General features: G+C 39.5%; 1 protein-coding gene and 1 long non-coding RNA gene across 22 annotated transcripts; both read right to left on the reverse strand.

Annotated features, from left to right (window-relative positions):
• Positions 1 to 31,819: 31,819 nt before the first annotated feature.
• NRIP1 (nuclear receptor interacting protein 1) lies at positions 31,820 to 158,794 on the reverse strand. Of its 21 annotated transcripts, none has more exons than XM_068910945.1 (5): positions 158,694 to 158,794; positions 136,269 to 136,396; positions 104,097 to 104,181; positions 55,516 to 55,564; positions 31,820 to 40,863 (listed from the first exon to the last, which is right to left on the reverse strand). In XM_068910945.1, the coding sequence occupies exon 5, from the start codon at positions 40,489 to 40,491 to the stop codon at positions 37,000 to 37,002; it is 3,492 nt and encodes a 1,163-aa protein (XP_068767046.1). In that variant the 5' UTR covers positions 40,492 to 40,863; positions 55,516 to 55,564; positions 104,097 to 104,181; positions 136,269 to 136,396; positions 158,694 to 158,794; the 3' UTR covers positions 31,820 to 36,999. The 21 variants fall into 21 exon arrangements, 20 of the variants coding, with proteins under 20 accessions (XP_068767046.1, XP_068767101.1, XP_068767065.1 ...); XM_068911000.1 differs by lacking the exons at positions 136,269 to 136,396; positions 158,694 to 158,794 and adding exons at positions 101,650 to 101,834; positions 111,455 to 111,649; XM_068910964.1 differs by lacking the exons at positions 136,269 to 136,396; positions 158,694 to 158,794 and adding exons at positions 105,374 to 105,473; positions 111,455 to 111,649.
• A 3,314-nt stretch (positions 158,795 to 162,108) lies between these two features.
• LOC138061377 (uncharacterized) lies at positions 162,109 to 183,055 on the reverse strand. Its single transcript, XR_011135078.1, has 3 exons — positions 182,867 to 183,055; positions 163,484 to 163,533; positions 162,109 to 163,334 (listed from the first exon to the last, which is right to left on the reverse strand). It is a non-coding gene; the product is annotated as an uncharacterized lncRNA (long non-coding RNA).
• Positions 183,056 to 288,358: the final 105,303 nt, after the last annotated feature.

Below are 288,358 nucleotides of genomic sequence, written 5' to 3' on the forward strand. Positions count from 1 at the left end.
GTCTTCAAAAGCAAGTACTAAAATAAAAAACTTGCAGAGAACTTGATTTAAATGAAAAATATTGAACCAATGCTTTGTCAAAGAATTCTGAACAATAAATGCATTAAAGGAGATTGCAGCCTCCACAGAGCTATTCCATGCACAGAGAATAGCTACATTCATCAAATAAAGTACTAATTGCACGCAAGTCATTCTCACCTCTTTGCATACTGGAGCAGGAAGTGTTTTTATTACACTTTCATTTTTCAATGGCATAAATAAAAATAAAAATGTTTAAAAATATATTCTGAAAATAAGACGATAATTGGATCGTGCTGTTTTATTGTGCTGTAACTTGGCTACTTGTCCCTTATGCTTTCCCAGCCTGGCAGCTGCCTGTGGGGTGAGGCTCAGCTCCCAGCACACGCTCACCATCATAGAGGTTGCTGTGTTGTGATTGGTGACAAGGGAAATGGGAAAATATTGTCAAGAATTCTGTAGTCCAAGAATGCTGGATGCCTTTGCCGAAGATATATATTATTAGATCAAGTTCAAATTTTCAGACACAGGGCAGAAAAAGTGACTGAAATTCTGTGACCTGTTCCATATATCTTAATCTGTAACAATCCCTTCAGTGTAACAGTTCACTCTCTCTTGTATCCTTGCACTTTGTTTCCTTCTGAACAACCTCCAAACACTGTCTTTCCTCTTATAGCACCATATAACGCTCAGGGAGTATGTCTGTTTTTCCTCCATCACCATGAACTGATCAATTAAATGCCACATCACCAAAATCTAGTGACATTTGTAAGTAATTTTGTAAGTAATTTGTAAGTAATATTTGAAACATAACTGAGGGTGAGCGCATTTTAAAAAGGTAGAGGGAACGGTTTGTGGGGAGATCAGATGCAAAGAAAGTAGTGGAAAAACTTTCTCCTGTACTACCCACACATTCATAATATGCACTGCTGTTGAATGAGGGGTTTTTTCCTGTTAGTTAAGTTTTAAGGAAACCATATTTGGCTGACTTTACAAATGCTTTCTTCCGCAGTTATAATGGTGCTGCAGGTGTTCCTTGGGTGGATCCAAATTTGGTCATACCAAATGTAGTATATAGTATATACATCTGTCAAACCAGGCAGAGTGCCCACAGAGCAACAGGAACACGTATGCTTGCCTTCCCAGAAAGGATCAGACTGCAGCACTTTTAAGAGCACAGTCTTGGGAGGGAGGGGGTTATGTTTCAGATAGATCCTTATCATTTTGCTAACATGAATTTCAGGTGGTAACATAGATTTTTTTCTGTATTTTTTGCATAATTTTTTTTTGCACTAAACTATCTTCTTTAGGTTGACACTGCCTAATAATTAGTCTAATCTTTATTAATACCTTTCGTGTTCGTCATGGTAACATTAATCATGAGAGCCTCATTTGGTATTAATCTAGATGTCATATATACTTTCATAGGAATTCCACTGTAATCTAACATTAATAAGTTTACTGTTTCTGCCAATGCTGATTGAAAAATTTAGGTGCTACAGCACAAAAATCATTCTGAGAATTGTTGAAGTCTTTTGTATACTCTACATACTTGGTAAGAAGTTGAATGAATATTGTTATTGCTTTCATTAAATAATTTGCTTAAAATATAACATTTCAGCTGCCTCATAAATCAACATAGTACAATAGTTGTCAATGATCTAATGTTAAACAGCTTTGAACAGCAGTTCAAACTAATCCAGCTAAGTTCACACTGAAGCAACTTAGGAGAGATCACACCTATGCTCTTCCGGTTCAGCTTAGGGGGGTGCATACACAGCTGTTTTTGCAGTGATTGGCCGATCATGGCCTTAGTCTCTTAAATACTCAATTTAATTTTAAACCTAAAACTTCTGGTAGCTTTCCAGACGTCTTTCAGCAAATTAGGACTTTAGGTACTGACTGGCTGAAAATGGTTTTATAGTTTCATACCTTTTCTTCAGTCAATAGCTTGGCCCTCCAAATTTTAAACCTGAATCACAATTAAAGCATGAGAATTATGCATCTATCTGTCTCTGACCTATGTCTTGCTGTCAGTTTCTCACTCCTTGCATCATGAGTTGTTCATTAGATGTTTCAAATCTACTAATAGCACTTCTCAGAAAATCTAGGGAAAATAACGCATTTTTAAAAACTTATGATACTGGTGTTATGCTATCCCTCACTTCCTTTCATACGGATTTCTAACAGGATCCTGGAAGTAGGAGTCAGGAAAAACAGATTCTCTGTTTCAGACTTCTTGTATATTAGGGAATTCAACTGTAAAGCCCTTTCCTGTGTCACAGATTTTGCCATCTAAGATGAAGAAGAAATTATGTTAAACTCAGGGAGTTTCCATACACCTGTCAGAGCAGATGATCAAGCTTCTGCACCTAAGACAGTCCGTAAAATTCAAGTGTAAGTTCATGTGGCACCTTGTGAGAAGTGTATCTCACTTATGCTTTCCTAATATTTCTAAGAGGTCACCCTAGTTTAAATAAAGCTAGGTGTTTAAATAAAGCATGGTGTTTCACATATAATCCCACTCAAGATAATAAAATTCAGCACTGCACAGAGACCATAGTCCAGCTTCCACCTCCTAACTTGCCAACTTAATGCTAGTGTCCTATATTGTGCCACATTCTGGTCTTCGGACACCAGCAAACAAAACAGACCTCCCTTATTGGCCTTCTGCTATTTGATGCCCTTAGAAATTACGCACCTAGCCCACTTTACTGACTCAAACTTCAGAGCAAAAGTTGGGCAAAAGCTTTACACCTTAGAAAACACATCTAAACCAAGCTCTGCCTCGTAATCTTTCCTGCTCTGTGAATAAATGCCACTAAATTTTCAGTTATTTATAGCCATGTAAAAGAGCAGGAAAAATTGTCTCTTGGCTAGACAGTTTCTTGGTAGCAACAAACTGAAATCATATGAAGAAAGAATTCTACACTCTTGACCTCTCCTACATTACCACTTACAATAAATTATTTCTACTACATCCAAATACACTTCTTACACTTTTTAAATAGAGAAACTGGTAAATCTAGGTTAAAAAAATACAACTCTGCAATAGAAAATACACTCATTCTCCTCATATATAAAAATGTACATTAAGTTGGATCAATAAAGGTATTCTACACCAGACTCAAAAAGAATAACCAGATTATGAGGTGGACTGATAGCTGACTCAGGTACTCACTGGGAATTATTATCAGCACAATTAGCCTAGACTAGATATCAAACTTCTAGATGGTGAAATATAAAGGAAATGTATTCTACCCTAAAACTACTCTACATAATTCCAGTTTGTATCGACTTCATGTGTCTGCCAAGAAAAAAGAGCACTGCAGGAGAAAGCTGTTCTCCCTCCATCAGTTCAGCATTGGTTGACAGACATGTATATCAGAAAAATCATGCTGTCTTGTAAAAAAAAAGAAAAATCATAGTTTTACAGGGAAAAGGCTAATGAAAGCTACAATGACACAGCAATAAGATTCTTTGAAAGTACTGCATGAAATCATACATTAAAAAGAACAGCATTATCATAGTAATAATGTACAATTATTCCTTCACACTTACCTCACCTCAAAATGGTTTACTAAAGAAGGTAAGAACTAATATCCTCATTTTACAGATGGAGTACCACAGAGCAAAATATCACTTTCAATCTCAAAGTCATGTAGTAGAGCACATAATGAGTGCAGGCAGCCTGTGCAATATTTGCTTCACCGCATCAGCTCTGTTTCAGTAAAAACGAAACATCAGAGGTTCTGTGCAGAAAAAAAATGTTATTTTATGGACCTCTGACTGTATGCTGCGTAGAGGAGCCTTACTGCAGAGCTCCGGAACCTGGCATACCTCTTTGCCACTCTTCAGAGTGCAGAGAAAAGAAACAGTTTAAAGAATGATAGAGAACTGTTCCATGCAAATTCTAAAGCTGTTGCAATACTAACAATTTTATACAACAGTACCTTATGTACCGCAGGTCCTGAACATGAACTTAGATTTTATGTCAGAGCTCCTCAGGTATCCCATTCTTAGTGTATATCGGGATATCAAGTTATATCAACCTGCCTGCTTTATTTCCAAAAATGTTGTGTTAAGGTTTACATTTACCACATTTAAATGAACACACATGTACACACATAGATACCTCCAACTATATAGAAGTAAATAAGAATGCTAAAAATCAGCTACATCCCTAGGGAGTAGGACTGCAAAACTCAACTTGTTTTGCAAAGGACTTTTCAACTCCAGGAGACTAAGTGCTGTGTGAAGGCGAGAGGTTATTGTTGTGACATCTCAGCAGAGGGACAGGGTAAAGTACTATCCCTGGGAGCTAAAGGCAAGTCAGATGGCATGTGTCTCACCAGCAACCTGGATGCTTATTAGAAGGCAAAATATGGACTGAAATCATGCTAGATAACTGCTCACAAGGTTATAGACCCGGGGTGGGATTTGGGAAACATCACAACCTGCAAAGAAAGGCTCAAATGATTTACAACCAGCAAGAAAACTCTAAGACTGAAATACATTTTAAGTATGTAATCTCCCATCATGTGGCATTATGCAGGAAGCTGCTTGAGCTTGGAGGTGACAGGGCTTATTCTCTTAGTCAGAGCTGGTGCGTTAGCAGGAGATTATTGCTATGCATGTAACAGAAAAGGAAAAGGATTGTGTGTGACGTAGGAGAGAAAGAAGGTTACGCAGCATGAACCAGAGAAGGGAAAAGATCTACATGCACACAACGGAAGGAGCATGTGACAGTCCTCGTGACTACTAATGAAAGGGCTGGCAACATCTGTGACAATAAAGATAATTTTTTAAAATTGAAATCACAGCAACTGAATCTCAGAGGAAACAATCACTGAACATTCATTGTGAGAGAAAAAAAAACTGTGTAATTTGTAACATATATTTTACATTACCTTTGAAGGGAGATAATAAACTAAGCATGCCTGTACAGTCAGTTTGCTGCACAGTAATGGTTCATTCAGATATGCAAAAATTCCTAAATTCACTTGATATATGGCTGACGTCCTCAAAAGCAAGCTAGATAAGCTGATTCCCTTGCTTTCATTAGAGCTCAATGTGTGCCATCGTTTGGCAGAATCAATACCTAGCAAAGTTTCCAGGGCATCAAAACAAAATTTGGTATTGTTACAAATGAGAAAGTGCTCTCTTTAGATCTGTATGTGTGCTGCACGTTAGAATGATCTGAGCTCCTAACCCTTCATCCCTTTTCCAGCAACAGGACAGAACCATGTTACCTACCATACATTTAAGGCAACTAATGGGGATAGGGAAGGTGTTTAGTAAGGTTTGCTGCAGTGCCACCACTCAATTTATACTTTTCCAAATGAGCTAAAAAGCAATAATGTTGCAGAAGCCTCTCATTAAGACTATCACCTTACTGTACGCATACTAGTACCTCTCTGAAATGCCTGTACACCAATGCGCGCAGCATGGGGAATAAGCAGAAAGAGTTAGATCTCTGTGTGGTCACAGGGCCATGATCTCACTGCAGTTACAGAGACATGGTGGGATAGCTGGAATGCTGTCATGGACGGCTATGTGCTCTTTAGCAAAGACAGGCCAGGAAGGCGAGGTGGTGGAGTTGCTCTTTATGTGAGGGAGTAGCTAGAATGTATGGAGCTCTACCTAGGGGTGGATGAAGAGCAAGTTGAGAGCTTATGGGTAAGGATTAAAGGGTGGGCTAATATGTGTGACATGGTGATGGGGGTTTACTGCAGCCTACCTGATCAGGAAGAAGTCATCGATGAGGCCTTCTACAGACAGCTGGAAGTAGCCTCACGATCACAGGCCCTAGTTCTCATGGGGGACTTCAACCACCCTGACATCTGCTGGGAAGAGAGCACAGCAAGGCACAAACAGTCCAGGAGGTTCCTGCAGAGCATTGATGATAACTTCTTGACCCAGGTGGTGGAGACACCAACAAGGAGAGATGTGCTGTTAGACTTTGTACTAACAAACAAAGAAGGTCTAGTTGGATAGGTGAAGGTTGGGGGCAGCCTTGGCTGCAGTGACCATGAGATGGTGGAGTTCAGGATCCTACGAGAAGGGAGCAGGGCAATGAGGAGGATTGCAACCCTGGACTTCAGGAGAGCTAACTTGGGCCTCTTCAGGGACCTACTTAGGGGAATCTCATGGGGTAGGGCCCTAGAAGGAAGAGGGGTCCAAGAAAGCTGGTTAATATTCAAGCATCACCTCCTCCAGGCTCAAGATAGGTGGTGCATCCCTCTGAGTAGGAAGTCCAGCAAAGTAGGCAGGAGACCTGCATGGATGAGCAAGGAACTCCTGGCAAAGCTCCAACAGAAGAAGGAAGTACACAGAATGTGGAAAAGGGGACAGGCCACTTGGGAGGAATACAGGGACGCTGTCACAGTGTGCAGGGAAGCGACGAGGAAGGCTAAGGCCCATTTGGAATTAAATCTGGCAAGGGATGTCAAGGACAACAAGAAGGGCTTCTTCAAATACATCATTAACAAAAGGAAGACTAGGGAAAATGTGGGCCCACTGCTGAATGGGGTGGGTGCCCTGCTGATGAAGGATACAGAGAAAGCAGAGTTGCTGAATGCTGCCTTTGCCTCCGTCTTTACTGCTAAGGCCAGTCCTCGGGAATTCCAGACCCTGGGGACAAGAGAGGAAGGCTGGAGAAAGGAAGACTCTCCCTTGGTTGAGGAGGATCAGGTTAGAGATCTTTTGTCCAAACGTGACATCCATAAATCCATGGGCCCCGACGGGATGCACCCACGAGTGCTGAGGGAGCTGGCGGATGTTATCGCTAGGCCACTCTCCATCATCTTGGAAAGGGCCTGGAGATCAGGAGAGGTGCCCGAGGACTGGAAGAAAGCCAGTGCCACCCCAGTCTTCACAAAGGGCAAGAAGGAGGAGCCAGGGAACTCCAGGCCTGTCAGCCTCCCCTCCATCCCTGGAAAGGTGATGGAACAGCTCCTCCTGGAGGTCCTCACTAAGCATGTGGAGGACAAGAAGGTGATCAGGAGCAGTCAGCATGGATTTGCCCAAGGGAAATCATGCTTGACCAAGCTGATTGCCTTCTCTGATGGGATGACTGGCTGGGTAGAGGAGGGGAGAGCAGTGGATGTTGTCTCCCTGGACTTGAGCAAGGCTTTGGACACTGTCTCCCTTCACATCCTCATAGGCACGCTCAGGAACCCATGCACCAGTACCGACTGGAGGTTAACGTGCTGGAAAGCAACTCTGTGGTGAAGGACCTGGGAGTCCTGGTGGACAAGAAGTTAAGCATGAGCCAGCAGTGTGCCCTTGTGGCCAACAAGGCCAAGGGTATCCTGGGGTGCATGAGGCAGAGTGTTGCCAGCAGGTCAAGGGGGGTGATCCTGCCCCTCTACTCAGCCCTGGTGAGGCCTCACCTGGAGTACTGTGTCCAGTTCTGGGCTCCCCAGGACAAGAGAGATATGGCACCACTGGAGAGAGTCCAGCGGAGGGCTACCAAGATGATGAGGGCACTGGAGCATCTCTCCTCTGAAGAAAGGCTGAGAGAGCTGGGCCTGTTCAGTCTGGAGAAGAGAAGACTGAGGGAGGATCTCATCAATGCGTACAAGTATCTGAAGGGAGGGTGTCGAGAGGATGAGGCCAGACTCTTCTCTGTGGTGCCCAGTGACAGGACAAGAGGCAACAGGCACAAACTGAAGCACAGGAAGTTCCGTCTGAACATGAAGAAAAACTTCTTTCCTGTGAGGGTGACAGAGCCCTGGAACAGGTTGCCCAGAGAGGTAGTGGAGTCTCCTTCTCTGGAGATCTTCAAAACCTGCCTGGACGCAATCAACTAACAACGGTTATGATTCTTTTTCACTGGAAATCTATCTTCTGTAAGGACGTGTAGTGGTTTTAATATGATAGGTGGGTTCCAAAACTTCATTATCAGTTCTTGGCTGTGCTATACTTAACAACCAAGACCATAAGTCATCATATCTAAATCTGCTACCAAAAACTATTTGACCTTTTGCCCTATATAGTTGCATGCTCTGCTACTTCACTGTTGCAGAGCAGAATTTTAGAGGTACAGCATGCATTAACTCCACTCTGCTCTTGAGATTGCTCTTGGTAGTCTCTCTGTATGTCTTAGCTTGTATTATTCTAGAGCTGAAATACTGTCCTAACACTATTTACTGCCTGACTGCTGGCCAGTTGGTTTTCTTGGATGCCATATCTAACCAGTCAACTTTGGTGTTATTTTGGAGTTTGTGAAGAACGGGGTACGGGACAGGGTAGCAGGGTATTTACACAGTTAAATAGGAGAAAGTGTGGAAAAGATGGAGAGAAAAGACAGAGAGAACTCCAGCTAGTGTAATTATCAGACTGTCAATTTAACTGGGCTACACTGATTTTTGCAAACTGAGCTTTTATCTATTAAAGATGAAGCTGATGAAGCTGAAAGGGCTTCAGCTTCTTGGCCCAGTTCCTTGCTAAGCCCATCTCCAGAGATGCAGCATTCCTAGTGACTGCAACAGCATTGTTCCATCAGGGTTTCTTTAAACCTTGGGTTTTTTACTTCATATTACCTCCATTATCAAGTTGCTTTGTTCAGCAGCTTCAAAATATTATATAAGTCCAATCTTTCTTGTGCCTTTTGAATACAAAATATTCTTATTAATCCTACTGCAACTGTGAATCTAGGTTATATCACTTCTGCAATAGACTTTTTCTAAAGATGATAGAAAATGCAGCAAAGGTCTTTTCTTCATTTAAATTTTAGAACTTGTTCCGAATATATAACTACTCTGTTGGCCTTTAGGCAGTACATCAACTCAGACAGACATATCTGAGCAAAATGTTGGATGCACTGAAACCAATAAGGTGCTGATACAGTCTTCTGTGCATTTCCGAGTTACAGGCTGAAATCATTATAGAATTTAGACATGCACCAAAAGTAAAAGGCTGAACATCTTTGTGATGAGAGGCTTGTGGTGCTTACGTTGTTGTATTTTACAGGTTCTAACTTCAGTGTTACTTCTCTTCCCACAGTTTGTTCAGAAGTTACTCACATAGGAAAAATATACATTCAGCCTAGTTGTCTCTAATGTATAAAGTACATACTGCCTAAATTTTTGTGAAGTATTGTGAAAAAGTTTGCAACTATGCTTGCTATATTCACATTAAAAGGTATCGTAATCTAACCAATTTAAATCAGTGATGATATAATAAATTCTGTTTTTATTAAGGCTATACATCTAAAAGCTGCTAAAGATAAAGTGAGTTCAACTGAGTGGGTAAAATGGCTAGAAGAATTTCAAGTTCTGTAGATCAAGAAATGAAATCTGATCTTTCTCTGGGAGTTGATTTTAATCCAGGTCCTAGTTCAATTCTGAAAATCAGTGGGCATTCTTCAACTAACTTCAGTGAGCTTTGGATCAAGCCCAGGAATCACGTTAGGGCCACAGCATCTGCTGATGTAACTGAGAGTCCTGCTGTTGAGTTCAGCTTCACTTTATGAAATTTCATAGGCTGAGAGGTCAGCTATACTACTTCTAATTTATTGAGAAAAATAAAAAGCAAAAGAGCCCATTCTAGAAATAGAAAACAAAATGCTACTTTAAGAGACCTTCCTAAAGTGTGAAAACAAACCCAAACATCTGACGTTTAACAATACAAGGGCTGTAAACATGAAGCAGAGTTTTAGTTTTGTTTCTGTAGTGGAGTTTAACCAATATTTTTATTGTTTGCCCAACACAACGGAGAATGACTGTTAATGAGCTATAGCTATTTTTACTTTCACCATCTGCATGTACAGCAATGTATGCAAATTGTATGCAAGACAAGCCAACCTGGGATGAACGAGTACAGGTTACAGGTCGAATACGCAAAATTTTAGATGACCAGAACATTATAATAGCTTCTCTTTGATTATCCTTTCCTCTCTTCTGGCCAACAGCATAGTTGGGTGCTTCATCTCCGAAACTGAGGCTCCATTCAAAAAACTTGACACATATACTTTAATCCAAAGCCCTTTCCTTACACTAATCTTACCAATTTGAAGAAGATTTTCAGGGTGTCCTTAAAAGATTCAAGTAGCATCCTCAAGGTTTTCCTTTGTGTATTAGCAAGCTGCTGAAAAAGATGAGTTTAGGGATCCCTGGAGGCCAAAAAGAGATCAAGCCATGGCAGTTTTGATACATGAAAGGTTGCTGCAAAATAGAAGCTTTGTGTTTGTCACAGGGTTATGCTAATGGATATCCAGCATTTGGCATTAGCAGTGTTGATAGAGTTGTCTGACTGCTGGATATGTTTACTGTACACCATCTCAGACCAGCATCTATGGAAGAGTGCAGAAAGTAACTTCAGCCTTGGCAGAGCATTGGATACTTCATTCCAAATATGATTTGCTGATAATCAAAACAAACTCTCTTCCCAAACGCAAAGAGATGTTTCATCCTCATTTACTGCTGACCTGGACAGAGAGCTACCGAAGTAAACATGTCAATCACTGTTTCTTCAACAGTGGTCGTGAAAGAGTTTGAATGGCTACTTTGGATCAACTGGTACAATGACTCCCATCTCCTGTATCCTAATAGGTGGACAAAAGTCTTTGGATGACTGCAAAGCAACTGAAGATAGCCTGGGGTCTTCCAGAGAATTGGTAAGCAATCATGCAATCATTAGTGAACAAAGACTCCTGTATGATTTCTCCAGTGACCCTGGCTCTTGGTCTGCTGAGATCAAACAGGTGACTTCAGTTCCCTAGGAAATGTGCTTTGCTATGCTCTGAGAATTATTAGCAAGGACAGAAAAATAAATAGGCTAGGTGCAAGTACAGAACTTTGTTTGACCAGACTGGGAACAAGAATCTACTCTAAAAGTGACAATTATGGGCTGATACAGTCTTCTGTGCATTTCCGATTGTATAGGCTCATGAAAAGAGCAGATGAGGTTACAGAATCCATCAAAACAGCCTGGCTTGCTGAGAACTTCCAGACTGCAGAGTACTTGAACAAGAAAACCAAAGAGTTTAGACTAATTAGTAGCAGTTAGAGTTTTAATTCTGATCCCAAGAAATACTATGATACTGATTGCCGGAAGCTGGAAGCTGGGAGGACATATGCTTTCTCTCTTCTTATATTGATCCTTAAATATCCACTAATAGTCACTCCAAGCCATAGCGCTGGACTAAGATGAACCTCTTATCTTATCTGGTACAGAATTCTTCCTAATCTCTATGCTTTTCCTAGGATTCTCTGTCCAAGAATACTAATCTCAATGGTACCACAGACAGTACAGAAACTGTCTGGTTACGAGGCACCACTATCACAAGGATGAGCTCATGTCAAGAACAACCTGAACTAATAATTTCCAGAGTATAAATTGGAGGAAGATGCAAGATAGCTCTCATATAATGGATAATCTCATTTTCCTCTTCTGTAGCTATGCAGTTAAGGCAGCCTTAAAGCCTCCCACTGCTTCTCCTTTTCCACATATCTGGGTGAAGAGTGAAAGCACAACAAACCATAGCCTTCCACTTCCACGCTTAAGTATGCTAGCAGCTATCCCACCATCTCTGGCTACATACCTTCTTGGAGCACTATTATACATATGATTTCTTCTTGATTACGTTGATCATTGCATCAAGGAGATGAGAGGTAGCTGACTGAAGGGAAAAGGTATTATTCAACTACCAAGATCAACTTCTCTTCTGTATGAAAAATGCAACCCCAAGATCTGTCAAAGGAGCTAGTAATTCTAGGATGCCATACACAGATCATTGCAGAAATATATTTGGTTTTGTGTGTGTCAGTAAAGGACTGTATCTTTTCAGCCTTGCCTTTCTACCATGCACCCTTCATTTCCCAAAGGTGTGTCTGCGTCATACTACACAAGGTTTTATAACGTTCCTGCTTCTTGAGTCCTGAAGGGTCATTGTGAAGTTTAACGTGTGAACTGTGCTAGAAAGAGAATCTTTTTGATCTCTTCATAATTTGAATGAGTCTGTCTTGATAACTGCTTTTAGTATAGCCAATTGCTGTTATGGATAATGCAAGCAAGATCTCTTTAAGATGTGCTGGCCGTTTTTCTGTGCTGCTGCCTTTGAAGCTGAGCTGCTTGAGATGGGATTGAAGCTGTGTTTTGTGTCAGAGAGAGGTGACATCGGGGTTGCCCTGAGTGGGACGAGGGCCATGTCCTCACCCTCCAGAACCTGAACATAGCAGGCAGAGAGCGGGGGCTGGCAACGGGGGTGTTCGACAGCCCTGGAGATGGTGAAGGCACGAACTGGGGCTGGGGCCCAGCCAGGGGGTCCTGCCAGGAGTGGCAGGAGACAGGGCCAGGGCTAGGGTCGGGTACAGGCTGCCAGGCCTGAGGTGAAACAGGGCTTCTGGAACCATGGGGAGAGGGTGTGGGTCCCAGGGGAGGATGCTCAGGACAATTAATGCCTATGAGTGGCATTAGGACCCTGACACTGGGAAATCAGCATCAGTGCTATCCCTGTCTGGGTTGCCATGACCTTGGTCCTGGTAGCATCTTTCAAATAGTGGCAGATCCTTTTTTTTTTGTCTGAAGATTTTTTAAAAATTTTTCATCCATAATGATATTGCTGGGGAGCAAATGGCAGGCAGCTAGAAGAAGAACAGAAAATGCCAACACTTGTGGAGATCTAGAAAAAGTGCATTTATGACTTATGAACCAGGACTTGCTATACCAGGAATGTGTGACTGGAAGTATCTAGGCCAAAGCAGACATTCCTCTCCTGAGAATTCAGTGTGAAACATATGGAAAGTAATATTCCAGGCTGCATTTTGAAACACCTATACTGAAGACATCTACAGAACAATGTAGGAATCAACCAGCAGCTGTTTAATTTACATCATGCAATGGATGATCAACATCACCTGCCTGTAACGGGAAATACACGTGAATAACACCAAGCAGAACAAAGTGTTACAAGAAGGAAAGTTTCATACACTCCTATATCAAAGCAAATCTCAGTTGTTTCAGCCCCTCTGCCTAACTGGAGATTTACTGGTTATATGAAAACACACAGATTTGAATCAGTTCTGGAAATCAAAGTCTAAAACAACATGAACTGAAATGAACAGCTACCTGACTGCAGTAGCAGTTACAGTAACTTGCCCACCATCATAATGAGTTTTAAGAGACTATATGAATACATAAAAATAACCTAATAAATAGCTCAATTACATAAATACTAACAATTTTGAGAGAGAGATGTGAACACATGCTAGAATTCCTCAATACTAGTGAAATCAGTGGTATGCAATTTAAAGCATGGACTGTGGAAAATATGTACAAAACATAGGTCAATATACTTTTACATCTATTTGTTGAAAAGTAATGTTTTAAGCAGCCCCATGGAAATTAATTTCCTGGCATCCAGATCCATCACACATCATTTCTCTTTGCTGATCAGGATATTTTCATACTAAGCTTTCACATTTGCTGTGGCTGATTGCATCCAATCCAGCAATTGCCACTGAGCCCTTCTAAAGGCTCTAGAGAAAGGCAGTGGTGATGTAATGCGTTCTTTCTCTTATATTCAACTGTGTCTTTGAAATTAGAAATAGATTTTCAGTGGAACACCTCTCCTCCTTATACTTTCATTATACTGAAAATAATAACAGCCACCACTGTTTTACATTGCAAACATACACAGCTCAGTGACACTTTGAGAAGCCGTGCTATGCTTTGAACATAAACCTTCACTTCCATTAAAGACTTCATTAAAACTTATGCTTATTTCTTAGTGCTGGATACTCAGCTGTGGTTACAAGGCAAAGTTTTCAGATTTATCTTATAAATTGTTATAAACAGTTCATTTTATAAACTGTTTTATGAACTTTATTTATAAACTTTATTTTATAAACTGTTTATAAACTGATCTGTTATTTTCAAGTGAGTGTGAAACTTAAAACAAATAGAGCACTACTAATTTTCTACAGAACTTCAAGAAAACTAAAACATAACAGAATACTTTTCTTCTCTACCACTAAGAAGCCTAAATTGTCAACAGCTGGATAAGTCCAGGGAAAAGATATGATGCTCTCCATTTGGATACCTACTGACTGACCGTCTTAACAAAAATTATGGTTTTACACTTATAATCAACTAATAACCTGAACTAAAGCAAAGTAGCATTAGATGGCATTTGACCAGTGAATTCAGATGACACATGCCACGATGCTCTCTATATAAACTGAAATGATATGCTCTGAGGATACAATTACTCTTATGATCCCAAAATATATAACCTTGGTGAGAGTTTCCTATGAAGGAAAGACACAAAAAGGAGTAATCAACAATTCCATTGGGACAATTAACTCATTCTCGTTTGCAGCCCCCACCAAATACTGCTACAATTAGCTTTAGCATGCTTTGGAGATTCATTTACGATTCTAAAAAAAATACTCTTTCTACAGATGACGTAAGTATATCTTACCAGTTAGTGACTATGATGGTTTGCAAAAGCAGAATATATTTATAAATTTGCAAAGTACAAATCTTTCATTTCGGTCCCAGGGTCTGGGGTTTGGATTTTTTTTTTTTAATTGCTTATGGTCAGTCTCACATTTGTATTCAGCCCTATGGACTCAGATAAAAGTCATTTGTTTGGTCTGTAGTGTTAAAAGGCATACTTTGAGCCAGCCACAGGAAAAGAGAACATGTTGGCACTAAAAGAGGTGGTATGGGGCTTGATTATTTTTAAAAATTTTTTTGCTGGAAATAGGGAAGAAGAAGAGATGGCACTGTTGCATCCCATTTGGTAGCGCCTGACAAGCAATTACTTAAAAGAGTTCAGGCAATAATTCACATCCTCTGTGGAAATCCCATGCATGTGGGTCTTTAGAAATAGATAAATGTCAGACAATTGTGGTACAGAGAACAGTTAATGGAAGATACCATTAAAAACACCCCGTTTATGCTGCAGTATGTTTCATAGTTTGGAAAGCTTCCATCTCGAATTTCCAGTAAATTTCTCTCTTACATTTATACTGAGATATTTTTTATAATCACGGACTGTCTCTCAGATTTTTTTCTGCTTGTTCACTCTTTCCTATTAAGAAGTATATTTAAGGTACTTAAACCAGTTTTGATCCTTGTCAAGTTTAAATCTTAGTTTCTGACAGGTGACAAATTTAAAAAGCTAATTTTTTTTTCTCAGAGTAAGGCCAAATATGCTGCTGCTTCAATGTGGCTCTTTAGATCCAAAGCGTTTTTCAAAAAAACTATGAGGCAATCTTTAGCAGGATTAAAAAACTGTAATAGGATAACTCCTCAGAAATCAATAAACAAACATCTAATAATGTAATGCACACCACTTAACTTTTCTATATCAGGTGAAACATTTCTCAGTAATTGAATTTACCTCAGCTCCTTTAGGAATGTTGATGGTCCACACAGCTGCCTGGAATTAAAAATTGGAATATGATTCTAAGTAATTTAATACACAATAGAAATTTATCATTGAAAGACTTGTGTCAAAGGTTCTTTAGCATCTTATCTAAAAGGATTGTAATGAATTTTCACTTGATTCAGCAGTTGTCTATGCTTTTATTACTAAAGCCTCCCAAATACCTGGTGAAAGCATCACTGACATGATGAAGTATCACACAGCGTAAGTGGTGCTGCATACTAAAGGAAATCAGGACTGGGATATCTCAGGCCAATTTTCTTCTCATGTACTCATGTTTTCACTGTATTATAACATGGGACTGAAAAGGAGGAACCAGCTCTTTAATTTCTGGCCTTGCAGCAGGAGTGAAGGTGAAAGTAAGTAAAGCACTGTATTTTGTACTGCGGTATTTCAAGGGATAGTAAATTTTTTCCTAAGGAGCAGCTACTTGGAGACAGGAAAACAAAGCAATGAACCTAGCAGTGGTTATACAATTAAGAGCTGTCCACTGAAATGAATCTGTGCTTTTGTTCCATAGGAAACACAATTTTATGAAGACTCTCCTTTCTCTCCACATAGTGTCAGTTTTGGGATAGCTGCTGTATACAATATATTTTCAGAAAACTGTGTTCCACCAAAAAGATGTATTATTGTAATTACACTGCTAACTGAGAAGAGAGGCACCAGAGCCATCAATCAGCTCATGTAAATCAGCATAGCTGCACCAAAGGAAAGAGTCATACCAGTCTATTAGCTAAGATTTTTATCCTAGTCTGACTACATATATACCTTTGGCATATCTCCATTTAAGAGAGCTGTTCTGTGAAATTTGAAATGATTTTTGCTGGAGGCAGGAGGGATAGTAAACAACCAGCCTTTCAGCAGCCACAAAATGACGAAGTAGGCACTGTACAGAGTATCAGCAAACCTGTGCGCTTGCTTTCTCCTGAAGATACATTCTCAGATTCAGCTACTTGTGTGAGATGGATGTGACTCCTGTATTTTAACATGGGAGTTGAACAGAACTAACACGGAACAAAACCGAGTCTGATGTTTTTAGAAATGAAGTCATGGCCTACTTTTACTTCCTGACCTCAGGCAAATGATTGACATTGGAGCAGACTGTGACCTGTTTAGACTGGTTTAGTGTGTCAACTGCCACCTGGTTTTATGTCACTGAACATGTAACGAGGCTCACTAAATAAGGCAGACCTAACCTAGAAAACTGCATCAGTCCTCACTTATATTTTTAGGTTGATTTCTTTTCAAATAAATTTAAATACCAACCTGAGTCATTCACTGTCAAAGTCCGTATAAGCTTTGCTGTGCTATCAAGAAAGAATAAAGATTCTAGCTGGCTGCATGGTGTGGCTTTATTTTGTTGGGTTTTTGTGTGTGTGTATTTTTTTTAAAGAACTCTCCTGTTTTGGGCTGAAAACTTGCAGTGAAACAGCATGCCAAAACCTGAAACTTCTGTCTTTTTAGGCAGAGAAAAAAACACCTAGCTTTTCTGAAAAGGAAAAAGGAGAAGTTACCAGTGCCAAGACCTGCAATCGGCCAACACTGCTGCTCTTCCCCAGTAACAAGTTAACGTTAACTTCATTTTTATTAACAGCACTGGACCGATATGAAGAAACAGCAACCCTGCTGCATACTTTTCTACTGGTTACCAGCACGGTTGTATCTGATTGCACTGTGCCAGCCTGCCACATTTCTGCGTGCCCTGCTAGAATTCTGTGGGGCCTTACCTACATGGTACTACCCGCATCTCCCCAGGGAAGCTGAATACTTACTACCTTTTCTTCTCCAAAGTCTTATCACTGAGCGTATCCACCTTGTCATATGCAGAAAGTCTGTAACAGCCTTTCGAAAGCCCTGGCTGTACACTCTGCCTTTGCACCAAGCAGCTGGTGGTGGGCAGGAGTGGGCCAGGAGGGAGCATTACGGCACCACACAAAACCCACAGAACATGGAGCGCAACGGTATGACTCAACGGCCAAAACCAAACTTCACGCTTGGCTTGCTCTCACAGAGACATAATCCTACACCACTATTCCTGGTGAGCTCATATTAGAACTAGGAAGTGTGTCAGCTGAAGATTAACTCTTTAAAAGATTTCCCCCAGCTCGTTAGAAAGAATGAAGATTTAGTCCCGTTTTCTATGTTACTGAAGCATCAGAAGGTCTTGGATCAGACTTTTAGATGTTTGCTCGACTTCTAGATCTGCTGCAAAGCAATGGCTCTAGGCAGTGACTATGTTTTAAAAAATTTGCAAATAGTTTCTGTGAGTTATTCAAACTGCAGTGCTGCGTCTGAACTCACTGACCTACTTTAACTTACCTTTGAGTGTCTAAGTTTCAGTCTTATCTTTGTTTTATCTGAATGTTAAACATTGCTTGTTTTTCAGAATTATCATGCATGGCTCCTTCTGTAGTCAATCTCTTCTCTAGGTAGGTGGTTTCCTGCCTTCAATTTCCAGTACTAATTGTAGTCATTCCTAATGCACATAAATAACACTGTCCCAGATTACTGTATCACCAATACATGCGCTCATCCTCAAGAGGCCTTCAGACATCTGGGGCATTGTGCAGTTAAGTACTTCCCCATCTGAACATATCAAAACAAGCACATGCAAAAATGAATAATTGCGAATAGTGTTTGTTCCCTTAAAATCCCAACAGTTAACAAGCCATCAGAGCACACAGTCAATGTGCAGCAATGGAAACCAAGTGTAGTGGGGAAAGATGAGCCACCAGGAGTATTACACATGATCAGGCTGTCATATCGCAGGAGAGAGATACGAATCCTTGAACGCTGCACATTCAAAGGCAGTTGCCCAAACTCTGTCAATTCATTTCAGTTGTTGGAAAATGTGGCCCCAGCACTTCACTCCTGGTGGACAGATGTTAATATTCTCATTCAGTGCTCCCATTCACTCCCTGAGAGCAGTCTGTCAGCATCTCTGGTCTGTGAAGCATGCCAACTGTTATCACAAGTTTCTCGTGCGAGGAATTTTCATGCTTCTTTGCAGACATAGTTGTGCAGCCCTGAGATTCACCAGTGTTAAAAAAGAACAGCAGTTTCAGACACAAAAGCACTCCCTTCATGGAGTACATGTCAGTCTCCATCACTCACTCGGTTTGTGAAGTTGCTGCGATCCCTCTCTAACTGGCAGAGTACTGGTAACATTAATGGTTGGCAGTATGTTCATTCCTCTATAGCTAGCACATTCCCCCTCCCTGCCCTTGAAAAAAACACACTGTGAGACCCATGCCCAGGAAGTGAGTATTGGCTTGTGCACTCGCTCCTGTATTTTGCAAGTGTCTTACTCCAAATGTCTCCATGGCAGCTCTAGCTGTTCCTTGGATTACCTTGACTCCGTTAAGTAGCTTATAGATCTGGGCATGGTAAAGACGTCATATTAGTTGCATTATTTGATTTTTACCTGGTAATACCTAAAAGACACAGTGCCAGCACTGATTCAGTTGTGAGATTTTTTTGTTGACTCATTTGTGCAGAACTGCTCCTCTGAAGAGCCATTCCCACCTTTCTGAGAAAGCCTGAAGTGCAGCTGTGAGCAGCTGCTGCCACCCCGGCAGCTCAGCTCCCTCCGGCAGAAGGGTACAGGCGGTGGGTCTCTCTTGCTCCCACATTGGGAGGACTCATGATGAAACGCTGACCGCGCCACACTCCCGCATTGGGCGCCCGGTTTTACAACTGCACCATGTCTGTCCGAGTCTGAGCAGCACAACGATCCAGCAGGAGCAGCACGTTAATACTTCTGGTGCCGGGATAAGAGGGTGCGGACTGGTTTTGACATAATCTGGACAAGCCTAAAATAATCTCGACATGCTCTTGGCAGAGTTGGCAATATCTGTGATCAAGAGACCTCGGTGAGGGAGTGTATTACTAGTCATAAAACACAACACATCTGCTACATTAAAAAAAAAAAAACATAAAAAAAGGGTCAAAAAGTTCCTGTTCCTCATCTTGCCTTTCTTTTTTCCCCTCCTCTCTTTAAGGATTTACAAAACGATTTCAGTGGATCGTGCACGTCTCCCAGATATATCCCATGTGTCTGCTGGAGCTTTCAGATACCACCATCAAGGGCCCTGTCTGGGCCTGGGCCTGGGCCTGCCCTCAGGTTGTGCAGAAGAAAAAGTAGCTCATCTGCAGGCTCAACTGCGGCTGTTTGATACCCGCAGTCGCGGCAGGGGCTGCCGGGGGCTCCCCGCGCCGGCAGGGAGGGCTTCACCGCCCCGTCCCTGTCCCACCGCCCTCTGCCAGGGAGCGGAGCAGGGCCGGGTCGGGGGCAGCCGTAGTCCCCAGCGCCAGCACTGCTATGGGGCCGGGCTGGGCGTGAGGGAGCCGGGGCAGCCTGGCGGCAGCAGTGGTGGTAGGGCCAACAGCCCGGGCGAGGCCCCAACGGTCGCTGGGGCAGGGCGACGCCTGCGCCGGGGCCCTAACGGTCGCCGGGACCTGCCCTGTCGGGGCCTGAGACGGGTTTGTGCGAGTGGTTTGTGTCTGTCCGTTGGGAAGCAAAATCATCCACGCTAGACCAAGCCTGGAGTGGTTTGTCACAAGGACCAACCTTTTGGTGCAACCTAAAGAAAGTGATTTAAGTGATTAGGCCTTAATTTATTTGCTTACTTATTTACTTTACTGATTGCATTAAGATTTTTTAATAACCTATTTCATAAAACAAAACAGTCAGCCGTGGCCCAACCGTGCGTGTCGTGTAACCTGATGGTCGAGAGAGATCCCATACAGCAACAGCACTGCTCCTGTGTTTCAGGCTACATACATGTGTTTATAGCGGCAGGAGTTAATAAGTTACCGCTATTAAAAATTCCCCTTCTGGTAAAATCGTTGCCAGCTCAGAAGTGTGTCAGCCATCAGAAGTTCTTTACAATATCGCTGCCATCGAACGCCAGATGCAAATTCTTTGTGCACAGCAGGCCCCATTTTTTAAAAACAGGAACATAAACAAAGACTTCTACAGCAAACCACAAGATTTAAAAAAAAAGCAAACAAACATATATTACAAATTTTTATCCACTGCTCCCTTATATGTTCATTTTCAGGAAGGGGGCTGGCAGCTCTGCGCTTTGCCCCTGCGCCCGAGGGAAGGGCACTGGCTGTAACTTTGCACCTCTCTAGGTCTTCCTGAGAAAGGAGGCACCACAGCAAATTTGCATCCCGCTCCGTAAGCAATGACTTGTCTACAAAAATAGATGGGAGTTTGATTAAAACACAGACGTTGCCCAACTTGGATGACAGACTGATGTATTTTCCATATGTGAGGGCGAGTAGGTTTAGTTGAGTACCTTGGGTGAGTTTCTCACACTTAACAGGAAAGTCCAGAGGACAGGAAAAAAACACTTGTGCTAATAGTAGTAGCATCTCTAAGTCACTGTGTCAAGTGATGTACAAATATAAAAGAAATATAACCCCCATCTCAGAAAGCTTACATGCTTTCTACATTCCACAATACAGAAGCTCTAAAAATCGCTTTAAAATCCTCTTTTCCCAAATGGTATATGATGTAGAAACATTAGAAATGTGCAGAATATAGATATGCAAATACAGAAGCCTACAATTTCTATTTTGCAGGGGACATTTGCGTCTCCCTGGAACAGCAGTGACCTCAGCAGGAGCTTGCATGTGGGCTCAGGCATCTGCCCCTACAAAGCTACACGCAGGGTCCAGGAGCTACTCAAAAACATGTCTGAGATCTACATTTCATAGACTTTATATTGGCAGCATGGTCTTATGCCTAACTGATTTTCTTTTAAGTCAATAAGAATCAGTCACAACAGAGTCTATAAAATCATTTCTTGTTTACAGAGCCATAATTTACATAAAGTAAAGCATAAAAATGTAAGACGCGAAAGTGTTTGCAAGCTTAACGCTAAGCATGCTTTCTCTGTTTAAGTTGAGGCAGTAGCACAACTGCGCGGAAAAAAATCTGTAGAAGCAATTCAGAGTGACACTGTACAATTAAAAAAAAATTTCTGGGAGTTATAAAAGGTAGGGCTGGCACTGAAGTTGAGATTGAAATTCACAAGCACGGCTGATTTTGGAGTTGTCATGGCACCAGGATTGCTATGTGTGAATCATAGTACCATCAGATCACACTCTGAAAAGCAGCAGGTTTGCCTGCATATGAAGCGAGCAAAACCTTGGAACAAACTGTTCTGTACCTTCAAAGAACTCAACATTCAATCTGATCTAGCAGTCTGGATTCAAAGTTTAAAAAGCGGTGAGATTTGGGATAAACTGTTAATCTTCTGCAAGCTAGGCTTGACTCCTCACCGCTGCGGTATTACAGAGCTGCAACACTTCAACCTGGAGCGTTAAGTCAGAAGCTCCAGAAAAGCCACTGCTCTTCTCTTAGCATTTTGGCCTCACACAATGTTAAAAAAATGTGGCTTTCTTGGGCAAATACACCTTGCCCATGGCAATAATAAAAATCAGCAGAATACCTATCTGTAAACAATGCTTTCATTACCATTAGATTTGAGTAGCAAGAACTGCGCTCCTGTGCTCCGTGCAGAACCATGCACGTTGTTGTTTGTGTAGCATGGATAATCCATCACTGTCTTGTTAAACTTATTTTGCAAAATTTTACTTGAATATGTAGGCTAAGGTTTGTTCCCTTTATTGCTATGCTCCTAATAATACTACGCAGTCAAGCGTAAAAGATCTTCTGTCTTCTCAATTAACAGACTATTAAGCTTTCCCCTAAGAGTAATAAACTCCTGTAATCTGGCAGGGGCAGCAGTCCACAGATGCATTTTTTTTTCCAAAGAGCAAGCTTGTGTTTCCAGATCTGCGCAGGCTGTTCTAAACGAGTTTTGCTGAGGAAACACACAGAGCATATATTTACCTCAAGTAACATGTCAATCCTTTACCACTGGACAGGTGGAAATTCATCTGGCATACAACTAAATCTAAATTGCTTCAAAGTGTTTCCTTTCATTTCGTCAGATATTCCTGCATCTTTTACTCAAGGTACAGGAATAATCTTTAGAGCTAGTCTCTTTACAGAAGACATTTTTCTACTAGTGCCATAGGGACTCTGAGCATCCCTGGAAAATGTCAAAGAAGCCTATGAAAGACAGCTGAACAAAAGCAAACTTTTTGTCGGGAGGCTTGAATTCACTGGCTTAGTGGCGCCTGCTGCAGTCCATAAATGCCAGAGTCCCTGCTCCAGTCAAGGAGTTGAGGAATACAGGAACTGAAGATAATAACAAATCCTCCAAAATGCATAGTCAGACCTCTGGGGAACAACACGCAATTTACTTAAATTTTTATCTACATGCATTGCTGTTTAGGTTGAGTCTGAATGTTCTCCATAAAAAGGTGAGCAAGGTCAGCTGACAGAGGTGAGGTGTTACCAACACTCATTAAGTTGTATCGAAGGAGAAAAAAAAATCCAAAAGAAGTAAATGTTTTCTTTTCACAGTGGAAAACAAAGGTGCTAGGGATCACAGCTTGACAGACCTAAGTCCAGAAGGTACTCTTAAGTCATTTACAGTCAGAACAAAGAACTCCTTCACGACATTCTTAGTCTGAAGGCTTGATTTGAAGAAAGAAAAATCATGTGCCCCTTTCGTCCATAGTTTGTTGTAATGAATAGCCAGGTGCATCTGCTAATTATAGCTGCTTGGCTCCCACTGTATGTGGGCACCCCAAAAAGCACACAATAATATTATGGAATAAGAAAGTATGTATCCTAGTTCTTCTACAATTTATGTAGTAGGTATAGTCATCTACTTCATCAAACTCTAGATAAAACCATGGTGAGTTTGAAATCCTCCCAATAGCTATAGCTGCCATAATTTGTCATTTTCTTGTCCCTTGCAACATAAAAGGCATTGCTAGAAAGTCCCATTACATTTTTTTTAAACTTGCAGCGATAAGATGGGATTGCTGGCTCTATCCTTTAACGAAGCAAAGACTAGCCTTGGGTCCCACACACACCAGGCTACCCTTCTGTGTTAGTTAAAAGCACCTGAGTATTAACAAAGGCAGCACCCAGGGACTCTGAGGCAGCTCTCTCCATAGAGCCATGCTCATTTTTATCTTACTACTGCTCATTTTTCAGATGCAGATGACACTTCACCTTCTGTGCTAAAATCTCAAGGCCAGTCGCATGCAAAGCCCAGTACCACTGCCTTTGTAGCTGTGTGAACACACCCCACTCGCTGCAATGAGTTGATACGAATACCAGATGCATTTCCAAGAACATCAGAGCTTTCAACCAAAGATTCACAAAGACCTCAGTGTATATTTTAGATTTCTTAATGTATTAAACTTACACTTTTTTTTTGCACCTTTTTCTCCCTGGGCAATTTAATTAAATATCTTCCTTTGCTCCCCACTTTTGATCTTCATTTTTTCCTTGTAAAACTCTTGTTTTACTTAACTTTTTTCAACACCATTTTCTAAATTTCATAAGACATTGAACGTCTGGTTTGACTCAACTCCTGAAAATCAAATCTGTACCATCTGTAAGCTGTTTCTTGACTAGCCCCACATCAAGCTCAGATGTGATTTTGTAGTTCCATGTATTCAGATTTTCCTTTCCCTTTCTCCTGCTCTCATCTTCCTATGTTAGCCTTCAAAAGTTGCACTTTCTCACCAGTTCAACCTATAATTTTACTTCCCTTTTTCCTCCTTTCCATGACAGCCTCTTCAAATGGGAAGTCATCTTTCCCCAGCATCAAGGATAAAATCTACCCCACGCAGAAGAACCAGTGCCAGGACCACAATTCTTGCAAAGAATTTCACCTCAAATGACTTTCCCCTCCTCCTTTTCCAGACTTACTCCTTTCACAATACTTTTCAACAATGACCTCAGCCAGATTCCTTCACTACTGCTAACTTGTACCAGCACTTAATGTACTTTATGTGCCTGCAGTGTTTTTTCTGAGTTTGTAATAGGCTGCAAATTCCTTGAAGCATGTCTCATTATATTTTTGTATAGCTCCAATCGCTCTGTCTGTACTTAATAAATAATGGCTACTCTACAAGAATGCTCGCTAGACACCCGTACTGTTTTAAATATCAGCCCTTGCGTTGTCAGCTCCCTTAATTTTTCTTTTGTCTGCGTGAGTCATTGTACCCATCTTGTGCATGCATTTGTGTACACATGCTCATTCACGTTTCTCTCCCCAATGAGAAATGCTGCAATAACTCTATGGACCAAAAATCCTTATTTTGCACATAAATCCAAACACTTTGGATTAGCTGGAGACATAGTCCGCCTTTAAAGATTTTCCACTTTTTTATTCTTTCTAGAAAAGTCCAGTGTCCCTCCCCAAAACATAAAAATAATCACAGAGTATAAAAGCACTGTTTGTGTTTGTGTTCAGCAAAAGCTATTTTAGACATGAGGCCCCATGTTTAACTTGCCCGGCTGTAGATGCAAGAAATACATGGCAGATGATAAACTAACAACCTGATAAAAATACACTGAAATCTTGAAAACTGGAACTAAGCCTAAGTGAAAGAGCTTAGAAAGAGCTGAGAAAAAACACTGTCGTCAGACTCCCACAAGCATAGTATCAATAAGGCACTTTCAGGGCTGCAAGGTCTTATTTACTTGTCCAAGCTTATTAGGGGTTAGACCTGCTATACAATTACAAGCCTGGGGTCAGCTTTCACAGGTTCCAGGTAAAAAAACATAGCCAGGGCATTGCTTCCACTTCAGTTACTCTCTGGCTTCAGAAACCTTTCTTCCATTTTCTTTATCCTCATTTAGGTTTAAACTAGCTCATTTAATGCACAGTAATTGAGTTATATTTCCAAAATACGTCTCTCGCTAGTACATTTTAACCTAGTTTTACTGAAAGGTCCTAGGTGAGATGACCAAAGCAGGAGCAGCATTACAGAGTGCAATTTAAATAATAGATGCAGAAACAGAAGGCAAAAGAGATCGAAGTTCTGGAGTTTACCTTAGGCTCTGTGATCCTTCCCTTGCAAGATGTTCGTGACAGACATTACCAGAGCATGGTAACACAATCATATCCAGGGTTTTTCCCAGCCCATGGGAATGTTCATATTTAGGTGTTCTAAATAGTAAGGGCAAATCACATGCTAGACATTTTAACACACCAAAATAGAAAACAAATACTACTCTCTTGCCTATCTTAGGTACATACGTAGCTGATATTCCTCTAGCATCAAAGTCTTCCCAAAACACAGAGAAGCACTATTTGGTCCATTGTACCTTTCCTAAAGGCTAATGAAAACCCACAACAGACCACAACGCAAACCTGCGTTTCCCACATCATAATTTGGTGATCACCCCTTGTCTCCTGGTTAGATTGGCAGTATGTAATACTGTCATGACAGGAACAGGTCCAGGATCAGCCCCATAGTAATGTGATCGCTGGTTGTGCAGTGTATTTTGAAGTACTGCAGCAAGAACAACCCTTGCTTATGGCAGGAAGACTGCAACAATGGCTGCTGAACTTGAGTAAAGAGTGGTGTAGCCACTGTAAACGTCTGCTATGGAAAAAGAAAACATAGTAAAGAGGGATTTCTGCTTTTACAAGAGCCCGATCATTTCAGTTCTGTAACTAGATCCTGCTTGCTCAGGGCCTACAGCAAGGCATCCTGTTACCACGTCGCTCTTCCCAAGGTCCTGTCCCACATCTCCCTCTTCCCCTGGATTCTTTCAGCAAGCCCAGCCCAATCCTCATTCCCTCCAGGCTCAGGATGCTACCATCTACCCAGCTGGACACTATGGACCTTCTCCTCAGCCAGCAGTAGCAGCTGTGACCAGCAGGGTTCAATTATATATGCCCCTCTTGGTACCTCTTTTAATCCCTTTCAGGTCCCAGATGAGACCTACCAGGATGGGAATTTGCACAGTAGGCAGCAAAGGCACAGAGCACCTTCTCAAGTGTTCCTTCTTGGACCAAGCTAGCACTATCACTGCCTTGGTATCTTTCTTAACAGAAAGATCTGTGCTCCCTCCACCACTTTCTGACCTGGTTCCTCAATCCAGGGACTGGATTTAGCCCCGTGAGTGCCATTCTCATTCATCTGTCGTCCCCTCCTTGTCCAGAAAATCGCATGTCAGTCAACACATCAAGTGGAGGAGGAGAATGAACTCCAAGAATCCAGTTTGGCTCCTCAGGAAAGGAGGTGTACCCTGCAGTGCAGATGCTGCTACAGTTGTCGAGAGTATGATACCATATGCTAAATCCTCTACTTTGCTGCAAAGGACAGGGAGCCGTGTCACAGGCAGCCATGTTCCACATCAACAATCTTTCTCCTGGGACAGCATGATCTTGGCTCTAATATGATCGTGTTTGCTTTGGGCGAACTGGGAAGGTGATCACAAGGTGACACTCTGCACAGCCTTGCCATTAACATAGGATAATGTGATTATAGGTGACGTTTGCAAACTAGCTATTTCTGCAGCCCATGCTAGATCCATTGCTGAAGATTTCAGTATCCCCTTGATCCCAAACGGGAGATTCAGAAACTGAAGCAGGCAGAAGTTTATGCAATGATCAGGATCCCATATCAGTACCGTTAATACTTAGCACTCCAAGCAGTCTAGGCACTGAGGAGCAATGGTTAGCCTTCATCAGAACAGGCTTCTATTCCAAGCAGGAGATTCCTGGTACTGTCTGGAGATGTTTTGCACATAGAACCGTGGTATATTAAAGACATATTTTGAAATCAAACAGGGATAGCAAGCCATATTTCTCTAGTGTAAGCTTAGTATAAATATGTATGGAAAAGGAGAGAGAAAGATGACAGGAAAACTGAAATAGTACCTTTCTTACTAAAGTGAACCAAGTTTCCAAGTGCTAAGCAGACGTGGGAGGATAATAACAAAAAAAACCTGTTGAAATCAGTCTTTTTTATGTAACTAGATTTATCCTTAGACTTCCTATGTAAACTTCAAAGAGTGGGATGTATTCAATACAATAGCTGCTGTCTGTTTCTAGACAGTTACTCCTTCCACTTCTAAATTAATAACTGCAAATCTCTGCAACACAAAAACAGAACGACTCTTTGGGCTGTTAACATTTGCAGTGGGGGATGTTCAGTGCCTCCTCTTCTTCTATCAGCAGCTGCCACTGTTTTGTTACCAGCGAAAGCAGCAGCCACCAACTCCTAGCTCTCTGTGTCCGATCTCATACAAACGGTAGCGCTTGGCTCCCCACAGCCTGCACTGCCATTCTGCGTTCCCACCGGGAAACAGGTGGTGGGCCAGAATGGGAGCAGGCAACAGGCTGCCAGCTGGACCACGCTGAGGACGCTTCCAAAGAAGTTACTCCCTCTCTTTTGTTTTCTTTATAGCCCTTTCCGTACTCTGTCCTTGGACTCGGCCTTTGTGTTTCGTGTCATTTTCCGAAATTCTTAAATAGTAGATTTTGGAAGAAAATGGCTCTGTAACATACACTTTGTTTCTTTCTGCCACAGCAGGCAGCATTCTAAAATAAAGGAAAGATATACTGCGGTAGACATAGTTAGAGGTCACCACCCCTCTTAGTGTGTCGGCATTATGTGATGCCTACTTAACAGTAGGAAAAAGCAAGATACAACATTCAATAGTCAATGCATAATGGAGTACCTTAGGCAAATGGTTACTTCAAAGCAGCTTTTTTGTCCAAAAATGTTATATTATGTTTTGCTCCCCTCCTCTGTCCTTTGCAGGTGATGACTGGGCTTCCACGTAGTTTAAAAATAAGACAAAGGACTCAAAGGAATCGGGAAGATGAGGGGGGAAAGAGAGTTAGTTACTAACATGAGAGAGAGATATTGCTACCTGCAAGGATTAGCTAAACTTCTAAATTTTCAAACATATTTACAAATCAAGCAGCCAGCTATCGCTGCTTCCACATAATTCAATAAAAGGCTTCTTTTGTTTTGTTTGGATTAGGAAGTTTATAAACTTGCATCTATACGCTTAGAGATTTAAGCATTGTTATTGAACTACAGATAACTAGTGCACCTTCTGTGACTTGAATAGAAGCATGAGATTTTGGTTTCCTAGGTCTGTCTAATTATTTCAGATACTAATGGAGACTTCCTCCCTGTGACCACACTGAATGGAGGAAAACGAGGTAGCATTAAAAATTAAAAGGCATGTGGGAACAATGTCTTTGTAGCTTGCTGTCCTAAGACTCTCCTCTTTTTCTTTCTTCTCCCCTTAAAATACTACAGACTCTCCCCTCTCCATACTGAAAATCTAGGCATGTCTTAGAAGCGAGCTGAAAGTAGCAGGAACTGGCTGCAGTGCTTTTGACAAGGAGTTGCTTCTCAGCAGTAGCTTTTTTTGGTCTCTGCTGAAACACTGCAAAGAGGCATTAGAGGAACTTCCTGTTCCATCTTTCACATGACCCTACGTAAAGTTTTTCCAACTCATGAAAATATTAGACACTGCTTGTATCAGGGCAACCAGCTCAAAACATGCTTAAAGCTTATAGTTTCTCTCTGTTTAAGTAGCAGCGATGAGATTTGGATGTGGGGTCTGTTCAGGCAGAACTCAGATAACAATGACATTTTGCTGCAGTTACAAAGGTGCAGACAGGCAAATATTAAAGACGACCCAGCAACAGATTGGATACCTCCATGTCCCAGTGGCTACCCATGACTTATTTGCAGAAGTCACCTTTGAGCTCTACAGTCAAATTTTCAAAAGAATGTTTCCTGAGTGCGCAAGGGTACAACTTCAAAGCCAACACCAGCTTGAGTAAAGGCTGGGGCCAGAGGGCTCCTACAGACTTGGAGAATAGCCTAGTTTGCCTCACGTTTAGCAGTGAAGTACCTCACCTCACCGAACTTGACTGAGCAAGGAGAATCAAGAATCATCTAACATCCTGAAGAGCGCCAGGAAATAATTTCTTCATCTCTCCCCAACACACTAACATGCACTGAAAGCACATGCTGAGCTCAATCGTGGAGGTAGGCTTCAAGCTTATCTAACTCGCACAGTCACAAGTCAATAATGATCATTTTGCATTCAGTTAAATTCTGAGTAGTTTAATCAGAAAAGTCATCTGGAGATAGTGACAAATCTCTTTATTCATTAAGAGCAAGCAGTCCTTAAAAAGCCAAATGGAAGTGGGCTGCTGTGAGCTCAGATCAGCATATGCTCCTTCATTGGTGGCTCTCAAGTTCATCAGCAGAGAGAATTTTGATGTCCTGAGTTCATCCTGCTCCGAGTCACTCTGACAATCAAAAGGAAATAAAAGTATTTCCATCAACTATTACCTTCATGTCTGAGCCATGTCAAGTCCCTACACACATTCCCATGGGTGCATTACACATCTCTAATGTGCTAAGCAGTTTCATATGAAAAGATGATGTTGTACTCTTCAGTTGCAAGATTACTTCTCCTTGAAAATGCTTAAAGCCAACCACAAATCTTTTTCTTTAAATTGTATTATTATATTAAGATGAGTGTTTTTATTATTACTGCAACAAATTGGCCACTGTGGTAAAGGTTTTGTCCAATACAGTGTCTTGCAAATGACTTACCATCACATCCCTCATCTGTCCTTGATGTCCACAGTGTTGGTTTCATTGAGGAGCTTAAGATTAGGCTGTAAAGTCTCACAAATGCAATTGAGATAATATGTGTGTGTGTGTGTGTGTGTGTGTGTGTGTGTGTGTGTGTGTGTGTAATACACACACACATATATGCTTACCACATTTTGAAATCTCTGAAGCAAAAACCTTCATTTCTTTATCCAGTGGCTGTTTTGGGATGTGTCATCTTCAGATGCATCTTTTTGTTTTGTGAGGAACAAACTAGAGATCAAGAGGATTCTGCATCACCACAGGTCCGTCTGCAGAGTTCACTGCCAGTTGGAGGCATTTTTGAGGGAATTTTGTCATGAATCACTAGGCAAACGTTGTTAGCATTTACTTGTTAATGTTTCTTATATCCATTCAACATTCCTGTCACTCCGAAGACTGTTTAACATACCATACGTTCACTCCACAAGCCTATTTGCTACTGGTAGACACAAAGCAAGTTTCACTTAGTGCTACAATGCATACTGACTAAACACACTAAAGCTACAAGAGCCTGAATTCCCTGAGTAACAAACGGAAAAGCTGGGTGATACTCAGGTGCCCCAGGGAAACTGCCGGAGGCATCATCACCCCAGAAATAAAGATACACTGCTGCTTTTGCTCAGTTGGTAGAATCAAAATTAAAGGAGTCGTTTCAGTGGGGAAGCATCTATTTCTGAAATGATTTTCAAGCTACATTGTCATTAGAAGTTCAGATTGGCTCTGTAAGCACACTGCATTTTTATAGGGCTGTACTTTGACTTAGCCATTCAAACCTCAAACCAGGTATAAGTCTACTTACAGAGAGAAGAGGCTGAGCAGAAGCAGGGTGCAAGGGCCTTTTCCCTCCAAAGAGTGGCTGAATATCAGTGGCAGCATTATGCACGCAAGTATTTTAAGACAAGATAGCCAAAGAGATCCTAAAGACCGTTGGTCTCCAGATCCTATTCAACTTTGGATACTAGTCAACTCAATTCAGCATATCAGTTACAATAACAGTCAAAATGCTCGGTTACATGTATTATGAAGATCTATCTGAAATCTATGGAGCTAGGATTATTGTTTTTAAATTAACTTTATGGAATACAATTTATACTTTCCAGAAGGCTTCCCGAGAATTCCATTAATACGTACTTATTGTTGTCTGAAGAGATCAGAGGGAAAACATGGGAGGACTCATGAAAATAGCTATACTGTTACCCAAGATAGACATGCTCCAGTTACTTGCGTGCAACTGTACAGCTCCAGACACACTGTGCCTACGCATCTGTGAAACACAAATTCTCTGGAAAAACACAAACTGCACTGATGTTGTAATCTAATTTAGGAGCAGCAAAATACGAGGCAAGTGTGCTGTTCAATCTTTGTCTAGTCTTCATGGGCAAATTATGCTCATTTTTCAACTGTTTGCATAAGAATTTCAGTAGAACGCAACAGAAAAGTCCTCCCTGTGACATGGGCCAAAGTATGTTTTCATGGGAAAACACGCCTTTTTTGCTCAAAGATAATCCTGCACAGAGGTCTTGAAAATGCTTCAATATTTTAAACAATTCTCACGGAAATATTCCCATGTAAAGACTTCCAGTTTATGACCTGTGATTTCAAGTAAATAAAGGCGGCTATCTGACTAATACATAATACAGTACTTTGTAAAGTAAAACTGCAAATCTGATTTAGCTTGTTTCATTTCCAGCTCCATGATTCTCATTTTTCAGTTAGTTTCCTTTGTTGAAATATATGTAGTGTCCCCAAAATCCCTTATTTTTGTTGTCATAAATTTGTATTAATAGCCATGTTACTTATAGCCTACTAACGCTCCAGTAATAGAAAATACACATGAAATAAAGCAGATTTAAAAACCATCAAGACAATGCATTTTTCTCATTTATTCAAATCTTCTGCAGGAAGTAAACACTGAAAGATTTAAAAAAACTTCACACTGCAGTATGTACAGTTTTGTGACATCACATGAGGAAATTAATTTCTAATAAAAAAAATGAAACCAGTTAGATTAATTACTGAAAACACATCACAATAAAATTGGTTGTGGTAAATCCCCAGATTCTTATGTATGGCAATGAAAATCAATATTCCTTTGTTTTACAATAATGGAATAGTCCTGGTACAATATTTCACTTAGGTAAAGTGGAGTCCTGAACTTATATGACTGATTATAGTTGTATGAATTCTTCATGTTTTAAAAGTAGTTTTGAGTTTTTTCCCAGACCCTTTTGATTTGAAGCACATTCTTTCACAAAGCTAAAATACCATAGCAGAAGTCATGTCCAGAAGTGGAATACTGTTGTGTCTTGAACTGACCTGACTTGTTAAGACATTTTTGCCAACGCACAGATGCACAGGGTCCCCCATGCACTTTTCATGCAGCAGGTAATCACAACTTTAAATAAAAGTATTTTCTATACATTCTTCCAGACTTGCAACTGTATACATACATGCAAAAGTTTTTAAACCTATGTGATCATATTTACACTTATACATGGAATATACATAACAAAAAAGATTAAAAGGTTTTTTTCCTTTGCATTAGAACAATACAAAATATGTATTTTTCATTAAGGAAACCACTATTTACATCACCTTTTAAAAACCAATTTCAACATATTATAGGTGTAACAAGTCAATATATTTACATTATATATAAATATATATAATATATACTTACCAGTTTACTCCTCTGTAAGATGTGGCAGAGAACAAACTGGTAATATCATATCACTGACGTCAATGAGAGCTGTAATACTTTCACCAACATTTAACAGGGAAAATTTAAACCATTCATTTCTTTCTTTTAAAAACACTTGTAAATTAAAAATTTAAAAACATTACTAAGAAGAAATGGCTAAAAAAAGTGAAAGTTATGGCTGAATTCCCTTTTGATCTTGTAATGTTTATGAACTTCTCAAACTGCGCTGATGGGATAGATGGCATCACTAGAGAAGCCTTCTGGCAAAACAGCTTTGATGCTGTGGTCATGTGTTACTTCCCTCTTATTTCCTCAAATTTTGGCAGAGGAGACACTAGAAATTGCCCTGGCTATCTCAGTCCCTCTGGAAACAAAAGGTATGTCTGTGTGGCAATTGCAAGTCAATTCTGAAATCTACCTGGCTTGGGTGCTACACCAACAGGGTAGTTGAAGCAGCGTAAGCATCCGCATAGATGCAAACTGGAGCACGGCATTGGGCACTTCACAACCACTGCTGCTGCAGCTATTCTGCTAGTGAGGTTAAAGCTAGCTCAGGGGTAAGTCCTAAAGGGCTGCAATTACATCTTTAACAGTGGTGTAAACACATCCCTAACTCGATTTTTCACTGTTCCCTGAGGAGGAGGCAGCTTTCCCCCAGCAGTCTCTCCCCAATACAACTGCAATGTGATCTCCTCCTCTCCCTCCCAACTCGCTCGATGGTGAGGTTGCACAACAGCCTCTGACAGTCCTGCACCTCTTGCCTACACAGCTATATTGCTGCCAAGTCAGATATCGCATCGTTTCTGTTTAAGTCTATAGCCTAACAGCCCAGCTGAAATGTCAATCTCCTGTTTGCAGACTGCATCTCTGAAGCCTCCACTCCCACAGTCTGAGGCAGCATACTGGGGACAGCTGAAATGCATTATCTCCTAGGAGTAAATGTCTACTGAACCAAGGAGATGGGAGTTGCTGAGGATGCAGAGCAGCACTCTGCACAAATGACCTTGGCTTGTCACTTATCCTACAGGGGCCGTGGGAATACAGGATCTTTGGGTTGCTTGGGACAATGCAGCCAGCACTACTAGTCCCTCTGCTGGTGCAGCAAATCCAGCTCCTGCACCCCCTTTTCCCATGGGACAACTGAGAAGGAAAACTCTCCAGGGAAAATGGGGGTGATACTTTCCTGCTCATCGAGGCTGCAAGATTAAAAAAAAAAAAAAAAAAAAAGAGAAAGAGACAGAGAGATATGAAAAAGCCTCAGGTTTAAAGGCTATAAATTGTGGACGGAGCAGATTTAGAAAGAATGCTCTTTCTGAGGGAGAAGAATTTAACACAGAAGAAAGCTGCCCCCCCCCCCCCCCAGTGGCTGACTGAAGAGCATCAGATTAGCACATCTACCTCTCAAGGGCCTTAATGTAGCATGTTACACACTATTTGAGATTGCCAGGTCTACAACAGGTAAGATTCTCCTATGAAGAGCATGTCCTGAAATTAAATTTTTGTGTAAATTTTTGTTATGCTTTACTGACATCTGTGAGAATTGTAATATCCCTTTTTTTAAATAATATAACCTACAAGGAAAGGCTAAACCATTAACTGATAAAACTGTGTGGCAATTAACATTTTAACTTAAATGTTTTATAAAGTTTTAAAAACTAAATGTTCAAAAGTATATATTATAACAATAGACTGCCTTGGAATAAATACATGGGTAAGCACACTCCTAGGACTCCAGTATTACTTTTTGTTAGGGTTAGATAGACAGTGTTCCCTACTTTTCAGCTGATTTTTTTTGTTTCCAACTGCATTATTTCACACCCATTCAAACTGCTTTTTCTGTGGAGCCCTTCAAGCAAATTGTAGCCCTGTATTTACTCTGGGGACCATCTATTATTCTATATTGTATATATTTCCTAACTATATACATGTTGTTTCAAGAAAAATAATCGATTAAGACTTTTTAAGAGACATTTAATGGATGGAACAAATACCATCTTTTTTAATATTTATGCTGGGTTGACTCATATAAAAAGAATTCATTGTCACTGTCAATCTAAAATATACTTTATCTCATTAATGATTATTCTACGACACAGTTGAATTGTCACCGGGCCACTTATAAATGCAAATATTAAAGACAAACAAAATTTTATTTTTATATTATACTTCCGACAATGACATTTAAAATGACATTAAATTTGTGTGAAGGTTTTAAAATATAAATCTTCTTTGTACAGCCCATTAATATATTACACTTCACCCAAATAACATAAAAATATACCTTTAAATTGCTCTGTTATTTCTCATATAAACCAGGGGGAATGTTCTATATTCGATACTGCCAAATATTTGTGTTCCCTAAAAGAAGGTATCCCCCGAGAGAATAAAATAGACTAGTGGTGCATTATTAGCCAGCTGGCAGACGAGAGAAGTCCCTTTCAGAGGGACTGCACTGGAAAGAAGGCAAACTGATCAAGACTGGGGGCAGGGGACGAGATGGGGGAAAAAAAGCTTGCTCTGTCTAGGCAAGGCAACAGTCTGGGGAAAGAATCTGTGAAACGAAACCAGAAAGGAAAAGAGCAAAACGCCCCATCACTCATTTCTCCTATGCAAACATGAGATGAACAGAAACAACAACGTTCTGTCACGTCATCAGCTCTCAGTGGTGAAAATGATCAAAATTTAAAAAAAAAAAAAAAAAAGAGAATGTCTCTGCGAAACCAAATCTGAACTGTTTTCTGATAACACTGGGAATTAGTGGTGAAGTCTAAAGCTACAGAGAACATCTTTTCAGGAGGGTAGATCAAAGTTCAGCAAAACTTATAGTTACTAATAATGCATGTAACTTAGAGGAACTGGATTTTGTTCTTCCCCTCCCTCACGAGAATTAAGGGCTCCACATGGAGTTAACACTGACTCCAGGGAAAGCAGTGCTGCCTGTCTCTCCCCGGTCAGCAATTCTTTTATGGTGCCTCAGTTTTGACTGCAACATTCAGTTACTTCCAGCGCAGGCTGATATTGCCAGATGTGACAAATCACAGCGCAGGTGGGGATCGAGGAAGAGGGCAGAAGGGCATTTCTGAGACATATCCCACTATCCATCACAGAACATGACAAAACTACAATTTTTATCTTCTGCATAACCTGAAAAAATGAGTCTAAAAGCAGGTTTTCTACAATGAAAGGGTAGTGCATTAAACCAGGTATCAGCTGTTTGGAGAGTAATAAATATTGGCAGAATATGGATTCTTTTCCCTAGTTGTAGGAAGAAGCCAACAAATTGTCAGTGAAATCCTATTCCATATTTGAGTGGAAGTCAGATGCGCCACTTTTACACTGTTGGTATTCTTCTGTAAAGGAAGCAAGATGGTGCAGAGCAAACTATTCTGGTTATCTGATTCACAAACTTTCCATCATTTTCCTCACTAAATAAATGTGACAGGCTTTTTTAGTCCCAGTACTCCAAGAGACATTTTGACTTTCCCCTTTTAAGCAGGGAAGGGACAGGAATAAGCCAAAAAGAGACTCATGCAGTACTTGCATGGTATATGAAAATCTACCTTTTATATAAAAAAAAACTAGGAAAAACTTTAATGATAGCTAAGAACTTATAACTACAGCTAAGGATTCTGAGGAAGGCGTTTCTCAAAAGCAGGGCAAGGGAAAAAAAGTAGATCTTACACCACTATTCTGTAAGGACCACAAACAAGATTTTAAAACAACAATAAAAAATTTGGAAGCACTAAAAATTACATTTCAGTGCATATCAATTATTAACACTGACATAGGTTTTCCAATATGATGAGCTAATACCTTGGACGGACTGCTCCAGTTCTTAAAAGTTATTCTTAAAATGTCACAAAACATATTAAACATTCAAAAAAAGTACACTGTCTCTATGCTTAGGCTTCCCAAAAAAAAAGGATTATTTTACAGGGGAGGGAGGAAACGCAGCATTACCACCACCTAGGCTGTACGCTTACACTTTATGTTATGCCAAAGACTCACAGATCCAGGTAAGACTTGGATCAAAGAGTACCCATAACTTAATTTGATGCATACAGAAATGTCTCATACAAATTACAACCTTTCTAGTTTCCTTGTGACAATCTATTATAAAGCAATTTTTATCTACATGTATTTTAAATAACATCACCAGAAAAATAAAAAGTTTATCAAATGAAAACGTTTCAATTAGACCATGCTTTTTTCAAATCATGCTCAATTTATACAGTATTCAAGTTTGTACTCTTTTTTTTTTTCCTTTTCTTTCTTTTTTCTTTTTTTTTTTTTAAACAAAGATTCAAAACCACTGATTGTAAACTCATTGGCAGGCTGTATTTTATTCTGGCTCTTTTTTGATTGTTAGCACTTTTTCCAAAAGTCCATGCACTTCTCCGTTCACACCATGCTGATGAGAGGTCTTACTCCCCATATGGCTGTTGTAAGGACTTCGTAAGTTATTAAAAGGATTTTTAAGCTCTGCATCAGATGTTAACTCCTCTTTGATTGTAACACGAGTTGAACTATCAGTAAATGAAGGTTCATTCCAAATGTCTTTGTCATGTGCTTCTTGGCTACTAACAGAGTTGCCGCCTTTCTGTAACATGTAATACAATATTGGATTGGTTTTGGTCAGTCTTGGAGATTCTTTTTCGTAATCATTCTTGTCCATACCTGTGATAACCCATCTGATGGGACCTTTTTCACTGGGCATGGGACACACACTAAACTGGTCAGATTCAGGTCTAGATACTGTACTCCCCAAATGTTCAGGGAAGGGGGAACTGGCGGGACTTTTTACTGCTACTGGATACTGAAATGTTCTATGGTCTACACAACTGTTCTGCTGCACAGGACTTCCCATCAATGCATTTACTGAAGAAATGCTGAATTCAGGTTTATTAATTGTTGCATTGTTTTTGTTTCCTTTTTTCTTGCCGTCAGTTGGTATGTTATTCCTATGTTGTGACAGATCTCTCTCACAGTTTTCTGACAGAAGCAGCTGTTTCAACACATTAAAGCCTTTACTATCTCTAGACCAACTCCTATTTTCACTTTCATTATTTGAACCATGACCTACAGCATATTTAAATTCAACATCGCTTCTGTTGAATTTCAGTTCTTGCTGGTTAAGCAAAGGCCCATAGAGTGCCTCTGTCGGAGAAGCGTGATTGTTTGCAGCATCAGACACATTACTTTTCATCTTTTTTAATGGACTTTCCGAAGGCTCAGCATGAAGTTTCCTCTTCTTCGGTAGTGTGCAAAGACTCTTTGATTCAAAATGTGTCAGCTCATGGTTTCGGTGACTTCTGTCCAGCTCATCTGCAGGGTAACTATCTTGATTCTGTCTCAACAATCTACTTAGCAGGCCGTTTTTGGAAAAAGAGAAATCTTGAGGTGAAAGAGGCTCAGATTTCAAGTCCTCAGATGCTGGAGAAGCAGCTGTGTTTCTCTGCAGTGAATGAACAAATCCTTGAAATTTGTTACCCTTGCACTCTCGTATTTGTTGTGCATTTGAATTGTAAGGAACATTTGATTCTTCAGAAGGTTCAGTTTTTATTTTCACTGTCAATATTTGCTCATTCAAAGCCTTATCTGTCTGTTCGTGAGAACTTTCATCTCTTAAAAGCACCTTCTCTTTCTTTTCACTTTTACCTTTATTCGGAGTGCCCAGAAGCAGCTGAAGGACAGTGCGCCTTTCAAGGAGATTTTCTATTTCTGAACCTGGAAGTCCTTGTTCCGTGGGTGTAGGCTGACAACTGAATATTTTGTTGTTTTCCTCATGTGTGCTCAATTTATTCGTAAGCAGAGGGCTGTTCAATCTATCAATTAAGCCTACAGGTTTCTCTGCATTCATGGCTAGTAGCTGTTTGCTGGTTCTTTGTTCGTCGCTTGCCATGGAAGTCTGCATACCGCACTGAGCAAGATTCTGCAACAGCTTGCTGGCACTGAAAGCCGAAGAGTTCTGTGGACTATCGTTTCTGGTCAGCTTAGCTCCTTGGATTTCTTTGCTTTTAGAAAGGTCTATCAAATGTTTAGATGCAGGATTCACCAGCCTGTCCGGCTGAATGCTACAGGCATATGGTGGTGAACTACGCTTCATGGCTAAAGACGACTGATGCGAGAGATTTATAGGAGAGTCTGCTTTTGTAGAAACAAGTAAAGGTGGAGTGCTTAATGGAGTCATTCGATTTGTACTGGGACTGTCTGCAACAGGAGTCCTTTTACCAGTTTGTACAGTGAATTTTGCCACATCAGCTGCACCGTGTGGTCCCTGAGAGTCATTACTTTTGTCTGCCTTTTCTTCGCTCTTATGCCCAAGTAACAACTGAAGTAGTGTTACTTTCTGATGGGGATTCAACTTAGAAGCCTTCGGAGTGTCTTTGTCTTCCTTGTTTTCTGGACAAGGAACTTTTGGATCCCAGTTATGAAGTAAGGACTGAGTCAGGTTATCCAGTGATGCAGGTGGACCTGCATCCAGTTTATCTGTCCTCTGTTTAAAGGATAAGTCTATAGGAAGACAGTTAGAATGGGAGCTTTCATCATCACTGCTGTCATCTTCTGTAAAACTAGGATTGTTGTCTGAATACTCATCAATAGTTGTTGGTGTGCTGCTGTCTTCAAAAATGCTGGCTCTCTCACTCTGTTCATGCCCTTTTGCTTGTTTGGTGGTATTCTGGCTTTTCAGGAGATGTAGGAGCAAACTGTTGCTGGGAGAAGTTTTCAAGTTACTCCTTTCCAAATTATTTTTGTATCCTACGTTCTTGGGAGGCGAATGCATGATTCCCGCTGAATTCTGAAATGGTGCCATATTGCTTTTGCTCGATACTGTTTTGGTTGATGGTCTGGTTTGACCATTGAGATGGCTTGTCATTCCTTTTGATAAACTGAACTGGCCAACGTCTTTCTGGGCACTTTCTTGTAATCTGGCCATAGCTGCAAGTCTCTCACTTGCTATTTGATTTGCATTTTGTGCTTTTAAAGCATGTTCCCTGGAGTACTGCTGCAAATGAGCTTCACTGGAAAGAAGTAAAGCTAGCTGGCTGCATGCTACACTGGGCTTAGGTGAAGCTGCAGGACTAGATCGTTTCTCTACCATGCTTGCAACAGCTTGTAATCTTGCAGCACATGACAGTGGCTCATTTATCACTTTAGGTCCGCTCTGTACTGCATGAGGAGATTCTATAAACCTCTCTTTGGGCAAGTTTTTTGTTATATCAGGCAGGCTGTTGTCTAGCTTCTGGTCTTTTGCTTTGCTCTTCTTCAGCAGAGTCTTCAGGTGACTAGATGCAACTCCATAGCACCTTAAATCTTTCTCCACTTGTAAAGAATCATGGCTAAGGGAATACCCTTGCTCCTTAAGGCTCTGCCTGATCTGTTGTGACAGAGCAACACTCTGCAGCCTAGAGCTGAATGACTGAAGCAAAGAGGCAAGTAAGGTGCTATCCTGTTTGCCTTTAGGCACATTTTCAACCATGCCAGCTAACAAAGCTTCCTTTTTCCCATTTAAATCCACAATGGAATCAGACAACCGCCTTCTCTTTGCTGCATTCCAGTCTTCAGAAGACTGCAACAGTCTTGCTTTTTTGAGATGCAGCATGCCAGATCCCTGATATGTATTTGGGTTAAGAACTTGACCATTACTTTGACAGCTGGGGAATATATTTCCAGAAATCTTAAAGTTTTGATCCTCTCCACTATGCCCAGTGGACTTTTTGTCAACGGCAGTACCTGAGCCTCCTGCTGCTTGATGCATTAGTAATCCCTCTAGGTAAGTTAGAACAACAGAATCCTGGTGCATCTCAGAGCCAAGCTCTTCTCCATGAGTCATGTTCAATAAAAGTATCCAAGAGGGCTCTGTTTCTGTTCACTTCAAAGACTAGATTGCTTTAGCTCAACTGAGATGCAGAGTTAATAAATAACACGTAGAAGTCTATAGCTTTTTCTCATAAACCAAAACAATGCAAAGTGTTATATTCAGAGCTGGCTTCTTCCAGCAAACATTGTCTGATGAAACAAATTTTCAGTCATATCGCTCTGCTGATATAGAGAATATTTAGGAAAGATGTCTAGGAGTACTCAAAACACGGTTCCAATGGTTCCAAAGTAATGAAGTTCCACTAAATATTTATCTTCTTCACCTTTCTTCAGGAAACCAGCTTGGTTTTCATCTTTTTCCATCTCCATCAAGCATACAAAATCCCTAAATAAAAAACAAACAAATAAACAAAACAAAAAAAAGAACAAAAAACAAGTGGTCAGGAAAGAAGATTTAGGATAAGTTCTACAGAAATTGCATACAATACTTTGAACACATTTTCTTAGAGATTCAGATTCAGGACATAGAACCAAAAATATTCCAGAACAAATTAAAAACAAAGTAATGCAAACAGCCTACACAAAATAATTTGAAGAATTTGATGAACATGATTGAAACACAGAAAATTTTATACAAAACTTAAGCCTAGGTAAACAAACCATCATAAGCGTAGGTACTATAAGTGTTTATTGGACTCTCTCTGCCCTACGGCTCAAAACAAGGAAGAGCAATCATGAAAGGAAAATTTCAAAGCACTTTAAATATGTTTAAAAAAAATTACATTGGATTTTACTTTGCAGTTGCATCGACCTTTCTACTTGTTATGTAAATACACAGGGCACGAAGACTGTCACTCTAAAAGAGAATTAATGGGGAAAGACAGGGCTAAAGTCCATGTTCAGCTTCATATTGAATCTGTTTCCAAGTACCAGAAGAGGTAGCTTCATTTATGAGTACGTTTTTGCTTGACAGGTAGATGATATTCCTAAAACTAGTAATGCAAAATCTAATATGTTGGCACAACAGGAAGGAGATCTGTTGTCCTTACAAATACCAGCTACTGCAGGCCATTTAGAAGGGATGAGTGACTGAAATGGAAACAAGGCTGCTTATAAGGGTATTCCTGGTAGATCTTTATTGGAGGGCTTTTACTTTTATATTTTTTTCCATGTATTAAATGTATAAAAGTGTAACAAAAACAGTTCTCAGCTATTTCCAAAATAGTTCTTGTAGAACACCTCTATTCAATACTTCCTTGAATGAGGTTGTAGGCTATAAAAAGCATTTTAAAAAAGCACAGCAATGGCACTTCCAATAGATGAATGTGAGATGCATCTCTTAGGTTTTAGTTGTGTTACACTTGTCAATGACGGCATGAACACAGTTCAGATAGTCACCACAGTTCAATACTGAGACCATTACACCACACATGCCTACTCCTTTTTTCATTCAATGCTAAAGTAGCATAATATTCAATAGGAGCAAAGCTAAATATCTTTCAACATATCTAGCTCTGCAATTCTCTTTCCGAGACTGCAAGCACATTGAAAACTTGTAAATACAAGAAAAAGAACATATGCAGGTGAAATACTTGCAACTTTAAAGTGAATGAATATTTATGATTGACTTCCCTAGGGCCAATTTTTAATTCAAAAGCTACAGGCACCTGAAAGAAAGACATCAGATCTAAAAAAGTAAAGAACTGGAAAAACAGCTTAATTTCCATAATGTTAATAACTCATATATGCCCCTCCACACAAATGCTCCTTTACTATGATATCGTAAGTCATATACAGAAACTCTAAACACTGAGCTACTTCAAAATAGAATTAAAACACCAGCAATGCATTGTAGTATAAAGTGTGTATGCCCATGTATCTAAGTATCAAACGGAAAGCTTCAAGTTAGTAACTAGAGTCTCAATCCTTCTCTCTCAGAGAAACAGGTGTACCTGAACCACAGCTTATGTAATTACCTGTAGAAGATGCAGTGTTTACCCAAAGACATGATTAGAACTTGAACTTGGAGTCATCCAATTAGAAATTATCTATCATACTACTGCTCCTTCAAAAACTCGTGTGCCTCTGAGTGGACTTTTGCAAAGTTTCGACCCCATGTGGGTTAAAATTAGAAATAACAAATCCTTGGAAAAACACCACCACCACCACAAGATTTCTAATGAATACATCAAGTATCCAACAAGTGCAACATTAACAGAGCTAGGCTTATTGCCTTGAATATTTGGGAATGCACTTTATTTTGGAAAAATATGTTTACCTACAGCCCCATTTTCACATTTCAAAGGGGAATTAAGCTCACAGCATGCTGTTCTTAAAAAGGAGCAAGTAGCACTGAATACCTTGTGTTTTAAGTTTAAGAGAATAAAATTGCAGATATTTCAAGATTTGTTTATTATCTGATAGAGAAAGCTTTGCAGGTCACCTTTAAGCTAAATCCCCGAGCAAATGCCCTGTGAGTTAAACCAGTATTTAGTAAGAAATTATTCTTTACAGCTCTGGGTAATTAAAAAGACAATGCATTTATGCAAATTCCTCAGGTACTCAGAAAGCCTGCCTCAGGAGATGATACCTGTAGACAGTTTAGTTTACACTCAGGAACTATTGTAAGAAGTGTTTTGCCACCTTCTCTTTTGGAATTACTTGGTGCTAGGGAAATTGATAATTTTACAAAAGTCAGACTGATCCAAGGGAACTTCATTAAAGAGAATTACATCTGAAAAGCACATAATGTATATGGAATACGGACATCACCAATCCTTTTAAAAATGCTGCTCTGGTCCAGTGCTGCATCAGTTATTACAGTGTTATGAAACCCTGCATGACCTAATGTACAATAGGAAAATGTGATGAAGTCATCTGTCAAGAACTGAAATTACACCTCAAAAAACATCTCCAAAACTACACCTTATTTGTGACAGGAAGTCAGGTGGCAAATTTCAGGGTTTGAAGGCAATCTCACAACTATGCTTTTCCAGTGAGTTTTGAACCCAATATACTCTTCTTTCACTCTCTGATCTAAAATGTGGTGAAATGGAAACAAACAGCTTTCAAAATTAGTGTTTAGCTGGCAATAGTCATTCAGTAACCTTTTTGAGATATACAGATTGCATCAGAGAATTTCCCAGGACCCATGAAAGTGTTCTTAATTTTTCTTGCTATTAGATAATATTCCAGAAATTACCAGAATTGAAGAAAGAGAAAAAGAAAGCAAAGAAATAAGGCAGAAAGAAGAGAATGGAGAAGCCCTTCAGTAATACAACTATATCTCAGAAAGGACTGAAGTAACCTTAGTGCAATGAACCTCTAATTATCAGTCTCTAACATTTGTGAATCCCTAGACCTAAAAATCATATTTAACTATTACGATAAAAGAAACTGTTAAATTACATGGCCAAGAAAGCACATCAAATTTAACTGCTGCATACACACTATTGTTTGCTGTTTCAATTCTTTTCTCCTACAGAGTTTTCTATCCTAACAAATAAATAAATGTTCACTTTGGAAAGGCTATTCTCAGTACCTGCATGAACACATGCAGATCACAGCTCATAAAATCAAGTTTACCTAGACAGAACTAAGAAAGAAGCATGACTGGTAACACAAGTGCTGTGACCTGGGGAGACACTCCAAGAGGGGAGTGTATCGTGGGAATGAGTCCTACATCCTTTTAAAAAGTGCCCAGGGAGAAACTGCGGGCAGAACAGGGAAGAGAATATTAGAATGTACCCTGAACTACAGAAACTGTGCATGTCCAGAATATTAATTCTACTTTTGCAGTTGCTGGAGTGTTTTGTTTGCAAACTACAGGTATCCTTGGCAGTCACAAAGATTGTAAGAGAATGACTGCAATAAACTTTAAGATCCTTCGGCTACCATAAAGTATTACTACTGATTATATACACACACACACACACACACACACAAAAGCAGACATATGTTTTCCATAGGCTTTATTCAAGACCTTACAGAAACTCTTCTGTAAACAATTAAGGCACACATTTTTTATATATTTAGCACCTGCTAAAATAGACGTTATCCAAACTACAGACATTGTTAGAATGATTAATATGCAGGTTAGATGTGTACATATACACATGCATAAAACATTTTTATTAATTGCATTCCAGCGTACTTTTATGATATGATTAAACACTCTCCTGTTTTACTTTGTTTTGCTTTATTTTTAAATAGAGATGAATCAAAACATGACTTTGTAGTGATAAAAAATCAAACCAGTGCACAAAAGTAAGTTCTTTAACTTTTTAATAAAATAAACTCTGTCTTAATAGTTAATAACTACTATAGGACTCAGAAAAGGTCTCTCACTAGCTCATTACCTTCCCACTCTTGTATTCCCAAAAGTAATGGCTAGAGCCTACCACACCAACCAATGGCTTAGTCAGTCATTTTAATTATTACAGATTTGAGGAATACAGTACAGTGATTACAGCATCAGCTTGGCATCCAGGGGTCCAATTACCTGCTGTGCGGCAGACAGGCTGTCTGACTTCTGTCTTTGCTTTTCTGTATACCCTATTTTCCCAGGTGAAGTAATAATAGATGCAAACTTCTGAGAGATAATTGAGGATAAATATATTAAAGGCTGTGAGTTGCCCAACAGCTCCAGTAATAGCACTGAGTAAATATCTAAAACAGAGATTTTTTTTTAAATGCTTCCCTGTCTTTATAGCTGTCTGCAGTGAAATACTGCAGAGCACATTGAAATTAAGCTCTACAAAAGAATTCCTAGATGCACTGGAAATTGCAGAGAATCTTTCAGTGAACCAAACATGAGTACAGAAAATGAGACTAGTTGTCCCAGAATGATTTATTTTGCTTTAAACTCAATTTGTACTACTATGATTTTGGTAGGCAGGCAGGACACATTCAGAACAGTGGGATAAGCACGTTAGTTGACTGTTTTAACCAAGGTTATAAGCGGTTGAATCAGGCCTGATTCAACAATCCACTAAAGCACATCCATGAAGCTGCAGAAATGTGCAGGTACTTCAACAGCACTTAAGCACGTGCTTTAAGACAATCAAGTATTGAAGTGCTTTGCTAAATTCCCGCTTTATGTCAGAAATCTATTGAGATGAATTGAGCAGCTGAGATATCTTCACAGTTTTGCTTCAGGCTGTCAAGACATTTTGAAGGTTCCCTTTGCAAATGAAATTGAAAAAAATAAAAAAGAGCAAAAGTGATCAGATTGTGGAGCAAAATTCAGCAATAAGTAGGTGAATTCTCCCACAGTTACATGTCTGAAGAACTTGGGAATCAATGGGCCTTGTTTACAATAAATTCATAAACGTCAAATTCCTTCTTTCCTACAATCATAGGATATCACTTTTAGAAAGCAAAACTAGGCTTCTTCCCAAGAGACCGACTTCTTATTCACTCCTTCATTAGGCCTAGTGACTGACTCTAAAGGACATTTCAAACATGGAAAGGATAGCCTGTTGCTTTTAAAAGGCTGTCAGGAGATGCTACCCTGGGAATCATGTTGCAGCAAAAGGAGTTCCTGCTGCTGCTGCCAGGATTTCTCACGGGGCTCCAGGGGCCCCAACACTGCAACCGAACCGAAGCAGGGGGGGGTTTCCCTCACACTGATGCGGTCCTGCTGGCTACTGCAGGACACAGGATCATTACTCACTCTCTAAAATATTCCCTCTGGGTAAGGGCAGGGTTAGCAACAGCAAAAACTTTATGGCTCTGGCTAATCCAGCACAGGTAAACAAAAAGGAAGGGCCTTTTCCCTATTGCTTTGTTAAGCTGTGCACTGCCAAATACAATCCTGACTGTACCTCTCTCTTGCTAAGAGAAATTTTAGCTAAAAGACAGATTTGCTCATTCAGTGTTTGGGGGCAAAAGGTGCAAGTGGAAAAGACTAAACCCAAACCAAACAAACCCGAAACTTCTGATGGTTTTAGCAGTTTAGATAGTAGGATTTTGAAAAACACTAGAGAAAACAAATTCTGTAATGGCTGACTTCATAGCTCAAGAAGAGATGTAAAATCTACCATTTTAAGGCACACAAACACTGAGCAGCAGAACACTCCTAATCACATAAAAGTGACGTGAATACAGAACCAACAGCACCGCAGATACAAGAAATGTTTTTTTTCCATTAAGATATGACAGACCATTGGACTGAACTGTTAGTGAACCAACAACCGAGGAAAGGTAAATAACTATTCAGATTTATGTAGGCCTTTGTTTTAAGGACTGTTGCATTAAATGTAAATGCTAAGTAATGCAGATGCTGATCATGACCCCAGAGTCACACAAGGAAGGGGAGGCTGTTCATGCATGCTCCCTCTCTGGTGTGAAAAGGGGGATTAGGACATCTAATCTCAGCACCTCTCTGCCCCTCACACTCACACAGGATTCTCCCCAGCCCTGGAATCCGTGACTCACCCAGACCATGCAATACCACCTCGTGGCAAGGAGCAGCTTTGGGATGATACGTCATGTATCAAGGGGGAATATAGTATTTCCACTGTCTGTTTAAATGAGGTGAGGAAATGTCAGAGTGATTTCTGTATTTAAGCAGATACCCTTTTAGGGAGGTGACAAAGCAGACTGTGCACATTGGTCCGCATATGAGAGAAGCAGAAATCAGAACTCAAACTCAGAGGCAGTTTGGAGATGAGTACTTTCACATGAAAGACCCAAGATCTACACGGTGTTGGCCTAAATCACAGGCTTTGACCGAACTTGAGGGAAGAGCTCTTTGACAAGGAAAGTCCATCTAATCCTGCTGCAGGCCTCTCCCAGGAGAGTGGACAGCTAAGACCATAAATGACAGCAATCAGGGAAAGGTGGTTCCTGGTGAAAAAGGTATGTCCATACTGCAGACTGCAGCATATGCAAGAGAGGCAGGACAGCTTAGGTGCCAGAGCAAGTCTAGCTGGACAGCAGGGAACCCCGTGGAGGTCCGCCTGCCCTGAGAAGCAGAGTGCATCCACACGGTGCTGCTCTGCCACGACTCGCCCGGTTCTGGCACCCAACCCATCTTGGCTGCAACAGAGCAGTGCACAGCATACACAGGGCCTGAGATAGAGACAGTTCGGCCTAAGTTACAGGTCACTGACGTTTCTGAAACTTCCTTCACAAGTAGCAGCTCAGATGATTTGCAAGTATGTCCTAACACCGTGCACAGCCTAATCGAAATCTGGCCTGCGCTTCAAAACCTCCTGCTAGGAAGTTCAATTTATTTCAGAGAAGAACAATGGATTTAGCCATTTTTCAGGCTTTTAGCACTCTCAAAACAATAGCCTACCTTAAACTAGTATTTCCTATTCTAACTAACTAAAGAATGAGCCTTGCAGAAATAATTGCTTCGATGTGGAAAAACCCACCTTGTGCATACTATGAAATACCTCTATAAATGAGCAGTTCACATACATTTCAGTCAATTCCTTTGCACAGACCCAGGCACATGTATTTGTTCTTACAAATACTCCTGGATGAACAGTTCTGTTTAGCACTATAACTGTACTGTAAGGGGCATCTTTTGAGTTTGTTCCTCGATCAGGTTCTGCTAACATGCACACACTAACTTAGAAATAAACTGATTTTCTTTGCCAACTCTTTACACAAAGAGTTCTAGCACAAAGTGGAACAAATGTTTGAACTACAAATGCCACCTGTGAAGGAATCGAGTATTGACATCTAAAACTGCCCCTACGAGTGACGGCTCAGTGATCTTTTGCTATGGAAAAGAAAAAGGGTGAAGGAGGGAGCTGGTAAGACAGAACAGCGCCCCCCAGTAAGGACAGGAATCCAGAAAGAGTGCATATTGCTAACTCCCCACTAACTTTGGTAGTGTGGTGACTGAAGCTTAGAAATACAGTGAGCATGAAGACTTTTGTTAATTGAGTCTTCTTATTCAAGGAGCCAAAACCAAATAGGCACAAAAATATATGCCAAGATCTGTTTTTCAGATTAGAGGAGTGGGAACCAAACAAATTACAATAAAATAATATACAAGTAGGTACAAGGGAGTGGAGAGTGGATGCATCTTTCTAATGTTTGTAAACTACTTATATTAAAATAAATACTCAAAATAAAAATTTAACAACCAGATTTCTATCCCTCCCTTCTCCAATGACAAAGCATTTACCTATATGCCAACTCCTCAAGAAGAGAAGCTGGTTTAAAATACAGTAAAGAAATCAATGTTCTCCTCAGGAAAGTCATGCTTCTGAGTTATGATCAATACGTGCAGATAATGCATTTCCACACAACTCTGACCCTCTACTTGTTGGACAGATCTAAAGATACGGCCAAATCTCCACAGCACTTCAATAAAATTGCATATTTCTCAGTAGCACCATTGGTGTTGCTGGAATAACTTTACAGGTTTGGTGACGTGTCATATGACAAGTCATTTTATGTTATTTTAACCAAGACTGCACAAAGGCAAAGCTACAGCACATTCACTAAAATAAATGCACAATTCTTATTGACTCTAGTTGTGTTCCACTTAGGACCAAATGTCTCATGATTAGTTTTAAATTGCAGTCACTTTCTAGTCTTCTTTCAATAGAACAGGTTTCAACTAACAGAAAGTAAAAGCAGAGTAATTCCATAGTAATGTAAAGTATAGGATTACATCGCAATAATATGCACAAAGATACGTGGGGAGGGGGGGGGGGAGGGAGGGGAGGGAGGGGAAGCTGTTTTAATGATCCAGGCAATTGATTTGTTTGTTTTTAGTGAGAAGGATAATATAGTCTCCATTTTAATGGGGGACATAAGCCTCTTGTAGATCCTGATTCAAAAGGCTAAGGACAGAAAAAAGCTCATATAGTTTCACTTAAGTGGGAAAGGAAAAATCTGCATTAGCAAGTCTCTACTAGCTCATTTACAATGACAAACTGATTTTTTTCCAAAGTAGCAGTTAAACCAAACGCCATTAAAGCTACAACATTACAATTAACTCTAGCAAAACCTGGGGAGAAAAGGCTAACAACATACTGTAAAGAAAGTTCCACAACTTACCACTGTGCCAGAATAAATCTAAAAGCATTCATAACATAAATCCCCAAGTAAAAAATTAAAAGTCGTTTAAGTCATATAGATGTACATAATAGAGATGATCAGTTAGTTAATAACATTTTCAAACACTAGAAATCAGGTTGCAGCTCAACTTGAGCCATTAGTCAAATCAGAATGACTACAGTATTGACTTAGCTAAAAACCAAAGGAAACTATTACTCTGTATTCACTGCCACAAAGTCATGATGGCAGGAATAGTGCATGGCTGGGAAGGGGGGGTGTTTAACTACCCTAAACGCTCAGGACAAGGACACACACTTGGAAGTAATTTCTCAAATTTTATGTTGATAAAGATGACAAGCAGTTTAAGCAGAAAGATGATATGCTGTCACAAAGTTGTGGAAAACAGCTCTTACTAATATGTTTTATATCTGTCTTTCATGAATGCTGCACAAAGAAAATAATTGCAAAATAGCAAGAAAAGGCTATTTATCATTACTGCTTGTTCCATTAGTGTCAAGCAGTTGAAACAGGTACTCATACCCATATAGAAACTATATAAAACAAAACAACACAGAAATGCTACTGATCTCTGAAGAAAGTATGTCATTTTCTACATATAAGAACATTACCCCAAATGTTAAGATCTATTAAAAATAACCTTATTATTCCATATTGGCATCACAGAAGTATTAACTCATTTGGGGCCATCTTCCACAGTGCCTGTCAAACCAACAACTTCACTTTATAAAGCCATTCGTCCAAAACATTAGTTATACAAAACATATGTAAAGCACGTGCTTAAATTCTATGCTAGCATACGTCCAAAATTCAGCCCATGCTCAAGAACCTGATGAGCAGGAGCGGTACCAGTCAATCAGTGGTACCATTGGGGCTTAAAGTGAACCCCATCTCTATCTGTAAACAATCTCAGTTGCAGATAAGAACTCTAATAATAAACAAAACCAGAAACTAGCTCAGAAGTCACACATATATATACACACACACATATATAAGAATGTGGTTCCACAGGAATTTTCGTATCATTTAAGTGTGAAGATGCTGCCAAGATATATAGCTTTGACTTCCTCGACCAAGCTTCAGCTGCTTACTCCTGACACCTCCCTTGAATTGACAATAGCATTCCTACAGAAAGATCCTAAGTGGCAAGTAGGACTAAGGACCTGATCATGGCAAAAAATAAAAAAATAAAAAAACCAAAATGCTGTTGACAGGCTAGACACCTAGACCAGAAACCAGTCCTCCATGCAGGAATGCATGACTCAAGTAGAGGGGAAGGACAGAGAGCAGGGCCTATTCCTTTCAGTACCAAGTTGCACTTATGTCAAATTAAAGTGGCATGAGCATTGCTACTTGTGAGATTCTCTCACTAAGAGGCAAAACGTCTATACTGAATTTAGGAGAGTTCACTGTAAGAGAAAGAAGATGCCTTTTCCAAAAAATGTCTTTTAAATAGAATTAAAAAAAAAAGTCTGCCACTGCGTTATTTCCAAGCCCTCTGAAATCTGAGAAAAAGACCAGAAACAGAGTAATTATTCAAATATTTTAACTTTTATATTATACTGAGGCTTCCTATGAAGCTGGAGTATAAATCCTATTAAACTGAACTTGGTTTGCCCATCCCTAAAATAGATTTGACATACAAACACAAACACAAGGTCAAGGTCACAGATCAGCAAGAAAGATTACAAAGAGGACTCATGTAAGAGCTAGCATTTGATCAGAGCTCCTGTTTTTTCAGTACACTTACCAGAAATACTTCTATATTTTCTTCACATTGGTATACTACATTTTTTAAGTATCCCCCACCTGTAAGAGTGACTGGCTTGTGCTTATTTATTCTAACAGAGATGTTAGGCAGAGCATCAAGTAAACTAGGGAAGAACTCTAATGTTAAATGAAAAAAAAAGTGGAAGAAACTGCTTTTTGCTGTTCCTTTCATTCTGTTCTGCTGTCTGTTGATACATATTAAATCACAAATCCGAAAGGAGAACCCACTGACAAATATAGGACATGACAGAGTAAGACCACTGCTAGAGAATCAGGACATTTGTTTATAATTTTATTCACTTTCAGTTATTTATCTTAATATAGCAATTGTATATCTGGATGTGCACATCCAAACACAACACCGATCTATCCTAATTATCTGTATGCACAGCATATATTTCTCAATTTAAAAAAAAAAAAAAGGAACTTAACACAAGGTCTGTGCAGAACACAATCAACCTAACCTCTTTTGTAATCATGACAACACTAACCTCCTAGAAAGCTTCTTTAATGTTGAATGCTGAGTAAGCGAGCAGATTAAACACAGTAGCAACAGTTGAAAGACTCATTAAAACTCAACTGCTGAAAATAGTTAGCAATGAAAGTCATTTACTGATCTATCCATCCATCCACTCACTGATACATTCTCAAAGCTTTAAACATACGCTGAAGAATATTTAGCTTACAGGTCACATTCACCAGATATACCTTCTGACACTTAAAAAGGAGAAAGAAAAGATGTCTTGGGCAACACAATGTCCTGTGACATTCACATATGCAACTCTGTCACAAAGTTTAGATGCTAATTATAATATGTAGCAACTTGAAAAATAGTATAGCTTATACTCTTATTTCTGAACCCCCACTTTCAACATTTGCACAGCTCTAATGTTGGTCTAGACATGACTGCGATGAGTTTATATTTAGATAGAGAGCTACCTCTATAAATAGGACTGTTCGTGTTGGTATAAAGTTTTCATTGGAACCCATCTGCGGTGACCTGTGTAACTCACTGGTATGTGGGCGTCTCGCACATTGTCAATAAAACCTTTATGTCATCACACACCTTTCTGCGGCTTGTTTCAGGTGCATTTCAGTATTTGTTTAGATTTTTTTCCTTTTAAATTTTGTATAGGTATTAGGCTTGCAGCACTCTTCCTGTTTGATTGGGTTGGCTCAGTTACTAATGAAGAGGCCTTAAAGGAACAAAAGGACAAAATTTAATACAGCTTTAGGAAAGCTAGCTCTTCTTTGAAAACATCCCTCAAATAAATTAGATTGTCACCCTTTTAAGCTATAGCATCACCTGAGCTACTAGTGCCAGATACAAATCACTCCTGAAGCCTGCGATGCGAGCTTCTCTGCGCAACAGTATAGGTGTTTCCAGCTGTGACAGTGATTCATGAGATCTTAAAACAGTCACTGGTTTAAGATCAAATTGAGTAACTTTTAAACCTCAGGGCAATACAATTCTGCACTTCTTTAGTGCCTCCTTTTCTAACCCCTTTAACCAAAATGGAAGAAAAGTAGAGATATTTGTGGTGGAATTTCTATCTTACCCGCTCTGTAAAAGGCTGAAAAAGTTTCTCACTTCTTTGAAAATGTTAGGAAAAAATTCAGGCAATGACTACAATTCAAGATACAAAAATACCAGAGGTTCGTTCAACATCTGCAAACAAATCAGCAGCTTACTCTGAGATGCTGAGAATCAAACATACATAAAGACATTTCACAGCCAAGAACACTCAAAGAAACATACTAGCTTCTAAGCAGTATAGTTACCCAACCCTTCAAACTCTAAATCAATTTTGAGTCTGATGGCTTATTTGACTGAATAATGCATGGAAATTCTTTTTTATTTTTAAACTGAGCTATATTGCAGTGAATAATTAACTGTTGTTTCAGCACATCAAGTCTTCTCTCGTGCTTACGCTGTAACAATTTTTTCTTTAATCATCATAAGCAACTTTTACTAAACCAGATTATCAGTAGTTGGGGTGTTTTATTTTGTTAAATACAAGTTCACACTCTTCACAACCCCTACAAAAGATCCTGCTAGTTCTGAACTGTGGATCAAATCCCGTGCTCTTCACATCACAACGATGTCCTAAGCTGCTATCAATGGGCAGTGGAGGTTTTAGTGTCTTTCTCACCACGACACCTTAAACAGAATGTCTTGAAACAGAATTCTATTTCAGCCTTATTTAGAGAACTCTAACAGGCAGTGTCAGAGCTTTCAGCAAAGAGAGCCTAAAAATGTAAATGTACACCATTTTGAGAGTGCTCTCTTCTAAAAGGGAGTAATGACAAATTGCAGGAAATGACAAGGCAACACAGCAGCAAAAATGAGTATGTCAGGGTAGCACAAAGAAGAGAGTACTTCTGATCAATTCAGTAGACAAGTAATCCACAACAATGGATTATCTGACGCACTGGTTGTTCACGCTTAATTCCATAAAGGTACTTTTTTTTTTTTTTTTAAACAAAATAGCCTGTGATTACATTTACACGTGTGAAATGTCAAATCAAGCAACTTTTAAAAATAATGCTGTTTTAAAAATATTGTTTAGATAACTACTTTAATAGTAACTCCTTTAGCTTTGCTTTTTTTTGTCTCATTTCTTACTAACATATGTAGATCTATGGATTCTAATAGGACATGGAAATAATGGCAAGATTATGCTCACGTAGAAACTGTTGCATGAGGGAGGCAGAAAACTTTACACAGCATGTATTAACATGGCAAAATGAGGCACATGATAAATGGGCATCTACCATACTGAAAAAGGGTAATAGAACACCAGTTCTAAGAGTCATGACTGGTAAAGCTGAAGCTCTAAAAATTAAAACAGATATGCCCACTTTCAAAATGTGAATGTTCTTCCTGTAGCATTAGACAATGCAAGATTTCCTTTTCCAAACAACATCTGCAAGATTGATCATTCCAGTTTGTCTGCTCCTCAAGTTGCTCAACACACACCAAACATGGCAGGTGATCTGGTTTTTCACATGCTGGAATTCTGATACTGATTCATCATCTAACAAAATCAGATAGCAGTAACAACAAAAGACAATCAGAGTTAGGTGGTGGTCTCTTTTTATAAATCTTATCACAGCTGCTTTGGAAAAAACAAAGCACAAATACTTCAAAAATGTAATCACAGTTATGGTCTGTTTATTTAATATCAACTGATAAAGTACAGAGAGAGGAAAGCTGTTATAAAATGGAAGAATTTTATCTCATGACTCTGCTAAAGAAACACAGGAGACTCCATCAAACTAGCCCGAACTATGTATAAAAACAATGTCTAATACTTGCTATAGCATAACTACAACTCTACCAACTCACCTAATCAGGCTAGACATTACTTCCAGTTTAATTTGCCATTGTAGAGATCTGAACACAGCTGACAAGTCACAACTCATGTCTTCAGTGTTACATAAAGCCACCTTCCCTTGATGTATTACAAAGAGGCAATTCCCAGCTCAAAAAATCATTGATCAAGTGAATCCAGTGTTTTCTGAATCAGTGCATGATGAATGCGTACCAGGCAATGGCAATGACCAGAAAATAAGTTTCATAGGCTGCAGAGTTTCTTGTTAAACTATTATTTTCTTGTTTCTTCTCTTTTTAGAGTCTTTGTAAGAATCCTGTCATGAAACTAAAAGAGGTTTCTGTCCAACCTCTGTTGCTAAATTTGGCCAGCAAGAACTCCACTGAAGATTACATTATTGTGATTTCTTTCACCAGCAGTTCAGGCTCGTACATACCTCTCTCAGAGCCGTAAGACGACTCACAACTACCAAATTAATGCAGAAATGAATCACACTGGATGGCAGACATACAAGACGAATAGGGCAACAAAGGAAGACCAGGGAAAAAAAACCCCACTCTTTCAAAGAACCTTTACCTGTAAAGGTATATAACTTTCCTCACATTTGTCAAGAAAAGGCCAAAAGTTCTGGCGGGCAGGTGATCTTATCTCTAGCTGCTCGGGATACTTCAGCAGATTGCTAACTTGATACTCCAGTTAACTATGTCAGGAGAAAGGAATCAAAGACTACATGGGCACATGAGATAAACCACCATCTGACTCAGAATTTTTAAAAGGGATAAGGACTAAAGCTAGTGTGAATTACATTAAGTTACCACTCAATGCCTGGGGTAAGAAAAGGACAGGGTGACAAACTGTTACGCAGGTTTGAGGGCAGAAATTCATACCTTGAAAGTGTCAGTGCTGGTACTTTATGGATCCACTTTTCACTCCACCCTGCCAAAAATAAATACGTTATAATCAGGATATAGAAACCAATGATGGCAAACTATTAATTCCACTGTGACAGGAAAGACATTCTGTTAAGTCAGTATTAGCTCATGAAAGGGAACCAGTCTTATTTCTTAATAAGGTGTCAACAGACTGGACTAAAATAGAATTTTTCCATATAGGTATACTTGAGGTCAGTTTGTGACAATATCAGAGCAGGACCACTCTGTACCAGAGCTGAGGAAGCTGATAACATCTTATGAAAGAGGGGATTGGTCTCCTTGGCTTGTTAATACTATCCAGTTTGCCACAAAAAACTTGTCATCAGGAGATTATTTTCGTTCTGACACTCCTGCTATCCACTTACCCACAGTGACTTCAAAAATAAACTTGACATAGCTTTCTGCTTTTCTAAAATCTTATTTGTCTTCTCACACTATTACACTAAACAGTTAAGTTACTCTCATTTAGATGTCTGTCAATCCCTTACTTCAACAATCCATGTTTCTACATCACCACCAATATCCAATGACACTATGAGGCTACACAAAACACAGCTGTCCCTGTAATCCTTCCCAAGATGCTCTGAGCAAATAATCCTTTACCTCAAGCTCTCAATTGTTTTTCTCTTGCTCCAGATGAAGTTTAAGTATCTCCAAGCTCTACAGACATATATAACTCTTTCCTTTCTATCCACACAGTCCAAATCAGTTGTTGTGTCCCTCTCCTTATTCCATCGTTTCCATGAACATGCATTTTTATAGTAACATTCAGACATCTCTCTCACAAGAAATTCCATTATGCTTCTGCAATGCTCCCTAGACCGAGATCATCTACACTCTTGATGCTATTTCATGTTCTCCTCAAACAGTAAATCATCACATCAAAATCTAATCCAAACCCAAAATCCACCTTCACAAACTACACGGTGAAACACAATCGCTGTTGCTTGCCTTTCCTCACAGACTCCCACCCTACTATTTGTCCCCTTTCCTCGTCATACTCTATATATTAGAATAAATACATCTGTACCTGCGAGATGACTACATACATAAGGCTCAACAACAGTTAAATGAAGCCCTAGAGCAACACCAGCCTCCACAATAAGTATGTTTCCCCCTCCTCTTAAAAAAAAAAAAGAAAAAAAAAAAAATTGCTTGTAGCAGTACAACACCACATGCTGCTAATTTGTAATACAGTTTTCACCTGATACTTTTATTACATAGGATTGGGGAGGAAGGGAAGAGTAATACACCATAAAAGATCAACATAACACACAGAATAATGATATGCAGAAAAGGGTACAGAAGGGCTAAAATACAGTAGAGGTGGTCTCCTCTTTTCTGGATCTGCTGCTACTAAAAGTTTAGTGAATGTTCTTCCCTCTCCCTGGCTGGTACAGTGAAGATACGCCTACCTTGTCCCAGTCTATTTTCACTTCAGAGAGCACAGATGGAGGAGAGACCAGAGGAGGAAAGGAAACACTTTCCTTAGGAAAACTTATTTTCAGAGTGACTTTTTAAAAGTATGTCTAGCATGACAACAAATGCTAGACATAGATGTCAATGATGACATGAATAAGGAAATTTTTGAGGAGGAACATGAAGGCAAAAAAGGTACTCATTCCAGAGACCTGGTTAAACATAAAGCCAGACTTTGTTCAACGAAGCAAAGGAAGCCTTCTATGACTCAGTCAACTGCCTTCCCGAAATAACCTTTTCAGCTCAAAACAAAAGGCTTAATCCTACAAGAGCCCCACTTTTTTGAACATACTTTCTCCTCCTCCTCAAACTAGAGAGGATGCTGTACTGGGTCCAACTCCGATTTCAGTTTTCTTGCAAATAAAACTTAACCTGATTTTCTTCCAAAGTCACGTTGGTATCTCTCATCTAAGTCACGTAATCCACAGCTTCAACCATGGCACTTCTGAAGGTGAATATTTTGGCTTACCAAGAATAACCTACTGGGACACAAATTCTACCTGCCTTCTTTATATTCTGCGAGGTTTACGAGAACAAGTCTGTCTGTACTTGACATTTGCTGGGAAACACTGCATGGCATAATTACTATTGTAAAACATTTTATATTCCCATAAATTCACAGAGTACAACCCCAAAGTGCTTACAAACTAAGAGAAGATATAGGGACAACTAAGCAGGAAAGGTGATTTGTAGGGAAAACGCAGATTTAATGTAAAAAGTTGCAACGGTGGGTGAAGACAGAGAGACTATTCAGTCTTAGGAAAATGTGTCACAAGCAAGTCCTGAATAATAAGAAAAAGAAGAACAGAAACACAATTCTGTAGAATGCAACATGCTGTAAAAGAATACAAACATGCCGATTCATTAAAACCTAAAGCCATTGGTGACATTCTAGGCAGCACAGTTCCTAAATACTTAGATATATTTCTTCATCATGGCAAAAAGCACTTGCACTGAACTGCAATAAACACCATGTTACTATGCATATGGCTGGGCAATCAAAATCTTCCGGTTTGTATTAGTAATATTCTGAACTTGGCCAATCGAATAAGGAGGACTGGATGATCTGGAACATCTTTGACTGTCATCTGCTGTTCAGAAAGCAGGAAAACATTCTGTAAGTCATTCCATATCCATCACCCTTGAGACCAAAAGCTCTAATCATATTTGGAAAAAAGATTCCAAAATGAAAATTTTAGGAGAAATGAAAAATGAAAATTTTAGGTTATTGTAATTCACCTCTATAGAACACACAAGCCATTAGAAGAGCACAGAATAACAACGGTCTCGCTAATATAGCTGAATGTAACACATTACTGTAAACACATCTCATCAATTTTTTCATCAATTATTTTATGCACCTTTAATTACCTTATTTTAAATCAAACAGATACTTTCCAAGAGGAGGCATGATCCACGTTCCTCACAGGTATCAATCAAGAGAAAAATAATAGTATTTATGACCCAATGCACATCCAAAAGACTAGATTAGTTGATGAGGATATGTCAGTAAATTCTTCACAACTCTGGGTATTGCCAGTAAAACATCTTTTTTAAACGTTTCTCTGTGGTTGACTGGCAGATTAGATCATCAGTTGAATTCTTACACAGTAAAGCTGATCCAGTCATTTTTAATTTCAAATTGCATTGTGCTCCTTCATGACTAGCTGAATGCTACAAAAATCTATGACATAGTGACCTCATAGATCTTGGAAAACAGAACAGAAGAAATGCTCTTGGAAGCACACAACTGTTGGTAAAAGATTTTTTTTCCTCCCTTGACTGTTCAGGGAGGTGTAACTATGTGCAAAAATCCACACTTGCAACTTCCGTAAAGACGTGCACTGAAACTACCCTTCCATGAAATGATTTTCTCCTTAAAAATTACAGTCACGGATTTAAAAAAAAAAAAAAAACATCAACTACAAAAAACTTAAAGGAAAACTCTGAAGTTGACCAAAGCAGGCTGCTTTTCTTCAATGCAATATACAACCACAATTGCCTCCCCGACTCATAAAGTGTGATGCCCTTTCCCGCCAAGCTGAAGACACTAGGAAACTTTTTTGACTGTAAAAAGGATTTTCATAACTACTTCATCCTCTATATAAATTTGTAAAAGGAAAAGAAAATCCCAAGCTATTTCAGACTTGAGTGAACTCCAGAATTCAGTTGTTTACTTTATTACTTATACACAGAGCGAGATCAGCTATAGAAAAAACAAAAATCCACTAATGACAAGTAACAGTCACTTCTACCAAGGACCTATTTTGATTTGACAACAACTAATATTTGATACTAGAGAGCTGCTGCTCATTACACACTGATCATAGTAATTTCACTCCAATCTTGTTCACCAGGACCTCTCATTACATGCGCTGTATAGGTCTAAACCATATTGGAGGCTACTCGGCACTATCAAAGCAGCACGAAAAAAAGTTGTATCTCTGAACAAAATGGAACACCAAACAAACATCAATGAAGTCACCAGCACAGTAGTCCTACGATGTATCTCCACTTTACAGAGGAGGAACAGAGAGCAGAAGATGACTAAGTGACTTGCTCATAGTCACATGAAGTCCATACTCATGGTAGAAATGGTACATACATTTTCTGATTCTCAGTTTGGCACTTTAGTAAGAAGATACTCTGCCTCTCCAGTAGGCGGTAAAACAAAACAACTGTTGATTACAGTAAACTAGGGGAAACAATAAGAATCACTAAAGAAGTAACCTGCACACCACAGTGAATGTCTTTACCTTCTAAAATAACAAAAATAACCAGCGCTGCCACCACCACATGGGGAGATCTGTATCAATCAAGAATACTCTATCAGTTTTTCCACTATACCTGCTGCACTGATCTTCTCGCCAAGAAAACAACCGTGTCAGTACTGAACTGGAAAGATGAATGATGGCACTAGGGTCAAAGACATCATTCCACCAACCTCTGCTATTTCTCAGAGATCTGCCATGCTGAAACAGCCCTAATGAGCTGGCCAAACCCCATTTAATTTATGGGAGCTGGAAGGACTACAGCACAGCGGCAGCAGAATTTTGCAGTAAAACATCGTTCCGCTCTCTGCGGAGCAGTCCTCCTCATCCACTGCCCACTTGCAGCCTCGCTCCTAACCAAGAGCAATAAAGCTCTTTTTACTCAGAAGCGAGGGCCTTTAATACTAAAGTATGTATGAACATGCATATACATATTTAAGCACTTCTATATCCCTACCGCAAAGATCCTTTTTTTTCCCCCCATACTTTAGAAAACTGTCATGACTTGCTCTTCAGCAGTTTAATTCAGCTACAACGTATTCAACACGAGATTGCGCGGATGGAGTAGAAGCAGGTTGCGCGCTCATTCATTTGCGTGCAAGCATATAAACAAGACTCCATTAGTCCATGGCAGAAGATGAACAATGAGGGAAACGAGGACTGGGGCCGTAGAGGCAAGTTAAACGTAAATGGGCCACTTTTTTGCGAGTGTGCCGAACTGAGTAGCTTTGCTGACCGGTGTCCAGGTTCTGGAACCCTGAATTATACCAAGCTTGACCAGGGATCCTGTGGAAGTTGCACCAGTAACTAGAACTGAGCTTTCAGATACGAGTTTGCTTCTAGGTAAAACAAAGGCAAAAGCATAGGAAAACTATTTTTTCCTTATTAATCAGCATTAACACTTTTCCTGATGAGTTCTTACAAGCTCTAATTCCACCTTCAGAGCTGGTAAGACTGGCTTCAAAAGACAAACATTCTCAACTGATCTTAAGACCTGTATTTACATTAGAAGCTTCCAATTTGACCAATCTCACTAAAAATCTTAGTTATAATACTTATTCAACAGTAGAACTTGCAGACACCTGCCACACTTTTATTCTTTGCTAGTGTGAGAAAAAATACACCAAGTGACTGGCATTGGCTTTACAAAACATGCAAGTTTAGGGGAAGTATCCTAATCCTTGTAATTGTTAATAGTCAGTGTTACCTATGGTTGACATTGTAGAAGATAAAGATTCAAAGAAAAAAAAATTTCTTTGGGATTTTTAACAAGCCCCAAGGTTTTCAGATGGCTTCAAGAGAACAGATTAAACAAAGAAAAATATTAATTGTCTTGCCTATTCTATATCATTTACCAACAGCTTTCCAGCAGTAGGACAATCATGCTATTACCATAAACAGGTCTCAGTTCTTTCTACATTTATACAATAAGAACACCTTAAAAACACACACAAAAAATGTGTCAGGGCAGCTTTCCACTTTCTTTTCTTACCACACTTGTCCCCTCAAGTTGGATTGTCATCAACTTTTATTAACAGTTTCATTTCAATCATTCAATCCAATTCTGACCGCCACAGATGCTTTGTCCAGTGCTCAGTAAAGAAAATAAGAGCTTTATTTTAGCAGGCCCTGTAAAAACCACCCCCACCACCCTAACAGAGCATCAGCAACATTTGTAATTTTCAGGGAAAGTTAACCAATGCAACAGACAAAATAATTTCCTCAAGAGGTTTAGCAGCTCTCTCTGTTCAGTATACAGGGCCCTTAATTACACAAATGCCGTTAGCATTAACAGAAATGTGGTAGCTGCAGCACCGGTTGAATTAACATAACACGGTCTTCAATGTCTGCACACAAAAACTGCTCAGAAAAAGTTATGCAACACCTCAACTTCCTCTTTTCCTTATTATGCTAAAGCATGGTAACAGAAGGAAAGGGGGTGGAGGTGCAGAACAGGCATTTCACAATCTGAAGAAGGGCAAAGCTACCTTTTAGAAAGCGCACAAACTCCTAAAATTTGCCTAGCTTGATGATACAACTCCAGTGTTAACTCTTACTTAACACTTGATTAAATATATCCAGAGAAAAGGCTGCATTACAGTCTATTAATGGTGGAATCAATAACATGTCTAAATTGTAAAGTAAGAACGTTTGAAAAATCTGATTAATTTTATTTGTTTTTTCAAAAATTACAGGAACAACACTTAACTGAGAAAAAGTCCACTCCAGGCCAAGCTGTGTTCCAAAATTCTCATCAAGATTTTAGTGTTTTCGGGCACGCTGACTCAATAAAGCTAACAGTGTAGGTTTAATCCTGCAAACATCATTCTACTTCACATAAAAAAAAAAAAAAAAACCACAGAAAAAATCACATGGCACCCAAGCTGATATATTCCATACCACTAGGAAAAGCGAGATATTGAGAGCAGACATTTATCTTATCTCTTATAACTTCATCTAAAGCAACTACATCATATAATGCATCTCTGTTATTATATTAATGATTGATAAAAAACAATACAACTCCTGGGACTAACTCAAAAATGGAATAAGAAAGAGGGAGTCTCAAAGCAGTCATGGCATGCCATCTTCACTGGTAAAATGTTTTCAAGGACTTGGATTTAATCACATGTCATTTTCTTTTCCTCTGATCATTTAAAGTCATAGGTTGAGTTATTTATGAATAAGAGTTAATTGCACTGAAATACAATATTACCCTGTATTTATCAAACACCTTCATCACAACTTAACAACCTTCCAGTACCTGGTTAACATCTACCAAAAGTCAATACCGAATTTAAGATAAGAATTAACCATTTCTGCAATACCATTGCAACTGACTTCCAAAACCTTGTTAAATATGGTCAGCTCCTTTTATCTTGTGATCTGTGAAAAATCTGTGCAACTCACTCTCTTCACTCTCTTTTGTTATCATTACAACATGTGTTTACACAGCTTTTCCAAAAAAATTCCAGAGGGAAGAAAGCTCACTCACAAAATATTTGCCTTGAATAAATAATTTTGACTAATTAGTTTTAATTAAATTTGTCATTATTGGAGTACAATCACATCAAAGTCCCAATATCTGAGCTTTTTACAAATTTTCTTAGTTGTCAAAGGATCTACATGATAAACAACCTACAAGCATAAGGCTGTATTCACACTCTTTGCAAGGTGTAAAATGTACTCAGCTCAAGGGTACGCTCATATAAGTATATTGCACATCTGTAAAGTGTTAATCTTAACTCTGCAAGGCCATATGACGGAAGTAACTATTATAGGGCATGGTCGCTCTTCAGCATAAAGCTTTTTCTAAGTCCCCAGTTTCCTTAAAGCAACTCATTTATTTGTCACCTGCCAGGACAATCCGTAGAGAGAGGATTTTGCAAATAGCCCTGTATCTTGTGCATAGTGATAACACACCAGAAAAGATGATTTTTTTTCATCAAGTTATGTGATTTTTCTCATCAAGTTATTAGGTTAAGTTTACATCCAGACTTAAACGGCCAGGACAAGTCTGCCACCTGTCCTAAACTTAATTAGTTGGGAATGTCTGCAGGACAAGAACAGATACTTTAGAGGTTTTGGAGTGGCCACAAGCAAACATCCAAATAAACACAAACACAACTTCAGTGATGCCAAGAATGAAGTACTAAGCACAGCTCTCTGTGAAACACCCTGAATCTTATTAATGGAGTGCTTTTACTTCCCAAACAACTGACATTAGCCAAGCATCTATACAACTAGAGAATCCACGGGGCTAAAGTCTGTAACTGACTTAAGAAAATGAAGAACATCAGCTTCCTCACTAAAAAAATGGAAGCATTTTTATGTGTTTAAGGGAAGAAAGAAAAAAAAAAAGATCAAGGCTCAAATACTGTAAGACTTTTCCTCAGCTTTGTTCTTCTTGTTTATTACAGCAGCACAACCTCCAAGATTTTCATATTGTTATACCTCCCCTCACCCCCCCCATGTAAGAACAGTGAAGCAGATGAAAAACTAGAAAAAACATTTTCATTTAAAGAGACAAACACATCAGTGTTCAAATACATTTTCCCATTTCAAAGCTAAACCAAAAAAGCCTTAAAATATTAACTAGAATTTTATCGGTATAGTTACATAGTAACCACTGACACAGATGCAAGTCATTGAATATTATAAAGAGAATTCTGTTATCAATCTGCTTACGTTGCCACTGGCATATACAACAAATTTGTCTCATTAGCAGGGGCTACTTAGTTCATTGTAGTAAACAAAGCTGCAGATACGACAGCCTCACATACTTTTCATTCATTCACATATTTTTTCGGTACTTAGACTTCTAGCATGCGCCACAGAAGAGCTGAATGTTAAGCATTCCTGGAGCGTCACAATATGTAATACAATAAAACAGATTACAACCATACCTTTCTTTCACAGCAGTGGTGCCAAGCACAGGTACACTGTAGCAATCAATTTGTTCTGCAGACAGTAAGGCTTTCCTAGAATACTAATGCAAAATCCCTTTTTCTTTCTCCTTTGACTTGACTCCCCAATGCCCGGGTCCCGACCAATGCAAGGAGGAGGGCGGAATTGTCTTCTGCTGAGATAACCACAACTACTAATCAAGTATACGTGTACAAGGGCACAGGATTAAGCCTCCACCAAGCTTGACTCGGGCACTGAGAGCAGCTAAACACATGCACAGCAAGGTCAGAATTAAACATACACACACACGCACGCGCATCTACTTGAGCGAACTAATTCATCACACTTTAGCATTGACGGCTTTTTACCTCAGGGGAGTAAAATTACATCCTGGTAAACTGACGAGATTTAGACACAACAGCATCCAACAGCAAATCTGATTTCACAGAAATGGGAACTGTGGTCTTAGGTGAACACTCCTCTCTATACTTAGCAGGCTGTTTCTGAGAAACTCTGTATGTGTGTGCGCGCCTATGTGGTTGTGCATGTGTATTTGGGTGTGCATGCATGCATGTGAGAGAGAGAGAGACTGAGACCTGTGCAGAGGCTAAAATGGAAAGACATCATTACAGTTCAAAAACAGGTATAACTTGATTCAGGAGAATTTTCTTTTTAACTGTATTCATCCTTACCTTTACACATTATCGATCTATCAAGTCTAATTACTCCAGAAGAAAGCATTTTACTATTGTCTGACATCGTAAATGCCAAACAAGCTGTTCGTTTACCTTGAAGTTTTTTAGCATAGAAATGCAACATGAAGATGCTCTCAAAATATTGCCACTTGTATTCACAACATATTTTCTAAAACCCACTTAACAAGTTTTTATTGGCTGGCATAGCTAGATACTGTATTAGTTCTTAAAACAGGTAAAGCTTTATCTTAACTATACCACCCTTGAGCTAGTACAAGAGCTTTCCTTTAACATTCAATTTATTTTAAACTTTTCTCTTTGGTTCTTTTTATTTAAATACTTTTCCCGCATCTTAGTCATACATATATATGTAGATACATGAGTTTCCACAAAGCTTCACACATGTGCCATTTAAGCAGGAATGAAAAGTAAAATAGTGAAATCTAAAAGCAGGGATTTTTTTCCTTTAGTTTTGCAGTTACATATCCTTCCTGCTATTTTGTTTACAGTACATGCAAATACATGTTTTACCAAATACTTCGAGATGAGCCCTATACATTATTATTGACAGGGTTTTAATAACACTGCTTTTGTATGTGATCTGTATTTAGAAGAAAACACTGCCAAAATATGCCTAAAAATAAGCCTGAAAATAGCATTTGGTACTTTACCACGAATAAATTAGCAAAATATTTTTGAAATATCAGTGGCTTCCCTGAGACACCATAAAAAAGCCGCATAATCAATACTGATGAGTTTGTCCTTGACATACTGACCGTGTCATCAGGCTACTGTCATGTGATATCATGTCATTTCCCCACCTGGCTCATGACCTTGTCCTTTAAATGACCCAGAGCTTCCCTCAAGTAGCAGGAGGCCCCTCCCCGCTGTCTCAGCAAGGTCGAATGGGTCAGCGTGTCCTCATCTATAATCCACCACCATTTGTCAGCAGGGAGGCTGGAGGAGGCAGGCTTGCTACAAGGGGAGAATGCCCAATTAGGCAGCTGTCACACAAAGCATAGGCTGCAAAATTATCCCCTGTCAAAAGAAAGAGCAGCTGCGGGTGCCAATTACAGCAACCTTTCAACCCTTTAGGTACTGGAAACTACACAGAAGTAAATGAAGTACAATTAGTGATAACAAATCGATGAATTAGGACAGTAAATTAGAAATTACTAGCAGGTGAGCTTAGGTCTCCCATAATATTAAGGGCACAGTACACCCCAGGCAAGGGCACGAATGTACAGATTTCACATAGCATAGCAGTGTCCTCCTATCCATTTTTCTTGTATGGACCCTGTTTTCCTCCATCGTTTTCTCCTTGCAAGCCTTGTACCAGACAGCTAGTGCAGGGAAAGGAAAAAAAAACAACCCAAAGAAGAAAGAAGTTGTACTGCCTGCTCTTCCCCCTTTATCCTGGCAAATGCAGTTTCCTCCCTTCTCACAAGGAGGGTCTAAGAGCCAGCACAATCTATCTGTAGAGAGGATACTTCATTTCAGCCTGACATTTGACATTCTCTGCTCACATTCTATCTGAAGAAGATTTACCCAGGAAAAAAAACCAAAAGCCAGACCAACTCAAACGATAAACTCTCAGTACATTTTATGTCATTTACCTTTGAAACACTTCACATTGAGCTTTAAGCGTGAGACTTCTGACTACAGAGGGAAGACACATTTCTCCATGTTCCATTTCCCTTTGATGAATCATGCAGTAACATTCTTTGAGCATGTATACAGTCATGTATTCCACATCCGCTAGCAAGCAACATTTCTCATATCCTCCTCATTTATTCATTCACCTTGGCAAAAAACTTCCAAATAATCTCCCCCCCCCCCCCTTTTTTTAATAGTCAACTCAAAAAGTTATGGTGTGGTAATATCAAAAGCGAGGCTCTACAGAATACAGTAAATTCAGCTTCTCCTCTTCAACGGCTGTCAATGAGACAGGTGTTGGAGTAACACCCTTCCAGCAGGTGGAGTCAAGTTACACACAGATCACCATCGGCCAGCACACTGACTCATCGGGCTTTGTGCTCACAAGACAACCACAAAAGTGTGGTCAGCTTGTTAGCGCAAGGAATTAAAAAAAAAACTCTAGAGAACAGAATAAGAAAAAATAGGGGAATAAGATTAAAAGGGTGGAAACCTTACACACCACTCCTCAAACCAAGGTTAAGATAGCTGAACCAATACTTCTGTATTTACTTGCTTTGAATCAAAGACACAAATCTCAGGAACAAAATTCAAATTCCAAGATGTTTTCTACAGCTAGTTTTTCCAGACAGCTCACAATAATTTAAAACTAACTGAAGGTGCCGTTGGTACTGTCATTTCTCTCCTCCTTTCAATCTCCATTCCTTTTTCTCAAATCCACCTTCTTTATATACATATTCCTCACAATCGTTTGGAGTAGTGAGGACAGTAACTCCAAGCTCCTTCTGGCAATGGTTCTGAACACAGTTATCTGTGTACTGACACTACGTCGTATGTGAATCACGCACAAGAGTATATTTACAATCATATAATCACCAAAATACAAAATATTGTAGAAATTAATTCATTGATCTCTAAGAAGCAATCTCCTATGGCTATTCTCTTGTTCTCAAGCCAAGCTGGAATATTTCACTGTAAAAGAAAATAAAGTTCTGGCTTTCTTAACTCAGGCAAGAGAGAGCATAATAAAGTCTTAACTACAAATACGTGTAAAAATGTTCATGTAATAGCAGTTGCAATATCGCTCATGAAGTTTGGCATTTCCTTTTGAGAAGCATATGCAAACTGTAGAACACTGAAAGAGTTAATGTGTTTAGAATTCAGTTTCCATCATACTTGGGTGACTATCTCTTTAAATAATTTAAATCCTCTCCATCAACTACAAAGCTGTTTTGAAGCCATTTAGCTTTGTTCTTTACATGTGTTCTAATTAAGAAATGACCTTGTCATCACACACACCAGAAATCCTGGATTATTTCCTGCAGCAAAAATCCACGAAGCCAAAAAAAAAAAAAAAAAAGAAAAAGAAAAAAAATACACACTTCTTCCTTTAGTGAGGAACTAAGGAAGTTGTTGGTTGGCTGAATGCTGAAGCAGTTTCACCGCATAATTTTTTTTTTGTTGTTGAATGTCACAGGGCGGGTTAGTGTGACCTTGAGCTGCATCAGCAGCACAGCAAGGGTCGAGATGCCTGCAGGCGCCCTTGTACTGGATTTGCAAGACAAAAACCTTCAAACTGGCTGAAGGACATCTTAAATCTCTTCAAAGGTTTTCCGAACTAATCTGGGCTGCTCTTAGCCGGATCTGTGCCAGTGTGAGAGGCAAAATTAAAAACAAGGTCTTTGACAGGATGTTGTCTCCTCTTAACCCTTCTCATGCAGAAGGCAGCATATCACAGGCCACTTTAATAAGCAAAAGGCATGTATACAGTTCAACCAGCAGCATTCTTTCATAACAAAATTATGTAAGCAGCCATTTACTAAGAATGGTACTGTTATTAATACTGAACATTCAGCAGGCTCTCTACACAGCAATCTCCAGCCCTCTCCTCCCCCCAACTTAAACTGTCATTTTCAGACTGGTTTTACATTTTGTAACAGAGCACTGCAGCAACACACTCAGGCTCTGCAGGCTCACTCCTAAGAATTCAGATGGCAGAGACTACTCTGCACCTCATAGTTTTAGGCCCTCAATAAACATACGAGGTGGAGATTTTTTTGTCCGAGTGGCCGTGGTAGCACCTACCACAGCATGTTTTGAGTTGACACACAGCAGGTTAGAGGAGAGGAAAGAACATATCTGATGCTTGCCAAAGCAATCCTTGTCATGCATTTCATATGAAGATAAGAAATTAAGAATTATCCACTCCTCACGTTAACCTGCTTATTTCCTTCTCAGTCACCCTGAGCTGAGAAGAAAGTAGAGGAGACGGTAATTACATGGAATGGGCCTACCAAGAGTTTGAGAGCATGAGTGCGTGTACTGGGAAAGCAAAAAAAAAAGAAAAAAGAAAAAAGAAAGAAAAAAAAAACCCAGCTAGCCTGTGTGCTGTTGACAAGTGACAAAGTGGCTTTCTAAACACTTGAGCAAATGGACAGAGATAACCACTAAGAAAGGCCCTGTGAACACATGGTCACTCTATGAAACCACAGACTTGTCCAATGGATTTGGCAGTGCCATTCAAAAGCAACTATCAACACATTTACAAAACTGATACCATTTCTTCAGAACCATGGTTGCATGCAGAACCTCCAATTCACTTTTGAATTTCAGTAAGAGAGAATTTCCCAATTAAGAGTAGCTTCCTGTACTCTTATTTAGCAAACAGCCTGGATTTCCGTTTCTGAAAGCGGAGAAAAAACATCACCACTTTATCCTCCTCTTTGAGCTGTTATTACTGACCAGGTTAAACTATCAAACTTCTGCAGGGGGAAAAAAAAAACAAATAAAAATGGGTTAAAATAGTTTCAGCTTAGTTAAGAGAAATCAGCATCATACTTCAGAATCATCTTTTATTATTTCTAGGATAGATACCAGACAGATCCTTGAGGAAGGAAAAGGAGCCATTCACACCAGCAGAGGGTGTTCTAATCCTTCTCTGGTTAGGCATTACGGGTTTAATTTAGTCTGCTTTCATACAGTGATTTTTAAAGTACTATATTCTATTAAGCAAGAACAAAACATATTTAAGTCTGCTGAAGAAAGATAGAGCTTTGGCAGTTATATCACTACTGTTAGAGCACCATCCTCCGTCTACCACTGAAATAGATTCACTTTGTCATTTGTGAGAACTGCAGCTCTTCTCACAAAATATCCTGCTGCTAAAAGACTTTAAGAATTTGAAGCGTTAGTTTTCAAGTAACATCAGCAATGGTTCCTTTATATCAGCAGAGAAGGAACTCATACAATACAAAGGCTTCTCCACAGATCTACCAAGGTTTCTAAGGCGCTTGTTATGCTTGGACGAAGGGCCACTGTGTTCCAGCAGTGCCTGGATGTCAGAGTAACCTCTGCGATTACTCAGAGCGCTTCAAGGCTTGCTTCACACTAAGGCGCTGGCCATAAGCATCTGCTTTGCAGTCACGTGTGAAGGGAAGGCTAAAGGTGACATAACTCGACGTATGTGTTCTCCTCCATTTTGGGGCCACCGGCAAACGGAGATCGATCGGATCCATGCGGTCCATTGATCCTCCTGCACAAACGTGCTCTTTTTGTGTCCTTTGAATAACAGGACACCATAGAGGCAATGAAATATGGTTAAAAAAAAAGTTGGGTCATTTAACGTACTACACAGTTTCTGCAGTACTGGGACCTACATTGTGTTTCCTAGAAATCTTTCTAGTTCAGCCCAGAGTTATCAGCAAGAGGGATGAGGTACCAATTTAAGCAGTCAGCATGCTACATATCAATCTAATAGAAGGTACTAAGAAGCATCTTCAGGGTATACACAGCTGAAAACTGCGATGTCAGTGGTTTCTTAAGCTTTTCCAATATGTAACAAAAGAGGAAAGTACAGTATGGGGTCTCCAAACATAAGTGTTGTGAAAACCCCCAAAACAAAAACAACTTGTGTTGCAATGTTCCAGCTGAACAGGGTAATTTAAAGATGCAACGAAAGCTTTCAAGTAGGCATCAGTTGCTGCCAAGTATGGGACACATTGTGCAGCCTTGCCAAAAGCAGAAGCCAAAACCCAAAAATACAAGTTAGCAGCTTTATTCCGGGGATGCAACAGACCAGTGACAACTCTTGAAATTACAGTCTTAAGAACTTCACACAAAAGGCAGCTGGTGTGACCACAACTAATCTACCCATACTTCAAAAGCTAGAGCAGCAATCTGTTGCCCAGTCACCTAGAATTCAGCCATCATGACATCACAAGATCTACGAGGTCAGACAGTCTATCTTTTCTAATCATCTGATAAAAATGGTCTTTGTGGCTACAATTTCTCATGGCTGGCCACTAAACAGAGGCACATTATTCTCAAAAGTACGGCTATCCACTTAGCTCCCTATGCAGGCATGCACGCACAAACGCACACAATCCCTGTATTGGATGAGACTAGCATTTTACAAGAGATCCAAGTTCAGGTTGTCCAGTCTTAATTCTGCCACTTTCTAACTGCTGATTCTGACCGTACAGTCTTAGCATTTTTTAAACATAAAGCACCTGTTTTGTACGCAGTGTACCTCCACGCAGCAGAAAAGGATAAAGATGGTGGAGCATATTATAGTATGTTCTCTTCCCAGCTGGACCCCATTATTAAGAAAAATTGTATCTGCTAAAGCAAAGATGCTATTGATAAAAGCATTCCCTTGGGAGCAAATGCAGATACTCTCCTTCGGCATTAGTATTAACAATGAACACCTGAAAAACTGTCCTATGACCATGTCACAATGTTGCTGACCTGTATTCCTAGCAGTATCAAAAGCAGCTCTTGGTCTAGCACCAAGCACAGGAGTTCCCTACAGAGACAAGAGTTGTAAATTATGGTTCTCAGTATTATATGTTGCTACACTGTGTAAGATCTAGCTACAGCCTAAAACAGTTTGAGAAATTTTTAAATGCAAATTGGGTAAAAAGGAGCTACTTAAAATAAGTAATCTAATTAGATAGAAAAGTTGATAAATTGGTCTTTATAGTGCTAGTACTATAAAGTAGTACTAATAGGTGTGCTTTCATGAAAATGGAAAGATCACCGAACATGAACTAATACTGAAATAACAGATAAAGCACTGGCACAGATAAATCTTAGAACTGAAAATAGGTACAAAGAAGCAAAGATGGATGAGCCTCATCATTAGCGTGAATATTAGTTTTAAGCGTATTTAATATTGCCGGCATTCTTATACTAGTATATGACTTACTAGCACAACTAGTACCTTAAGTTAATAATATAACCATTATTCAAGAGTTACAGATAAGGTCAAGAATTACTGAACAATGTAGATCAAGAGAATCAAATACAGTGATCCTTTCAAAGTCCAGAGAAAGAAAAGCATAAGAAGTTATCAGTGTTTATGCTTTAAGGAAGGCAACAACCTTATTCTGCAAAGACCTTGGTTAAGGTCTGGCAACTTCCCTTCCAAATCATTTTCCGTAACTTCTCCCTTTCATCTGCCCCTAGCTAGTAAAACCAGACATTTAATTTAGGTCTCCCAATAACTCTCAAATAGTTGCAGCAACGATCTTCGGCAGGTGTTTTGCCAAAAGCAGTAACTTACAGATCTGGGGATAGGTCTCCATAATACTTTTAGGCATAGATATCTCAAACACATGAGGCTGACTACTTGCACAGACAGTAACTACTCATTTGGCGGGTTTTGTTGTCTGCTTGAGGCATCTCAGATACCCATTTACGAATATCGTCATCACTTTACATTACATGCACTCATGAATGTGGTTTGTACTAGTATTTAACCTGTGTACTGATCAGAAAGCACATCAGAACTCACAGAGTAGTAAGTACTGTATCCGTGTCTAAAAGTATGTTTTGTTAAATCAGGGCCCTGAACCTTAATGCAAGTTTTCCCACGTTGCTGTGCCAGTTTATTTTATTCAGTACAAAACCACCAACAACCTTTGAGTTCTACTGCTCAAGGTCATTTTTAACATTCATAAGCACAGCTTTTTGGCTGTCTGCAGAGCAGAGATTTTTTTTTTTTTTAAGTGCATTTAAGAGTAAAGTGATGTCTGGAAGCATCTTTAAATGGTGAAAAACATCTTTTAAAATTGCCTTAATCAGTTGTCTCTTAATAATTCTACTTGGCTATCTTCATTAACTGCAGGTTCTAATTTAGCTCTCAGTCTTTGCAGCCACACATATCTAGAAGGTATAAAAATGATGTAAAATCAGTTTTATCTCCTGCAATCTCACAAATCTAAGTTACACCTCCCACCCTAGGTCTTTAAAGACATACAGTATAGAATCAGGTCCTTGAGTTCCTCTCCTTGTCCTGCCAAAAACAACTTTTTAAAAAATTTTCAGTTAAAAGTGGGACATGGGATAGCAGCTGCCTCCATCCAACAGCAATTTGCAATATAAATAATCCAAACATTTCTCTGTACTATGATTTTAGAAAGTTAAGAAAAATACCTGAGTAGTCTCTGATCCTTTTCCTTCACCACCCCAATGAACCTCCTTAGGCTTCTCTATCGCTTCTACCACTACTTTCTTCTTATAGTTAAGAATGTGAGATTGAGAAAAAGAAATATGCACTTAAACATTTGACTGGAATGTATTGCACATTTTTAATATTTTTCCAGTACCTGACTGCTAAATAAATATCATAAGCCTGGGGAAAAATTAGTGTTTTTTTTTAAACAGCATTCACAACCATGTTTTAGAAGGACAGACTAAAACACCTATGCTGAAGGAGCTTGACATGCTCCTATTATATGTATGTCCATAATGCAGAGACCCATCAGTCTCTCTATAATCACGGAAACATCAGATTGTCAATATTCACCTTCAAATATTTCTATTTAAATACTTTGCTATTGTCTTTGGAAATGTCAGACATCTTTCAAAATAAGCAGAAGCATAATGATTTCAGAAAAAAAAAGATAGTTATGGAAAATGGAAAAACTGGAAGCATCTGGCAGTCAATCATGTTTTATACATATATAATTTGTTTCCACGTGCATGTGTATCTATGTTACACATGCATACTTTTTACTGGTACTCCAGGTCATTGAAAAAAAAAAAGTAAGAAGCTGACAACCAGATAAGCCCAACAAAAGAATGAAATATATTTATACAGTTCCAGCAACACACACAGTACTACTGTTACCATGTATCCAACAGAACAGCTGAAGCCAACATTAGTCAGCAGGGACTTCTGGTTATCAAGTTTATTTGGGTACTCAGTTGCCAATCCCTTTTCCTTTTCCCAAACATGCTTCAGTTTATCTTCAATGATACCAATTCCCAGGTCATAAAGCAATTCAAACCTCTTCTGTTTTCCAGAGAACAGAATGCTAGAAATACAAGGGAACCGATGCATTCTCTTACTACACTATTATTATTTCACTTTACAAACTCTTAATTTAAGATTGCAGATTCTTTGCCTTACCCACACTCAATCAGGCATTCCCCATTTTACTGCATAGATCTCAACTTGCAACATGTTAGACCAACTTTTCCTCAGCCTTAAAAACTCCTATGTTTATAAATCTGTAATGTCTTAGTCAAATACAGACCTCCTGACTCCATTTCCTATGATATAACTCAGCAGTGGTATTCTTTCTCACATTAAGGTCAACAGAAACTTGAGCAGGAGCAGGTGAGATTTTTCCTGTTCTAGTCAAAGCTAGTACCATAAGCTCAGGTGTGGACCGAGTCATCAGAATCAATAATGTTTTTAAATAAAAATAAAATAAAAGGGAAGGGAGAAAAAAGTTCATAAGCAATTATCTTGAGCTATTCTCTCTTCCCTTCCTGAGAAACCCTAGATAGACCTCTTAAGAAACAAGACTCCTCAGTTCTCTTATAGCAAACATAATCCCAAGAAACTAACATAAAGCCTCAATAAAATGAATGCATAACAGTTCTTTAAAAAATTTTAACCTATAGCAGATTATGACAAACTACTGGCTTAAGAAAACACAGAGGATCCTAAACTTGTTCTTTTTCAGAAGACACACAAAGTGCGTACATAGTTGCATATCTCAAAACACAGCTCCAGCCTCTCAAAGTGTAAAACAATCAGTTCAAGTTTTGCTAATTCTTAGTATTTTGACAGCAATAAAGTCCTCTTCATGGCTGATTCATTTAAAGCATCGGAAACAGGAAGCTTTCACAAATTTTTTTAATGCACACAACGATTTCAAAATATTTACAAGAGCTTTGTCACTTTCCAATTACTTTCATTTATGGATGACTAACAACATTCAGTGCCAAACAAAGACATAAAATGTATTCTTCAAGAGGCATAAGGCTACATAAAAACACAGATTTGCTAAATGAAAATACTGCGAGGACAATTATTTTCTCAAACAAAAAAAGCAACTTAAGATTTTTCTGCTTTTTAATTTTGCATTAACAACCGCAAAATGGTTTGAGCTACTAGGTATATACACTGCCAAGTCCATAAAAATGGAAAAATTCTCTTCCACTATTTCATCTTCCCCACTGCACTACTGAGTTGCTATTGAGAAATCACAGATAAGCAGAAGTTACGATACTGGGAAAAAGCAAACTGAGTACTAATACTCAAAAAGATACAGGAGATGAAATGCATCAATTACTACTTGAAATGTAACCTATATTTTTTTAAAATAATTGTATAAATGAGTATCAAATATGATCCTACAGGTTGTTTGAGCTTTCAGGAGTTAATGAATCAGCCCTATTAAGGAAAGAAAAAAACAACATTGAACCATAAACCTTTCCTCACTGCAATTAAGCATTAGCCTTAAAAACAACAACCAAGCAAACCAAAAACCCTAATTTATTTGCTCACAAGAGCAAAATTAAGTATTATGATACGCCCTAAAAAGCCTGAAAGGACCAACAAATCTAACACCCACCCAAATATAACAGAATGCACCTATGCAGATGGCTCTACATTGCAGCTAAACTCTCTAGAATCCAGACACTACCCAAAGGAACTACGAGGCTCATGAAACAGCCTTGTCCTCTAAGCTCGCACGTTCACCATCTGAGCATGAAGAACTGGCAAGAAACATCCGTGAGAAGAACTTCATAGAAAATTTCCTTCCCTTAATCCTCATCCTTGGAGGTTTTCCACAGCAGGGGCAACTTGGCTCTGGAATATTCATGCTCACTACCACCTGACATCAAGGTTCATTTATCCGTATAAGTGTTTCCAAAGGATAATAAAGCAAAAGCCCTAAGACAGAGCACTTCAAAGCTAGACTAAAAAAAAAGAAGAAAACCAAAAAAACCCAAAAAAAAGTAATGCGGAAAAGCAGTAAGGATTACTCCTGCACTAAGCAAAGAGAGTAAACAGATAATCATGGAAAAGAAACTACCAAAATCTTCTAAAAAGTGTTTCCCACTTAAAAACAGAAAAAAATCCTGATCTCTAAACATGATAAATTTCAGCGCCCAAGGTAGCACCAACATTTCAGGGAAGCTGGGTCAGAAATTCATATAAAACCTCACATTGTATTTTGTAATCCAAACTGGAATGCCTAAACTGCAGCTTGCAGGCCAGATCCAATCCACCGTAACAATTCATCTGGCCTGCAGCCCGCTCCCTGCTGTCTTCTTCCCCAACAGCTAATTAGATACGGGAAGGGAGCAGGCGAGGGCTAGAGGAATTATTCTCACATCTTATTTCTCACTGTTGTCTTCCACAAGAGCCCTGCAGCCCCCTCTCTATCGAAAAATAGACATAAATTTCATGCCGTAGGAGTGGTGCTCACAGTGCTGCTACATGCGGCAAAGCTCACATACATCTAAAAGGCATGTATGTTAATGTGACCAGTCTTGTGTCAGGGTGACTCTATATTGCCCATACAGACAATATTTCTGCTCAATATATACGCAGTCCATCCTTATGCAGGTATCCATATGGCTATAGAGGTTTGTCATTTGGGGTCCAAATAAAGAAATTTTGCTCCCCAGACAGGTTGGGTTCTACTTCTCCAAATCAAGAGGTTTCATCTCAATCCAGGCAACAAAAGCCTTAAATTCAGGTTTGTTTTTTTTTTTAAAACTTTCAGAATAGGTACAGCTCATTGAGGAAGGCTCTCCAAGCTGACTAAATAACATTTAGCTGTAAGTTAAGAGTGACTGCTAGCTGCCATCACAGCTAGATCAGGGCATGCATATTAATGGTCTTGGACTGCTGCCAAATTATCCATATACATTTTTATTATAGCTATCTCCTAATGTGCAAGAAATTTATCTTTGATCCTTTCAAAATTAGGGGAAAAGGAGTTGATGCTGTAGAACTGGTTTTAGCATAGTTCAGATTATTTATACTGGGTCACTGTAAGCTCTTTTACTAGATTTTTCTCTTTGTCATCAGACACAAGTAACAGTAGTAAATTAATTTCCCTTAACAAACTCTCAACCAACTCTTCTGAAACATAAGGGCTAGAATTTCTTAATAGTAACAATCATGTAAGCTTCTAGTTATGGTTTTTCCATGTGTAGTCAGGAGGCTTCCGCATTAAAAATTCAGAAAAGAATTCCACCTATGGAACTACCCACTCTATTTTATCACATCTTACTACAAAACACGTTGATCAGTAAGTACAAGAAGTGGCAGAACCTGAGCAAAAGATATATATCCCCATGAACAAACGCACTAGTTTCAACAGAATATAAAAAGTGCAGAATTGAGCCCATAAATTCAAAAGCAAATTAGTGACAATTTAACAAGAAAAAATACCTAATATTTATCACAGGAAATATGGAGATCTCACTCTTTAGGTAGACAGGGAAATCAAGGAACGTAAGTAAGGAAGAGCTTTATTGCAAGGACAACGAAGGCTCTTTGATACGTACATTTAGAACGAAGCTATTGGATTGTTCTTGGTTATTTAAAAAAATAAAGTATAAACAATGCTGGCCCAGAATGTTTCTTTGAGGATGAGCTATCAGATCTCCTGCAAGGACATAATTAACTCCAAAAATTGGAATATTACAATAATGTGCAATAACTACAACCCAACCAATTATTCAAAAATTTACCAACCTACATGCAAACTGGATTTACTAGTCTTTCATAATGGTTTAGAATACACGGAAAATCCTTTAATCCACCCATCAAGAAAGCATCTTTGTTGTTGTTGTTGTTTGCTTTATTAGATTTATTTCCAGTTTTGCTTCAAATATAAGCAACTTTTAAAGTTATACTTTGTTACAATCACTTGCAGATGGCATACAGTATCATTCACCAACAGAGAAATACTAATTACGTGTTACAGGGATCATATGTGCCATCCTACCAACTGCCATAAGAAAAACTGCAAGAAAGGGCCAAAAATTCTGATTAGTGTTCTTTTGCCCTTCTATGGAACTCCTCCATCACAGAAGTTCAAGTTTCAATTTAAAGCAGTAGAGACTGCATAGGTTCATTAAAAGCACAGGACAATCCTGGACATTTAGCTGAAAACTGGTTTCTGGGTCTACTACTACATGGCAGCTGGATGCATTATATTATATATGTGGGGGGGTGTACATTTTTTATAATATATATATATAGCTGCGTATGCACTTTTTAAAATATATATATATATATATATGTTGTATGTATGTAACCCATGTTTCCTCATTTCAAAAGCAGCCTAAAGATCCACTTCTAATAGAGCATAATGAGACTACCCAGAAACGTAACAAACTGTATGTCCCCTACAGGTTTGGGTTTTGAAGTGTCATTACTGATTGTATGACACCACAAAGAAATCATGCCACTGCACAACACCGACTCCCTTATTTTACCCACAGAAGGGGGAGCTCTCTTCCTCTACCAGCTGTGCGTGGCCTTTACACTCCTGTATCTTGTCCTGTGTTCCTGTTCTACCTTCTTAATTTGCTGCAAAAAGCATAAAGAACAAAATATTTCCATGTTCTTTTTAAAATAAACTTTTAAAAGTTTTATTAAATCAAGCTTGCAACCTACTGAACTTGATAATGTCCCTTTAAATGACTTTTTTCCCTTTAATTAGATGTTAAGTACCAGAATTCTGTCCTACCTACATCACAGTAGCACACTATCCTCCTTATATTAGAAAAAAAGAAAAAAAAAACACAAAAAACACAGCAAGTCTAAGACTGTGCTGCTGTTGCAATTCACAAAAAAAAAAAAAGAAAGAAAGAAAAGGGATCAATTTACATGTTTAAATATCATCCCACACTGGTAATCACCCTTTCAAGTTTGTAGGATCATAGAATCATGCTCCAACATAAATACAACTACAATGTTTAGGTGCAGTAAATTAAAAAGTAAAGTTCCTCAGTATTTCATAAAGTTATACCCAAATAATTGAAACAAATGATGTTCAATACTTTGGTTGATGCAAACAAAACATTTCCCTTAGTGTGAACCTAAAGATGAACAGGCAGTCTTCTATCATAAACTTTCAAGAGATGGCTCATTTGGGTTTAAAAAAAAAAAAAAAACCACACACACACACAACCTTTTAAGTATGTCTTGAGATATGTAGGACAGGTCAACACAGAAGGAACACAGAAAAATATTAACTATTTCTAATAGGGATGTTGTTTGCCCAGAATGTTTTTACTCTTCCATGTGATGTCTGTGACAGGCTCAGAGAGCGTGACAAGCTGCACAGTGTTGTTGCCCTGAGAAGGGAAGGAGTTGTTCCCTGGAGAAGGAAGCAGCCCCTGGACAACCAAGCTGCCTGCCCTGGAGGCTGGCTGGAAGAGGAAAGACTTGGGTTGGGCCAGCCCCCCAGCCAGTGCAGCCGAGTACCTGGGTTGGCACAGCCACTCTCTTCTAGTCTAAAGGCCAAAGAAAAAAAAAGCAGAAGCCAAACTACAAAGTTGTTTTGCCACTGAGTTTTGTCTTGCAGTGAAAAAAAATCTTTGCAATGGGCACGTGTAGGTGCAAACCCTCCGCCAAAATTCAGATTTCTCCGAACTTGGTTTTTATTCACCTAATACTGTAGTGTTGTTTCTGGAAAAAATTTACTATGGGAGAGGATAAGAATATCTTTTAACTAATCCATACCGAAGTTTTAAAAAAAAACCGAAGAACAATACAACTGTGGAAGGGTAAACAAAAGAAAGATTCCTCTGAAGTTTCAAGATGTTTGTTGGTTCTTAGTTTTGAAGGATGAAGAAGGATATACATGTCAAGAAAAGACAGAAAAGAAGTTGATACATGATCTCAGAAATTTATAATGAAAAGCTTAAAGGATCCAGGTTTATTTCTTACAAGGAAAGAGGATATTCTGAGACAACTTAATAGAGGTTTTCAAAGTTACATAAAGCAACTGAGTGAAAACACAAGTAAATAGGTAAGTCAGAATTTTTTAAAGCTAAGGGTAGTAAGCTACAGAAGCTGACTCAAGCAGAGTTTAAATAAATTCTAGAAACACCTAAAGCAGTTTTAGTTGGCAATGTACTAGGAGCTTCCCTTCCCCCCCCCCCAAGTTAACAATAAACCAGCAGTTTGCCTTTTTTTTTTTTTTTTTTTTTTTTGGTACAAGCCAGGTCTTTAATATAACATGCCATCGTTTTAGCACATCTTGTAGGTGATCTTTGGTATTGTACAGCATGTGTCTTTATTTAAAAAGTAGGTTGTACATACATTTTACTGAAACATTACAAAGATCCATCTCAGAAACAGAAGGACAAAAAAGGACACCAAAATAACAAACAAACTAAACACAATTCTCACCCCCCCCCCCAATTGACATATGAAAAGAGGCCACACAATGATGCAGGAACCTCCATCTCATAAGAGGTTTTGACCTAAAAGCTAAAACAGCATCCTAAAAAGGACGCTTCCCTCCCAGCAACTGCAGCTGCCTTCGCACCCCAAATCGAGTCTGCTGGAATCACAGGACCTTAGAAACCTGTGTGCCTGGCTGGGTCTGCAGCTGACAAGCAGCTTTCCTTCCTCAGCTTCCTCCCGTCTACAGCGAGGATCAGCAGAGCAACCCAAGGCTGCGAGACTATTTTGGCTTTAATCTTTGCCTGTAAAAAGGCATGAATACAGACCTCAAGGCCTATGCTGAGCTTACACAGTCTCAAAAGTTTGTCTTACACTTGATGCTGCTCTTAATTTCAAGACTGAACTCAATGGAAGACCTGTCTCCGCAACAGGCCTTGAAAGAGATGCAGAAGATATACAGAAAATTAATCAGTGTTCAGCAATAGTGTTAAGCCAAATGGAGGCAAAAATATAAAAGAAAAGGCAAAGATTCTGAAAAAATAGACAAAATCATGAAGAAAGAATACTCTCCATTAAAAAAGAAAAAAGGAATAAATAGATGAAGAATAGGGAGAGAAGAAATAATAGTTATAAAAAACAGTAAAACAACTGAATACTTTTTTTTAAAGTCAGTCATGATGTAAAATAACACAACTGTTGCATCATTTCCTATACTTCCAACAACATACATACACACCCTGAAAAGTTTAATTTTAATCCACATCAGTTTGTTAGTTTGTTTTTGCTACTCAGCTCAAGATTACATCCCTGTTTCCCATTACTGAGATGCTTTATTAGAGGTATGTCAGACGGTACAGCTCTCCACCCTGAGCATTTTCTGAAGTAACATAGCTGCTTTCTCTTGAAGCTCTCCAACCTCCTCAGCAGCAGCATCTTCAAACACTTCCGAGTTATTGCCTAGGCCACTTACAGCTCCACTACAAGAGCAACTCTAGCATAAGCCTGCACTGCAATACTTTAAAGGCTGAAGGTCAGAACACATATGTGAGCATGGGCAAGAGATACATGGCTAGGGGAGATATGTCAGAGAGAGGGAAAAAACGGAGGGGAAGAGGAAAAGGGTAAAAAACAAAGTGGTGTTTCCAAATATGAGCACCAATTAGAAAGTGAGAATCACTGATTTTAAAATGTAAGTTTAGACTTTAAAAAAAAATATACTAGCTGAAGAAATCAGCCTCACCAGTCCATTAGCTAGCTGTACTGGCTACCAGTATGACTTGAGGAGCACTCCTCCTCCCATCCCATCACAGTTTCATTTGGAAAGAATTTAGGTATCTTCACTACTAGGTAAACACACATAAATTGAGCTTGTACAGAGTTAGCAGTTTGTAAGAAAATAGGGTTAATAATTAGAACGGTATGTTTATTTTTTGCAAAAAAAAAAATGAAGAGATTCCCCACTGCAAGGCCAACTTTTAAAAAAAATGGCTTTAATAAATATAATCCATAATAGGCATAAATGACTAAAATTGACATCCCTAGACCTTAAGGTTTGTTTGTTTGTTTTTGATGGATTGCTTCAATGCCTGGGATTTTAATAGAACTTGGATAAAAATCTGCTTTGAGTTAATTCCCTATCAAAATTCCCTTAAGAAATTTAACTTGAATGCATTTAACAAGAACACAATTATAGAAGAACTTTTTATTTAATTCTAGAGACATTCATTATACCATGTAGGCAGAGAATATTGCGTCAACCATACAATATGCTGGTATTCCAATTAAAATGAAGGAAAATTTGTAAGAAAAAAATTAAATTGTGTCTGCAAGTGAAAAAGACAAATATATTTATTTAGGAACTCACCAGCAAAACAAATAAACAAAAACCTCTAAGCCCTAAAGTTATAAAACTGGATTTGTATGGACACAATAATAACCTATTAAAAAAAAATTACCTCTGTATATTCCTTAGAGCCCGAATAAGATTCAAATTACAAATTTTTTTACAGATTTTTTTTTTTTTCTTAGAAGCTGCAAAATACCAGTTCTTGTGTTTTCTGTGGCTCTATTTAATGATGCACTGCAATACTCCTATTTTGTCCAGGAACCAGCTTAAATAAATCATTTACTTTTCATGGTCCACCAAACATGTGCTGGGTGATTTACAGGTAAATACTAAGCCTGTCACTAAAAGGTACACTCTACTCTCTAGTAATGGTGTCCCTGTGGAGCTCACAGTCTGACCACTTGTCACATCTGTGCACACTCACCTGTAAATCAATCACCACTATATGAGCACAATGCAACAGGCTACTGCTTCCAGCTCTTTGAAGGAGGTTCCTGCTCCCAGTGCAGAGATGGTGGAACCATTCGCGTGGTCGCTTCTTGCCAGTGATGCCACAGAACCCAACCTTGTAGCTCCAACCACCGCTGGTGTTCCCGTACACCAACAGAAGAGGAGTGAGTAGCGTGCACCCGTTCTTCTGCTGCCTCTGCTCTGCTTTCCTGGGGGCCCAAGGGGACAGCAGAGGGGTGATGCCCTGACCACACTTCAGTATGAATCATTAGCCCTACCCAGGCAGATCTCAGGAGGCCTTGGCATGCCAAATTCCATTTTGAAAAAGGTGTTGAGGCTTTATTCAGCTGCGACTGAGGGCATTTGACAGTTAACCACAAGCTGTAATAACAGAGCACCCTTGCATTTCCATTCTTAGATGTGGCTGCCAAGCCAGAATTCACCAGCCCAAATAAAGATGTTTACAATGCAGGTATCTGTATCTGAGCAGGTCATGTTAGTATCCTTTTACAGTCAGTGGAGAAAATCAGGCTCTTCTACGGGTGGAACTGATCTCATGCTATAGTACATGTCTAAAGGAGGTTAAATGAATCACATCCTAGAAATCCCTATTTGTCTCCACTGCCTGTCAGAGTCGCACAGGGCTCCTATTTCTCTTCACTGTGTATAAATAGGGCTCCCCGCTACCCCAACTCAGAGGTAGACTTTTACAGCATCATTAAGAAAAATTCTGCTCTGTATGTTCTAGCTCCAACATAACCTTCTCCATCATTCTGATCTATTCTGATCATTTCAGTATTCAGAGTTTTCCACTCCATACAACGAATGCCTGCTAGCAGGCACAAACACTAATCCTTCACCTAAACACACTAATTCATATCATGTAAATAAAAGTAGTTATTTCAGCATGCTTAGCAGCTTGCATTTATTCCTTCTGCATTTTTCTTCACATGTCAAAAATCTGCCTAACTCTGGATAGAAACTCTCTGCATTAGCATATAAAATTTCTCTCTTCATACTAGTCTTCAAAAAAGATTTACTAATAGATCTTTCCCTTTAGGTATGAGGTACGTATTTCTTCTTGTCCATTTCCTTTTCGTTTTCCATTTCTTAAGCCTTTTTCCTTTTTTCTATTTGTTTTTAAAGAAGTAGAATCCAAAATCTGAAATCAGTGAATTTTCAGTGACTTCGTATCAAGCCATCTGATGAATTTTACCTATATCACCTCATACTTCTCCCTTATGACAATTTCGGATAAATCGACAACAAAAATTTTGAATATTCTCTAATTCCACTTTTGTATTTCCTAACCTTTTCCAGTGGCAAGTAATTTATTTCCCCATTTCTAATTTCTTTCTTTCTTCCCTTTTCTTCTCCTAAACACTTTTTTCCAGAAATTCTCCAGAAACCAGACTGACTGAAAAGAGGATCAAAATGTTTTGAAAGAGGAAGGTGGTTAGACTCTCCTCTTTCTCTGCTGCCCAAAGCAGATGTGCAAGCTGCACTCTGTCAGCCTGCAGGACTGTGCAGTCTCCCTGAGAAAATGATGCACTAATGTAGCTGTGCTGTTAAAAATTCATGCCAACTCCCTGAACAGGGAGCTTCAGGGCTTTAGATCAATTTCATCTCCCCCTCCTCTCTCTATTCCTTTTATATCCATTGTCATTTTGGTTGGCTATTGGACATTTGCCAATAAGTGTTCAGATGTCTCAGGAGTTGCAGGAGAATTCAGTTTTTCCAGGCCAAAGTTATCAATGTATTTATATTCCAACAGTTCACTCCGATTTTGGCATTACAGTGGTTGTACAGCACTTGAAATAGGAGCTGTCCTTCTCAAAATTGCTTCTGCTCCTCAGTATTTTCTTTACTAAACTGACCAACTGCATCAGAAATGGCATGGCTAGGAAAAAGCATCAAACACCTTGGAGGGCAAAGTGGGCCCTATTACTTTACTTTCAGCAATGACTATCGGGGATACTTAAAGAACTTGGTGATGGTTTTAACAGTTTGACAAACCTCCTTTCCCAGCAGGAAGGGAGCTTTCCGTGACTGGCAATGAGCTGTAATGTTTTCCACAAAGCTGAAAGAAAACACTGTGTACCTAAATTTAACTTACTATACTTTCAAACTGGTCTCTAGGAGGAAATGTTCATGCACAGCACTCAATTCAACAAAGTTCAAAGAACAGCCCTTTTATGTACATACGCACATATGCTATTTTTCTTTAAAGTGTATTTCACATGTCTTCCCTCATGGTTCAAGTATAAAATCTGAATGTAATTATTATATACCCATACTAATCTTCCTTTCCTCAGAGGCAAAAGAGAACAGGAGAAGCACCAACAATTCCTCATCTCCATAGGCAAAGAAATAAGATAGGCCTGGCACTGAGCCCCTGCAGCAAGCTGACTCCATCAGACCAGGTTGGGGAGCGCATTCCAAAGTCAAAAGTCCTTCTCAAAGAACTTCCTGCCAATAGCTACTTGACATTAAAAGCTAGGATGATCTAGGTCAAGTATCCCAGTTGACATTAATTGCTATGTTGGATCAAAAAAGCAGGCAGCCTTCTCAGCCAGAGCTCAAGTCACGTTAGGCTTAAAAGTAATCAAGGCCAAAGCCTTGAATTGCACCCAGAAGCCAAAAGGAAGCCAGGGCAGCTGCTGAAGAACTGCCCAAGCGTGTTGCCACCCATGCCCTCCACGCAGACAGGCAGCTGCCTACTTCAAGGGCTGAAACTTCATAGCCGCGGTCAAGTTCAGCCTCAGGAACAGGCTATCCAGTAGTCTCACGTGGAAGTCAAAGTCAGAGATTATTATAGTGAAATCAAAACGTCAAAGACAGCCTTTTAGTACAGATGCATAAGACAGACTCCTGGCTCTAAATACTTAGGGAAACAAATAAATTAGAAAATCTTTGTATAAAAGGGTGGACGAAACACTCTACCGGCAGAAACTAATACCCACTACATTTAGTGCTTTACCTCTTGTTTCTTACTACTTTTATCTCAATTTTATCTACATACTGCAAAGGTAAAGTGTGTTTAACATCCAGTTGGAAAGGAAACAGGATCTGGAAATGCAAATCACCTCTATATTGACAGGAGTATGGGACAAACTGACTCTCAGTCATCCATAAGAGAAAACAAGTACTTCAGTACACCATGCACAGGTTAGTTGGAAACAGAAAAGTCACTCCCAAAGAACGAAAAGGATATTCCTGCTTAGGATCTTCTCAAAACCCTTTTTTTCGTTTTGTTTTCTGTTTTTTAAAAGCAAACACAATCCTGTCCAACTATCACATGAAATAAAAATGACTGCAGGCTGACTTTTTGAAGGCAAAGTAGATAACAGTTCTGAGAAGAAGCTGGTGAAAGAAAAGTAACAGCAAGATCGATCAGTACAGGGAGGAAAGTCAAAGAAATGTATGCAAGTCCTAGATGAAGGAAAAATAAAAAATAAAGTACTCAAGGCTATCACTGTTGATGAGGCAAAAATCCGAATAAAGGATAAAAATATTTATCTGATACCAGAGACTATTTAAATTTATTTTTAATTGAAGAAAATTAGAAATAATCATAATTTTGAGAATTACGAGTGCAAACACAAGAAAACAGAATTCACAGTTCTGCTCCCAGAGTTATTCTGATGGCTGATGCCAAGGGGGTCAGATTCTGGAACTACTCATTTTGAGGAGTACGCCCTTCTGCATATTGTTCCATTGGTTTTCAAAATATTAGCTACAGAACAAGGAGGAAACTTTAGGGTACATAGGAAGTTCATACAAAGAAGAGACAGAACTCCACGAGCCCCTTGCCATCAATATACTCTCCAAAGCTACTTCTTGAACAGAAAAGAACCAGGAGGCTCCCCGCCTTGAGCCTCCAGCTTGCACAACAAAGCCTTTTAAGCCACAGAGAGAAAAGGAACGGATTAATTTTTAAACAGTAAAAGATGAAAAATTATAACATTATTCCATAACTAATAGCACATTTCCAAATCATGATCAATATTTTCCTTTGCATTTAAGTATTGCTGAATCTTAATGCTTTTTACATGTCCAAGTACCAGAAAAATAAATGATTTCAATATTTAATAACTATATTAGAGTGTGACTGTAGTTTCTGAAGCTCCTTGCAAACCCAATATGGGCTAACTGTCCATTTGTACTGTTACAAAGAACTTCTTTAGAGTGCTGCAGTACAATAGCCTAAGCAAAGACCTGAGCTCATATTTAGCATACAGTCTGATAGCTACATGTCTGCAAGACACAGGCCAATTCATAGTGTAGACCCAAACACAGTTGGAAAAACAAAGTCCACAGTAAGTCTAACAATATTTGTACTATTTAATTCAGAAGATTTTAAGAATACAGGTATTTTTCAGAGTAGAAAGAATATTAAGAAGTAATTTAATTGGTCAAGACAGCTATTTGGCAATCACAGCACATGCAGTACTGTGGACCATTGGGTAGCTCAGCTTGTCAAGTCAAAGACAAGTCAAAAAGCCCGTTTTTCAAGTAAGAGTTACTTATCCAATACAGATATGTAACATATTGTAAATAATTCAATAACTGAATATGTATGCAATTCCAAATTTAGCCTAAAATTGTTTGGGTTAAGTACAGCTTTCCAAAACCCTAGCCAGAGCCATATACAATTCTCAAACATTATGCTTAACATAAAAAAAACTTTAATGTAACCTAATTTTTTTTTTTAATGTTCTATGATGTGCATACTGTTCCAGATACGGCAAAAAATGTTCAAACATGGCAACAGGTCAAAAGCAGCTCCAGAAGTATTTGTAACACACGTTTCTCGATGTAAATCAACAGGAATCGTTCTATGACAGGAAGTAAAAGCCTACTGAATCTCCCCAATGGTTACATTTTACAAACTAGAGTGGGTCTCATCCATGATATTTACAGTCAGCATAAAATGCTGCTAATCTATTCATATTTTAAGAGGTTTTTTTGAATTTGCAATACAGTCATTCCTTTTCTGTTTTTACATTCATATACTGAACAACATCAATACTTTATGAAAGGTCTCCTACAGTTTTCAGAGCTAAGCTCAGGAACATTGCATGTTGTATAGAACATGTATAAATTCTTAGTGCAAAAGGCTCTAGATAGCTGCATAAATTAAAGACGGATAACAGGAATGACGGACTGCTGCAGTACCAAAAGGTATCGTATACCAGCAAATCCAGCATCTGTGTCACCAAGGGCAAAATGCCTCCAGAACTGCAGATCTGGGTGCCCTTTGCCCAATCCTGTTGTGTGTGGCAGTTGGTTAAATCCTAGCAATTTATAGGGGGACAGGCCAAGGTTTCATTCTGCCTCTCCAAAGCCTGCAATTGCCTGGTCTCTCTGCCTCAAGCAGAGAAACCAAACACTAGGACTATCCAGGGCCTCTTAAGATGGCTACAAAGGAGAAAGCTAGAAAGATCTTCTTGATTTAAGTGCTAACATTGCATACGTACACAATATACACAACTCCACTTCTCCTTTTGGAATATACAGCTTTGCAATTGCCCATTTCAGCATGAAGGTTTATTAGCTGAACACAATCTAATTCCACAGCTCCTCCAACTCTCTTCCACTGCTGTCATTGATGTTCCCATATCACAAAAGTAATACAGGAGGAGAGTGTTCCTTGTCACAAAACAGCTGTAAAAAACAATGATATTTGTTTTATTTTGATTCAGGATAGTTTTGTAATGAGTTAAAAATAAAACATTCAGGGGCTAAAAAAAAGCTAGTATTTTCAGCAGCAACAGTGAAACTAAAGTGTTTCAAATAATTTGTCAACAAATGCGCTATCAGCACTTCTAAGCAGATTTAGCAACTAAGAATTAATTTCTGTACAAAGCATTTTGTCAAAGTAACTTTGACAAAAGCAAACAGTGTCTGTTTTTTAAACCCTACCCACTAAACAATACTATTTTGGCTAAAACACCCTATGTCTTATAAATAGAAAATAGACAGATGAGAGCCAGTAGTAATTTGTTTCTAATGTTAACATGTGTCAGTTTCACACAAGATCTGCAAAGTGGTAAACAGAAGAGCTTATTCCTATTTTGTCTACTTCATTTTTTTCAGTTTGGCTATTAGGTACAAAAGTTTTCATGTTCCTGAGTCAGGAAACAGTTTCATGAATCCTGGAACTTACGAAACCTGATCTGCTTCTCCCGATTTATACCTTCTTATCAAACATATACTAACATTTTCACATCCGTCTAGCATTTTTGCCTACAGAGTACTTTTGATGACACTTTTGAATGGCTTGTTGGTTGGAACAAAAATTCTGTAAACTAGCCTACAGGTTTAAAAAAAAAAAAACCCACCACAGTGCAACAAACTTGTAAGTAATTTAAAGCCTGTCCTCTTTACTTGTTATTACAGAACTCACATGAGATGAGTGGTCTTCATAAAATTCTTTTCTGTCAAAATTAGTTTAACCAATGAACCAATGCATTCAGAAGTTACTCTAACTGCACATGCCTTTTTATAGAAGATTGGGCTACAACAGTCACTTGTTAAGGATTTGCATTCTACATGGAAAGAGTGTAACAATTAAAGTGCCAGTCACTGCAGTTCACGTTTAGACATTTTTCTATATGAATAACATCAGAAATAAAATTTGTCATTCCACTTGTCTTCTGATTTAATTCAATTTCCTTTGGCAAATACAAGCTAGAACAGACTATCCCATCAGCCTGACTCAAAAACATCCTCTGCTTAAGCACCTGATTATACTTTTTTTGCTCTTCGCTTTGGAGAGGAAAAAAAAGGGTTGGGAAAGAAGGACAAAACAAGAAGCAGCTCACAACATTGATATAGCCTCTTGGAATTAGGCAATGCTCTTTTTGCTCAGGGAATCATCTAACATTTATAAGGTCTTGTGTTTTCTTTATCCGTCTCTTGCTACTGCTCTCAGTCATCTGACCCACAGGTTCAGGCCATGATGAGCACTACTGTATGGGGAAAGCAAAAGCAGTTGCAGTCCCTCATTTTCCTTTACTTGCATTTGTGTCCTTACACAAATCTTTGCCCAGACATCATTAACTGGATCAGTGAACTTGTGCCAGCACTCTTCAGGAGACACTCTAGTTGTGGCAACATATAACTAGGTAAGGAGGACAAGGGACTGTTATTTTCCAGCTGCAGTACAAGATAACAAAACACATCCAAATATAGCCCAGGCTGCTGTTAAATGTTACTTCTAAGCCAATGTAATGGCAAGCTGACAGCAAAACGGGAAATCCCACTGTTCCATATCCCTGCCACTTCCACCACTGGACACATTTTCCCCTGTCCCTTTCATCAATAAAAAGCACTTTCCTTTCTGAGCCCGTGATAAACCTGTTCAGGGTGCTCAATCAACATAAAAATATTTAGATTTTTAACAGGATAATTTATCTTCTTACACTGGCTCCCCACAGTATAATGACACTACTCATACCAGTGAGGAGGCAAGGTTACCAGGTCAGAGGTAGGACTGCCCTGGTCAGCGTAACCTAGCTGTAATGTCAATCTATGTCCTCAGTCTTTATCGGTGAGGATTTACTCTTATTTCTCTGTTCTATTTCCATATCTAACTAAGTGAATATGCCCAAGATTTCCTTCACATATGTAACGTCACCCTTTCCATGTAAGGAAAGTTTCACGTTATCTGTTGACACTGCCTTAAAGCGAAAATTGATTAGTAGAAGTTAGACGACCCCCACTGATGAGAGAGAAAGAAATAAGAAAGGAATGAATAAGGATATTTCTCCCAAACATATGGATGCTCCACTTGAATCTGATGTTCTCACACCCATTGTTGAGGCGAACAAGAGAAGCAGGAAGCAATGAAAGTGAACTGAGACAGGTTTCTCTCATAGAAGGAATAAATAACAGGGAATTTTAAAGTGTCAAGCATGTCCAGTTCTGCATGTTGGAAGAAATATATACAGCTATCCCTTTAAAAAGGCTCTTTTAGAACCATAATCTTTTCTTACGTTCTCTGTGTCTCAGGTACAAGTTTGTATGCTATAATTACTTTGAAGATGTCTTTCCTAGATTAGTTTTTAAACTCTGGGAACTCCCTATTCTCCTTCCTTCACGGAGCCTCTCTCAGCACAGATAACCTTGTTGAGCCTGCCTGTTCCACTAACTTCCATGTCCTTGCTGCTTTCAGTAGTGGAACAGAGGTCTGCATCCCAGCCTTTCACACTGAGAACAGAAAAACCCAAACGGAGGAAGAGTCAGCCTTGTACACAAAAGCAGGACACAGCATGTACAGGCCAAGGTTGATAACTTCCTACTGCAAGCATGTGGGCCGCTGTGTACCACCATAGATATGGACCATCCAATTGCTTGCTGCAAAGCCAACACATCCCTAAACAAAAACACCTTCCTCCCCCTGCCAAAAAAACCCATTGTAAAGACATATGTAAAGAAAAGAGAACACATAAGCATTCCTGCCTTCATTTATAAGCCAGTCCAGGTTTAGGCTCAACAATATCTTTGCAACAGAGTAAATCCACCACAGACTTTATCGTATAAATACGTACCTAAACCTTCTGGCAGTTTTCTCCTTACGCTGCTTAAGTCTGATACGGCTCATAAAAGTGACAATTTTAACCTTCAAAGTCTGTTTATATACATTTGTTTAAAAGGGTCTTGTACCTGAAAGTCTGTATAGAAAACATAAATATCTTTTGAAAAGATACAAGTACTTCATATATCCAGTGATGAGGGTACAAACTCTTCAGGGAAGAATTAAGCTGCTTTAGACTAAGCCAGCTCTTCCCATTTCACTGGTAAACAGCTGCAAGCAGCACTGCAGGGGTTGTTAAAAGCAGTGGTGGTGGAGGGGTTATTTTATATTAGGTCAAGCAATGAGCAATCAGTGCAGACCAAAAGTCAAGCAGCCGCCAATCCGAGTCAAAGCCCCTCCCCAGAACTGGGTAGCGCAACATGGAACTGTTCATTTACTTTGCTGCCTAGGATTACTGCATTTTTATTTTAAAATGATCCATCATGCTTTGCTATTTTTGCACCCCTCAGAGTACATGCCCTAGATTGGCTACCAGGCTCAGAGCAGTACCATCACATCATATATGCATAAAGTGTTTTATAAAAATCCCCTGTAAAGCTAATGCCTACAAAGAGATTCCTATCAAAGTACCAACAAAAGAACAGACTCTGCAAGATCTGTGTGAAGACAGTGGCACATATAACAAGCTAGAACATCCAATTTTTAACCCATTTTACAATACGCCCAAGTCAGATAACTTTCTCCACTGGCTCTCTACAAGTGCACAAAATAATATGTTGTTCCACTGGTCCCAAAATTTTGCCTCAAGACCACTAGCAGTCTCTAGTTCCACGGATCACAGCAGACCACATGTTCAGAAGGGCCTTCAACAGTGCTCCTACCAACCTCCCTTCTTCCACATAAGACAATCTCTGAGCATTAAACAAGCTTTGCACAAAGGTGAGCAACAGTTCAAGTATGGTTCCCAAAGAACCTTCCCTCTCCACACTACTGCTTTTTCTCTCCACACTATTTCTCTTTCCTCTATATTGTTAAATCAGTTGTAAAATTCAAGGATGCTGACACTGGCCTAAAGGAATTATTTAAAACTCCTGCCACCCATGCACGGATAACATTTTATGAAGACCTTCCTTCCCTCTCCTCTGTCCCCACAGATTACAAAGTTGCTTTGTCAAATTTTGGTGATCTCCTTAATTCCTCATCCAGTGTTAAATCTAGCAATATAAGTATCAAAGTCCTCAAGTTCCAAGAATTTAAAACTGTAAGACTTAACACCTCCATCAGATTCCTTTGGGTTTCCACTACAGGGCTTTCCCAGGAACTAAGGGTTTTTTTGTTGTTTTGTTTTGTTTTTTTTTTTTAAAAAAAGACTCTCTTAAAAAACATCCACTGCCAGACTCAATTCAGTTTTCCAATTTACCTGTCCACATCCAGCAGCTCTCACTTACGTTCAGAGAGCACAGAAAATAGTGTTGTGCCTTGGGACAGCTCAGGTATTTTCCCCTTCTCTAAATGCACTTAAGGCAGGCCCAACTTCTGTCCACATCTTTGCTTCCAACCAGTTTGCTACACTAGTACACCTGCACATTATCATTCCTTGCTCTCATGGAATATATTAAAATCTAATTTCAAACACATATGGGGACATGTAAGAAGGTATCTTATCACTTATGCAAGAAAGGACGTGTGTGATATTTTCTTTTTTAAACCACAACAGGTAGTAAAACATTTTCTACTACATTTAGAGCTGCCAAGACAAAAATATTTAAATAAAAGATGGCAAGCTTAAACTAAAGTCCTCCAGTAATTCCACGACAGTAGCTTAGTTCAGACTTATTACCTATGCCTGTATGACCAAGCAGTGGCAAACAGTACTCACGTAAACTGAGAGGAAGTGATGCTCACAAACCACACAAAGTATCAAAACATTCAGTGCTGGTCATATACAATGGAAGACGAACCTCCTGTTTGTTCCACGCTCACTGAACAACTGCACGTAAGACATTCACACTTTCGCTTTTCCAAAAGAAAATGTTTTATGCACATATTGCAGATGAGCAAACTACAAAGACTAAGTAGCACCTATAGGGTAACTAAAAAGAGCCAATAAAAGTATACAAAAGATATTGTATTTTTTCTTCTCTTCTGTAATCTTATTTTAGTAATTAACCGTTATTTCTACTCATCTTAAGCAGTTCACTTATAAATAAGAAATAAAAGAATGCAGTGCTGGAGCACACGATTAGTCTGGAGGGAGTGTCAGAATTCAGAAGAATTGGTTTATGAATTATGTTTATAGATACACATTTGTTTGCACAGTCTAGTGAATGAATAAAAAAGCGTGCATACCTACCTTTACGTTATTGAGTAAGGCTACTGTCTGGAAGGTACGCACATATTTTTTTTCCTCCAACTCACTTTCATTTATTGTTCCCGAGATGCATTACATTATTGGAGACACCTCGTGATTTGAAGAGCACAAAACTTCATTTTTGCAGAAATGGTTTTAGAAGTGACAAGCATTTCATGCTTGATCCATCCAGAATGTTGCAGAAATGGTTTTAGAAATGACAAGCATTTCATGCTTGAGCCATCCAGAATGAGCCCCATTTTACCCAGAAAAATGTAGGCTCTCACTCATCAGAAATGTAAAAAAAAGTATATGAAATGATCATATAATTACGGCTTATACTGCAGGACTTTATCATTTCATTTTTCCTAAGACTTTAGAAGTAAGCTTTGCCATCACTACAATTTCAAATATGTCACGAGGTGGCTGTCTGCCCTAATTCCTCCTAATGAGAATGTATGAGGTCATTTGATAAAGGTTTTAAATACAGAATCTAAATTAGGATTAAAAAAAGAAAAAAAAAGACTGCACGCTTCATCCCTGGGATAGTATGACAGGTGTTCAAGAACTGAAAGATGAACCCCATCCATTACTTCCCTCCCAGTCTTAGCGCATTTCAGTCTCAGCAGCTCTAATACACGTGTTGCCGAACACCCTTCCAATAGCCTCACTCCTATCTGTAATTTTGATACTGAAGCACAAGATCTATAAATTCAGTAATATTTCAATATTTTCCTTTACTTTTCTCAAATATCTAAGCGAGTACTACTGTTTCTGCAATTCAATATATTTTTTATTAGAGTTCCCCAATCCCACAGATTATCTCAGAACGACAAAGGTGAATTTAAGAGAAAAGTTTTCCACAGAAATCAGCTGCATGCTCCACACTGACTAATCTGCATTTTAAAGTGAACGTAAGGCTCTCTCTTTGTTCAGTGAGGAACGGCAGTGAGTGGGGAGACAACGCACCATGAATTCTGCCATCTCACTACAGGAGAGGGACCCTTTGGCAGAGGAATGGGAGAGGTAACTGGGGTCAGTAGCACCGCCACAGATAAATCTGACAAAGTCCATCTGCCAGAGCACCAAGCGATAAACTAACAAGAATTAGATCAGATAGCAGATCTACAAGCGTTTATAGCCCATGACTCAACTTTCCCTCCTGTACAATGACCTTTAAGGTGGACAGGAAAAGGAGACCAGCATGCTTATATGTTAAATTCACACAGTGCATTATCCAAAGAGTAACTGATATCTGAGGCTTTAAATCTACTTCAGAAGTAGAAGGGCAACGGCCTATGGAACCCCCAAAAGGCTGCAAGAGAGGAAATGCGATCACTTCTGCGCTCCTCTTATCTCATGGAGCATGCACAATCTTCCTCAAAAATTAATAACAAAAATAAAGATACAAGGTAACAGCCAAAAATAGTCTGATCATCAACACAAGGAGAACATTTTGAAAGCCAATTTAATGCTCAAGTCCAGCTCTGAAAAGACACGATACGGCTGATATTTGCATAGCTAAGGTTCTGAACACATTAGAACCATAGCATCATTATCCTTCAGTGTTGCAAGCCAAAACAGAGCCAAAAAACAAGTGTTCAAATATTGTTTATCCCCACCATTGCACATTATAGTACCTTGAAAACAAAGCCAGGGCAAGGTAATGTAAAAGCAAAATCGTTCACCGTTCGAAACCCTAAAGAGCATGCCATAATTGACTTTTTCTGCATTGATAGAATTCACAGTAGAAAATGATTGATGATAAAACTGAGGCCCAGGAGATGAAGTCTGCAAAAGTGATCATTTACCTATTTCAGATCAAAAACCAATTCACGATCATCCACTAGGGGCCCTGAGGTATTCTTGGACATATAAGAAACTAGCTATTATCAACTAAAAATCACAAAAGAATTCTGAAGAATGGATTAAGAAACCTCAATAAAATATTTTCATCAAACATACACTCAGTCAATGAAATACTCTTATTATATATCCACTCAGCAAAAGTCAAACTCACTATAGGTTTTTGGAAGGCTACCAAAGTTCCAGGAGTAAAACAGACAAGTGAGCCTGAGCTAAGCATAAGATAACATCTTGAGGGTCAGCCTATTTTATGCATACGTTGAATGGTCCAAGTTCACGTCCTAACCAGGTAATCTCTGCACTTTTTTAAAAAAAAGTCTGCAGTAATTCCAGTGTATTACTCAAAAACCCAGATAAATCTGAAAAATACAAAGTAGAGCACTGTGAAATTATTACTCTTCAACTCATTTGAAAGGATGAGACAGAGATGCAAGAACAAAACCTTCGCAGAGGCTACTTTCAGGAGACGAAGGAAGGAACATACGTGCGTGTGGGAGGAGGGGAAATGTACTCATATCCCTTCTCTTGCCATTGACCATTCCTACCAGCAAGCTTAAGGAAACAGAAGTAGGGCTCTCTGAAGTAAGTGTAACATCCTGTAAAATCATTTCACAGAAAGTTTGTGAGCAAGAACTTAAGATAGCTATGTTCAAGAGCTATACCCAAAAGACACCACCAAACTTTCATGTTTGATACTGCAATCCAGAGCTCAGTAAATGTGACTCTGCACGGCCCTATTATCTTTTCATCTCTACAGTAAAACCTATGTGGGGAAGCGCAAAGAGGTTACAATATGCTATCAGCGTAGTTCATTAGTGTTGCTTTTGCACATACTTTGCAGTAGAGTAGAGGTTAAGACAGCAGAGAAGTAAACTCCAGTGAGTTAAGAGGACCACTACTGATTGTGGAGAAATTACCTTATTCTCCAGCAACAAGGAGGAATTTTTCTCCTAGAAATGGTGCACTATTACGTGGCCACTTTTTTGAAGAGTTAGGAATAGACTTGCTCTTAGTAATGTTAGCTAAGCAAAAAGAATGGTAAAGCTGGAAGGAATCTTGCCATACGATTCCCCATAAATAGGACCTGAAGTAACAGATACAGAACATATTTCTGCTAGTTGCTTTCCTCCCCATAACCATACACCTTTTCACCATCATTCAGCAAGGTTTAGGACTTTAATACGGGATCTTGGAGTTAAGGTGAAATTCTGGCCTCTCTGAAATCAACTGCACAACTCCTCCTAACTTCAAAGGGTGAAAGATTTCATGCTTATTTGTTCCCCTCTCTGGTTTTAGATCATTATATTCTAGTTTTGAGCTCTAGTTCCTTATCCTTCTCCTGCTGTACACAAGAGAGATTTTGGTTTATCTGTCTTCAGAAAGCATGTTACAGTACTTGGAGTTAGGACTGTTATGTTCTAACAAAAACCCAACTATTGTTCTAGTTGCACATGTGGGAAGCAGGGACTAGAACTTGAAGCTCTCAGCACTTAATACATAATTATTTTTAAAAAGGTAGCTCTTGCACATGACATACAGGATATATCCAGAACCTAGGAACAGTTAGATCAGAATATTCATTGTGTAAATCAGTCTTTAAAGGATATTATTCTCACTGTTGCACAAACAATTTATCACGTAAATGTTCTAGTAAGCAGAAGAAAGCTACCTCTAGAGTGAAGAGCCTAGGTAATACTTTGTTGCATGAGAAAGAAATGATAAATATAAGTACTCTCCAAAATAAGGCTAACCTAATCAGTACTGCTTTTTGTCTGAACGACTCCAGAAAGAGAGCTGTGCAGAAAAAGGTGTTTTCAAGTAACTTAAGAGACGTTCCTTACGGAGCTCAGCTCAATAGAACTCTGGCAAAACACATGCACTTGGACACCACCCATCAGGGATGCCTGTTTTACCAGCTGGGAACTGCATTACTAGAAAAATGGCTGTGAGCAGGAGATGAAAAGAATTTGTTTTATTGTAAAAGGTTTGGAAAAAGTTTTCTAATAACACTTGCCACGTAGTACTTAGATAACTACAAAAACGTGGATGACTAAAAAAAAAAACGAACTTCAGGTACGTAATCTTTTCCATAAACAATACACAACACAACTGTATTCAAATGAAGTTGAAGAGTACAGTCAAAAAAAAGAAAAGTCTTAGGCCCTGTTATTTCTACTGCCTGAGAAATGGAAGGTAGACTGAAGGCAAAAACCAGTAACCTTTTCTGCCATTTTATACTTCTTTTCACCTTTTTTTTTTTTTTTGGCAACAGTAAGAATAAAGTTAAAAGAAGTTATCAAAGAACAAAGCATGAATCCCATGCTTACAAAAAAAAAGAGAGAGGGGCAAAGAAAAGGCATAAGAGGAAGTGGATGGACTATTTATACCAATTATTGTCAAATATTTGTGTAGTTTCTTCATTAACGTGTCCTATGTAAAGGCGTACAGCTAAGTTTTATAGAGGGTCCCTTTGTAGAATGGGGAGAAAGACAGGCTGCAACAATACTGTGCAATGAAGATAAGTTTTCCCAATACTGCAAGCTACAGCAAATGCATGGAGGTCAAATAAAACTATTATTTGCCTTTTCAAACATTACTTTCTTCGGCTGCTAAATAAAAACATTATGAAGCAATTTTACACACTAAAATTTAACCTTATATTAACCTTCCATAATAAGTAAACAAACCTTTCTAGCCAATAAGCATCTCTGTGAACTCTCCAAGATGATAAGCAATACCTTAATTACATTCATTTACATGACTTTGAAATTGTTCCAGACCAAAGTCAATGACTGCAAGGTCAAAGAGTACGGAAAGCTAAAATAAGGACAAATCTACAGTAAGCCAAATCACACAAGCAGGATGCAGCATCCCTTCTAACCAGGTTGTAAAGGCCAGGAAGACCAACCAAGCGCCCACCTTTAAATCAGTTACACGAAAGAAGCAAATCCCTCAAAACACCAGAGAGTTTGAGACCATCTTTTCTTCTTTTTTTGAATACAATTCCAGTTGGAAGCAATGGACAACTCAGAATTGCTTTTAATGCCTAATGACCAATCGAATAGCGTATTTTATGCAAATACTTTATAATATTCTGATTAAAAGGCACAATACAAAAAGAAGGGAAGTTCAAAAAAAGAGCAGATTACAGAATATTATATAATTATCAGCAATAGTGCCCTGTTATATTCAGTAAGGCAAAACTGAATGGTATTGCACAAACTTATCTAATGATGAAAATACTTCATCGCACTGTGCAAGCTCAGAGAGTAGCCCTGGCCCAGTGAAACCATTGTCAAACCTTCTACCATCATCAGACTGCATCCTTAGGATATGGGGGGGGGGGGGAACATCCTGTGTTGTAGTCACAAACACAATCTTTATCATGTTACCTAGAAACCTTTATTATTGAATCTGTGCTATATTTACAGCAGGAAATGCAAATTACACACCATCCGCAATTTTAAAGATGTTTAACAATGACCATTGCAAGAATCCTGATGAAGTATGTTCTACCCCGAAACAGCAGGAAAACAGACGCAACGTCCATCCTATTTCCAAGATGCTGGATAATGGCTCAGGTATGATCAATAGCAATTAAATTAGCTGAAATGTAATATACACAAAATATAATCCTGGAAGTGTCCATTAGTGCAGTGTGCATGTATTATAAACATGAAAATATTACAAGTATGAATATATAGAAATCATGTACTGCCTTTGGATTTAGGCAATCACATATCAATGCACTGCAGCTGACAACATTTTCTTAGTATTAGATGAGATAAATCTCTCCACACTCACTTTACTAGCCAAGCACTTTTTACACAACTCTCAAGCCAACAACCTTCTGCAATTTAAGTATGATTTAGTGCAAGAGAAGCAATGAGTATTATGAAATTTATGCTTGTTCACCTTCCCTCCCCACAGAGAAGGGCAAGATGCTTTTTCATGTAAATATGTATTAGATCCAAATCACTTAAACAGATATTATTCCATAGAGAACATGATGCTGCATATGCCCATTTCAGCACCATGTTACTAAATAAACTGCAAGATAATGATGTTGCCTTCTTCCTCCAAAAGGAGATGAAAATATTTCCAGGCTTTTCAAACATAAGGAACACACTTTCACAAGAACAAAAGATGACTTAAAGAGGTTCTTACAAAGCTAGGTAGGGTGAAGACGGCTTCTCCATAAATCACAAATTAGCAAGTCACCTCAGAAATCAGCCACAGCTGTTACAGTAGAAGTACAGATCAGGTGTGTGGAGTAGTCCTTAGCGTATGAATATCAAATCATTACCATCTTCAATTTATTTACTTTTAAGCTGAGAAAAGGTAAGAAAATCATGTTTGCTAAAAGAAAAACAAGAACTTTTAGGCAAGTCACTAATTTTAAAGTTAACGTAGGAAAGTCAAACGCAAAGTGCCAAACGCTATTTCATGCGGTTTGATTTCTCAGCTGCATTTAGCCACAAGTGTCACTGTTTGAACGGAGGGGAGGAAAGAACAGGGAAAGCTTAAACTGTCTTTTAAAAGTGAGAGCTTTAAAAGTATTAATTTTAAGTGAGTACATGAATATCACTAATTTTGTTTTTATTTTGTGGAAAAAGATCAGTGTCTGACCACAAAGTACACTCACAGTTAACAATTTAAATAACTATGTGATTTGAGTTAAAGCAAGAAAGATTGTCATTGATTGTGAAGCTACTGCATATTATTTGGGCCAAAGTCAGTATCTTACAACACAGTCTGACCTCTGCTTGATTTTAAAATAGGATAATCACCTTCAACTATGTATGAACCTTGAACATTATCAAAACCAGTTTTATTGCATCAATGATTTATTAATAGTCTTATATTAATAGTAATGTTACTTTGACTTACAAAGTCATAAAGATGGCAAGAAACACTGTCAAGACTTATTGTGCTACCTATTTTATTTTAGGCAACCTCATGATTCCGTAAGAAAAACTATCCAGAGAATAATAGCTACAATGGAAGAACATCAAAGAAATGCATGTATGCATCCTAGTTAAATAATGGAGTGGGAATAATACATACAATGTAACCAAGCCAAGTATAAATACTGAATCATTTTAAGTAGCGAGATTGTGTTCTATCCAACTGGGCTGGAACTGAAATCTATTACTACGGGGGCAGGTAGCTTCTAAGCAAATATATTTAAAAAAGTGATGCTTATAAAAAGAAGTTGTGAACCTTATGCAGAAACACATCAAGATAGCTTTATGATGCAAGGTATTTCCCTTCCAAGTAAAGTACTACAAAAGTGACCAAAACTTGCAGGCCAAAGTTCAAAACAAACCTGATGCGGAAACATTCCGCTCAGACTTTTCCAGCTCAAAACACTTGCTTCAGAAGTCCCTGCCACAATTTTCTTATTTTAAGGCCAATTTTACAGCAGTTATCCCCAGTCAAAATAGCTGACAGTTTAAACAAAGAATAACCAAGAAAGTACAATATTCTGTAACTGGCATTTACAGCGCTGGCCTTGGACTTCTAATCTTTACCAGACAGGCACACAAATCAATCTATCAGCTCATAAAGGTGTGCTTTTTTAACCTCCAAAACAGATGGGATTGGCCAGAAATGTCTGGCATGTCAAACTGCTAATCACGGTTGCCCTTTGCACAAAATAACCCACTTAAGTTGAGGCATGGTTGCACTGTAACAGACATTAGTCTGTGGGAAACCCATTTAACTGTCACATACTCCTGCCACTCCTGCTCTCCCTTAATTAAGCCTAATGCCTTATGCTTTGACCTTTTGTTCTAGCCTATTAACCCTATCTAGTACAAGTTCAAATATGTTAAACTAAAAAGTTTGCTGTAAAATATTAAATGCCAAGCTACAAAAAGAATGAGGGCCATTTTTCTTACCCCACAAGCTACCAACCCCTTTACCTCTAATTTACTAGACCAACAAAACGGAAGCGCTGCCTGTGTTAATTCCTGGAAGACAACCATAACCATACACTAATCCATTTCACAGAGGTGCAGTTTCTTTCGCTTCCATAGCATACCTTTTCCTCTGTAGAGAGGAAGAAAAAAAGTGAAATTTTTGTTTGCAACTTCATATTCTCAGGCTTTAGTTTTTTCCCCTTGAACAAGAAAAGAACATACTATGAGTCAAGATCACATTACACCCATTTGTTGTTCTCTGAAACCTATCATTAAAAGTAAAACATAGTTGTTTTACAATGTTAAATTCTACTTCAACTAGAGGCTGCCTCTGCCAGCCTTGCTCACACTGAGTCGTTGCCTTGTTCCTTCAACAGCTTCACTAGCATCAGCTGCACTACTTGCAGAACAGAACACAAACTTACCCTTCTCCTCCTTTCCGTTTTCCCTGCAGGTTCTGGTCCCAACTTTTCAGAGCTTCCAAGTAGGAACTATGATCTTTTGCCAGTTACACTTCCTATTTCCAAATTGGAAGCACACCAGTTTCCTTTCAATTTTCATGACAGCTCTTTCTCCCTCCACCTGTTACTCTAATACCAGAGGCAATGACCTGCAGTTTGAAAATTGCAATTTTAAAGAGGAATTTACGACCAGGTTCGCAAGGTAGAAACTCTTCCCATACATTATACTCAATCATTTTTTTTTTTATTTAGGGATTCAAAATATTTCATTATTCATTTTCAAAGGAAAACTCCATATAACTGACTGGGACTTCAGTGTACAAGAAGCATAGTTACAACCGCTATACTTCTCACCTGTATCTTTTCATGATTTTTCACGCAGAATTGTTAAACTTGGAACTCAAGGACATGATTTATATTTTCTACCTTAATGCTATAGACTTTTCTTGGACCTATGCTCAGTTTTAAACACCTTGACTACCTTCCTGTCTTGTAACTCTTATCCCTCAAAGGTTAAGGTCACATAGCATCAAAAAGAGCAACAATTACATCTGCAAAACAGTACTCTTCTGGACTACTAACCGGTCTAAAATTCTGATTTAAAACAAGAAATTAACTCCAGTGAGAAAAACAAATCTTTGTACTGCACTCTGCATTAAAACTATTTATAACAGTATGCAATTCAGATTTGTATACAGAGCCAGGTATTCTACAATTAATGCTCATAACCAATAATGCTTTCCTCTTTGCCTCCTCCCCCCCCCCCCCCAAAAGAAACTTAATACTTTTATTATGCTGGTTAAAAGTGGAAAAAGGAATGCAAACTGTCATAAGTTGCAGCCACGTATACAGTGATAAACACATATTCTCAAATCTTTAGCTTAATCACCTGATCAGCTGACATCCTTGGTGCAAGACTCTTATTTACAGCTCATATTTTTAGAGCCCAGGCTGCATAAAATACCTTTTAAATGCAAGAGAGAAAAATCTTGAAACAAAGCTTTCAATCACTTATAACTACTTTTGAAGATATGACATTTCAAAAAGCTTGTTTCCACAAAAGCCACTGTCTATTAAGTTCTATTATGGCTGTATAAGTGACCATCTGCTGCTGACCACAACAATTGCAAAGTTTGAAACGGCCAATTAATTAAGTGCGTATTTTGCTGATTCCAAGATCAGCAAGTAGTCATAAAATTAATTTTCCAGTAAATAAAATTGCCCAAATTACTAAGAGACACTGTAGCAAGGCTAGAGTTTTTTTGTTTTTGTTTCTGAGGAGTCAAATAAGCAGCAGTATGGAGAGAAGGGGAAAAAAAATACCTCATCTTCATTTCCCTTCGTTTCCAAAACACTCATTCTGGATGAATCCAAATCTTCCAAATTTTAAAATGCACATTTTCTAATGATTTCACTTTAGTACATGCTTTTGTGTCAGAGATGTTCAAGCTGCGGTACCTCTACCACTGCTTTATGGGAATGAAGTCAAGCATCACACAAATTTATTAGAGGAAAATATCCATTGTAACAACACGGATTGCAGATATGAGGATATATATTAGGAATTTTTCAGGCTGGGATTTGATATGAATTGTCTTCAGCGTTCTAGAGCTTCCCTACTAATGCTCGCAAAAGTTGCCACTGGAGGCAATGCAAATGAGTCCTAAGAGAGACCAGAAACAAAACAACAACTGCTTGTCAACCGTTACATGCCCAAATTGTATTCTTTATGCTCATCAGCATTCTCAAGTTCTTAGGCATGCGTGTAGGCCCACTGAGTACGGCGGGGCTACTCAAGTGAATAAAATTACTCACAAACCAAAGTGAGTACACATAAGCAATCACTGGACAACACTTGGGGAATTATTGCCTAGTATCAAAGAAAAATAGGATTTAGGAAATGGGAACCAAGGGAGCACATCCAAACAAATTGACAGTGATGCTAAATGTCTACAAGCTATTGTAATGTAATATCTAACAACAATTCTACTGTGACTGTCCCTTGCCACAGAAGCTTACGTTGGACTACTTTATTTAAAAAATAAAAAAAGCTGTAACATAGTAAATTCTATTTAATCTTCCCTTTCACCCTGAAATTATAGGTGAATCAGGTTCTTCTCTATTTAGTAACTGCTCCCCAAACAAGTAAATTAGATCCTCAGGACTTACCAGCCAATTCCATACAAAATTTCACACATTACAAAAATCCTTATTTCTGTTCAATCAGTACATATTAAAAAGAACTCTTACACTAGAAGAGAGAGAAATTAACCTGAAAATTTATCATTTTGAAACATACTGTAACTCTACAAGACATATATGGCAGAAAATTATATTATCGATTTGGTAAAGTAAAGAGAAGACTCCAAGCCAAAAAGACAAGGTAAATACAACACAAATAAATCACTTACCTTGAAAATGGTCCCATCAGGAAGGCTCTTCCTTCAGGAGTCCAAGGATGCATTAATTTTCTTCCTAAAGAGTTCCATGCTTGACCTGTAAGGAATAGCAAAAAATGACCCCATGAACATCCGCATACCAATTCATCCTATTCTGATTTTTTATATATATATGTATGTATATATGCACACACACATATATATGTACGTATTTATGTACACACACATACAGAGATCTACTTGCTTATCGTTAGTCTAACAGGAAGCGATGCTTCATTTTGTATGCTAAGATCTACAAATAAAGCTTTTCCTATTCCAAGAGAAAAATACATCTCTGAACTCCAGAAAGCAAAATCTTTCCAAACAGAACCATTAGCACAGCAAGTACAAGTAACTTGTGCTGTCTAGCTAGCTGGACGATATTTAAGAACAAAACTCTTATTCAACTTTGATTCTAAGACACAGCCCTGTTTTCTTTGATTTCATTTTAAAAAACAATTGTGATGTGAAAGCTCCCCTCCTATGTAGTGATTATCACTTAACACTTGAGGTTCATATCTATGAATATCTAAATCATGTTTTTAAGGAGCCCTCATTAATTTTAGTATACATACAAGGAAAACATGAGGCCAAAGCAGAACTGGTGAATGCAACGCCAGAAAGCCACAAAAATAATTAGTAAAAACCTAAAGCAATAGAAATGTAAATACTTGCTTTTGAGAAACTGAGGAATGAGGTAGTTTTGGAAACTACACTTACATCATGTTATCCATCACAAGCATTATCTTACAAATTTTTCTCAGCTCTTTTCTATTATTCCTAAATGAACTTTTGCTAAAAGATGGAAATTTACAGGTAGCCCAGATCAATTTTGTGATTTGTAAAATTTGAGCGTTGCTTGTGACAAGCGTCATTGTTACAGGTTAGGTTAAATCCTCTGTCACCAAGTTATCACCCTATGTCATATTAAAGCAGCACGTTTGTATACTTAAAATAGTCAAATTTAGGTACAATAAAAGCATAAACAAAACAAAAATAGACTCTCTCCCCCTCTCCCTTGCTTCACTGAACTCTCCCCTTCTCTTCCTTTGGCATACAGAGCTTCGCTCCTTTTTTTTTTTTAACTGACCTTCAACTTCTACCCTCACAGAAACTATAGACTGGAGTTTTTTAAACACAAAATTTATCCAGCATGGAAGAGGACTCCCCTGCCCTCAGGCAGTGGGGGAGGCAGGGGGGTAGAGAGGGAGGGGAAAGGGGTGAAGAGAGGTGAAGTGGGAAATATGTACATTGTGGGCAACTCATAGCGTTTCCTCCTGCTGCAAAACTGCTCGGGCTAAAGCCGGCTTAGAGAAAACATCGACTCCGACCCATGTAACGCAGCACTACCTAGGAAAAAGACACAGGTGTTGATACAAGGGTCAGCATCCAAAAAAGACCTATTCAAAGCTCTCAAGTCAGTTAGAGATAACAGAAGGTTGCTGGACTACTGCCAGCATGAGATGCATCAGAATCCAACAGTGGATCCATTAAGCTGAAAAATAAGTAAAAATTCTTAAATACTACATTCAGAGACTGTTTTAGATCCTTCCCTTTTATTGTTCACAAAATAAAACACCAGTTTGCACCACAGAACAGCAGCAAGCCTCAACATTTGGACTGAATTAAGGAAAAAAAAGAGAGATTAAGTTATCATTGCAGTCAAAATAAACAAAGAAATAGCAGGAGTATAGTCAGTAGTGACAATAAGTAGTAATAAATATACTTCAGAGGTCTTTCCAATTTTGTTTCAAAGAGTAAATAAGCATGATAGAATCTTCTGTGACTGAAGGAAAGAAGGGAAGGGAGATCCCTCAGAGCAGAAGGAAGCAGCACTTTTTAAAAGTATATTCATTTGTTCATATCATCTTAAACTGAGAAAAAAAACGTTCTCCTCATTATTTCTGTGCTGTATTACAGAGGCAGACAAATTTTTTCCCATCACCGATGCTTATTTTATTTGAATGCTACCACTTCCAAAAGAAGACGACTTTCTACCCAACTGAAAAAAACTCTATGTCCCTATCAAGGCTCAATATATACACAGGATTTCCTTTAGGTCAGCATTAAACAATCCCTTTGCATGGTTCCAAGCAACTACAAACAGTATATAAGACTGCAGGGGGAAAAAACAAAACAAAACAAAAAACAAGAGTCTTTTGTTATTTCTGGGGAAAAGTTAAATATAATGCCTTTAATGTTAAGAAAAAAAAAATGCAGAAATGCTGTTCAAGACTTATATTTTATTCCCAAAAACTTAACAGCTGGAGCACTTGCTGCATACATCTTACAGTTTGGGAGGGTTGGGGGTTGTTTTTTTGGGTTTTTTTTTGTGGTTCTGGGATTTTTTTGAACATTGACTTGTTTGCTATTATAGGTTGCTGAAAAACTGGAGTTTAAATATGACATGTGGTAACATTAACAATGGGAATAAGAATCTCCTGAGACAAGAATGAAAAATTATTTCTACCTTTGTAGAAAGCAGAGCTCGTTTTAACGGTAAAAAAAGTCTTTTTCAATTTCCTTTCCAATTCTATTTTCACAATGCAGGTGGGCAGTAGCAGTGAATCCTAAAGTTCACCATAAGAGAATTGGCATCACAGCAACAGCCTGATGTCAGGTAAAACAAAAAGACTGCAGGTTTTCTCTGCACAAGATATACTTCTTTCACATAGTTCAACATAAATTCACTGAGTGCTTTTTGAGGCCAATTAAATATTCCCATACTTGCTTTTAAATAATAAAGATGTTTTCAAATAATAGTAGTAGTCAAGGCTCATAAGCATTTTTTATATCTACTAACTGATCTCTTCTGACTGCACTATTTTCTTTCTCAAGATGAGAAAGAACAGGCCAGAATTCTTTGCCCAGAATAGCAGTTTTTCTACAGTACGCTCAACCTCTAAGACATTGGTGACTAACGGAACACATGCAATTTCTGCTTTTAATCTGATCTGGTCTATAGCCGAAATTTTGTTTTTCCCCCCCTCTGTTGAAGACTCAATAATATTTAGAAATAAAAAGTATAAAACAGAGAAAACAGAATTTCTCTCAAAACATGGCAATTAAACAGGAGAAAAGAGTTCCAGTGACAATTTAAGTAAGAGAAGACTATGTCAGGAGGGCCTGACCATAAATAACTAAGGTGGCTAACAACTGCTTCTTCCGCTTTCTGTGCTTGGAACGTTTACATGAGACTCAGTTCCTATTCTCCTTCTTTAACCATCAAGTTAAGTGACCTGCAACAGACAGCCAAATAAATTACCAAATTAATTCTTCTAAGTGCAATATAGTCTGTTCACACTTCAAAGTGAGTTTCAAATAAATAATCCAGAAACATTAAAATCCATACATCCACCTTTACCAAGAGACCTCCGTCGCCCAATTTTCTTGAGACATTTCTTCCCATCAGAGAATTCAAAGTTTTTAAATGCGATCACAAATGTCCACCTAAAATATTGGTTGCTAATCTCGGCGCATCATTTTCTAATTCAGTATTTTCAAATGCAACTATCAAAACCCCTAACATCATAATATCCGAAAGAAATATCTCATACCATTTAAAACTTTCCTCAGATTTTCTACAGGCAGACCAATACTGTTCAGTTAGTGTTACCATTTCGGCCTGGTCGCAGGAAGAGAGCGCAAGCTACAAATGCTGTTACCATTAAACAATTTATTTAGTTTAAGACTGTTTAGACAGCCTCTTTATACCTGTATCTTTTTGTACAACAGTGCAAATTCCTTTGTACATTTTCCTTCTGTTAGACTTCATTCTCTACCTATATCCATCTTTCCACTTGCCTGTCACCACATTCCTGCTGAGCAGTAATAATTTATATTTCAAAATTTGCACTAATTGTCCCAAAAGGATATTTATCCCTTTTATCCATAGGGCACTTACCCTATTTATCCCATCTACTGCTTGAAACCCAGCTGATTACTGCGCTGATGTTTCAGCCAGCGGTTAGAAAGTCTGCCCAGCTTCCAGGCTTGGCAGAGCCTCTCTGGCCTGCAGGCCCAGCACTGGCAGGGGTGGCCACCACCCTGCACACAGCCAAAAAAAACTCTTGCAGGGGTTTTCGCCTTCATGCCACTGCTCAACTGGGAACTCCATACTCTCCTCCTATTCTAGACTCCCCTCTGCTCCATGTATGTTCACATACAGGAAAAACACAAACCATTTGTTCAGGCGAGTTCTTAACAGCTATTCTAAAATTAACAAAATACTACAGTCTTCGTGGCTTCTCCGATAGCCCTGCAATGAGGTATCAAGCACAACGGTTGAGCAAGACAGCTGACTATGGGAAATGCAATTCCCTAACTTTGCCTTGGGCAAGTTTATACATGTGTTCCACACAATGCAAAATATAGTTTATCCTTTAATATAGTAACGTCCTGGACTGTCACTGGTAAAGTTAACAGTGCTCTCATTGCAAACAGTAATACAGTTGGTATTACAGGAACCTTTTGCCAGTGTTAAAAAAGAGGGGAAAAAGTTAGCTCTAAAAAGACAACAAAATAAGCTTTTAAGCCGTCAATCCTATGTCTGTTCTTTTAAGCCAATCCCATGCGAAGCAAAACCTACAGGCAAATATGATTGCCACTAAGTTAATCCCTGTTTGAGTTCCAAGATCTCTATTTAACCACTGTTCTGTTTTGTCTCATTGTCATCTTTTACGGAATAATGGATTAAACCTAAACATGGCTGACTATGAAACACCTCAGGTGATACAGTCAACATGTAAAGCAGCTATTTAAGTTTATGATGTAAAAATATTAGCTCACTTTAATTTTCATTACTGTAATAAATTTTACTTTTTCCTTAAGTTGTGATTAGTTCACTTTCAACTTTAGAAAAATAAACAAGTACAGGGAACAGAAGAGAAAAAGCACATTTCCATTTGATACTTTTTACCCCTAAGACTACTGGAAAAATCAGTCCAGTCTGGTTATGCTAAGCATTTGACAGTATCTTGCATTTTGTGTACATATGCTCTACAAAATCTTAAGAAAAAAAAAATTAGCAGATCTCACTTCCAATAGGTAACTCAGAATTGCAGGCCAGTCCAAGAGGAAGTCAGTTTTCACACCTGCCTAACACACACAATAACTAACTTTTTACCTCTCCTGTCCTGCTCAATAAAAACATACGCTTGTATATGTGCATTTGACTTATGAACAACTTGCTGTCTTGCTTAAGGGTCAATGTCAACCCTATCTCAGGCTGTACGAAGGAATGTTGATAAGTTAACAAGACAGACCTCCTCAAGCACAAGTTTGGAAACACAACTGCTCTGGATAGCGAAAGTCCCAAATCTACCTACATGTAGCTCTGAACAAGTACTTTCGTTCTCCAAGATGTCAACTCTTGTTGCCATTACATCAACAATTACTCAGATACTATTAAATCAGATTTTAACCACAAAACTTTCATCTCAGAAAAACTTTTCTTTGTTGGATGGCTTATTAACGTGTCACTTTCCAGCACTGAGCACAATAAACACTAATTTACATTTGAACAGGAAAGAAAAAGTCTCCCTACTCAGGGATGCACCACCTCCTTTCAGCAGTGACTGCACTTCCTCCTTACAGGTAGGCTAGATTCTCACTCTTTCTTCAATAAAGCTCTACACTATCTGGGCATTTATAGTGCAATGACTCAGTTAAATTGTAACCGGCCTGTGAGCTATCAAACACTGCAGCCAGGTCCCTTCAAAATACTCCTGGAATCAAATCATCTAAATGAAACAAGGAATAACACAGTTTCTAGATTCCAAGAAGATAAGGCAGCAGGGCACAACTTCCACTGCAGCTTCCCTAACATATACACGTTCGCCAAACCAGAAATTTCACCTAAAAAAAAAAAAAAGCCTTCAACATATGCCCACGATTTCTAGCTTAATTTTTCTTCAACTTAAAAACAACATAAACAATCAGAACCCACCATACTGTTTCTACAAGAGCACAAGGGGCACAGAGCTGTACATACGTTACGAGGCCGTATCTTATTTTATCTACGTTCAATCACTGTACTTGTTTAGGCTTCACTTTGCTTCAACTTAATTACTAACTGACACTTGTATTAAAAAAAAAAAGCTTCAAACAACGTGTTTGGTAGGAAGAAGAGGAGGAGGAGGAGAATCACCTTTAAAGGGCTTCAGGGACACAAAACACGTCTGGAAACGCAACCTTTAGTCTGGAAAGGCAACAGCGATGTCCCCAGGGTGCCCACATTACGGAACTTAAAAGGATGAGATGGCATCTTTTGGGGCAGCCGGGGAGAGGCGCGGGGGGCCGCACGCAAGAGGAAATGGAAAGCCTACCTAACGCCCAGGCTGCGCGCTCGCAGGCAGAGGTGGAGCAAGCCATAATAAATAATCGGGGAGGAGGTGAGAAGAGGAAAGCGTGGCCTTGCCTGCAGCTGCTGTGAAAGCGGCAGGACGGACGGCAGCGGCTGGCGGCGAGGAGGCAGCGAGCGGGGCCGGAGCTGCCCGGGCCCCGCAGCGCCGCGGGCACTGCGCCCACTGCGCACCCAGTTTGCTGCTCCCTAAGTCACTCACACACGCACAGCAGCAGGGGGAGGAGGAGGACGAGGAGGAGGAGGAGGAGGGGGGGCGTCTCTCCGAAACGGGCACCGAGGTCTGCGGCTAGCGGGCAGAAACGGGTCGCGGGGGCCAAAACTCCTAACTTTTCCGTCCCTGCGGCTCCTTCCCCCACCCCGACCCATCCTGGCCAGCCAAACTTTCAGCTCGCCCCGAGGCGGCTTTGGCGGGCAGGGCCGTCACCGGAAGCAGCCCCTCTGCCGCCCCGCACCGTCCCCCGTGCCGAGGCTAACCCCGGCATTGTTCCCTGCCGCCGCCCGCTGACTGCTGCGCTGCAGCGCGGCCCCGGCCCCGCTCGGCCATTTCCCTCCGCCAGCCAGCACGGCTCCCGGCGGAAGAGCGCCAGACGCTCAGCCCGCAGCCAGCCCGCCGATCCCCCCCCCACACACGCTCCCTCCTTCCCTCCCTCCCTGCCCGCGGCTCCTCCCGCGCACCGGCGGGCTGCCTGGTGCCGGCCGGCTGGTCTGGCCTCAGGGAAAGGCTCCGGCGGCCGCTGCCCGCGCCGCGCCGGCCACGCAGCGAGAGCCGGGGAGGGCTCCAGCCTTCAGCCCCCGCTGCAGAGGTCCAAGGAGCGGCGGCCCTGAACGCAGAGGTGGGTGGGTGGGTGGGTGCGCGGGTGCGCGCGCGGGGGGTTCCGGGCTAGAGGGCAGGACGAGCCGCGCCGCCGCCACCACCAACCGCCGCCACCACCTTCCCCCGCCCGGCCCCGTGTCCCCACGCACGTACACGGAGAGCTCCGCGCCGCGCCGCTCCCCTCCGCGGTTCGGGGCTCTGCTGCAATGGCTGTGAGGCTGACTTTCAAAGCCTAACCCGCAGCCGTGATCCTCCCCTCCTTCCCCCCTCGCCCGGCGCGGCGCAGCCCGGCCCCTCCCCGCTCCGCGCCGTGCCATTCATCTCTTCAGCCAAGTTTCTTAACCCCTTTTTTACCTCCTTCCCTCTCTTCCCCCCCTCCCTTTCCCGCCCCCGCCGCGGCGAGACGAGGCGAGGAGGGAGGTGGAGGGGAAGCGCTAGCGGCGCCCCCGCGCCCCGCCCCGCCCCCCCCCGTCCGCGCGCGCCCGCCCGCGCGCGCCCCGGACCGTTTGAGGAAGGGAGGCTTTGGAACAGGTTACCGTTAAACGTGCCGCACGTACGCAAGATCCCGCCGCCTCTTGCCCCTTCCCAGTTAATCTAACCAAAGGCAAAGAGCCCCCAGGAAACACAACTTAGGAATGGGAGCACCGGAGGCCCCGTATTTAATGAAAACACCCCTAGCTTAAAAATAACACCTCTCTTTTTTTTTTTTTTTGGCTCTTTTAGAATAATAGTGTTGGGGGGGGCGCTTCCTGTAGTTTCTATTGCTTGCCATTTCGCGGCTCGAAAGGCTTCAGCTTTTTCGTTGAAAAACAAGAACTACAAACTTTTTTGTTTAAAAAATTTTTTTTTTCTTTTTGGAACAAAAAGCCGAGAGCTGACGCCAGCGCCTGAGGGACCGTGCCGGGGGGCAGTGGGAGCCCCGCGGCACCTGCGGCTGCCCCGGCAGAGCCCGGCCGGCGGCGGGGGAGGGAGAGGAGGAGGAGGAGGAGTGGGCCTCCCCTTCCCTTCCCTCCCCTTCCCTCCCCTCCCCTCCCCTCCGCTCCCCTCCGCTCCCCTCCCCTCTCCTCTCCCGCTGACTGAGCCGGCCCTGCCTTCACAGCTCGAAACAGGTTTCCTGAGCCTTCGCCCTGCACCTGCCCTTCCTGGCGTCGTGAAGATAGTAGCGACGCCCACCGCAGGCCAGGTGGAGGGGAGGTTTCCGCTTAAGTTCAGTCAGGGCGCCCTGCCGCTCCCTTCCCCCTCCGTGGTCAGGTGTGACACCCCTCTGGCTGCAGAGGGGCGTCGGACAGAAGTAAACGGCTGCCCACATGGAAGAATTTCGAGAAGCGGGGCCAAAGTGTCACATCAAAGCGATGTTATTTGCCCCACGTAATTTGTAATTTGCTACCAGTAAATACAAAGAGTTTGCGGGGAAGTTCAGCCTCGGACAGAGCCTCCAAGAAGCATCACTCCTCCATTTTGGTAGGTGGTATCCACACCAAATATAAAGACAACCTCTGTTCTGATAAATTGCATTTTATGCCTAGACTTTCTTTATACTTCATTCCCATTAAAGAACAGAGCTGAAGAGTCCAGATCTGCACCGACTTTGTCTGAATGTGCCAAGCCACAAAAAGCGTGTGACCTTAGTCACATTCTGTGCACACGCATATGCAGTGTCCGTGTTTAAAGAAACCCCACACCTTGCAAATCATTTGACAAATGCTTTACAGAACACTTAATGATACTTTTTTCTGGAATTTAAATGTTGACAGAGGAGAAAAATTCCTTTATAAATAGCTTATAAACTGTGCAATAATATCTGCATTAACATGCTAATATCTCGGTTCGAAAACCCAGGATAATTACAAATGATATATTCAAACATCTTTTTAGTAAAAGACTAACATAACTACAGAGGAGATAAATTTCAACTTTGAAGAAAACAAAAGGGAGTCACACTTGCGGAAAGCTAAATATTTTAACCCACAGGTATCATGAATGAAAGCAGAGGTAGGACTGTTAAGCAAAATCTCTTGTACTTTGGAACGTACGGATTGTGTACAGGCTTACAGCAGAGCTAGCAATGTATTACTTGACCTATTTTTGTAAGCCAATGAAAGATTTAGGTTAACTTCATCATCATGTGTTTTTAACCACATTTTTCCAGAAAAGCAGCAGTGTTTTCTAAAGCAACTGCACATCAGAATATCTATAAAACACAGTCTCTCTTTATTTAAGAGCATAAGTCTCATTTTATGGACTGATCTGCCTTCCATTAATATAACAAGAGTTTTGCTCTTTGTTTCCATAGAAGCCTTGTTAGCAAATTCTGACTGTAAAGAAATGATTTGTAGTTTTTTGGTTCTCTAAAAATCTTTATCTCAAAAATATTTCAGTGCTAAGCAGCTGAATTATCCAGGGGGAAAGATATTTTCTCATTACTGCAGCAATTTAGCTGCTATTTCAATCAAGTACGTCTGTAGTATAGACCTCTTTCATTCTTAACCTTAGGGAACATATTGCATAGACAAGAGACCTACAAAAAGAATAATCTTGAGAAAGCAACAGAAATGTGAAGTATTCGTTAAAAAGATTTCTGTACAATACAGATATCCTTGGCTGAGGAAGCAAGTTTTTATATGATACAGTCACCTGACATACTAAACATACAGTATGATACTCATATCATACTGAATTATGATACTTGCTCATATTACTTAAGCTATGAAACGAGAATTGAAACAATTTAACAAATAAATAGGAAAAACTCTAGCGCACAGTGAAATCGATCTATCAAGTACTATCGAAGTACTGATGTGTATTTATTGTACTTCCCAGGCAGAGTCTTCAACCAAAGCTAAACACTGACTTTCCAAGCATAAAAAGTGTGCATCTATCAATACACCTTCCTAGCTACCATCCATAGGTGATGCAAAAACTTTCTTTCATTATTGACAGTACAAAAGGAGACATCTTTTCATTTTTTCCGTAAGGGGATTTCTTCACTATAAGATGACCTGTAAATGGAAGGCTAATTATGATGGCAAAAAGTAACTTACTTTTCGGTTGATCTTGGAAGAAATATACATTTATAGAGGTTACTTTAGAACTGATTGCCAGAATTGCAAGCATTTCCTGAACACCTGTTGGTACTCTACTTTCTGCGGCATAAACTCACATTTGCTAATATCAGTGAACCATTTCTTTGTTGTATACATCAAAAAACGTAATAATACACACACACACACACACACACTCTCTCTCTCTTTACAATTTCTAACCAGAAGCCTCCAGATAGAAAGACATGTTTTAGCTCTACTAGGAATTCTATCAAAATCAAAATGTAATTCTTACATTCTTGAAGGTCAAAATTAGTCTACCTGACTGTTTCAAAAATAGTTAAATAAATTGTTGATTTACCCACAACTTTGTGTTTGTTCACTTGTGTGATTAAATTAATGCATTTTAAAATAACGAATGAAGTCCTAGTTCCTCTACCGAAACTACTGTCTTCATCTTGCTAAAATAAAACACGTAGATCCATGCCATGTAGTAGCAAGAACCGTATTATTAAGAAAATAAACACATGACTCCCAAACATTTTTTAGCTAACACTAGCCTAGATTTAAATCACATAAAGTGCTCTTTGAAGAGTTTGGATGAACTACAGCCACTCTTATTTTTGATTTTCTTTTTAGGCTATTTCAGCCTCTCAAGAAAATAACAGCTCTGAAACTACTTTTTTCAATCAGAATAATTAAGGCCTTGCCTTATAGCATCCAATCATGATATGAAAAGCTTGGGACATGTTTGGGAAGCTAGCTAACTTTACAGAAATACATTTATACACTAAATCTTGTTCTAAAATAGTTTGTCAGCCTTACACAGACAAATAATGAAATTCTATCCTTGACTCAGCCTAGTTCGATTCATGTAATATGTCTGATTACCCACTGCTTGGAAGGTCCCTTCACAGAGGATTAAATCACTCAATATTGCGGACTTTATGTAGGCATACAAAACAATAATTAAAAAAATGACTCTCATTCTTACTTATTAATAATGGACTTCAAAGGGGGTTTGCCTAAAAAAAACCAATATTACCACTTTGCTCTTCTGTAATAGTGTTCATCCATAAAACTGGAGTAGGTGAGTGTGGAAAAGCCTACCTTTTTTTTCAGTGGTAATATCAGGATTAACTGAAATCAGTTGAAACTATACTAGTGTTACCAGAGGAAAAACTGGTGCGGAGTGATGATTTCTATAGGGCATACCATAGTCTATATCCTGTTTGGTTCGTAATAGCAGGAGGATGGCAATTGTTGGAGGTGGAGTTTAAATAGATCATTGCATAGTAACATAAAGGGGAAAGCAATGTAAACCTCATATAAATGGAAGATATCAAAAGTACATACCCCTTGTATCAAAAAGTTAATTTATCTACATATATTTAAATTGATAAAGCTGTTTGTATGTTTGCATAATTCATACTGTTCTGTACTGCAGTTTTTTGCTTTTTTTATTTACGCAGTTTACTTTTATTTTTACAAATACTCTGAAGCAGACCATTTCAAAGCATGGTCTCCATGCCTCAAGCTCTTCTTTTTCTGCATTATTAAAAAAGTAGACATGAGATCATGACTATTTGATCTAAGAGTAATAAGCAAAGGACCAGATGCTAGAGCCTTTTCAATTATAAAAACATTTAAAGACAGCTGTACCATATAAACTCTCATGGAAGAATCATATGCTTGCAGCATCTGGTTAGTTTTGTCCATGCCTCTAGCATACTGTATCTGCTCTGAGGAATGAACTAGGGTTAAGCTTACCTTCCTATATATGCGTGTGCATTTCTCGACCATAAACAGGAACTAACACTTCAGGTCTTATATTTTGTGGCAGGAAATAAAGAATACGTAGAGCCCCTGTAACACCTGTCATGGAAGACTCAAAAGTGGTGTATGCTAAGTTTATATGACTAGGTTATGCTAATCATTATTTTACCAGAATAAAATACTACTGTCTTTAGCCAGAAAAACACATCCTGTACTTGTGAATTTTCTGCAATTTCATCCCACTCACACAAAAAGACATGAAAAATATACTTCCAAGAATGTTACTCTGATGAGTCACATTACTGGTAGTCTGAAGGCATGTCCAGAAAATGAATAGCCTGCTGACAGCAGGAAGTATCAGTAGAGCAGGTATAACAGTCAGTGTGAGAATACTGTTATTACTTGTGGGTCAGTAATATTGCAAGGAGAAAATATGAAAAAGATATATACACGTAGCTGAAATATTTCTAAATATGCAGTTCTTTCAGACTTCGTATTTTCCTGCTTTTCTCTCCTCTTTTCCTAGATGAAAATGTTCCTCACGTCAGGAAGGACAAATTGAGTAAGAACTGAAGTATCTAACCTTCTCTTAGACTCAGTATTTAGAAGTTATTCTCAATACAATACGGTTTCACAGCATCATTTCTTTGGCTGGCTATCATACGATCTGGATAACCTTTTGCAGTTGTTCTCATGATGACACAAGCCATGTTGTTGAAACAGTATGTTCTAAAATAAAATGAACAGTATGTACAAATTATACATACAGAGAACTGGCAGCCAGTACCAAACCGTAAATGAATAAAGTTCTAGAACTGACCATTAGGAAGCAGCTAAAAAAAGAGGAGCTAAAGTATTCTGTGTTCACCCTTCAAAACAATATAGGTGCTGGGCAAATATTTCACAATATATGCACACTTTAATTACATATTAAAATAGTACACTTTATTACAAATGATCTTAAGTGCTCTGACTCAAGGAAATAACACCGCTGTGGTAAGCTAAACTGCATGTCGTATATATTTTTATTATGCATATTTACCTATTCACATAGTTTATGAACAAGTGAACTTTTAATGGGGAAAACAAAAATATAAAATACAATATATTTTGATACACTTAAGTTATGGTTTTACCCTTCCACTATCTTGGAATTTGAGCAACGTTAAGTCAAAGTTTTAATTTCTTTTTTCTTTTTCTCTTATAAGAAAAAACAATAAATAGCAGTTTATTTGTATTTAACAATAAATAAAAGGAAAAGAAGTAAGTAGAGATTTATTTTATATGAGCTCAGTTACCTGAGAGGAAAAGTAACAGGCTTTTTTTAGTGAGATGGTGACTGCTTTCACTTTTACTCTGGAGACAGAAGGAGGACTGATGGGTAGGATACAGTTGTCTAAGTTTGGGCATCTCTTGCCATTTTACACACCGTTTGGTAGCCTGGCCTCCAGCTGCCTCTCCAAGCAGCGCATGTCTCCAAGCTGCTAGCCCTGTGTGGATATCCTGGATACTACAGAATACCTAAAATGGCACGTGATGTCCTACTTCAACTGGCTCAGTCCCACCCCCTGCGTGTCAGAAGAGTGGACCTTTTATTGATGAAATAACACAATGCTAATGTTTTAGGACAAGGTCTTCTACCATTAAGAACACTCAAAATCCTGCCAAAGTAGCATCTTATCTTTTCCATTTGCCTGTAATGTTTTTGTTTTAAGTTGCTGGTTGTTTTTCTTTTTTTTCTTTTTTGTGGGAGTTGAAGGGAGAGGCGAAGGAACGAGAAAGAGGTTGGCCTCAGAGGATTACTGGAATTCAAAAGTCCTGAAGATCTTTATGATTTTCTTGTCTTTATAGTGAATAAGGAAAAGATGAAAATATTTTGTAAAACCCTGCAATTTAAAACTTTCACAGAAAAGCAAAATGGAAGTAGAAAGAAGATGGACTGCTATTCAGCATTTGCTGCTGTCACTCATAAGAGCCTTCAAAAAGTAACAACTAAGAAATTCTGAAAAAATCTGGCTTCCTAGTTTAGGTACCTAAAAGCTGACTGTTTTGAAAATATAGTCCCAGTTCTAATGGTTAACTGTTCTCAAAAAAGTTGATGCTTACCTATCTAAAGTCACAGTTTCATGAGTAATTACTGGTTCTGGTTATCTTCATATGCTTAACAAAGAAGATCTGTTTAAACTATGTATCCAAAAACTTAGGGAACTCAAATCACTGGATCGTACAAGCACGTAAGCATATATTTGTCTTGCTAGATTGTATTTTATATTCTTTATCAGAATCAAATTCACTATGCTTTTAATACTGATCCAACTGTATATCTTTATGTAGTTTTCTTAGCGTACAAATATTTAAGTTTTATTAGGAGAACGTTGTCTTCACTAAATGTTCTATATGTAACAAATCCAGCTTTGATGCTGCTGATCATCAGACCAACATTTCGTACGTGAAAAAGCTGGCTAAGCCATAGGAGTGATTTGACTCACCATAAACCAGACAGCAACAGTTATGTTCACACAAGTTACATCCCTCTTCTACAGGTGGGGAAATTTCTCTTGCTGCTTTTTGTACTGTATATATTTCAAAGAGCTGCCTTCTCAAGATTACTTTAAAAAACAGAGTAAGAACATAGGATACACCCATACATAAGCAGCAGCTGTCATAGGCTGCTTCTATATTTATAAATTTAATTTTGAATCTTTCTTTTCTTCCCAGTAGGTAATAAAACAAAGCATACATGAAAATGTTTTCCGTAGAGAAGAAAATTCATTCTGAGTTTTGATTTCTTTGCACACAATCCTCTAGGTTACATTCGTCAATTGAATTGCATCCATTTTGTTGCATTACAATAGCAGGAACAACTTTTTCAATGTAAAAGCTGGAGTGGAGAAACATAATTACATTTTCTGAATCATCTGAAGGTTTTACTTCATGTTTACTTGGGCTAAGAAGCAACATTTTATGTCCTCCAATATGTGGAATTATTATCCTCTGTACAATTCTGTTGGGTAGGTAGGATGAATGCAGCTGGCCTGATAAATTACTCCAAAGCCTGAACCTGGAAACCCGTACTACAAAGGAACAAGGAGTCTGTACTCCTAGGAATTCCTGCTTTCACTTCTTCTGCTTCTGCCAGATGCATCCCTGAGGAATCAGATGGTCAAGAAGCAGGAAAAAGAAATATTTCAAATGTTTGCAAGCTGAATTTCGCCTAACTTAATGCTGTTCTTACCATTGTTTTGATTAACTAGAATACTCTTATACACAAAACAAACACATCCATGTTTTTCTGGTAAACTCTACTTATAATTACTCCCCTCCCCAGAATCCATTCTGTAATCTAAACGACATCTAAACCTTTGACGTATCAGTTCATTAGGGCTATTGCTAACTTTCTTTAGAAGAGGAAGGACACACCATGACTTCTTGCAGACAGCTACTAAAATATATTGCATTCTAAATCCTAACAACTTTTAAATATTTTACTGACCAGTACCATAGTCTGGCTGTAGAAACATACAAAAAAGTTCAGTTGAAAAATATACTTGCAAAAATGTTGTGGTTTAGCTAGAGCAGGTTTCAACTCTTGAAAATGTAATCACTGTTCACAATTATTTAACAAAAGATTAATAAGCAGCTAAATTTGCCAGGTTGATACGTGACTAAATTAATGAAATCCGTAAACATTTTCTGTACTCCAAAGTCACTTTAAGTATTAGTTCTTTGTAATTTTATACTTACACTGATTGATCACCTATGTTATATATTATTACTTTTTCCAAATTAAATAAAAAGTAAATTTGCAAAGAAGTTTCATGACAGCATCAGCTAGAAATATTTATTGCATGTGTTACATACATATTTAGAAATTTTTCTGTTGCTCATATGAACGCCTGAAGGAGGTTAGTAAGTGAACTAACGGTTTAGTTGAATTCTTGTTCTTTTTGAAAGCTTTTTGTTTTCCAGAGTTATTCCTCCAGTTGTACATAGATTTTAGACATTTCTTATTAAAAAAAAAAAAAAAAGAAACAGATTACTATATGACTCTCACATGTACTGAAATCCTCTTTCCTAGTAACAGACGCTCTCCTGTGATTTCAGTAATAGGCTGCTCTTGGATTTATGAATTAAACGCAGTGTAAATCATGATGTGAAGACATGTAATTCTGTTTTCTATGATTCTCCAGCTTTTTCCTCATTTCCACTTTCACATTCAAAAAAAAATTTATTACTTGTGGGGCAGACTTTGCCTATTCCATACTGTGAAAAAAGGAGGAACTCCCCCCTTTGCTTCTTTATTACAGCTGTTTTCTTACATGCAAGTTTCCCTTCCTTCTTTCCTCCCATCTCCTCACTGAAAGTTGAAATGCCAATGAACATTTTCAGTGTTTTCCAATTCCCCTAGAATCACTTCTATTAGGAAAAAATAAATAAATCTGAAAACCAGAAGATAAAAAGTACCCTTCTGAAAATTTTTAAAAACTGATGAAAACCAAAGTTGCAGAACTTTTCACCTAGTTTTATGAATATGCACAAATTCTTTTTGTTATATCCAATTCTGGACCCCCCAGTACAAGAGAGACATGGCACCACTGGAGAGAGTCCAGTGGAGGGGCTACCAAGATGATGAGGGGACCGGAGCATCTCTCCTCTGAAGAAAGGCTGAGCGAGCTGGGCCTGTTCAGCCTGGAGAAGAGAAGACTGAGAGGGGATCTCATCAGTGTGTACAAGTATCTGAAGGGGGAGTGTTGAGAGGATGGGGCCAGACTCTTCTCAGTGGTGCCCAGTGACAGGACAAGAGGCAACGGGCACGAACTGAAACACAGGAAGTTCTGTCTGAATATGAAGAAAAATTTCTTTCCTGTGAGGGTGACAGAGCCCTGGAACAGGTTGCCCAGAGAGGTTGTGGAGTCTCATATCTCCACCTGGAGATACTCAAAACCCGCCTGGACATGATCCTGGGCAATGTGCTCTAGAGGACCCTGCTGGAGCAGGGGGGTTGGACTAGGCGATCTCCAGAGATCCCTTCCAACCTTGGCCATTCTGTGATTACGTGATTCTGTGATTGAAAAAAGACCTGCATTGATATATAACACAGCATAAAATCCCTCAGTGAGTAATACCTTATTTTCTATCACTGTAATCCCGCAACATCAAAATAATTCATTGGCTTCAGTGAATACAGAATAAAATTCTATGCTTTAGGTGTTCTTTTTTTCCTGTTTGAAATTTTCAGCAACCCAGCAATGAGACATAACCTTCTTCTAAAGACAGGTTCTCATTCTCCAGCTATTCTCATTTTGCTAGATCTCAGTGTTCTTCTTTAATGCCTGAGGGACTTTATCTTCCTGTTTGGCACAGTTCTAAATTGGCTTAAATCATATTTATCCAACAGTTACCTGCATTATGTTTTCAAGGGTAATTTGTGTCCTTCTAGTGCATTTATTTCTTCTGCTCTGTAGGGTTCCATTCTGGCCCTGCTCTTACTCAGCATTCCAAGGCTGCCTGTGCACAGGATTATTCATTGGCATGATACTGGTTTTCATTTCTATGCCGACAAGAGACAGATCTATTTGTCAGCTAAACCAGCAATTTCCAACTATTCTATTACCATATTGACAAGCTGGTGACTATAAAAGCTTCTACGAGCGTCAATTTTATTCAGTTAAAAATCAAACAAACCAGAGTTGTTCATGGCTGGCTCTTGCCATCAACTCAAACCCAGTTGAACTTCTAACCTATGTTTAAAGTGCAGCGCAGGTTCATTGGTTAAAAACCTTATGTGGTTTTTAATTGTAAACTCCCCTTTCAGTATTGCAAACAAAAGATTAAGGCATCCTATTATTAGTTGAAATACACGTGCTTATTGCTTACTCATACTTTCATGTTCCATAGGCTAGATTATTTTAATGCCTAGCTTGTTGATCCACCAACGAGACCGATTACCCAATTTCATCTTACAGCAAGTTCTGCTTCCAAGACAGTGTACTGTGCAGAATAATGCATGCTTCATACCTGCTATTTTCTCATGGTGGCTACTGATACACCACAAAAATCTATTTGAGCTATTGTTGCTGTTGACCTACCAAGTTTTTCAATAACTTCGACTTTTATTAAGATATATTCATCAGCTACCAAGCTAAGTTAATGGGAGCTTAATCACTGCCAGCTGTAAACCCATATAGCCTCTACTCATGTTCTTAAAGCTGCGATACAAATACTGGGTGATAGCATTTTGCTCATATCCTCTGACATGAGAACACAGTAAGTTATATATTTCGTAAATTAATTTTTTAATACCCTTTTTTTCCTCCCTAAATTTCAAGTCTCTACTCTCTGTATGTTTTTCAGAAAGAGCAGATGTGTCTAAACTGGCATCTTCAGAAGTGCTTTTCAGCTCCTGATTACAGGTGTTTGTGCACTCTGGCTACATCCTGCATATTGAAATGAAACCTAGGTATAAATACCACGTCTTCGCAAACTCTGATTTTCTGTGGAAGGAAACCCTCCTGTGTGTCCTGATAGGGTTTCATGCCAGGGTGATCAGAGGACCAGGACTGACAGATACAGTTTAGCTGTGTCTGATGATGGTCTGAATATACCTCAAGCTGCATCTGATTTGCACTGTTGTCTGACAAGTTCTGGCTTGTGAAGGTGTCAGCTGCCAAGGATTAAGAAGTTTTTTTATTTCATTTTGGTTATTGTAGTCCCTTGCAGTAATCTGAACTAAGCACTCTATTATTAACCAATGAAACAACAACAACAACAACAACAACAAAAAAACCCACCTCAGCAAACAAACAGTAGTGCTAGCAGAATAAGACTACCTGAAAAATTGGGCTAAGTTCCCTTCTTCTTGGAGGGTGCTACTGAACTCAAGTGAAAATTCTCCCCCCCCCCCCCAAAAAAAAAGTATCATAACCCAAGTTCCTATCCTAACCTAAGTAAAGGGTTTGCATGGCAGACTTGCTAGCTTACCTCATTGGCCTTTGTGATGGCATGCATTTCTGCTAAAGAGTCTATTGCTGGGTTTTGTAGCCATTCAGGTTTGCACACTCAGTTACAGTTGCAGAGATCTGAGGAGTGGTCTAGCTTTAACACCAACATTTTTGATTATTTAGCTTTACATCCAACATTTTCTTATCAGCTAGGAAAAAAAAAAGTAAGAATTCTGTCCCCCCGAATTTGTTTTACAAATGATCAGAAAATTAAACCTACCAGAATAATGTTATGAGAACATAGTTCCCAAGAATACAGGAAGTATGAGGTTAGTAATGGGGAAAGGGAGGATTTAGGACTATCTAGCCACTGATAATCAAGACGATTGCCTGCATTTCATTCAGAACAGATTGCAAAATTTACTTGTTTATAGAACGTCCTTAGATGGGGAAGATTTGCTGTAAAAATGAGTGCCACTTTTTAAAAGGAAAAGACCAGTTGTAGAACCCCTAAAGTTGCAGCTGAGAACATGGTCCTACAGGGATTATCCTGAAGATTAAAATGCTTTGGCTCTAGTGACTGCTGTAATGAGAGTACATATAGAGATAAACTGACAGAACTGAAAAGTATTTAATTTAGATGATGGCCTACAAAAATTAATGTGAAAATGAGACTTGCTTAGGGGTAACAGGTTGAGGGTACAAGATTCATTTTTTAGTGTTAACCTCTTATGTTACAGTGTGATACTGTAATTAAAACACCAGCATTCTTTGTTTTGGGAATATATTTTGCATTTCTAATTCCTTGTTAGTTCCTGGGTTAGAAAGATCTGTAAAGCCATTTGTGAATGACAGAAGTCAAGGATTTTTCACAGCAATACAATGGAATGAGTGAGCTTCATTGTACCGAGCAAAAAGATTAAGCAGCAACTTGTTTTAATTGGTGTGATTATATTAAAGTATTTTTGATTATTAAGATCTGCTCTGGTCCGTGTTGAATATGAACAAAGAAACTCATTGAATTTCTCTCTAGTAACCCAATCCTTAAAATCTTGCCCCAAACTTTGAACATCTTTGATGTTCAAAGACTTTGGCTGAGATCATAGACAAAGAAAAGAGTGTGGACCCCTTCACAATACTTTTACCTTTGAAATCTCAGGTTAAAAGTACGATTACTGTTTGCTCAAACAATTGAAAGAACGAAGGATAAGATCATGAATTATAATAAAAGACAAATGACAAATGTTTTGCATGAAATACATTTTTCTATCAGGAGGGAGAATGCTTCTCTAGTGCATTTCCAAAGAGACTGTAGAGAGTCAATTTTAGGGAAAAATAAATTTGTATTTTGTTTTTAACCATTTAAGTGAGAAGGAATAAAGAATTCATTCGTAATTTTCTCCTTTGTTTTTCTCTATCTTTCATACTAGTGGTAGCAAGCATGCACATTATCCAATTGTCAAAATATCCCTAGACTCAAGCCTGGTACAGTCATCTGACATCTCCCCCATGCAAGTCTTTCATGAAAGTTTCTCTGTCATTCAAGATCATACTATTCCCTCCTCTATTTATTTCTAAGTGTCACTCAACTCCATTCCTCCAGCTTGGAAAAACGTCAAGAACTTATCTTCAGAGTCAGTTGCCAGTTCTGTTTAGTGAACAAGCCAGCAGGGACCTCTGGTGCCATCAATGCAGTTCAGTCAGTGCCCCTCTCTTTAGGGATGGAGCATATCATTATCCCGATGGTTGGACAGAAAAAGATGCATTTTTAGAACAGTTCTCAGGGAGCAGTTACTGGAAATCTCCTCCCTCGAGACAGTCTATTGGCAACAAGTTTCGCTGCTGTGACATGAGGTATTGCATCAAGGCCCAATCCTATCACTAATAAAGTTAGTGGGAAACATGCCATTCTTTTCAAGTGAAGTCAACAGGATTATTGTGGCAAATAAGAGCTACAGAATATAGCTTGCATCTGCAAATGCAAATGTAAAGGTGTGTCACAAGTGGGAATGCTACTTCATTTCTGTTTTCAGAATTCAGCTTTGTTTTTAAATCAGAATTAATCCCTTCAACAAATTCAAAATTCACAGTGAAGAAAAAGGAAATTTTAATCATTTCAACTGCTGTTTTCATAATACAACGTTTCCATTTTTGGTTTTGGGGGTGCTCATTTAGGTTTGCTTCTTAAAAAAAAGCCAAGAACAGGCTGTTTCAATGTTGACAATTTTTTTCCTCTAAAATAAAACACAGTTTTTAGTTTCCTCTGAAACAAAACATAGGCATTGTACAGATTTGAATTTTTAACAAAACTATTTTCTGATGGAGAGCAGTTTTCTCAAAGCTTTTCCTTAACCAGTTCTATTAGCCCTTTTAATTGCCAATAGAAATGTTACACAGCTGTGCTAGAAAATATTCTCTAACCTGCTCAGCTTGAATGGAGAATTTCTATTGATTTCAGATGTCAGACCCACAGGTTCTCGAATGCAGTAACACATAACAGCTAGTCCCACTCCTGGCAAGTGAAACTTTCCTATACAGAAATAACACCATGCTGTGTGTGGTTTTTTTTTTTTTTTTAATGTTGGTACGCTTTTTCCTAGGATATTATCATACTTGGCAATACTGGGTTTAATTCCACTTAATATGACAGAACTGAGTTGTCATCATTTTTAATGGGTAGAATCTATGCAGATCGTCAGAGGTGCTGTTAAATCTAATCAGAAATTAGACTGTAAAATTAATAGGCCCTATATTCTTCCCTATATTCTAGAAAGTGTTATTTTATAAATTTGGAACTGCAGCAGGTTTTGAGCTTCATATACAGTGCAATTAAGTGGTGCTGTGTTCTTCAGTTTAAACAAATAACCAGTATAATAACTAATATGCTATGCTAAAACATCTAGTGGCTATATTCTACTTTAAATTGGGGGGGGGGGGGGGGGAGGGTGTACAATACCAAATCCATTAATTTCATCCCTGTGCTTTAATTTTAGTGTAAATGCTGTGGCTAAAAGCCATGGAATAACTTCCCTTGGTTTATTTTTATGTACCAAGCATACCTTTGGTTTTGAGCATCTCCTCACTCACTGGTTGTTGCCAGGGAGCGCGTATCTACGCGCACGTACAGGTGGAGTTTGGGCCCTGTGTATCAGCTAGAGTTTCCCATGCCCAGAAAGCAACGTAGGAAAATCCCAAGCAGGACTCTTCAGGATTTTCCTCCTACTTGCAACAGGAGCGAGGGCTGTGCTTGTTGTCCCCCCCCCCCCCCAGCAGAGGCAGGCAATCTGGCTAAACATATGTAACATTATGTAACACTACAAGAGCTATTGCTGTTGACAGTGAACGATGAAAAGGCCGTAATAAGCAGATAGCTAACCTTACTTCCCTATACTGAAATGATTCACTTCCAATGGTAATTTGCTCCTTTTTAACTCCGAGTACCTCCCACGTAATCATTATGCAGTGTTACTATAAAACCTCAGGGTTCATCTGCAGAAACATTTCTTATGCTGAAGTTCTCTGTGGAGACATACTGATAAAAATTTGTACGAGAGGAAGATTAAATAGATAAGAGCATAAAAACAGATTATAGAATAAATGCAGTTTTGTAGTTCAGCCCTTCAGCCCTTAAGCTCCTGGCAGGAGCTTAAATTCCTGATTCTCCTACTGACTTCTGTAATATTGTACAAGTTGTTTAGTCTCTTTGCACCTCAGTTGCCCAGATTGGAAAAGTGGGTAAAACGTTATCAATCCATTCTGTATTTTATATAAACACACTGTAATATAACAAGAGTACTTTCACTAGAAACACTAGCATTGTGTCTAGCTGATAGAATCTGGATCTGAGCTTAGTCTTCTAACACAAAATTAACAACCTATGCACACTTCTCCTCTTGGTTCTGTTTTGTATTCTGTTTTCTTATAGATCCTGCTATTCATTCCATCTCTATCTCTGTCCCAAGAGAAAAAGAAGAGTGTTTGCCAATAGCAAAAGAGCAAAATCAATAGGGAAGTCATCCCCTCCCCCTTAAAAAAAAATACTTTATAGAGAATACAAGACAGTGAAAAATAATTTTTAAAAGCAATTTTTTAAAAATTGCTTAGTGGTATCTCTTTACATTAATAAAGCCATTCACTAAAGTAATCTTGCTCTATACTGTTAGTGCATGGCAATGGAAAACAAGGTGAAAACCTTTGAAAAAGTACTTAAAGGAATAAATCTGCACAAGGAATACACCTTCTCTCTATCCTAATTGCACCTTTAAGAGGCCTCTCCTTTACTGGCGGCAATTCAGAGTGACAGTGCTTAGATTAATGCTGTCATCTTGTAGCTACTATTATAGAAATCATACTTGTACAATTTTCAAAGTGAGCAATTTTATGAAGTTAATTATATAACATTGTTTATAAATTTAAACCACACAATTAATGTATTATTCAGACATGCATAATGGAGTCTTTGTGTTGAGTGATGCTTTAAGGAAAAAATCTAACTGATTTTTGGACCTGGAATGATTGATTTATGAGGTAAAATTAAAAGTGCTAAATATGTATTACTTGGCTACTCACCAGCTAAGTGGATGGAGGTGGCATGAGAAGTGCCTATATATAACTAACTGCAGTGTATGAATATAAAAGAATCAGAGAAATTATTTAAAGAGAAGCAAGGGGATTGACCTAGAAGTAAATGGTGAAGATTTAAGAAAGGCAACTGGCTATCAAGGGAAACTAGAAAAGAATTATATCTTCCTGCCTATAAACATCTTCCCTGATACAAAGTAACTGAAGTTTTATTTTTTGAAAATTTAAACTGGTTGCACAGAACACTATCAAATTCAAAGACAACTCCCATAACTTCTCTTATTAATATCTTACTTTCTAAGGAGGTGGTGGGGACTTTAAAATAAATGCTACCCAATATGAAAAATGGCAACTACTTGCCTCTAATGAAGAAAGGACCTCGGCATCACCAAAGGATCTGACTTCTTGGTACCTATACCAAGAAGTATTTTCATTTTTGATTCATTTGAAAAAAACCTGATGCTATTACATGTGGTGAATATCACACCAATTCACAGACAATTCCATTAAAGAGTAAAGCTTTACACCAAGTAAAGAATCCATCCTTAGTTTAAATAAAAGTTATGCCCTAGTGTTCTAACTCTAGATTTGATGCTAACAAATTTTAACTGAATAACAACTGGAGTTGTTTATTTTATCTCACCAAATCTCTTAACTAAAAGTTTAAGAAAATTTTATAAAATTATGTTTATGGATGTAATGGATTTTGAAGAAACATACCAAAGCAATGCACTGAACTTTCTTTTTCAAGCATGCTTTTCAATTATATTAAACAAAGGAGAGTTTCACTGAGTCGCTGTCAGCCGAATCCCACAGACATCCCAGTAACCCTTATTCAAGCCAGCCTTCTTCAGGAGAAGAAGCAAAAACCACAAAAGCAGAAATTACTCCAATAAAGCACAGTTCCTGTTCTCAAAAAACAGAAGGAGATGTATTTAGCAAGCATGTTTGTATAATTTAATAAGAAGCTAGACCTAAACACCCCCATATAAATAAGTCTAGAATCAAGCCCTAAAATTAAGGAAGTACCATATTTCTATTAAACAGTCATGAGGAGTGGACTGTAATTTGCTTTTAGGCTATAAAAACCAAACAAAATAATAAAGATTTTCCTAGAGTGACAGCTGTCACATATTTTGAAATAGAAGGAGGACAGGATGGATCATCAGAGATCTTTCTTTGAGCTTAGATGTCTAGCTCCATCCAAAGAGTAACAAAGAGAAACCCCTGCATCAACATGGAGTTTTTCATCCTTGAATTGCAGATAAGTAAAGTTAAACAAAATCCATACAGATCTTGTAACTTTTTAAAGTGTGTGTATATAATTATCTGTATTACACATTCTTCGTGAATAAACAACATATATGATAGATACTGTTTATAAAAGCAATCTTATTTTCACTCAGATCCGCATTAGTGCCTGTTCCATACCATCTTATAGCTGACTGAGTAGTAACTGTAAGTTCATTTTAGGACTCAGCTTTGCATTTGTGATCCATTAATTCTCTTGTCACAGCAGCTTGGCTTTTCACCCACCTAAATGTTTACGTACTTTATAGACTTATTTCTTCCTCTTTAATCTTGAAATTTTCCTTCATACTTTGATTGTCAACTTATCAATCTCATTTTTTCGTCCCCTGAGTTGCAGCCACAAAACTATAACATTGCGTCCTGCATTTGAGTGTATGTTTACACTTCTGTCACGTGTGATGAAACGACATTATGAACTTCCAGAAGAAATATATAAATAATGCTTATAGCATCTCAGATACAAACTGCAATAGAAGTCCATAACACTCTGACAATATCATCTTTCTTGCACACGTTATTGAACCTGTAGCCAGCGGTATAAAATTTGTGTACATGTTGAGAGTTCTGTTCACCCGCTCCACTGGCTGAAATATGATTATATTCTCCCGATAGACAGACAGGCCATTAGGCACAACATGGTAACCAACAGAAAGCAAAAGTCACAGACAGCAATCTAGCAAAACGCTTATAGAAATCCAGGTTACAGACTAATAGCTAACAGTTTTCATAAAAAATGCTGGCCTAAAATAACATATCTGCTGTTTTAGATTTCATTTGTTATCCAACAAATTAGAGTACAGTCTATTACAGATGACCTGGTGGCCTTCTAGGATTACAGACTAGAGCACAGGCTATTCAGCCCAAAGGTTAAGGCCAGTGTCCAGAACTGCGAAAGGAGCCAAATGTTCATGGCCAAAAATCAGGAAGGAGAAAGTCAAACCAAGGGTCAGCAGCCAGAGGTGGGTATATGCATCTACCCAGGAATCACAAGCTGAAATCAGAAACCTTCAAGGGGAATTACAATCGCAGGGTGCAATGCAAACATGGTTCTCAAAATGTACAGTACCACATGTGAAAGTATGTCTTCAGCCTTTGAGAGCTGCTTATGAGTCATTGGCTCACGTGCTCTAGCTAAGCCCTTAAAAACAGGTCCAAACTGCAGAGAAACTGACTTAATACTACAGAAGAAGGTCTTATCCCAGCTGAGTAATACAGAGGATGCTGTGAAAATCAGGTACTCGGTATAGCCGTGTGAATGGCATAGGCAGCATATATTTGCCTTAGTCACGCTGCAGACAGGCCAGGCATCTACCACTTCAATGCTGGTGGATACATAGTTTGCGTTAACTAACGGGCATAGCTAACAGAGATAGCTAGGTTCCCCCTAGGTTCTCACAAACAGCATAGCCAGCTCTAGTAGACATATTCTCACAGTCTTCAGGGTAAAGAGGATGGGTCCTGTCTAAATGTCTCTTCTAAGCCTTATTTCTGCATCACAGTTGTGACTTGTCTTACAACAGATTGTGGGTTAAGTGATTTCCCCTTGACCCTTGTGATTTTGAGAGGAGGTATTGAGGACCTGAGAAAGAAGGAAAAAAGCTTAAAATACTTTTGGAATTTGAAAGATTAATATTCACATACCTTATACCTAGCTACAAGTATACCCAAATGGACAGTACAACAAGCAATGTGCCAATAGAAGACATTTTCTTGTTGCATCAAAATACTTGCAGTCACAGAAAAATTTTCCAGGAAGAACATGGCAAATGAACTATCTTTCTACCCTTCCAAAGAGACTGGTGATTGAGAGAGTGGGAAACTCCTCTCTCAGTATTATATCTGTTATATAGATTAATGGAAGGCTACTATTTCTATTACTGCTGATCCAGCAACTTCAGAAGTATTACATCCACATCCTACTTCTAAATTTGTTACTAACATGCACCTTCAGAATCTGTAAAAAGTAAGAGTGAATTAAAACAAAACAGATCAATGTTGCACTAGTATGAAAAGTTTAGACTTTCAATAAGCCTTTGACCTTCCTATGTCTTTTTCATTGCATCACTTCAGAGAGTGGTACCAAACTGTCAGACTGGACTTCCACCTGTAAATCTGAATGCACAAAGCAGCAGTGGATGAAGGCTGTATGCAACAGGACCCAGCATAAAAAATACAGATTACAGAAAAAAGGATAAGTCCTGGCCCCTTGGATTTCCCCAGTGGAAAGTTTGCTTTACCTTGGACTCGGATCTTCATCATGCTAAGCCTTTATTCTACTAGATTACTAGCACACAAGAGAGAGCAGCTCCCCATCCTTGTACGTTTTGTGTAAGGACAAGGGGAAACCAAGGTCCTGCATGCTCAGAGACACAGCAGGCTTTGACTCCTTAAGAATACATTTATCTCAAGGAAAGCAGCTCATTCTTTGTGAGACAAATATGGATCAGGAATAGAAAAGTATGAAAGAAAGTGAGTATCTGGCTTCTTGGACTGTTATCAGGTTCGGGAGAAAGAGTGGGTGCTTTATCCATTCCTGGGCAGTGCATGCATAGTGTTTTCCAGGTTCAGATGGCTGAAGTATGGAAATGAACTCACTACAGATGAACAAGTAAATCTAAGGAAGGAAAGAAGGGATTAGCTGGGGCAGGAGCCAGAGAGGTTGGTGTGCAGGAGTATAGGCTACAGCATAGCAGCCTGAAGGATAGCTTGTTTGAGATCTGGCATATTGACCAGCACGAGGGTTACTGCCCATGTGCACAGATGGGGCTGAGGGCTGGGGAGCCCCTCACTGCCAGGAGCAACCAGCAGGGCAGCAGAGCGAGACAGGGACTGTGCTGAATCCCTTCGTCCAACAGCAAAAGCCCAAGTTCAAATCCCTTCCTGCCCCGGCTCCAAAATTCAAGAACTTCTGACTGAGACAACTTGAGAAGGACTAGTCACAGTCTAGGCACGCTATAGCTTTGCCCCTCGGGACAGGTGCCTCACATCCCACTAAACATCACTGCCTTCTCATCTGGGCTCACTGCATGCGTGCGTGCAGGCATGAGGTTATTATGGATGTGGGACATACACCTTTGGTTTGCGCATAGGTGTGGGCCAAGAGTTATTGTGTGCAGTACAGTAGCATGAGTTTGTGTAAGTAATATACACATACGCAGTTTGGTTCACGTGCAAAGGAATGATGAAGGACAGATACCGTGTATACTACCTGGGCTTATACAGTTCTTGTTGAAAGTAGCATCTATATGAGAAGAAAAGGTGGAATGGGACATATGAGCTTCTCCCTACCCGCATATACAATGCAGGATAGGCTTATGCTCAAGCAAGTTTTGGAGCCACTGCTTCAGAAGTGCTGCATATCCCTCAACTAGAGTGTTCTTCACTACAGTAGTGCAGCTCCTTACCATAACAGTGCTCATTAAACTATTCTCTATAATAGTTAAATCTAGCTTAGGTATCAATGTAGCTTAGATGCATCAGAAATTAAATATGTAAATATTGCACAGTTGGTCAGAGCACCAACATTTTTCTTAGCAGAAATCTTGTTGAGAATTTTTTGTGACTTCACCCTATTTTTATTTCTATATAAAAGCAAAATATTGTCTGCCTTCCTCCATAGCATATTCTACCACTTATTGACAAATCACTTATGACACTAATTTATTAGCATAAAAACATTCCTACACTTAAGATAGCCTTCTTTGATTTACTACACCAGGGTTTTTCAGTTGCCAAGGTCCTATCATCTCTACTTGATCATTAAAAGTCTCATGACTTTTTATTCTCCCCCACTCCAAGGAAGGGGTTTTGCCCTGTTGGCTTGGCTAAAATCCTAAATTTCAGAATTACTTTGCAGTCTGAAGGAGCATTCACTGAACAGATGGTTAAGAAATACGGGATGGGTTTTTCAAAACCACTTTTGTTACATTATTCTTGCTACTAAAGTTAATGGCAAAGTAGGGAGAAAAGGAAGTATATAATCAAAGAAAAGTAAAATTTGGGGAAAATTAAAGAACCTCAAACTGCAATACGTTTGATCCTTTTTATGTGAAAAATACCTTCATTATGTGGCAAGAAGTGAAATGAAATACACATATCCTTTTCCGCATACGTGTCTGCAGGGTTTGATTTATGCTTAGCTTTGCGAAAACATTAATATCCACTTTATATAAATGGGATCCTCTGGCTGTACCCAGAGACACCTGCTGAATTCGACAGCAGAGACATGGTGAAACGTAGGAATTAAAGCTTTTTTTTTTTTGGTCAGCATCATTTTATTACAAGGGAGATGGCAACTTAATTTGGTTAAGCTCTCCCTCTCGCTTGCTGTATCAGTCATGCACAACTAGTGACTGACTACTGATATTAGTCAAAGTAAGCAAGCCCTACATCACTGCAATATTCCAGATTAAAAGAATCCATTCACATATTAAATATAGAACTGAGGCCAAAATTCCAAACCTACACTGCATCTGTCTGATAATTGATCTGAAATTTTGAAAAAGGAACCAAAGTTTTATTGACCTAAAGGTTGCGGCTCAGACGAAATCCATGAAAAATCAATTTGCTCTTATTTAATTCAGAGGATTTTTTTCTGGAAAAAGAAGAAATACATCTTAACACAGATAGGATAACAAATTGTTGTATCATGTCTCCACTTCTTCAGCCAACAATAACTCAAACAAAACAAGCCAAAACAATTTTGCTATTATTTAAACATTATATGCTGTCTAAACAGGATATGAATAAAACAAATTTAGAAACATTTTTAAATCTTTCATCTAGAGATTTTTATGTACATTTTCCAGCAAATACTATATTAGCCACAGTAATAAATTTAAATGCTTATTGTTTGTATTATGTATATCTACCAGTGTCTCAGCCAGATCAAATCATGCTACAATTTATTTCCAAAGGGTCTGTTCTTATTTTGTCTGGAAAGTAAACAATTCATCTGCTTACAAGGAAAGAAGTTTGGTTTTGAACTCATAAAAAAAAAATACAGTGATGGTATACATTCAGCATAAAAATAAGTTGAATTTGAAATAAAAATAAATATTCTATGAAAATACAATAAGGTCTAAGTTCAACTCACGTAAACAAGCAAAAGTTAATTAATTAGTGATAGTTTAAGTCACATTAAGGAACATACCCTACACACGCAGACACACACTTAAAAGCGCTAAGGATTAACGCTTGCTCATTCTTTTCCTTTTTCATACTGCCTATCGACATGGCTGATAACATACTGAAACGCCATAGTGTCTTCCCTTCTCCAATAGAGAGATATTAAAGCACAGTATATGCCCAGCTACATCAAACTCTCATTCTGAAACAAAAGCTTTAATAGGAACTTTGTACACGTATATATCAAAAAGTCAGCACATCTCATTGTCACATAGTGCATGCATTAAAGAGCTTATTCTGTCCTCGGACTGCTGGGCTACTTGGCAAGACAGACAGTCTCTCTGTCTCCGTGATGGCGTCTGCATTGCTGCAGATTTGTCATGTAATTCATTGGGTTGAACTTAGCACATAAATTTTCAATTTTGACTAAAAAGTTAGAAAATTCTCCACAGATGAAAACTACATGGCCATACTGATACTTGAGCACTAAGCACTTTGGGGAACAAGAGCAGGAACAAAGCATCAATCCCAGAGTGCAAAAGTGACTTAAAGAAAGGAACAATAAGCTAAAAGAAACAGTGTCTAGAAAGATACTCTGTTTTAATTCTAAGAAATTCATCTATTTCAGTCCACTTTCCATAAAAATATCATTTAATATTTTGAATTACTCCCAAGTTAGATGGCATTTTATTGAGCTTTTTTCTTTTTTTGAAAATGTTAAGCTCCTAGTAAACTGAAAGCTTCCACCAAAATCTGAGCTCTGAAATTAAACTCAGCATCTCCACAATAAACTACAGAGCTCCATCTTTAAATCTGTCCCATCAATAACTATGGCAAATCAGAACCCAGATCCTGACAACAAACAAGTTTACATAGAGATATCTTTTTAATAAAGAAATGATACAGAACCGGTTTTGTATGCAATTTCATGTCTTTCAGAAATACCAAAAGGAACCAGGTCTTTCATAATAAAAGTTTGAACCTTGGCCAATATTATGCCCTAATTAACACATTATAGACAAATTTGATTATTTTATGTAGATTAAAAAACCAGACATTTCAATCATTATTTCACAGAGTGGGCTACGTTAGAGGGCTCAAGCAGAAAAGACTGAGGTCCTTAGCAGTGAAGTATTTAATCTGGATAGAATGAAAAACAGTGCTACTGTTTGAACAACTCTTTCGAAGAAGTTTGACAAAGTTCTTACAAAGCAAGCACACGTATGTCTATAATTTCATTTTAATTCACTACTACAGGATAACGGGGAAAAGAATGTGCCCCCACCCCCCAAGGTGAAGATACAATGTATGGTTCATTGCTATTAACTTTTAAAGTAGCGAGCAAAGATCTCTTCTGCTCTTAACGTTTAGCCACTGGAGGTTTTTTGTTTTTTTTTTTTTTTGGTTTGAAATACGATTTTTTAAAACCAAGTAATTATATCACTAAAGATCTTAGTGCAGGAGCAGTTTTACAGCATAAATGACATCAAATAATAGATGTCACTTTACTTTATAGAGCACCATAAATATCTGTACAAGCACTTTCTCACTGATATAACGCTATCTGCATGAGGAAATAGCAAGAGGTGGTAGAGAGTTTGCCTTGGTAACCACACCAGCAGTATAAAGCAGTAAAACTTTAGCTTGCAGACAAGCCCTCTTGCTCTACCACTGCAACATGGAATACAGACAAAACCAAACACAGAAGACTTACAGGAAAGGTTTCTAAAGTGGGAAGAAGAAGAAGGAAAAAAAACCAGCAACAAACAAAAACTCCTTCCCAAGAGCAGTTGTGCAAATCCTATTTTGCACTAATCTTGTTTGTTTGCTTTCCGTATTTCTGCCGAAGGATATTTCTTTGTAACTTCTCTAAGACATTTATTTGACTTTGAATGAAGATGGAAGCTAACTTGAAGGAGAGCTTTTCTGCTGGCCTTTTCCCTTGAAAGGGTGAGAAAGCAGAAACAGGGAAATGCGTAAGCTAAGAAAACAATTCATATAGACAGATTCTCAGGGGAAAGATACTTGTTTCAAGATACAAATCTACAAGTCATATCCACATGCACATACCCTTCTCCTGAGACTGTTCCTCAAAAAAGAAGGGCAGATGGCAACACTACTCTTTTCTTAAGAGTACTTTTTCTTAAGAAAGGAGTAGTCCCTTGGATAGTATCTCTGACTTCTACTTACCTATTAGGGTCTCTCTCAACGCTAGGACTCCAGTGGACCTGCAGCCAACCAGTACCAGCACAGTCCTGCTCCAGGGTCTGGTTCTTGGTTCAGTTAGAGAACAGGTAGCATGGTTCCTGAACTATCTGCTGAGAAAGTAAACGAGTAATTTTAAACAAAAGCAGAGTACACACAGACAAAAAGATAAAACAGGTTAAAAATAGAACTGTGTTGGAAATGATTTTTCTGGTTTATTATTTTTCTTTTCAGCTCAAGACTTTCCTTCAAGGCAATTCACATGGGCACAGAACAGTGTTGTGAAAATGAAACAGGTGCAGAAAGAGGGAAATAAACATTCACCCACCTACTCCAGCAAGGTCAACAACCAGATAGCTCCTAGCCTGCAAACCTGCTTGCCTGATTTGGACTGAATACCTAAACCGCAGCTGGCCACCCTATCCCACGCAACCTTAGTAACCACAGGGCTATACAGACTCTTCTTCCTCTCTCTATCCCATCCCCTAGAAATATATTATACATAAAATGTGGCCAACTCCAAGGGAAAAGAATGAGAGAAATCTACTCCGCAGTAGGTAATAGCGTGACAGGGATATCTTTCTTCGATGAAGCAAGGCAAGATTTAAATCCGTAGTTACCATCTAGCAGAGCTATATCATCACACTTTGATAGTGCAGTAAGCAACATTAACTATGCTCGACCGCTGTTAACTTTATTGTCCTTTCCTCACCTTTTATGTTTGCAGTAGCCTATGTTACTGGGGAGAGTAGCAACCCTAGTCGGAGTTTCTTCAGTAATGAAGACTTAAAGGCCAGGTATAATCGGTCTAGCAAAGAAATACTGAAGACATAACAAACAGGCTAGGGTGGAACTTAGGCAGTAGGAGCAACAGAAGTTATTGCTCACAGATGCTACTACGACAGGGATTTGCATCAGTGCAGACCAAGTTAACTAATTGTGGGTACGTACTGCCAGCTAAGACAGATAGTCGTACAGTTGTGAGTTTTTTCACACGAAGCTTGGCTTATTTCAATCCATCTATATCATCTCTGCTTTGCTTATGTTCTGGCCCACCACCTACTTTCCCTCAAACTACAAGCATATCCAATGGTAAAAGAGTAGCCATAAGAAGAGATGAAGCAGTAGATCTGCATAACTACTTACTATTCGTCTCAGTGACTCAATCTGTTCACCACAGTGGTTGCACGGAGACAGCAAAGACTACTAGAAAGAAAACTGAATACTGCCAAGTTTCTACAGTCCAAGAGCAGGACACAATAGCAGAGGTTCAGTTCCTGTCATTACTCCTGCATGTCCACCCAGGATGGGCTCAGCTATTATAATATGTTACTTTGGACTTCTGCCTCTTTTTTAAGGCAAAAATGCAGTCTCATTTTCAGTACTATCAAAAGCCGAAAAAGGGTTCAGGAAAGGAGCTAACCTCTCAGCACCACTAAGCAGCTCAAGTTCCATATTCTCTGAAATCTTACTGCACCAGGTCCAGGGTCTGAGCTGCAGCTCCATGGGTGCCCATTTGGTCTCCAGTTGGCTTTTCGAGTAGCTTGCTCAGAAGTTGAAGGTTGGACATGAGGTAATAACTAAATAGCTAGAACTATTTATCAGAGGAAGACTCCTTTGGTGTTTGCTGGGCTTCTGAATGTTTGCAGGAAGGGAAAAAAATCATCATCTCTAAACATACTAATCTTCTGGTCCAGGGCAACCAGTGTTTTTGGCTGCTCTGGTCCTTGCTTGTAACCCATTTTTAATCATAGCTTTGGATTATTAGATTTAGTGAACTCAGAGAGGCACAAGCTATGATACAAACAGAACCAAACTCTGATGTCTGAGAAAGTATTCATGTGCTTTTCAGTGAAGTGAGATGACAGCAGTTTGTGCACTAAGAATGCATGGTTTACCGTCCATGGTTTACCTTCCCTTCCTTGAGGAAAGGATGTGGCAGATAGGAAACTTTTCTCCATCTGCAATACAGCTATAGCACTGCCTGAAATATAAATTCTTCCAAGGCTATTTGTACCAGCCTTTGCTCAGCCCGGATTTGTATAGCCATCAGTGTGGAGGTTTCCATTCCCATTCAGAACCTGTACTGGGGTGAAACAGCCTTTGATGTGACCACACCTAATCAAAAAAGCTGCACAGGTGGGTTTTGCAGGGAGGCATATCCAGACCTTCTGAATAAGAAAGCTGGGGTCAGCTTCATAAAAAGACTTTGAAGGAAGAGAAAAAGGCAGATTTGAAAGCAAGATGTTCTGATGCATTGCTCGGTTCTTTTCAGCCCCACAGTGTGAAACAGTTATCGTGACACAAAGAAAACACACAAATTAGCTTTTTCCTTTTTAAAGGGTTCAGTTTTGCCTCTTTGTATTTGGAAAATTACTTATTTTACTTCCTTTTTCCTCCTATAAATCAATCTCAGGAGGAAGGAACATGAAGACAAGTTTTATTTTCTGTATGCATCATTCTACTAGTGTGCTCGCTCAGTGGGTTGTTTAGGTCAGTCTATTACACAACACACAACTTAAACAATTCAGTGACTCCATCTAAGACAGCCCTTTCTTAATGAAATCCAACACATAAGAAAACAGAATGGGAGGTGTTTCTTGTTTGTACTTATAATCTTAAAATAACTGTGGCTTATCCAAAACTTGACAGATACCACAGCAGACAGAGCCAGCAAGCCTTCAGACGCTGAACTTTGAACTTCAGCTAGACCTTGCCCTGGTCAGCTGGGTTACAGGAAAGCAGGCAGACTCTGAACTCGGGTTGCGAGGCTGCTGTAGGGTTATGAGCAGAGTAACAGCTGCACTTTGCAACATGAACTTTGTACTTGGACACAAGCACATTTAATCTCTATAACAGAGCCTTTGTTTCATTACTTATTAACATCTCCTCCTTGAGTAAAGTTCTTTGTTAATGAAGCTTTAAAGTGTGGTGTAGGTTCCCCCCCCCCCCCCCGAAACCCGGCTCAATAGGATTATATTAACTATTAAAAAGTATAAACAGAAAATGTTAGGAGTTCATGCACTTTCTGAGCACTATGGGTATTTCTTGTACACTCTCCTCTGAAGGACTCAGTGGTAAGAACCAGAGCTAATTATGAAAATTAGGCAATATTCTGGGGCCTGTCTTTACAGAGATCACTTCTTGAGATGATACCCACAGTAATTCAGCTTGCAGCAACATGCAATCTTATTTAGCAAAAGTCAGATTAAAAAAAAAAATAATCAAATAATAGTTGGAAAGTGTGAGCCCATACTCCATCTATCCTTCTAACCAGGATATCACACTTAATACTCATACTTTAAGAGTGTTACGGTATCTCAAAGGCCTGCTATTGTACAGCTTTTTGTTATTACTTCAACTTTGAAACAGTGTTAATACGTGGCTTCTGTGAAGCTAGTCTTAAGGTATTCTAAAATGTATAGCAAAACAAATTTATATAGGAGATATTCGAGGCCTAGATCTGTTTGTGTCCATTACACAATGGGAGTAACTCATAAAAATACCAATACTATAGCCCACACTGAAATGAAGTTTTGACCAAGGACAGAAACCTACCTAAATAAGGACCAAACAACGACCTCAAGAGAAGCCAGATAAGACAGTTAAATCACTTTTGTATCATAAGCAAAAGCTGAGGATGCACATATGCATTTTTCGCAACAAAACATGGTTGCACAACTGTACAAGAAGATACTGTTAATGCAGTTTTGCATTCTGTGCTGCCACAAAAACATGGTGTGGCAAAGTAGATTAAAAATGTGAAGGACTGCTCCAGAAACCTTTAAAATACAACTGTAATAAAGCAAATACTTGAAATATTTTTTCTTTGGCTTCAGATACCACCATGTTTTGTTACCGGTCTATCTGAAAGAGGTGATACACTGATTCAGGGATCACAGTTGCGCTCTTCCGATTTTCCGTTACCACCTATTTTCCATCTTTTCAACATAGCTTCTTTCCATGCCAGCATGGTACAAATGTACAGGTCAGCTTTCTCTTTCCTTTTTTCTCTCCCCATGAGGAGGGAGAAAAAGCCCCCCTTTCCTCCCCCATATCGCTTTCCTTCCCTCTCCTTAAGGCGACTGATACAAAAAAGGCATAGGAATTTTTCAACTGCTCTAGAAAGATAGGAGGAGAAAAAATAAATCAAGTCAAGAGATTTCAAACTGTTCCCTTACATGAAGCTGGTCTGCCAGGACTCTTAGGAGCAATCAGATGAGATTGGACAGTTCCTGAGCTTTTCTGGGAAAAGCCCATGACTTTTCTTATTTATATCTATTTGTTTACTCACCAGATTCAATTCATTGCTTTGCAAAGCATCGTCACTTGTCTAATTCTAGAGTTTGATTTATGTTCTTTGCAAAGAGCAGACTGACAGAATTAATACTATTCCTGGTAACAATACTGCTAGCCCTTTTATGGCTGCAAAGCAGTTGGCCTAACTACAAGAATGTTACATCTTATTATTTTCCTTTTTCAGACCAGAATACCATGACTTCTGTTCTTCAAAGTGGCCCCCATTCACATTATCCGTGCCTTTGTCACCTCCCCCCGGAACACTGCCCTCCTGCCACATGAGCCTACCATGATGGCCAAAAGATATAGCTATTACTAAGAATAGACATGACCATTTGGAATAGATCCTACTTTATTTCTGGGTGCAGTTTCTGAACAGTATTAAACAACAAAACGTTTAGGTTGGCTTCCTGCTAACACCGGCATGCTGTTTACATCAAGTTCATCCAAGGAGTCGGACTTCTCTGCATGGGAGTAGGCACAGAGATGTATACCATTTGCTTAGCAAGGGACAGTCAAGGGACAGTCACAAACATGAATTAGAAGCCAAACACAGCATAATCTCTGCAAATACAGGAGGCTGGCCTCTGAGAAAGTACAATACCTTTAATTAAAATGAATAAATAAATAAATGCATACATAAAAACAAAAATAACTTGGAAAGAGTGCAGAGAAGAGCAACAAGAATGATTCAAGGCTTGGAAAAAGAGACTCCTTCCGATGAGTAAGTGTATTTTGCTCCTTCAAAGAGAAGATTCTAATCTTTAAGGGACTAGATGAGAAGAAGATATTTCAGAAGACTCTAAATTAGTGGGCAGACACACACAACAGTTTCAAATACTTGCAAGTTCAATCTGAAGATAAAAAGCATGTTTTAAGTGTAATTAGCTACTGAGATGAGTTGTCAAAAGATGCAGTAACTTCTCCATCACTAGGAAGCTCTTAACTACTGTATGCTTAGCTTACACTAGAGCCCAGAAGTCTCAGTCAACACAGGCCAAAAAGAAAAAAAAAATCTTTAATTTTAATCAAGCTTCTAGCACAAACAGCTCGCTCTCTCTGAAAATTGTTCCCATTACTAATGCAAAAGTAGATGATTTTTCATTAGTCTTCTGAGGTGGGAGAATCATGACAAGTGGATAATTACAATACAAGGTCAGGTAGGCATTGTTTATGTAATACTAGCATTCCTCAGTCCAATGCTAAAAAGATTAAATAATTGAAAAATAAAGATATGTCCTAATGTCTAATTCAGGTTAAACAAACAAACAAAAAGGAATACTGCTTTTATATATAAAATTCAAAGAAAAGTACAGTCAGTGCTGTGCGTAATGTTGTAATATGCTTTCCACTGTCTACCAGATAACAGGAAGGCGTTTAGGCTAGCATCACCAAGCATTCTTCCAAATTGCACCCTGAACACTTCAGCATTGTTTCCACATCCTGATATAAAAATGTAACTTAAATATCGGGGGGGAAAAAAAAAAATCTTTCTCCTCTTGGTCCTCTAGGAGTTTACATGGATAGCTCGTATTAACACTAATACAAGTTAAGGGCAGAAATCCCCTGTAGATAGTCATGTTGTCTGGGGATGTGTCCATAATTAATATGTTCTAAGATTCTAATTTTGAAACAAAGTAATAAGGCTTAAGATGAGTTATATTAACACTAATAAACCTCTGACTGCGTATTTGCCTATAGATACACTGTATCCAATTTCAGACCAATGTATAGATTACAGGATAACTTCAGATGAGATGCATCTTAGCTGTATTTGGAAACATGAAATATGAATACATAAGCAGGAAAAAAATGGGGGAAGGGGGCGAATTTCCTTTTTTTTTTTTCCAGTTCTTCTTTGTAGCGCATTGTTGTTATAAATGTTAATGTTAAGAACTGTTCTTTTTCACATCATAGCGCCCACGCCCAGCAAAGCTGACATAATCCTAACACTTCTGATGTTATAAAACTGAAATTACCATGCAGTGCCATGGGAATACTTGTAATGCGAAAGATGTGGAATGGAGACTTTGTGACAAGCACGTGGAGGAGAAGAGAGGCAGCTAGATGGCTTGAACATGAATGGTTTTGCAAGTAAAAGATGTAATGGGACAAGGAATACAAACTAAAATGCTGCCAGCAGAATTTGGTTTCAATATTATTTAAGATTTCTGTCACTGGAGGAGAGATTTTTCAAGACTGTGGCTGCAGAAGCTCCAGCACAATTGATGCCTAAGTCATACATAATGTATTATACAGCACTCAATATGAAGTCAGCTCCAGAGTGTTAATATGTCATGAAACTTAATTCAGATATCACACATTATGCAAAGGAGATAGAGATGTGGAAACACACTCTTGTTTCTCAAAGGTGTCAGCCAGTCTTTTTTGTGACCCAGCCTGAGCAGATGTAGCAGGAGCTCTCTCTAAACCTCTTTCACAAGGTGAAAGTTGGGTGGCTCTTTACTCAGTACTTCAGGCAATGAGATCCCCCACTGAGGGCAAAAGGGTTTCTGGCAAAAAGAGCAGAGGCTTTCCAGTACAAGAGAACAGGGTTTGCAGTGCCACTGCTGCAGATACACTTTATATTGCAGATGTGTAAATTGCCTGTATAACGTAAACATAAAAGGGATTTATCATTTTTGTTACCTGCAATAAACCAAAATCCTAGCTTTAGTGCTGCACAGGTAAAGAACCTGTACTTTCTGAACACCCCTAAATTGATGGTAATGATAGAGAGGAACTTTTTGCTCGATTGGCAGCTAGGAATAAAGAAAGCAAGGCTTTGGCCTCAGTAGCTCAGTTGAGGAGTAACCTAGCATGTCTATTAGTTGGGAATGGAGCCCATGACAAACCACAGTTCTCAAAAGGAAGGTAGATACCTCTCCCATTCCCACACACACTGTTTTTTTTAAGCCTCTCACTAAACTCTCTCTCTCTCTCTGAGAATTTCCACATTTCCTTACACAAGCTGCTACGAAGGGAGACCAAAAACAGTCTCTATAGAAATTGCATTGGAAGCAGCGGAGGGAAAGCATCCACAGAAAGCTTTTGCTTATGGTATGAAGTTTCCCAAATCCCCTGTGGAGGGGCTTCAGCTTAGGGAAGTGGAGTGTGGCCCACTGACTAAGCCTAAGAATCAAGTTCAGCACCCAGTTCTGCCACGTCATTCTTGCATGACCTTGGACCCTGCATTTTTTTAAAGCAAGTTTGAAGAGATGTCTAATTGTATCTCTTTTCTTTCCCCATAGAAAGGGGATAATAGGAAATAATTTTCTACTTGTAGAGATGATAATATTCAGCACTGACATTTTTAAGATACTGTAGAAATGGGGACAATATTAAATATTTACTATAGATAGAGGGCCCACCAGCATCTATTTTCTATTTGTGTTTAAACTTCAGAGAAAATAGCCATGGCTTTAAAAGAATGGATTTAGAAACAGCTGCTGGATTTTACTTATGCAAAATAATTAATGATTTTGTTTAGAAATTCTACAGAATACCTATGATTTGAAGCAAGAATACAAAATATAAAACCAGGATGGTTAGAGATAGGCCTTTTTCCTTGTGGGGAAAAAAAATCCATTTTTAATTGAAAAAAATCGCTCTTAACAATAAAAAGCATAAAATACGCCTTTGATTATTGAAACCATGTGATGATTTTAGGAATCTACTTTCAGTTAATGAACTGTGTGAACTTAAACCCTCATGATTATGTAGGCATCATTTTTCTTTTTCTACTTGGTACTAAGTTGAGAGAGAAAAGGGATGTTTTACTTGTTCAGATTTGGGAAACCCACTCTCGGGAGCAGATTTGATTTAGACTACCTGGGCAATCCAGTGGATATAGAGACAAAGAAAAATAAACAGGAAAGACTGATGAAGGCTGAGATCCCCTGAAAGGAAGGCTGGCTAACAGGACTATTAGGAGCCTTGTACACTAACTGAGACAGGACATATCTCTCAATGGCCAGTTGGGGCAGGGGGGGACAAAAGAAAGCAAGAAGAGGTGGTTTGGAGAGGAAGCCACGTGCAAGAGAGACTCCGCACACAGTAGAGAAATCTTGCTAGTATTTAAGAATACTCAGAAATAACAAGGGGTTGCATTTTGTATCCTTTCATAATCCCATGTCCTGTATATTGGTATACACACAAGATTAAATCTTGGAGAAATTAGGTGTTTTAATTATTAGAACCCTTTACTTTTCAAGGCCTCAGGCTGCTAGACCATCACTTCCCTCACACAAGAAGCTCTACTTAAGGGTATTCGTAGACAGGGATGGAATAAGGAGTCCTGAAGACAATGAGGAAGGTGTGAATTGATAGAGCTGCAGATTGGTAGCAAAATTGAACCAAAATACAAAAGAGACTTTTCCACACACGCTGTAGATACTGAAGTGCATTATAACTCACATTCTTGACTACTCTCCCCTTGCTCTGCTAACATCTACTGTTTCCTTCTGTAAACCTAGCATCCAGTATTATCAGTCCCCAAAACAACACTTCCTTGGACATATAAGCAATAAAACATCATTTATGGCAGCTGACAGACACTTTGGGAACCTGCTAAGCCACCCTGTTACAAAGATACACCACCACCAAGAAAATGGATTTCCCCAGTTTGGCCAGATTGTTTGAAGATTTGGTTTATCAGACAAATTTCTGGAAAACTACATTAGATTTAGTCTTTGGTCAAAGTTCAGGGTTAAACATTGGATTGCAAAACTGGAAGCACAATAACAAAATTGGAAAACAATAAAACACATCATCAGATCATACTTAACAACCAGGTTCTCCACCAGGTACTTCAGGGAACATCCAGCTTGAGCCTGCACTTGCTAATTTACTTCTCTGCTTCCTTTCGGCAGAAGCTCCACGTTCTCTTCTTTCCTTGCCCAAGCTCGACTGTCATGATGTTACGTGCTCCTCACAAGAGCTTACTTCCTACTCCCTCCTCTAATAGGGATCTCATTCTGGAGCTTCTACCAAATATGGCTGTTCAGGCTTAGTTTTCCCATCCCCTGCTTTCTGCGATTAAAGCTTAGGATATAATAGAAGACTTAGGATATATAATTAAGGCTTAGATTGTAATATAAGAGATGCTTTTTTGTTTAAATTCTCTGCCCTACTGTGTCTGTTTTAAATTTGTATTTCTATCATTCTTTAATTAGCATTTCTCTTCTATCATTAGGCTGGCTTTTCCTGTTTATAAGACCATGGTAAAACATCATAAGTCATTTAACCTAGAAAAAGTGATTGCACTAGAAAAAGTGATTGCACTAACAACTTATGAAAGCTACAGTTATCAGTTTGCTCTCAATATTACATAGGGACTAAAGACGACAGTAATTCTAACAGAAAATGGATAGGAGAAAGATTACTTGAATGATTTAAGCTCACAGACAGAGAATTTCTAGGGACATCCTCACAGTAAATAAAACTATTTTGATGAGGCTAATTAGCTCAGGCGTGGCAGCAGGCTGATGAGTCTAGAAGGTGGTGCACTTGGAGTCAGTTCAGGTATTCACCCACCACCAAACAGTATAAACATTCTCCCTCTTTCTCATGTTCTTGACCTTGTTTCTGCAAGCATCCAGCATGCAGGAGAAGCAAAAGCATAGGAGCCAAGACGGTAAGCTCAGCAGGGCCAGGAGCAACCAATTACAAAGGTAAAAAAAAAAAGGGACGTGATACTGAGGGACACATAGGAGTTGTTTGCATCCAGGTCCTCTACCCCATCCATTTTCTCACATCCCTCCCTTTCCTCTTCCATAGGTGGTCTTCAGGATGTGCAGTCTTCCTTCTGATTTGTCCTAACCCATGTGCTTGGCCTACAGCTGTCTTTCAAAATGTTGCTGCATGCTTAAACACCAAACACAAACCCAGGGAGAACCTATTTAAGTTTCTCTTCCCAAGAGCAGAAATACTGAAAGGAAAAAAGTCCCTGAACAGGTCAACCATCTTAACAATAGAGCACCCCAAAACACTAACTCCTGCTACACTCTTTGTTTCAGTCCAATACAACTCTCATACTCAATGTACTCAGAGTTGCTACTAAATACACTGAAACCAGTCTTTCCATCTATAAAGCACACATCTTCAAACTTCAGTCCTATTACGCAAAAAAGAATGTGAAGCTAACTACGTGTTAAAGATGTATTTTGACTTCAAAATAACCTCAGAAGTAATGTGGAGTATACACTTGCAACTTTATGATATGCCAATCAACTGTGCTGGAAGTGCTGCTCAACAAAACCCACCATAGCAAAGCTCTGACATGCATTCAGAATAGATTACATAACAAATCAACAGATCATCACTGACTTCCGCATCAGGACGTGACTCTCAGTTCTTTGATGTTTGTCCATGCAGTAATGAATTTATTATGCATCTTTGATCCTCTATACCAGCCTCTGCCAACAAATCTACTTCTCCTAGCATATCCCTAACATTCCAAGTTTTGAGAAGTTCTAGTGTGTATTAATTAAGAAAAAAAAAAAACATATGTGCCTTAGGGCAATAGTCAGCCTGATGGCTTTCCTTATGGCTTTGAAATTATTACTTTCTGTAGGAACATGAGCTTTCTAGCAGTCTTCAAAAAGAAGCTTCTACCTTCAAAACAGGAACTACACTTACTTCAGTGGCAAATCCTGAGGTTTCAGTGCGGTACAGAACAGCAATTGCGCAGTACATATAACAAATATGCCAGCATGCATGTATGACAGAGTATACATAACAGCAAAAAGCTCTGATAAAAGGCATTCAAAACTCATCCCAGAAACTTCCCCCCCACCCCCCTGAGTAACAATTCCTGGAAGAGGGAAAAGAGAATCAAAACAAGTCTGACTGCACATCTCGCACTGCCTCTTTGAATATGAAGTCTGAAGACGTTTATACCAAACTCACTAATCTGCTCATATGGGGCCGAGTTCTTCACTTTGTTTGTACAGTGGTTGATGAAGGGGGAACTAAAAGTTTCTATTAAGACTTCCTGCTCCTGGGTCAACTGGGTTTGAACCAACTTCAGAGAAGTTGGGTGTCTTCTTAGGAAAGCCATTGGTGCAAAAGTAATATCAAAATGTAGACTTAGGAAAGCTTTGCCCCGATACGCAGGGACTAGATTGGAATATTTGACATGGATTCCTTTTTAAACCTTCTTCTAGAAAAAGGATTGCCCCTTTGGCTAAGACAGATAAACACAATGTAAAAAAAAAAAAAAATCCCACAAATCCCACCAATAAAAAACAGATGCTAAAGTCCTCTAAAAAAATTTCCCAGAATTTTTCATTTTTTAGAGAAGCAGATGATGTAGAATCAGTCAAACTTAAGCACATTTTCCATTCATTCAGTATGAATGCATTTACCTGTTAGACTTACTTTCTCTCTCACAGAGCTACAGTACTAGTTGACAGTTTTACACCTTACCATATATATCTACACAGTGAGGATGGGTGGATTGCTGTGGCAGACCGTTCTCTCTGCCCATCATCCCTTCCAAAACAGTAAAAATGGCTGTAAGGTCAGTTCCAGAAGCTGGCTAGTAATTACTTAGACTAATTATTAGTCTTTCATCTTAATAACTACCATTTCAAAAGCATTTCATTAAATCAGTCTTGTTACAGGTAGGGGACCAATCCTACCTGTAAGGTTTGGGGTTTTTTATACTTTTAGAGGTGTCTTAATTATTAAGTTACTGTTAAGGTTTCCAGAATTGCTGCCAACTTACAATAGCTTGACACTCCCTATCCCTTTTTTGAATTCTAACTCACTAACTAGGAATTCACTGTCATTATTCATAATAATCAGTATGTTTTCTAGATATCACTATCTAGAATAATCAGTGTCCTTCTGTTTAGCAGGTACAGTAATAACATACCTAATCTTAGTTTCCTGACATGGTCCCACTGGAGCTGACTAGAAGGAAGACTGATGAATTATTAATATTATAAATAATTAAAATGAAGGAAATATACCGAAAGTGAAAAGCTTTAACCATAGTAAGAACTATACAAGCCTTTATGCGCACTGCTGGTTCCATTTCTATACAGTTCCAGCCATACGCTTTCCCTACTCATTTATCTCTCTGTAAAGCATACAGAAAGCATTACCAGATCAAAACAATATAATCTCCCACTTGTTCTCCACACATGGAAGTATCTACAGAAGGTGCAAGGCAGGGGAGAGAGTGGTCAGTCAATCGTGTTTTAATTTCTAGCTATTTTTGCCTAAGTCCTGAATGGCCTGCCAACTACGAATTGTACCAGCTGGGCTGTAAGGAGAAAACGCTAAGAAGGACACACAGGAGAAGAAAATAATAATGCAACACTAAAGAGGAGGAGAAAGGTTCAGAATGAGCGGACACCCGATGGAGATTACAACTCCGGTGTTAAAATGCCTTACCGCCGTCCTATTCCCCACACCACCACGAAGGCCGAAACCCAGACAAACAGAGAATCCCCAAACTTGAAGGAGCTTGGTTACTGAGCAGGCATAACCCTCAGAAAGGTAGCTGACAGACCTGGCTAACCAGCATTCCTGGCCCTGGTGATGTATCCACAGACCTACAATAGAGACCTCCATATTATAGGAGGGAGGGGCCAGATACCACTTTGGCCCATTACCTCTTCCTGGTAAGCCTTCATCTAATTCAAGCTGTAAATAAATCCTGCCCATATCAGGCCAGCTGATCAAACATATCTGCTTACAAATTTTACCTATCAAGTAGATAGTTCCTGGCAGTCCCCAGGCAGAAAAGGGTTACTAGAGAAACTGCTCCCCGATATTCCTGCTCTATTGATCCCGTCTTCACTCACCTCTTGACCTCACTTCTTCTCTGCCTTCAAACCTTACTGCTAGGAAGAGCGTGCAGAGCAGAGCTTCCTGTATGGGGTCTACACATATCTTTGTCAATCCTGCGTTGCCACAAAAGAACAGTGCTAATTTTTTGTTCATCTGAAGCTCTCAGCAGCTGTACAGAAAGGAAGAGGGTTCTTGTCTCTATGTCTTCATCAGTAACCTGTTCCAACAATACAGCAAGAAAAATAGCCCCAGAAACCTAGGAGGTGAGAAAGTTTTAGCTTTGCAGTGAAATCCGCATCTGGATATAGGCTTAGGTCCTAGACTTTTTGAGGCATGATCCAGACATAAAATAAATATAAAAATTGGGACTTTTCTGTGGCTAACTACACCAAAAAATATGACTTAACTGCAGCACAAAATAAGAAATGCATATGATGAGGAGGACTAGAATCTTCTGAAATATCTTATTTTTATTTTCAGATAATTAATATTAACTCAGTAGTTTGTTTGTTGTTTTTAATAGAATCATTTTTACTTGTCTTTTATATAAAACGTCAGATTTTGAGTAACAAGGGAGCCCTACTGTTTTTAAGAAGCTCGTTCCCCAGCCCATGTCACCGGGATACTATAGAAAGCTTCTGCTAAACAAACCTGACAAATGCCCATCAGCAGAATCAATTTCTTGAAGAGCTACTGAGGGAACAAAGACTGAAAAATGGTCTTAAAAGATAAAGATTTTGTTCCATCACTGCTGAGATGTCAGTGCTGAATTTACACTGGCATATCCTTCAACATAAACTTTTAGAAATGTGGCATTTGGCAAAGCAATTGTTTTGAGAACTGATCTGCTTTTCAGCACTACTGTTATCTACGAAAAAATTTAAGAAATCTACCCCATACTTTACTGCAGTCTGCTTATTTGTGGATGCGGATCAGTTTAACAGGAGAGGTACATTTATATACACACATTTCACTGTATAGCAGCATGATACTAATAAACTCTACAGCATTCTCCTCGCCTCTCATTTTCGCAGCCTTGTAGGACAGGCAAGGCAGGCAAGCCAATATGAAAGACCAGCAGGCCATAACTCCACCAGTGCAGACAAGCCACAGTTAATCACATTCCCAGGACAGGCAGGTAGCTCCTGTTGTCCTTCAACATTGAAGGAAATGTAAACCCCCTTGCTTCAAGCACTGATCGTCCAGGTGACATTGGAGCTGTTGGAAGCAGCTACTGAGCCACCGAGACACTTAAACAGACGCCCAATCTGGAATGGGGATCCGCATCCTGGAGGGAAATCACATATGCCAGTCTTCTGCTATTTTCTTAATCCTTATTTTTCGAGAGATCATTGAAAGTACAACCAACTGCTAGAGTGGAACAGTAATCACTTTTTCCTCAATGAGATCACAGCCTTGCTCTTCCTATCCCACAAGTCCAAGGCCCTTGGGGCTCATTCAAACTCTCCTCGCAGCACCCCTGTATTGAGGGGAAGATTGCCTGAGCTCATGGCTATGCAAGCACATTGCCAGTGACCAGGAGACACTACCTCCTTTGAAACAAAGAGGAAGAGAACAAGACATAACACTGTCAAATATGTCTGCTGGGAGGCCAAGGGAGAGAGGGTATTATTGCTTTTTTAGGTCTTGCTCTTAAGCAACTAACCTTTCTGTTTTAGCTTTATATATGCTTAACTCATTGATTCATTCTGACAATTACATATTTGCAAAGTGCAAAGATTAAAAAGCACACCCAATAGCTAGGACAGCCATAGGTCATCTGTATCTTCTGGTCCCCTAATACAGGTTTTATTTCCAAGCAAGTCTATCACATTTCAGGGAGTCTAACAGAATAATGTTTGTAACCTTTCCAAAAACCTTCAAACTAAGATGCGATGATGTACTGACCCCTTGAAGGGGGAGGGGGTGACTGATATCATTTCATGAGACCACACAGAAATATTAATTGTCTGTGGAATCTCTCCTCGAGTCATTCAGCAAAACTCAAGTACTCAGAAATCCACCTTTTCGAAAAAATATGAGTCTTATTTTAGCTGCTGAAGATGATTTAACCCAGGACAGCTAATAAATAAATAAATAAATAAAATCTTCAAACCTTCATGTTGCGACTTCATCCTTAGTTTGAGAGAGCCCCTCATTGGCTTTGCTAAGTCAATTGAAAGCCCCACTGAATGAGGGAAAACTGCAACAAAAGTAATGAAATGAGAAGTCTTGTTCATTAGAGAATTATCCTCATCTCACTTTCACACAACCTTCAGCCTCCCAGTGACCCAAAAGCTGAAGGAATGAACCTTTCAACCATGTAGGCAGAAATGGGTGATGATCAAGGCATGTCAATAATCTCATACAGCTGGAACATCGCCCAGTCAACAGTGAACAGCTGTTCTCAGAATGACTAATCACACAGGAGGAGGTAGAAATGAAAATTCTCCATTTTCAGAGAGAAAGATATTGCTTCTCCTGACATAATCTCTTAGAATTAGTTTCTCCTTTTCCCTCTAATTTCACGACTGAAAGGCCTAGCCACAGTGCCTAAAGTGACGACCTGTCTCATACACGTAAGTATGAACTTCCGGTGTGGTAGCATTTTGCCCTCCACAGATTGTTTGACACCACTGTTCCACTCCAGATGTAGAAGGTTTCAGTGATCAGTGAATTTACTGCTATCAAGTACTCTGAAAGTCTTTGAAAGCAAAGGCACTTTATAGGAGTAGAATATTCTTTCTACTACTATTCAGTTACACATAGAATATAAGTTGATGCTAGGTTCTCAAAAATCGGAGTCCAAAGTTAGGAGCTTAAATCAATTGAAATTCATCAGTTCAGGAAAAGACGCAAAAAAGCCTAGAGCCAAAGAGGCTACAAGGTGGGTAGGTGCAATAGAAACTGAACCATGAGGTCCATCAGTAACGATGGAAGTATTCCTTCTACGCAGTCACAAATATTGAGATGGGGAGGGGAAAAAAAAGAAAAAGAAGAAAACAGAGAGAAACAGCAGAAAATACTTTTTTAAAATAAAAAGACAAATTTGTCCCTCTAAATGCAGTATCAGCTCCCAGATGCTTAAAGATAGTAGCAGACAGGATAACATCCATGAAGCAAAACAGAATGTAGCTTTCATCTTCTCAAGTTTTTGGAAACCTAGCCCATACCAGGACAAAATGGCTGGTATTTGCCTCTAACCATTCCTATTCTCGAGGATCACAGTTATAAACAATTCCCTGAATGGTACTCTTCAATCTGCAGCACTGATGAGCCCAAATCAGTTCCTGTGTTAAGGGCAAGTTCAAAGACTATTCAGTATTTGCTTGATAAGCTTCTCAGAGAGGTCATTAACTAATATAGTTAGTTATCCTCCTCAATAACATTTTCTGGACTCTTTTTTTGCATCAGGGTCCCCATTATAGGAAAGCTTTGCCAGCTGCCTGGGTGCATCAGAAGGAAAGGTATGCGTATAGCAGTAAGTTGATATGCACATATATTAGCCTGTTAAGGCTATGGGACGTTTGTGGTTAAAGGCTATCAGCAAACCTGAAACCAGGAAATGGTTTTAACTAGTTGAAGCATATAGCTCTTACAGGATTGCAGATAATACAGCTATGCAGTGGAAAACACAAGACCTAGGTCTAGTGAGAAAATTACTCTAGTAGGTGGCTTTGCATAGCTCTAAGAGATACTCATCTTCAGTATTTGAGCATGAGAAATAAACAAAACCAACCAGATGAGAACCTCAATAGTATCTCATCCTCCAAAGTTAACCGCTGCTGCTTACACCTGCTTTGCCATGTTCTTGTACCTGCCCCATGCACGCCGAGAGCTGGGGTAGAGGAGCTAAGCAGCCTCAGTGCTCTGGACGCAAACTGTTGTTGCACAGAGCATTAGCCAAGGCAGCTGAGATCATCACATTTAGCCCAAGATAACTATTCTTAAGACAATTCCTTCCAACAAACAACCTACAGAGTCTAAAGCAATACTGAAAGCCCTTTACTGGTACAGGAATACCACTCTACTACACTAGCAACGTTCCCTTAATGGAGGAACAACAAGACAGAAGCAAGCCTTTCTGTCATGACCTCCCTTCGCCTCAGTTGCCACCATCAATGAACTATTACCAAAAACCTGCTCCACTAAAAAGTGTTAACTTCATTTATGCTAGGTGATTTTGCCAGTCAGATGATGCTAATTCATATAACCCTGAACAAGACAGGCTTGTCCAAGTCTGCCATGTTGACACAGCTTTAAAAATCTGAATTAATGGCAACTTTGCAGGGGATCAGCTCCTGTCTAACACAGGACCCAAGGGCTCCAACAAACATCCTTAAAGCAGCTCTAAAAACCAGAAGCAATCCGAATTGCCTGAGGCCATCACAAGCAGCGAAGACAGACGTTCATCATGCAAAGTTTCAGGGAGGACCCAGGGTACCGCTGAGTGCTTGTTGGTGACTCCCTGGGCCCGTGGAACGGGGACAGAGGCACCTGCCGAAGACACCAGCAATCAGAGCTATAAAGAGAAAGAGCTCGCTGAAAGGAAGCTAAAATACAAAAGATGAAAATCCCAAACAGGAGACTCTCGGAGCCAACTTTCCATTTTTAAAGCAGGAATAATTCCGGCAGGAAGAAAATTCAACTGACTAAACCAGCAGAATAATGTCAGAGTGATCAGAAGAAAAAGAAGAAAGATAGAAGAAAGAAGAAAAAAAACCTCAGCTCCTCCAGCAGCAATGCCAAATAGCTCCTTCTTCCTCCGTAATGAAAGCAGCAGTGACAGTAGGGGAGAAGTAGTGAACATTATGCAGTGCCTCCCCAGCACATAGGCACATCTCACACACGTGCATGTGTCTCACTGTTAGAAGCTTTAGCTTTAGGAGTCCTGTCAGAACATACACAGAGAGCACAGCTCCCGTAGGATATAACAAAATCTCTTTTTTCCTTACTTTTCAGAAACTACTTTTACACTGCATGCTCTTTTCTCAAGTGTAACTTCTGAGTAATCATACAGAGCAAGAACAGTAAACCTCACATATAAGTACTGTTGCGCGTCTCAGAAGATCCCACTTTGGTAACATCGTTGGGGTAGTTAAGACACTTCAGTTTTTAGCATGAAAACATTACTCTTGTAGCACATATGCATGCACATGTGGATACTCATTTGGAGATGAAACACAAACTTTCTGGGACTGATTATAAACAACACCCCAGCCAGTGCTAGCAGTTATTCAGATAACACATGTACAGGACATTTCAAGAATCACATTTTTCAGCCACAAGGAAGTGAACTACAAGTGAAAGCTATGGTAACCTTATCTTCAAATAAATGTCACTTTATTTTTTGATGCCTAGGGTGTGTATGGTTTTTTTTTTTTCTTTAAAGATGATTTCTGCAATGCCAACTCCACTTAAAAAACCTTCCTGAAGTATTTGCTTACACGAAAACTATGGATAATGGGCTATTTAAAACAACCTATAGCCACTCTAGCCAATCTGTTTAGCTTAGGTGATCATCAGTATTTTAGAATTTCAGGTTACAGGCAGATAGTCATTGTCCGTCTAGAAATAGTGCTGTCAGTCTATCTTCAATTATCCAAGTATCCCTAATTCTTGGAAGCCTGAGATATTCCCTTCTAGGAAGAGAAATTAGAAGAAAGGGGAAAAAGGAGGGGGAGAGAAAACCATTCAGAGGACACAGTTCCTTTTGGACTTCCCATCAGATGCTGCTGAGGGAAGGGCTGGCACAGAATGAATATAGAAAAAGCCAAGCACTTTTTGGTTATACGTCTACTCTTCCCCGTGGGACATGAGAAAATACCTGTCCCAAGGAACAAGACTTCTCCTGAGAAAGGATGCATTTTGACAGTATTCTCAGCTCTAGAATATTTTAAAGTTCTCAATATTCCAACTGTATATGTATTTTGAGTTTTCAAAATGAAATACTTTAGTTTCTAAAGTTTTGTCTGCAATGAAAGGTTAACAATTTGAAAAAAGAGATACTCAAAATTGAAACAGAGCAACTCAAATGCCCTGAATTTTACTGCTGGTTGGAAGAGAGAGAACACTGCGGGTTTATAACATTTTTTTTAAAGCTTTCAGCTAATGCTGTGGAAGGAACATTTTCTGAAATCTCCAAAACTCTTACACATTGGGAAGGAGGGGGGGAGCACAACCAAATCAGTCACCATCCTACCAATATTATTCCAGAATAAAATCCTTTCAGAGATCTCCGAGAACTGGAACAATAGTTCTGAGTTGCAGCAAATCAGATCTGTCAACAATACTGGTGTTCTCTTTTCCTCCCTCCATGATGAATGCAGGGTGCAGATTCCGTAGTCCAGTATATAGTTCAAGGACCTTTGATTTAGCAAGTCAGGTTTCATTATCAGTCAGTCTTCCAAAGGAAGTCAGTTGATACAACTGCCTGCATACGTGCCCCAATTCATTTGACTATCTTGCAAAACTTCTGAATTTCCTGGGTAATTTCAATCAAATTTTAACAAAATGGTAACAGTTATAAAAAATATTTTGTCAGATAAAGTTGTGTACATCTATAGATGGTAGGGTAGAGGAAAGATAATCGCTCTACTGAGGAGAAGTTGCCATGTTAATTTATTACATACAAGGAAACCTATGTATTAAGCAAAATCTATAGGAAGTCAGACTTTAACTTTTATTGCCTATGGCACTACTTGTTTTCTACACACATGAGGTACTTGGATAGCACAAGAACAAGGTGAACAGATAGATGCATTTTTCAAGGCATCAGCATTACCTTTTTTATGTATAGCAGTAACTGTAGAATATAGTAGTAACTGTATTGATGCAATAATTCAACACATCTGCAATGAAAGCAACTATAACTGAGGAAATAATGGAAGGGTCCAACGAGCAACCTCTATTTGGATTTCATGGCATCCAGAGGCTTTATGAATGTTTTTAATAGGGAGATTTGGCTTAGAATACATGCTTAGTGTACATATAGGATATCTCAGGGAGTGATTAAGGAATGTAAGTCAAGATGATAATAGTAGTCACATCTCTGGCCGGTGTCTAGTCTTAGTTATCAACATGTTTAGAAAAGTCTATTAAAGTTTATTCTGAGTTAAATTTCCATGAGTTAAAATGGAAGCCATGCTTTTTCATTAGGTCATTATCCTCCAAGAAAATGTTATTTTACTAGGTTTCTGAATACATTGCAAGTAGGGGAAAACAAGTAGAATCAAAGGCATTTTCAGTTTATATTTCAACCTAAGAATCAGATTTCTGGAAAAGGTCCTTAATATTACGTTATAAGTTTTTCTAGAAGGTCAGATTTCATTTTATTCTGTATACAGGTTACTGGGTAAAGAAAAAAAAATTTGACTTTCGTATTCTATCAATACTTGTATTTCCGCTGCTGAAAAAACCACCAAGCTATTTTAGCTGAAGGCAAGGTTATCTAGCCATCCTCGATTTGGGGCAATCAGCCATCAAAAAACAATTCCTGGGAGTAAACACTACAGTTAGAGACATGCAAATAAATGCTAGAGTTATAAATAATAGTGCTACACATGAAAGAAAAACAAATCAAAGGGATTTCTACATGAAGCAAATCTGTATTATGCCTCCTACTGAGTTGTTGTTATATCTTCATGTACTCTGTTTGGGGGGTTTGTTTCTTTGTTTTTTTTCTGTAAGCAAAGCCAAGCCAAGCCACATGTTCCAGCAGGGTAAATCAGGTAAAGTCATTTGTATTTCTTTTAATTTTTGGAAACAGCCTACATTCCTCTGTGTCTTACTCTCTGCTCTAGTGTACCAGCGTAATATGTCTCTCAACCCAGAGCTCAAGATGATTTAATATAATTTAGTATTAAAAAAAGACTTGTTTAGTTTTAAATTGTGTGACACAGTTGAAGATGCTGCTAAAAGATTTAGATTCTGCTAAAAGAAAAAAAAATTAAACAAACTGTTACTAAAAATCAAGTATATTTTTCATATTAATTTATGACAAGGTTGCCTTTGGCAAACGGTCAACTATAAGGCTTGAGAGGTGAAGGAGCATTAGCCTGCTAAAGGCAATGAAGGTATGTTGATCTGCACCAGTATTTGATTTGGCCAAATATTTGGAAGGGACAATTACAGCTTAGAAACAGGAGGTCTCTTGCTTAAAGGGAGGGGCCTTGTGCAAAAGTTAGAACTGAAATGCTGCTCAGACAATAAGCTTTAGTCTTCCATGAACCTCAGTGAGGATTCATTTGGAGTAACATTTGGTGCTGTGCAGGAGACTAAAGATGGCCTATTCTTCAGCCAAGTTCAGTTATATTCTCCCATATTTAGGGCTCCCATAATGCCCATGGCTCTTGCTAACTATCTATAAAAATATATCTTTAATTCCCCCTCACACATACACACACACACACACACACACACACACACACACATTTCCCCCTCCCCCCATTCTAAAAAGCTAAAAAGAGGAATTACATAGGTACAGATATTGAACCCCTGCAGCGATCATTAGTTTCCCAGGGTGTCCTGGGTATCAAAGATTAGATCCAACACATATTAGCATTAACCTCGTTGAAGTTTAGAGTCATTTCAATCTCAAGTTAAAAATCTTTAAAACATTAATTAGGAAATGTAAATATATTTGCAGATTCATACATGTCCTTCAAAAAGCATGTAATCAGTCATTTCAGTTAGTACAGCTGCACTGTCAGAAATGCAAGAGTAGATTTCCTATAGAAAAGCACCTAAAACAAAAAGAAAGGATGACAGTAACATATACACACACATTAGGAGCCCTTTTCTCCATATAAGCTCCCTATCCATTAAAACTGTAATTCATGAACAACATCAGCAACAAAATAATACTCCTTAAAATTTTGCTAGAAATTGGAATACAGAGTGGACACTGTAAAATGAAATGCAGCAGAGTAAAGAAACTCTCTGCAGTCAGGCATAGGAGCCTCATAAAAGCTACAAAGTACCATAGACTGTACTGCCGTAATTTACTTGTCCCTCACTTTCTTTTTATCCTATGCAAGCAAAAGCGGCACTGGAAATTATAGAGCAGGCAAAGCAGAGCCACACAACTTCTGAGATGTGGCAGCAGCTTCTGTACTGAATTCTTACATTACATACATTACATTAACATTTCAAGGCCTCACAGATGAGACCAAATTCAGAGAAGTATGTATATGAGAGGTATATAAAGGAAAAATAGATGAGATCAGACCATCCTAAAGCGTACCCCAACTTGTTTCCACCCACTCAGAGTATCAGGAACTATAATCTAAACTGGTGTAGGCTACATACCAAGCAGACAAAAGTAGATATGAGAAACGTATGGTTTTGAGTGGCAGATATCTATTTTATGATATTTTCTGTTGCTCTCCAGTTTCTTTTTCCCCACATCTGCTCTTCTTGGCTCTTCAGACACAACACCTGGATATTTGGGAAGACTAATTTCAAAAAATGAAAAGGAGTTACTTGTGTTTCCAAGGGTAGGGGGTAGAGGAATCACTCTTCAGATGGCATATAACTCCCAGAATTCAGAGAAAGAATTAGGACAAAATGTCAGTTATTCGTTCATAAAAAGAAAGCAAAACATTAAGACAATTACTTCCTTAGTGATATCCCCATTCGACACAGAAAAATCAAATAAATTTGCACCCCTCAGTAGAAATTCATCTACTTATACCTATTACTGTCCCAAAAATTAGCATCCAGCCTTTTAGACATACCAGCCATATACCTTTACCTGTCATTACACCCTTGCAGACCGGAAAGAAGCTGAACAAGTAAACAACGAGAATTATGGTCTTTAAACCAAAGGAATGGAACTATATTATGGTCAATAGTGAGGACAGCAGGATCCAGGTTCCCTCTCCCAAGAAGGATAAAGAGACTGACCCCAGAGCAATTTCAACCAGTGTGAAGAGCCTTATGCTTCTCAAAACCAGACTCACAGAGAGCACACAGGACAAGGGCACTTCACTGCCAGCACAGCGACTGCGCATCTGCACCTCCGAATCACAAGCCCGCATATGCCACTTCTCCTCATTGCTATACCCTGAAGTCCTCATTCAAGCCACATTGTTGTTCAAGCTAAGGGGGATTACCATTGGGGACCTATACAGCAAAGAATTGGTGATCAAGCATAATAGACAAGTCATTACCCGAACCTAATAATTCTGCAGTAGAAACAAAATGATGTTCATGTTGATTTTTTTTCTATAATCATTTCATATTGATATAGAAAAGTTAAGATACTGAAAGAGTATTACTCACAAGAGGAAATTTCTCCTGTCCATTCTACGTACATGTAATTTTTAAGGAATGAGCCAAGGGTATGGAAATGAAAACTAATGAACTCCCTGCCAAATATTATAGATTCCCTAAGTTTAACGCCCTTTTCATAATCCGCCTCTCACAAAAATCACAGTGCAGGTTCAAACCTAATTCATTAACTGCACCTCTTTAGTTAAAGACTATGCAGCATGCAGGCCTTTTGCTTATTTTTTTAATTCAAAGGCCGAGTAGGACACTTAAGGTGTTTTAATAACAGCCCTATATAATATCTACTTTTTTCCAGTGTACACAGTTTGACTGTGTTTTTTGAAGGGATAAATAGAGGTTTTTGAATTCAGTGATCGTTAGACAAGTACAGCACAGTATTTCTGGGTTTTTTTAGAGGCAATATTGACCAAAGACTATTTTCTGCATAAAGTGACTCTTGCATATAGTCATAGCCTAGCACCAATACAGTATCGCTATCCATGTCTGACAGGCAGATTTTCAAACTGCATGGATCAATTAGAAAGTCATGGGCAATAGTCAGCAGGGGAAACCTCACAGTCTGTCTAAAGAATACAGTTTTCGGCAGCCCATGCTCCATGATGTACACTCATGATCCCCCTGTAACTCAGGGAACATAACTTTACCACTTGGAGACCATACTGCATTGTGGAATTCACTCTCACTGCCCAAGACACTAAAAATTGTTTGAAATCAGGTTTGTCAGCTCCATTAAGAGAAACAGACCTTCTCTCACCATCAAGACAGACCCATAAAAGGTCTTACGTAATGCTAAATACTAATGGCCTTTGCACTGCACAAATCCCAAAAGGCAAAGCCAGCAACCCAATTACTTTTTTTTTTTTTTTAAATAAAGAAAAAGTAGCCAACAACACTTTCTAGACAATGAAACTGTAAGCGTGCTGGAAGAGAGAGAGCTCTGTGCTTTGCCACTTGCCTAACTCTCATTCCCACTTACCAGTCTTACCAGGGCTTTGCCTAATACAGCATTTTGCAGCTGCTCAAAGTGCAGATTTCCCTCCCTCCCCACGTAGTAGCTGGGAAATGCTGGGAACCAGCAGCTGTGGAGATCGATGTTGGCTAGGCTGAGCAGAAACGCTAAGGCATTTCTCATCACAATTATGCAGAACCAAATGCCGTAGCTGTTAATCAAGCATAACTCAGTGGGAGCTTTGCTCAGCTGAGTAACAGAGAGTTTGGCTCATTCTAGCTGGAGGATTAGAGCAGCACAGCAGAAGCCATTCGGTTCTCAAAACGGAGATTAGCACCCTCTCTTAGCACACGGGAAAGCACCCTTCCCCTGTCTTCACCTCTACCAGTCCCTCTAACCAGGGGACTTCAAAAGGAAGGTGCATATGAATGAGTGATACTGAAAAAGCAGGGACCAAATCACAAAGGAGCACGGGGCATTCACTTTTCCTTTCTCTTATCCCAGCTTGCATGCTTATAAACTCTCTTCTCCTCCTGCCCTCAATAGCTGGAAAACGACAGCATTTAAGTCCAATCTGAAGCATAATCCTAGCATACTTTCTAAAACCCTTGTGTAGCCTCCCAGCCATACAATGACCTGTGGTCAGTTTGTTTCCACTATTGTGATCCTTCTCCTAGGAGGCTCTGAGTGATCCGGGTAGCTAACGTCCTGAAGCCTGAGGTCTCTGCTCTTGCAAAACTCCAGTCAATGTAGAGAAACTAGTTAATAGGGGGGGGAAAAAAATAATTTACCAGTTGAAAAAAAATTAAAACTTTTTTTAAAGTTATATTCATTTGTCCAAGTGAGTGGATAAGGTGCTCAGAACAGGTGCATCCTGAGCAGGAGAGGACATCATGAGAAAGTATCCTAGGCTGGAAAGAATATACTGCAGACACAAGTGCTAACCATGCCATGGTGTGCTTTCTCTAATGTCACATTACTCTTTCTTCGGGCTCCTTGGTTACTCAAAGAATCACTTTCTCTGGAGATCCTGAAGATCTCATCCTGTGAAACAAGACAGACGGAGGTAGTAGAATTGGACCAGGCTGAGCAGGAAAGGAATAGAAAGAACTAATATTGTTGATGTTTGCAGTTACAGGCAATTATTAATTTTTTTTCCTGTTTTTGAAAATATTATAAGCCTATATCAATAATCCTCATAGAAAACTCCAGCAAAAAATATTATTTCTACTTCTTGCCACTAAGGAGTTAAGACCTAGAAACTTTCATAATCAATTTTATTTCGCAGTGAAATTCATTTCAAACCAGATCCTAATACCAGTTTTGAAACAATCTCTAATCTGTAGATTGCAGAAGGATTTTTGATCTCCATTTTAAGCTGGAGAAAATGCTTCTTCTCCCCCTCCCTCTAGCACTGGAAGGTTGCGTAACTGGCAATACATTTGCATCTATTTTATATTTACACTAACTCACTGCTTGGAACTACACTTGCATTGTTTCACGGCTTATTTATTTTCACAAACAAGTGCTGTAGAGACTTGCATTTGCGCACTTCTGTGGTCCCCCTGAATTCAAGGAGATTATTCCCAGTGTATAGAATTAAGCAGTACATAAATCTCTGCAGGATCTCAGCCAAAGAGACTGTTTCATTAGGAAACAATAATGAGACATAGCCTTGTGCTAACTCTGTGAGCCAAATTCTGTCCTCAAAGACACAGGTTTGGTTGCTTTTGGGAAGGGGGCAGTTGCCAAACACCCCTGGGATGCAAGCTGGCCGCCTGGCCAGCCACCCCATGGATGAACATAGGGTGTAATTTGGGCATGGGTCTGCTCTGGGCAGGGGAGCAGGGGCACAAGATGACCTCTGTGCCTCTCCACCTGCAGAAGGACGAGTTATATTTCACAAAGTATTTGGTGATCAGTGTGAAGACATGGTGGCACTCTGGAGGCAATATAAATGCATTTTTGGCCTGGCACTCCAGCTAAACTTAATTCACTTCGGTCTCTCCTCCTTCCATTGTCTTCCAAGGCCCTCATTGCAATGGGGATCACATCATAGGAACGTATCTATATAGGTTTAGGAAGCACGTGCAACTTTTTATAATAAAAGGAATAATAGATAGCTTACATTATTCATAACGTAACTGATTTCATTTGCATTATGCTTTACTTTCCAGATTTTTAAACAAGGACATCCTAATAGAACTGTACAGGCAAATTTCTTCTGAGATTCATGCTCTAGAACAAAAATAAATGTCTTCCACAGAAATAGTTATTAAAATGAACATTACACATTGTTAGATTGTGGCCTAAATTGACAAGGTTAAAATATAGTCCAACATCTTCTGTCCTGCATCTTCTGTCTCTAACAAAGAGAATAGCTATAAAGCTTTAAAACAATGACAGGGGCAAAAAATAAAGTGTCAGGCACATTTAAAAAGGAAAGCAATACACATCTAAAAGCTCCCCTGAAATAGTGTTTGATGGCTGCTTAAAGAAAAGGAAGCGCCTTTGAGTCAACCCAAACCATCTGTGAAACAGTAAAATGGAAGGAAAAAAAGCCCAGAACAAACCCAACAACAGAATAGCCAAGGCAACAAGAGAGTGACTGGAGGCAGACAGGCGTTGATTCTCTCCTTTAAAATTCACAATCATGTGTTTCTTCCCCAGAGATGCTGTTCACGTGCAGTGGCTTCACAACATTTCCTCTAGAAAAAGAAAACATTGCAAGTAAATATGTTTGCATTTGTCACTGACTACATAGACACTCAACTAATTCAGGCGAGTAAATCTGTTTTAAAGGCTATCACTGATAATCAGCTGAGAAGAAAACACCGATCTTCAACCAAAAACCGACCTGATCTCTTGCCTCTTCTATTGAAAGAGCCATGGAAATTACAGACCCTCCTAGAAAGAAAGCAGAATCAATGGAATTCTTCATTCTGGATACTTGAAAAATCTGTTATCTTCTTTATATTAATCTAGAATTTTCTTGGAGTACAAAGCAGGAAAAAGGAGTTCTCTTATTCCTTTTTGTTTCATTTACTCCTGTCTTCCTCAATGTCAGTAAAATTCTTGAGAATGACTTTTTTTTTTCTTGCAGTCATAAGGCAATATTAAATGCTGTTCAAACCCAGCTGAGTCAATTGCAAATCGCCCATCAATGTCAGCATCACAGAATCAGGCCCTGAAACTATTTTGAAGTGCAGGAGAAGAAAAAGAGGTGCCTTTAAAATCATCCAAGCAAAAAATGAGTAAAAACAGGCATTCATGAAATGTTATTGTCCAAGATAGAATAGGAGAGGCCAAGGAGAACAAACAATATAAATAGAGAACATGTTTTTCCTTGCCTGCTTCACAATAGCTAAGATTCTTTTATAAAAAGAATAGGTAGAAAGATAAGACATGCATGCCTGATATTGAAGAAAAGATTGTTTGTACCAAGCACACTGGATAAATTGTTCAAGAACAGTTCAGCCATGTCAAGAAATGACCCTCTCATGCTGCCAAGGTCAGCTAGACCTGTAATGAGCGTTAGTCACAAAGGTCATCACCACTTGCATATTTAAAATATATCATGTGATTTCTCCTAGGACTTCAAAAACTTTGTGCAGGCCAGATGACTAGGGGATTTTAGATATGCTGTGGTTGTCAGATATTTTACTGATGGATCAAGAGCTGTAGGCAATATTCAGCCCAATGCTGAAGACTCAGAAAGCCTACATGCTGCTGAAAACTTCAGTTATAGGGCCTAAATGGGGCTATGATAGATTTATGCTGGGCACATGTACCCGATTTGCTTGCTCGCTCACACACATACACCTCACTCTATGACACAACACATTGCTGAAGCAGGACCGAGACTGTACAGCTTATACACTACCTTTTATGGGCCAACTGAATCCATTATGACTAAGTCATAATCCTTATGATTTTTTTTTTTAAATGAAAAGAAAAGGAGAGGTATGACCCCTAACCTCCTAATTGCTGGTTAAAAGTCGCACTTCATTCCTAGTGTTTTGAGAAGCCATTTGTTTTAATCTCAGCCTGTTCTCTGGAAGACCCTCTAATGTTTACACAGCAGGGGGAAAAAAAAAAAAAATCAGAGAAGTCTATTCCCACGTAAATTCATTATGCAGGTGCATCCTGAGAAGTAGTTTACTTGAACAGGAAAAACAACAAAAACAGCATTAAGATGTAAATTAAATGCATGCTGGTAGTTAACCTTCTACTCAAGCAATTCCCATTGTTATCTTGACTTACTGATAATCAAAAGAATGCTGAAAGCAACATCTTTTAAACATCTGCTAAACAATTTTATTATTCCTCTAATTCCATAATTCTATCTAAAAACACTGATTTCAGGAGTGATTTTAGGGTAGACTCATAGTGCATTAAAAATCTGACGGAGCTCCTTTATGCCAAAAAATTAGACAAGTTGCTAAAAAACAAACGAACAAACAAACAAACAAAAAAGCCAAAGAAACCCCCAACACTGAGAATCCAATCTGCCCCATAAAAACTATCACATAGTTGATGAAGTTGGTCCTTATCTGTGTGCAGAGAGAATTAAAAAAAAAAAAAAAAACAGCTCAAATTTCCAGCAGAAATCACTTCATGGAGTCTCACCTTCTTTCCAGTTTTGAGCTGTTCTTTAGAAAAACATCCAACTTGCAGAATATACAAGAAACAGAATCCTAAGCTGGAAAGCATTACATGCAACATGAAGGAAACAACTCTCAGCTATAACATGATCAGCAACATTATTTCGTAACAAATCTGGCAAAGACTCAATTTTTATTGGATTGTTACCTCTGGACAATAATGGTCCTGGTTTGTTTCTGTGGCTATATTATTTTTCTAAACACCACCTATATATAATTATACCTACAAGTCTATTAAATACACTAAATGGGCACTCTGTCTAGTGCAAAGAAATAAACTCGGGTAAGGCAGTGGAGTGATGCTATTTTAAACTAGCTGTAGCTTTGTCCCATGATGTCTAGTCAACAGATACGCATCATTGCTAATTGGCTGTCTGGTCTTATCTTTCCACAGTTGAAAGATAAAAGTGTGAAAGACTCCTCTAGGTTTAGGGCCAAAATAGACTAAAGTTCACTTCACTTTCGTGTATGCGTGAGATTTTTTTTCTCCCTTCTCCCTCTGTGTTTTCAGAACCCAAATACCAAGTGGATTGCCAAAGGCCCCTTTTAAGAAACTTCCATAGGAAGTTTTCTCAAATGAACTCACTCTCTCCTCCTACACTGTCTCCTTCTCCCCACCCCTTTTTCTTTAAAGTGTGAGAACTGCAGATCAAGATTTTCTACCTTGTGCTTCACGACTGTATGTCAGCAATGAATGACTTTACAGCAGCTTAGGTAAGAAGGCAATAGCATACCCAGCATTCTCATCAGAAACAGAGAATGGGGAGGAAGGGAAGGGGAAGACGTTTCTGCAAGGAAAGACAAAAAAAAAACCCAGAGTGAAATGAAATCAAAATGCTCTGGGAACCTCTACTTTGTGCAGCTACTGCAGAACTCGGGAACTCTTCTGCTGAAGCCAGGACTTCTGATTTTCCAGATTTTCTATTAACTGTGCCAGCCAATGATTACTCACTAAGAAAGTGTTTGTATGTGTACACTGGAACTAAGTGACTGTACGCTGAAATTACTGTCCTACCTCAGGAGTGGTCTAGAAGAGTTCAGGAGGTGAACAAGTGGTACAGAGACTCACTAACTTTCCTTGGCCCTCTCATCTAATACAAGCTGAGAGCACCTTCCTGTACTATTAGAGCACAATGATGCAAAGGCTGCTAAACATCCCACACTTGTATTCCTGCCACTGTGTGCATACAGTTCCTGTTTGCTTTGAACAATGATTTCAGTCTCAGAGACAGCCAGTGCTGCTTTGGGAACCCAAGCCAGCACACTCAGTTCCCTGCACCATTCAACTCCAGAAGCAGTGTCTGCTAGCACAGGTATTTTCCCATTTCAGAAGTCCTTTACATCCTAGCCTTCCCACCTCCTTCCCTCCCATCATTTGTGAGCAGGCAACCCAGCAACACCCCTCACAAAGCACACACTAAGGCAGGGGAGGCAAAAGCAGTCTCTTGCAGCTGATGCCTGCCTGAGGGGACACTCCTGGCTGGGCTGGGGCCCTGCAGGGTGAGGCTGAGGGATGGGGCTTTGGAGAAGAGATGGCGTTGGGGGGGACCCAACAGCTGCCTGCCTCTACCTACAGGGAGGTCACCGAGAAGACAGAGCCAGGCTCTTTGCAATGGTGTGAGGATGAGACAACAGGAATAAGTGGCCAGAGGTCAGTCTGAGGAGAGTTAAGCAGAGGAGCAGGTTGCCCTGTAAGCCTGGGCCGTCTCAGTCCTTGGAGGTTTTCAAGGCCTGACTGGACAAAGCCCCGAGCAGCCTGGTCTGCTCTTACAGCTGACCCTACTTTGGGCACAAGGTTGAATTAGAGACTTCTCAATGTCCCTTCAAGCCTGAATTTCTCATGATTCTACAAAACCAGACCTGGCTTCGTTCTGTTACATCAGAACTATGATTTCAGGAGAAAGCAGACATTTGCTTCTTTGAAGTCCTTCTGCTCGTGCGTGTTTTCTAAAGGTGAAGGATTAGATGTACCCCTTCTGCCTTTGCATGGAGAGTGCTTCAGGAGCATTACAGCCCTCAGGTTGTGCTGTGCTAAAACATGGGGAAGCTCAAGAATATAAAGAGTGGCCAAACTGCTGTTAGACAAATACTGACCTCTGTATCTCTGTGTGATACGATCTTCCTGTAATCAGCAGGCACTTATACTATTGCTGAGAAAACAGAACTGATACCAGTTACAAGCAAAAGCCTTACAGGCTTAATTGTTTCATGGAGAGATTCTTAAATGCATTTTTAAGACACCTCTGAAATACCAATATTTAATAGTGGCCTTCATATGAAAGGTACTTGCAGATGCCTACATACCGTTTCAGTTAAGGTATAAATGGATATAAAACTGTTTAAGCAGAAAATACAGTGCATTTTTGAGCAGCTCATAATTTATGACCATAAAACTGAGAGTGACTGTGGGGCTTACAGCCTGTCACTCTTTGACTTCAAATAATCGTTAACAAAGTTTACTGTCTCAATTCAGCAAGCCGGTCTCATGCTATTCCTCCTCTACGTTACAGAGACCATTACTGTACTTCATATCCTTATCATGATCCTCCATGGAAGAGCTAGAAACCAAAGAGCCAAAGGCTCTAACAAGTGAAATGGTTTCAGGACCTCCAGGTCAGGACTAAAACATAACTAAAAGATTGTCAGGAGACACTTGCACTAATTTTCCTTCTAATGTATCCATTCAGGAGATAAGTATAAGACTTGTTTTCCAGAGGTTCTGAACATAGGCCTATTCTTTAGTTAACCTGAAAATTAGTGAAGGGGCTTTCCACAGTTCAGACCAGAAAAATATATTCTTCTATACTTCAGACTTTGAAAGCTCTCTTTAGGAACTGTTTTCTTTTTAAAGGATCAGATCAATGTCATTAGTGGTAATAATAACTATGACAGTTTGAGCTTTCATTCCGACATACTTACAAGACTACATTTTTAAGAGGAGGAAGAGGAAGCGTTTCCATATGAGTGCTTAATACAATCACCAGTTATCCTCAGGGGATGAATTAGTCATTTCTCAAAAATTTGAAAAAAAAATAAGAGAGAGCGCGTGCGAGAGAGAACAGTGCAATTACATTAAGCATAGTTACGTTTTAAGAAGCAGGAAGGTATGTTATGTACCAACACACAGTGGATGGTAACAAGGCGGTCTGAAGTTCAGAGGGGCTCTGCGGACGCGGTCAACTTTAGCTTCCCCAGGTAGAACTGGCATCTGCTGGAGGCCGATTCACACTGCCTATCTATATATCACCACACTAACTGGTGGATTTTGATTCACTTCCATAAAATAAAACAAATATCAAGTTTTTCGGAAATACACCGGGGGATCATACAGAACAGCAGAACTACGTAACTGACTTAGGTATATCAAGTTAGGAGCCTAATTTGAGGATGAGAAAATTGTCACTCATTACGCTAAGTAATGCCTTATATCAGCACGTAAATAACTTTTCTTTGTAAGCAATCACTAAGGCATTCTCAACAGAAAATTAATATATCTGATTTGTTTATATATTCATCTAATTTTGGGCAGAGGATTTGTAACTGAACCTAGATATGAAAACATGTCACTAAAATTTTTCTGAGCTACATATTAGGATCCGTATATACTTACACAGACACAGAGTTACACGCTTGGTCTTTGTGATGGGCCGAATCAGATAGGATGTTTAATATACAGCCCTGTACTGTATGTTACAAGAGATTTCACTCATCTCCCTATTTCTGACAGGCACAGTTTTGGTGGGAAATTAAAAGTTAATTTGGTCTTTGTCCTTTTGTCTTTTTCCTTATCAGTAGCGCCTTCAAGGCATACTAAAGTATGCTGAAAGTGACCTTCAGTTTACTCATATCATCCTGACACAAGTGATTTAGCCTCCATACTTGTAGGAGTAAACACAAGAAACATCCACTGACTGACAAATATTTCATCAGAATTCACACATACACATGTGCCTTCCCCCTGCACCAGGGAGCCAGTTAGAGGATGACCTCATTTAGCCAGGCATCATCATTTAAGTTCACCACCATTGCACATACGCTACTGTTACCATCTGCACTTCCAATTTGCATCTTCTTCCCTTCCTTTAAAGGCTGCTTAATTTTGTGAACGACTCCACATCCGGCTAACGTGCACCCAGTTGCTACAGTTACAGTGCTGTGATTTCAAACACAGACCCAGATCTTTAACCAAACCTGATTAAGACAAGAATTTTCCCATTTCTCAGAACTACTCTCGGAGTAAGCAGACAAACAAGCTTTCAGTGCTTAAAAATACGCAAGTTAGACAAACAATGTAGGGAAGAGCACAACTTTACAGTCACCTTGCAGAGGGTGTGCTGGTGTACATCACACATCCAGACTCATTTTGGACAAGCATTTTTCAGAACAGTAGCCATCCATAAGCTTTAATGGTCAAAAGCTCTAGACCATTACATCCTACAGCATTATCTGGGTACTGGTACTGAAAGCTATTCTCATATTAAAATCCTCTGCTGGACTGGACTTTGGAGGGCAGCTGAAGCAAATTTTAAACACAAAATGTTAATTAGCTTATGATTTGTAGATTTCAAGGCATGTACAGGGAGGCAATGGTGGTAGCTCAATAAATACATTGCAGATGTGATCAGCAACAGAGCTGAAAAAGTTGACAGAGATAAGGACTTTAATCATTGACTGGGCATAGAAGACGGAAAAAGATCTTAAAGGAAACAAAAAATCTGGGATATAGCAATAAGCTTAGCAATAAGCAATAGCAAATAGGCTCTTGAAGATATAGAACAAGTTTATTCAGAAGAGTTTTACTCAGGGCATCAAAGAGTATATTCTGGGTTTACAAGACAGAAGTCACAGGTTTATTAGGAAAGGTGATTTCAGCAATAACATATTATCCAGATTGGGGTTGGAAAAAATCATGCCAAAAAACTCAAAGTATATTGTAGCACACAAAGCAAAGGTCATGCGGGTACAGATGCAGAAGGCCTAACAGATGGACTGTAGAGGCTTTATGAGTACTTTAGTATAACATGGAAAAAAGTGTGTATTGCATATATATGTGTGTGTGTGTGTGTGTGTATGCACACACATACATACACACACACATATATATATATATTCAGAGCCACTGGATCCAAGAGAAGGTCAGGATAGCTAGCTAACAGCAACAAAGTGAAAACTGGCTTTGACTGCAGATCACACCCATGCAAACCTTTTTTCTAGCAACTGCTGTGTTACATAGGAGTACGTGTATGTATGTACACTACGAAAACAGCAGCAATATGCTGCATACAGATGACACTAAAAACCTTTTAAAAAAAATCCCCAGTCACTTTATCAGACTCCTAAGAGAACAGGAAATACTCGGTTTGGTGATTTACTATTTACAGTGTGCTGTTTACAGTTGCCCCTGATGTTCCAGTGCGGTGCCATATTCAAATCTGTTTCATGTCCTTCTCTTTTGAGGCCACAGTATCATACTACATTGAGATAAGGGGCAAAACTAGCTGGAAGTGCTCATTTGCTCTTAGCTTATCAGCAGTGCCCCAAGTGGCTCCCTGGTTATACCACTGAGGTAAAAAGCTTACAGATTGGATCCACTGTCTAAGTCTAGCTCCTTTCTTCTAAGAGTATCTTCCATCTTCTAATGAAAGCATGGGCAGGATGCGCATGGTTTATGTGTTTTCATAAAAACATCTTGTCTTCTTTCTGACTCACATTCACCCACTCCCAAGTCCTTGCGTGCTCTTGCAAGTCTGACAAGCTATTTTCATCTTCATATCAGATCCACATTTTGACTCAATAGTAACAGAATAAAAGGTCATAGAAACGTATCCTGGCTACTCAACCTTTTAAAGGAGACTTCTCATTGAATCTAAGAAAAAAAAAATTGGTTCAAGCATTGGCCGCATAAAAGAATCCTCCAAACAACAGGTAGCCATTGGTAACCAGATACAACAAAGAGAATATGGGAAGAATCAGATGCCTTTGATTTGCACTTAGTTTAACCTAATTTGAATAACGATCTACCAGATAAGGTAGAACTTTTCCTTTCACAATGCCTTTGTAATTTTGTTATTTAATCAATGTTGCACACATTTTTTTCCCTTATTACTGAGGAAAAATACAAGCCTGCAAACAACTTTTTTGGCAAAATTCTTCCTATCAGAGTCATCTCATTTAGCAACGTGAGAAGGGGGTTCAAGACTTGACCATTTGTTTCTATACAGCAGTTAGGTATATGAGGTAACCTCACAGGTGACCTTTCAGTGAGATTGCACAAGTGCTTAAAGCACTTGAAGGACCCATAGGTAAATCAGCCAATCCCTAGAAAACCTGAACTCTCATCTCAAAGGTTCTGTTACTACTTTGATACCAACATATAGAAAGAAAGAAAGAGTCCTAGTAACAAAAAGAGGCATATAGATGCCAATTCAGACAGTGTAAGCACATACTTCAATCCTTCTCTAAGTGTTTCAAATCCACCAATGTACTGGAAAGCTAGAAGGACTTCAGCTTATAAAGATACGTTCCTGAATCAGGGCACAGAACGCACACACAAAGAACCACTTCATGTTTTAATATACAATTACTCTAGGAACACTTCTGACATTGTGTATGTACTTTCCACTTACACAGATACATCTTCTACAATAATAGGACCACTCAAAGAGAAAAGAAGTGAAAGTTGGGGATTAGTTTTTTGGGGAGTTTTTTTTTTTTTTAAAAACACAAAGTTTTGACTTTTGTATTTGAATCAAAAACTCTTTTCTGTTTATCCAGTTAGGGATCAAAAACACAGCCCATAACTAATCTGTGTAATTTAACTTGTTTTGAATATTATATTCACCCAACAAATAATTGTTTGCAGAAACTATTTAGTAAATCATGCCATGTAACAAATAAATCAAACAGAAGCGGAAGCAAAACTAATGAAGCAATGATAGCTGGCAAATTAGTCACTTAGCTTTATCCAATGCCTTCTCCGCTGCAGCAGAAAGCATGTACATCTGAATAACAATGCTGCTTTTTTTTTTTTTTTTTAAAGGGGAGGGTTTGACTTGATTTATCATCAAACCTACTAGTAAAAACAAGTTTAATTACATTTTATATTTTTATGCATACATATATGTAAAATATAAGCACATACAGACACACACTCAGTATTTCCATCTCCATTTTGAAGACATTGTCTACAAGTTCTTCTTGAACTTTGCCATTATGTGCGCACTTAAATTTCTGAACTGTTTCTTATATCCTTCTATGACCATCTACCATTCTTGTGCAAAGTTTACCCCCTGGTGAAGGGCAGATACAATAGCCTTTGCTGTGTCTTGGAATCCTTTGACAAATACCTAGCAATCAAATCCAACTGAATCACATCCAAATTCATACTGTTGTATTCACTTAAAAATTTAGTTTCAAATGTGGGCAAGCAGAATAAATGAAAGTGGGTACTTTACCTCATTTAACCACTCATCCAAAACAGGATCAATTCCCACATCCTTATTAACTCTTCCATCTTACTGTCTATTCATTTTTCCCTTCTTTCTCCATTTTGCTGCTTGCTTTACCCGCTGTCTCTGCTTCTCTTCCCCTTGCTGACCTACCCTTCTACACATCTCCATACACTGAATGTAACACCTTAAGCCTTAAGAATGTACACCTTAAGCCTTCTCTTCCTTCCTTCCCTCCTTCTTGCTTTTGAAGGGTTGTTCTTTTCCCTGAGCTTAGTTCCCTTCACCTTCCCATCTGTCTTTACTTGTCCAATATTTTCTTTCCTTCCTCCTCACTCCAACCCCCCCCTTTTTTCTTCTGTTCTTGCAATTGCTGACTACTTCAAAGCATGTCTCCCTGCAGTCATAGCTGTTCTAGTTTCTAAAACCACCTGTGAACTGATGGATTAATCCCCCCCGCCCCTTAGAAAAAACTGACAAGGAGCATGCATGCAGTAAGAGAAACATCTTAGCCCTAAATATCTAGTATTTGACAAAATATTTTTCAAAAGGTTACTGTGGTGAACACTCATTTCCAGCCTTCCAGTTCCTGCTTGCTGTTAGATGTGCCTGTACAGCAATCTACATTATCTTCTTCTCTTCAATGAAAAGGGTGTGACTTTTAAATTATATATAAGAATTGCAACAGCATTGTGTAGTACATTTCCTCCACATTATCCAGGACTTCAACTGCTGATGAAGAAGTGATTTGTTCCCATTCAGCCTCAAAAAGACAAGGGTTCAACATCCTCCTGGCCTACTGTGTGATAATACCTCTGAAACAGTCAACTTTATTTTTCCTGTTCATCTACAACAGAGATGCTTAGGATTCAGACCTCCATTTCCACATGAAATATCTCAGTTCAAATGCACAAAGTTTTCTCCATTCATAGTAAGACATATTCCAGGAAAAGTAAACCTCTTTCAGGGACTGTTAGAAGAAATACTCTTTTTCTCATCACATGAGCTTCGCCACACACACAGAGCCGGGGAACCTGCTGTGCGGGGTGGTTTGCAGGCTCCTGCCACCCCCACGCAGCCCTACAGGCTATGCAGGAGCTCTGTGGGGTGCCCTGGTGAGCACCCTGGGGTACCCTCCGGTAAGGGGCACCCTCTGGCACACAGGTAGGGAAGGAGACCTTCTGCTCCACAGCATCTCCACTCGTCTGGGCAAGGAGAGACCGGCTGCAGCAGGCCACGCCGCAGGCTACCCCTGCCCTGCAGGGAGAAGGGCTGAGCCTCACGTTTGGATTGCAAGACTTCCACTTTGGGTCCCTGTCTTGCCTTAGTTCTCAAAAGTTTTGCCTTCCCAGCCTGGTGATACTGCCAGCATAACTTGCTGCCAAACTCCGATTCACTGATCAGCTGTGCACAGAAGCCTGGAAAAAAAGACATCATGCTGTTACGCTGTAACTAATGGATCATGTCACAAAAAGGCATGGACCCTTGCAGCCATTTTAAGTTACAGGCCCTCCCTTATTACATGACCCTGAAGGGACACAGGGTGCATCCTCCTAGTGATTTGTCTCTCAAGGAGTCTGGCACACATCTCGCACACGGAGATTTTGGCAGCTTGTTCATGGGACACGCTCAGAAAACAAGGCCATGCAGAAAATCCTGAGTTCAAGCTTGAGGACCACAAACACAACTGGCAGCGAGGCACCATCTCTGTATTTTGCAGACATGCAAGGCTACCAAAGTTAGCACTCGCCTGTGGAGTTAAATTCTTGTGGAGCCTTGTTAGTTTGCAAAAGGTTGCCTGAAACAATGCAAAGGAGGTAAAATAGTTTGTTTGATGTTAACCAAAATAAAGTATTATTTGTCTTATATCCAATCTTTCTAACTAAAAACTCTATATATCTGTGAGCGTAAGCACAATGCCCTTTGCTTCACAGGCTTCATATTGCAACAAACTCAAGTGGCAGTTTTCAGAGATGTAAATTGAAGTGTATTAAGCCACAGGACCGTCCTCATGATCAGACTAAGTGAAAGCCTGCTAATTTGTCTATTTTTGTCTAATATTTGTATTTATTTCCAAGTAACCTATCACCATGGCAGCTAAGCAGAGAGCAGAAAATGCTGCAAACAGGAGCAGATCAGGCAGCGGTGCTTGTAAGACTTAACCACAAGACTTGTATGTCACATCCTCCTCAGCTGCTACCATGACCCATTTATGATTTCTACCTGAAAGCTGTACAGTATGAAAAGTTGTATCAACATACTCATCCTATAGTCTTCAAAGATCTTACATCAGCAATAATGGAAAAACAAGAACATAAGAGAAGGCCAGAAAATGGCAAAGAAATATTTCAACTAAAATAGAAAGAGAAGTCCCATTGAAATTAAGTGGAATTAAGCATTGCAGTGATCCAATCTAAGAGGAATGCACTCAGTTCAAAAAAAAAGTGCCTCAAGCAACTTCAAAGGGAAAAATAATACATTTAAAGTATATACAGAACCAGTTCAAGATCTGTCATTGGCACAGACAAAAGTGAACAGTGGAAAAACAGAATGGATGGCATCCAAGGAGTCTGTGCTGGGCAGACATAGGTTACCACTGTCTTTTACTCCTTGCGGCTGTGGCCATTAACCTTCTTGTTCCCTCCTGTGCCTTACTAGCCCTTGTAAATCCACCCTGACACCCCACAGCAAGTGTACTCTCTTCAACCTGCTGGCTGGACATGTTGTATTTTTAGGAAAGCCAGAGCAGGCAGCACTGCTGCAGTTGGCTCTTTTGGGGGTAGCTGTGTTGCTGCAGCACTCTGCTTCATTAAGCAGGGTGCATCAGTTTTAGTGTTTCAATTTAGATTAACAGATCTCCTAACCTTGCCTCTTTCTTACATTTCATATGTACCTCATATTATGAGGTTGTCTCGCAGTAAGAGAACTGGATTGCTTTTAGGCAAAATTTAACTGAAAAACAGATTACAGAGGCTCACCCGATGTGCTCCAGCCACTAGCAAGCGTTCAGTTTGCTAGAGCTAGTCCAAAGTAAAACCATCAAAATGCACACAGTGGGACATGGCCTCTTCAGCACTGTTTTTTACAGACCCACTCCTACCACACTGTGTGGCTTGCTAACGTAGGCATGGCATCACTTGACTACCTTGCCTGCTTCCAAAGGTCCCCAGCACACACACCTTAGGGGAGAGAATGCCATGAGCCACTGCTTGTTCTTCATCCCAAGGGAGTTAGGGAAAAAAAAAAATCACTTTTGTCAACAACAGCACCATGACTGTGAAAATCTGGTCCCAAATTAAAACTAGAGGTCAGAATGTGGATGCATCTGAAGAGGGAGAGAAGTGCCCTAGAGCTTTCAGGTTTTCCCCTGTTTATTGACTTAAAATTGCAGCTGCTCTTCCTTTTGCGTACATTTACTGGGTCATCAACAGAATTTTAAACATGTTACTACTATTTAAAATTGTCTTTGTCCATTACCCTCAGGGGAGGGCACTGCTCTTGTGATCTGACATCCAAAAGCTCTGGTGAAGAACAGAACTGTAGCGAGCCATTTCTCTGAGAATCAGCACTCATGACCAATGCCACCAAGAAGGCCAAGTGCTGGCATTTTCAAACAAGCGAGTCACAAGATGCTCTGATTTGTTTTCTCAAACAACCAAAGCCTAAAATTACAGTGAGGTTTCCATTTTCTGAGTGCATCTATGAAGCAGCTAAAGAAACTGATCTCTGCTCGTCACATGATCACTTTAAAATTTGAGGAAGACAAAAATGCATGAGTCCAGAGATGTCAAAGGTCCCAGTGCTGTTCCCACAGCACCCCAGTTTCCTGAGCAGACCTATCTGACTTTCTCTCCACCCCAGGTAGCCGCGGGCCTTTAAACACAAACAGGAGTTGTTCTAACCCTGATCAGCCCTTGCTTCTGCCTCTCTTACTAGGAAAGAGGGATTAAGTGATAGCATAATCAGACATTGTTTACTCTTCTATAGCTCATGCAGACAAAGATTAAGGTCAAGACTTAAAAATGGGAACCTAAAGTTAGCTCATACTGAAGCACTAAAAAAAAAGAGACAGGCCTTTTATTTAAAAAAATCACTGACCTCTCAGTTGCTCCCAGAGGCTTGATCATTGCTCTGAATGCATACCCTCTGATAATCTGGCCTTTATGCCTTGAATCAAGATTGAACAAGTATTACTGGAATAAGAAAATTACCCTAAAGGAAGAATTAAAAGTTTGGAAAGGGTTAAGAATAGACAATAACACTCCTATAAAGCCTTCTGAATCAAAACTCCAAGCAAATTGAGAGTGAGGAGAAGGAACAGTGAAATATTAAATGTAGATGCTTCTTCTATTTGCAGTTTAATAATTCAAGACGTATATTTATTTATTCATACTAATTGACCAACGAAGTTATGCTGTGGAATAGCTGAAGAGAAACTGATTGCTGTCTCATTTTATTTTAATAGTATATTAAAAACACAGGCTAGACTAGAGACCTCTTCTTGACTTGTCCTGATGTTATCTGCACTGAGACCCTGGCAACAGTCCAGGGACTTGCCTACACTGACATTTAGGACTAACCTTAGGAATCAGATTAGGTGATTCTGCCTTTGGCTATAATGGACCACAAATGTGAAGCTCATTTCTTTGAGATCAATCTTTCCTCCTTTCCATTTGTTTTCTCCCCCCCACTTAAGTTGTGTTATCATTTGTTCAAACTGTGTAAAGGGGCCTTAAAGTGGCTGTAAATGAATTTTGCAGAGCTCACACAGGACCCTTTAATACTGAGTAATTGGGGCTTAACTGTAGTGAACCCTGCAGCACACTGAATACAGGCATTCCCAAACATTTCTACAATCTCGTAACTAACACTCCCACAAGCCAAACGAGACAGAAGTATATGAGGCATGTTGTCTTCTACAGAGTCCCCCAGCAATTCCTGCTCCTTCTGCATTTTCCCCACCGTGTTTCCATGCTCTCTCAATAACTAAACAAACAGCACCCTCCGTGGGGCAGGGACTCCTTTTTCCTCTCCTGGTCCCCAGGCCCACAGCACACTCATGTCCCAGCTTCCTGCCCTCTTGCCCACCCCAGCACCGCCTCTCTGCTGCGCTCCTTGCGCGTGGCAAAGGGTAGCGGGCGCAGAGGCATCAGAGTGGGGCATTGCACCATGGATCACAGTAGAGTGACAAACAAGCCAGAAAACACTAGAAGCACAAGAATTTGAAGCCATCCTCAGTCTTCTGGTGTCTAGTCTCACATACATTTGTAATCGGAGCATTATGGATATATGTAAATCAGTACAATGCAGAAGATTTACACCCCTTACTAGAATCACTACCCACACCAGCCTCAGTGCAAATGCTGGGATATACAAATCCCAAGGTGTGCTGGCCCAGGGAATGCTGTTTCATCCTATACACCCAGGCAATGAGCCACTGAACCTTGATAATTTACATGCCCTTTACATAGATATAAACAAGCTCAGAAGGTGAAAGGCGAGAGAAAAGCAGGTCCTTTGAGTGCAGAGCCTTTCATCCTCCAGCTTTTTGAGGACAGATGCAAAGGCAACCAGCAACCCAAGTGATGCACATTCCTCCTTTGAAGTTCTGCCTTTCCCCCAGCCCAGACTTTGCCATTTAGTAGTCTCATTACCTAATGATGAGGTCTACTCCTCCCTTCAGGACTTAGTCCCTTTGAGGAGTGGCAAGCTTTTTCTCTCCCTTCTCAGGAAACTTAATTAACTTTTTTTTGCTCAGGCATACCACTGTCTTCAGATAGGTGTATTTCAATGCTTTCAAAATTATCTTTAATTGCATTTTTATTTTGTATAGGCAACCAGATGGTCTTTATACAAAACCTAATGCATGTCAGAATTTGAACATCCACATCATGTGTGCAGAGTAACATGAAGAGTTATACCTGTACCACAGTATTTTTGAGAGAGATGGGGCCTGCTGTTTCAAAATATGTCATTTCTACACTTATGAAAATCTAGCAATGACTTCCATCCTTCTATATATACTTAAATGATGCAAAAAGTGTCTTTCTGCATTTTTTCCAGCCCTTTAAATTTAATGGGCTGGGCCAAAAGGCCTTCCCGGTACTTTATTGCTTTTTGACTTTCCTGAGGCCAACTGATTCATGCCAACCAAAATGACCTTTCCACTTGGGACTGTGTCTCATAATTTAAAGATGTTCCTTTCTGAGAGTTAAACAGAACTTGCAAATATTTTGGGGGAGGTCAGACATACGGGGGACATAAGCCCAGGCCTATGACTTCCAAGTCTGAGCTCACTCACTTAGTGACAGCTTGGAGAACAGGCAGAACAGACTTAGGACATCATGGTCTCCTTCATGTAAACTTGCTTTTCCACATATCCCATCACCTTTTTCCTTTTATGCATACCTTACTGCTTTTCTCCTTTGACCTCACGCAACCTCAGCAACCTTCCCTGACCCAGTGGGAGGGGAGATTCACACCTCCACCTCCAAGGGCTTTTCTACCTTGAGGCAGGGAGTGCCTCAGAGCTCTCCTCTTGGGGCCTTCGCTAGGAGTCCTTGTGACAACCCTCTCCTCACGGTCCCAAAACATGGCTGAGCTGGGCCGAGGGCTGACTCTGCCCCCTTCCTCCTGGATCCTGCCCCGTCTTCTGGCACTGCAGCTGATAAATTCAGCCTTGCCTCCCAAGCCCCCGCAAACTGGCAGACAAAAAGTACTAATTAGGGGGATATTTGTTCACAGAAAGCAGATTACAAGTTATCCACACTCAGCACATGGAAATAAGATTATTTGTGACATAACAGATTGCAGCAATTGTAATCCAGAGCCTGTAAACACTTGTTAGTAGTCCACAGGCAAATACAAATCTGTGTCAGGGTAGCTGTTTTTTAGGCAGAGGTGATCAAGAATTATCAGCCGTTAACATCTGAACCTTATTTATTCCACTAATACTGTTTCCTGAAGGCTTTCCCTGCTCACATTAATCTGAATGTTGCCTTCATCTTCAATGGTAATAAGATTGGGTCTTTGGGGAATCCTTCAACAAAGGAAGGAGAGTGGCTATAATAGTAAGATGGAATTTTAGGGGGGAAAAAAAGGTAAAAAAAAAAAAAAAAAAAAAAAAAGAGGTGGCAGAACTGATTTAGTCGGCCTTTGTTCCAAGAGCTGAAACATAGATTTTTTTATTTTTTTTTTCTTTCCTTAACCTCTAACTCTATAAGTCAGAAATCAAGACTCCGACTTGGTGACATCAAGCATCTTCGAACAGCTCTTCTAGTGTCTCATTCCCAAAAGAGGAAATTTCAAGGGCTGGCTGATTCCAAGGCAGCATCTCAGGACTGTGATAAATTGCCAAACTGCTCATCAAGAGCCAATCTGTAGAGAATACCTAACTCTTCAAGGCATAATGGAAGCTGAGTTTGAACCCAGAAGTCCCTACAGGTGAAGTCTCAACACACTGATGCCTGTGCCACCTGGTTCTTTGCAACAGTTTTACAATGATTGTTCTGGCTTGTCAGCTACACAAACACAATAATTTTCCCTTAAAAAAGAACGGCAGGAGCAGAGGCAATTCAGAATTCTGTGATATCACATGACAAAACACGAAAGATCACCCTATTTGTACATTAGCTAGTAAAATAGATAGTATTAGTTTATGAAATTAGTGAGCTATGAATTGAATTCTGCTTTAGATAAAAGTTTTGGTACTCATTATAAAAATTAATGCAGTTACAGTGCTGTTAAAGACGTACCAGAAATCACTCTCTGCCCTTACCCATGCACTGGGGATCCCTTGAGAACAAGGGATGCTAATTTTGATGGCAGTGAGCTGATAAATGAAGAGCCTGTTACAGCTCATTTTACTGAAGGGAGAGTTTTGCCCTATACCTTCCATCTGACTGTACTTGGACCCACCACTGTAAGTTTGTAGATGGTAGTACTTGCTCACATTTCCAGGATTTAGCTTTTGTGAAAAGTTTTCCACAGCACCCAAAGGATTTAGGAACATGGGAGAGACTTAAGTCATGATTTGATCACACTGAAATACTCACATGGCATATGCATTTGTAGAAGTAATGGTCCATAAGAAAACATGTCTTGTATAAGTCTCTAAAAGGCTAAAGAAGTTCTCTTGGTGTCAGAGGTTCTGACAGTTTTTTCTCTTCAGAAATTATGTGAGCAGAGTGATGTGCAGAAGGGTCGTAGACTGATAACTTCAAAACAAGAATAATGCTCATGTTCTGCTGTAACACATGGTACCTAGCAAGACAATGCAACACACTTGCACTTCTAAAATAAATTTTTTCTTTTACTTGCTTAACACCAGTTTTAATACATTTGTAACCTTGAAGCTGAATTAATCAGTTCTAGAGTGCATTAAAGTAAGCCCATTGCTTGCAAGATTCCTGGATAATGCACACACATACTGGTGACTATTTGGGGTTTCATACTAGTGTTGGCGCAAGAACACTTCAAAACTGATAAATACATATTTATTGCTTGTGCAGAGCACGCTGCCCAACTGATCCCACCTGGAAGTGAGGGACGTTCAGCACATTGAAGCAAGGAATAAAATCTAAGCTACCTCAAGGTTTTCCTAAACTCGAACTCATTCTGTCTTGGCCTCGTCCCTGGCGTAACAGATGCCAAGAGCCTCCCGGGGCAGCTGCGGTGACCGAGGGGTACCGCAACACATGACCACCCTGCCCCGCAGCAGCAGCCCAATCACAGTATCTGTGAAAGCTGCATCACAGTGGCACCTTTGCCCTGCCCAGGATTCCCCTGTGCTAGAAGGTCTCTCCTGTGGCCGGATTGGTTGGCAACAGCAGGAAATAGTCCCAATGTGCTGTGAATCTGGGGCCATAATATGTTAATGTGAAGACTTTTTCCAAGTAATCTTTACCATCTGTTGTCTCACACTGATGTTAGCGTTAATAATTTATAGACCTTCTTTTAAGGCTGAGGAGGAAGCAGAATGCTAAGCTCTAACATAGAGACAGCATCAATTTTTTTTTTTTTTTAAAACGAGATTGATGTTGAGCTATACATTAGGCTCACACAGGGAATATATGGTGCCGTTTGGCCTTCTGTCGTTGTTGTTTTTGTAAATCTTTTGTGAGAATAGCAGTGCAAGATATTTATTCAGGTCCTCTGTTGCTTCCTTCCTACTAAAATAAGGTATGCAGTCTACCTGGTACATCAGCAAAGTACGCATAAAGGTCATAAGCAAAGCATAAGCTAACAATATAAGAAGCATTACAGGATACAGTTATTGCCAGGCAAGAAAAGAGAAGGTCCCTTTTTCTGCTAAGTGACTGTTAGACTAGAGTAGCATAGTTGCGCTACCAGTTTAAGCCAGCAGAATCTCCTTGCTATATTTAACCTTGATTTCCTCAGAGACCAAACATGCAAATTGCAAAATGCGAGTCACAGTAAACACTGCTTTCATAAGGGAGCGCTAAGTTATAGTTCTACACAATCAAATCAGCCTTGCCTACTCACAGGGCTTCGCTTTAATCCCTTATTAACAGGATTAATAGCAGACTTACAGTTCATGCCATCTTACTCCCTTCTTACACAAGCCAGAGGAGCCACTTTCACAGAGGGACAGGTGGATTAATAGTCATAGTCAAAAAACTATGGTGATAATGCACAAAAATCAGGCGAGGGGAGGGAAGCCGCAGTGGAAACGGACAGCTGGAAGATTGTTATCAAAACAATGTGATGGCTTAACCAGCAGATAGGGATATGAAATGCGTGGGAGACCCTTCAGCTTCTAAATTAAAAAACAAAACAAAGAACCCCCTGACAGATAAACAAGTACAGTAAAAGAATAAGTCTCTCTATTAATAAATACTTACCAGAGGATAAACAAGCAAAGGAATAAAGAACCTGGGAAGCTCAGAAATGTAGAGGCATTTGATGAAACATAACTCCGCTAAGAAATGCAAAGCTCTGACAGCCTGTTATACAATCTTTGATTTCTTTTAATAACACTTGAAGGTCAGATGCCAAAGCTGTTCCTGGAAATCCTAAAAAGACTGGGTGGATCCCCAAGTTAGAAAGGAACTGCCACATAGTATATTGTGCAACATACAGCTTATTGACCGACGTATATTAGGTTACCTCCGACAGCTGACTCAGACACAGTTGTTATAAAAGGGTCGCGCGCTCAGGCAAGCGGCACGTAGCAGTCAGATGCAAACAGGCGGGTGGGCACAGAGCGGCCCGGGGAAGGTCGGGGGGGTCAAGCCGATTACCTCCGCCAGCCCCACGCCGAGCAGGGCTCAGCTGGGTTACCCAAGTTCACACCGAGCTATTGACATTCAGCTGCCTTGCTTACTCATTACCGGAGCAGCAGGGGACTGTCTGGGTCTAAAAAGTTAACCCTTCCTGCACCCCTATTAGTTTGGCTTTTAAAGCAACAGGAATGTGGCATCGAAACGCTGGCAGGGCTGCTGTTTGCTCCCACCTGTTAGCAACCTCAGGGCAGTGCCCAACAGGGAGCAAAAAGCACCTGCGCAGTAAGCGGCAACATGCTGCTTTTCTGCTGGTTTGGCTCACCAGAAAGAGGGCCACAGAGGAGGGATGAAAGGAAGCAGTGGGGGGCACCAGCTGAGAACCAGGTCTGGAAAGACAGGGGAACGGACACGTGTAACCACCCTTTCCATATGGCCAATTATTTACTCATTTCTTCCACCTGTGTGAAGGTAATCAGTAGTATGGGATGCACATGTTAAGGTTAAGAAAAGTAACTGGTGATGAAAACCCTCCCAGGTGTCCTTCAGACCTTGATTGCATGAAGCCTCAGTATGTTTTTAAGACCATTTCTGGTGCTTGAGGCATCATCTTTTAGGGCTGATAATCCAGAGGAAATATAAAAGAAGGGGTAGAGGGTGACAGGGATTTTGTTGATGCCTTATTACCCTGCTAAGGTAGTAGCATGGCTTCATAGAGTGGCATGCTAATTTCTGGTTTCTGAAGTTAGCAGTTCTCTAACATATTGTTGTAGCCTACTGATTTTGAGTTTATTTGTTTTATTTGGCTCTGAGAAACAAAAGGAAAATCAGAAGTACTTCTGCAGCATGCAATTAAAAAAAATGCCATTCTGCCTCTCCCATCAAGTTGAAGGCCCCTCTGCAAAGGGAAGCTGTTCTCTTCTGTCAGAGAGAAGAACAGATGGTGAATAGCAGGTATGCGAGTTGTTCATACTACTCTTCTTTATTTCACCTTTCATTGTAATTATATTGCATGCTAGGCTTCAAGTGAAGCATTGAATTCAGATATTGGAATTTGCTGGAGCTGAATTTTGCAAAGCTTTAAATGTTAGTTCAATTTTGTGACGTTTCGAGTGTAGTTTCTATACATCTCAAAGTGTGCCAGGTGCTTAGAGGCACATCAGAAGAGGCAAAGGCCTTACTGCAGTTTATAATCACAAATGAAATTTTCAAACAAACAATGGAAAATAAGTAAACAAGCAGTGAAGTTTATCTGCATCTAGTTAATGCCTCAGTATATCTTTATTAGTAATTTCTAATATCAAGAGCACGGGAGGTAAGATTTATAGCTCTTTTCAAAGACGAGCCAATGAAAATTAGTTGGATGGGACTAATGGATCAGTTCCAAGCCTAGGGAAGGAAAAGACAGTAAGAGAAGGAGTCATGGAAAGTGGCTAATGAAGTGGTTTCTGCAGATGAAGTACGTTAGAAAGAGCTATAGAAGGAAACTAAGATGTGCGTGTCCATGAGGGCAAGAGGGAAAGAACTTAAATTTAATAAGAAGGTCAGTGAAGGAACTTGAAGAAGAATGGGATATGGTCCAAGTGAAAGGTAAGATAGAAGTGGGCTGAAGTAAAATACCAGGAGCCAAAAGAGAACATATCACTTGTCTGTGACTTAATAAGGACCTGCACATGTTTGTTGTAAATAGTGGAGAAAATATAATTATTGCATGAATTTTAAGACTGTGTGAGAGTGGAAAAGGAGGGGTGAGAAACAGCAAGCAAAAAGCTGATGATAAAGTTGCAAGCTTAAGAAGCATTAAGAAAAAGAGAGAACTTAGCAAGTGTTTGACATTCCCAGTTTGTTGGCCTGTTTTTCTATTTGTAGAGCAGTAGTCAGAAAATTTGACTGGTGAGGTAAATATGAGCGGTTAGCAAGTGAAGTGGAAAGGAAGAAGTTAAATTGCTGAGTTTACAAGGGGGTAGTCAAAGATGTGGAAGCATGTCATGGCATGGGCATGGAGGAAAACGGGAGACATACGGTGTTTCTGAGAGCTGGAGAACAGTTGGCTTACAGGAAAGGAGAGTGTCCAGGAAGGAAACAGAAGGCAGGAAGATGTTGGTGACTTTGCAGGTAACACTGTAAGCCACTTCTACAGACGAGAGGGAGCAGAAAGCAGATTTTATAGGGGGGAGAAAATTGGCTGAGTAGGGCCAGAAGAAGTGGGATTTGTTTTACATGTTTAAGACATATGGAGGCAAAGAAAAGAAGCATATGGAGTGGCACTTGAAAATGGGACTGGGGTCAAGAGAGATGGTAGGGGAAACAATAACATGTTTCAGAAGCAGAGAAGAGTGGCGGAAGATGTCTCATTGTTTCTTCGTGCTCCTCCATCTGTCAATATCCATCTGTTGTTTTTTTGTTTTACCCTCAAATGTCAACTCCAGTAACTGTTTAATGTAAAATGGATAATCATGTCTCCCTTTCTCACCCACTTGTGGAAGGATATGCGAAAAAAAAATCTTCCATGTAGCACGGAAAGGGCAGAGGAAACTCACTTATCCTCTGTAGCTACGAGCTTGATGATTTAAAGGAGGCTGTTCTGGGAAGCGGGAAAGGTCATATGTGCATCGCTAAACCTGAGAAGGGCCCTGAACTTGGGTTTCCTGAAGCCTGTCTAAGTGCTTAGCTACCAACTTGTTCTATAAAAGGCACTGATATCATCACCAAACCCTACAAGAAAGGTGTAACAGGAGTATGTACACCAGGGAAAATACTCCGGCCCTCCCTGCAGCCTGGTGCTTGGTGCCTGAGATGCCCAAGAGGTAAGGTGTTGAAGACACCTGCTCTTGGTAGCTCTCTGTGGTCTGCCTCCCCCTTGGTGCAGTGGTTGCTTTGGACCTAATTCTGAGGCATTAAAGCGCTTTGGTAGATGGACGCTGGTGAATGTGGTGGGGGAAACGTTATCGCTGCCAGCTGTCTACACTACCCCCTTGCTGTAGGTTACCTTTGGTGCTGCAGAGGTGTAAGCAGGTGCTGGCTTCGCAGTCCCCGCCGCTGGTGCATCCCCAGCGAGGTTTGCTGCAGCTGCTTCCCCAAGCCCTGCCTCTGCCCACGCTTCACTGGGGAACCAGAAGGTTAACAGCCGGGGCCGCTGCATCACTATTGACTGGCAGCTACCTACAAGGAGTATCCACCCCCGCAGTCATTTTCACTGCTGGCCGAGTGCAGCAAATACAGCCTGGCTGCTTCACCGAGCCCTGGGGAGCCAAGTTGGTTGCTCCCAGGTCATCGGGAATTGCCCTGTGCCTCTTGCGTTCCAGATTTTCAGCAACGAATCTGTAATTACGATTTTTGCTGTTAGGTTTGTGATATTAGAATTTGTCTTGCTCCAGCCAAGGCTCCTACTCTTAGTTCATGCATGAGCCTGTCATACTATACAATTACAGTGGAGTCAGGGCCTGATCTGTGCTATAATTATAGCTGAGTCAGTTAGAACAGACTTGTCTCCTGACCTGGTTCCAAAATAGCACTTTTTTTTTTTTTAAGCAAAAGGGATTTTAGGTGTATTCTTGAGCTGTGTTAATGCATTACACGGGTCTTGAATTTAAACTGGGTTAATTTCTGATAAAGCAGCTCTATTATTAGCAAAAGCAGGAAATGGTCCAAACTCACTGTTCATTAACATTCACTAAGTCGGCTTCAAGCACTCTCTTTGAATGTCAGATATTTCCCGCTTGCATTCCCTCCCCACTTTGTATGTTTGCTACTTCCTGGCATCCTTATCATATAATAATGAATCACCCTGGAGTTACAACGTTACATTTAGATACTGAGTGGGGCTAGTTTGGCCAGTCTTGGGTAATCGGGCCTCTTAACAGGAAAATACATTTAAATAGGTCAATGAATCTTACGAGTCTGTGCATCAGGAATTATCAGCACTGCAGAACTTGCAGTCTGGGGACAAATTCTCTTTCAAGCAAAAGTTCATTGACACCACTAGAGTAGCAAATAATTTCATTTACATTTAAACTATGATGTTTTACTTTCCTGGGTTTTGAGGGTCTTTTTAATTGGAATAAAATACTTTTTTCTTTTTTGACTTTTTTTCTTCATATACAAAAGTAATATATTTGAAAGTCATTGTGCAATCCTGTTAGAGCTGAAAGGGCGCTTATCTAATCTCCCATCTCCCAAACTGCCGATGTAGTTCTTAGTCCTTATTTTAGCCTCATGTCTTTTTGGTGATTGAAATACTATGAAATGTTGTATTACGAAGCTAATCGAGTTGAAAATGGAATGCTTTTCCTATCCTTTTAGATTTCTTGTAGATTGTGTCTGTTAAGGCAGTTTCTGGAAGCCCCAAAAGAGGCCAGAAACTTATAATATGGGAATTGCAACCCTAGATGTTAACAATCTGTATCTATAGCTGAAGTGCATAGCTAGGAGCGAAGGGAAGGGATGAGGCAACTTGGTGGGGCGGGGGGGGAGGGCATACAGAGGGAGGGAGAAGTGATGCCTGAGGACCTGTCTGCAGTAGGAGAGTCTGTCACTTTATTTGTGCTGGGATAGACACCTTGGCAAAACCCACTAATGGAAACGCATCCTATGCCAATGAGAGGAGACTTCCTGGCCGCACAGCTCTGCTGTCTCCCTCCGTGGTGTAGGCAGAGCTGACAAAAGCACCCTTCTGTTGCCATCACCGTGCCGATACCCTGGGTCTGTGAGTGTAGGTAGGGTGAATGATTTTTGTTTTCTCGTTCTTAGCTGAGGTATCTGTGCCAGCAGAATTTTGTAGTCTACGCATGCAATTGCCCTGGTGTTCAGAAGATAGATCTGTGGAAGCTATAAGGATATATTTTTGACTTCCAGCTCAATTCCTCAACTGCTTCTCCATGCTGCCATTATAGGAGAGTTCTTAAAATACTACAGTCTATTTTGGATTTCTAAGTACTTGATTATAGTCATGAGCATGCCAGTGTGATGTGGTGTACTTCCATCAGTTAAACTTTTTGCCCGGTCCGCTTCTTCCTGTATCTTTGTTTTTGGGCAAGAGTCCTGAAATTCCCAGTATTTGAAGGAGAAAGACTGACTTTGTTTGTTTGTTTGCAGTCCTTATTTTGCATTCATTTAAATACATCCCTTGCTAAAGAGATTCAGGATAAGCCTTCAGGATAAGTCTGCCTAACTTCTAGTCCTGGATTCAAATTCTAGTAGTTTACTTTTCTGCACTTGCACAAGTTATACAGAATTTGTGCAACTTCTATATAACTTGCACCTTACCTGAATAAATCATCTGCATGATGCTGTGTATATCTTTTTTTTTTTAAAAAAAGAGGGGGATTCTCTGGAGTAAGTCTTTACAAAAATGGGCAAGACTACTTTTATGGGTTCATCAGTATAAACAGATGACCTGTAATTTGTCTATGAATATAGGTATGCATGTATTCAAATGTTAATAACACACAAGATATCAGAATGTAAATTATTTTCCATGGTGCTATCTTTCATTCTTTAACGCATGTGAGTGTGTAAAATAGTAGCTTTCAAATTGTGCTCTGTTAACCACTCCTCAATGGCATGCGAAAACTCAAAAACTCAAACTCAGAAAGCAAGCCTGTTGTCATTAGGTTCAAATTTGTTATATGGTGGTTTGCCTCTCTACAGGGAAATGTTTAAAGGGTCCAAAACATAGAAAAGGCTGAAAACTGTCAGTTCAGAATGGTATTTCTGTTGAACCAAAAGCAGGGTCGTGGTCACTGATCCTGGAGAGACTCTTGCTGTCTATTGGCCCTTCATAATAGCCTTTGCTTATGAGATGCTAAACTTTCAAATAAGCATATTAATGCTCTCACCCCCGGGGCCCCTCACACCTAATACACCTGTGCACAGCTGCTGTGCTCTCCTTGAAGCCCTCTTAAAAACTCTCAGTGAAAACTGTCTATGGGTAGCCAGGGCTGTCTGGTCATCATCTGTGCTGTGGTGGTGTTTTCTTGTAGTCCCATCTCTGCCTGCCTGCCCAGGCCTCTCTTGTCCCTGCTATGTAATTGGATCGTGTTCTCGTGTACTTTCTGTTCTCTGCCTATATGACATTTTGCATGATGGGATCCTGTCCCATAACGGGGACTACAGTAAAGCAAAAAAGAAAAAAATCTCTTAATGGTGAGCAGGCTTGCTGAAGTCAATATGTAGAAGCAACACATGTGTTTGTCTTTATGGCATGCTTTGGCACGGCGTGGAGTGGCATGATGCCATGGGCTAGTGTGGGGAGCTGGTCATCTCCATAAGTGTGGTTGCTTCCGACCTTGGCTTTTGAGCTAGCATATTTCAATGCAACGCAGCCCAAAATCTAAGCTGGACAAAACCTTCCCCTCCTCAACTCTCCCGCCAACCTGTTTTAGTTCATGTGAGGCACGTCCCGTGACAACACTTTGGAAATACCTGGGGTTGCTGACAGTGTCATTCCTCCCCACCACCTAACTGGATTCATGCTGCAGTAATGTTTCTCAGCCACAGTAGCTAAGCTCACCTCGAGTACCTATTTAAATTATAGATCTAGAATAGTGCTGGCTTCCCTCCAAATCTCTGATCTTGTAGCTGTTTTTAATGATAAATTACATATGTTTAATAGCTCAGCTATTTTGTTTAGTTTCTTCAGAACTTTCGGATGAATAGGCTCCAGTCGCAATGATTTATTGCAATTTAATTTGTCAAGTTGTTTCAGCACTTTTTCTTACACCGTTCTGACAGCAGTTCACCTTCACAAACCAAAGATAGGTATTTCCCCCTTCTCCTCAGAGTGAAGACCCGTACAAAAACTATTTGGCAACCTCTGTGAGTTCTTTCTCCTCTTTGACCTCCTTTTCTCCTGCTTAGTTGATTAAATATAGGGGTTTTCCTATGAGTGTCCTATGCTCAAATCCTTTATCATCACAATTATACCATACAATCCTTTTCATAAGCTGGTTGATCGGTAATGGTAGATACCATTTTTGCTTGGATTCTTCAAGAATCTCTGTGCTCTATATTCCAAACTTTTCTTTTTATTTCCAGCCTACTTGTGACTCTTCTCTTTCCCTAACCCTTGTCTGTGTCTGTTTCAGCTGAAACAATCTTTCTTGATCATGGATGATCAGGTGCCCAGAATTCCAAGTGAAGTTTTATATTCCTTTCTTTTCTACCTGTTTAGTCTTTCATGAGGCTTTCACTCTCTTTCATGGTTTTGTTATATTAGCACTTGGTATTTATGCAGAAAAAATAACTGTATCTAAGTCTGTTGGGTGCTCAACTGGTTTCCACTTGAAAGTTCCCAATTTATAAGAGTTTTGCTATTTGTCCCTAAGCATGTGACCTTGTATTTGCTGTAATCAAATTTAATCTAATTTATGTCACTCCCGATGCCATTTGTTTCTTCCCATGTGATATCCTAATGGTCCTGTATGTTAACTTTATGTTATCAGCAAATTTTGTGCTTTCCTATCTTCTGTACTGAGATCCTTAAAGATTGGTAAGTTTCAAAACCTTTCCTTGCATCATTCTCCGTAGCAGCCTCTCTGCAGACTTGTACTTTCTGTTACCACATTCGTTAGCAAGGTCCTTCCTACATATACAATCTTCATACTAACACAGGCTTTATTCGGATTAACTTCTCGTGTGGCAACATGTGAAATTATTTGTTAAAATCTAGTGGATGAGATCTTCCGTATATTCCTTGTCTAAAGTATCGAGTTAATTTATCAAAGAAAGATGGCAGGTCTGCTTTGCATGACCTGCATTTGGGACATCAATTTGTATCTCCTATTCGTAATTATTCTTACATTGCTCTGCTACCTTTCAAAACACTCTTAGAAATTATTGAGGTAATACTAATGCATCTAATTCTACAGTACCATCAGTAACTTGTAGATTTATTTTTTAAAAGGCTTACTTGATGGGTTACTTCATGTGCTTAATTTTTATTTATTTATTTTTTAGCTATATGTGGTTTTTAGAAAGATTCGGTCTCTGCAGAGCTGTCCTGGCTGAAGGAATGGCCTGAGATCTTAGTCTTGCTTTGTGAGGGACAAATGCACACCATGTTATTTTAACCTGTAGTTGTTTTTCCCCCCATTTTCTAATTTTTTTCTCTTTTATGGGTCTGGGTCACAGCAAAGCCAGCGTGTCAGTAATTAAGTTTTCTTAAATGTTCTCCAGGGTTAGTTCCCCTGGCTCTTAGTTCCTAAATTTCCCCAGAAGAAAAAATCCCAAGTTTAAAAACCCCTAGGTGTATTTCCCTTTTTCAGCACCCTTTTCCCTAGAAGTGCATCAGGCTTGCAGACTGCTGTCATTGGGAATTTGGGGCTCTGCAGGAGAAATTGCTCTGAGCTCCTAAGTAAACAAAAGACACTCCTAATGCCCTGCAGGGCAGGCAGACCTTTAATTATAAAATTGAAGGGATGAATCAGTTGGGTGTCACTTGACTGAGGAACTTTCTGGGTGACTAAATCTATGTCAATGAGATGACAACAGGTGATAGGTGTGAGATGCCCTGGTGGCTGGGAGACCTTTCTTAAAAGACTAGATGAGTGACTTTGATCAGCTAAACGGGTCACTGAATGAAGGGTGATGGACTGAAGGGGAAATAAGTGAGGGACAGTCTGCAGACCTTTTCCTAAGAATGGGATACACACTGTGACAATTAAATCACTAGTGCCTTGAAGTGTGATGCTTCTGAAGCTTCACTTCCTGTGTAAGTTGTTTCCTTTTATATGGATTTTGTTGAATCGCTTCAAAATTTTTTTTCTTAGGAAGTTCTCTGTGCTTTTCTTAAAGATTGTGTTCCTTGCAAACATTTTGGAAATAAGTTTTAAAATCCTATTGCGCATTCAAATATTATATTTTTTGTTCACTAAGACCACAGTTCAGGTAATAGAAATTGGGAGTTCTGAGGAGAAATGCAAAAAAATTAATTCTTTGATTTAAAGACTGTTTATTAAAACAGTACAGAAAATGCTATAAATTGCATTAATCTTGAAGACTGTGTGGTACAAATAACTCTTCGGGGTGAAAGTACTTTGTAAAATCATTCCCTCCTTCCCTGAAATGATCATGGTCACAATGCAAATGCTGGTCTTAGGTCTAGAAAGTGACCGTTCTTTTAAACCAAGTATCACTCACTGTTTACCTCACCTGTATGATGTGGTACTGGAAGTATGTTTTAATTTTCACACATGCTCCATGCGGGAATCATTGAGGGATCTGGGCAGGAGGTCCTCATCCTTTTCCTCACCCTTCTTCCCCCCCCCCCCCCCCGGCCCCCTTTTTTTTCCTCCTTCTGTTCTCTCTGCTTGTGACACCTCAGAGCAGCCTGTCCATATCCAGACTTCTTTGTTCCCATCCCATGCTATGGCCCTTTGGAGGATGTATATCCTACCCTGGCCTGAGACATGTTTTTTTCCTACTGCTGTGCAGGCTTCTGAGTTGAAGGTGCGATAAGTGAACAACAGAGGAGGACAAACACTTTGTTCATCTACCCGTGATGGGTAGGTGTGCCATGATATAGCAGGCATATACCACAAAGCAGCGTATTCCTGGTCACTCTGCCCTGCCGTAACCTCTGCTTGCTCCCTCACTGTGTCAGGCATTGGAATATAGCTGGTCAGAAAATCCAAATATCTGGTGATCAGCCCCTGATCGCTGTGGGAAGGCATAACACAACCCCAGCTCGCAGAAGTGCTGGAGGCTGCAGCCTCGACTCACTTGTACAAGTCCTGTTGAAAGCCCAGGACAGGGCAGAACATGTGCTCCAGAGGAGCCCGGAGGGTGCTGCCCCCTCCCTCGTCTCCTTGAAGCATGCCAGGAAGGGGAGAGGCAGAGCCTGGCCTGGACTTTGCAATGCGGGAGCCAGTTTCCTGCCTCCTATCAGTATGTGGTTTTGTTTCTTGTATTAAAATAAGCTCTAACCTCCAAAACAGGGGACAGTTTACTTCAGAAGGGAAAGAGTTTCTCCTCCTTGGATCCAAGCAGAATTTGGAAAAGGAAAATGTCTTTGTTGCATAAGGTATTATCTCCCCTGGGGTGTTTGGATTTTATAACTAGGAAAAAGAGACAAAAGAGAAGAGCCACCATCAAAACCAGAGATGGTCTTGGCTGTCCATACTATTACATAAACCTTTCCATGACAAACTTTCTCACACCCTTACCAGACAGTGTTTATATTTTGTCCTTGGAAAAAAAATCTTGTGTCATGAAATAGGAAATAGTTTAACACTTTATCAGTGCTATCATAATGAATTAATTTGGTATTCATGGGAATACTACATGCACTTTCGTAGGTGTTGTACTACCGTTTCACTTTCACTAATGGGCACTTATGTCATACTGATTTTTCCCCAAAGCCACATAATGATCTATAATATTCCTGAATAATTGCTCTTTAAGTGGAAGTTAACAGGGTTGACTACTCCCAGAAATATGTCAAAATATTTTTACTATTTTAAGTGGGAGTTCAAATATTAACAGAGCCTGCTAACACATTTAGATATGCTGAAAAGTTTCACAAAAAGTTCTAAATTACTTTTCTCTTTTTTAGAAGGTTAAAAATTACTCATGGTTCTGCTGAAGAATTTTTGTAGCCATCTGCAGAATAGCAAAATTGCTAATTTGTGTTAAAGAGGAAATCAAATATAAGCTCATGTGATACAAAAATGTATTTATTTAATAGTAGCTAACACTTCACAATCTCATTCATGCCATTGCTTGAAAATAAATCTTGCATGTATTGCATGTATTTTAGAAACAAAATGGCATATATATTTTGAAGTTTAAAAAAAAATTAAAAAATCGGTCTCCTTCCTGAATGCATAAACTTTGCTGAATTTCTTGATAACAGGCATGCGAGAGAGCCTCATTTCTACATGCCTTTCTTACTTCAAGGCTAGAATTAATGCATCATGCCAGGAGGTCTCTTTGGCCCCAGATGACTCCAGTGTTGTCAGCGAAGCGTGCTGGGACGGAGCGGCGTGGGACAGTGCAGAGCAGCCCGGCTTCCCGGGGAGCTGGGCTGGGCCCTGATGTGGGGCAGCCTCGAGAGGGCCGGCTCACACCCTCATCCCTTTCTGGAGCCTGCAGCGGCAGCCTGATTTTGATCTTGGGTCCCCACCTGAAAGGCTGGTTGCGCAAACATCTAGCTGCGGCAGCACTGCCGGGCACCTCTTAAACTTTTAAGTCCTGCTTGTTGCACCTTTGGCTTGGTTGTGTGTTAAAATACGCCTAGCTGGTATGCACAGGGTGGGCACAAGGTGGGACACATATCTGGGCACTCGCTTTAGTGTGAGCCTCCTGATTTCGGGTGCAGAGAAACCCAGGAAGCAGAGGTGAGAAGGGGGATGGAAATGAGCAGGAGCTCATGAGCAGGAGCGAGGAATAGCCAGGGCAGCGCGGGTTTAGCGCTGCTGGAGCTCCAGGCCTGAGTGAGCCCCAGCTTTCGGATCAGACCTGCAATGCAAAGGAGCCAAGAGACAGCCCAGCTGTGCTCACGATAGCCAAAGAGGGTGGTCCAGGGATAGCATGAGGATCGCAATAGAGTAGGACGTCTGTGTCCTCAGGAGGATATTGTGGTTCCAGAAGAAACCACTTTAATTAAAGGATTTACCTGCAGTCTCAAAAGTCATTGTGTGTTGAAGAATAAGTGCTGTAACTCTGGAGACCAACCTAGCTGTTAAGCACAAAAAAAAGCTGTATAATCTCAAGCCTAAGTGCAAATCTCGATGCAAACCAGACTTGTGATGTTCCCATAGCAGAATGCATGGCAGTACTTAAGAAACACCTGATTTTTATCTAATTAAGGATTATATGAAATGAGGGCACAAGCCTTGCTCACGCACTGATGAAGTGAGCACGGTAGCACTGCCGGGCTGGGGGGACGTGCCTGCTGAGGCCAGCCAAACAACAGCTTGCACCACGAGAGGCGAGGAGCCCGCCGGGCCAGCAGGCGGGTAGTCCGGTGGGGGTGCTGAGAAGCGCTGCATGTTGCTAAGCTTCCTTGCAGGTGGAGGAAGTGGAACAGACAGTGTCATCAGAAACCCTGCTTTATCCCACAAGGGGCTCAGCATGATCAAAGGGAAGCGCTGCGGGCGGCTGCCAGTTTTTTCGGGGGCTGCTTTGTCTTTACTTCTGCATTGTATTAAGGGTGGGTTTGAGCAAGCAGCCGCTCTCCTCTCCTGCGAGGTCTTTCAAGATATAAAACGCACCCTCCCTGCTGCATCCCAGCAGTTAAAAAAGCATGCATGCCAACCACCCCACTTGATAAATTCACATCGCCTTCTCCCTCTCCTGGAGCCTGCTCAACCTCCAAAGAAGTTGTCGGTTCAGAAGACTGATTAACTCCTTCCTGCCCACTGCTGCATTTTGGTGGAATCTCCAAATCTGAGCAATCATCAGTTAGCTGTGAAAACTATTTGCCGATGCAAACAGTTTCCCCACCCCCCCCAGCTCTAATTAAAAGCCAATGCTGGTAGTTCCAGAAATAATTCATAGGATGGCACACGATAACATGCACACCTTGAAAAACTGGCAAGTTAGCAATGAGTCAGGATCTGTGGGGGATTTTGAATTTGGCAGGGTCTCATGTGGGTGCCCCACTCTTCCACCAGAGGCGGTGGGGAGGGGTGGGCTGGGCCTGCCATTGTTCCTGCTGTGCAAATTACACCTGGCAAATTTAAGTGACATAAGTGGCAAATGGAATTAACGTGCTGGGTTATGAACTGCAGTGGTTGAGGTGCAGATGTGGTGCCTCTTCTGCTGAATGACAGTGATGGTGGCAGTATCTGCGGGGACAGGGACAGGCTGCTACAGCTGACATGGACTGCAAGCCCCAGCCTTTTTTGCATCGCTTGGTGAAATAAAACAATACTTAACAAAATGGCCATTTTGCAGTATCTTTATAGCATGTCCTTGAGTGACGGTCTTCCTGGAAGGGAGTTCTTGTTTGGGGAAAAAATAGAGCCAAATATACCATGCTGTTAAACTGAACAAGTGAAACTGAACTCGCAGCAGCTCAGGAATCAGTTCTTGCATTTCTAGCACTTCAAAGGCTTTTAAAAACGTTTTAGACTGCATCTAGGCTGGTAAATTCTGTGCATTTACATACTGCTTGCACCTCTAAAGCAAAGTATCACTGAGTCCCACTGCACTTCCCTGGATCTGCAATGTAAATACAAGCTGAGTTTTGTCTGTGTTGACTTAGTATATGAATCACTGCTGTATTTAAGTAGCTTTTTAAAACTTTAATTTCCACCCGTTTACCCTCGGCACTACAGAAGTGCACTTCTAAGACTGGGAAAACAAGTTTTTAACTGTGAACTGGAGCCTTATTCTTCTTATGCTTTGGAGGAATCTTCAGTCCTCTGAACAGCACCGTTTACCTTAGCAAAGCTGTTTTGGCGAGGAGCTATTCTTTTCCCATCTTGTGTTTTGTTGTTGTAACTAGACTACTGATCCTCCGCTGCTATGGCTAAGCTGAGGGGCCTGGGAGCAATTCTCAGCACGAGAGTCTGGTTGTACGTTGAAATTAGATTTGGGAACTTGCTGCTTGGTTTCCCGGAGAAGGAAATGCAGTTGCATAGCCTGCAAGGGAGCTGTTGTCCGACCGTGCCAGGCTCCCGGTCTGGGCAACTGGAGGGCAGGAGCCCTCGGTGGAAATCGGATGGTACCTGTCCCGGTGCTTCATTTCCCGCAGCTTGTTTTTATCATGAGCCCCGCAGAAAAGGGCCTTAACTCAAAACGTTCAGGCAGTGCCATGCAGGTCTGTATATCCCCAATATGTACCCGTGTAAACACTTGAGTTTAAGCTGGAGGCATTACTGTTGTGTAATCAGAGCACTTAAACCCAAAACAGCCTAAAACACATTGCAAATTCCAATTCTCCACCTAACCAGTGCATTTATTTCAATAATTCAAAACCACATATTTCACCACTGCTATTTTAAATGACTCCCCCTCATACCACTCTTTTATCAGTCAATTCTAAACATAGGAAAAAACACATTAGATTTTATAAAGAGAGTACTAGGCAAATTTAAATGCAAGCCTAAGTAAAGACATGTAATTTCTATTTTAAATGAATAATAATGTTATACATTTTCCTATTAAGCCACATTTGCAAAGTTAGCCTGAAGAAATAGTAATAAGTGTCTCACCAGAGCAAGTGAGTGCTCAGTTGACAAAATAGACAAATGTAGTATTTCCCATTTAACAGCATCCATAAAAGAAATGATCAAATTCTCTGCCACTATAAATCAATAGTTTTATTAATGGAAATGTTCCAATTCACACCAGTGGCATTTCTGGGACCACATGTATGGATAATAAGATATAAGGTAAAGAGAAATACATGAAGTATCTCAACAGTCAGAACTAACATTGGGGTGGAAAAGCATAGCTGTGCTTGCTTGTAGTTTTTTTCAAGTCAGTAGCTGAGAAATACTTACGTGAGTTTGGAAAGAAGCACAGATGTCAGTGCGAGCTCCAAAACCTAGGTTTTATGCTCTCTGATCCAATCCTTGGCACTTGTGGAAAAAAAAAACCCAAAAGGTTGCTTTACTTTGCCTTCACATTAAGTGTGGAAAACATACCCCAGTCACAAGCCTTTTCCTGAGCCATCCCTCTGTGCTCACAGATGTCCAGCCAGCACCTGAGAACCTCCAATGATGAGGGTGTTCAGAACTGATGGCTTCTTTGACGTTTAGGGTAGAAGAACCTCTCCAAGGACCTGGGACACAACAGGTCCAAGGAGCTGGGGCTAGTGACTGTAATGGAAAATTGCTTCAGTTTTGCATAAACTGGCTATTTTTGCATGTGCCGTGCAAGTGAGAACTAGATTAGGAGGCCTAGGGGGTTGAGGGGAACACAAACTGAAAGCATTAAGCTAACCGTAGAGGTAACGTTCCTTAAGGGCAAGGATGAGCTAATGGTTGTATGTTCCTTCATCCCTTCATCCCTTCATTAAAACAGTACAACAGTAAAATGGTCAAACCAGTAGCTGCTTCCAAGCTAGGTCTGCTACGTTGTTCATTTCTGTGAATTGTATAAATATAAGAATTGCTTAACAGGAGGCTTGCACAATCTTTAGGTATGCTCACAGGAAGAGAATTCAATGCCAGCGGTCCCCAAAGGCTGTCGAACTATTTACAAGTTTGCTATTTATAAGGACTGGTCTGAGAGTCCTAGAAGCCCTAAGTTCTTAAGCAGGCGATTCAATTTCTACATGACGTAGAAGGGGTGCTCTTTCTGTATCAGTAACTAGACACCGTTGCAGTTGTCTGAAATTACATATTTTGTTATCTAGATCCTAGTGGTTTCAGGCTTACCCTTTAACTGCTCCATATAACCTGAAGAATGAAGAGAGCAACTGTTCTATGCAAGTTCTACACAGTTTTCAGGAATAACAAGAGTTAATCAGATGTATAATGATTAATACAGAATATTAATTGGCTGACCTTTGGAGTGTAGTCTGCTATAAAATAGCCGTTTGGAGGATTCATTGCATTGCCACAGAGCTCTATCTGAAGAAAAAAAATTCAAAGGAAATTGAAAAGCTAGGGCATGCTGGTTTCTGCCGAGCAGACAGAGCACACTGCTTGCTCTCATATTAGGCCACTGAAGCACGCAAGTCAAGTGGAAAATGAAGAAAAAAGAATTCTGACCAAATTTGAAACATCACAAATTCAAAAGAACTGATGTATTGAATTCAGATAAGCCTCCAATGAAGAGAGAGACCATCTGTTTCTTCCTCAGTAAAGTTATCTATGAATATGTACATGTTGTACCTTTTGTTCTTTTTGGTAAGTGGATGATGCAGCCTGGAAAGGCATCTCTCATTCTAGGAAGCACATCTTTAAAAGTCATTTCATCTAAATGTAGTACCTGAATGACTGTGTTCAGTGCTCTGGATTTAAGGAAGCGGTGGAGAGAATCCATTTTCTAGAACCACTGCGTTCTTACCATTCTTGTAGAACGAACACAAATAACTCCCCTCTCCCCCATAATTCTGCCCTCCAAAAAACCCCTCAAACAGGCATCAGGACTTGCAGATGATTTAATCTACCTGTTAGAAGTGTCAGGAAGGGATACGGCCCTAAACTCCTTGTGCAATGCCTTGTGTTTCTTCCAAGACAACCACTTGGAATGTGTTAAAACAAAGGGGAGGCGGTGAATAGTAAGTTGAATGTGATACAAATGCTGGCAAAAATCAAGGAAAGCAAGGTGGGAGCAGTATCGCTCAAGCTGTCAAATCCGGGAGTGAGCCTCATGAACAGGCTGAGTTACGGCAAATTCCCTCTATGAGGGAATTGCAGGAACTGAGCCTTGCACTCAAACATTTATAAGGGTGTCCTGGGATAAATAAAGGCACAGCTTCTGTACACTCTGCAGTGAAAACAAACACCATTGAACCAAATTGGTTATAAGGCTTTATCAAGCATGGGCACAGCTGATGTTAATTACAAGATTTGTATCTTGATTTTCTACCTTGAAAGATACTGTCAGAGTCCTCTTGGTTGGCAAAGAGTTAAATGAAAGGCCCTGGCTCCAGCGCCTGCATAATGCAGAGCTGATATTATTGCAGTATCGGCGTTGACATACAGAGCGCTTTGTGAAATCAGGGTCTTTGTCAGAAAATACCACACAATAGTAAAACCTCTTTGATTCCTAGGCAAACCTCTGGCCATGTGGGCTACGCATTATTAAAGCAGCGGTTGTACTTCGTCAGATAAAAGACATTCAGCTTATTTTCAGCTCATACCTCATGCGTTCAGATACAGCTATGTGTCGTGGTGAGCTCTGTTTAGAAGCTTGGTCTGGATTATAAAGGCATTTAGGAAATCATGCGCTTATCAGAAGTTTGGATCAGACTTGCTGTCTAGAGCTGTACTCAATAATCGGACTCTTGAACCGTGTAATGGGTTAGCAAAAGAGCAGGGGAGATGCAGGGAGACAATGATTTAGCAGAATTTCTCTCAGCATTCTAGAATGCTAGTATGCCTCAAAATAAGGGATACATTATTAATTAGTTAATGTTTGCAAAGCATTTTGACTCTGGAAAGTGCCAAGCGTTCTTCTTCGTTAATTTTCAGTAAATATATGACTAAGCACTATATGTAATAAGGAGACAAGATGTGGTAAGTAGACAAAAGACTTGAAAATACACAAAACACTTGAAAAATAGACATGCCATTGACAGAAGGAAAAAAAAGGCATTCCGGCTAGTGGAGTAAATATTGTGATGATGCGGCTAGGTATCTATTAACTCAGCATGAACGTAGGGCCATGCCCGATGGCACTGACGATCAGTTGAGACAGCCAGTGTCCTACGAGACCTGTAAAGCTGACCTCTATCACCTTTTCTCTTCCAGCTCTAAATTTGGCACAGCCTGTATTCAGCAGACCTTCTCTTACCTTCTGGAGCTGCTGAACTCCTGCTTTGAGAGTCACATGTGCTCCTGCAGCTTTAATAAGGTCTGGAAAGCCACTTCTAGATGTGGTCACAACCCCTGACTAGCTGTGGGGAGGTGCACTGACACGGGGGCACAGCAGCACAAGCTGCTGCACGCTCTTCCCCTCCCTGTTCGTTCTCACATCCCCATCTGTTCCTTTCCAGTCTCTCAAGTGGGAAATAAACTGAGTTAGAGTCAAACTGTCAAACTCATAATATTCGAGTGGGTTGAAAGTCACACCAGCAGAATTCATGCAATCCATATTTCATTCAGTGCAATAAATATGCAGTCTTGCACAGATCTTAGAAATCAATTATGTTTTTAGGAAGGCTTGGAGAAACAGTAGGGGCACTTCAGTAAAATGATTTCTTGCCTTCTTTACCAGGGAAATAACTAAAATATTATCATTGCAAGATCTCACTTCCTGAAAACAAGATCTTAAGTGTCCAAACCGTCTGCTCCTGCCCTTAAGTCAAAGTCACAGTGCCCCGTTTACAGCATCATACTTGAAAGTTTATGACGTTACAAATACAGGATTGTCAGTTTTGTTGATAGCTGGCCAATAGGATCAAATGAATTAAGCAACAAGCCGTGTCCTTGAAATCTTTGGCTGTAAAAACAAAGACCAAGTGGAATCCTCTCTAACTGAAAGGAGCTAGCATTGCCATCACAGGTGGTTAGAATATCGGAAATTTGTTACAAGCTCTGTAAAAACAGCGAATCTAAATGCACTTCTTTTTTTCAAACACCTTCTGTCCTTATGTGTCAACTGTTCTGCACATGCAATCATGTACATGCATGATAGTTTTTGATCTAGCCTACAGGGCCAAATGATAACTCAACTTCTAGGGCCAGATATTCAGCTGATGCAAACTGGCTTTGCATTAATGCAGTCAGGGGAGCTGTGCTAAATGTCTACCAGCTAAGGATATGGCCCACACACTCTACCTCACATGCAAATTAAGTGCTGCAGGATTTTCTGTGGCTGCAGGTGTTATTATATGTGGAAATACTGAAAACATGTATTGAGCCCATTGTGTAGGGTGTGGCCCTATGAGCTATCAGTGGAAGACAGCATGGTATGTTGTATTACATACAAAAAGACTAGTTTGAGGCCCTCCAAGAACGTACAGCCAGTTCCTCAGCTGCAAGAAATCAGCAAAGCCTTGTTGATTGTCACTGTTACAAGATCTAGACATTGTTCTGGGCCCTGAAGGTCTAAGTGACGCTTTCCAAGCAAAATTATGCCCCTGGAGCTGGCCCCACTTGCAACAGCCTTTTAATAAAGTACAGAGTTCTGCATTATTGTCAGCAGACAATTTGGAAAAACATAACGTGCAGCAACTTGAGGGTATTGTACAGATGCTCGAATCTGCCTGAACAGCATCAGCTGCAGAACGGGGCACACTGTACAATAACAATAGTGCAAACCCAGCGTTGGCCAAGTGTGGAGCCCAGTTTCAGCAACAGACCTTGAAAGTTTAGAAGCTGAGGAGTTAGAGGTTTACAACAGGATTTTTAGCAATGATGCTGGATCGTTCATTGTCTGAACATGTTTTTAAGCCATCCTTTTGCCACTATCTACATATTTTCCTTTAAAGAGCTATATTTGAATATTATCTGGAATTATTATCCTAATCCTATAGGTCAAGAGCAAAAGTTATAGGGATGAAAGTGATTTTGTTTATCCTTCTAGAATGAATTAATCCACTTCATTATTACTATTTTAAGGGGCACAATTATTAGTTTTATAAAATAAAAAAATCTTTTCAGAATAGATTTAATTGCTCAAATAACTTCATAGGAAAAGGCAACAACAGCCTTTAATTGTGTTCCCTACTTTAAGGGAAAGAAAGTATGCTGTGTTTTAGAAAGGAGCTTTAATCAATTCTTTTCTTTTTTTTTTGAAATCTACAAATAAAATTTTATTTTGATCAGAAAAAATACTTGTTCAAACAAAAATTTAATGAGACAAAAGCCTTTGGCCATTTCTAGTGCAAACAGGTTTCCTTTTATGGAAAAATGCAAACTGATGCTAAATGATAGGTCACTGGTCCTTTTGTCATTCTTGAAGGTTTCTTTGATGGCTTCAATGTAAAGTCAAGCTACAATCCTAGAGCTACTGATCACAGGAGAATAGAATTTTGTTTATAAGCTTAACTTTGGCTCCAGTAAAATTTAATTACTATTCACTTACCCCCCCGTAAAAGAGAGAGAGAGAGACAGAAAAAAGAAAGGTGACTCAGAGATATTTTTCTTCTCTGTCAGCCTAATATAGCCATTGTTAGTGGGTAGGCACTGCGCGGGGCTTACATTGTTCAGGAATGACAGTAGCAGGGCCATATGTGGCAGCATATTTTTTAAACAGAAGGGATAATATTTTGAAAAGTGACACAAGAACCTAGTCCTCTTTGCAAAACTGTCATATGTTCTTAGGTTGCTTCTTGAAATTCAATTCCGATTCACTTTTGAAATTAAGGCTATGAGTTCCTAAACTACTGGGGAACTTTTAAATATTTGACCTCAGTCCTCCTCCCTTTGCATGTTCCTCTGTTTCCTGCAAAGTTGAATTCACACAGGCCTCTTGTGGCAAACACAAGCTTTAAATCTTTTTTTAAAAAATGTTGCATTTGAATGATGTGTTTAGCAACCAATAGACAATTCTGCAAAGCCCCTAATGTCTCGCCTAGTGTCATTGTCTCTATGATCTGCATGCATGGCAGATGTGTTGAATGCATCAACATTTACAATGTTAGTCTCCCGTGGCCATGGGAGGTGGAGTGCAGGATGGGCTGTCTCCAGAGCTGGGGCTGACTTTGTTCTGTCTGTACAATATCTAGCACAGTGGGGGTCCTGAGCTGTGACTGGGCTTCAAGATGCTGCAAAATGGTACAGCATTAAAATAACATTAGTGTTTCACACACATGCTACTGGGAAGCAGCTATTGCAAGAGCAGGGGAAAAAAAGACTAGGAAGGCGGTAAGAGAAGTAATGGAAGGTTCTTTTTCTCCATTACAAGGCACCTAGAGAATATCTGTGTGTGTTTGCCTTGGTTATTTATTTTGTATTATGATATCTGACATATCAGAATGCACGAAAGGCATTTGCAAGCCTAAGATGAAAAGTAAAATGGTGCTTGAAAATGATTCTTTGTGAAGGCTTATTTTGATTTTGTTACACAAGAGACTAGTCAAGCAGACAAGCTTATTTTGACTTTGTAACAAAATTTAGTGACTGGGGACAAACAATTGTATGCTATTATCGTTCCTGCTGCCAAAATTCATTAGGTTCAGGAACATCAAGCAAATCATGTGCTAAAAGAGAAGGTTACCTATACTATTGCTGGAGAAATGATCATATAGTCAGCATAGTATCCATATATGTCCAAGAGACTACTTGGCCTATTCAAAAGGAAAATATCTCAAACTGCAGTCTTTCTACAACACATGATAGGCAGTTTCTTTCTGTGGCTGCACATTTATCTCTGCAGTGAAAGACTGTGCTGTCTGTCGTGAGTCTTGTATCCTTCTTAGCTCTTTTGGGTCTGTACTTCATCAAAAAGTAAATGCATTCAGTAATATGCTGATGATTGTTTGCCAGCCTGAGCAAAGCAGGAGGCTGTCTGTGAATGGTACTTAGAGCTAAAGGTGCCCTCTTAATGTGAGCTAAACTAATTTTTTCTTTTGAGATCTCAGCTGTGGAGAAAGTCAGCTAGTTGGGAAAGTCAGTCTGGCCTCAGCCACATAACCTATTTTAGAAATGTAGGCCCAGATCCCTGGGATATGTCTGAATTCTGAAATGAATTTGAGTAAAAAACTCAAAGTTCAACTACTTTGCCTTCTCCTGTTCTCCAAAGTAGCCAGGGACTGGTTTGGCTAATGAAGATTGAAAATCTCAGATAGCTCTAAACTATATTGATTTCTCCTGACAGAGATTCTTTCAGATGTTAAGTTGCAGCAGTTTTCCAACATCTTTGGATTAGAGAGGTATAAAGGGACGGAGGCATAATTTGGATCCCAGAATATGTCACAGATTTAAAACCATGGAGAGCAGGAGCGCATGCATTTGTGGTGTATGTGACTGCAGGGAAGTTAGCTGACTTGCTGAGCTGGAATCCACTGGAGAGAGGTGTTTGAAAGTCCCCTGAACTTTTTTATCTATGTAGAGTGAATATACAAAAGTAATCAGTTAAAAGAAGCTCTGTTTGTATGGGGTTAAAGAAGATAAAAAGAGAAGGGTGATCTAGCCCTTGGTTAGTGGCTCTGCAGAGAAGATGAAGAGTTAGGTATGTCACCTCCTGCAAGTCCACAGAGGAATCTAAAAGGTGTGCGCAAACCATGGTTCAGGCTCCTTAAGAAACAGAGATGAGGTACGGATCCACCAGATCCTACAGTGATGTGCCGAAACCCCGGCTTGCCAGCAAGAACAACAATCCCTGCTGAGCAAGTGATTGGCTGACAACAGCAGGTTGTGTTGAAGATGGTGGTGGACCGAGGGGTTATATCTATGGAGCAAATGGAGACACTAGTCAAGCTGGCACTGCACAAGGCAGTGTCTAACACTGAACCCTACTGAAGATGACCTGTATCCAGGCAGCTGTGTGAGGGTCAAATGGGCACACAGAAAAGGAGCCAGCAACTGGGGTAAATAGAGAGATGGCAGAGGGTACAGCTATCCATGAGTTGGTCTCTGAAGCCAGAAACCTAATCAGGAATAAAAATGAAGAAACTGGAGATCACCTCCTAGGTCATGAGATGTTGGACAAAAAGTTGATTTGTCCTGACACTGCAAAATCATCATCTCCTCAGCAGTGTCATGACAGGACTGCATTTATTCCTTCAGACAGTCTTCAGTTTTGTTTTATGTTTATACATATATGTATATATATACAGACACATGCACAAATATATATATTTGTATTTAAGTTTGAATTGCACCTAGGCAGAAGAGACATTAAAATAAAAAAGTACTTGCAGACTCTAACCAGTAGTCTCACAGCCTCAGAGAATACACAAGACATCAGACTTCGTGAGTTACTTCTAGGAATACACCCAAGCCATGTGACTGATACTTCATACTTGGGGCAAGAGGTGACATACTTAGGGCTAAGAGTAGTTTTCAAAAACTAGTATAACAATTACATACCAAGTTTCATCACTCTGTAGACTACAAACAATCCGTACTTGCCAGCAACCAAGATTGTGGAGCACCTATTAGCAAACATTGACTATATCATGATGACCATCGCAAGTGGATGCTTATTTAAGGGACATTTTCAGGGAGTGGCTTGCTCTTAGGAAGAGAGTCTATAAGTGAAAATGCACTTTGCAAGATTTTTAAATCTTGCTGGCTTGCCTTTTGCCATTTTACAGCAAAGGAAATGTTAACGTGTAATAGAATTAGCATTTAGGAAAAGCCTAGAATACTGTTCTTTATAATATAGCCCAGTACTTATTATTCAAGACAGGTCTTCTCATAGTGCAATTTAAGCCCCCCAAAATTACCCATCATTACACAGACAGTCCATTTAACATTATGAAGCTAATCATACAACAACCTACCCTTTCAGAAGTGATACAAAACCTTGCTTGGGCTTTAAGTTCTGATTATCAGATGAGGTTCCAATTGAGAATTTCAGCTATAAACCAAATGACCTTCAATGACCATAAACTGGAAAACCTGGTGACTAATCTAAATAGATTTCCAGGCAGGGGGAAAAAAAACACCACCCAGCTCTTGTTTCTAGTTCCCTGCATTATTAGGGGAACGACAAAGACAAGCAGAACGTGAAAGAAATCATGACTCCAGTGACCTTCATCTCTCTGTCCCAGAAAGGTCGAGAGTAATCAGCAAAACTTTAACTAGAGCTCAAATTCAGCTTTGTCGTCCTTAGTCGCTGGTAAAATTAAATATTTTGTTCCTGTGCTCTGTAAAACAGCTACAGTAATTGGTGAAGGCTTTCAGCATTGGCTATGAAGTTGTATTGACAGGAGCTGAAATTCATAGAGAGATGGTATTTTACATGGTATGCAGCAGTCTACAGCCAGATTCTGACCTCAGTTTATAATGCTGGAAAGCCGCAATCACATTCCTTAAAATGAGATCATTACAGGATATGAACACATACCAAAATATCTAGTATGGGACTTGGTAGTTTGTCAGACTTTCCAGCTAAGGCAAGACACCTGTTGACAATATCTGAAAAAAGTCCTGTGAGACTGAAAGGCATTAGACAAAGTCTGCAAGAATAAGTTATATGAGGAAAAAATAGAGAGTAATCAAGAATAGAAGTGGTAGGGGCTCGGTGTCCTTTGCCTAAACTGCTTTGTTCCTTTCTTCCTTTTGCATATCACAAGCGCTTTTATTTATTCATTCAGTGTTCATCCTGAGTACAGCTGTAGTGATCAAATTGGTGATCCATGTTTTCCATCATCATATGAACAGAAGCTTAAAGAAGGCACAAGGAACCTAGGAAGGCATAAATAACTGTTCTCAGGGAAATTTCCTCCTAGCTCTTGACAATTAAGGACTGGCTTATGCCTTACAGCATAAGAAGGTATACGCTTTCTGATATGACTTTTAAGAAAAATTACTTTTATAGTTTGCTGTTGTCCACATCAATGTCTGTTCAGTTTGGGAATCCTGCTGAATGATGAACATCAATTACAGGCTCAGGAAATAAGGTCAACAGGCTAATTTTGAGTGCAGTGAACATGTACTTTAAAATGTTTTTATTTTGTTTAGGATTTTATGTAATGACCTCTTTTTTCCTAATTCTGATTCAAAGAGTTTTGTATAGCGTCCTCTATTTTGTATGCTGACTTCTCTTCAGCCTGTCTTCGTGAGAGGGTTGCCAAGACTTAGGCAGTTCTGCATCTCCCATCTGTGAACCTCTTCTAACTCTGCTGTATGCTTTTTGGGGAGAAGCAGAACCATTTAAGTATGAAAGACTGTAATTGATTTACATTCACCATTGTACTGTTTTCTGCAATATTCTTGAATTTTGTAGGAAATATTAAAAATGACAAGCATTTTTGTCTTTAAATTAGGCAACAGAGCATTAGATGATCCCTCCTCCTCCAACAATCTAAAAATAATGGCACTTACCTTGAACTTTGAAAGGCTCCTTCCTTCTTATGTGTTCAGATACCGAGTTGCGTTTCCTATGTCTTGAAATGTAATAAGACTGGACATCCTGTGATGCATAGTATTACCATCAGTAAAATAGCAGCTGTCAATAAGGGACACCTGCAACGTCTAGTTTTAGAGCTTTTAAAAGAGTGACCAGCATTTCTGAAAAATGTAAAATTTTGGGGTGGGAGGTGGGCACTAGATTCTGATTCTAGGATTGAGAATCAATATCTGCATGCTCTGCTTCAAGTTCTGCTGATTTCAGTGAGTACGTATGAAGCAAAATGCCATTTATCATGAATAAATCTTTTGAGCATGCTCTAACGCCATCAGTGTTTGCACATGTTACAGGTACATTTGATAATGGGAACTTTCCAAGTGCAATATTTTCATGTTTGAAGATAGGAAGAGTCAGGTTTTCCTTGCCTGTACCTCTCTCAAGAGAGAGAGGCTGAGAACATCTCAAACACAGCAGAATAAAAGGGCGAGTAACCAGCAAGGAATAGGGACAAAAATATCTCCCTTTCGTCTTCCCATTGTCACTCCATCTTTGCTCACTGCAGGTAGAGAGATGCAAGCAGTATCAGATCAATGTTATATTGGCCCTGTTGGTTCAGAGGCTACCACTGTGATAGAAGTACAGCATCATTCCAGCACATTTTCCAAAATGACTTTGGGAAAATGATTAGTTTTTGACTAGTACATGCTGTGATATAAAGATAATAAGCTCTGTGCAACTTCACTGCAGTTATAAGTATCAACATGGTATGGTATAAATTATAAAAAATAAAATGAGATACACAGTTTCATTAACATCTGACATGTAAACAAATCATAAGGACTATAATAATGAAAATAATAATAAAGAAAAGAACAAGATTAATTATTTTTCAAAAATAGTATTTTCTGTAAAATGCCAGGATGAAGTTGTTAATATCTTACCAAAAGACAGACAGAGAGAAAAGTACCTAACAATGAGATCATGAATTTTGTCTGTCCTCTTTTGCTTACTCAGTTTAGGAAGAAATGTAATATTATTTTGCAAGTACAGTTGTGTGCAGTCTGGGCACAATGCATTATCCTATATTGAAAATAAGCTTACGACAAAGTTAAAATATTCCCAGAAAAATAAAAGCTGCTCATATCCTTATGATGGGTTTAATTCTAAGGAGACTAACTATGCATTTCTCACGGCTATTAATATCGGTTAGCAATGCTAAATAATTTTCTAGTCACTATCTAGCACAGTCTAGGAAAAAAAAGAAATGCAGTGTCACCAGATTTAAGTACACTTAGTGAAAATCAGGATATAATTACATTATATTATTAAACGATTTAAAACCCACTTTAGGATAGCAACTTCAGTCCTGGAAAATAGCTTGATCCAGGTATTTTATCCTAGTACTGTCTCCAGGAATAAGCCTCTGCAGAAACTAGAAACCGTAACAACAGGATAAAAGATCAACATTAAATAGTTATTAGGAAGGGCAGTAACATCAGGAACGTACTGGTGTTCTGTTTTTACAAACAAATGATACATTAATTCACAAAAACAACCCCATTACTGCTGTAACAAACTTAGTTTAGGCAAATGTCCCTATCAACATTATTCAAGCTCAAATTTGATTTAGTCTGGAAAAGGGATGAATAAAGCTCAGGGTAATGGCAACCTATTAGACCATGCAGACCTTAATGATACATTTGAGAAAGTGTGCTGAGGGAGTGACATAAACATCAACAGAGAAACTAAGAGCATGAGCTGCAGAATAATGGAGAATTTCTATCTGGAATCATACCAGAGAGGGTCGAGGGAAAGACACAGACAGCAGCATGGATCTGACTATAAGTCAGAGAGAATAATCATATTAATGAATGTTTCCCTACACAGTTTTGGTTTGTTTCTTTATTCTGTTTTTACTGAATCTCATTTCTATTCAGGTTCAATTAATAATAATGAGCCTAAAATTAATTTGCATTATCATTAACAATGAATGCTTTGATCATGTATGTAGTTGGAACTACATTGCATACATTACCATATTATGCAAATTACAGTTTCAGCATCAGCTACAGCTTTACATCATTTCTCCATGCCACTGCTTTATCCGTTCTACGTTTTATTTCTTTGTGTATAGCCCTGCAGACTGTAGGAAGCGGGGAGAGTTTGGGGAGATGCTACCAGGGGAAATACTGCTGTACGTATGCCTTTTTTTATATTGCCTCTTTAAGCACCTAGAGTTGGCATCACCCAGGGGAGAACTTAATTTAACAACGATGGTGCATCTTGTGTCCTTTATGACTCTGCTCTTATCTTAGCTGAATTACTCCACTGCATTAACCGGATACAGTGATGAGTTTTGTCTAGCATCCTTATTTGGACTGACCTCAAAGCAGCCTACTAAACACGCACAAGAACCCCGAGTACTGCTTTGCTTTTTTGTGCTTAAGCAAATGTATCTCCTGTAGGACTTCTAATTGTTAGCAGCATAAATCAGATGAGAACCTGACCTGAAAAGGAGGCACAGTCACTGCCATAACATATATAAGGATCTGATTTTTAGGTCAGGCTTAATTCATTCATGACATGAAACATGCTCGGAGAAATGTTGCACATCAGTGGTTAATGGAACCACTCAACATTGTACAAAGTACAGCTGACTGTACTTTTTGCTACTGGCCAGATTTTGTATTACAATGAGCAGACTCAAAAATATTAGCAGTTTACATTTTATAGGGCCTTTCATCTCATAAAATGATGCCTTGCTTTACAAGCTGATTCAGAAACCATATAATGACTGTTTAATCTACTACAGCACTGAAGCTTTCTTTGTGGCGAAGCAGAGGAAGAATTTAGCAGCCTACAATAACATAACTGTTTTGGAGAGGAAATGAGGACTATTGTTTCCATTTGAAACAACAGTGGGAATGTTGGAAATGAGAATGTAGCTTTTAGACTTGGCATTTGGCCAGGTCATCAGAGTTAACAGACTTTACAGATATAATTATTGCTGTGGGATCTTTAATGACCACAAGCGGTCAGAACTTTCCTTTAATGTGTCATCCAAAAAATGCACTTGAGTCAGACTTTGCCTGTTATCATCATGCTGACTCATGGGCTGACAAATAGATGAGAAGATTCTCTTTATTCATTTATGTATTCCCCTTCTAGTTACAGCCCTAGGTGCCTCTCACAAACCAAACAGACAACCAAACACTATCGTATAAAATTTAAATCTGTTTCAATTTCATGAAAACTTTTCAGGAAAACCTAGCCCTGGAGCCAAGCTGGGGATAATATAACTTCAGATCCCTTCCTCCCAGAGGTAAATTACTTCAGACTCTCTCTAAGGGCTCGATCCTGCCTTCCAAAGAGAAGATGGTGAAATTCCTCTGGTGAGGTCACTAAGCCCTCAAAAGATGATTCACTCTGTCACTTTAGTGTGCTTAATCTGTTTAACAGGAGATCAGACAAGTGCCAGAAGAAAGGGAAGGGGAGGAGAGGGACCACCGTTTTTTGTTGCCAGTAAGCCCTTGAGTTGGCTCAGCCTGTTTTTTTAAAACTCCTCGCTAAGAACTGGGTCTATTTTCACTAGCACTTATCTTCTCAGGATGCATTATGTGGCAAATCCAATACCTTTCAGGTTAAGGAATTTAGTTTGGTGCTATCTGGAGAATGAACAGCACCAGGTATTGCCAGAATGAAGTATTCGTAGATGTCTTCAGCCAGATATTAAGCTGCTTAAACTCCTAAACATAGATAGACTTAAAGCACAAAATCATATTAATATTGTCAAAAAACAGTTCTTATTCACTCAAACTCAAATGTCAGACGTTTGTTACTCAGTATGCAATTAAAGCTGATCTGATCACCCTCTAAGCAGAGAAATGACAGAAAATGTGGCGAGGAACATTTTTGTTTTATCCTCTGCATATATGCAGATGCTGATACTGATAAGAGCGAAGAATCATTTTAGCTCTGCACTGATAAAGAGATCGCTCGTGGCAGAATAGATTAATGTACCTGTCTATACAAGCATAGAGGAGGAAGTGAGGAGGGAAATAGATAAGTATTCTGCTGCATATGAGACAATCGAATATGATTTCTGGATTGGCAAGTAGACTAATAATAACCATTGTAATAAACCAGGAACTTTGTATCTCTGATAAACAGTACTAGCTAAAAGATAGTTGCTTCTTAGAATAATGAGCCTGGTTCTTCATCACTCATCACCTTAGGTAATTATTGTGATGAGAGCAAAGTAAATCCATTATGCTACCAAATCAGAATTTTTTCCTTCTGTGTTGTGTTTGTCTTGCATGGGCAATGATTACTCATAGTGTAGACAAGGAAAATCAGGCTCAGTGTATTTATTTTGTATATGAGAATATGGAAGTCATAAGAGATCTAAGGGACAAGCGCAGCTTGGCCATGATTTGCTGTTTAAAGGTCAGGTTTTTAAATATTGCCATAGCCAAGCCTGTGGTTAATAAAGCTAAGGAAGAAAGAGGAATGGATTAAAAAAAAAAAAAAAGCAATCTGATTTAATACTGCATAATACTTTATTTCTTCTTTCATAATGATTTAGTCGTAGTTGTGTTAGTAAAAGCATGCACAGCAGTACTGAATAATATTAAGAAAACTAAACTAAAACCAACCTCTTAATTTTAAATTCAAAACATCTGCTCAAGAAGCATCTGAAATCTGAGAATTTTTGGTAGTGGGCGATTTGCTTTTAGTTTAAATTTTTTCTAGTGCACTGTGACTCCCCATAGCTGAAGTGAAGACCATCAAGGTGAAATTATGAAAATAACCTACTTATGTGGTAAAGGTCAATAGTAAGTCTTGTTAGGGTCTGGTTCCTACAAAGATATCCTATCAGTATTGTCAAAATGGATTAACATTGTAACACGATATGGCCTGTCACTTGGAAGAAAGATACTTGCCACAATTAAAATCAGGCTTTGGCTTAGACTGTGAAAGCAAAAAAGTATCACAGCACCATTAGCTCTCCTCCTTATTTATATTTTTCTAGCAAAGTTCACCAGAAGGTGCTGGTCTGCACAGACTTATAAATTCTTTTTGTTAGCACACGAGCCAGATTTTTACTCTTGGGAATGATAGTTGTTAGTTTTAGAGCTCTAATTCTTTAAGGGGAAAGTGAATAGCCGCAACGTTTCCTTTCTATCTTTTACCATTTGATCTACATTTAGTTCCTGAAGGAAAGTGGCTTCCAGGACCCTAGCACTAGCGCTGAACTGGGAATGAAGGGTGGAAGAATTGCATACATGCTATCTGTAACCATCTCTTCTCCAGGATTAATGACTGTGTAAATAAAACAAGTTACTCTAACAATATGAACAGTCTTGGGCCCATGCTTTTTGTCTTCCAGCCCCAAACTGTACATAGGCAACCTCTTCTCAGGGAAGTAAAAATACAGCTATTTCCTGTAGCACCTCATATATTGGGCATGCAAATATACAGGGAAGGGCTGAGTTACAGCCTGAAAACTTCCAGAGAACTGCACTATTGTTATGTTATCAGCAGTATAAGCAAATCCAGGGCAGAGAAGTTGCTCTTAAAAATCCCTGTTGATATTCTTACATAGTCAAGTTCTAGCAGTAGTAAGACCAACAGTTACTGACGGTGCATCAAGGAAACTTGATCCAGACATAGCAAAAACCTTCATTTCAAAATCATACACACAAGCCTTGAATTGAACAAAACAGAAGCTGAGAAAAAAAATCTAGCTTAAGCTACAGCCACACTGTGAAGGACTTTGGCATCCTCATGTTTGTGAGGGCTTTTACCTTCAGTGATTTGAATCCTTGAAAAGACATACCTGTGACTGAAGTGATCCAAGACATAAATCTGGCAGGACAAAATATGCCATGTAGTGTAACCCTCAGTACCCTCCACATAAATAAGAAACCAGAAGCTATCTGAGCCATCGGGTTTAAAATACTTCCCACGCGTTTTCAGCTGTCGCTACTTATAGATGGTTTGCTGTTGGAAATACCAAGTGTGGTAGTTTTCTACTCACTAACTGCTTCTTTCTGTGTGACTACCTGAGATTATATCAGTCTCAAAAGCATCCTAAATGCATCTTCATAATAGGTTAGAAGGTTAGTAAAAAATCCAATTTTTATCCTGCCTTCATCCAGGTAGAAGCTAGAGCTAATTGTAGCTATGGTTCCTAAGTCAGTGAGAAACCTGACCAGCGTGTCAAGCTGGGTTTAATGTTAACCGAGCTCATCACAATGCAAAATCCACAGCCTCAGTTTTCTGACCACTTTACTGATAAATCACAGAAACTTTTAGATGTCTGATTTGCAGGTGCTAGCACTTCTGTAATTTTCCAGTGACATAAAAACAGTACGGGTTGAAATACATTAGCAGCTTCAGTAATTAGTATGCATAACCATTTCTTGTCAGTTCTGTGGGCCATATCCTCAGCTGGCGTAAATCAATGAAACTCCAGCCACGGAGCTATACTACTTTGCACACCTTGAAATAGCTATGCATACTAATTATTGCATTGGTCATTACTGCTGTGGTCAATTCAGACACCTGATTTACACTGGATGAGTTTGTTCCACATATTTAGAAGTTTCTGCACATTCCTTAAAGGCTTTATAGAGGAGAATAACCTGTCAAAATAAGCCAGCCACACGCTCTCCATTATCTATCAAATCAATGTACAATAAAGTGACACTGTTAAACATAAATCAAGACTGTAATTATTAAATCAAGCAGAGCTTATATTGCATTTCTTCACTGTTCAGTAGAATTAACCACACAAGCATGTACAAGCTGGCACTCTGTAATCTCTGGAGTTTGGAAAAAGGAGTTAAAAACCCCACCCAGCTCTCTCAACCTAACCTTTGGAACATGCGGTTGATAATCTGCAACAGAACATAATGCCCCGGAGGAGATACATCTGGAGGTCAGCTCAGTCAGATACTGTGGAGCTGTTCCAACAAAGCAATCGAATATCTAACAAAACCTATAAAAAAATCACATCTTTGGTATATAGACATCCAATCTAAACTAGATAAGGGTAGAGAAACCTGCTTTCATTTTTGTACCTCTGTCAGGCAACCTAACTGCTGAATTTTCCTTCCACAAACACTAAATGAGGTTTTTAACCGAAGCTTATTAAGACTTAGTTTGTCTAACCCAAGCATAATAAATTCATGTGTCAAGATCACAGTTGACTGTTCATCAGAGAAAAATGAGACAAGATAATCCACTTTGCTGAAAACGTAACGCTTTAGGAATGTTACAAACTACTGCAAATGTTTAACTCGCTGTGCTTCATCGGTTATATAACAAATACCCATTCAGGGGCTGATTCTTATCTCTCGCTCGCATAAGGCCATGTCTAGACTAGGATTTGGAGGTGCGTTGTTTGAAAGTGTTAGCAGAGTGGTCTAGCTGGCAGATCAGGGAGCCCTCCTGGGTAGAGACTTTAGCAAATGTGGAAAGGATGAAGCACGGGTCCCTCTCCTGCAATGTTTGATTTAACTGATTTAGCATATGGGGACAATTTGTCCACGCTGGTATTAAAATGTTTCTTCAGAGGGGTGAGGGAGGAGGGAGCTGTTTCTGTGCCTTGTCCTAGTCTAGAGCTTTCAAAGGGCTTTCACTCCTAGGGCTTTTCAGCATTATCCTGTATAGGCGCTTGCATGCCACATATATCATATACATAGTTATCTCATATAAGATAGGATGGTACTTTGCAAGACCAGTAGTAAAGAAGTGTAGGGGATGATATTCTAGTGATGGCCAACCCTTTGAGAGAGCATGCTGCTTGCAGTAATATGGTTCCAATCTTGATTTTCTGTTTCACCATATCTCTGTGGGTATATTTTTACCTCTTAACCTACCATTTCCAACACACTTGATCCAGTCACCCACTCCTACCAAACATATGCCACCTCTGGTTTCTGAGAGAAGCCTTCAGTGCAGAGCAGGAAGATTTACACAGGGAATAGCTCTACATCATGCCGATTGGATGTTAAGAAACTCATTTTCTTTAAAGTATTGCCTTGAATTTACCAACATTGGTGCCTCTGTCCCTGATCTGCCAGCTGACATTTCAGCAGCAGCAGCATGTAGCTATAGCGAGTGTCTTTACAAAGACCCACAACATGCACCTCTGTGGTTTGCTCCATGCAATGTTATTACTTGCACCAAAAAGCTCTAAGATCAGGTACGTTATTAACAGCTACAACTATTAAGTCCAGCCCCCCTTGCAGGGAAGCCTAACAGTTTCAAAATTACTTTTGTAAACTCTTACTGTCACTTTATGTTCAATATAGATCTCTCTAAGGATTCATGCAAAAGAACTGTTTTAGTTGTACCTAATATTCTGATGTGATTTTAGAACCTTTCCAGTAGATGAAGGGAAGCAATCATACTTTTGTAAATGTGCAGGGTTTTTTTTATAATTGCAGTTACATTTTCATTTTTATAAAGCAAGAAGTAGGAAAAAAAGGAACTGGGTAAAGTTTAAACCACATTTTGAGGGAAATTAGGCAATGCTGATGAAAAAAAAGAGGAGAAATTCCGGAATCAGGACTTTGCGCTCTATATTTTATAAATTAATACATACAAATATGTAGATACACAGGCACATGCATTTTCTTTTCTTCCGTAATAAAGTAAGAGTTGTGAAGCCAATCTTTTTTGTAATGGAGCTTTCATTCTACACATACACACTTTAAACTTTTTATGGTAACTAGAGGTTTAGAGTGTCATTAAGAAGACTGAGATTGTGAAGCAGCTGTTTAGAAATACAGCCTCCTGTTATATCTGGAACATATCAGCTCTTGGTGGAAAAATATTTTTAATAAGAGAGGTGCTTCAGAGGTTTCTATCTTGATATAGGCCTAAGTTCAGCAAGTTCAATCATAGGTCTGACTTTTCACTCCCCATTATACAATAGCGTTTTCATGTTTAAAGTTAGGTGTGTGTTTATGCACGTTATTGAATAGGAGCCAGAGTGAAAACATCTTTCATTTAAGATGAAAATTCCTGCTTTAAGTTTTCTTCCTTGAACTGTGGCTCCAATTTGTAAATGCACTGGGGATGTTCAGGTTTCTGCATGGAGCCCGGAGGGGACGTCAGCAGTTCTGCTTCACTGCCGAGTATCAATAGTGCTTGGAGATCAGAGCTCAGAGCGAACACTTAGGAAGGGCAGCCTTGTCAGTCAGCATTCGAGTACTTTGCTCTGTTCTTGACCAGCCCATGCAATTCTCATCGCCCTCAAGGTAAGATGAGTGGGTGGATCATGGAAGTGTACAAACAGCCTTCAGGATAATAATTCAACTCCTCTCCTTTTACCTTGAAGCAGTATATTTCCACACACAATCAAGGTGCATAAGACAATATTCAATTTAAAGAGGTGTTCAGAATAGGACGGGTTGTATTTAAAAAGAAGAGAGCAGTATGCCTTTTATAAATAATGCAGTGGCTTACAGTCATAAGACAAGTGCTGGATTTAAAGACAAATTATGTGAATTCCTGGCCTCTCCGAGGGTATCAGCGTAAAAACTCATGAAATGGCTGAGCAGACAGATAGGTACAATCGCTAAGCTTGTACTCTGAGTACAAGGGTTGCTTCTGGCTCACGCTATAAGCCTGGCCAAGTGGTATTGGATTGGGAGGGGGCTATTAGATTGGGCACTGGCTCTTCTCTCATTGCATCAGCCCGTGGAAATGACTGGGCTTCCAGGGAAGGTCACACTGTGCTCTTTATAGATGTGCCAGAGTACCTGCACTCCTGGAGGAGCCAGGGATGAATGCTGAGGGATGTGTCTTCAAGGCATGTTACAGCCCATCCTCTGACTAGAATGTCAAACTTTTCTGCCGAGCTTCAGCGCAAGGAAAGTTAGCAGATAGCAAAAATATATTAGGAGACCTATGCATTGAAGATTTCTCATCTCTCTCTAACTTAAAGAAATGCTTAAAGGAAAAATATCACAGCTTGTCACAACTTTTGTGTTCCTGTTTCAATTACAGCAGCTGACAAACATTTAAAAGCTGAAAATGAGTAACTACTCCAATGCAATGTAGTAATCTTTAGAAAAAGATCACCTAAAATCTGATTCTGTCTGGTGCAGTTATCAGTTAAACTGCATGTCTTATACTGGCCATTTATCTTCAATGTCTATGTCCCTGATCTGTCTATTGACATGTCGACAGCTAGGAGAGATGGGAAATACGAAGAAAAAAAATCTTACTACAAATAACAACCCAGTCCACTATGTTACTGCTAAAATATTTATAATAGGAGAACTAAGTTTAATGGGCTTCTTTTTTTAATAATAACATTAGAGAATTCATGTGTAATTAAATTTGATGTATAAATCATGCTGTTTGCTAGGGCTATTGACTGTACTGTTCTCATTCTGGCAAACTTAATATAAAATTAATTGTTAATTTTCAAGCCAGTACCTTTTTCACCAGTGCATATGCTGGTTGTTTAGGCTTGAGTCAGTGCGATATTAGTATTAGAACATAGATTTCTTCCATATTGTCATACATATGTTCTGCTTAAAATATGACTCCCTTCTTAATAAAACGACCTGCATTTCTGAGCTCTGTACTGGGCAAGCTCACACCTTTATACCAGCCTTGCAGTTTATATAAATTCTCTGTCTTCATTACACTTTTTTGTCTTAGCAAACAGTGGGCCCAGATCCTCAGCAGGCAAAAAAAGAGCTCACAGAGCTGTACAGTTTGCATCTGTGGAAGATCTGGTCCCTGTCTATATATTCCCTCTCTGAATATACTGTGCACTGAAAACACTAAACATAATCCAGGTTGTTCAGGGGACTAGTACCCATGCAAGGTTTATCTAATATTAACAATTATTTGACCTTCCTAGGAAGAGCAAAGAGAAAATGCTCTTCTACATACTCTTATACAGGCATCTTAAATATTAAATGAACTGCGCACTAAACTTTTCTTGTGTGAAGGACCAATAATACTTTGGACCTCACTTGAAATCTAGGTCACTTTGACCTTGTGTAAATGAAATCTTGCATTTCACCAATTTTTCACATGCTTGTTCCGTCTTGAACAAAACCTCAGAATCAAATAAGCACTAGCTTCAATGTAGAGGATGATTAACTTAAGGAGTTCTTGGCTTCTTCTTCAAGAAGGTTAACATGACCTTGAATGGCAGGAGAATATTATGGATTTGTATTGTTGAATCTTATGCGGAGTGTTATTATAAGAAGTTCACTTGAGAATGTCATTTTAAAGCCTTACCAAATAGACATTTCTCTTTCACTGCTTCCTTGAGGTTATTAGTCCATCCTCAAACTGAAAATAATCAGTAGGCTGGCTCTCTTCTACCATAGTTATACTCAGCCAAATTCATGCACATATTCCCCATTTGCTTCAGTAAGAGTTTTATCGATGGCAGCACTATAAATTCTACCTCTGCCTTCTCTCTAATTGGCACTAACATCAAATGCTAACGGATGTCCTTGGAAAATCAAGAAGCCAGGAAGCAAAACTACACAGCCAAGTTCAGTTCTCCATTGCACATATGGCTATTAATTTCTCTGCTGTTATTCCACATCAGGGCTTTGTTCTTCCCCTGTTGAAGTCAACAGCAAAAATCCCATTAATAGGAACAGGGCAAAATTAGGCATATAAGTGAAAGCGAAGTCAAACCTTGTCTGAAGAATTCCCACTTAGGACTTACAGCCTGACATAGTGGTCACTGAAGCATTTCTAAAGGTCATTGTCTGATATGATCTTTTCATAATTGTTAACGGAATGAAGGCATTTTTAGTCTGCTCTGCTTACTGCAATGCTCATATGAAAAGTGGATTATCTACAGTTCTTTTCCTCTTGGAAATGGGTGTTTTTTTAGGGAGAATAAAGCAAATCCAGTGTGAAATCAAGCTGAAGACCATCAGTTGAGGCTTATATGCTAGCCAAATAGTGCCACTTGTATTTCCAGTTGTAATTTGTAGAGAAAGTCTGTCTGTTTCGAAGTGCAGCGCCATCAACTTAGAAAAAGTGTTAGAATTTAAATTCCATTGATAATGGAAGAGTAGGAGTGATTTCAAATAACAGTAGTGCCTTTAATTATGTACCAATTGCCATTCTAGTTATACAGTGTATACTTACAGCTCTTCCTTGGGAAAGGACACTCTCAGAGTTTTACTTTTCCAGGAGAATATGCTTCTTGATGCATCTGCATGTAAGTGAGATGATGTTCTTTCGGCTGAAATTCAGAAAAGCTGTTAGATTATTCAGTCCCCACATATTTTTCTAAATTTCTGATAAGAAACTTCTTCACATTTTCCTAACCTCCTTTGTACCCTGCTGAATTCCTCATTACATTTAAAATGAAAAAGTACTTTCTGAAGTTGACATTAAGAAAACAACCTCTTTGACCTGATATATCAGTGTTTGACACTGTTAACAGTCTGTCAACATTATTACGGACGTTGCTGTTGAACTTATTATTTATGTTGTGATAGTATTGATGAGCCTTGGTTATAGCTGAGAGTCCCATTGTGCATTAAAAGGCTATTTCACATAGTCAGAACCTTCCATTAAAATCTGCCATAGAGTGTAAAAACCTTCCCTGAGAAGGTAAATACTTATAGCAAGGAGAAAAGAGAGGAGGTGGAAAAGGAATAAAAATAAGTGAAGGATAGAAAGAAGACAGATAATGTAGTAGTTCAAAGGGGCAGAGAGAAAAGATTTAAAACATAAACAAAATTAACCCAATTGGTATATGGAGAAGCCATGAGGAGAAATAAAACCTCAGTACTGTGTTTATTCAATCTGGCTAAATTTCAAGCCAGTGATTAATTTCAGTGAAGTCAATAACACAACTCAGCTACTCGGAGTTATGCATTTACGTAAGTTCTTTGCAGGACAGATTAATCTTAAATGTTTTAGGAGGTGTTCTAGTGGGCTCAGGATGAACCATGTGAAAATAAGACAGATGAATAGATAGACCAGATGTACAGAGCTAGATGCAGTTTTGTGTGACTTTTCAAGTGAAAGTTGTTAACATGTTCATGCACATATTCCACAAAGAATGCATTCGACTGTTTCTTCATGGCGGTCACCTCGTAAGAGGGTATTCGATTAAAATGTGCCTGTTGAGAGGGAGAATGCTTCTAGAGTCACTGTTTGAAAGTTGTTCATTTGGGTCTAATTGTGTACATAATATATCAGAACGGTTATTGAGAGAAAATATTAACTGTTTTCAGATGTAGATTTTCTCCATGGGGATGGTTCCACTGACTTTCACAGAATGAAATACCAAACACATATGCTTAAGTGTATGTGGGACTGGGACCTAAAGGACTTCTGGAAGCTCTCGGTTGAATGCAAAATAATAAGGCTTTCTCCAGAAGATAATACAAGGGCTCTCCTTCTTTGAAATATCAGGTTGAGACCAGAACTGCATAAGAGTAAAATAAACTTCATAGACCAGCACCACAGCTATGACAACTCCCGTACGTAAAATGATGGCATTTACATCTGCAGACAGGAAACTCATACATCTGATGTCCAGTAGTGCTACTTTTTCCAGTCCTTCTGTAAGCCTGTATGCCCTTCCCTTCCCGCCCTACTGAAGGAAGCACCAAATAGAGGCAAATCTGCCAGCTGCAACAGCCACTGTGCTAGCTGCTGCTGAGCAGAAGCAACAGCAGCTCCAGAGAGATGCAATGAGCAAAAGGTAGCAGTGGATATGGCTGGGAAGAGCCCAAGAAAGGGAGCATGGAAACACCAGGCTCCAGAAACTTGAGCCAGGGGTCTGTTTCTAAGGGTACAAATACAAGTGTGACCATAGCCATATCACCTCTGGCAGTCCAATCCTAATGATCTGGGGAGAGTCAGATGTCTGCAATGAAAGCGCCTCGCTGGCAATATCGATTTCTCTGAAATAACAGGGAGCCCCCTCTGTGAACACTTTTTATTCTAGCTCTGACATACTGTGCCCCTCTGCTTTAGCTCTCTTGCTTCTGGTTATTGGGGAGGCTGTAGTCTAGAGACACATGGCTGAGAAAAACTTTTTTCAGAAGGAAGTCGGCTTGTTTAAAAAGAAACAAAAGAACAAGAAAAGAGATGGTGCAATAATGAACGGTACAATGGGCCACTGGTACTGCCCTATTGTAACAAAGGGCTTTTTGCAAAAATTTGTTCCTTTAGCATGTGATAGACCTTATGCCCCAGGATCAAAGCAGCTCACAGACAGGAACAAGGGAGGAAGCAAGAAATCTACTCATTTCTTTTCCCTGTGGAATAAACAACATTTTCTTTTACCTTTAACCCTGCAGGGAGACTCTGCTACTTAGCAAACAAATCTATATAAAGTGCATTTGCTGGAATTATTTGCAGTATCATTTGTTCCAGAAAATGGCACTGATAATATATCACTGAATTCAGAGAGTGGAATTTGACATGGATAAAGACCTTCTAAGGAGTAAAAAGTACCCTCCTTGATGAGCATGCCTTACCAAATAATTCCTTGTTTGCCTGTCCCAAAAGAAAAAGAAAATGCCATTGCTCTCCCACAGTATCCTTTGGCAACTCAGAGACAAGCCACTTTTGGCACCCGGACTTTAACCACAGATTGTTATGCTTGGCAAGCAAGAACAATTCTATTGCACCTTAGCAATATATACCTGAGACAAGCAAAAGCTCCACCTCACTGTTCAGGGATCAATTTATCTGCAGAAATAAGAATTCATTTGCATGACTTTCACCACTGAAGATAGCTGTATAATTGTTTCTTATATCAGACTAAAATGTTCCCTATTAATCAATGAAAAGGGAGGTTTTCAGATCAGTAATTAAGCAAAAATATATGTTTGTTTAAAGTATCCTAAGAATTATTTTTGTTTGGTAGCTGCTCTTTTCCAGTTTCTTTGCTTTCATGTGATGCATCAGGAGTTTATTCAAGAAATAAAGATGTCCTGCTGCCCAAATCTGTTTTTGTAATGGTAACCCTGCAGGTTGTATGCTACTAGCACAAGTTTCATGCCAAGAAGTTCCTGTATTAAACAGGGAAGGTTAAAAGTCAGTCCTGCCTTGCAGCTGCTTTTAGTGAGCTTTGGCAAAAGTTCACCAGTCTGTCCATAAATGTACAGTGTCATTGCTATATGGGGACATGAATCAATGCTATCTGCCTCATGATGACCTCAGAACTGTCTCACATTGTGATTTTGATGGGAACTGCAGACAGGATCACATGTTCCCATTATTTCTTTTATTTTTGGTACAGCAGCTGTAAACATTAGCTAGCTTTAGTTTTATTTCATGAGTTAATTCCAATAGTGAGCATTCTTTCAGCAGAGGGTAAGAAAATAACCTAATGATAACACTTCCTCTCCAGAAATTCCTTTTAAATAGTACAAGGTGATACCAATTATCTCTCTTGGTTTAGGAAGGTGTGGATTTTTTGTCGTGTAAGTAATGTCCAGCTGCAGAAAGGGCTCCTTAAAATGTACAATTAAAAAGAGATAAGATATACACCAGTGCATGTATTTTGTATATGTTGGTTATACATCATGAATACTCAGTGCTTTCCCATTGCAAAATGCAGAGAGAGATCACAAAGTAAACATTAGATATTTTTTATAGTGAAAGAAAGTCAGGGAGGATCTTCAGGATTGTACTTGCAATGTACAACAAATACTCTTACTGTGTATTGTCTAACTTAAATGCTGGAATACACTTTGGGAAAAATTCAGTTACCTTCATTGATCATACAGGAAGCTAGAGGCCCTAACACAGATGCTTTGAACAGCACTTTACTAAGTGCTGATATCCAAAGTAGGCAATGAGAAGGTACCTATCCAGCTGACACTTTTTCGTAAGTGAGAGGAAGAAGAAAACTTGAAGCAGCAGTTATCATATTACCACTTTATGTTTCTAAGAAAGCTACAGTAGACTATCAGGTTCAGTAGGTTGCATCCTGAGTATAAATGGAGACAGTTTTTAGAATATAGGTTGCTGAAATCCTGCGTTCATTTCAAGACTTTATCATTGCTCAGGTACTGAAATGATAAAGTACTTAACTAATATGTAGGTGGAAAAATTAGGCAATCTGATTATGTCTTTAAGGGAGAGACATACTTTTGTGCCATGGTCTGAACTCCCAAGTTCCATAGAGGCCGTATTTCTCCTTTTATGGTCCCAGGAGATCAAATACGGTATTGTTTCGAAGCTGAATACATCTCACAGCAATGTAATGCTTCACACACATATGAGCACTTTCGAGTTTCTTTCAACTATTAAAAAAACCCAACACTTTCGACACCTCTTCAGTTGCTATCAGCAGTAGAGATGGCATCTTGGCAACTCATAAACTGATTCTTCACTATTCTTGGTGATGTAAAAATTCATAGTACCTGACACTAAGGACTTGCATTCTAATTGTATTTTTCTTGTCTGTTGAATGTAAAAATGATATTTATGCCTTAACATCACCACCCTACTTTTAGCTCACCAGCAGCATGCTATTAAGGACACTTCAAAATGATCTGGAAATCATGGTGAAATCAACCAACCCTCTTTGATAGACGTTCTTGCAGCAAAGCATGCTTGCATGATGCTAGCAGCCTGCCCTTCTTCCCTCAGTAAGTGAGAGAAGGATGTATAGTTTAGGCCGAACCCTGCCTCCTTTACCCAAAGTGAAAAAACTATTCCTTACCAAATGAGAACAGAGAAAGCCAAGCAAGGAGGGGTTAAGTGACGGGAGACATGACTAAAGCTCATGCTCATTGAAACATGTGCTTGAAGAGGAGGAAAAAAAGAGGGTTGTGCAATACAGAAGAGGTTCAGCTTGTACCTTGATCCAATGAAATGGTATTTGGACTTTATGAACATGTACGGGAGAGGTTCTTTTATTCTGGGGGCCTTTCATAAGGAAAAAAAATCAACTTCTGTCCTTGAAAATAAGGTAGAACGTACGTCTGTGTCCTTGTGTGACTTCTTTCCACTGTGGACAGGAGAGAGCCCTACCTGTTTTGTGTTGTGTAACAGGATTCAATTAAATGTAAGCAAGATAGGTCTGTTTTCAAAATTAAATATATTAGCTGAATAAGAAGCTTTCTGTTCTTTGAGCAGAGAAAGATAATAGACACTTCTAATGTCCTGTCCCCTGTTGAGGCTACAGTGCAGTAGTGCTGTCTGATTTGGGCTGAACAAAACATTAAGTTTCACTCAATGTCTCACTGTTCTTTTGCGGAGAACAAGAATTGGGGCTTCTTTTGGAGGAGAAGATTGAAAATGGGCCATAGAATGGATCCTAAGCCTGAACTCTAGGATTGAGGAACAGATAACCCATTACACTAACTTCTCATCACAAGAGTTTATTTTTGAAATAAACTCTTCTGACAGCATTGTCATGTTATTCATTCCTAATTCATCTTACTATTTATTCCTAGTTAGTTTCATCAACCCTACCATGAATCAGGAATTGCTGTAGCATAAATTTGTGTGGTCCTCATCGTAAAGATAGTACTGTAATTAAGTATTTTTCCCCAAATGTGTACAATGCTGTTTTAAGCATCTCAGAGAAATACATTAATCTGAACTGATTGAAGTGACCCTTAACTACATTGGTCTATAAATGCAACTTTGTTATACTTTTAAATAAAAAGGTCTGCTATTCTTAGCATTGCTTTCATTGGCTGCACAATCATGATACTAATTTAAAGCTAGCTAAAAACTGTGATTACCTTAACAGAAGCTGAAAGGTTGAACTTTGCTGACCAAAAAGGGTGTGTTTTTGTCTGTGTGGTTGAACTGATTAATAAAGGGAAGAAATGAAGAAATGTATCTATCTAGTGCAAACATTTGTTATATCCTCTGGTGATGCCTTGACTTCTCTGATACACTTTTCCAATACCAGAAGTTTCTTAACCTTCATATATACGAGTGTTTAGCAAATTAAACATTTAATCTTTCAATTGTGGAGGAACATGGGCAAAGCAAGTACAACTCATTTCACTCATATCTGCTGAAAGTTATCTGCTGCAAAGGATTAGCTGCTGTATTCAACAATAACGAAGCTCTTGTTTCCAAATAAAGAGGTTAATTGCCTTTGTACTAAATATGCATATATAGCACGTATGACTAATATTGGTTTTGTGAAGGCTCATTGCAAAGGAATCTAAAATTTTCTTTTAATAGCATTTTTACAATAATCTGTCCTTGACCAATAATTATACTTACAGAGCCTGTGTTAGCATGTTGTTATTACAACTGCTTAAGGTGCCATCTGCACCTTCAATGATTCTATTGTTACACTGCAAATGTGTTACCAATTGTAAGCCTTTGCGTTGCTTCTTTATTTTAAGGTTTTCATCACCGGTGTCATGGAAGAAGGAATGATCTTCCACTTACTTAGACTGTAAATGCAAATGACTGTGAACCAGATGCTAATCCTCCTTAATATCTAAGATTTTTTGGGTCATTATGTTTCTATGTAAAATCTAAATACAGACACACATTATACATATGTCTGAAAACTGAGAAACATGCAATTGCAGGTTCTATTTAATATTATATGGTGATATATATGTGATATAATTCCTTTGGCAAAGTTTTAAAGTTTTTTTTGACATTGAGATAGTACCCTCTGCCTGTAGGTGTTGTCTCTCTACCATAGCTCCAAAGGCACACAGCATTGGTTTGAGATGGAGTTAACAGGAACAGATCTATATTTGTCTAAAAACACATCCACAGATTTGCTCATAGCCAAATAACAATTATAGTTACAAAAAACATCTCTCTCTCATGCAGACTTCTGTGATCATGGATCTTTCTGATTCTGAGTACTCCAGTTACACTCTTGTTTCTTAGATCTGTTCTCAGCTTTGGTAACTTAAAGTTTTGGAGAAGTCCTAGTGTAAATGAAATTCTCTATGTCTTATTCCTGTACTTTTCCTCCTAATTTTCACTTTTATTGTCATTTTTTTAGGTGTGTCATTGTTTCATCCAGCTACAGTTCTAGATCCATGTCTTGGAGGAATACTTAGCAAGTAGTTTAGTTATGCACTTTTTTTCTTTATCTTTAACCCATTTCAAACAATGTTAGTTTGCTGATTGTAAATAATGTGTATGTTCTCAAGTTCGTCATCAATGCCATAAGATGAATAGTAATGAAGTGTTTTTTTATTTTCTCTGTACATAAGAGTATTATTGGAAAAATCTCAAAAAGTAAAAACTGATTTAGACTGCTGAAAAATGAACATTGTCAGAGTCCTCCAAGCATTAGATTTGTCACTGGAGATGACAATTTTCTTGCACAGACTATAAAACTTTCAGAGTAATCTCCACACACAACATATAAAAGTCACATGCATTTGTGGAGAGTTTGTCACCAATGAACAGTGGGCCAGATCCTCAGTAGATGCAGATTTGTCATAGCTCCATTTATGTTAATGAAGCTTCATAGCTTACCGCTGTCAAAGATCCGGCCCAGTGCTTCCAGGGTGATGATACTTCATAGCTATCCTATTTATATAATTAGTTATTCTAATTTTAATTTGTTCTGTAGCTAGACCTATCTTGCTACCAAAATAAGAGAAGAAAATAAAAGAGATAAAAAAAATGTATAAGAATTAAATACTGAATGCTGCAAGGCAGGCAATAATGTTAAATAGTAACTACATCTCACTAGTTCCATCCCAGGTTATTACTGAAGTGTGGATACGCATGCTTTTGAAAACATCTGTATGAGCAGCTAGCTCTCTCACTTGGTATGTGGTTATATTTAGGGAATAACTGAGTTTGTATAAACTGAGAGGGAGGGTAGCCAAAGACATATTCATCCATTCACAGTGAGCATGGATATAGTTTAACCATCCTATTTCTTCCTTCTGGTAAAACTCTGGTTAGCTAAATCTCTTTCTTTCACTTGCCTACAGTCAGAATCCTTTTTCTCTGATTGAAAGCAAAAAGTTTTGTCTCCTGTAAGGTCAGAATTATTTTCATGGCATGAATTTGCTATTAAAAGCCTCTTGAAAAAAAATAATAACTAGATCCAAATTTATCCTCTGAAAGCATCCTCTGCCCAAAGACCCTGGGAGTCCAATGGTACAAGGACTGAAAGACACTAGGTCACTAAAAAATATTCTAGTAAGCAGCCTAATAAGCTTAGTCTTTCCTTTAAAAAAATCTAGTCTTTGCCCTTAGTAAGAATCACATTATTTCTAAATAAATTAGAACCAGAATAAGAAAGGATATTTACTGCTACATAAAAGGAGGAAATGAACTAAAAGGGCAATACAGTGTACTAAGACTATTTGAATATATGCATTTTTAATGGCAGTTCTAAACCAGCAACTGTTCAATTAAATACAATCTGTCACGGTGGGGGGAAACTGTAAATGGCAACTTTTCAGTGACTTAAAATGTGTGTGTGTCTAGTGTTTAAATAACATCAGACAATTACAGAAATTTGAAAATTATGAGCTTGTAAATGGATTTTCTTTCTATTATTCATTCCTTTTTAGACTGTTTTAGCACTGCAAAACACACATTTTCCTTTATTTGCCCTTCCCCTTTTTTGAGGACTATTTGTCTTTGTGAAAGTTAAGCAATAAAGTTATATTTGCTTACAGTCCACCAATAAGTCTCGAGAGAACAGCTAAGAGCAGCTTCTAAGCTGTCCCAACTCAATGCTATTCAGATACTTAGGATATAATGTTTTCTTGCCTATTCAGAACTCCAGCTGCACTGCATTCTTATACAGTACTATATTCTGTAGTGTGGTACGTTTTCTTTATTTTTTTTTCTGTTAGTACCAACTATATAAACAGTGTTTTTCCACATGAAAAAGAAGTTACAGCCACTTCACAAATGCATACCAATCTAAAAATCAACAAGCTAAGTTCAGAAAAAAGGTAACAGAAGAGTCAAGGGGTAAAAATAAAAGATCAAGATGTTCCTAGGAGCTAAGGGCATCATGTATCTCAAGAAGGATTGTATTACAGGTGCCAAAAGCTGTAAGTGATTGATATTCAATAGAAAATGGAAGCAGAAATCAGAAGCCTTTTTTGAGGCATATTCTTATAAGAACACAACAGTAAAAACCCATTATACCTACTTATCATATTTTTTCAATTTAGAATATGTCTATCATTAGCAAAAACAGCCAGCTTAATCACATTAGATCAAAGCTTTGGGGGGACATTTGAGTCTTCATGTCTCTCAAGTGTCCCGATTTAATTGGGACATCCTGAACTTTCATAGTAAATAAGAGTTCCAGCTGTCCTCAAACCAGCAGGCAAATTCTCACTTTCCGTTGTTCTCCCCTTATGCTGGCACTTTCCAAAGGGTAAACAGAGGTCTGATAACACATGGACACAGAAATGTCAGATGCCACTCTATTTAAATACAAAGGCATTTTAAGGTTGACTGCTTGGGCAGAACTGCTTGTGCATTTAAATTTCCATTTCCAGTGGATTAAAAGCAAGAAAAATGCTGTTTGGATTAAGATACATGCCATTCAATTACACTTTCACTTTAAAACAGTTCTAAGAGCTTCTGTTCACCATGTTTTGTACTTGGAAACAATACTGACCTAACATGCCAAGTCCATTTATTTTTTGTCTAATTTCAGTGATTATTTATGTGAAACTTATAGAGAATTTTTGACTGACTGTTGTTTTCATTAGAAAGTGCCTGGTCATAGAAACTTGTGCCAAGAAGTATCAGTTTCAATGACAGTTTCTTCAGGAAACATTTCTCAGTGTGTGGTGAGAAAGAATATCTGGTCAACAGTAAAGCACGAGCTTAGAATAGCCAACGGTACACCAAAAAGTGAGGCCTACTACTCCAAGGGTTCAGTTCTAGGGTTTCTAATGTCCCAACAGAGGATCTCCAAGCCTCTGGTAGTTCTGAGGTGTTCCCCTGTCATTTTTTTCATGGATATCATTCGAATATTTGATCTTAAAAAATACATGTGTTTTTATAATTTCAAACATTCGCAGCAATAGAAACCATTTTACAAGTTCTGACACAGGTTTTGAAGATTTTTAGGTATAAGACTGGCTTGTTGGTTCAGTGAGCGTTCATAGGTCGCGTACTGTCACTTTCTTTTCTTACATATGCCCTGCAAAAGGCACTTAGAAGCCTGGAACATGGAGACATAACTTCAGGATAACATGAGCAGCAGCAGATGTGAAGTATGAAGTGGAATGTATCAAACAAATAGAAACGAATACAGACATTTAGTACTGAAAGCTAGCTGAGGTTTTTCATCCAGTGTTGAGAACATGAAGATTCTTCCCGTGTGAATGTTCCTTGTGACTGATTATTTCTTTTGCTCTCTGTTATGCTACACCACATGTGGTCATGTTCAACTGCACAAAGAGTCAAAGCGTTTTTGCTTTCTGACCTCTGCAAACAGGAAGAACTACAGAAGCTCTGAGAGTGTTGAATCAAGTCACAGATGCTTGGGAAGTGCCTACCTGGCTTAGTTTGGCTGCAATAGTTGTACAGCGGTTCATGGGCTGGGGCACTTCGTAGGCTGCAGAGCGAAGGTGGCTTTTGCCAAACAGTAGTAGTTGCTTCTTCCTCTGCCGCTGCAACACCAGAAGCACATTTCTAAGAGAGTACGTGTTGCAGCGTACAGAGGAACATGCCTCTTCCAGCTGCTGGCATGCTGGGATGAGGTTGCAGCACGGTAACTGACCCTGGAGGAGGGAGCCTGCCCTTGTCACAATTTCCAGCCATGAGGCCCAGTGCACTCCGAGGAGGGGACACGTGACCCAGAGCAGGTAGGGAAAGGGGTCACATTTTTACAACCAGATGCCTGAGTTCAGTAGTTTTAGACATAGTATCCCAATCTTAAAAACAACCTTTTGACAGCATCAGCTGAATACTTATTGAGTATCTAGGGGTTATTCTCATGTTGAGAATGCGGATCCCACCTTGAACATGTTGATCTTGGATGTAACAGGCTGAAGTTCTTTTGCTTGGTTTAAAATTCACAGTTTCTATGTCTCTGGCAAATAATTCTTTAGCAAATAAATTATTAAAGCAGCTCAGTTTAAGTGGGGATTTGGAAGGCCTCCTCCAGGTAAAGAAGCTTTTCCTCTTTTCTATCTGTAGGTCCATCTGTGGGATTGCTTTCTCTTGTTTTTGAATCTACTCTTCTTCTGCCACTTTTATTCTTTCACTAAATGCTTATGGTTGGCCATTTAATGTTCTCCATAAAGCGCATGAGAATTTCCAGTTCAGGATGTAAAGTTACATCATTCCCTGTTTCTGCCAAAGGAGCGCACAGATTTGTATGAGCGATTCTTTCTATGATATTTAGTCAAGATTTTTCATTTTCAGTGATCAATCAAGCAAGTGTAATATTTATTGTGGAGTATATTGAGTATTCTCTTGCTTATCATTCTTTCTGTACTAAATATCCAATGTAATGACGCATTCTAGTAATCAGATTAAAGGTATCACAGGTACTTACCTGTGTTGGATCCATTATTTACGCTCCATTGTGTGACCTAACAGTAGAAAGCTTGTATAGTTCCCTGTGTCCTTTACTGCTTTTTATACTGCTGCAAAGTTTGACCGCACATAAGTCACCCTGTTGTTAACCTAAAAAATACTATTTATTTATCTTACCTGTTAGGATCTAGCTAACTTGATTCTTTCTGTGCTTTATCCTCTTAGATTTCCTACTTTATTTTTCAGAATATTTAAGTTAAATGATATAAGAAATCCTAGTAGCAAAAATGATAATGGACGTATTTTATTATGTTCTTCTCAGCTGTAGGGAGGCATTGAATATGGGGTTGCATTTTCACTGGGAAGTGAAATTATTAACACTGCACAAAAACATAACTCAATTTTACATCTGAATCACATTTCCTTAAGATTTCAATAAACTGGCCAGGAGGATTTACAAACTGGATAGAGTACGTGTCCAAGACAATATGGCACATGCCTGACCATTTAGGTCATGTTTTATGGCTCGCCTTGCAGAGCTAGGATTGTGACACCTGTCTCTCAAATAGCTATACGAAATATGACCTATATTCATACGGAAAGTCAACAGAAGCTCAAGATGTGCCTTAGTGAATCCTATCTCTCCTCAAAGAGGGATACCTGTATGCAATCTGGTAGCTTCATCAGCTTCACACCATCTCAGTAAACGAGATGTTTTGAAGGATGCCAGTAATGTCAGTCCTCTTAGTGACAGGGAGTATGGAGTGTGTCAGCCAGAAATCCATGGTGTTGATGAGAGGTGTTTTTCCTCTTTGTTGGACTCAAATCATACCCTCAAACCACAGCTGAAAGAGATTATCTCTGAGCTTTCTTAAATGCCTGATTGATTTTTCTGTATATCAGCATCATGTATGTACAGCAAGAAATGGTTATTGCTACAACCTAGTTCCAAAACTGTGGTTTGGGATCAGTTTGGGTCATGGAGAGTTTCTGGAAGGATACGGCTCAGCAGAGCTTCTGACTATAGTGTACTGTATGCATTCCTAAAGTGTGAGTGCAATACTGTTCCTTAGCAATGAAACATCCACTTCACCTGGCCTACATCAAATAGTTGTTGATGACAGTGGTGCTATTCCCTTACTTAGCCCCTAACAACCAGACTTTTGGGGTTTAAAAACTTTCTATTTTGTTTATCATTGGAGTAAATCTTCCTAGGGAAAATACGGAATCCTTTTTGCTCTGTAACTTTACATCATGTTCCCAAAGTAAAAAACACACAGCAAATACCTGCAAGTTCTTAGTGCTGTTCACTTGCGAACAAAGGACTTGTCTCCTGACCCATACAGTAAGATCACTCATTGAAAATTGATAGACGGGAATATTACATTCAAAGTTTCCTCTCCCCTTTGAAAGAAAAAGTAAGAGTAAGATTTTTTCCACCACATCCAAATTTATCCGTAAAACTACAGTGAATAATATAATTCAGGCAAATTATATTATTCAGAAGAGAGAAGCTACACCTTTCCTGAGTCCTGCAGGAAGAGCAGGCTTCCATTTACACCCTGCTATTTATTTCTACAATGCATCGCGCAAGAAAGAGCAGTCACCAAGCTGTGAGGAGAGTACCCAAGCGTTTTGTACAAGACACATTGAAAGAGAAGCAATTGCTACTGCTTACTCAGGAAAAATGTCACCATTCACATGATGAAATTATGTGATATGATAATAATCCTAGATGCAAATAGTCTAACACATTAACTTTGATGGACTCTATTAATTTTTATAAGATATTAATCTTTAAAGCTAATGGTGACAGTCATGTTTAGACATGTCCTAAGCAAAGCTTGCTTCAGGGGTCCCCTACTTAAACAAATGCAAGCAAGAAGACGCCACCAGAGACTTGCCACATCTTTTCAACTTTTCTATCCCTTCCTCAGCTGCAGACCTCAGTTCCTCCCTTCTACAGTAAAGTCCTCAGCCAGAAGGAGTGCTCTTTGGACAGACAGTAGAATAACTATCAGGAAGCGCTGTCCTTTTGAAAAGATTTTAGGAATTTGGAACTGGCTGTCAAATCCTGAATAGAATCTTGCTGCGTTAATACACGCATGCACGGAAAAGCAGAATGGTGATCCAAATATGGTCATGCACATGGGTGCAAATGGCTATTATTAGATAGCAACCAGGGAGCAGTAAGGATATACTTCTGTTTTTCTCTCCTTGGTATTCTTTGAGCCACACCCTTCAACAGTGTTCAACAGCATCATTAATATAAATGTATCCAATTGGAGTTGCACTGAGAATTATGTTTCATTTTCATGGTTTCTAGTGATGAAGAGATGGATTGTCTTTGTCTTTTAAACAGAACTTTACTAGAAACCTGCAAAAGAAGGCCCTTTAGTAAATGTTATGTGGCTCTACCATACAATGTTTCCATGTCTCACGACACACTTCCATGTTAAATTGACCTGGATAGCAGAAGTTTTGGTTACATCTGATAGATTACTGTAATTGTCGTTAGGCCATGGTTTGCCTGCTTTGCCTGTATAGAGCTATATATCATTCCAAGATTACCCAAAGTAATACGAAAGGGTTACCTGATGACTCTCTGTGTCACCTTTGCAAAGTCATGCTAATGAATGTTCTTGTTCTTACATAGTGAATTGTTAAGACATTTAAAAGAAAGAAACCAATACCTATATCTCAGATCTGGGTCTACTCCCCTTTTGCGTTCTTCAAAGAGATATGAAATATTGGGTAAACTGGGTGCAAAATGAATGAACCATATTTTTGCTTTGGTCGCTTCTTAATTGGCTTTGTCTGTGTGCAAGATGACAGAGAAGGTCTGAGTCATTCAGAATTGTCACTTCTGTAATTAAAAAGAACTGTTACCAAAAGAGTAGATTCATTGTTCAGGCTGAGATTGAATTACAGAGCACGTTTAATTATCAGCCTTTCTTTCTAGTTATTTTAATGTATTATTAATTCAGTTTCTCAAAATACCCTTTTCATTTACAACCGTTGATGGAATAAAATGTGACACAATTTGTTTTCTTTTCTGCTAAGTAGATGATGTACTCTAACAGAGCAGGTCGACATGACCTTAGCTGTAGTTATATCACATGATAACTACAATAGGGCCTTATCAGAATCTCCTACCCTTTTATGTGTTTGAAAATTCTAAAAAATAAATTAATATGTCTGAGTAGACCTTAACCCTTGATTGCACAACAATAAAAATACCAAGGTAATTATGAATTTCTAGCAAATACTTGTCTAGGAGTCTTCCTTGCTGAAGTTACATATAGGAAAAGATATACATCTTCAGTAAAGAAAGACAAGGGAAATAAATGCAAACCGGCAGTTGTTCCAGTAATCATATGACTTTCAAACTATGTAGATGTTAACATTTGGTTATCTCATTGCCATTCAAACTTTTTTCCTTTTTTTCCCCTTTTCTTTTCTTTTTTTTCCTTTTTTTTTTCTTTCTTAATGGTAATGTACTTTGTGTAGTCTTTTGGACTGTGATCAATTTCCATTCCCTGCTGGTTGTTTGAACTTAAATATTTAGAACTGCCACAAGCAATCCTAGCATCTTGACTATACTCTCATCTGATGTAAATCAGTAGGACTGTCTCACCAGGAAACCCAATTTTTTATTCTATCCAAGGGGCCCCAAAACAGAGATTTGAAAATGGTTTCCTGGCATGAGCCACAAAGATAAAATTGCTATTTTTAGATTCAGAGATTGACTAGCTAGAGATACCCTCTGAAGCAACGGAAATTTGCTGCTTATGGAGACATCAACTACTATGAGTTATGCTCCTCTGAATGCTGCATTTGGGGGATTATTCATTGTAGGTTAAGCAGTGACAATCTTTTCCATGCTATAGATGAAGATATACCTAAACAGTCCAGACCCCAAAGATTTTACACTCATATGGGTAGGTAATTCATATATCCTTGAAGACCCAGAGAATGCCAGCTTCCCTCCTCCTCCACTGACCACTGTTGATATTTACAGTCTCACTGAAAAAATAATTCAGCTGTATTTGGTTAGATTTTCAAGGAGAGTAGTTCCTGTGACTACAACACGCAAGGACCCATAGGTCCCCTTTGCATCTAATTCTGATGGAGTAGCTTGTTAGATATCTACATATGTAACCCCTTGCTTACTCACGGTGGCAGTAGACTGGTTGGTTGGTTTGGGAATGGAAATAATATGGTCCACATTTATAAAGATACAGAGATAATTCTGCAGTAGGCATGTAAATAAGCACCTTGGTAGATCAGTCTTAAGCGTAACTGTGTGCACTTTAGATGGTATGGTGTGCACTGGTTCCTAGTATTTAATAAGAGCCTGTGAAACTTGAAACATTTCACTGGCACCTGGAACAACCTAGATCTATACATGGCTTCTTAACGTGGTCACAAGCAATGCTCTTTGCAGCCACATGTTACAGCCGGTGCGTCTTACCAAGTGTTTGCCATTTTCAAGCACCTACAAGCTGCCGCAATATGAAATGTCTTATCTTGCATTTTCCTTCACACAGACCAGCATGTGTTCAGGGAAATCACTGATCTGAGTGAGAACTACTCAGTGTGAGTTCAAAAATCTGTCCAAAAATGAGTCTGGCTTAGACATTTCCAGTTCTGTAGAGCAACACTACTACTTGTTCCTCGCTTAACTGTACTAAAGATGCCTTTTTCAAAGTGATTCTCACTGTAGTATTTACAGAGCTCATATTTGATCAGAACTCCATCCAGATTTTTTCTGCCTGAACATTGAAGATTAAACATAAACTTGTATTTTCACTTGAGATAGATACCCACAGGCATCCGAGACTTCTTCACAGGACTGGCAGATATGACAGAGGATCTTTCTGGGCTGGTAGCACGAGGGGAGGAAGGATGTCTCTAGACAACCCTAGGCAATAGTGGAGAGCTGTGCACTCTAATTTTCTTTTTAACTCTCAGTTTGTGCTATTAATCTTGCCTTGGCCTCCACACATTGGGGGAGGACAAAGGATTTGGATTGACTGGTTTTGCTTTCTCAGCTGTGAAAAGATTGCAATAGATTCCGTTGTAAAACTGCCAAGTTTGGTCTTGAAGAACTTTAAATATGGCACCGGTGACAAGAAAGAGGAGAAAAATAGGTGAGTGTTATTATGAAATTTAGTGAGAATTTTCCCTCTTCTACCTTCTGGATAACTTATTCACAATACTTTGCATTGTACTTTTGCTGTAGTTGCTTTGTTTGAAATGATGACTTGAAACGCAGACCTTCAGGTATACAAAGGTACAACGGAGCATAAGAAAGAATAGGAAAAAATTGATTACATACACAAGACCAATCACAGCTAGTCAGTTGCTCCAAAAGCCTAATATGACCATCCAGTGAAGTCGCAGAATTTCAGTAGTCCCGTGGCCAGAATTACTTATATCCTAGTGTTCTGGCACTGAGGGCAACTAGCACAGCATAGTCTTCATCCATATTATTATACTCTCATAATCTTCAGAAGAGGATGACTGCATTCAGCTGGGCAGCCAGATATGGCAGTCAGTAATAGAAATTGTCTCGCATTAGCCCTTAGAATCTCCCCGGGAATAGTCTGGGATGGTGTACGCAGGCCCAGAACAAAACTATGTCAAAGAACATTCAAACTTTATAGGCAATGGAGTTTTAGTGCCTAGGATCATTCCCTGGCACTACTTTTTTTTAGTAATCTAGATATAGCCAAAGAATATCATTGACTCCCATTACTTGCAGGGTTTTTTGAACGTGTTTTTTAAAAATGTAAGCATTCTTAAACCACAACACAGTATTGGTATAATAACGTCTCAGTAAAATACAAAGCAAATTGGTCACGCTTTTTGGTTTTCATGCACAGAAATCCAGTGCTTCTTTGGCTATAGCAATAAAAAGAAGAGAAAAGAATCTGAGCAAAACTGACTATATTTTAGCACGTGCATATGCTTTACATATAAACCTACAAAGCAAAACTGTCATTTCTCAATCTAAAATCTCTTTATTTTTTCATTATGCACCACTGAATGCTCATTCATTCCTGAGCAAGTAAAAGATCACTCTCAATCCTAGAATGGGAAAGTATTTAAGATCTGAGACATCCTACAGATGAACTTGAAGACTCAGATACCTCCTTTGTATCTATGAGAACAGAGAGATACTCTGCTTTGCTAGGTTATTGTTGAACTGAGCTTATTCTAATGACTTATGCTGTTCCTGACACTGTGTGAGGTACTAAACTATTTAATGCAAAAACTGGAGTGATGCCTTAATGTTTAAATATTTTTTTTGCATTGAATCCAGCCTTGAATTAGGAAGTGCTGAAATGAGAATGAGAGATTAAAAAATCTCTCTTGTGAAGTTCAGAGAAATTTGACTTAATGATTCTCTTTGGGAACAAAATCTGAGGTTAGCATTTACATGCTAAGTGCTGTTGCCCATTTTGCCCCTTCTTAGCCAATCAGTTTTGGTTCTGGTCTTAAGTGACTGATGTAATCAAACGTACCGCTATATCCATTGAGTTCGTTCACGCAATGATTCTTGCTTGCTTCCAGTTTGCCTGCCTCTGCCTGTTGTTCCCTTGCTGCCATTTGACTGTCTCTTCTTCATCCTCCCTAGTTAATTGAAGAATGTTGATATTTTAAACAAATGTTGACTATCTATAATTACTACTTTATATCGAGCCTAGCAACTGACTGACTCAGTGACCAGACCATATTTACAGACAGCCCCCTCACCCCAGTGTGACACCTTATTTTCTCCATTTATCGTTTTGAAAGCCAGGAAGTAGACAGTGTTACTTTTCTGCTTTGCAAATAAAGAATTGCAGAGAATATGTAGACTACAGCTCAGTTTACCAGCTTAATTCCTTTCCTAACTGTTCACTTCTCTGTATGCATGAAAGCTATCATACATAACGACCTGATGAGCTTTCCAGTAGAACTTGTTTCCCCCATACACAACTCAGACAGCTTACACTATAATATTGACAAAATGATGGCTATGTTCTCAAGTTGGCTGAGGTGGAGTCGTATCACTCTCACACATGTGAAAAGGAAAGGGGAAAATATCTGCAACTATTGTGCTTTGGTTGTTAAAAAGATTTGGAGGCCATGAGCATGCCCCTACCACTGAGACCCCCGAGGGCAGTGGGTCCAGCAAACTCTGGTAGTGTAGATCCTTGGGAATAGTAGAGGAGGACTGTTTGGAGATGCTGATGAATGTTATGGCATGGAAATTCAGTCATAAGAACTAATGACTGTCTCACTGACAGTAAAATTCTGAAATTTAAGGGCATTATTTCAAGTTTATTACAGAAGATCCAAACAATAAATTATTACCCCTAGTTTTTAGAATGAGCATCCCTCTTCCTGATAAATGAATAGCTCTTTGAGGTTTATGCACCTTTTCATACTCATCATTATAGCAAGGGTCATAAAAAGGGATTGCAGTGGTAGTGTGCTTTAGGTGTTAAATATTTGTAAAAAATGCATTGTACGATTCCATGTGCACTCACCTTTTTAGGGGGAAAATGACATTCTTATGTACATCTCCACTGCCAGTGTAAACTATGGATCAGCTCCTCTTCCAGTTCATGTGAGCATGCTTTCTCTGATATGAAAGGAACAATTCTAACTTACAGCAGCTAAGGATCTGGCCTAGTCCATTTGATCCATGAAGTAATAAACTTATTATTGTTCAGGGGTTGTGTTTGTTTCTGGTTTTGCATCACAGTCTTTGGAACCTCCAAGTTTACCACTGGCCTCTCCTTTGTCTTCCCTTTAGTCTCTGGCCTTTTGATTTTGCTTCCTGTACTAACACAAGTCTTCATGTCATTGAAAATTAACAATACTGAAGTGGTGCCCTGCCAGAGCAGTGCAGATCAATGACCCAGGAGCAGCATGTTCCAGCTCAATGGTGCACAAGTCATTTTAACTTCCACTCTCCACTGCTCAGACTCCAAAGGAGTAACCCTTTTGCCCGCTATATTAACTTTTGGAAACTCCTTGTTAATCATTGTGCCTGCAATTCCTCCCCTAATTTTCTTGCTAAGATCTGAATACAGCTTCTCATCAGGCTAACACCTTTCTTTTGTCTTTCTTTCTGTCTCGTTGTGTGTTGTCACTAAGATTAGTGGCACTGCCATGGTGTTCTTACATTAGTGCTGTGAGTGCTGTGAGGTAGTGCTGACACATACATTTACTTTACGAAAAACAAACTGACTATTTAAGAATAAGAAGACTTCTAATGGTATAAACTGGCACTGTTTCACTAACAGTACAAATCACGTATTCAAAAAAAAAAAAAAAGTCATACATACCATGGTCTCCAAAACATGTAGAAAATACTTTGGAATAAGAGATAAGAATCATCAAACTTTGTCTTTGCTGGCCTTACTAGAAATCATATTATCTTCAAATGTAATCAAAGGATGCATATCATAATGGAAGCAATTAAAATTCTGCCTACAGATCCACACTGGAGTTTGTAGATGGGGCTAAGATGAGAGCAAGCCCTGGTCTTAGAGGGCACAGGATCTTTCTGTCGTTTTGGAATTATCGACTAGCAGTTTTGCACATGAGTTCACAAAACACTTCATTTGCAATTGCTCCTTTCTTTGTGGTAATCCCTGAAGTCTGCCTCCTTTCATCAAGGAATTCACAGAGATGTGGAGTGTGAATGCAGAAGTAGTTTAACCACTGAGGTAGGAACTTTTCAGCTTGAATATTTCAAATTGTATTTTTGCCTATAAAAGGAAGTTATTATCAGTTTGGTCCAGGGAGACATATCAACCTTTTTTGTAACAAAAAATTTCTTTTTCTCATGCCGATGGGATTCGCCATTGGAAGAAGTAACAGCTGGGGCTCGAGAGAGAGACATAATGCTGTTTCATGGAGGATTTGGATATTTTGAAATTTGATCTTGCTCCAAGGAAACCAAGAGTACTTAAGTTTTTGTGACAGAAAAGCCAACTGTAATGCCAGGAAAGTCTATTAATAAAGTTCTGGACTCCTCATTTTGACGCCGGCCCTCAAGAAATGAGAAAACCTTCCATCACCTCTTTGTTGAGCTGGAATATTCTTCTCAAACGCGAAGAAAAGCAAGAAGCTAACAAATTCCAAGAGGGGGGAAATTGTCTGTACGAATTTTATGGACCATAGTGTGAACACAGCTTTTCACTGAAATCACAAGACACTAACTCTTTCCTCAAGGGAAATTAGAGCTTTTCACACATTGCTCGCTAGGGTGCCAAAAGAGGCAGGAAAGACAGGGGACTATCAGTTTATAAATAGCTGAATTAAAAAAACAAAATGAAAAAACAACCAAAAAAACCCCAACAAAAGCCAGAGATCAGAGGCGTATTATCTCTCCTCTGTTTTGGTGGACTTTTTTTCTAGATGGGACAGGCAGTCTGCGCGGCGAGATGGCCCAGACGCGGTGCGGACAGGGCTGCAGCCGGGGCCCTGCTCACCGCGGGCGGGGGGAGCGCGCCGCGGCCAACCCCCCCCGCCCCAGGGAAGCGCTAGCCAATTTATTAGCCTATGGAATAATTATATCATCTTACCTCTTCTGTTCCCTCCCCCTCGCTGCAGAAAGAAGCAGAAGAAAAACTCTGCCCCTTTTAAACTAGGTTTCCGGCTGGCTTTCGTCGCGCTCGGCCAAGCCGGCGTGGAGAGGACGACGGCGGTCGGCCACGGCCTGGGCACCGCCAGGTGCTGCCGCCCCCGGCCCCCGGCCCTCGGCCTGGTGGGGAGGCAGGACGGGGCTGGGGCTGGGGAGGGGGCTGGCCCAGGGCCGCGGCATGGCAGCCGGGCGAGGCCCAGGGCAAGGCCGGAGCGGAGGGAGAGGCGGCCGCCGAGGGGCAGCCCTGGGGAGCTGGGCAGGCCCGGACGTTACAGCAAGGTTGCTCCTCAGGAATCAGTGTCCTCAGAGGATCGTCACCGTTTCTCAGTCAGGAGGGAAGAAGGTGCTGCCCAGCAGGGGAAGAAAATTGCTACGAAGCTCGCAGGGCAACAAGCCGCCAGGCCAGGCGGTTTCCCCTTACAAAGGCCGTGTTGTTGCCGGAGCGAGACTTGACTCCACGGCGGGGCTTTTCCGCCACGTTTCCACGAGAGGCTCGGCTCCCCTCGTGAAGCAGCCCAGGAGCCCAGGCCGGCGCCGGCGTCCCCCTCGGCCGCGTGCCCCACCTCGTCGCCTGGAGAGAAGGGGCTGAGCGTGCCCTCCCACGCGGAGGGTCTTCCAGCGCCCCTGGAAACTCCGCGTACTGCCGAGAAACCGCAACAGCAGCCGAGGGCGAAGAGATCCATCACTAGCTTTAGACCGAGAATAAATAATACTAATAATATGTAAAGAGCATCAGCTGGATGTGGAAACGAACTGTCACTTCGCTGTGAAGGATGTTCTTGCATATGCAAGAACATAATTCACAACAGTATCCTTAAAAAGGTAGCAAGAATTTAAATGCATGTGTATGCTTGGGTATTTAATGCACCATGCAGGCATCATATTTCTTTCATATTCCAAACACAAATCATGGCATCTTCTTTAATGAGCTGAGTTCCATGGCAATGACGAATTTTTATGGCAAACAGCACTACTGTGCCATGCTTCTTCATTAAGGCCCTGATTCAGCAACGCGTTTAAGCATATGCTTAACTTTAAGTACCTGAGCAATCCCCAAACTTTCTGGTGCCATGCGCATGTTTAATATGCAGTAGAACCAAAAGGACTTTGCTTGAATTGGGTCATATCTATCAAATATAATAACCTCACACAGTATATCCTTCCTAAAACAACTGGTTAAAATGTTAGATGCTTCATTAGCTCTGCATTAGTAATTTTAATTTTCACTGCCTCTTTGATTTGTGAAGAATGAATGTATAGGCACACATGAACTCAAGACCTGAAAAAAATGATGAAGGTAAAAAAAAAAAAATAAAGGCACATTGTGGGTTCAGGACATCTATAATAAACCTGAGCTTCATCAGCATTTCTAAGTTTTTTAACCAAGAAATATTGATTCATGTTTATTATATTTTATGGCACTTTACAGCAATTTATAACACTTACATTAAGGAATAGATGGGCCGGGATAAAAGCCAATATGGGTATGAAAAAGATGAAGTGCTGTCAGGAATAGCAACTTTCAAGTATCAGGTACAGCCCTTGTTTTTACACTCTATGTAACCTATTTAATATATGATGGAATGATTTCATGATTAATTTTAAAATACAGATTCTAGAAAAAGACATCCGTAGAACAGCCACCTGAAGAACATCTTAGCAATGGTGTTGTTGCAGGATAAAGCCAAATGCAAAATATTTTCAAGGCATTTACCACTAAAGAATGAAGCCAGAATTATTGTGCAGAACCACTGCTGAAAATGTTTAAGAAACAATGACTGTATGTTTCCAAGACGAACTACTTACTTAACAGTTTTTTTCCACCAGGGCTGATCATCTTAGAAATCAAGGAGAATTAATTGGAAAACTAGTTTTGTGCACAAAATCCCTTGTTGCCATGTTACTACGTGTATTTATATGAGAGAGAGTCTCCCAGGGTGAGCCAAAATCTGCTACTGTAAATATTCATAGGCCAGGTAAAACAAAGAAGTAACTGGAAATATGTGGAATCTTCACTAGCTGCTTTCTTCATTCTGTTTGTTTATCCAGTCCAGCTGCTTATGACCAGCAGTCACTGCTTTATTTCTGAGCTAAATGATGGGGATTTCTTCTTCAGCCTTTCCAGTCGGGGGGAGGTGAAGCCCAGATTTTCTCAGCAGTTTCAGAAGAACTGCAGGATCCTGTAAAGCTAAAATCCAAATTGAGGCTGCCCTGTAAGTCTGCCCACGGCACAACAAATTCAAGAAATTATAAGAGATAGGCAACACTTTCAAAATAGATACAGTACATCAATGCCTAATTTTGTGTGCTCCTGTTATCCCCCATTCCTAAACAGAGAATTTACTCTCTGTGGGAGAGGCACTGTGATAATCCCAAGGTAATTAGACAGCAAGGAATCTTCTTTGCTGCTCCAGCTTGAAATAGTAGATTGCTTACTTCAGGATGTTGGAAAAAAGTTGGTAAAAGGTGAGATCTGTAGTATGTGGTATCTGTTCCTAATTTCCCAGGGTCGCTGAGTTCACTCTCCGACATTCCTTAGTTTGCTCTTCCTAAGGACACTCCAGTTTTCCTGTGATCTTTGCCTATCAGTGTGTTCCCTTTTTGTGGCCATCTTTGACATTTTATGCCCTTTCTTCACCCTGCTTTAACTTGCACACCTTTTTAGAGGCTCATAGGAAAGAGGATACAAATGGCAGGAATTTTCCAACTCAGAAAATGCTAAAGAAATTGGAGCCTTTTACACTTGTTACCCTGTGAGGACAGCATGTGTTTGAGATATCTAAATGTACTACTAAATGATAAAGAAACTGGGTACATTTGTCTCACATGGGACCTATCAGTTTGGCAGCATATATTCTGGGAACATGCTGTATTCTCAATGGCATTAGACATGAAATGATGGTGTGCTTTGAACCAATGCGTTAGATTAGTGATGGAAAATCCTCTGAACATAACAAATGTAAAATAGAAGGCATGGGACCCATTAAAATAGAAGATATGGGACACATAAATAGCCACCTGACCATGTGAGCTGTGTGAGTTCTCTTCTGGTGAAATCTGAATAATGTCCTATGTGTTGCTACAGTGCTCAGGTCTGCATTTCCTCATCTTTCTGTAGTCCTCCTAATCTAATCGTCACTGCAGTAGGTTTAGCTAGGAAGGGTATTTTGTATGTTCTTCTTAATTGTGATGGTAGTAAGGTGTATGAACAGACATCTATCACGCAGTGTATAACAGCACAAAGTATATCTGAAGCAGAAACATCTCACCAATTTTTCACTATCAGTCAGAAGCATATAAATGAATCCCACTCATGTAACTGAATGTATTGCTGAAAGCTGTCTGTAAAATAATTATGGGTCCTGGTCCTACAGTCTGATCACGGTACCCGAGAGTCTTGCATCTGTTCGTGATTGCATTCTTTTTTCTCAGTCACAGCAGTTGAGTGGTCCACCTACACAGAGCAGAATGTAAGACTGGGGCCCGAATTTATGCACCATCTGCCCTTGGTCATGCATGCCAGCTTTTACAAAAATCAATCACTTTATCTCTCTGAAGAGCTCCCACATGAAAAATGCTCCCATGTAAGTCTGGAACTTACGATGAAATATTATTTAAAACAATCTCTTTTTATTTGGAATTTATTATCTTGTATTATCATTGTATTAGATTTTTTTTTGGCAATAGATGGCAACTCAGCCTGAGGCATGACAAAATAGCCAGAAACACACCACCTACTGTGCCCCATTGCTTTAATATTGTACTGCTTAATAATAAAATGACCACAAGTGCTTGCATGACAACTCCAAAATGGACCATAAATATTCTGTACATAACAAAAAGCTGAAAGTTAAAGTACACTGTATAATATTGCTCTTGTGCAAAGGGGAGTACAAATACATTCAATTTGCCTAAGTATCTAGTAGTGACAGCCACTAACATTTGTTTAGAAGAAACACCAAGTGGATGTATATCTATTTGCTAATAAATGAATGAAAAGAAATATGGATTACTATGCAAATGGACATTAGAGGAGCACAGGTTTGGGACTGATGTATAAGACACATAAAGAACCCAATTCTGGGCACTGCTAAGTGATTCTTGCAAAATGCTGAGCCCCTGCTAATTTCAGTAGGAATTGAGTAAACTCAGCACCTGGCAAGGATAGGTCTGTCTATATTTAAATGTGGAATGAATACTTGTCCAAGTGGATTCACTTATGACAAACTGATGCTGCCTAGAAATTACATGTTTGGTTAAATTGGGGTAATCACAAAGAGAGAGAAGCTCAAATAAGCAGCGGTAATTGGTACAACAGTATATGCTTCCTCCTTCTGATCGTAGGTCCTCCCTGAGGATTCTCTCCTAGCCTGCATTAATTAAGCGAAAGCATGTGACATTGCTTGCAGCCTTTGACACCAAGATGACCTTTCCCTAGGTTGCTCATGAACCCCTGCTGACATCAAACATGCTTTTTACTGTACTGGACCCTTTATCTATCAGACACTCATAAGCAATACTGAATAATTATTAAAATGCACAAAAAGTTGCTGTTATGACAGATGAGTGAATAGTTCGTAGGGAATAATTTATTTGGCAAATAGGACCGTTTATTTCTGTGAACCAAGAACTACTGAATGAATGAACTCCTTACTTGAAATCAAGCATACAATTGCTACAAGTTTGTATTGGTCAATGGATTGTTTGCAAGACATCTGTCATGAGCGTTCAGCATTTAAACCTGTTGGACAGAAAGGCCAAGTGTCCTCTTTTGCTTTCTGAGTGGAGATGGGTAACTCTTTTGAATCTGGCTCAATGTGTAAAAGTAGGTTCACTTTACTGTTCCTCCATACTTTATGAAATTTTTCTAAAAACATTAGAAGTGATAATTTCAGGTTTTGCTAAGCTGCAAGGAAACTCATCTCCTAGAATCTTCAGGGAAGCTAAACACAAAAAGAGCACAGATGTAGTCAAGACAGATGGAATATTCATCTTTTTTCCCAAAATACCAGCAGATCAGTTTCTGATGTGTTCACCCCTATTTAGTCAGTCACATTCTCAGCATTTTATTCCTCTGAGAGTTTGAAACAGCATAATGTTACACATTGGGAGATATTCCCAGAACTTTAAACTCCCACCAAAATTACAAATGGAATTTCTGTGATTTCACAAAAAAAAATCCAGCATCTGAGCAAAAGCAACTAGATATGTAAGTGCATGCCTAAGTGCTCCCTCAGAGTATCTGCATAGCCAGCGAGCACAAGGCACTGGCATTTGCTGCGGGAACATGAAACCCTCGTGTGGGCAAATTGGAACGGGCCACGTGAGGCCGAAGTTCACAGTGCTTGTGCTGGCGACTCTCTGTGAGACACCTTGACTCTGGGTTATCTCTGAAAGGTACACATGCTGTTTAGCACATGTTTCCAGTATGCCAGAGATTAAAAAATCGAGTGGAGTGCACTATGAGAGATCTAGTATTAAGCTACATTGAAGTGTATTCCCCTTTGCAAATATATAATGTCTTCTAGCTCTTTATAGAAAATGCCCTGTATAGGTAATGGGTGGCATTACAGAGAAAAGGAATACTAAACAAAAAGTTTGTAAAACAGGAATAAAAGCAGTCAATTAAAACATTGGAACTTCCAGTCAACTTCGCTTTTAATTCTGTGCATGCTGGCCTCTGCAGCAAACAGCTTTCCATGAACTTTAGAGTTTGTTATCCTGGTGAAACTCATCCTTACAGTGATTTACAATGCATTTACAGTGCCATTACTCTTCCCTGTCATTCTTGTTTGTGCTAGCTGAGTCTTTCAAGTCAGTTTTAAGAAGAAACTGAGAGGAAAGTGGGGTAAGACTGAGGTCAGTTCCAATTTTCATGGATCTTTCCCACAGCCTTTGAGCTCCCTTTGCAATAGTCCTCAGTCTGGGTCCTGCAATACTGTGGCACAGAGCTTCACTGTAAGAGGTCCTCATGCCATGGTACGGCAGGGAGAAGCAGCTACATTACACCTCTGCACAAATATGCAAGCATAGGACTGTCCCTCTGTCACAGGACAGAGGTCCTAACTGCAACACAAGGTAGGCCTGGGTCACGGTCTGGACTCTTGCCATCCCGAGCAGAGGCGCTGAGGAAGTCACATGAGGAAGAGTGTGTGTTTCTGTGGGACCTCAGTTAGAGAAACAGCTTCCAAAACATCTAGAGAAAATATCTCTGTGACCATTCCCACGTGTGTTTGGTTGGTTTTTATTCCATGCCAGTATCTTTTCTAAAGTAATTTACCTATCACGTTCTTTGGGTTCAATTACCTTGCTGGTGGTACTATAAATACTTTTTGGTATATCAGTTAGGCTGTTTGGGTGAGTCACTTTAACAAAATGACTATGTGACAGGGAACTAATATCCCCCTTGCCATTGTACTGCTGTTCCAGTGAACGTACCAACAGGGCAAATTTTTGTGGGTAGTTTCTGCATCGCCCTTTTACCTCTGTTTTCTCCTCTGTGGGCTCCACTCCTGATCCACAGCATTCCAGCTGTAGGCATCATTTGTCCCCATTTCAGGCTTACTTGCTTGAATGCAGGCTCTCTGTTTTAGCCTCATTTGTATCTCCTCTCTCTTGTTCCCCATTCAGCTTGCCTGCAGACTCTCCACCGTCATCCTAAATAACTCCACCTTCTCTACTTTTTTTTTCTGTAGTAGAATATGGTAGATCACCTGCATTAGCAAAGAATTCTTCTACTTCCATTATTACTTACACGATATAGAGCCTGTTCAACAAGCCCTTTCTAGATTTGAGTGTAGATAGCTGGTATCTCCCTCTTTGCTGGAAATCAACAGACACAAACATGTTCTCAAGGGAAAATGTTAATGAGAGACAAGCTGAAGGGCTCTTCTTTAAACCTATCCACATCTGTCAGTATGTGTTGCCACAAAAGGCAGTTGTTGCTCTTTAATGTAACTGACCTGTTCATGGGCCCAGTACAATGACTTGATCACCTATTTTATTATTATCTTCATGCTCAGGGATTAAAAAAAAATGTTGACTTGGACATTTTAAAGTTACACAAGTACGAAAAAGTATATGCTGAGTGGTTTAAAAGCATTTTTTTAAAATCATATATAAATTAAAAGATGCTTAATTTAAAAATGTATTTTTGGCTAAGGTACTTAATGTTAAAAAGTGGTTACTCAGCATGCAAAGTACCATAAGTACTTTTCATAAGAAATTTTATGACCTAACAAATTTTTAAAAATGGTTATTTACACAATAGATCAATAATCAATGTTCTTAAAAGTCACTTAATTCAAATTTATCTAATCCACATTACAAAAAAAGGTCAGGAAGTGTATATTTACATTAGAAAGCTTAATAGCTCCTTTAAAACTGTTATGGGCTTTTGCATCACGTCTTGTGCACTTCTGTGAAGGACATTTTCATTATTAACATCTCGTAAAAAGAGAAGAAATTAATGCCACAAAACTTCGGTGAGGTGGTGACAAATTGTCAATGATGATAAGTATTTTTGACAAGTTTTTGAATAAGAATGGAGGGTGGTTTTACACAGATTTCTCTTGAAGAATATGGCAGATGGAAGATCTGGCTTTACAGCTTTTTCGGTTCCTCTGATTTCACTGTATTGGAGTGCTAGGTCACCATTGCTAGGTTTGCTAGTGGTATGGATTCACGGACTGTGCTTTGTTTGTCAGCTGTATTTTAATTAATAGCAGGAATGCCTACTGCTCAGCTAGGTATTCTTTGAAGTTTTAAATTAAAATACCTTAGATATTTGGCTTAATAATTGTTTAGTGTGTTAAAATTACAGACTTCAGGTTTATCCTACAAGCTATGTCATGCTGCAATTGAAGGAAGTTGAAAATGCCTATTAACATGAGTGCAGCAGGATCCTACTTCAGGGGAGACTCTTTTTGCCACTAAGGGCTTGATCCTGAAATCTGTAGTCATGAGAGAGCAATCCTATTTGATTTGAATGGATGACTAATGATACTTGTGGGGATATTACAGGGTCAGGTCTTGTTTTGGTTGCTATTTAAATGTCAGCACTTGTCAACAGTTATCACAGCAGTATTTGGGATCTGTACTTATTTTCCTTATGACAAGGTTACCATATATTACCTGGTCAGTAAACGTTGACTTCTACTCTCTGTTTTTGAGGTCTTTCTTGAGGCCTGAGATTGCAGGCACCTAACAGGTCACCTGCACCTAACGTGCAAGTCACAGCTGTGCCAATTTGCTAACATCATACTGTTCCATTTTCAAATGTACAAAAATGAGAGAAGAAAAGCAGAAAAAATGTGTTTTTTTCATTCCCAATAGCAACTGTAATTGCCACTGTGAACATGTCTTCAGCAAAGATGTTCAGGCATATACTATGAAGCGGAATCTCATACAGCCTTAGGGTGGTTTTATGTTCAACGTAAGCTACAGCCAGCCATGCAGAAAGAGGTAGAACGGCCTTCTCTTAGCCCAGCCCCTGTATCCCCGCAGTTCACGTGGCTCTAGGAATTCTTTAGCCACAAAATGAGCTTGATCAGCTGATCTGACTGCAAACCGATTAGAGACAGAGACCTGTGCAAATGGCAAGAGAAGATCAGAGAGGGAAATGCTTTTGTAACACAAGTCCCCCTCTTTGGGGACAGTTGAGGAAATGGGAACAAGCTATAAAAGTGGAGAGGGTGGAAGAGAAAGATAAGTGAACAGATGCTTCTGATCTGAAGGGGAAGCCACATTTAAGAGAGATGTCTTAACGTGTTGGGCAGGTGTTGATTCAGATTCAGGAATTTCTTCAGGAGGGTTAGGAAATTTAATCAATAATGCCATATGGCCATATTTGGCCAAACTTTTATGTGCCTGTGTGTTTCCTGAGTCAATTAAGGCAAACTGATGTAAGATACAGTTGGATTTTAGAACCCTTCAAAGGTCATATTTCTGTTTGTTTCTGTTGCCACATGTTCCAGAAGAATGAACTATAATCCTGGGTTACCGGGGTAAATACTGGTTTAGCTTCAGAATATCTAAGCCCTTTATTCCTATTCCTTCCTATTCTGGTGTTATAGGTCCATGCCCCAGAATTACACCAAAGACATCAGGGTGAAAGAGAACGATGGCACCAGATCAGGTTAAGACTGGAGAACACGTTGTTCTGAGAGTCCTGGTGGGCACTACCCCACAGTTGAAATTTTACCAGGGAGGTGGCTGGAACAATAACAGTCAAAAAGAAAAAAAGAACAAATTATTGGCTTTAGGAAAGCTGTTTCCAAGTAGTGTTCCAGGCTTGCTTGGTTTCCATACCGTATACAGAGCAACTGTTTCCCCCATAGTCGTTTATGTAATTATAACCTTGCTTTTCCTTTCACCTTCAGAGTGGGAGGTATTGTAATTCTTGCTAATTTCAGCCAGATCTCCCACTGTTTCATGAGGAACACTTTATGTAACACAAGCATTTCTGTGTGGCTAATATTTTTAAAGCTGTGTTTGAATTTTTCATGGATGATAGGATATTCTCCTTCCATAGCTGAAATTAAAACTAAAGATTTTACACTACTCTCAGTTAAAAAATTCAGTCATCTCAGGCAGCATATGTGACAGGGCCTAGGCTCAGTGGGAATTTTACTGATGACTTTGATTAAATTGAATTTGGCCGGGTGGTCAGTGCTTGAACCAGTGAATTATTAAGCAGACCTCAGTTCCAATGAAGACAGCGGGACCTGAGAGAAACATTCAAAGCGTATGCAGTGGCACAAAGCAGTTTTGTGAAGAGATACCCAGGCTAGTTCAGATACCAGAGAAGCACAGATGAATCAGCACAGTGTCCTGATATTTCTGGGATAACACTCAGCTAAGCTTAACTAGGTGTCCAGGCTAACTCAGGTATTTCTACATATTGTGTCATATGAACTTACCCTCAGGTTCATGCAGGACATGCTTAGCAAAGTCAGGTTATATGTATATAAGTTTTCACTGTAGGAACGTTACAGGTATTTTTTCTCTGGCATTGTCCCAAGAACAAAGCATGAGCACTGATAGTTCTCCAGTTTTGCTCTTCCATTCCATCAAAGCTGTAGTTTCTTGTCTAGTTCTTTCCTTCTCCAGTAAAGCTTTAAATCTGCTGTTTGTCTTAGCTGCTTTGGCTGCACTTTATCAGCATCTGAATGGAGATGACATCCAGGAAATCCTTTTCTTGTGTTGCCAGTTTGCCAAGAGCTGAAACTAGCTTTCTGGTATGATATCAATAAAACCTGTAATTGGAGAAAAGGTACCCAAAATGACAGTTTTATGCTTTGTGAACAAAAAAAGATATGAAGAAGTAGGCAGAAAACAGTGAAGGGCACTATGAATCACTGCAGGGGTTGCAAACAAAATTCCTTAATGACAGAGTTCTCACTGACAAATTGTATTTGTTTTTGCCTCTAGAGTTGTCTGTGCTAATGGCAAGCAACTCTACTTGGAACTTATTTGCATAAAGTATTATACGGCGCATACTGTGTATAAGTGGATGAGAGGAAGAAAGCGAGGCCACCCTGAGACTGTATCCCCATGGCAACTCCATTTAATGAATTGCTAAGAACCAGAAGAGTATTGAACAAAAAGTCCCTTCCAGTACAGCTAGTGCAGCACCAGTGTGGATGCTGTCATGTGGTACTATTATGGTCAGCAGGGAAGAAAGACTTGAAGATCTGAATCCCATTGTGGATGGGATTCATTTGATTAAATGTAGACATCTACCTCTGAGCTAATCAACTTTAGCTCCATTTAGCAGTGGGAAGAACTATGACTCTTCACATGGTCAGATGAAATTCCCCTTAAGGAAAGTTATAAGAGCAGCCTTTGGTGGTTGGCTCAGATCTAAACATTTGCACTACGGATATCTAAAGTAAGGTGAGATAAATACTGTTTTAGCACCCATTGTGTATTCTCCACTATATTTCAGATCCTGTCCTCTCTTAGTATTAAGAGCATTTGTTGTTGCTATTGATGGAATTTGGAAAATAACTACTCCAAAAAACAGAGACAAAAAGCTATCTTTTGAACAAAAACAGGCACAAAAAAGTGTTTACTTTCATTTCTGTAGAATTATCTTTTCTGCATCTGCAAAACATAGTAAATCTGATTCCCCTTTCCCTCACACTGCTGTAAACCTAAGTTAGACAAGTTCCATCACTGTAAAACAAATACGGTTGAAGGTCCATATAATGAGAATGTCTATTTTTTTTGATTAATTGGCCTGTCGCTGATTCACAACCATCTATGAATTGAGATGTATTTATTTAATGGCTTAATCATTTTAATCATTAATTTTACTTTACATAGGAAATCCAATTCAACTTCCACGTTACGCTTCAAACTCAGGAGTAACTGATTGCAAGATTTTCTTTAGACATTTGTCAGGTCAGATTCTCCAAGGTGTTTGTGCGAGTAGCTCTGCTGAGGCAAGTGGGACTGCTGAAAATATAAGAAGCAGAACTAGGCTTGGTATGTAGTTATTTAAACACGACTGGGTTGCTTAATGGATTGATAGTATAAACTCTTGGACATAGAGCTGGCACCTTGCCATGTCTATACTTTGCATTAGGATGAAATCCAGGCCTGCACTATTCTCCTTCGGTCCCCATGGCACCCTGGTGTCTGTTGGAAAAGAAGAGAGTGGGAAGGGAGGAAGGTGTGATGCTCTCTGACAGGTCTCCCGTGTAAATGACTGGGGAATATAAACAGAAAGATGCATTACCTTGCAGTTTTCATGGAGTTGTATGAATTATGCTTTTTGTCCCTGTCTTTGCTCACAGTCATATGGTAATAATTAAGTCATTTCCATTTGATACCTGTACACGTAGAAATAGTTAGATCTCAAGCTTTTTTCTCAGATAGGCCTCTATTTGTAGCACATATACAAAAAAAATCACCTCAGCAGCAGTGTCTGAGAAAAGAAGGCAAGATTTTCATGAACCATGAGTACTGACTTCTCCCAATGACTTGCCCTGCTTGGTCTGGAGAGGAAGAGAGGAAGGCCTTGGAGAGGAAGAGAGGGGAAACTGAAGAAAAGCTTGCGCTTGTGGGTTGCATAGTTAAAGGAAGCATCTCGATATTCAGGGTCCTTGGCCTACCAGCTTCCTTAAACACTAAATTAATAAGAAAAGGTTTTGATTTGCTTTTAATGAGTAATATAAGCCTGTAAATTGCAGGGCAATAATTGGTCCATAATCAGCAGGCTTTTTCAGTTGTACTAAATCTCTACCAGCACAAATCAAAACAAACAAACATAGGCATAACACAAAGATTGCTGGAGCTCATCCAGCACCTGCAAATGGAGTTCTGCTTTTCCATAGATTTCCTCTTCTTTCAGTCCATCCAGTACCCAAACTTATAAGAGAGCTTTACCCCTAAGCACCCATGTTGAGAGAGGGGGAAGTGAAACTAACATTAACCCTTTATGTTCAGGGGATTAGATAGTCTGTTCCCATGCAACTAGTCAGGAAACTATCATGCTGAAATACTGTTTATGAACTCTAAAGGAACTTATTTGAGCTGCATAGTGGTTAATTTACAGCCAGAGCTTAAAAGGGGAGAAAAAGATAGCAGCACAATTGGGTTCAGTGCATGATGGGGAAAAATAAATATCTCACAGAAAGAGATATCTGAAATTCAGATCACACTGAGATGCAAAGAAAGCTGTGAAAAGCAGTAGGAGGGTGATTGTATTCCAATTAGATTTCTTCTGCTCATATAAAACAGTCTTGGACTGAAAGTTAATCATATGATTTATGGATCTTGGGAGGAGTAAAACCCTATGAGCTCCTGAACAATGAGAGGCAAATGAGACAGAGGAGAGGAAAAATAGAGTATTTCTGAGAATGTACTTGTAGGGAAAAACAAAGACAATAAAGTCTCTTGGTTTAAAAATTGATCTTAGTACTATCATCTTAAACACATGTTCTTGTTACACAAACAAGTTAGCTTTCTTGTCCTGAAGAGTTAGTTCTTGGCCTAAAGCTACTAATGTTTCCATGTGTCACAATCTTTTCGGCATCTAATACAAAATATTTCTACAAGGTTTCTCCGAGAGACCTTCCAGAGGTATGGTATCGTGGTAGGTTAGTTCATTTATGTAAGTGGTCATAAGCAGTCTGACATCTGATCTGGGCTTGGGTCACAAATAAAAGTGTGTCGGTTCCTTAGCTGAATCCTCTTAAAAGCATTCCACGTGCAGGTTGTATGAACATTGCTGTCAGCCAAACAGGAACGTGGGGATTCATGTAACAGCCTTGCTCGGTGCCAGGGTTTTGGAGCACTGTCTGATCAGGGGGAGGAGGAATGTTTGGCACCAGCTGGGAGCTCCTTATATACTGTTGTTATTCCTTCAATTAATCCATCAGTAGCTTGCCCTCAGAAATGTAATACCAGGGGCATTTGTGAAATGACCAGCAGTATAGATACAATATATCTCAGGCGCCATTTCGTTGTACCATTCTTGAGTTTCAGCCTTCTGCCCAGGCCTGCTGCTGGGGTTGAGGGCAGCAAAACTGAGTTCAAGCAAGGGAAAGATAATGCGGGTAGACAGAAAGTGGTACTTTCAAAATTTTCAGCTATGCTTCCTTCACTTTCTTCATCTAAAGACATACGCCACGATGGGTAAGTCATACCCATAGTTAAACTGCTTACACAGAAGTATCCATAGGTAGCACTTTCTACCAGATAGATAAAAGACTTTTATTCATCAGCTAAATTTTCCCTTCAAATTGAACCCAAAGCCAGGTAGCTTTCTTTTTCTTTTCTTTTTTTTTCTTTTTTTTTTCTTTTTTTGCCTAATCTAAGCCTACAGCCTCGTCTCCAACCCACTGCAATCCTGGAGGTGTCAACCTGGACTTGTAATGATCTGAGTTACACTTCAGGATGAACATCTGGACTGAAGCCCTAGCTCTTCATGTCATACCTTGAAGTTTGTGAATCTACATCTGGGTGTCAATTACTGATACCTTTTACACCTTTAGCTGGACTTTTTCCTACATGAAGCTCTTTAGAAACTTCAGATAACGGGGAATGCTGTGGCATCTCTCTTTACCAATAAAGGCTATTACTAGTACCTTTCCTCTAGTTTCTGCGTTAGCTTGCCCAGAGTGCTGAGATAAGGTCAAAATCTCGATCCTGATGTTCAAGACATTTCCTGGTCTGCATGCCAAATATCTAAAAGCTTGTCTAAAGAGCTGCTGACAATCTTCTCTCCTTCTAACTTTCAGACCCAGTGCAGCTTCCCACCTTTCAGTGAGAAAGGGCTCTTTCCCAGCCAGGAACACACACTCAGACACTTATGTTAATATTTTCTTTTTCTGTTCTGTTCCTGTACAACAGGAAACAGAACTGAGTTCTTAATTGATTATTTCTATATTCTTAATATGAAATATTCATAGTCAAAAAGTGTCTTTAGCAACCATCTGTTCCTCATGCTGCTCCATACGTGCCCTCATCCCTGACCTGAAGTAACCACCCTTTCTTCAAGGAAAGGAAGTTTAAATATGCAAGCTGGCTAAGTCATGGATAAACTGTTAATTGGTATCAAAATCTCCCACACAAAAGCGATTTGTTCCTCCCATAGACTTGCAGCATTTGAAATATTTACTGTAGTCAATGAGCTCATGTCTCACCTCACAGGAGATAAAATCTACTTCTTGCAAAAATTTTCATATGTTCAGGCTTGCATTACTTAAGGACATTACAACTTCCACCATTTGAAATGCAAAAAGCAACTTACCCAAGAAAGCACTGTTAGCGTGTTAGACAAATATTGCTGTATTTCTTGTAACTGTGACTGCATTTCCATTGTGGTCACAGAGGGGAAAGTTTGGAAGTCTTGGGGGTGGGAAAGCTACAGTCACTCCTGTTTTGAATTCCTAAGGTTACTTTAGTCATCCATTTTCTCAGATGACTGAGAACAGAAGACTTGAACCGGTAGCCCATGCACAGGCATCTGGTACCATTTGAGATGCCCTAAGGTAGTTATGCTGCCTGGCACTCAGCTGCCACTCCAGAAGCGCACAAGTCCTTGGTTGTACCGCCAGCCTTACAAAGATGCTCCCGATACCCAAAGTGAATTGAACCCTGAAGGTCCTCTCTCCCCAAGCTGCACTACCCTCGTCAAATGGAGCAACGGGCACAAAAAGCTAAAATGTTGGTGCAATTCATGAGCTTCCTGCTTCCAAAGCAATTGTACTCCCCACCACCTAGTCATAGCAATCTGCTGAACAAGCACCTAGTGTAGACCAATAAACGAAAGGAAACCAAGAGGTCAGTGCAGGTCATTATTTTCACATACCTTTGAATAATGAGGGCATCACATGTCAGCCAGAGGAGAACAAAATGTCACATTCTCTGGCTAAAGGTCATCCTCGGTCATAGGTCACGGAAGGGAGGCCAGGAAATAACCTATGAGGTTAGGATGAGTGCACAAAGAAAGGGCAACAAATGTCAATGAAAGCATGCAGCTGTTGTGAGATGAAACAACTGAGGCAGCCTTTTGTGCTGACGCAGGCTTAAAAAATGTCTTTGCCGACGTTTTTTTTCTTTTAGCTGGCACTTTTATAGGACATTGACATTAATGTACCCAACCCTGAATTAGCCTTTTCTAAAAGCAACAGTTTGGAAGCTAAGTAAACGCAGCATTTTCCAAAGAAGCATAAGCATGACACTTTTATTTTGAGTGATTGATGTTACAGTGGACTTCTAGCACCAAATTCAAGTTTCATTCTCAATCATTGTATCTGCGCAGTATGATAGCAATCAAAAACAAATAGAAGTGGCAGTCTGTATTGCACTAAGGTCTTTTAGAAATTTTTTTTGCCTTTACTGACAGATGTGTCATTCCATGTACAATACATAGCATTGCGTTTATCTGATTGTTTGTTTTAATTCATGGCTTTCCAAAAGGTTGATTTTAGGGTCACCCCTGCAGTGATGCCAGCCACTTGCAAGGCCATCATGTAGTAAAATGATAATGAACAGTTTGGGAATGTGTAGAAATATATCTAGACTGAGAGACACCTGCAATTTCTGATGAAATTGCCAGGCTGCATAGCTGGCTCATCTCTCCTTTGCTTTCTCCTCTGAATAGCAGCACGCTCCCATTTTCTCATGTCATTATGGGTATAAACCTCACAGTCTTATTTCATGAAATAACATGGTGATGTCAGGACAACACATGCAAAGAAACTGTCAAAACAAACAAACAAAAAGGGTTTTTACTGATAGGTATCAGCAATTGGCATGATAATTGGGCAACTCTGCAGTATCAAAAGTACCAAAAATGGTGTATCTCATGGTTAAATGCCATTTAGAATACCACTTGTGAAGGTATTTTATGTATAAGTTGCATTACAGAAAACAGTAGGAGTGTAGCGCAGAGATAGGAGAATGGTAAACTGGAATACACCGTTCTTGCCTCACATTTTAGACTCTTTCAGTTGGTCACCATATGACATAAGACTGTGAAAAGGAACCTCTCTGTGGTTTAGTTCTGCTTTCTGAGCAAAGAATATTTACAGTCTTCACATATGACAGCGAATACGGGATATATGTTATGGTCTGTTTTGAAATTCTGAGTCAATAGTAGCTTCAGAATTATTTCTGTTGCTGACTTGGCAGATGAGAGGTTTTTGCAAAGGTGATACCTGAATAGTCTTTCCTAGTTTACTTTATTTTTAAGAAATCAGTTAACAATAAAGCAAAAAAAAAGCACCCAAATCTGAGGGCTCTTTTTGCTCATTTCCTTTTTACTAATCATTGGCTGCATATTTCCAACCTAAGTCCCACCTCCTGTTTTTTTCTGATAACTTTCCAAAAACTGGGGGTTTTGTTTGTTTGTTTCTTATAAGGTAGGCTTTAGTGTTGCAAAGATGCAAACACTTGTTCAGATTTGCACACCACTAATACTCCTAGTGAAGTCATAGACCTAATTTGGAGCGTTTTCTCCAAAATCCTGAGGTCAATGATTTTCTCATTGTCTGCAACAGCGCAGGATTTTTCCCTATAAATTTCAATAGAAGTGGAGTGCATAAGCACTAAAAGCTATGCAAAGCTTTGTAACATGGGCCACAGACTGCATAATCATTTCATCAAATTTGGCTTATTTATGCACTATATTTATTATAGTTATATTTTCTATCTATTTAGTCTTCCTTATTTTGGGTGTGTAATTGGCCACCTAAAAACCATGCCTTTCTTTCTGCTGCCAGGTTGAACATCTGAATTATAAGCAAAGAAAACACTCCGCAGACAGGTTTGAATGGAGTGTGTTTGCAAGAGTATTTGGTTTTAGGATACCCTTTCTCCAACATTCCTTTAAACAAAAGCCACTCTCATCAGTGTTACTGGAAAAGTGGCTCAAACATGTTTGAATATGGGTGAATAAGAGTTTTGGAGTTTGAAAACACTCCCACAAAGCATTTACCCATTACTCTTCCCAGCTATGTGTAAATCTACTTTCAGTAAGCTCAAAGGTTCTAGGGATTTTTTATTCTGAGTATGTGCAAAGTGATGTCCAAGAAAAAAAGATCTCGGTTCCCATCACCATCCTGTTTCTTTCCTACTCGATTTAAACAGATCAGTGAAACTATAGGCCAAATGAACCTAAGGATTTCAGAAAGTTAGCAGTCTATGCATCAGAGAGATTTTAATTTTTTTACTACTTAAGATCAAAATAGGATAATTTTTATTAGAAATGCCTTAGAAAAATTACACTACAAATCCCAGACAGCTCTCAGTTCTGTTTTGGAGAACAGGCTTTGCCAAGCCCAATTCTGATTCAGTAGAATCAATAAATAAATAGGTTGTCTTCAAGTTGCAGAAAACTGCCTTCAGTATGCTGCTGTGACCCATCTAACAACGAAAGGGCACTTGCCCATTCAGTCCCATTTCATTGTCATTACTGATATTATGGTAACTCTGAGCTACACCCAAGGAAGGTGAGTCAGAACTCTGCAATAAATATTGTAGTTCTAACACCGAAGAGTCTTTGCCCTTACAAGTACATTATATAATACTAAATACGTATAGGCAAGTGCTGAGTTAAAAAGAAGTCAGTGACTTTAACACATCGTGTCTATATGGAGGTCATTGAACTTCCTTTGAAAAGTCATTTTGTCTAATACCATGTGCTTTTCTCAAGATTTTTGTCCTCCTCAACCCATATAAAATGCGTGTATATTCTGGTTTGAACTAAGCATGCTTGTAGTGATTGAGAAATGTCTAAGGTCAAAGCTTACAAAAAATTCATAAGGAAAGCAGCAGGCATAAAAGTGAGGGTTTTTTTAAAGAGAGTTCATGAGCCTCTGTATGAATTGGGCATGACACATTCATGTAACTGACTTCATTTATTTAATGTGGCTCCAAATAATTGATACCAGTACGGTGATAAAAGTACAGAGTCTTCACTGCCAGAATTGCGATAATGAAGAGCCTCCCTGCTGATTTCATTCATGGGGCTGTTAGTCTGCTGGGAGAGACCTCTGATGAAAACTAGGCTGCAGCAAATGCCATAAAATAATCAAAGGCACAAAGACCTTTACCTGAGGGGAGCTTGGTCAGGGGAGGCAGAGAGAAAGAGGAGAGAGACAATTCCGTTAGCCGACACACCAGGCACCGCTTGTGAAAAATCTGATCCAAATCGCGAGGATTCAGTTATATAGAGAAATCTGCTCCATCTTTGGAACAGATTTCAAATTATGTGGCTCCAGCAGCTGGTTAACTGGTATGTCAGTAGTGCTGCTTACCTTGCTGAATGTAGTTCAAACTTACCCTGTCATCATCTACCAGCCATTTGTTCTCTCTGCCGTGGACTGTGAGCACTCAGAAACAGCAGCTGTCTTTTTGTTACACACTTAGCACAATGGGCACCCTGTTTGGGCTATACAAAATAATCATGTAGGCTCAAGACAGCCATACAAGCACTAAAACACAGTCGATGTCAAGAGTCCTAGAGAGGAATTGAATATTAATATGGATCTAAAATCCTTTCTAGGCAGAAATCCCATTTGTCAACTCTGTTCATTTGTTTCACTTCATGTAAGTGTGTCAACGGTTGATTAAAATTCATAAATGTGCAGCAGAGTTCCTGAATAAACGTTGAGTTATTGTTTACGTATCAGAGTGCACTGAAGGCAGAAGCCTAGATGTGGAAAACTGTGTCAAGAGGAAGGGACCGTGATATGAGTCACAGCCAGGACAGACTCTCCAAACAATCCAGTGTCCCTGTGTAAACTCTGCTAGTGGTTAACTAATTGTGATGAAAAATAAAATAAAATAAAATAAAATAAAATAAAATAAAATAAAATAAAATAAAATAAACAAAATAGTTTTACTTCCAGCCTACGTTTACCTAGCTTCACCTTCCAGCCTCTGCATGTCTTTGTGATTTTTTTCCTACCAGATTAAAGAGCTGCTGCTATCAGAAATCTCTTCCTTGTGTAGGTGATTGTGAATTACGATTAAGTCACCTTAATTCCTCTTGCTCTGGCTTCTCTTCATTACATGCAGGTTACAAAACTGTCTTTATGTCTTTAGTACTTCAAATTCAAAATCTGGGTCATGGCACTTTGCTTCCTTCTTACAGTCTTGAAGTTGCTGTGAAGTGTTTAAGGATAACTCCATCCCATGTCTTCAGCTACGCTTCCAAAGCTGCTGTGTCAGCAGCTCTGGTAAAAACTTCTGCTGGGGATAACTTCTTATTCCTCTTAAAACAAATCCCACTTCAGATGAGCTCACAGATACCTACAACTGGTTGCAGTGGATTGTTAAGATGTGCCAGCTGAAGCAAGGTTACAGTAGTAGTGTGCCGTTATGGGTCATACACATTGCAGTGGAAGAAGGAGTAGAAAAGGCATTCTGCTAGTGCAGTTTAACTTGGTTTTTTAATCAGGTGCATTTTGCATGGAGCATTCTTTAAAACAGACAGACAAGCAGTTGCTGAATAGCGCTATATTCATGTTTGCAACAGTGTCTGAAAGGAGCAGTTGGTGGGATGAAAAAGAGGAAACTACTGTGAATTTGGCTCAAAAGTGCCACTGTTCTTTGAGAAAAGGGTGCAGAAAAAGCTGTTTACAGCACTGTACCCAACAAAATCTGCTCTCAGTGTGGGACAGAAGTGCAGCAAGCATGGACATACCATCCCACAGCCAAGTGAGAACAAAAACATCAACACCAACAGGCAAACGTGAACATCTTCTGCCAAACAAATGTTGCTACTAACACTGTGCTGGCTGCCTTCCTGTTGACAGAGCTTTCTAATACAGACAAAGAACAATTTGGGGAATAAAGGCATGGTGTGATGTGCATATATTGAAACAGCTGTGTCCATCTCTATTCTTCAAGAGGAAAGGAAGACATGTAGACACTTCTCCTCTCTTATTAAAGTAGGATTTATATTACTGAGTAGAAGAGGGCCAAGGAGCAGGCTAAGCCCTAGCTTCTGGACCGGTAACACTACTTAGCTGCTAGTTCATGTCTGGCTCTGCCTGGAACCTCTCCAGCCAGCTCGACCCAAGAAAGATTTTGGGCATGGACAGGGCGGGGAGGTGGCTCCAGCGGTCTCTCCTGGCAGACCTCATGGACCAGACTGCTCCCAGTTGGCCTTCCTTCACCCCACATGGCCCTCCCAAGAGGCTCTGCACCCTGCTGCCCTCCCGTCTGCGCCTGTGCTATGTACACCCCCAGGTATGCAAAGCATGCTCCCGGTTTCAAGCAAAAAGAGGCATGCTGGTGGGCTGCAGCACTGCTTAATATGTGTTGAACTGGTGTCATCATCCCCAAATATACTAGCAGGCACAAGAGGCATCATACTGGGTAGGAGACAGCGGACTAAGCACGGTATGGTGAAGGCACAGCCGGTCTGCTCTGGGGGGATTAGCCCAAAGCAGTTCAGGGGTGAGCCAGCCTGTACCACTCCACCTTTTGTGACAGATACTGCTCCCTGGCTCTCTTCTATTTAGGTGTCTGGAAGCATCCAAACTGTTTGTTCGCTGCTATCAATGGAAAGGCCTCTGTTACCTCTGTTAAGTGAGTGGATCTGGGCCTAGGCACACACCTGATGACAGCAAAAATATTTTTTAAAAGAAGACCGTAACAGTCATGGATAGTTATACCTATTCCTGATCCAGGCAATAGGGCTGTAATGCTTAATTTAAAGTAGTGCTAGAGTAGGTTGAAAGTTTTCATTAAAGGTGAGACATTTTATTTTGACAAGCTGTTTGAATAAATAACAATAAACAAATATTTTTAATTGAATAAATAACAATAATAGTAACAATAACAATTGGGAAAAAACAAAACACCACAGCATAGCAATGGTTTATTTTTGACATATTGTGCACAAAAAAATTTGATTTATTTCAGAATCAACTGTTACTCTTAATTTTAAAATAGAAAGTGACAGGAAGAAACCAATGGAAACAAAGTATTTGTTTTAATTTGAATATTTTAGGCAAATCAATTACTTTCACAATTTAATTTTGCACAGTATTAAGGGTTTTTTTGGTTTTGTCCCCATTTAATTTAATTTCATATGAATATTTAATATGATCTTTTATAAGTCAAAATTTTTCAATCCTGACAATTTTAATAGAATGGCAAACCCATTTTACAATCGACTTTAATTTGTATGCTTTTGAATTGTTGTATCAGCTTTTGGCTTCTTGTTCATAATGTCACTTAGCAGCGGCACTCTGCGTTCTTCAAAGTACAACCATTACAAATACACAGTAATTTTAAGCTACTGAAGGGTAGGTAAGCATCATCGGTGTTCCCTTACATAAACCAGCTCCAGAAGTAGGATAAAGAGAAAAAGCACCAGCTCAAAGGCTTCACTATGGCAAGCTCTTGTCCATCTGCACTTGCCTCCATTCTTGAGCGGGTCTCAGTCCCCAGGAGTCAGCCACTCAGGAAATCACTCACTCCCTCAGGCTGGCTACCGTCAAACCAGCACAACGCAGATCTAAGAGCTCGATGCAATTTCATCTCAAAAGTGACTAAGTCAGGACTTGGAGTGATTGCTCTGGAAAGCAGAGGTTCAGCTAAAACTAGCTACAGTTGCCAGTAATGTATTGATTTAGTATGCCAGCTATATCATTGATTATCTTCTGTCTGATTCAGCCCTCTGATTTCTATCTACTGGAAGTGCAGAAATGCCTCTCTCATGAAAGATATTTTGTCTCTTCCCTGTCTTCCCACCAAATAACCCCCCTACAAGTTTAAGAAACGCTTCACCGTAATCACAGCCACTGCAAACAAGCAGAGCCTAATATTTCTGAAATAAGTTTCGCAGCAAGGGTTGCACGTGTTAATAAGGTCAATTGAGGGCACACCTGCAAATGCAAGGGTATTGACTAGAGGCAAGTTAACCTCTCTGGGCATGATCTAACCCGTCTAATCCACCGCCCTTTCCCCCCTTAGTAATAAGGCAGCTGGGCTCCTAAAGGAATTTGTTTTAGTTTCTTTTGCATTATGAACTTTTACCTCCTGATGTTACTATACGTTAGATTTGCTAAACATGAGCATAGCAGTTAGATCATTTTTAAAAGCTAATTGTATTGCTTATGCTAATGAATTATTCATAATATAATATGATCAGATAAATCCACTCTCCATATCGATGTTTTATTTTGCATACTAATCTGAACATTCTGCATTTTTCAGGTTTTGATCTACAGATGATCTTTGATATTGACCTATTCATGAATAGGGTTTATGTTGCCCTCAGTGATCTGTTTTTTAAATACAGCTAAATAGTGTATACATTTCATTAATATACTAAGAGCCAGGCTTTGTCTAATGACTTCTTCTTCTCCGACAAACCCTCCGGTTATTACTTATAAAGGGCCTCCAAGAGATTTTCCAAAAATTGGTTTAGATAACTCTGTAGCCCCAGAGGCTAGCCATCATAGCCATGCACCCAGATTTCCCACCTTAAGTGACCTGATACAGTTTTTGCTTCTAATTTCACTAGCACTTTTGCTTCAAGAGCCAGAGCAATGCATCCAGAAGTCCCAGGATGGTAATAGGAAGGGGAGGATATTACCTTGATCTAAAGTACAAAGCACTGGCAGTAGTATAATGCTAGGGGCATAATGAACATCATACTACTGAGGCAATGTGTGCAATTACTACTATGCCTAAGATCTGTTCACTCCTCTGCCAGAGGTAGTTTGTGTTTTCAAGGTTCTCCTCAGCTTCAATCAGCAATGGTTTAAAATTTAAACAGCAAAAAAATTTAGTCGTTTTAATTTTTTTATTATTATTTCTGAGGTTTTAGTATTGACAAGAGGGAGTTAATGTTGCACTGAGAGTGAAAGAGTGAAACAATTTTGTGGCAATTGGACAAGTAAACCATTTGTAAGACGCAGCAGTTTTGTTATTTGCAAGCCTCAGTCCCACCAACCTTTGTTCACATCCATGAGCATTGCCGGTGGAACTTCTTAATATTAGCAAGCTAATGGTTGAAAGGTACTCAGAAATGTGCACCGCTGATTATGTACTTGCATCATGATACCATACCTTCCCGAAAGAAAATTATTCCTCAGTAACTTAGGGATAGGGCTTTTTTTAATAAGAAAAATTAATCTTGAGGAATAGTGAGACCATGGACCAGCAAGGCCTTATTGAAGCAGTGTTCAAAAGTGCATTTTCTGTCAGCCTGAGAAGCTGAGATGTATTTCATCAATGAGATGGAGAAACAGAAGGGAAGGTTTCCCTAGAGTAACCTGTGAAATCCTGACTTCGGCATAGTTAATAGGAGGTTGTTACTGACTTCTGAGAATGAAAACCTGGTTCCTTATAGGATGACAGGGAACTCAGCTTTCCTTCTTATGAAAGGGTAATTAGCCAGGAAGGGACAAATTATTCGAGGAATGGAAAGATTTGACAGCCTTTCAGCCTAATCTTTTGAGATCTGACCATTCTCCTGTTCAGCACCAAAGTTTCCCACCCCTCAGAAGCACTCAGAAAGATTTTGCAGGGGTAGAAAAACAGTGCCATGCAGCTGGCTAGGTGCACATATCTGATACAACTTCTGCTAACACGCACAGGCTTTGTAATCATACCTGTAACCAAGGGGCTGAGGGAAAATGTTAATAAAACTGAAGGAAAAAAAATTGCCAGAGGCTAGCTGCTGTATGAACTGATAGAGTAGCTCCAACATTGTAATTTCCAAACTGTAGATCCAGCAAGACTGCTCTTAACAGTGTTATCCTCCAGATGCCTCAGGAACGCTTTAACTGGGATCAGGGAAAAGTAAAATTCCAATGAAAATATTTTTGGTTAAGAGGCTGGTTAGAGTAAGGGTCTCTCAGCAATGTGGCTGTAAACTGGCTTGGGACTTAAGCCTTTGCTTCAGTGACGCTGTGAAGTGTGTTTTACTGTGAGCAACAACCATATGAACTTATTTCAGGGTTTGGTATTCAGTCCCAAACCCTTCCTCCTTCTTATTCATCATCCCCAGAAATAATAGGGGGTTGCAAAGAAGAGAGGGAATGTAGTAATGATAATAATAATAAGGCTACACTTCTGTAATGTAGGCATCTGTTTCGTTTAAAGGACTTTTGGTGAAGCAGGTAGTTTCTGAGAAGAAAAGAGAAGAGGCCAGCTTGACTTCCTGGTCCCTAAGGAGTATTAACTGAAGAGAAACGTTGTCAGTGAGGTTTGCCATGGTCAAGATTATAGATATAGTCGTTTGACTGCAAGTTTGAGTGTTGTCTTTCAGCAAAGAGTAGAGCTCTAATTTCTAGATTCTAGGTAGTAAATTCTGCCCTTTGAGGAGCTGTGTCATAAGCAAGACTAAACAATTGAATCACTATTTTAACAGTATGGTGTCTCTAGTCACTGAAACAAATGAACCAGAGTAACTTTCCATTTAATTTTGATTGTTATCTTTCATCTTGCTTAAACTTTCTAATCCTGTACCTTTCCAACATCATCATCTCTGTGCCTAAAGGAAGTAAAATTCATACATGTCTGCAGTGGAGCAGTTTATTTCCTTAAGAAAATATCTGTCATATTAGTAAGCCTACAGTTACATTTACTCAGCTTGTACACATTTTTATATGCAAATTTTAAAACATTTGAAAATGAATCAAATAATGTCTTTTTCTGATAACTTATCCCCCAATCTTATGTGATGTATTGTTGCCAAGGAGCTAAATATGTGGTAATTAGTCTAACATCTAATCTAATATTACATCATTATTTTAATATGTGAGAAAAGTTGCATGTTACATTTTCTTCAGGCATTTCAGAGGGGCTTGTTTATAGGATTTACAGGAGGAGAATGAAGGGCCACGCAATCAATGGCTTTATAGCTGAAAGAGAGTCACCACGAGGTCACTGTTCGACAGATAAATGATGAATTTTGGAGGGTGATGCTTTATTCTGTAACCTCTTGACTTTTAGAATTGCCCTTGTAACAGACAGCCGTGAGCTTCAGCAAATAAGTGAAATGTGAAAAACAGAAAACAAGGCTTATTATTTGACCTGTTTGTTAGGAAGAGCTCATTTCGTGTGCACAGTGAGCCTAAGCAAATCCTTGAATTTGGGTTGCTGTTTTCTAATAAGCATCAGAAAATAAAGCTCACATCATGTCAAACTCATACTAATGAGTAGGATTCTTCATGGTTGTGTAAAAGGTGCACAGTTTGACCAGGAAGCAGCCCATGAGGTAATGTACAGTAAATAGAGAATGATGTTAGAGAAGAGATCTCGCTGACAGGAATAATGTGATTCAGCCACTAATGACTCAGGGTTTTAGGAAGTGTTTTGGAGTAGACTTTAGAAAGTAGAATTTACAGTTCTCCTTTGAATTGCACTTGCTCATCATCAACCCCTCCCAGCTGAAAGCCACTCTCTTACATCTCAGAAAAGGATAGCACCTTGCCAGAAAGAAAAGTGGATCATGTTTTGCTTGGAGCGATAAATATTCATACACATATAATAAAGCCCCAGATGCCAGAGACAGCTTCTCTCTTTTGCAGTGCCTCAAGCAACCCCAAGCCAACCGAGGTGACAGCCAGCCCACCTTGACAGTCTTGCAGTGTGCTGCACCTCTCACATCCTTGGGACCACAGGGTCCTCCACTCAGAAGAAGGCTGTTTGTACATGGTGGGTCGTGCTGGGGTCAGCTAAACCACCAGCTTTGTTTTGACATTTGTAATCTTTGGTGAATCATGGAGGTGAACTTTCTCAAAAGCAGCCACTGGTTACAGTGAGGCCACATTTCTGCCTGCCCAAATCTGAGGATAACTCAGTTCTTGATTCTCTTTTCCAGAAAGAGTGAAGGATGAGGATTACTAGGGAGGCTAACGGGCCTTTTGTCTCCCTGCTTTTGTCTCCTGGTCTGAAAGTCCCTCCACTCATACGCCCAGTGCAGACCGGGTCCTCTCTGGCCTCTCAGTCCTGTTTTTTGCACTGCTGTCATGTACACCACAGAGACCTGGAATACGAAATCCTAGTGACTTCACTTGGCATTTTCGGTAGCCAGCATTTTGAAAAGTCTGTTCTGCATAGGGGAAGAAAGCAGGGGAGCCGAGTTCCCCCTAAATGCAGAGCAGCAACAGGGAATAGTGGGTTGAAGTGGAACATTTCTGTTCTGCAAAGCAAGTCTGATACTTCACAATTTGTTGGCTCAAACTGGAAAAAAAACTTGCACATTTTAAACATCCCTGGAAAAAACGTATTCCTACCCTTTGATCCTCCCAGAGATAATTAAGAAAAACTAAAGTAAGTGTTTTCTAACAGTTGCTTTCCTCAGCTCTTCCTGAGCTTCTCGGAGAAGACCACAAGCCTTTGAAGTTTAAGCAGAGACCTTTCCAGGCTTCCTGAAAAATAGAGAATTGAGATCTTGAAAAGCTTCTGCTACAGCCTGGGCTTCTGGGCTCCCAACCAAGCCTCAGCAACCCTAAAACTTCATGGGTTGCTGATCTGTCATAGTTCATATAGAGGGACTGTCCCAGTACTCTGGAGCCTAGGAAGCTGCATTCCTTAGGAGCCTGTAGGCAGGAAACAAAGTGGTTTCCATTGGACTTCTTTGTCTTAGCAGAGGCTAGGTAAGCAGAGGCTATTTAAATTCATATATTTCTGCAAAACGTGTTGATATTGACAATTCAATATGCTTAATGGAAAAGCAACACAAAATAAACCCCATTTTGTTTGAAAATTCCCAGCCAGCTCTATACCCTGGCTGGCTCAGGATGGAAGACAAATATCAATGCCTGCACGTATCAGGCACAGACTGATTTTTGAAATCTTGGTCATAATACTGATGCCTCAGTTTCCCTGTCTGTAAATTATGAATAACTCATGGAACCTCTCAATCTCATTAACATCTGAGGAGCATTTGAGAGTCATTAGATGTGTGTAAAGCTTCTCTTCTCCTGCCTGCAATGAAAGATGTGTTGTTTGTGATGCTCTGTGAATCTCCAAACCTCTCTTGTCTGACTTCAGACTGTAGTTTGGCTGCTTTGATGTCTTAGGGAGATAGCTTGAACTCCCCAAAGTAGAAAATCAAGTTGAAACTTATTTCTTTCATGTGGTGTCTTACGAACAGGTGCTGTGGGTGTTATATTTAAGTATATGATGCTTGTACTTTTGCAAAGTACCCTTAACACAGTTTGTGTGGGTGAGGGAGATTTGTCTATTATCTTTGAGTCTCTTCTTTTTCTCAGCAGATTACGTTTTTCTAAGAAGGGACTATGTCAATGCGCATTTGCGAAAGCTGGGAAGGTTAATGTTCTTTTCTGAAGAGGGATCTGATTACTTCTCTCCTGTCCTTAAGGGTTAAGTAGCTACTCAGATGATAACCCAGATTCTGCAGGAAAAGAGTGCAATTACAATCAAGTTTTCCTTCATCAAAAAGTAAAATTTGCTAATATTTCAGCCGTGTTGATTCAAAGATCATGTACGATTTGTTCCTAAATAGCGTTAAGACAAAGAAAGGGAGGAGCAATGCTCCTATAATGCTTGTAGTCAGTTATCATTTCTCTGAAAATTCTCCAATGTGCTCGTGTCTCTGTATGTGATATGAACAAACTCTTCCCCTCTTTTTGCCTACATATTTAGGTTGCAAACGCAAGAGGAGATGGATAGCTCCTTTTTCTTTTCTACGAGCTCAGCACACTCAGACCCCTTCTGATGGAGGTCTTTGGGCAATATGATATATAAATATTTATTGCTCTACCATAGAAAAGAGTTTATTTCTCTACCCAGGGGCATTGGCCCCATGAAACGTTATGAGTTCTGAATATTTTACTGCATGGTAACTTCACTACCAGTTCCACTTCTCTTCATTTTACAGCAGCTGAACATTAGATTCCTCCTCAGGGATACCGAAGTTTTCTCACACTATCCTCGGGCATGCTTTTCTGGAGTCCCACAAATTTTTTTCCTAACTGGAGGACACAAACATCACAGTACCAACAGACTAAATACCAAGTATCTACATTGGACAGAAGTGAGCAAGCCACTTAAAAAATCTATTATAACGAAGTTTGTAGTTACTTAGAGCTCTGTGCCACTACACAGTCAACCACAGCATCTTCAAAACATTGCCACAGTCTTTCATGTTGCTGTTGGAGCCTTCGAGACTACTGAATGGGTCCAGTTTCTTCTGGCAGTGGTGCTACACTCACCTTAGCAAGATTGAGACAGTTTTGCTGCAAGGAAGGCAATGAATTCTGTAGTCCTTGCTGCAGACTTGCTCAGAACCTATGGCTTTAAATAAACTCAGCAGACCACTGTTTTCTGTCATGCCTCATAAATCTGCCTATATAAGTCTCAGTACATTTGGCCATCTATTACTCATGTCCGTATTAGAGATAAAGTAATTCTCTTTGAACTTCCACTGCTGCCAAAAAGCAGCACATCATAATGCAGAACAAATACTTCTTCATGTTACATCCCCTTTATTTTTGTGTTTGACCCTTGCATTATGTGGTAGGAAAAAGTTTGAAACTTCCTCTTTTGTTTTCAGGATGGCTTCTGCAAACTTTTTGAGCTGAGGCGGAAAGGGAAGAAACTGACTTTGCAATACTTCCTGAAGGGGATAATGTCTTTACAATAATGTTTTGGAGCAATTCTTGCTCCTTTGTTATATGCCCTGGAGCAAATACGTGGACAATTAAAATGAATTAGTGGGTGAATTCAAAAAGCTAGGTTGCTTCTGCAAGCCTAAAATGAGGCTCTGCATCTTTGATAAACAGTTCACCTCTCAAGAGACTTTTGAATAACCTTCCCATGCAAGTTCTTGTCTCAAAAGTTTCTTCCTTAACTTCAGATTTCTTTTGCTCCTTACAGTTTGAGGACATCTCCTTTTCTCCAAGTCTGGTAGCCTCTAGTCAGAGGTTGCAGATGGACATAGACAAAGCAGGAAGTGCCATTCAGGTATTCAATATTTGGTCTATTCAGTGCTGGAATCCATTTTGGAGGATGAGACAAAGCTGTAGGCACTGGGTCAGTGTGCTTTTGCTGATTAGAGAGGTACGTTATCTTCTCACTGTAGCAATTAACACTTGCAGTGACTGCCAGACAATTTTGTAATGATTCAGGAAGAGCATCCAACTTCACAGAAAGCTGTAGTGTTCCAGTACCTCTTTGTCAGAGATGAAAGTTGACATTTCACCTAGGAACAAGCTGCTCCAGGATGCCATTAGACCATCCTTTCACATAGTGCATAGTTTGCTGTATATTAATGTTCTTGCTATAAATAAAACAGTAAGTTTATCCCATACATCTGATTTGCACATCTAAGTATACCCTATACAGCCTTGGATTACAGGTGGGTATGTAGACAAGAGCCTCATAACAAAGGCAGACAACAGATTATAACACTTAATTCTTCATAAATGAACCTTCCTGTAGCAGTTTGCTGCAGTGTAACTCACCCATTTGGCTGCTCTATAAACACCGACACGGCACATAGAAATACCAATGAATGGTTTCAGGCTTATTTACAGAATTGACCTGAAAAAGAAATGTTTGTCCCATTGTAATTTTTGTTGTATTTGAAAGCTAGATAACCTCCTGTCTCCCGTAATCTTGGGAATGACTCTCAGTGTCAAGTAATAGAAACGGAGGTGGGCAAAAAGGTAGGTAGTGCATTGCTCTGATCCCCTGGCATGCACATGTTTTTTAATCCACTTGGTGTTCTGTGTTATTCTCTTCCTTTCACCAGGTATGAAATTTTAAGAGGAATCATTTAAAACACAGATAGGAGTTGTCCTGCTTCTTTATGGATTACCTTTTTCAGTGTTCACTTTATGTCAGATAACAGAGTCTGGGGAGGCACTAATGTCTTCCATGGTGCTGAAAAGAATACTTATCTCATATGCTTCATCTTAGGGCAGAGGTATCAATTATAATTAGATGTATGCAGCAATAGCCTGATGCTAAGCTGTGTTTATACAAACAAATGACAAAAATGCAAATATATAGCATGATTTTTATACTCGGTCAGTAGTTTGCAATAGCTTCTTATTTTTGACCTTTTTCAGTGTGGCTTAAGACTATGGGGAATCAGCCTGAACTAAATAAAATTAAACCAATTTTAAACTTAAATAAGTGCTTACATAGGTATTTGTATCGGTTTATCTGGATTGTTTAAAAGTCTTACAACTCTCTTTTGTGGTCAAGGCTTCCATTAATCCTGTACAATCCCACTGAGGTCTGTAGACGTAACTAAGAGCAGAATTTGGCCTATGACATTGTATTGGCAAAAACATCTATTTGAGAAAAGGATTGTTTCAAATAAATTCTGCTGAAAGTGAAACCAGTCATCTTTTAGTAGATATCATCTTGGAAAACATTAGCCCCCAAAGTGACGAGTAAGTAAAAACAGGATTGTAATGGAATCATAACCAATGCTGCTGAAACTTGCCAAATATATAGCATTTAATAATATAAAGTGACAGCGATCTTAAAATTCTAATGGTTTAAAACTATTCACACTCAGAAACAGAATGAAAAATAGCAGAGCAAATTGATGTGATTCATGTAAAGAATCCACTGGTCTGTGCAGAAAGTGTATCCTGTTAAATGAAATATCATTAAAAGCCCCCAGCTAAAAAGAAACCAAGTGATACCCAGTGTCTCTAACCAGGTTTTAAAAATAAAGCTGCTGCTTAGATAGAAGTCAAAGAACATCTGTTAATACCTGAGTGTGGTACTCCATATTCCTAAACAGCTAGACTGTGTCCCTAATGCAAACAGAGGAGGGCGTAAGGAAAAGCTGCAGTAGTCTAGTCAGACAAACAAAATATGGATTAAAGTTTTAGCTAGTGGGCCAGAAAGAGCATAGGTCTCAGCCCGGCTAGATTCCAAAGACAGTAGTAAGACACTTTAATTACATGATTGATGTGGGCTTCAAAAGAAAGCACAGAATCTACAATGACCCCAAGGTCACAAGCTTTATCTGAAGGATAAAAGAACTACCACAAATGGAAACTACCACAGATGACACCTGAGACCTCTGCGCCACTGAACCAATCAATAGCAACTCAGTTTTGTCTGTGTTAAGTTTAACAAAATTTGAAGCTACCCACGATTAAATATCACAGAAGCAATTATACAAAACATCAAACTTCTTTGTAGGCTCTGCAGGGACTGAGGAGGATATCCGAATATCGTCTGCATACAAATGACACAGCAAACAAAGCTGCTGAATAATGTTAACTAAGGGAAGTGTATAAACAGAAATCAAAATTGAAACCTTAAGAGAATCACAGCCTTCCAAAAGAATGAGTTCCCTCCAGCAACAATGAAACTTGTCAATATGTATAAAACAGCGAAGGCAAACTAGTTCAAGCATCCAGATGAAATTAAAAGGCCTGATAAACAGTCACTGGAGAGTTAACAACTAGTAAAATGTATGGGCTGCTAAGTAATTTGAATATTTTATTCACCTTCATTAATACTTTTGGAAGCAGGTAGTCTCAGCGAAATCTGTGGCTGTATTTCATTTAAAAGGAGTGGCTTAAGCTATGTAGGTGTAATTACTGATTTGCTCTGCTTTTCTTCGTAGACGTCAGTAGTATTGTTGAATTGCAGTAATGCACTAATATGCGAAAACAATAGCTAATCAATGATACTGTCTCTTGAAAGGCTCTGCTGCAATAATTTCCAAAAAAAACATCCCAGCCACCTGTGGAATTAGAAGGCCAGGCACAGACAGAAGCGTAGTTAGGTCGTTGTTAAACAAGTGAGAGTAATTTTGTATGTACCTTCAAGCCAGATGGGTGCTCACCTTAATAAGGAACATATCAAAACATGCATAGGAAGAACAGGCAAAACTCCTTAAGTTGGAGAATTTCCAAACAGACTGTAGCAATGCCCAAAAGGTCTAGGCCATTTCCAAAAAAACAAGTTCAGAATTAATAATGATTTATTACTCAGAAAATTGACATTAATTAACACAAATTTAGCAGTATCTGTATCACTTAGAGTTGATGCTATTACAGCTAGTTGGAAAGAGCATACAAATTACTCAGAAGGCTACTTTTACCTCACCCACGTTTTTTTTTTCCTAGCATGTTTGCATCTCCTAACCACGTCAGTGCAGACTCTGAGCCAAAAGCAATCACAGCTGAATATCGATAGAGGATGAAAACTTATTAAGTCCCCTAAGCCTTGCAGGGAAGGACAGAGTGGCAGAGTTCAACAGAAAATGATTTCAGAGACTACATCTTAAAATGCCCTCTGAAGTAAAAAATTCAGAATGCAGTTATCTAAATAGATGAATGTGTACAAAAGCTTTTTTTTTTTAAGATCTAACTGATACCAAATACCAAACACAGAGAAAAAAATGCAAAGATAGTTGCTCCCAAAAATTGGAACAGCAATTCTTGTTTTCCAATAAATCTCAGGGGAAAAAAATAAAACCATGGAACATATGTTTTCTCTGCCACCTTGATTTAGTAGCAAGAAGTGACCTTTGCTCTTCAGTTCAAAAGTCCAGGCCTTTTGTGAGCTTGCATAATTAGATGTCAGCTGTATGGCAATAATGTAATGAAACTCAGGTGTGGATTTACCAGGATGGCTGAGGGGGATGCCACCTCCTTTCCCCTCCCTCTCTGCCTCTCCGCTGTAATCCCTTTTCTCTCCTAGTTTCCTCTTGTTCCCTGTTTCCCTTCATGCACAGCTGCCTGCTGGTGGTCTGAAGCCTGTCTCCCTGTTAGCGCCGGAAACGGGGGCTGCCGGTAGCAGATCTGTGCTGGGATGGTCCCGTCACCTGGGCAGGCCTGCTGTGAGGCAAAGGGGCCTGAGGGGAGGAGGAGGGATCCAGGGCTTAGCTCTCCTGTTCAGATCAGCTGTGTCTGCCCTTGAAATGCTGCTATAAATTCCTGATGGCTACAACGTTCAAGACTGAGATTAGATGAGGAACATGCTGAAAGACAATGAGCTCAGCGGGATTCAGGACTCCTTCCCAGCTCCAAGCATGCCCTCAGCCATATTCCAAGTATCATGGTGAAACGTTTGCTCTCCATCTCTGTCCCCATGGCCAGTTTTCCACAAGAAGGAAACTTAGGCACACAGGCCATGAGGGTGCTTGGCTTGCTGTGGTCAGGTCCCAGGCACAGGCGATCGGGGCTAACTCATGTGCTGCAGTCTAGATACAGCCTAACTGTCAGGATCTCTGGGTAGATTCAGTTGTGGTGGGCTAACACTTCAGTGTGCGCTCCCACTCAAGCACCGTGAAAATCAACATAAGGAATCAGTAACTCTCTTGACGAAAAGTTACTTGAGTTTTGCAGGCAAAATGGAACAGCTTTGATAGTAAAGATCAAGAGAAACCCACTCTGCATCCTAACAGTTAGAAGCTCCTGTCCAGGAGAAGGACATCGTAGTCCTAGTACCTGCTTAGAAAAGAATCTACATCCGAATCAGCTCTGGTCCGTGGAATAGCCTAACTGTATGTATATATATTTAGGAATATATCCTTACTAAAACTATTGTAACTAGTTACAAGGACCACCACTGCTTCCTCTAACTTTTTACAGAACCATCCATTTGTTATCCAAAAAAATATTTTTTGTAATATCAGAAATGCAAATATATTTTTATTTGAGTAAAAATAAAGGTATAATTTGACAGGAAATTAATAATTTTAGATCCAAAAAAAACCTTGAAAGTGAAGATGACCATTAAGTAAACAAAATCTCTTAATGATCCAGACAGCTCTGACTGTGGACATCAGAAAGGAAAGACCTTTAACTGTCCCCTTTGGCATGTATTTTTTTCCCCCTTTGATTTTCTTAACCCTTTAGAAAAATGAGTCCCTTCTTTAAGTCCCCTGCTGGCTGTGTTACATACAAAAATAGCTCTTAACTCTTTCCTGAAAACTTTGACAGGACTTTCCCCAACTCCTGTATAATGTCACAAGGCAGAGCACGCAAAGCAGAGTTTAGCATTTCACGTTCTCTCCTTACCCCCAATGTCTTTTCTGCCCGTGCTTCTCAAATGTTCTACAAGGACAATAGACCCACAATGGCCCCAGACCATAGACTTTCACTCTAGTCATACTTGATGTAGCCCTGCTTTATGGTGAATATTATTTAAATCAGAAATAGGACCTGTAAACATTGATATTCCTACCACACTTCTTAATTTTTTGCCCACAATTTAAATGTCTCTAATTTTAGAATTTCCAAACATTTAGGCTTCAGAAAGTTCGGATTATGCTGCTCTGTTTTGTAAATCTGGGTGAAATGGACTCTGCTTGTTTTCAGTAACTTTAATGTTTTTATATTCTAGCCATATTAATATTCTACATATACATCTTTGTTCCTATAGTCAGGATTGGTGGGTTTATTATTCTTCAGTGGGAACAGCTGATTTGGAATGGTTCTTATTTCTATTTTTTCTACACTTTCATATTTATGGGAACAAATCCACATCAGATATTCCTTGCCAATAGATAGATCAGCAGTTTGAGGCACAGCAGCCCAGCTGTACCTCCAGTCTTCTGCCTTAGCTTATCACTCTTGTAGCAAAGGATGCAGAACATACAGGAGGCAAGCAGCACCGAGCACGGACAGCTCAACTACAGTTATGGTTCCACTAACCCTCAAGTTCAGTGTTAGGGTGCATACTACAATACCAAAAATACCATTAAATAAAGCACTTATCCTGTACAAACTCACACTGGCCAGTCGGATGTGCTCAGAGGACACTGGCACACTGACTCTCTCTGTCAGTACTCCTACAACAAGTTTACAAGCCTTCTCAGCCCTCCATCCTTGTGCCCTTTTCACCTAAAGTTGTTCCCTTCCTTTCAATGCAGGCCCAGGGCCCTGTGGCATGTTTTTCTTTTTGTCTCTTGGCACTGGACTTTGCCATTAGCTCCACATGCAGCGATTATAGCAGATGCCATTGCTATCTGGTCAAAACCAAGCCCCAGGCCAGAAAGAGCCATATCAGACACCTATACACATCAGTTCTGCTGGGAAAAGCTTAACATTTGCCTTCGTTGTCTCGGAGAAGTTCTCGCAAATATCAACTGTTTACTCTGCTCTATTTCATTGGTCAATGCCTCCCGTGCTCTACCCCTTACCTCTAGTCACCTCTATACAGTCTGGAGTGAACAGAAAACTCCCACTCAGTCTGAGGAGTCTCGATACAGCTGCATTGTTTGCCCAGTGCTGCCAGGCATGGATACCTGCTGCTGCTGTTATTTCTGTTGTTCAAGGGGGAGGCAAAAATAGTGCGTGGTGCTTGTGGTGCCAAGATTCCTGGGACAGTTTGGCCTGACTGTGGCATGGTACTTTTTATGAAGCTGTTTCCTGGGTCAGCAGTTGACCTTGGAAAGCTGGCCCTAAGAGAAGTGCCCCAAAATATTCCTGTTGTGCAACAGGGCTGGTGTCCTGGTATGCACAGGGCAGGCAAGCAGAGGCTGTCTAGGATACCAGTGACACGTGCTGGCAGAAAATCACCACTGCATGCTCCTGCTAGTTTGGCTATGCCTTGTACTGATTTCTAAACTGGCTTCAATCTGCCTCGCCTACTGACCCAGCAGGTTAAAAATCTGATGTTCATTTCATGGAATGAAATGCGTCAGGCCTGATAAGGCCTGCAAGGGCTTCAAGAGCTTTTTTCTCCCAGCAGAACTGATACACCGACTTTCAGAAGCTCCGTAACTTTTTCATATGCATAATGCATGTATTAGGCAGAGACTCTTTCTTCAGGTAACATAGATATCCTTCAAAGAACTCTTACAGAGTAACTGGTATCCTCCCTAGTATTTAGGTTATGTTAGTTAATACTGTCCATGATAAAGGAGTCTTGTGATTTTTCTGTTAAGACTCTCTCACTGCTTCACTGTTTGCCACAAGTGTTTGATATACTGCAAAGGAAATGCCCTCAAGCTTCAGAACTGTTTTTTCTTCTGTAAAACTTTCATGTGCTACAGCTGAGCATAAACTATTAGAGTAAACCCACTTCCTTTTCTTGTGCATGTAAATCACATATACAAATTATAATGTATTTTAACCTTATCTTTAAAAATTGCTAAGAAATAACAAACCCAAATCATATAATTTAAGTATAATTAAAATTGAAGCTGTGAAGTCAAGTACTCAAAAGTTGGAAAATGACACAATCGAGTTGGCTGTGCAATCATAGTTTGCCTCCCTACTACATATGCATTCTAGTACTGTTTGAAAAAGCTGTCTGAAATTGTTGATCTTTTTTCTGACAGCAAAATCACCTGAACTGGGTTGCTTACAGCTCAAAATAGAATTTGCTTGGGAAACAGTAATGCTATGATCTCTTAATCTTCAAGTGTAGTTCTGTAGTTTTTTGGGGGAAGCTAAAAGAAGCACATTTTGAATTTTTGTTTGCTGGTTTTACATGTAATATTAATTACCCTGCTTGAGGATAGAATAAGATAGCTTTGAAACATGTCATTGCCATGGACCAAGAGGTTTCAGTCTCAGCCGCACTAATTTGTCTGCCCACAGACTGTAAGCTCTGTCTTGACAGCTGCAATACCCATCCTTTAGGCAAAATTTTAACTGCCCCCAACCCTAACTCCCTGTCCCTGTTCTCCACTGATCTCAGAAACCCCATGACATTTCAGTAGAAATTTTTCTGTGATCATTGGCCAAAGCATATCAACCTTACTCAATATTTTTCTACCACTGGCTACATGTATTGGCTATTTTAATTTAAAAGATTTGTATGCACCTATCATCATGGTATTTGGATGCATGACAGTACTATTCTCAGCTAGCAAAGAATCCAAAGAGGTCCAGAGGGACTATGATGGAGCAGCCAAGACAAATTTCTATGTTTTAAATTTGTTATGTTTGTAGATTTTTTGATAGGGTGATAGTCTTTTAAGCCAGGCTTGCTGGCAAAATGCAGGACAGCCAATAGGAATTTTAAAGCCTGACAAAACTGCTTCCAAATCAAAGAGTTTGGAATCAACAGAAAATAAATGTAGATCATGTTCAAATCTGTAGAACAGCTGCAGTCACAGAAACAAACCTGGGCATACCTTAAGCCATTAGCCTTCCATTTCTTACTAAACTTGAAGGACTATGATGATTGCTTATTAGAAAATAATAGTGTTCTGAATAGGTGGTTTGGGTGCGTTACAGCCAGTAAACCAAGCCGAGGAATAAATGCAGGCATTACCATGTTTTCAGAATACAAATAAGGAGATACCTCTGTGCTGCAGTTTTAGGATTATGGAAATGACCTCACAAATGACAGCTTTTGCAGAAAAAAACAATAAGGAAAGTCTGCAGAGGTTAACTTGGGACCTGACAGCAACATGTGTGTGTTTCTCAATGTGAAACATTTGCACTTTCTGCATTCAAATGAATATGCTTGTGCCATAAATATGAGGTACCCAAGGGCTCTGGTTCCCATGACCTACTAACAGTCATGCAAAGCAAAGAACTTGTATAGCACAACAAATTCCTCTCTTCGTATTTTCCTCCTGACAGCAGAGCCAAGGAGTTAGAGCTCTTGTGCTGCTTATAGGGCTTTCTGTGCAGGAGTTATCCTCAAGGGACTGTTTCCACCAATTTTAACGTACTTTTAGATATAAGAATGGTGGGAAAAAAGCCCTAGCATAATTGAGAATCAGGTTATTATGTACCTTGAAGAATACTAAGACACCAAGGTATTTAAGAATTGAAATATTTTAAACAGGAGAAAATAAACGTGTGTATTAACTTTTCAGCATAGCTATGTTCCAGGGACGAAAAGTAAGTACTGTCAGGGTGAAAATGAAGTGGTGACCAATGACTAAAAAAAATCAAGATGTCTCAGAAACTATTGGCCAAATGCAATGCACTAAGGATTGTTTCATTATGAAAGACGATGTGAGTGCAGAGAAAATCTGGCTTGTTAGTCTAAATAGGAAAATCCTTAGTGTACAATAATTGTTATCAAACGTTACTAAGGCTTTGAACCTCTGCACTTGAGTTTCCACCAGGCACCAGGACAGCACAAAACAAATCACATCGACCAGTTTTAGCTACTGCTTTTTAACTAAAGTACAGAACAGGCACAGGTGTTGTAGCTGATTTTGTTATTTCCGTGAGTTCCAAGGAATAGGATTTTCCTTGGTTTATACGCCACACCAACAGGCAAAAAGTTACTCTGTGATGCAAACAGCTTATGGCAAGTGTCTGACAACAGATAATATATAGAGGCAAGAGAGAACAAGGAAATCCTGCTAGGCAATGGTCGTAACACATTAATAATCTAATGAATATCAAGGTAACAGTAATGACAAGAAGGAGCTTAGAGACAAGGTGTCTTCAGAGAGAGGTGTTTATGAGAAGCTCCTCTCAAAAATGAGAGTCAGTATTAAAAGTACGAATGTTCAAGTCTGAAAATTCACCGAAAAGATCATCTAGAATGGCAACATGGTTGATTGAAGAGGGGAGGTGTGTACTGGGGGGTGGGGGGCCACATCAGTATCTTAGTTCTAAGAGGAGGTAGTAAGTAGAGTGCAGACGGGCTAGGAAGCACTTTCAAAACAGGGACAAATATCTACTTTTCAACAGAGAGGGGGAATCAGCACTGGAAGAAGTAGTGACGGGGTTAAAGTGGTAGGTTAGGAAGAACAAAAGCATCCCGAATGAAAACTACTGGGGCAAGATTATGTTTGTCAAGGTTGAAGGAGGTGGTGTTGCAGTAATTGAGATACAAGATGCGGAGAGCCTTATGAGAGAACTATGAAAGTAGTATATTTGGATTTAGGAGCATATTGGCTGCAGTACTTGTGAATTCCTAACAAAATATTTCGTGTTGGCAAGAAGTTTGATCACATGGAGACAAATCTGGCAGAAGGAACATTAAGTGGTAAATAACAATAGTTATAAAGATACGGAGCAGAGGGGTTGCCGGATTCAATCAGCCTGATGAACTTCGCCTACTGGTAATGAAGAAAAAGTCAGCAGTGCAACCCTTTAATTCAGGAAAGATCACTCTTGAGGTTAAAGATTTTGGATTTCTATCCTGTACGTAGACACATCTGAGAGAATCTAACTTCAGCTGGGACTCTGAGAGGTTGATGCATCAACCTTGCAGTACACTGTAACAAGATAAGGGCATTAGTTCAGCAAATATTTAAACTGGATTTGAAAAGTCTGAAATGCACATCTGGAAAATACCAGCAGGAAAACAGATTTTTACAGATGGCGATGCTTGGAAAGCAACCTACCAAAAGAAAAATGGGAAGAACAACGTGGGGCAAAGGTTTTTTCACTGTCTCTTCATAGCTGTTTAAAGGGTTGAACAGTTACTAACTAGAAGCTTGTTCAAAAATGCTAAATAAATCCATAGCAAGTTTTAGCCTTGCAGTACCATTTCCATGCTACTGACTATTTGGAAGGTCCTGACCTATTTTTCCTTCTAATTTCCATCCACACAGCCACTGGCTGTACTAGAGCCAGCAAGCCAGTGGTTATTTCGTCTAAACCACTCTGAACTTGCACTGACTTTCATTATAGACTCCAATTTGTTATCTTCTCCAGTGTGCAGCTTCTTGGTAGTGGATGAGTGCATGCGTGGAGTCTCATGAAGTAGTGCTAAACACTGGGCTTCCCTGCCCCAGTTTCTCCAGCCACGTGAGCAGTCTGAGTTTGCGCTGGTCTCTCTATGGATACAGAGCAGTTAAAGCCCATAATACAAAGAGATTTCAAAAAAGATTCTTGACTGATCCTTCTTTTAGCACCATGAGAGAGACGGAATAAATCCAGATAAGATAATGCACGTTGTCTGTGTATTCCTGTGCCTCCATTCCCTTACTTTCTGAAGAACTCTTTGGGCTGAAGCCAACTTTTCCAGGATCCTCCCTTTTCCCTTTCCTATGGCTTCTCTTCCAGACCATGGAATCTCCTCTCATTCAGGCACTCAACTTGTTATTATCTCTGTAGCCCTCTAAAATGGCTTCTCAGGCTTTCTTTGATAGCTGCCAGCCTCCTTTTCTCACTGGTAAGTTGACTCCTGATCGGTTGTGTTACATAATCATAGTTCCCTGGCAACTGGCCCACAGATTAATTGCCGGCTCACCTAAGTTATTTTTACGGACCAACACTTTGCACAGTGGAATTTCATATGACATGGGAATCCTTGCAGGAGAAACGACAGAGATCAAAGAGCATGGTAGTAGAGATGAAGTAGGGAGATCCTCGTGAAAGATAATAAGAGAATAGGAAAAAGAAAAAAACAACTGAGAGAAAATAAATGCTGCTTTCAGCTTATTGCATTGCATTTAGTGTATGTTCTTGCATTCATATTTTACAGGAGGATGGACCTGTGTGTTGTGATTAAGATCACATTGTGCTGAGGAATCAGCAGCATCCCCACTAAGCAGCATCCTCTTGTGAAGGCATAAACATTGTGGTGACAACTCATTGTACCATACTACGGTCTGGGGGCTCCTCCTCCTAACACATGCCCTTGAGAATCCCCGGGACCAGGAAAGGCTCTGAGTCAGAGAGTGCGTGGGGCTACTAGCAGCAGGCTCTGACACATTTATTGCTAGGAGATTGATGTACATTCGATGTGAGTAACTTTTTTTCTGTGGAACAGGCATGGATGTGACTAGTTGGTGAAGTTTTGGATTCGGACAGCAGCCATATGAAAAGCGCTTGTGGAAAAGAGGGCAGGGGAGAACCAGAAGGGAAACTGCATTAATCAGTATTTTTATTTGCATTGAGGGGGCTCTCCAGACAGTTAGAGGCTGGGAAAGACTAGTTCTCTCCACCTCCTTCTTAGAGGCTGCATATTTCTATTAATTGCTAATTACTCACCCTAATGAAGAGAATGAGGATTTGCTTCCAAGTATGATTAGAAAATCAGTGCTTGGGAGCTAATTCAGCAGACCTGCAAAGATTTCCCTGACTTCTTACTAGGAAATTGGATACCTCTTGTCACTTATTTATGGTGTGCTTCTTAAGAATTTATGGAAGGTAAAATGGAATAAAATATTAACCTTACAGGAAAAAAATGTTAGGGTTAAACAATCATACGAAAGACACGTACTAACTGTCTCCTTGGAGGAAATATCATTTTGTATATTGGAATTGTTTCTCTATGAAAGCTTATTTCTGGAACATGTATTTATATAGATGTTTTAACCACAGCGCCTTTTATTCACTGTATGAATGCTAAATAATATTTACTTGTTCTTCCTGTAAATGCGAGGAAATAAAAGAAAAGGCGGCTAGGGAAAAGAAACAGGAAATACATGTCTTTAGGAAAGGTAGCTGCAATTTATACCATGTTTACTGTTTTTACTGTATCCAATTACTATAGCCATTTTCCCTAGCCCCTAAGGGAGGTGCCCATGTTAGGGATTAACTGCTTGCCAAATGTTTCTTCTGTAGTCAACATTTGCTATCTAGGGATTTTCAAAGAACTGAGCAGTTGGACTACCTGCATTTCTAAACCAATCAATAATTTATAGATATTGGTTTAGGTCCTAAAATTCTTTTGAGATATTTTGGGTACTGGATGATGGATTTTGATGTTTGGTCTTTGAAAATGACTGTAGCAGAAGTCATTGGTAGAAGAAAGTAATAAAAAGTTTGCTGTTTTGTACCTAGCAAGCACTCTCAGCTGTCAGCCCGGCATGTGACGGTGCATGATTCAGTTCTGGCCAGAGACAGGCAGCAGAGGGAATTCTTACTGATCACATTGTTTGATCTGGCACCCATGAAGAGAGGAAAACATCAGAAATGATGAGATACTTGCTTTTAATGCTTGGCTATGAACTGCACTTCTGTTGTTGAGCTATTTTTGTCAGCCTTTTCTGCCTCCTGCTCTGTTTTTTAGTCTATCATCTGTTAAGTCTTCTAGTTCATAGCTCTCTGAGACATAGAAAATTGGTTATAGTATATCTGCACAATGCCTAATATTCTGAATATAACATCATATTTCATTTACTAGAGTATAAATTATACTACAGTAACAAACTTTGTGAACATGAAGAAACATTCATTATTTTTGTGTTATCTCAGCTAAAATTCTTGTGCTGCATTATACCATGTTTCTCATTTCTGTTATTTAAAATAATTTACAACAAAGGTGATGCAAAACTTCAGCAAAATCCCAAGCAATGCATCTCATGTTGGCTGACAGCAAACAAAAGAACTGCATTAATTTTAACATCCAAGTACCATGGCCTGTTCCTAGTGCATAAAAAAGCACAAGCAAATGGCTCTCTTCATATAATTAAAAAAAAAAAGAACACCAGCTAGATATTCTCCTTTCACAAAAAGTAGGGCTCGCCTATCTTAGAAACCTCAGTCTTATGATACCCACACTGATTGTTCATTTACTTGCCCTTCCTGTGGGCGCAGTTGAGCTTTGCCTTCAGCAACGTGCAAAAGCAGCAAGCTGTTAGTGCCCCAGTGCACTGCAACATGGACATGCCATCTGCACGGCTTTCAGCCTGGACTAGATGGTATGATCAAAGCAATTAGCTTGGTGGTCAATGGAAACATTCTCAGAGACGGGCTCAAAGCGCCGGATTGCCTTATCTTTCACTCTGCTGGATGTGTTGTCCATGCGTACGTTATTCAGAAAACTCAAGCCCGTCCTCTGTTCATTCAATTACTAAGGGAAATTAGAAAATCCTGTGCATGGATCATCTTTTTACATTTGTATAGCACTTACTTACAAATATACTTAGTGGGGTAATCCTGCCAAAACTAGCTATCACCATTACAGGAAGAAAAAATAGTCAGAGCTGCAAATGAGTTCAGATTGCTTTCTCCTGTGTTTCATTGTGGTAGATGGAGTATGGGTATCTTACAAAATATGCTTGTGTACTCTGATTTCTTCATCCTGCACTCACTCCTCTGCAATCTGCTTACCATGACAAAAGTCACAGGAGATGCAAAGTGCTGTGATAATGAGAGAATTGTAGGTAACTTCCATTCAGTCTCCTGGGGCATATTTGGAGTTTACTAGCCATAGGATATAACGGTTTCTCCATGCAATTACAGCTGACTCCACATTTCTCCTTCAGTAAATATATGCAACCATTGAAAAATAAAATTCAGGTTTACCTTAAGAGAGTGCTGAGCACATCTCTCTTTATATGCCTCATGTTTATCCATCTAGAATCTTGCAGTCTTGGGAAATCAGAGTACTGGCTTTTGTTATAATAATCTCACTGTTGGAAGTTGTTGGTAGCAGTTGTCATTTGGCTATTGTAAGTTTTGTATAATTAGTAATTTATGGCCTCTAATTTCTCAGAACACTTTTTGCAGCTAAGCTGCAAATTACATTATGCCAAATATTAAACCTCTGGAGGCAGTGTATGTAGCCTCTCAAAGACCAAAATTATACCTCTTTAAGAGGTTTACTCCTCTAACAAATGTTTATTAAGAAAGATTTCTTTGTATGAAAAGTGCTGGCATAAATTACAATATAGGAAATTTAATAATGCAATTCTTTCATTACATCGTTTTGATCACCATTATATTTTCATCAATTAGTACACATGTTACTGAAGGAATAGCTTTCTCCTCATAAGATATGCATCTGAAATGACTTCACTGGGTAAAGTACACACGTAATTCCTTTTAAAAGCGATGTTACAGGTTTCTTTTTTTTCAGCTGTTGTTTGCAAGTTGCCCGGGTTACCTCCAGTAACACTCAATGGAAGACAGAGACAGACATGAAACCCTTTCAGCCATCTCATGACATTAGCATTGAATTATCGTTCAACGGAGAGAGGAATGTGTTTAACATTTCCTTTCATTTTGTTCTGCTTTTAAATATCTCTAACATTGTGCCAGAACTAAAGTCAAAAGTTAACACCATACTAATGGGGTTAATGTGTGGTCAAAGTCTGCATTTTTTTCTGCCAGAAGAGCATTTGACATTATTCCTGTTGAATAAAGGCAGTCATCAGCAATATGTTGCAAGCCCACAGTTCTGAAAAGGAAAACCAGCCTGTTGACACAAAACTAGATTACTGTATTTTTTGTTTTAAGCAGCTCATGCTGTCCAAAGAGGTGTGTTTTATTTGTACTTAGAAGTATGATGCTGCTGCTCTGCAGTGCAAGGAGCACATTTGCTGCACAAAGGCTGCAAGCATAAATATAACAATATGACTGTTTATTCTCTGCGTCGATTCACCACAGCTCTAATCCAGTTTTATCCCAGCTGATTTCAATGGTGTTATATTGCCCTATGCCTGTCATCAGTGCAGTGATGAATCAGGCGTTCTTTTCTCTAGTTGCCAGGGTACAACAGTGAATTTTCTAGGTAGCCTGTTAAGAGACCTCTGTGTTCCCTCATGCTGCAATACAGATAAGAATGAATTGGAGCCAAAAGGAAAGGTAAAACCTCAGAGAGAAACCTCCTGCCCTCCTCTCACCTTCCCATGAAAGTCTCTTGGTACTGATATTGTGTGCTTGGGGCTCAAAGGACTAGAGAGGGTTAGCTAAGTCTAAGAAGGAAATATTTTGCAGTGTATAATTCCCTGGTAGAAACCCTCTAGCAAAGGGAGTGAAAATTAGTATTATTCCTCCACTTTTCTTTCAATGCTGACTTCTGCTCAGAGGAAGACTTGTGAGGGATTGAAGTGCCACCATGGCATTGAGAATCAAGGAGAGAATCGATGTCCATGACCTGAAGGACATGAGGATGAGGATGAGGAGTCAGAAACTATTTTTGCTAATCCACAAACCTTAAGAAGTCACAAGGCCCGCTTTGATTTTTGTTACTCTCCAAAGGCTAGCAAATGACACCTACCAAGCTGATACCTGTCATTGCTTACAGCGTTTGCCTTCTTCACACTTCCTGAAGTCAAACTCATTTAGCTCTGTGCCCGTTTTTATGGAAAGCATCATTCACATGGCATATTAGCTATAGAAGTGGTTTGCTAGCGCTGTGTGCTTTTTAGAGCTTCAGCCAAAGCCTGGCCTTAAAGCAAAATGGATTAGTTTTTTAATGAAACTGGACATACAAGGGCTCACTCTGCAGAAGGCTTTGCCCTGGGGCTGTGGAGCTGGATAGGGAGGCAGCCTCCGGGGCAGGACAGGAACGTGGCCTGGCTCAGCGAAGCCCAGGGCTGCGGCGCCCCGTCTACCTACCAACATACCATCCCATTATTAAACAAAATAATATGTTTTGGTTAATCTAGTAGAGAAGGGATACTTAATTAATTTCTACTGAGATCTGCAGGGAAATTTTTCTAAGGTCTGTTAATTCTTGCCGAGATGTGATCAGCAGGAAGCAATGCATTGGCTTCAGCTCTGCCTTCATGACTTTCAGCCACCTTCCGAGAGACCAGGATAGTAGTAAAAATTACAGGATTGCCTAGATAAAGTGAGGTCCAGGTGAAATGTGCTCATGAGGTAGATGAGAGACTTCTATGTGAGTAACAGCAGAGTACTATATCTTTGGAGATATAAATTCAAGTTACAGGTGAGAGCACAAGTAAAAATGAATGTTTTGTTCCACATTACAATTTTTCCAGTAGAAAAGCCAGCTTAACAGGTTCCTGATCTCCTCCTTGTCTCACATCTGCTGTGCCAATTATCACCATAATTTACTGGCCTCTCAGCTGAGCTGTTGCAAATCTTTGTGGAGGCACTGTCTGAACCCAATCAGTGAAATCATCCCATTTTTTAAAAAATCAGGAAGAAATGGTACAAGCAATGGTGCCGCACATGCAGCACAACTGAGCACTTAATAAATCCTCCTGATCTTTATGTCATTATGGATGCCACAGACTTTCCATTAAGAATCCCAATGTTACGTTATTCGTAACATCACTGGGCTTCTACCAGGCAAGACAGAAATTTAGACGCTGGAAGAATGCCTGATCTGAAAAAAGCCAGCTAAAATAATGCGAGGGTTTCCAAACGCAATGGGAGAGGAAAATGCATTGTTTTAATCTTGTTAAAACGTCCTGGCAACCTTTTCTTTGAGGAAGGCTGTAAAATCAAAACTCCCTTGCCCTATACAATTCTGATTAGTCACACTGCTCAGGTATCAGAGACCGATATAATTGAAGTGTATGTACAAAAGGCCATATTAAGGCTACATGGGCAATCTTAATTCTGGCCTTTCCAAGCTTTTACATGTTTGCCTTAGCAATCATGACATATGGCTGCTGGAGGGTTTTTTTGCAGCTATACTTAAATCACCTGGTCTTTTCTGCTTTAGAATAACTTTATCAGCAATGCCTGCCTGTTTTAGAAAGGTCTAAAACAAAATGGTTCAGAATAAGGGAAAGGAACTGAAAATAAACTTTCTCCCATCACATAAGTGATCTACCTATAAGTTACGCACAGTGACTGCAGTCATCAGTATAGTTAGTGCTACCTGATTATACTGCCTGGCTTTGTTACAAGAGCCAGCCAGCAACTAAGCTAACCCAGCCAACATTGCTTGTACTTTTGATCTAATGCAAAAACTGAATTTCAGGCTTTAGAAGTGAAAGGATAACATACATCTATCAATGATACTATCTAATTGCTCATATTTGGTAACTGCAGAAATAACTGCAGACAATACATTTCATTTCTAAGGCTGAACAATCAAGTACTATTAAAGGAATATGAAAGACACAAGTAAAGCAATTAAGATAAGTGGAATGCCTTTCATTGCTTGTATCAAACAAGTGAACTGTGCAGCAAGATGGGCCAAGTTGGCGAACTTGCTCAAAATAAATGGCCGATGCAACTTTTCATGTATGCTTACTGTAACTCATGCACTGTATTAGCTGGATTGGCTAATTGTCAATGTACTGATGTGGCACACTCTCAGTTACTGTTTAAATAAGAACATTACTTGTTTTAAGTGAAATTAAACATAAACTGACTGTAACAAATGAAATGTAAATGGCTAAATGTTGTTTATAGAGAAAGCTGAGCACTTCTATACCCCTAATTTTTCATATAAGGATGGAATAATTTCTGTTATTCTGAGTGGGGCTACTCATATGTGGAAAGTTACTCATTTGCAAGATCAGATCATGATATCCAGAAATTCAGCTGCTACACCTAGACATTTTTCCCACAGTGCCTAAATCTTAGTCACTGCTGCTCAGGGAGAGAAGACAGCACAGAGCAGATGTTATTGTGGTTAGTGTAAGGTCCATTTAGTAAAAGAATTTATCCTAGTCATTTTCTATGATTCATATTTCAAGAGAGCATTATTAATGTATCCGTC

Source organism: Struthio camelus, chromosome 1, assembly GCF_040807025.1.
Source record: "Struthio camelus isolate bStrCam1 chromosome 1, bStrCam1.hap1, whole genome shotgun sequence".
NCBI lineage: Eukaryota > Metazoa > Chordata > Aves > Struthioniformes > Struthionidae > Struthio > Struthio camelus.

Bases quoted from the DNA above. Each gene is read 5' to 3' on its own strand.
- NRIP1 (XM_068910945.1), bottom strand. From the start codon at position 40,491: ATGACTCATGGAGAAGAGCTTGGCTCTGAGATGCACCAGGATTCTGTT.